This window comes from Amborella trichopoda, chromosome 12 (assembly GCF_054954075.1).
Source record: "Amborella trichopoda isolate Santa Cruz 75 chromosome 12, AtrichopodaSantaCruz75HAP2 v2.0, whole genome shotgun sequence".
Lineage (NCBI taxonomy): Eukaryota > Viridiplantae > Streptophyta > Magnoliopsida > Amborellales > Amborellaceae > Amborella > Amborella trichopoda.
In genome coordinates, this window is record NC_142347.1 from 317,134 (window position 1) to 582,458 (window position 265,325).

At 36.4% G+C, this 265,325-nt stretch overlaps 10 protein-coding genes, 1 long non-coding RNA gene and 1 other non-coding gene across 30 annotated transcripts; 5 read left to right on the plus strand and 7 right to left on the minus strand.

The window, feature by feature from the left end:
- Positions 1-4,588: 4,588 nt before the first annotated feature.
- Positions 4,589-5,476, minus strand: LOC148779345 (uncharacterized). Its single transcript, XR_016046508.1, has 2 exons — positions 5,390-5,476; positions 4,589-4,986 (listed from the first exon to the last, which is right to left on the minus strand). It is a non-coding gene; the product is annotated as an uncharacterized LOC148779345 (long non-coding RNA).
- Positions 5,477-7,115: 1,639 nt separating this feature from the next.
- On the minus strand, positions 7,116-26,883 carry LOC18427432 (citrate synthase, mitochondrial). 4 transcript variants are annotated; one of them, XM_011622551.3, is made up of 20 exons: positions 26,714-26,883; positions 23,916-23,981; positions 23,139-23,201; positions 22,752-22,793; positions 21,771-21,836; positions 21,308-21,373; positions 20,781-20,894; positions 15,837-15,900; positions 15,029-15,111; positions 13,253-13,302; positions 13,096-13,173; positions 11,254-11,382; positions 11,014-11,056; positions 10,638-10,724; positions 9,224-9,325; positions 8,851-8,958; positions 8,696-8,746; positions 8,365-8,438; positions 7,643-7,694; positions 7,116-7,540 (listed from the first exon to the last, which is right to left on the minus strand). In XM_011622551.3, the coding sequence occupies exons 2-20, from the start codon at positions 23,964-23,966 to the stop codon at positions 7,445-7,447; spliced, it is 1,419 nt and encodes a 472-aa protein (XP_011620853.1). In that variant the 5' UTR covers positions 23,967-23,981; positions 26,714-26,883; the 3' UTR covers positions 7,116-7,444. The 4 variants fall into 4 exon arrangements, with proteins under 4 accessions (XP_011620853.1, XP_088710684.1, XP_088710683.1 ...); XM_088854558.1 differs by having other exon boundaries at positions 15,022-15,111; XM_088854557.1 differs by having other exon boundaries at positions 23,916-24,093.
- Positions 26,884-40,934: 14,051 nt separating this feature from the next.
- On the minus strand, positions 40,935-41,710 carry LOC18427434 (uncharacterized). Its single transcript, XR_016046509.1, has 2 exons — positions 41,656-41,710; positions 40,935-41,549 (listed from the first exon to the last, which is right to left on the minus strand). It is a non-coding gene; the product is annotated as an uncharacterized LOC18427434 (transcript).
- Positions 41,711-50,478: 8,768 nt separating this feature from the next.
- APO4 (APO RNA-binding protein (DUF794)) lies at positions 50,479-64,521 on the plus strand. Of its 2 annotated transcripts, XM_088854560.1 has the most exons (4): positions 50,479-50,889; positions 51,653-51,796; positions 59,560-59,818; positions 63,601-64,521. In XM_088854560.1, exons 3-4 carry the CDS (start codon positions 59,565-59,567, stop codon positions 64,466-64,468), a joined length of 1,122 nt encoding a protein of 373 aa, XP_088710686.1. In that variant the 5' UTR covers positions 50,479-50,889; positions 51,653-51,796; positions 59,560-59,564; the 3' UTR covers positions 64,469-64,521. The 2 variants fall into 2 exon arrangements, with proteins under 2 accessions (XP_088710686.1, XP_006836549.1); XM_006836486.4 differs by lacking the exon at positions 51,653-51,796.
- A 4,853-nt stretch (positions 64,522-69,374) lies between these two features.
- LOC18427437 (Calcium-dependent lipid-binding (CaLB domain) family protein) lies at positions 69,375-71,654 on the plus strand. The gene is made up of 7 exons (XM_006836487.4): positions 69,375-69,559; positions 69,732-69,836; positions 69,973-70,099; positions 70,168-70,239; positions 70,362-70,407; positions 70,744-71,107; positions 71,223-71,654. Exons 1-7 carry the CDS (start codon positions 69,514-69,516, stop codon positions 71,240-71,242), a joined length of 780 nt encoding a protein of 259 aa, XP_006836550.1. The 5' UTR covers positions 69,375-69,513; the 3' UTR covers positions 71,243-71,654.
- Positions 71,655-71,777: 123 nt separating this feature from the next.
- On the minus strand, positions 71,778-110,131 carry LOC18427438 (small RNA degrading nuclease 1). 4 transcript variants are annotated; one of them, XM_088854561.1, is made up of 14 exons: positions 109,880-110,128; positions 108,989-109,251; positions 104,961-105,062; positions 101,412-101,594; positions 99,642-99,731; positions 92,862-92,930; positions 87,592-87,732; positions 87,221-87,337; positions 87,064-87,133; positions 86,796-86,896; positions 74,189-74,323; positions 73,840-73,950; positions 73,640-73,741; positions 71,778-72,330 (listed from the first exon to the last, which is right to left on the minus strand). In XM_088854561.1, exons 3-14 carry the CDS (start codon positions 104,994-104,996, stop codon positions 72,040-72,042), a joined length of 1,446 nt encoding a protein of 481 aa, XP_088710687.1. In that variant the 5' UTR covers positions 104,997-105,062; positions 108,989-109,251; positions 109,880-110,128; the 3' UTR covers positions 71,778-72,039. The 4 variants fall into 4 exon arrangements, with proteins under 4 accessions (XP_088710687.1, XP_088710688.1, XP_011620856.1 ...); XM_088854562.1 differs by lacking the exon at positions 109,880-110,128 and adding an exon at positions 109,586-109,832; XM_011622554.3 differs by lacking the exon at positions 104,961-105,062 and having other exon boundaries at positions 109,880-110,131.
- A 2,759-nt stretch (positions 110,132-112,890) lies between these two features.
- ATMIN7 (HOPM interactor 7) lies at positions 112,891-150,661 on the minus strand. 5 transcript variants are annotated; one of them, XM_020663126.2, is made up of 34 exons: positions 150,471-150,661; positions 149,518-149,642; positions 145,832-145,907; positions 143,681-143,948; positions 136,465-136,586; positions 136,318-136,376; positions 131,653-131,710; positions 131,481-131,565; positions 131,112-131,357; positions 130,897-130,955; positions 130,706-130,775; positions 130,547-130,615; positions 130,339-130,461; positions 130,119-130,172; positions 129,920-130,008; positions 126,841-126,937; positions 126,627-126,725; positions 126,312-126,521; positions 126,000-126,110; positions 125,724-125,908; positions 124,922-125,548; positions 124,349-124,766; positions 123,823-124,062; positions 123,501-123,624; positions 123,196-123,344; positions 119,850-120,203; positions 119,375-119,541; positions 118,514-118,815; positions 118,215-118,393; positions 117,901-118,017; positions 116,001-116,137; positions 115,566-115,893; positions 114,270-114,365; positions 112,891-113,491 (listed from the first exon to the last, which is right to left on the minus strand). In XM_020663126.2, exons 2-34 carry the CDS (start codon positions 149,624-149,626, stop codon positions 113,429-113,431), a joined length of 5,490 nt encoding a protein of 1,829 aa, XP_020518785.1. In that variant the 5' UTR covers positions 149,627-149,642; positions 150,471-150,661; the 3' UTR covers positions 112,891-113,428. The 5 variants fall into 5 exon arrangements, with proteins under 5 accessions (XP_020518785.1, XP_020518784.1, XP_020518782.1 ...); XM_020663125.2 differs by having other exon boundaries at positions 149,518-149,675; positions 150,471-150,642; XM_020663123.2 differs by having other exon boundaries at positions 150,341-150,642.
- Positions 150,662-155,681: 5,020 nt separating this feature from the next.
- Positions 155,682-158,098, plus strand: LOC18427440 (Transmembrane proteins 14C). Its single transcript, XM_006836490.4, has 3 exons — positions 155,682-155,964; positions 157,361-157,495; positions 157,606-158,098. The coding sequence occupies exons 1-3, from the start codon at positions 155,916-155,918 to the stop codon at positions 157,743-157,745; spliced, it is 324 nt and encodes a 107-aa protein (XP_006836553.2). The 5' UTR covers positions 155,682-155,915; the 3' UTR covers positions 157,746-158,098.
- A 9,518-nt stretch (positions 158,099-167,616) lies between these two features.
- Positions 167,617-174,023, minus strand: LOC18427441 (protein TIFY 10B). Of its 2 annotated transcripts, XM_006836491.4 has the most exons (5): positions 173,743-174,023; positions 172,027-172,117; positions 171,681-171,858; positions 170,776-170,833; positions 167,617-168,017 (listed from the first exon to the last, which is right to left on the minus strand). In XM_006836491.4, exons 1-5 carry the CDS (start codon positions 173,937-173,939, stop codon positions 167,816-167,818), a joined length of 726 nt encoding a protein of 241 aa, XP_006836554.1. In that variant the 5' UTR covers positions 173,940-174,023; the 3' UTR covers positions 167,617-167,815. The 2 variants fall into 2 exon arrangements, with proteins under 2 accessions (XP_006836554.1, XP_088710691.1); XM_088854565.1 differs by lacking the exons at positions 171,681-171,858; positions 172,027-172,117.
- A 23,716-nt stretch (positions 174,024-197,739) lies between these two features.
- On the plus strand, positions 197,740-215,081 carry LOC18427442 (uncharacterized). Of its 4 annotated transcripts, none has more exons than XM_088854570.1 (7): positions 197,740-197,951; positions 198,265-198,323; positions 204,237-204,296; positions 211,701-211,770; positions 213,236-213,319; positions 213,468-213,494; positions 214,690-215,081. In XM_088854570.1, exons 1-6 carry the CDS (start codon positions 197,763-197,765, stop codon positions 213,480-213,482), a joined length of 477 nt encoding a protein of 158 aa, XP_088710696.1. In that variant the 5' UTR covers positions 197,740-197,762; the 3' UTR covers positions 213,483-213,494; positions 214,690-215,081. The 4 variants fall into 4 exon arrangements, with proteins under 4 accessions (XP_088710696.1, XP_088710698.1, XP_088710694.1 ...); XM_088854572.1 differs by having other exon boundaries at positions 214,699-215,081; XM_088854568.1 differs by having other exon boundaries at positions 213,236-213,305.
- Positions 215,082-216,756: 1,675 nt separating this feature from the next.
- On the plus strand, positions 216,757-239,273 carry LOC18427443 (Ankyrin repeat family protein). 4 transcript variants are annotated; one of them, XM_020663144.2, is made up of 10 exons: positions 216,757-217,116; positions 220,405-220,461; positions 220,655-220,722; positions 224,036-224,240; positions 224,323-224,456; positions 225,410-225,485; positions 225,592-225,651; positions 238,544-238,594; positions 238,671-238,749; positions 238,961-239,273. In XM_020663144.2, the coding sequence occupies exons 1-10, from the start codon at positions 217,039-217,041 to the stop codon at positions 239,038-239,040; spliced, it is 888 nt and encodes a 295-aa protein (XP_020518803.1). In that variant the 5' UTR covers positions 216,757-217,038; the 3' UTR covers positions 239,041-239,273. The 4 variants fall into 4 exon arrangements, with proteins under 4 accessions (XP_020518803.1, XP_006836556.1, XP_088710692.1 ...); XM_006836493.4 differs by having other exon boundaries at positions 224,335-224,456; XM_088854566.1 differs by lacking the exons at positions 220,405-220,461; positions 220,655-220,722.
- A 10,981-nt stretch (positions 239,274-250,254) lies between these two features.
- Positions 250,255-259,350, minus strand: LOC18427445 (uncharacterized; the record flags this gene model as incomplete). Its single annotated transcript, XM_006836495.2, has 3 exons — positions 250,255-250,906; positions 259,071-259,095; positions 259,220-259,350. Coding segments are annotated over 3 exons (570 nt in total), but the record flags the coding sequence as incomplete, so codon positions are not given.
- Between the last annotated feature and the right edge of the window lie 5,975 nt (positions 259,351-265,325).

Here is a 265,325-nt window from a genome sequence, read left to right on the forward strand (position 1 = left end):
TGTTTGCAATGTAGAGCGGTGGTGCTTGATTGGTAGCAGTGCTGGGTTCCAAATGAATATCACCATGTAACATTTCTTGGTTTGATCACCATATCCTAAGTTGGAACTCCAAGGGTCTTGAGAGTCTTGAGAGTGAAGCCAACATTATTGCAACCAGTTTGGCATCTTGATGAAAATATGGTCTTTTGAGGACATTGTTTGCAATGTAGAGCGGTGGTGCTTGATTGGTAGCAGTGCTGGGTTCCAAATGAATATCACCATGTAACATTTCTTGGTTTGATCACCATATCCTAAGTATGTAAAGCTGTTCTTCTTGACCCCATGGTTTCCACTTAGAATTCCAGGGTTACTCACATTGTGGGTGACGAAAATTGAAATGATACCTTAATCAGTTTTAGCACCTTTTATTAGCATTCTTCAATTGCAAGTATTGTGATTTTGTTTGTGTAAATGTTCAAAAAAAACAAAACAAAAAAAAAGGGTTTGTGATTTTGCATATTGTAAGTGGTTTTGAAATAAATAAGGCGGCATTTACAAAAGGTTGATCTTAGTATAAACTTTGATGGGAATTCATCATTTTTTGGACTCGTAGACTTGATACAGTAAAATGCATGCGTGATGGAAAATATACGAAAGGCCATACTATACATATATTCATATTAATGAACCAGTCCTCAAATAAAAGCTCCCGACTTATGGTATATCTTTCGTGCTGAATGATTGTGTGCAAGTGGAGAGTGATTAGAAGTAATCTGATTATAAAGCTTCTGATGGCTTTATTTATTGAATGCTAAATAAAATCAATCGGGATAGGACTTTTGAGTTAATGATAGGACAGAAAACCAATAAGAAGATTGACAAGATAGAAAGCTCCTACGAGTTTAGAATTGCTTTATAACAGTGGAAAGAACTCCAAAGCTGATTTAATTCAGACTCGAGGTGTCCTCCATTCTTTTGACGATGTTGAAGTGACAATCAGAAGCTCTGTTTGAAACCATGTTGGATATCCTCCATTTCTTAAATTTAAAGGTGCAGTCTTTCTGCTCAGTCTTTCTGCTCACCTACGTATCTGATTCCTCTGTTTATTGTTGATCTATTCATTAATTAGGAACACCCAGCAGCGTTTGTTTCCCTCTGATCATTGAGTTATTATATTCCCATGGAGAGGAGGGATGCTAATGCTTAATTCAACTTGTTTGCTTCTGCAACTGCAGAGTCTCCGCAGCCAAGGGTTTGAAATAAAATTTTCTTTTAGGACATTAAATTCCGTTCTTTCTTTATGAAGTGATCATGCTCTCAAGTCACAGAAAGTCCTTCATTTATGAAAGGGTCTTGTACATCTGCAAGTAGTTTCAAGAGTACAACTTTTCCACTGACTACTAATAAGTGTCATTCCCAATGACTACTAGTAAGTATCTAAAGCTCCAGCATAACAGAAGCATAATCTCTAAGCCTCCATTAACCAAAAGAGAAGGGAGGCTTAGGGATAAGGGTCCTTTGCAAACACAACGCTGCTTTGCTAGGGAAATGGTGGTGGCGTTTAGCCTAATGCCCTTTGGGCACATGTATTAAAGCACAAATACGAAATCCCCTTAGAAACCTGGCTTTCAAGAAGAGCCTAAGGCCATAACGTGTCAAAAGCCTGGAAGTCCCTCTCTACAGTGCTGGCCACAGTCAAAAGACACATAAGGTTTCATCTGAGAGAAGGCTCGAGAATAAAATTTTGGCAAGACTTATGGTGTGAACCTTCCCCTCTGCATGAAGTCTTCCCAACCCTCTTTTCCCTTTCCCGAGATCAAGATTCCTCCATTGCCCAGGAATTAAGCCTCTTAGGAGGCCGTAAAGTTTGGAATCCTTCTTTTCAAAGGAACCTAACTGAAGAAGAAACTGCTGATTTCCAGCGGCTATTGAACACCTTACACTCCCTCTTTTTGTTTCCCATGGTAGAGATGAAATTGTCTGGACCTAAACCCCCTCGGGCAAGTTCTCGGTGGCTTCCCTCTATAAAAGTCTTACTTCCCTACCCACCACCCATGATCCCTTCTCTAGAGTTTGGTCCACTATTGCTCCACCAAAAGTGCAGACCTTCGACTAGCTGGCCTTTTCACAAAAGGTCCTCACAATCGATCACCTACAAAGAAGAGGGGTCCCCATCCCTAATAGGTGCGCCCTATGTGAATGTGAGGAGGAAACAAACCTCCACTTGTTCTTTCTATGTGACTTCTCTTTTGACCTATGGGGCAGGGTATTACAACTATTTGGCATAGAATGGGTTAACCCCCCCCCCCCTTCGGTAAAAGCCCTCCTAACCTATAACCTTGAATCAAGTTGGCCTAAGGCAGGAAGAATCTTGTCGAAGGCGACTTTAGCTGCTACCATATGGATAGTGTGGCTAGAAAGAAACTCAAGAATCTTCTGAGGCTCTAAGCTTCAAACTCCGGCACTTTTGCACAAGGTGGGCCTCCAACCATAAGTTCTTTGCCAGAATTCCAGGAACTTTCTTCCTCTCACAATGGGGAAACATCCTTCATCATCAACCACCGGGGGTAAGAAGGCCAAGCAACTAGTTACCACCAACCACAAGGCAGCATCAAATTAAATTTCGACAGATGCTCCTTGGAGAACCCTGGTCCAACAGGGTCAAGAGGAGTCTTTCGAGACTTTGAAGGCAGTATACTCCTCACCATCTCTGAAGACCTTGGCCTCAAGGACTCTCACCATGCGGAAGCCTTAGCCCTCCTCCTAGCTTTGAAAAAGTTCAACCCTTTCTAGGGCACAAGACTGATAGTGGAAGGTGACTCGAAAAATGTCATCTCTTGGGCTAGTAGAACGAGTGATCCACCATGGCATTTGACCCCAGTTTTTTACGAGCTTTACCAAATTTGCAGGGCTATGGACGTCTCATGGAAGCATACTTGGCGGACGTCCAACGATATTGCAGATGGACTGGCGAAGGAGGGCACTAGAAGTCGGGATCAAGCTGCTCATACAGGGTCCACTTTCTTTTTTGCACTGGACCAGTGGACCTCAACCTAAATTTTTTGGGTCTTTTCTTTTCTTTATTTTCGCACTATACATCTCAAGGCGGATGGGCATTTTTATAAGCCCTTTCCTTGCCACTTTCTTGTAAAATTTTGTAAGGGGGTAATCTTATAACCCAAATTTTTGCACAGGGTCTACTGACCTATTTTTAGCGAGAGTCCCGCCTAGAGGGCACTCTTGGATGAACACATTACTATACTCTTTCTCTCTACAGCAATACAATTGTTAACAATTGTCTAAAAAAAACAGAAGCATAATCTTTTAAGAAAGTGAGATGTGTCATTTTCTGAGTGCACCGAGGGGCTCAACGGTGATCATTCAGAGGGAAAATATATATTCTCCAGTTCATTCATCATAACATGACCTTTACACATTATAACATTTTTGTTCCTCTGACAGTCAATAGAAGTTTACAATCAGCTTCCATAATCACATGGCAAAAGAAATCATTTATCAACCAAGTGCCACAGGAACAGGAAATAAACACACCAAGCACTATTATAGACTTTTCTTCTTCTAACGGGCTACTCTTCAAGCTCTTCCCTTAGGATTAGCTAAATCCACATAATCTGCCTCTTGTAATACCAATTTCACACTTTAAACCAGAGTTGTTGGAAATCAAAGGGAATATACTTATGGTTGTCATGGGGCTCAAAAAAGATAGAAAATATACACTTTTGGCAGAATATATCATCTAGTATGACATGAGAATTACTGTGTGCTTGACTCACATGACGATAGACTTGACTATAATTCTTCCAGAGGTCATGGATTCCAACCGTAGTTTACTAGTTTTATATTAATCAAGGTCTTTTTATCAAGGGTGTGGTTTGCATAAGGTTGCAACTTTCAACGAACAAAGTAAGGAGTACCTCCAAAATCATGTCTTGAGATGCAATTTTGGTGTCAAAAATTCTTAAGATGGTGTAAGAATCTATTTTCATCTTTAATTATAAGATCTTAAACTTTAAAAATAGCTCAAATTAAGCAGATCTATAACACATGAAAATCTTGAAAATAGATGGTCCAGATAATGTGATGCAATATGTATTATTCTTAGGATTTGAAATCTTTTTCTTTCTCCATATATATACATCTCGAGATGATTAATTAAATGTTTTTTTAATATCAAAACAACATTTTCTCGAAGGACTTTAGAAGTGCACCTTAATTCTACATTTTAAGGTGGGAACCTTATATAAGCTTTTTCCTTCTATCAAAGCAGTAATTTAGACAAGTTAGAAAAAGAGTCAAAAAAATTTTATATAATTCAGTATAAAATTACCAGGAGCAACAGACGATATTGCAAAAGAATAAGCACATACCTGCTGCTCATCTATAAGTCCCTTTAACTGAGCATGAAGATCATGCACAAGATGAAAAAGAAATAACATGGAAAATCTGCATTGATTTTATATGTTTGAACAATATTTCCCATTTCTTTTTCTTCTTTTTTGGTGTAAACCTAATTGTATTCAAGCTATTTTTGGCACAAAGATTACAGGATACCATAACCCCAATCTCAAAAGAGGGTTTCAACAGTAAAGAACACCAAAACAACCTTTCCTCCATGGTAAAGGGGAATGTTATTTCATCAACACATAAAAGTAGTTTGTTTTGAAACAGATAAAAATTGATAATTCACACCCAAAGAACCCTCAAATATGTCCTATAAAATAACTAAATCATACAAGATCAGAAGCATTTTGCATCTGAAGCCAACAAACAGAACCATTAAGATTAGATTGCTGCATCTGAAATGAAGAACACCTTTAAATGATGCAGATGATGTAAATAGAAGAGAAGAGTTCATGCTTTTATGTTGAAAAATGACTGATTATTTTCAGATTTATATAATGGGGACAAATGCATGTTCCAATTTACTGAAAACTGCAGTCCTCATATCCACCTCTAGTGCCCACTTTCCAAGGCGGAATTTCCTTCCTGTTACAATTTCAGATGAAAATTAAATAAATATAATTATATACTTTCACAATTAATCATGGAAATTGACACCTTAGGACAAGCCAAGCCTTCTAAAAAGTGACTTTTTGGTTTGTATAATATTAGCCACTGTAAGGTAGTTTAGTTGAAGGAGTCGAACTTGGGACGTAGTATTGCAATAGTCAACACCTTAACCAGCAAAGGCCCAATAGAGCATAATTTGACACTTCAAGGTGAATGGATTATACAATTTCGGGACATAGATATAAAAGAAATCTTTCGGATAAAATTAAGACCAAAGAAAGAAAGAGTCCATTTGGATCCAGTTGGTGGATAAGAGTACTTCAAGCATAATATACTGAAGCAAATTTTACTTACAATACGAGAACGAAGCTTTAAAAGCAATACGAGAACGAAGCTTTAAAAGCACAGAGGCACCTCTGAAGAAAGCCATCAAAACATAATACTATTTAGAAACAACTAACCTCAATCACCAAAGGATACATATCAGTCTATACTCCTTCATGGCTCAAATGACATAAACATCGAGGCTATATGTGTGCTTATCATAAGAGAATAAAATAAATGAGAAAATCACGCTATGAGAAAAATGAAACTTCATTTCTAATTGCTCACCACAAGCCTGTTACCCTACAAAATCCACTTCAGATTTCCAAGAAGCTACGACAAAACAATAGTATGGCAAATAGGAAATAACATGCCACAAGCATGAAATTCTAGTATTTATCAAACTAGGACTTAGTCTATACATTACAACTAACAAGATTCCCAAAAACAAGAGAGAGAACCCCCTGTCAAGTTCGCATACCAAACAGTCGCACTAGAAATCCCTCCCCCCCACCAAAAAAAAATAGAAAAGACAAAGAAAGCAACTCGTGATTCAAGCCACTATATCTTCCTATTCTCTACCATGTAAATATGTTTATGTAGTATTATTGTGAAGACCCCATACTGGAGCAAAAAGCAAGACAACATAGCTTCTTCACTACAGAGCTAACTAAATATGCCAAAGTATTGTGATTCAAAACATCAGAAACAACATGTGAACTAAGATGGCTTTGAATCACAAGATGCCTCGCAACTGAGTAAACATCAGCTGTAGCTGATAAATAAATCCACAGATACATCCTAAATCCACCATAAAGAAGTAAAAGAAAATCAAGTTCGCAAGAAAATAGTAACTCAAAGGATGTCGCATAACATATTGGCACCACCAAAGTATACGTGACAAGCCATAATTGATCCTTAGATTGAATGTGTCTAACATTGTACAGACACAAATCACACAAAAGATAAAACAAAATTCTCATTCATAGTTCAAGCAGCGATACCAACAAAAAATGCATTCAACATATGAAATTCTTGGGCTACATACAGGCTCAAACATTTACAAAGTTTGAAGCCATAGCATCCGGGATCTGGGCTGAAGACTAAGACCCACCCAGATTGCCAAACTGAATGTGAAAAAGTTTGTATAATTTACAAAAAAGATGAATACAAGAAAGATAATATTTCACTGTATCATAGGGGCATTCTTAGGCCAATGCCATTTTAATAACCAGTAGATCAATCAAATGGAAAACAACTTCTATAATACTAATTCTACCTTAAAAATCATAAACATTTCATTAAAATTACTTTTAGAGTATCAAAACAGGAGAAACAAATCCAAATTTTCCAAATGCTGAATATCATAAAGTACTTGTATAAAGAACAACTCATTAATGACAAATATGAAAAAGAAGAACAAAGAAAAAAACTAATAAAAAACCCAGATATACTTAATTTTCGCATATAATAACAAAGACATGGTGACTTTTGGTCTTACTGAGGGTATGACTCTTAAAAGAGAAGAACGGAGGAACGGGATTCATATAGCCGCCCCAAATCATTAGGATAAGGCTTGGATGATAATGATGATGATGAATTAACAAACAGCCAAACCCCACATGATAAATCTACTTAGAGAACCAAAAATTTTCCATTTTCATTCTATCCATGCCATAGAGAGAGAGTTAATAAAGGGAAATTTGATATAAAGTTTACCTCGAGAGAGAAAAAGCATGACAGAGAGAAAATGAGCAAGAGAGGAAAGACCAACACAGAAATATTAGAAGACCTAATGGCTCCAACTTATAAATCATAATTCAACAAATGGAGATGAAGAGATTTCACAAATATCCAAAATAACTAAGAGTAAAATGAACTTCAGTGTGTCTATGAGAGAGAGAAAGTAAATCTAGCTTTCTCTGAGTTTAATACAGAAACACAAACTTCAAAATTACAATCATAAAGACAAAAAATCAAGTGCACATTTCTGCAATACACTACTTAAAGGAACCTCTTTATTTCTTCTCTTCAATTACTGAGGGGGGGGGGGGGGGGGGAATGGCTCCAACGCATCGTACTATCATTAGATTGTAACAACCACAAAACCTTAGGATGCTGCTTTCTTGCAGAAATTCTCGAGCCACTCCATTGTCACACTTTTTGGCCTCTCAAGAGGAAATCCAAGAGCCCGATCCCATATCAACTGCATCCACAATCAAGGATTAGAACGAAGGTCATATACTTACAAATTCAATTGTATAATACTTGTGAAATGAAAATTGGAAGGAGGGAGGGTAGTGAAAACCTGTGAACAGATTCCCATGCTTCTTGAGACTCCAAAAAGAACAGTGTAATACCTGGCATGACAGTTATTTCATAATGTTTCATCAATCTATCACACTAAGCAGTGTTACCACGACACTCCACCCAAGGCCCGGTGTCACATTTCAACACCAGATACAATGGGATTAGAATATATAAAATATATCGAAAAGGTTCAAGCTTCAGGCCTTGAAATTGGGCGGTATTAAACAAGAATGTCAGTCTACTGCTCCACACGCAGCTCAAACGTATTAAAGATTGGAAAGGATTTATGTATTCATTCAAAATTTGAACTTGCATACAAAATAGTAGTTGTACAGACATCAGTTACGGTACCTGCCTTTCTAAGAGACGTACAAGACACTTACCTGCCTTTCTAAGAGACGTACAAGACACTTTCATACGTGCACATACGTGTTACGCACTAGCATTCGTGTCAAATCCATGTAATAGTGGTTCTAGCCAGCTCTCTCTCTCTCTCTCTCTCTGTGACATACACACTGGACAAAGCAAAACCGTAGTTTGATCTTGTAAATGATTGTGTCCTTGCAAAAACATGATACAGTTTTAGCTTATAAAAATGGTATAGATGAAAAGGACAATTTTGTCTATCTGGAATTGCAGAACAATCCATCTTACACTTCATGATACAAGTGATACCAAGTTAAAGAATTTCTGGTTTTGGGAGGGGCAGTCTAGATTTACCTGGCTTCAGTCAGTCCAAAATGGTTAAGCAGTACTCCACTGTGAGCATCAACATTGGGCCATGGGTTCTTGACCTGCAAAAGCATAGTGAATTGTTCATCTTGTCCTTCAGTCACTAATTCGGTCACCAATTCAAAGACGTGAAAACCAAATCTAGCTATATAAGAATTGTGTGTTAATTTGTGAAAGTGAAAATAGCACGTCTCCCTCCCTCACTCCCTCTCTCACAATTGTTCTTTTTCAATGATTAATTTTTGCTTTTAGATTACCTTTACCTTGGAATAAAAGAAAATAACATTTGTGTCTTCTTTACTCATGATATTTCTCTTACCTTCCCCAGCTCAGTGAGTATAGGAGGAACAACTTCATAAAGCTTCGAAACCTAGAATAGAAAATAACAAAACGGATTAATTTCAGATCATTCTAAGAGCTCTCCAAAAGAAAATCAATCCCTATAACAAATGGTTGCAGGTCTGAGAAATGAACCAGCTGGAAAAGGGGATCATCAGGCAAATGCTTCAAAGCAAACTCCCTTTGACATGTGTATCTTGGATCTGTCTTCCGAAGAACTCCATGCCCAAAACCAGGAACAACCTGCAAAGGAAAACATAAGTCTCAGAGCTAAAAGAAATCAAGAACTCGATTTAAATAAACCCACACAATGGACTACAACAAACCATAGTCTACCATGATGGGATCATCACTGTCTAATGAAACAAATAATCGCCCATCATTTCATTGGAAAGTGATGAACCCAATGGACTATGGTTTTCCATAGTCCACCAGAAAGTAAAATACTGCAATCTCTATCAGGTTAATTGAAAACAACAGGTATAATAGCCACGTAGTGGGAACCCACCTTGCCACTGTTCAATGTTGTCCACACATAGTCTTTTAACTGTTCCTTTGTTATGTTTTCCCCACACTGCTCCACCACTGACTTGATCCACAGCAAAACTTCCTGTTGACAAGAAAAGTGGATAAAAAAGAATTACAAAACCCACCATTATCAGAAAAAGATACAAACATTTAGCATCAAAAGACAAATTGAGCTTCAAATATATTAGAGCTATGTGAATGCGTATTTATTTCTAAAAGTAAAAAAAAAATTAGAGAAATTAAAAAACTTGAAAGCTTACAAGGTGATAATGTAAAGGTGTAATGGAAAAGAGATTTCTCCCAAACATATGCATAGACAAATTTATAATTTGGGGTAAGAACTTACAAAGATATAAGAACAAAATGAAATGCACTAACATTATGTATAGCATATCATACTGAATTGAATCCCAAAGAATTATATTGAGTGATAAGAATCCAAGTGTAGAAAAGAAATAGGAATAATCAATGCAATGCATGCATAAGAAAACATATAAAAACAAGACCATGGATGATTCCTCTATTTCCCATTCCAGCAACTATGCATTGAACTAATCCATAAGTTTCCACAACAAAATTCCTGTTTTTTCTTTAGTACCTGGAAAATGCCCTTTCAGATAACATTTAACCTTTCAATGAGCAATATTAACCAAAACATCAATGTGATAGAACCATCTCCCAATCCAATTACCAGATACGTGTGCATACTTTAATGCCACACAGACTGCATACAAACCCAAAATTCCATTGATAGCATCAAAAATTGAAGTTGATTACCACTTCTTTGAAGAAGTTAACGCAATGTCTCTTTACCATGTTTCTGTTCACAATCACACATGGCATATCTATTTAACCAAGGCTGACTCAACATGTAATTGATACTAAGCAAATTGAAAATGTGTATGCGAGCCACTACACCAGGTTAAAGGAATCCACTAATGGGTAATCTTGTCAAGTTGTCATGTGCATGCATTCATCTTTACATTCTATGCTGCACATATTTGACTCTTATTTATGGGGCTTTAGGTTCAGGGTTGTTGTAAAATTAGGCTTTGGGAGAATATGTTCTTGGAATGGAATGTACATGTCATGGTTCCACGACTTGGTTTGGTTGGCAGCTCTCGAAGCTAGAGTCCAACCCTTGCTTCAGGTGACTGAAAAACGAGATACATGTGCAATCACATGCTTTATACGATTTCATTTAGATTCCATCTTGCAATGGATAAAATAGAAAGGGATACTATCACAACAAGCTACTAGTGCATCTCTAACTATTCATTTCGCATGGAACTTTATTTTTATTGGTCATAGCAATAACTTCCATAACAAGTCTAAGAAACATTCCAGGTAAAACAAAATTGAACCAAAACTTCAGATTTTGAAGGCAATATTACCTGATTAGCCAAGCCATGAAGTGGCCCAGCTAAACCATTCAAAGCAGCAGCAAATGAAAGGTAAGGATCTGAAAGGGCACTACCCACCTACACAAACGATAAGAGTCACAAAAATTGCTAATGGGAGTGTAAACCTCTTCAACCTAAAGCAGGTAGTAGAGTAAATGACTGAAGCCAAACCAATGGAACCTAGAAACTAGCTTCACGCACACACAAGCACGTGAAAGCATGCACACGAGAGAGAGAGAGAAAGAGAGAGAGAGTCCCTCTTAGAATGTGTTGTCTGTAATCTACAAGAATCAGATGAGCGAAGCAGAACTGCATAAAAGAAGTAGAAATTAGAGAAAGAAACATTTAGATAATCAGGATTAATTACCAAATGAGCAGTGTGAGCACTGACATTTCCACCTTCATGGTCACTGCAAATTTAAACATAGGAACACTGTCAATCTTAAGTAACGGTTACAAGCACTATAATATAGCATTATTGCCTACTTATTATTATAATAAATATAATAAATACTCAGGAACAGATAAAATAATAAATAATGGATAAGAAAATATGCACCATATTACCATGAAATTTATCTCTAAATTTCTAGAAAAAGGCACCTACGTGTGGATGGTAACATATAATCGCATCAACTCATGCATTTTAGGACTATCAAACCCAAGCATGTGCGAAAAATTTGCTCCATAGTCCAGGCCATCATCTGCAGGAATGATTTCTCCATTCTTGTACATCCTTCAAATTTCAAAAGCAATAAAATTATTTCCAGTGAAAACATTGAGCATAACCGAAGCACTTTAAGATCAATAGATAAAAAGAAAGGAGGAGCATACAACTGACAGAACTAGCATGCTTTTGTAATTATTTTGTCAGGGTAAACAAGACTTCCAAGGAATGGGGAAAAGTACAAAGAAAGTTGTGCTGTTTTGCACAAAGGGAACTCGAAGAACCATAGCCAATACATGTAATAGCATGTGGTGAAAATATTGATAATCAAAGAAAGTAAAAAACGGCATGCATATGTGAAACATAAGCTGGTCCAGAAAAGAAATGCATTGGGAATATAATGGAAACATGATGACAACCAGAAGACTAAATAAGGGTGATAAAAATATCCTCAGGCCATAGAGAAGACCTCTCACTACAGCACTTAAAAGGCTTTGACCTTGTTTGTATGATCCTGTATTCCTATTAATGAAAATGATTATGGGCATTTCGAGGTCTTCTTCACATGGATGGGGAGATCCATTTTGTGATTTTACAAATAAGTGCAGAAATATATAGCCCTTATGAATAGATAAAGCAACCCAAGTAGGGAAGGAAATATTCATTAATAAGCAAGGGAGAAAACAAGGACGTAGAGAAATAAATGATCTGTTAAAAAGAAACTTAGATGACAAAATATCTCTTTTATTCCTAGTTACTCTTGGCTTTGCGTTCCCATTGTGTGCTTTGAGGGGCATTGCTATTTACAACCATTCTACACTCCGACTTAATCCTTCCATACTCCTCCAAACTCCTACCCAATCAAAGCCCAAGAGATAACCCATCATGTTAATACACCACCAATCTCATTTTCCCAAATCAAATCCCCAATGCCTTTGAAAATACGATAGCTTCTCTCTTCCTGAGCAAACCCAAAAAACAGTCAATAGACAGAATCTCCATAAAATAATGGCAGCTTTGTTGAAGAAAGGGACCAGATGACAATGAACAAATTACTCACTCAAAATGCTCTGGAATTGCTCATACACAAGCGAAAATGATTAAAAGAGAAATCGCTCGTACCCAAGCAAAAATGATTAAAAGAGACTCAAAAACCATTCAGAAATTGCATGTGGACTGGAAAGTCTATACTGAAAGCAATCGCAGATGGCAATTAGTCAAAACAGCCAACCATGCCAACCCAACACCAATAATGGTAAAACCTTTAAAATTATATTCGACCCATAATATCCATAATACGAATTTGAAAAGAAGTTAATTTAACATAGCTACAAGTTCAATACCCAGAACTCAAGAACCAATTGACCTCGTGGAATGAAACGATGGGCAACTTCTTAAGGCCATCTCCCATAAAACAGAGCAACTTTGTTTTCTCTAACTTATTTTTCATCTTTTCTATGCTTGTGGTGAAGTAAGTTGAGAATTTGAACCCAAACCCAATCAATAAGACAAGGTGCTTTCTGCCGCTAAACTTATACTTGATACCAAGAAAAAACTTCTTCAAATGAATCGCAAACAACCAATGATTAGATGGAGAATCACAACTTATCTAATTCATTCTCATATAGAGCCAACCAAGTCCTTAACATACAAATTTAATGCAAAATGTTAAGTAAAGCAACTGAAATAATTTATTCCTCAAAGTCCGTACAAAATGAAAACAACAGAATTAAGGATTTTGAAAGACGTATGCAATAAACCCCAAAAAGTTCAAAGTTTCACCTTCGATAAATGAAAGAGGCAACAACTGATACTTGTGCAATCAAATTTAGTGCATCCTCATATGTTGGCTCCCAAAACCTAAAATACAGTCAAATTATGACAAAGCACATTTGCCACAATAAACAAAACATAACAACAAAATCTCTTAAGAGCCTACCGAGATTTTGATATTCCTTTCTCATATGCCTTTTGAAATTCACTTTGCACCTGAGACGAAAAAACAAGAAAAACAGTGTGGGTGGCTGCTACAGATGGTTCCACATTAGGAAAATCTAAGATTTCCAAAATTTGATTCCATTCAGGGAAACAGAATGGAGGCACCATAATGCTTAGTTCATTATACGTAATTAAGGGTTGGGCAAATCACAATGAAACGCCAACCTTTAGTCAATCAACATTTACCATGATATAACATATTTAACCATCCATCAAGTATCTTATTGAGTACTTTGGACAGAACTAAGCAGTGTCAAAGTAAATAAAGCAGCGAGAGCAACCCAGGGATATTTCTTTCACAGAGAATTGAAGAGCCTTCATTTAGATTCACACTGAGAACCTAGAAAGGAAGTAGATAAATAAATAGAAACTGAAGAAGTAAAACAGATCAAACCCAATTCACCTCAGTAGTGGATGTCATCCATAATGACCACTTGAGTTGACCACTTATTAACACCAATGACGTTCAGTGGGCGAATCTACATGGCTAATTTTAGAAAGATAGTAATTAAGACAAACTCACTAGGACTGAAGGTGATTGCCCAATTTTCAACTTCAATCCATACTTAAAAAATAAAATTTTCTTCTTGTTCTCTATATAGTAATTAAGACAAATTCACTAGGAATGAAGACATTTGGCGGAAACGAGTTTGTGAATAGGAATAAAAAAATAGAAACATAGTAAATTTGAAAAATATTAAATTTATTTAATGATTAGATTATTAAACTTCAGAAAGAAAATATTTTCATAAAATTATGAAAATATTAAAATTTTAATATAAAGGTATTAAAAGCACACCATAAAAGGGTTCATTTACAAAGTCAGCATTGAGTTTCCTACAGTCGTTACTGACAGACAATGAGTAAAAGAAAGACACCCTTAGCCTGTATTGTTACATTTGACAGTGTCAAACAACTGTAGGAAACTCGATTGCTCACATAAAATACGTTCCCTGAAAATAACTATGTTGATATATAGTAAGTAACATAAAAGCGACATCACATGGACCTGGATACTTGAGCAAGTGCAACACGCGTACAGGGCATTTGATTCCCCAACCCATGAAGAATAAGATTTGGCGACACAGCTATCTTATAAAAACATAACAGAATCCAAACATTATTTGCCAATATTCTATTTCATGATGAGTAGCCAAAAAACTCAGTTATGTCATGACTGAATCAATACATCTTTTCAAAATTCATATGGATCTACCCAAATCAAAAAAGAAGATCGAAGTCTATATCAAGATGTAGTCAATGCTCGGGGAAAAAGAAGAAGCATGAAAAAGAATCTGTGTCAAATTGTTTGCTGATACATGTCTGACACAGGTGCAGCACCCAAACACAAGAATCCATGTAACATAGACACAAAGTGATGTGTGCCCAAAAGAAGGAAAACGGCCCATAGACACAAAGTGATGTGTGCCCAAAAGAAGGAAAATGGCCATTATTTGAATTTTTAATCCATTTTACCTCCATTGTAGAAGTCCACATGCTAGAACCCATGACTGACCATTAAAGTGAGTGCATATTCAAGTATTAATGCTCACATGCACAATTTCAAACTAGGAAAATCAATTTACAAGTTAGCTTTGCTAATAACCTGAAGTGCCATAACTCCAGTTGCAAACTGTGTCATCGGCATATATTCAAGCATTAATGTTCACATGAAAAATGTCAGATTCAAACTTTACAAGTTAGCTTTACCAATAACCTGAAGTGCCATTACTCCAGTTGCAAACTGAGTCATCGGATGTGCTGTTTCAGGAAGGGAGGTAATGGCTTTATAAACATGATCTGCACTCAAAAATGAAATGGTCAAAGAAAATACAATGCCTCGAGCTCATATGTAAAATAACTTCCTGCAACAGAATAACAAATCTACAAGTTTAAATTGTTGAAAAGAAATGATGAGTATAATACATTCAGAATTTGCTTAAGTGTGACCTGAACAACAAAAAGTAAGTCATACAAGTTTGAGAGACAATAACAAAATTTAATTATAAATCTAATGTGAACTCGAAGTAGCCCAAATATCATGCATTACATGTAATTTTTGTTGAACAGAAAGAGAGAAGAACATCTGTATCAAGTTATTGTAGAGAGGAGAAACATAGAATCAGAAGAAAAGAGGAGAGGAAAACAAAAAAAAACAGACCACACAACAGAAGGGAAAGAGGGGAGAATGGAGGTCATGGTTGGATCCATAATATACGTGGAGCTATGTTTCCCCCTTCTTTTTACAAAACAACAACTGCACGGCCAATTTACATGAGATAATGAGCATACATCAATGTGAAGAAGTTAAAAAAAGAAGATGAACTTCTTCTTTCCTATAGCATAAACTGGAGTACAAATGTCTGATAGAGAATGATATCCAAGACAACTAGTTGTAAAAACCAAAGAAACCCTAATGGTGGCCAAATAACATAAAGTGAAAAATGTTATATGATGATCTTGATCATGAAAAGAATAATAAAACTACATAACTCTAATTATAAAAAAAGAAATACAAACGGTACCTGGAATCTTGGCACGACTTCGCAAGTCTTTGGACAAAGCATCAACCTGCTCCTTACTTGGTACCTGCTATGTACAAGATAATCACTTAAGCATGCTGAAAGTTAAAGAACGATGCACATATCTCAGTTTGTAAGTTCAAGAAGTATGTACATGTCTCAGCAAATAAAGAAATTTGTCTCAAAAGAATTGAGCAAAATAAAGATGTTCACAAAACATTGCTTAAGTTTCAGCAGCAATGTTCGAAAATTCAGCCACCCAGCCACCTAGGCGGCTGGGCAACCAAAACGCCTAGGCAGCAACTAGGCGGGCCACCTAAGAATCTTGCATCTTGACGTTTCAGTTAAGGTGGGCACCTAGGGGCTGCCTCGATACAAGTTGCTGAGGGTGGAAAAATGCCCTCGGCCTGGGTCAAAAAAGTCATTACCCCCCCTAGAAAGGGGGGATGGGAAGGGCTTTTGGGAACATTCTAAACCCCAAAAACCAATACCGTAGTATTTAGAGAGAGAAAAACTCTCTAAAAACGTAGATTATGTGATTCATAGAAAGATCAATAAATTGCAGATTTTTTCAATTACTTTCGAAAACAAAGGCAATACTTCGCAGTAGTTTTCAGAGCTTCAAGTGGTCCAAATTGAAAACTTTTGGCGACCGAATAGGTGAGGTTTGGGCCGACAATTTTCATTTTGATAAGGTTAGAGCATTATCATATTTGAATAAGAGTTTTGAATTTTTTTAATTTTAATCTTTTGCTATTTTGTATTATGTTTTGAACCATTTGATATTTTCTTACTTTTGTTTTTTCCTTTTATGATATATTTACATGTTTATGGATGAAAAATTGAAATTTTTTGTGATTAATTGATTATTTCCCCGGTTTGGATGACAAAAATCGAGCCTATATCGAATTCTTTTTGTAAAGCTTAGTGCAATTAAAAAATTGAATAATGTGTGAAACAAAATTTTCTTTTTTTGTACAATGTGCGATGTTTTGATCTTTTATTAGTTTTGTTTTACTTTTTTAATATTTTTCATGTTTGTGGATGGAATATTTACCGATTGGACTTATATTTTACAAGTAGTCTTAAACTTCAAATGAAATTGATATTTTATTAATATTTGATATCCAAAACCAAATCTTACGAATATTAATTAATAGTTATTTTACATCCTAATTCTTATGTCATTTTTAGTATTTCATTTGATTTCTACATATTATGAAAGTTTAAAGTATCACAATATTTTGAAGTTTCATAAAAAAGTTTCATTTTTATGTGGTTTCATTTATTTTTTATGTCTGCATTTAAAACACTAATTTTTTTTCTTATGTTTTTATTAATACTTTATTCTTGTGCATTTTACAGGTTTGTTGATTAGATTATACACAATGATACTCTATCAATTACTGTCGCTGTGACAATGTCTTCTAGTCGATCAAGTAGGCAAGGTGATCCAAGTTGGAACTATGGATCTTATCCAAATCCCCTTGACAAGAATAGGATGGAGTGCAAGTTTTGTTAAAAAAAACATTTTATGTAGTTTTGTTAAAACAAATATAATGTCGGCATCAATAAATTAAATAAACATTTAGCAGGTATTAGAAGGGATGTGGCCCCATGCACTCCAATGCATGTTGAGGTCAGGAGAGAGATGATAGAGCACTTGAAGGAGTTGAAAAACAAGAAAGAGGAGGTGAGGAAAAGACTAGGAATTTGTAAGGAGTGTAGACATCTTTGGATTTCGGGGAGAGGAATAAGATGTTTATATTGAGGCTGAATCTTCTAGTAGGCCAAAAAGAAGAGGGCCAATGGATACTTTCTTCCCCAGCCCCGATCCTAAGATTCTACTGTGAGAAAGGCGTCACACAAGTTTAGAGACCCACTTTTAAAAAGAAGATAAAAGATAAGCAGGCCCAACATGTGGCCAGGTGGTTCTTTCAAGCAAGCATTTCTTTTAATGCCGCTAACTTGAGTAGCTTCCGGGCTATATTGGAAGCAGTGGGCCAATTTGGGCTAGGGTTGAAGGGCTCCAACTGCTTATGAGCTTAAGGTTCCATTGCTTAGGAAAGAAGTAGAGCTCACCAACAACCATTTGAGGACCCACAAGGACACGTGGGGTATATATGGTTGCACAGTCATGACTGATGATTGGAGGTACACGAGGAATAGATGCATTATGAACTTGATGTTAAATTGTTCCTAAGGGATAATGTTCTTGAGGTCTATTGATGTTTCAGACAAGCCCCATGATGAAGAATTCATTCTTAATTTGGTGGACCAGTGCATAGAGGAGATAGGGGAGGATAAAGTAGTTCAAGTAGTGACCGTTCTCAGCTAATATGGCAGCCACCAAGTTATTGATGGACAAGAGGCCGTGGATTTTCTAGTCCCTTGTGCAGCACACTGCGTAGAACTCGTGCTTGAGGCAATCAATAAGAAGAGGACATTCCTAATAACCATAAAAAAGGAGAATAAAGTTGCAGTGTATATATACAGTTACACTCAGGTAAGAACCTGATCTACACTATGTTTATGCTTATGTGTTACTTATATTGATTCTTTTGAATACATTTGAGTCATTGAGGGTTTTTCACTTAGGGAATTTTATGTTGGTCAGGTCTTAGCCATGATGAGGAAGTTCATTGGTAATAGAGACTTGGTGAGGCCTTGGGTGAATAGATTTGCCACCTCCTACTTGTTCTTGCAAACCTTAATGTGATTAGAAGGAAAAGTTGAGGTCCATATTTGTATCAAAGGATTGGACTAAGTCCAACTAGTCTAGAAAGTTGATGGAAAAGTTGTTTTGGATATTATCATGGACTCAAGATTAATAAAGTCCAGTATGCCTTGTATGTCTTTAGCCCATTAGCTATGAGGCACATTTATAAAGCTATGGAGGATGCAAAGGAAGAAATCAGTAGATTTTTTTGGGCATGATGAGAAAAAGTATGAGGTTTATTTGTAGATTATTGAAGATAAATGGAACTACCAGCTTGAGAGGCTCCCTACGCTTAGCAGGATACTACCTTAACCCTACTCACTTGTACACAGATCCTAAGCTACATAGCAAGCATGAATTCATGGATGCACTCAACCAATGCAATATAAAGCTCAACCATGATCCTGAAATGCAGGACACAATAATGATGGAGGTAGAGTTGTATAGGCTCGCTACTAAGACTCTTGGTAGGGAGCTGGTAATCAGGCAGAGGTCCAAGACCCCTCCTGGTGAGTTTACATTTTGATTTTATGATTTGAGTATTGAATTTCAATTACACATACCTAATTCACTAAGTTATTACATTTATGTTTGAGTATTGAATTTCAATTACACATACCTAATTTACGAAGTTATTACATTTATGCTTATGTTAAATAGGTTCATGGTGGATGGGCAAGTTTCTGAAGAACTAGTGTCAAAACATAATAGTTCTCCAGAAACTTGGCCGTGAAAATGCTAAATGTGAGCACAACTTCAGCACCTTTGAAATGGTAATATTATTTAATAGTTAATACTTAGTTAGTTAGTAATTACTTACATAGTAACGGTAGTTTGTTTCTTTACTTAGTATATTAACATATTAAACCGAGTGAGTTTTTTCTATTAGGTCCATATAAAGAAGAGTAACAGGCTAGAGCAAAAGCTACTAAACAACCTAGTTATCGTTCAATATAATCACAAGTTGCAAGAGCATCATCGACAGTTGAAGCACAATGAAAAGCAGGCAATTGAAGCTGCTGATATGGATGACAATGAAAAGGAGGCAATTGAAGCTGCTGATATGGATGACACATGCGTGTGGCTAATTGATGTCGAGGTTCACAAGGTATTCCCTAAAGAGGCCTTGACCTGGGACAAGGTTCGTGAGGCTGCTGGGACAGCAATGAGCCCTATGCAGACCACTCAGGCTCAATCTCAAAGCCAAAGGAAGGAGAAGGAGAAGCCCCATCAAGGGAAGGTAACGGAGAAGAAGTGGAAGAGGGTGATGCGATCGAGAGAGGAGGATGAAAGAGGAAGAAGTAAATTCAAAAGAGATGACACTGAGGGCGATGACTCTGATGATGATGATGGCATGGCATCATCATCATCAGATGCTGATTTAGATCCACTTAAAAACCCCGAGTGATGATGCCATAGAGTTGTCTGGTTGACATTTGAGTTTCTGGGTGGTGACAACTTTTTTTGTTTTGTTTTTTGTCTAGTTGACTTTTGATGCATGGCCGAGTAACCCTTTGTGACTTTATGTATTAATTCTAGGTTTGTACAATGACATTTGGGATTTCAAGCAATTTGATGTCTTACAATCTCTTTGTATCTGTAAATGTATTTTATATTATTTGTTTTCTCCTTATCAATAGGGGTTTGGGGCTCCAAACTTGCCCTAAAAACTCCCTAAGGCCTAAAACTCTGCTATAAGAAATCCATAATCCTTTTTGTTTAGGTGTTCTTTTTTTTTCTTTTTTCTTTTTTCTTTTTTTCTTTTTTGGAGGAGGGGGTGGGAGGGGGGTCCCTACCCATCCCTATTCCTACGTGCCAGCTTAGGCAGTCAGGTGCCCCAAAACACCTAGAACACCCGCCTACGCTTTATTGAACATTTGTTCAGCCCAAAATTTATGTGAAGGAAAGGAACACAAATACAAGCAGGATGAATCTTGAGAATATTTAGTGATATCATCACAGCCCTCTATCACTGAATCATTTGAACAATTTATCGATGTGTAATCAGGCCATGATAATATAATTCCAATTAACATATGCAGTCATTTACCAGGTAAATTTTGAGATTCAAGAAGCACAGAATCAGTACAAAACAAAACATACAAGAGCATAAGATAACTAACGTATGATGTCAAGAACAATAAAAACCTTCGTACCATTACTAGTAATAACTACAACAAAAACCTCTTTTCGGTGCAAAGAACAATAGTGTAAAAGCAAATAATTACCTTCCCAGTCAAAAGGAGCCATAGCAGGCCCTCAGGCAATGGCTCACCCCCGGGTGTTGCAGCAGGAAGCACCTTCTGACATTCCGGAATGGAGAGACCCCTAAAACGAATTCCCTAAGAATCTTCCAACAATAGTCAGTCAAGCACTCCTATGAAAAATATTAACTGATCAACAAGTGAAAAGGAAATTCCATAAGAACCTCTACCAACCATAAGTTCGTAGCTGCAAGAGGCTTCACAAAGATTTTGAATAGAGAAAGTATACTAGGGAAAACTGTAGTCCATCGAGGTCAATGCCATATGAAAAATCATAGTCCATTGATCCACCACCATCTGTTGAAATGATGGACTCATGCTCTTCTGGATCCCACTTTATCTCCATCGCCATCTCAAAATTTCATTGGATGGTGATGACCCCAATGGAGTATAATGTTTGATGGTCCATTTGATTATTGTCAACTGCTTCATATGGATATCAACATCGATCGATAAATTTAAGTAAAGATCAGTGTCTTAGATTGATATACCTCATCTGGATCAAGCAACGATGTTTCCCATAGCAATCCTGTCATTCCTCTCATTCCACCAATCACCTATACAATAAAGAAGATGCACCATGATCACTCACTAGCTTTAAGGGTGCCTACAGTTTTATCTAAGGAAAAAGAGGAGGGGAAGGTTGGGGAAGGATATCAGACGAATGCCTAGAACACCTGCATAAATAGCAGCAGTGCTCTAGAACTTTGAAAGTTCCTAGACCAGTTTTTTAAAACGAGAATTTTACCCCTGATCATGTATTTACCAGGCACATGAGGGATTTTGCTATAGATTCACAGGGGTAAAATAATCATTTAAAGAAACTGACTGATCCTTCCACTATAACAAAAGTCCAAGTTTCTGGAGAACTAGTGCATATTATGCAGGTTTTCCATCACTGTTTTGCTAATATCCCTTTCATCTCAACACATAAGAGTATGGACTGCCTCTTACCATGTCCACTGTGATGTTCCCAAGATGAACCTTCCCATGCACTGATTTCAGTTTCTTTAGGCGCTCCTGAGTCCACAAGAGGAACTCTTTGAGACCACAAAAATAAGAGGATAATTGAATGTAAAATTTACTATAAGCCATGCACACAAAAAAAAAAAAGAGAGGATAATTGAGTGTAGAGAAATACTACAAGCTGTACCAAAAAAAACAAAAGTGATCATACTCTTCAGCACAAAGATAGAGCAGTCACAGAAAGTCCTTCATTTATGCAGGGTTTTGTACATCTCAAGTTGTTTCAAGAGTACAACTTTTCCATTGATTTCTAATAAGTGAAAGGAAGCATAATCTCTTAAGCAAATGAGGAAATGTGTCATTTTATGAGTGCAAGGAGGGGCTCTGCTGTGATCATTCAGAGGGAAAAAATATATTCTACAGTTCAATCATAAGAACATGACCTTTACACATTATAACACTTTGGTTCCTTTGACCATCAATAGAAGTTCACTATGAGCTTCCAAAATCACCTGGCGAAAATAAATCATTTATCAACCAAGTACCATGGGAACAAGAAATAGACACACTATCCACCAATTTTCTTTTTCTAACACGCTAATCTTGAAGTTCTTCCCTTAGGATTAGCTAAATCCACATAAACTGCCTCTTGTAATATGTATTCACATTTTACACCAGAGTTCTTTCAAAACAAAGGAAATATACCTATGGCTGTCATAAGCTCAAAAAATATAGCAAATATACAATTTTGGTAAAATATACCATCTAGTATGACTTGAGAATTTCTGAGTGCTTGACTCACATGACGGTAGACTTAACTATATCCATCCTTAGTTTACTACTTTTACATTAATCAAGGTCTTTTATCAAAGCAGTAATTTAGACAAGTTAAAAAAAAGCAACAATTTTTATATAATTCAGTACAAAATTAGCAGCAACAGACAATTTTGCAAAAGAATAAGCACATACCTGCTGCTCAGGGATAAGTTCCTTTAACTGCAGATGAAGATCCTGCACAAGATGAAAAAAATAACATGGAAAATCTGTATTGATTTTATATGTTTGGAAAAATTAATGAAAGCACAAACATAAAACGGGTTCCTATTACATTTTTCTTTTATTTATTTTTTTAAATCTAATTGCATTCACTATTTTTGGCACATTGATAAGAGGTGTACCATAACCCAAATCTCAAAAGAGGATTCAGTATAGAACACCAAAACAACCTTGCCACTATAGTGAAAGGTAATGTTATTTCACCAACACATAAAAGTAGTTAGTTTCGAAACAGATAAAAAAACAAAATTCACATGAAAAGAACCCTAAAATCTGTCGGATAAAATAACTAAAACATACAACGTCAGAAGCACTTTGCATCTGAAGCCACCGAACAGAACCATTAAGACTAGATTGCTGCACCTGAAATGAAGAAGACCACTTTTAAACGATGCAGATGAGAGAAGAGATCAGTTCGTTCTTTTATGTTGAAAAATGACATTATTTCACATTTCTATAATGGGGACAAATGTATATTCCGATAGAATGAAAACTGCAGTCCTCATATCCACCTTCAGTGCCCACTATCCAATGGTGAAGATTAGACGTAGTGGAGCACACAAAGACATTCGCCAAGGTACAGTCAATCACCAACTACAGAGCAGACAGTGTATGTTGATGGACTGCAGTTTTCATAACCCATTAGATCATGATATACACTCCCGTCCACAATTCTTTCCCACTACAATTAAGGATGAAAATTGAATAAACAAAAATATATATGTTTACTAAAATCATGGAAATTGGCTCCTTAGTACAAGCCAACCAGGCACTCTTAAAAGTGATATTTTGGTCTATACACATTGCAAAAAAAACATGACAGAATATAGCCACTGTAAGGTAGTTCAGCTGTAGGATTCGAACTTTGGACATGGTATTGCAATAGCCAACACCTTAACCAAAGCCCCAATATAGCAAAATTTGACATTTTAAGGTGATTAAACAATTTCAGGACATAGATATATGATGAATCTCTCAGATAAAATTAAGACCATAGAAAGAAAATAGTCTATTTGTATCCAGTTGGTGGATATGAATACTTTAAGCATACAACATACTAAAGCAAATTTTACTTACAATGCGAGAACGAAGCTTTGAAAGCGAAGAGACACCTCTGAAGAAAGCCATTAAAAGAAATATGTGCTGCCCCATGAAAACATAATATCATTAAGAAACAACTAACCTCAATCACCAAAGCATACATATCAGTATATACTCCTTCATGGCTCAAGTAATATAAACATCAAGGCTATATCTGTACTCATCAGAAGAGAAGAAAATAAAAGAGACAAATCACTTTATGAGAAAAATGAAACTTCATTTCTAATTGCTCACCTCAAGCATGTTAACCTACACAATCCACTTCAGATGTCCAAGTAGCTATGACAAAACAGTAGTATGACAAATAGGAATAACATGCCACAAACATGAAATTCTAGTTTTAATCAAACTAGGACTTACTCTATATGGTTTTTTTTTTTTTTGATAATTAACTTACTCTATATGTTACTACTAACAAGATTCCCACACACAAGAGAGAGAACCCCCCTGTCAAGTAGAGCATACCAAAGTGTCGCACCAGAAATTATTCCAAAAAAAAAAAAAGGACAAAAAGAAAGAAAGCAACTTGTGATTCAAGTCACTTATAAAGGGAACTAGACTGGTCCCTTAAAACCCGTCTGGATTGGGTGACTCCAATCCAAATCAGCATTTTTCTAAATCATGGTTTTGACACTGTTTGTAGATAAGCAAGGAACGGTGTCCAAAAAGCCCATTAGTTAGGCAAGTATGGGAAATGAAATTGTAGAAAGCAAATATCATAAATAAAAAACATGGAAATAACTTGGAAGGGAGATCATAGTAGCAAGTCTCTGTATGACAATAAATCTGCAGTCAACAAAATTGGTATTAAATCAGTTTTGGTAGAGAAAATATAGTAAGAAAATGATCTACAAATTATGAGTATCAAATAACCTTTGAGAAAAAAACATATGATTATTCGAAGACCCAAACATTTGTCTTAAAATCCATTTACCTTTGAAACAAAGAGGTCACAAATACACTTAGCCATCCGATTTCTTATTGGAGAGCTTGGGGTGTGTCACGAAGTTCAAGAAATTTCTCTTTGAAGTTTGAACCAAGTCAATGACACTCAAAACCACCCAATTTGTAATCCGATGGACAAGAGTGATTGTGATCTCCTTGTACCAGATTTAAATGGTCTCTTTCAATACCACCCCCCTCCCCCCACACACACACACACATACACACACGCACACACACAGATACAGTCACAAATACACAGCCCACTCGCATGTCACACACACACACACACATATATGTTTTTGGGTGAATTTGTATGAAGACACGCACACACACACGCACACACACACACACACACACACACACAAACAAGGTTTTCGGTGAATTCATATGAAGAATAATACTGAAAAAATAATTAATTACAAGTAAAATGGAGAATTTTATAATAATTGAAGTAGTTAAATTCTATATGTCTTTTAGACTTTGTAATTTTAAAAGAATAAAGCATTTTGTACAAATTAACATTGATTAATGCCAAAGTAGTACAGTATGAGTATGAAGCTCTATAGAAGGGCTTTGGAAGACCTAAGTAGGATCTTTTGATATCTCCTTTAATTGCAATTTAGGTTCATTTGGATCCCCGGAAAAAGATTGTTTGGAGAAATCTATTTCCTTTGAAACACATTTCCTGATAAAAGTATTTCCTAGAAAATAGATTTCCATTGTTTGGATAGCATATGGATGCAACCTCAAAGGTACATTTCTACTATTTGGATCATCTGGAAGAAACATCCTTCGCTCAAATTCCTATCATTAGTTTTACCTGCAATTATCCTCAAATTTATTTATTAGGGTAAATTTATCATACTTGATCATAACATTCTAATGTCTTCTTTTTTTTAACTTTTTCGTTAATTCTTTTTGGTTGTTTTTTTTATTGTAATGTGTTTTTTTTTTTGTTTTTGTTTTTTTTTTTTGTGCTTTTTCTTGGACAAATAGATTTTAATAGAGGAAAAAGTTTATATAAGGGTGAGGCCCTAGATAATCAAATTAAGGCGCACCTCAAAATTTTATTAGAAGAGGTTGTTTCGATGCTGAAAAACAGTCAATTCGATCATCTCAACCTCGAAATGTATGGACATGAAAAAATATAGATTTCAAGTCTTGGAAATAGTGCATCTTGTCATGTATTATCTAGACCGTCAATTTTCAAGTGCTCACGGATCGGCTTGATCTAGATGAAAACAATTTTTTAGGCCAGCACAAAAAAAATTGATACTTAGACAACATATTTCGGCACCATTTGAAGGTGCGCCTTACCTTGATTGGTTAGGGCCTCAGCCTTATACAAACAGCACCCATTAATGTATAGGCACGACATTATGTTACTCAAATAATTTTCCTTTCTCATGTCTCTTCTTTATACAAGATTGCAAAAATCTTGTACTTTACTGTAACATCTTACAAAATCATATAATAGTGTTGCTACCTTTCGATTTGTATTTTCTGTAACATCTTTGTCAGCTTAAATCACCTATCAAAAAAACAAAATGACATCTCTCTTTGGAAACCAGAAACATTTCCACAGATACAAGGCAAAAACCAGAACATCAATTCCTCAATCTATCAAAACCCAAGTCGCCTGAAAATTAGTGCATACAAGAATCACACGAAACGTACAAAAAAAAAAAAAACAAAAGGTGCTGCTTATCTATTCCATAAAAAAACAAAAAAAACAAAAAATAAAACATAAGTAACCAGAAAATCAGAAACAAATTAAGAGAAAATACAGCTGCTACTTTTCCGATTCCAGACAAAAAAAAAAATTTTACCTTGTTTATCTCTGAAACCCTATCTAGGGTGATGAAATGCAAAGATTGAAAACCCTAAAAAATTTGTAGAGAGCGAGAGAGAGAAATTTGGGGCCGTGGGGTTCGTAGAGACGTTGGTGGGCAAGGGAGAGAGAGTGGGAAGAGGGACTTGCTATGCTCGTGCGGAGCCCACGTGTTTGCTAGTAGGAATTTTAGTGATAATAGGAATTTTTTTGGAAGTGGAAGTGAAACATTCCACTCCTACTTCGACTTTCCATACTAGAATTTTTCACTTTTACGTTTGACTTTTCGTACTGGAATTTTTCAATATTGAATAGGGCCCATATTTGAAAGGTCGCCCTTCAATAAAATATTATTGGAGGGGGATCTTCCATGATGAAAGGGACACTCCCTTCCATTACAACATGGAAGGGCGTTCAATGACGCCCTTCCTTGAGGTCAAGGCGAGGATACATATTTCTTTATTGTTGGCTTGAAATTGAGTAAGTAATTTATGATAGAAATAGTTTTATACCTCAAAATTTACATCCAACTACAAAGAATGTATAATTTCCATAGAAAAACATTATTAGGATAAATTTTTCAAAGTATCCAAACCTCCCATATGAGGTCGATTCCATTTTTTTGGTGTTAGAGTCTAGATTACCTATCATAATAGATTTCTCAAACCTTGGAGTGTGAAATGAATTTCAAAAATTTTGGGGATAATCTTATACATTGTGTTTCTATTTAACGTGTACTATATGCATTCCTAAATGCAAGAAATGGCGTATTTGGTTGTAATATGTCTGTGTAATGGAAATATAGGTACCCAAACGGCCCCTTAGGGTAAACTACGTAGAACTCTGTAGTTCCCCACTAATACATTTTATTCAGATCGTAGACTTTGTTACTATTTTTTATGAGGAAATGTATTTAATGAAACCATTTATTTTTTATTCAATGAGGTCACAATCATCATTGATTGTTAGATTTGAAATCGGGCGGTTGAAGATGCATCATTGTTTAGATACAAAGTCCAAATCAAAAGTTATCGAATGCTGAGATACACTTTCATCTATTGAATTTCATATACAATGCCCATATTTGATTGTGACCTCCTTACACTGAAAATAAATGATCTCATAATATACAATACCTTTTAAAAAATAATAACAGGGTTTATGGCGTGTATAAAAAAATATTATGCAATCTATAAGGAGAAAATTCAAGGCAGGAGGATTTATGTAATATTCTCAAATTCTTACTTTAGGCCTACAAACTTCCTAAATGACTTAACAAATATCACATTTTAAAATATCAAACTAGGGTCAAGCCGATTGAACCCGTCACGCACCAGTTTTGAGTTTGAACCATCCAAGCTAACTCGACTCAACCAATTCAGCAAACTTGAAAAATAAAAAAAATATAATGTAAACAAAATGTATAAAGTTTAAAATGTTTAAATAAAGTTTAGAAATTGTAAATCATTCAACAAACAACAATAAAAAAATATTTTTAATCCAATTCTAAAGTCTACTTGCCAATTTTTAAAATACAAATACATACACAAGAAGAAGAAAAAAATATTAGTACTTTGAAATACCCATGCTTCCTCCAACTAAAAACTCTAACAAATCCCTCCCTATTTGACTAGCATGTTACATCAGTGGTCCCGGGGATACAAAGATCGGAAGAATCATTTGGAGAGCTTAGTTGGGTAGTATTATGTGGTACATCTGCAGGGAGAGGAATCCAAGGATTTTTGAAGATCCAAGGAACAGATCATCTTCAATTTTTTGGAATTGTATGTTTATTTAACCATAAACCAAACATGTGGCTAACTCAATCAAACTTAATTTTGATGGTAATTTATTAGGTAATCCTGAAAGACGAGGAATTAGTGGATTGTTTAGATATCATAGAGGTAATATTTTGCTTTATTTCTCGGGGGCCTTGGGGGAAAGTAACTGCAAATGTTGTGGGGCTAAATGCTTTATTACAAGGTATGTGATGCAGATACAAATATTGGGTTATTTGAAAAAGTTTATTTTATTTTTATAATATTTTTTGGGAGGTATGAGATTATTTTATTTATTCTTTTCTATCTTTTCTGTATCAAATGGTATAAGAGCCGATTGATCCCACCAGCAGATCAAAGCGACTGAATTATGGAGCATATGGGTCGATGAGATCAATTACTCCAGTGATTAGATGAAAATATAAGAGAATTACTTGCAAGTCTACAGATCAAATATGTGTGTGATTGGACCGCAAATTAACCCATGTCGCAGAGGGACCAAAATGGATTTTTTATGAACAAAATTCATAACTTCTTAACCACATATCAGATTTGAGTTATTCTTGAGCCATGGGAAAGCTCACGACCTCATCTACAATTGAAAATCCAATTTTGACCAATTTGATTAAGTTTTGAGGGGTCTAAAAAGCTTGGACTTTGAGGTATCGGTCTTCAGAGTTATAAATATCAGAATTAGATACAGGTTGGTTTCTTGTGTTTCTTAGGTTCAAGGATGTTGAGGATGATTAAAATGAGGTATAGGTAGGTCTAAAGTCCAGGTTTTATGTCCCAAGAAAGTGACTAGGTTAAGGTCCCTATAGTTTCAAGGGCTTTTGATTTCCTAGAATTCTCTCAAGTGGGAAAGGTGTGTCTACAGTTCAAATCATGCCAACCAAAGCCTCAGCCCATGTAAACAAGGCAAATATTGTATTTCTCTGACCTTCCAACTGCGCCAACCTATAGCCTCAACCCTAGGAACATCAGGGGTGGAAGGCGACTTGGCATTTACTTAGCTGGCAAACTTTGTTTATATGAAAGATGATACCAGGATGACAACATACCAATCAACCATGGAGCTCTCAACGATTGCCCCACGACTGGGCTAAGCTCTTCTCTAGGTCCCTAAGACCACTGGCATACCTGAACAACTGCTGTCAAACACCCAAGTGACTACTATGTTTCAAAAAGGCTTAGTTCAACTATGATTTTCACTGACTGAAACGCTTCAGATGTCTTCCTCTTTACCACTCATCTCATCCAAAGTGTACAACATGAGCAATTAATGGGAGCAATTGTAAACACGCCTTTCCCCACTCAGGGAAATCCAGGAAAACCAAAAACCCTGAAACATAGGGACCTTAACCTAGTCACTTTCGTGTGAACTAAATCCTAAACTTTAGACCCACCTCATCCTAGACATCTCCAAACCTAAGAAACATAGAAAACCAATCCTAATACAATTCTGACACCCATAACCCTAAAAACCGAAGCCCTAAAGTCAAAGCCTTTTAGACCCCTCAAAACTCAGTCAAATTGGTTCAAGTTAGATTTCAAGTTGCAGAGGAGGTCATAAGCTTTCCAACGCTATAGTAATTGCTCAAATCCGGTACACACATTAGAAGTTATGCTGCGGACAACTTTGTTTATAAAAATTCTATTTTGATCCCTCTGCGACATGGGTTAATTCACATTCCACTGCAAATAAGGTCAATTCACAAGCGAATTATGCCCACTCGCAAAGCTTGTTTTGCCTAGAATTTTCAGTATGCTTCCCTTCAAATTTTATCATGGTATATAATTTTGATGTAAGATGTTTTTAGGATTATCTCAAAATCTATTTTTATATCTAATTATAAAATTTTGAATTTTAAAAATGATTAAAATCAAGTAGATCTATAAACATATGAAAATCTTGAAAATGGACAGTGTAGATAATATGTTGTAAAATGCACTATTTTTAAGACTTAAAATCTTTTTATTTTTCATGGTCATACATCTCAATGTCGAGATGATCAATCAAAAGGTTTTTCAATATTAAAACTACCTTGTCGGATGGATTTGGATTTTTGAAGTGCATATGTAGTTTTATGTTATAAGGTTGCATCCTTATATAAACTTTGTCAATAACTTTATTATGCACATGAGGAACCTCATTGCACAGCCCCCAAAGCCGCCCAAAACATCCTAAAGATGTCCCAAAACGGTTGTCATTAGTGTGTACCTCCCCACGTTCTGCAAGTAACCTTTGGTCGCGGATGATCGAGGGGCTTAATTTCGACCTAGACCTAGCCCTGGACTTCCTAGGTTCCACTGCTACTACAACAAGCTCGGCCCACTCATCTCAGGCTCACATAAACCTTAAAAGCTCAAAAAACACTAAGCTAAGGACCACCCTAAGTATCTTAGTCCATCATGGTCCATATCGCCTCGAAGGCCCAATCTCGGACTCTGATCCATATTTGACAGTGAGTGTCTCTGACTCAGCTCTCCGACAGACAACAGGACGCTCCTTTACACCGGCGACTCTGATTCAAGCCGCCAACTCCGAGCGCTGGGCTTGTGGTCCTGACTTCTACGTAGGACCACGAACTTACTTCTTTAATTTATTTTTTCATTAATTTTCAATTTCATTTTGAGTGTGTTCCGTTTTAATCATTTTTTATATGCTTTTCATATTTTAGTAGATTTTTTTTTTTATCTTTTTAAATTTTTTCAACACTTTTTTAACCGTCTGGGGCTTGCCCTGTTAGAGTGGTTCGATCGGCCGATATATCGGTTGGGCTGGTTAAGCTGCTTCCAAGCCCATGTCCGGTTAACCGTTCCGGTTCGATTTTGCGAACACTGGGGGCAGGATAGGACCATGCAACCACGACCTGAGGGTAGGGTCGAGCCGGGCTTGGGACAAGGCATGCCTAGTTTGGCCCTCTCTTTCTTTTTTTTGTCTTTTTTCTTTTGTTTTTCTTTTTTTGATTTTATTTGGCCAGGCTCGGCCTTGATAGGGCTAGGCTTGGGTCTAGTCATTTTGGCCCAATCATTGTAGTGTCGGGCCTAGGTTGGACCTATGGGGACTAGGACCGGGCTAGGGTCACGACTGAGTTACTAGGATCCGGCTTCTTGCCAGGCTAAGTAATCTAGTCCAACTAGGGCCACTTCGAAAAATATATATAAAAAAAATTAAAATATATAAAAATGGAATCAATGTATAAAAACTATATAGATGTTGTTATATAATGAGTTGTGAAATTTTCTTGTCATATGCTATATTTTTATATTTTCCTCTGGATTTTCTAAAATATCTCCTCCACTAAACCAATTTTTTCTAAATCCACGTGCTATACATTTTTTTTTTTTGGGCGTCGCCTTTGATTTTGTTTCACTTTTACAATTTTTGTTGCATTTTTTTAATATCTTTTTAATTTTAAGACCTTTTGCCTTGTACACTACTGGGCCGAGCCCACTCCGGGCCAAATCCAAGGCCCGAGACGAGTTAAGAGACATTGAGTGGACACCTTGGAGTCACTCACCTCGTGCCAAGACATATATATATTCCACGGTCAAACATAGAAAAAGAAGTGGTGAAAATGAGTTGAGATGGGATATCATGTGTGTTTGAATATTGTTCATTGAAAGGTGGGTGTGGGATAAGTGTGAATATCCAATCCATTGTATAGAAAATGGGTACATGCTTTGCCATCATCACCTTAATAAACAAGTGATATTACTCCAATCCAAAGTGAAAGAAGATCAGATGGGGCCAGCAAAATCGGATCCCCTTTCTGAACTTTGGTAGTATCTCAAGGTGCATTCATCTATATAATTATAATGGTGGGAAAAAAGAATAATTACGAGGAATAGTCTCCGCTAAAGAGGATAAAATTATCCACAAACATATAATTTAGGAATAAGATTGTAAATTTTTAATACATGGAGATCACAAATACCCGAAGCCGTTAGATCTAAAATTGAATTATTGGTGTGCTGTGTCATTTCCTTATAGAAAGCTTCAAAAAAATTTCTTGTACTTCAGTACATGCCCTATCTGATTTCACATTTAAAAGCTAGGGGTATTTATGACCAGTGTTTGAATGATCGACTCGGGCTGAGCACTCAGCCCAAGTCCGAGTAATTGGGCCCGACTTGGGGCAAGCCAAAGAGTGTTAAAAAAAATACAAAAAATCTAAAAAAAGAAAAATATATGTAACAAGACACATCTAAGTGAGGTTTAAAAAATAGAGAAAAATAGATTTTGAAAAAAATCAATTTGTGACAGAGGTATCTTAGAAATAACTAAAAAAAATGAAAATATAAAAATAAGAATTCACAGCCAAAGCACTTTCCAATCATTGCCCAAATGATAGAGAACATAAAAAGTTACAAACAATTCTTTTGTGTTTTTTATAATTTTTTTGAATGTTTTTTAAGATCCTTGAGTTGAACATTCAACTAGAGGATACTCGGGCGAGTCCAAGCTAGCACGCGCGAGTAAATTAAACACATGTTATGATATTTTGTATATAAGGTAGATGATCTTATTCTATATTTTTATCTATAATTTATATATGTCTAGAGATCCATAGTCATCTAATCTTAATTAGATGACGAGGAGTAGCTAATATCCTAGCTCTAGTGGTTTATTGTGTTTCCATGAATAAAGATTGTAAATTTATTTCGAAGGACTAGCTTATCCTTAATTTCTCCAAAGTTGCAGGTTATGTTATTCCGAACCGAGTAACGATTTAAAAGCTTCCTCTGAAGGATTCATTCAAATTAAGATTTGATGGTAGCTCTTAAGGTAATCTAGCGAAGGGCTATCGGCGATCTTGTTATAGATTATAGGGGACTCTTATCGGCGTTTCTTTTTTAGGACCTGATGGTTGTCTGGTTAGGGCTCTTATACAGGGTTTACGGTTTATCTCTTCTTCCTTTTCAGATGTGAGGAGGATTATAGTTAAAAGGGACTCTACATACTCGATCTCAAAGGGGATACTAAACCAACCTCAATGGAAATTAATCCCCTTGATTATAGAAAAAATAATGATCCTATGAGACTTATAGAAATTAAAGATCTTCTTGAAATTTTCAATGCTTCTTTAAGTCGTCGTTTTAGGGAAGCTAATATAGAAACCAATATTTTTAAACAAAAGTGGTGCTAGAGCATCAGCATGAGAGTTCTTGTGCTGACATATGAAAAAATGACCTGTCTTCCCTTAAGATGAAACCATATCTCAGCCATGCCTTTGTTCCACATCCACGGTGTGGATGGTGGATCTTTCCACCACTTAAATCATTTGTCATTGTATGATTGAAGACTATTTATCTTTCATCTAAAGATTTCCCAATTTGTCATAAGATTCATATTTGAGGTCGGAGGATTAAATGGGGCTCATAAGGTTTGAAGAAAATAATTCAGTTAATAGCACACCTTTAACTATTAGATTTCATATCTAACAGCTCAGGATGATTATAACTTTCTTTCACCAAAAAGGATTTTATTTTATGTTCTCCAAATTTTATCAGCGATGATCGCATCAAACAACTAGAGAATTTCACATTTAGTTAATAATGAATTCATGTATGTTGTAAAGAGGAGAGAGAAAGAGACACTCCCATCTTCCCGAAGAAGAGACTTAGGGGCGGTAAATAGGTTGCGACGACCCATGGACTTGTTCGACTCGACTTGGGTCTGGGTTTGAACCAAGACGATCCAACGAAGAGGGCCTAGGTCCACCTGGCCTTGACCCAATTTGGTTGCGTCTTGGTCACGTCTTGGACCCTATTAGGTATGCTGAGGGTCGAGGTCAACCTAACCGAAATACATATTAGTTATAAATATTTGATTTTTTTTATATCTTTTAATTCTAGAAAATTATCAAAATACATTTAAGATATCAATTATTTTAATATTTAACTATATCTGTTGATTTAATTTCAAAATGCCCATCAAAATACATATGATTTTGACTCAAAATAATAGCAAATGGTAAAATGTGAAAATAGTTGAAAAGTGCGATATATTTTCATAAATTTCCATTTATTTCTGAACCCGACTTGACCCAATATGTGGGATCTATGTCTAACTTAGACCTAGTAGTTAGGGTATGGGCGAGCCCATTTACAGCCCTTCAGAGATAGATGATGACAAAAGCGTAGAATACTATTGAAAGTAAACAATGACTACAATAGCTCCTCGTTTCCACATCCCACCCTCTATTCCCACTATTAATATATCAAGAAAAAGAAATAGAAGGTCCCCCATTTCCCAAGGACATCACCCCTGGTCTGCAATTTTTTTTTTTGTCATTCTCTTCACTCTCAAAGACATGAAAAATACATGTTTGTCATTCTTTCACTCACACAATGAGCATGTTCCCTCAGGAGCATAGTTTACTTAAACTCCCTCAGTCAGGAGACCTACTTGGGGGTTTTTTCAATCTAAAATTTTAAAAACCACTTGAGAATTACTAGATGATTATTCTCAAAACAATTTGAAATTTGAGGTTTTTAATACTTGGATCTTATTATCTAAAAATTGGATGATCTCTTTTCAATCCAGATATATTATTTTTTTCATAGGCATAGAAGATACAATTAGGAGATTTATTATTGAAGCTAATCTACAGATTGAGCTACATCCTTAAATTTGAGAGTCCTACAATTACTTCTAGATAGAGTTTTATCTGAAGGAGTAAATGAACATTCTACTCCCACAAGAGTAGAACATTTTGGTAGAAAGAAGGGAGGCATCTCATCCGGCATTGAGACAAAATGGACGGGGCCTTCTCCTTTGTTTGTCGTTACTCGCGAGGAGACCATCCTCGTGCGATCATACTAGCTCCATGTTCTATTGCTTTATATTTGACTTTTGCTACTCTTGTCGAAGTAGGGGTGATAATGGATTCGAACCCTACCTTGGACCCCAGGGTAGATTTGATCTGGATCTCGGTATAGATTTAAAAATTGGATCTAGCGGGTCATATCCGGGTCTATATCTCGGACTCAAATACTATTTGGGTCCAGGTCTGGTAATATTTTTCGGGGCCCTAATAATGAAATATATTTAGATATAGTTAAATACATAGATATTTTAAATTTTGGGTTCGGGTCGGGGTCCTATATCATTTTTTTGGGTCTAGCCTGATCTGACTCGTCGCCACCCCTATTCAGAAAATGCCCATTATATTTCAAGTGTGAGACCTTCTCCAAAGACGATGCCATTAAAATTTTCTTTGATTCAAGGTTTCATGGGGTGAAATAATAATAATAATAATAATAATAAATATTATTATCATCATCATCAAAGTCTACATTGCTCTAATGTTAATTTTAATGTTAAAATAAACAATAAGGAAATGTTATGGAATTAATATTTTTGCCGTAAAAATTACATCTCATGACAAAGTTTGGAGGTGCCCCTTATTTTGAGTCCTTAAAGTTGCAATCCTATGCAAACCATACCGTTTTTTTTTTAAAAAAAAGAGATCTCCCCATTTGTAAATCACAATTTTTAGATATGTTTTTTCTATACTTTTTAAAGCTTATGTGGACTTCTAAGTTTACTTTTGTTTTTGTTGTACTCTTACTACCTTTATTTTATTCGTTGCATTCATTTTTTCTAAGGTTATTTTTTTTGGCATGTACAAGACTTGGGACATGCCTGAGTGACTTGACTTGGCCAAGGCCCGAGTACCTTGGAGTTTTCAAATACAGTTTTAAAGTCAAGCAAGTGACTTCTCGATGATAAAATTAAGAATGCCACATGAGAGAGCATTTTAAGTGGAAATATTTGTTGCATGCCAAGGACATGGACCTGAAAAAATAATATGAGTGCCGATTTTAGACTCAAACCCAGAGGAGTAAACCCAATCCGAGTCTAGGTATGGGTCCAAAAAATGAACCCATCAGGTCAGATCGGGGTCCATTGTCACCCCTTGCATACCCCATCTTCATGTAAAGGAAAGAGGTATACCACTTCCCCGACCTTAAACCAAGGCAGCCTATGAATTCCTTTACATTTAATGGGGGAAGGCAAAAAAGGGGGGATCTTTGAAAAAGGAAAAAGATGAGAGAGAGAGAAAATGGGGATCCCATTGGCGTTTGTTTTGATGGTAGGTAGAATTTGATGCATGAAATATAAATGGGTAGGAGAGGAGGAGAGAGAAACTGTGAAAGTGAAAAAAGGGGGAAGAGGCCCAGAGAGGAAAGGAAAGGGAGGCATGGTCTCTGTTGCCCACTACAAAACTATTCTCTCTTTCTCTCTCTAAATTCTAACCCACAGAAAACGACATACTGCCTTCTTTCTCTCTCTAACTCTCCATTCCTATACAAGAAGACAAAGGGAAAGGAAAAATAAGAAAAGCGTGGGGTACAAGTTCTGCTCCTTCAAGCCGGTATCAATCGCTATCTGTTACTCTAATCTCAGACGCAAAGTATTCACAATACATGGACGATCTTTGGTGGGGCACCTAGTATAGTATCAGATCCATGTTGATTCTCCCTCATTCTTTCTCTCTCTAAAAAAATCCACCAAGAGAAAAATTACATCTTCCCTCGCAACTCTCTCATTTATTTCATCTTGTTGCTTTTATTTGATGGAAATTTTGTTGAAGGGAAAGGTTTCTATACTTTCATACAAGATATTTGACCGAAATTTTGTTGAAGGGAAAGGTTTCTATACTTTCATACAAGATATATGCCTCCCCCGTCCAGCCGTCCAATACTTTCAAAGAAGATATATGCTTCCCCATCTAGCTGTCCAATATTTAGATCAATTGAGCGGTTGATTGTTTGATCTAGATGTGACATCTTAGAATATTTTATTTTAATTTTTTTATGCAAATTATGTGAATATAAAATTCGATATGTGTCATTATTTCAATAGAGCACACTTAAAAATAATATTAAAAATAATTTTTTAAATAAAATATAATGATCAAAATACCTCTTGAAACTTTTAAAGGTGTTTGGGTTATTTTATTTTATTGAGATTATTATTTTTTTATATATATTTTTTCACAAGTGTGACTTTAGGAGAAAAGTGGACGTCCAAAATTTGGTGTAAAAAATAGTTTGTAGAAAAAATTAAAAATAAAATATGGTAGAAATGTAAGTAATATTGCGATCAAAGTCATCTCAACCATCCATTCAGAATGGACAATTGGATACGAGAAGCACAAAGTTTTATGCAGTAAGAGAAGCATATAAAGCTTTCTTTTGTAGAAACCACAACCTCTCCAATGGTAGATAGTAATTGCTGGGTTTATGTTGTCGATAATTCAGTGAAGAAAACACTCCCCTACATTCTTTTGGGATTGTATATAACGAGACTATTTACTTTTGATTCAAAAAGTCACCGTTACTTACAATCATCCGATATGAAATCTGATAACTTAGATGCATCATAAACTTTGAAAAATTTTTGTTTAAAGTTTGAGTTTGAACATTAGATAAATGTTACCATCCAATTTCACATATAACAGTAAATACGAGTTATGCCTACTTTATATTATAGATAAAATGTCTCATAGTATATTTTTCCATTTTTTTTTTAATATTTTAAAAATTATTTTATTTATTTTTAAATATTAATAAACTAGTGTGAATGAAAACCACGACATACTAAACTAGCGTATTGGGGTACAAAAAATAGAAACAATGTAGTGGCTAAAATGGAGAGTATGGAAATAAAAACCAGAAAGTGATGATGATGAGGGTGTGGGTCTACCACGACGACCCCACAGCCCCAATCCCGGTAATCGCTCAACTCAACTAATCGTACTACAATTCTCTCTCTCTAAATGACTTTTTTCTGTCTCTTGAAGCAACCGCTTTATTCTTCTCGCGGATAAAGAATTTAAGTAAAGACGAGAGAGAGAGAGAGATGGGCGTGGTAAAATACTAATGTCCCATGCTGTGTTAAAAAGGAAGGAAATGGCGGGGGGGGGGGGGTAACTTCGTTTTTTACTGGAAATGGGGGGTAACTTCGTTTTTTACTATGATACGGACGCTGTGGTCACAAAAAGCTGGTGGGCTTGCAGCGGCCCAAAAGTCAGTCCAACATTATTAGCTTTGGTGGGGGCGATATACCCCATTTTCTCTCTCTAAAGTCTGAATTCGAACAAATTCCCTCTCTCTCTCTCTCTCTACACTAGAGCGAGAAAATCGATGTCCACTACTAGGTGTAGCAGTAGTAGCAGTAGCAGTGGTCAGTGGAAGTTGTTTGTTTCTTCGTCTCTCAAATTCTCTACATATTAACCACGGTTCCCTTTTTCTCTCTACCATTCGTTGCTCTTTCTCTCTCTCTCTCTCTAAGATATTTTTACTCTGTCTCAGTGTTCCTTATTCAACAACCAAACGGGAACACTGCACCGTGCAGAAAGGGGAAGGCGCAGGCAGAAGGTTGGAGTCATGACACATCACGTACTGTCCAAAACGGAGACATTCCACCTTCTCGACCTGCCAAATGTTAGTCTAGAGAGAGAAAGAGAGAATAATATGAAATGGGTGAAAGAGAGAGACAATTTGGCGTCACTGATCATTTAGAGAGGAAAAGAGAGAGGACAGCAAAATCCTGCGGTGCTGATAGATTTATCGTACTGTCCTGCAGATTCAGGGCAATGTAAAAAGACTCAAAAGGATAGAGAGAGAGAGAGTACGATAGTAGTAGGAGGAGCAGAGTACAAGGCCAATTCCTATCCTCCACTGCACAACTCACCATCCCAACAGTCAAACCTAATATGGACAAGCCTACTTCCCCATTGTTTTTAGAGAGAGAAACTGATTTGGCCGCTCATTGTTCAGAGAGGATATTGATTTAAGGCGCAGCAAACTTCCTCGATCACGGTAACAGAATTTACGTGGCTCGACAAAATAAAAAAAAAAACTTGGCCCTAGAGAGAGAGTGTTGATCGATAACAAGAGAGAGAAAGAGAGCTGCAGACTGACGCAACTGCATGAGAGGAAAGATGATAATTAAGAGAAGAAAGATGATAATGAAGAGTGAGAGGCGTATAAGTAATCCTACACCACACACAGACGTATGAGCAAGTGTGAGATGCAGTAGACACCACATGTGAGATGTGAGGAAGAGTGAGATTCAGGAGTAGACGCCACACACAGAGACATGTGAGGAAGAGTGATACGTAAACGCATGTGAGAGATCTAACGAAGAAGAGAGACAAATAGAGAGATTGGAGGAGGAGAAATAAGAGATACTACACGAGAGAAATGAGTAAAACTATTTAACTCTCTCTCTCTAAAAAGATTGGAGGAGGAGAAATAAGAGATACTACACGAGAGAAATGAGTAAAACTATTTAACTCTCTCTCTCTCTCTCTAAAACTAATGAACGAATGGAAGACAAAGAGACGTATGTCTGTGTGCATGAGATAAGCAGGAAACAAACACGAGGGGGATTTAGTTAGGAGAGGGAAAGAGATGGAGAAAAACTCAGAGAAGAGGACACTGCATGATATAACAATACAGAGGATCATGTAACAGCAGAGGATGACATGGGGTGTTTGTGAAAGAAAAACGAAAAAAAAAAAAAGAGAGGGACAACTATCTAAGAAGCTAATAGAGAGAGAGAAAGAGAACGTGTTTACGCTTGCGTGGTGGTGGACGCCCTATCCCAAAAATATATCACGAGTACGTTGTGGTAACGGATCCATCCAGAGAGAGAGAGAGAGAGAGAGAGAGATGAGATAAGCATGAAAATTGAATTGAAAAATGGTTACTCATGAAATTCCTTCTCAACTCTTATACCCTCTGCTTATTATGAAATAATGAAGCCAATACCCCCTCTTTCTCTCTCTTAAAACCAATATCTTAATTCTCTCAAAAAAAAAAAAGCCGAAAAGGATTGAAGAGAGAGAAGATGGATGCATGAACGGGGTGAGTTCTAGACCATCATTATTCTCTCTCTAGCTTTTATCTTAAGTGAAAGGGACAAACTAAGTGCGTTCTGCTTTATTTAACAAATTTCTTCTCTTTACCACCTCTTAAAAACAAGTTATGAGAGAGAAAATCAGAGAACAAAAATAAAGGAAAGAAACGCTCTTTGCGTTTCGTCTTCTTCTCCTCTAAAAAGAGATATTGCAAACAGGTTTCTCTCTCTCTTTACAAAGGCACTCCCTATCTTTTTCTTAAAAAAAAAAAAAAAAGAAAATTAAGGTCGAGAAAAGTAGGAACCATGAAATGAAATGAAAAGTTTTGAGTTTCATATTGAATGAACAGAAGAGGGCACCAATAAACAATAGCACGGGGGGCCTAGAACTTCGATTTTGCTAAAATATGCATCATCTCTCTCTCGAGATTGCTGAAATATTTCATCTCTCTCTCTCTTGAAAAGCAGGAAGCTTGTCGATACCATTTCTTTCTCTCTCTAGAAAATCAAAAGACTGATCCACGGATCGATGTAGAGATTAAGAGGACGAAGATGCAGTGTTTTCCGAGATCCAAAAGAAAACGTTGCTCGTTTGTTTGATGGGGAAATTACATGGAACCTACACCGGATTTACATACAAGGAGAAAGGGCAAAAGAAAGCAAATGCCCAAATCTTAAAAACAACAGACAAAAAGAGAAATTCCATTTACAAGACTGTGATTGATCGCATGAGCGAATAATCCTAGCAGAGAACATCGGCGAGGAGCTTGTATCTTCGGCCTATGACTTTCGATGAGGACGAGGAGTTGCAGTTCAGCTGCTTTCTCCACCGCTGCTGCTGCTTTCTCAGATGCCCGGTGGCGGAGGATGGGGAAAAGCCCCTCGAGGAAGAAGGGCCCCTCAACGAAGCCGACGATCTCTGCTGATCCACTCCTTTACTGCCGCCGCGAGGCGTCCGCGGCTTCTCCTCTCCCCCTTTCGCTGCTGCCACTCCTTGTCGCTGCTGTTGAGAAGGCAAGGACTGAGCAATCTCAATAAGGAACTCAAACACTTTTGGGTTGTTGCCGATGTTAGTCTTGTGAATCGTTTTGTGCTGCTGTTTCTCTTCTTCGTGGATGCACCACTCGCACCGCCACGTCTCCGGTTGTATATTGGGGTACAGCCGGCTGCAATACCTGCAACACACACAACATCCCTCTTTGATCCACTTTCTCTCTCTACATACAAACCAATTTTAAGCAAATTTTTCTCTGTACAGTGAGAAACAAGAGAGAGAAATACGTGTGTTGGAAGCGGAAACCGCATTTCCGGCATGGAAGAAGTTCTTTCGAGAAGCCAATGTCACCGCAAAGACTGCACTCTTTCTCTCTCATCTTCTCTTCTCTTTCTCTCTCTCTCTCTCTCTCTAAACTCTCCTCCATGGGAGTAGTCATTGCAGGTTCTGTAGCTAATGGTTACAACTTACTGCTTTTATACCGCCTCAAATAAACCAGCGGTTTTGGGAGGGGATTGTTTTCCCCTCTTTTCTTCCTTCTTTAATGGGATTTTTTTTTATTATTAAAGGCCCAAGGGGTATGGGGAACACGACACGGTTGTGACACGTGGAGTGAGGATACTGAGCGTGTGGGTGGGCCATGTGGCGACGTGGCAGTCTTGTAACGGTCGACCGTGGCGTCCTTTTCGGGTGACGGGGGATGCTTCTTCCCCTATTCAATTACAAAATATCACGAGAAGAGAGAGACCGCAAAGTTTTCGTTTATTTATCTTTTTCTCCTCACCCAAATTTCGAAATTTTTTTATAAGGTTTCAATTACAAGTAAGGTGCACCTAAAAACCCCACTACACTACACATGGGTTTTTTAGGCTCGAAAACCTTCAAGTCAATCATCTCCACCTCAATTACTTATTGACATGGAAAAAAAAAGAATTTTTAATGCTAAAAATAGTTAATCTTCTAATACATTATTTATACTGTTTATTTTCAAGATTTTTTAACGTTTATAGATTTGCTTGATTGTCACTACTTCAAAAATTTTAAATTTCATAATTGGAAGCAACAACAGATTTTTTATATCACCGCGAAGCTTTGCAACATCCAAACTGCATTTTTTACATAGTTTTGACGTGCACCTTATTTCAATAATATAAGGTTGACATCTAATCTCACTTTTTTTAAATTTTATTGTTTATTAATAAAAAAATTATTGTCGAAATGCATCAGTTCAAGGGGAAAAAATTATTATGGGGTAAAAAAAAAAAAAGGGGGGGGGGGGGGGGGGGGGGGGGGTGGGGAAATGAAATCGTTGATATAAATCTCTATGATTAAAGAATTGAAATATTAGAGCTGTAAAAGTATTCGCATCTTGTAAGATGTTTTCTACGCCATCTATTGTCAAATATTCATAGCTCATCAGATCTAGTTTCAAATTTCATCAAAGGAATAACTAGACTTATATTGCATCATATGGATCGTGAAGTCTGCTCATATATTTTTTGGTAGGATTTTGCGGTGCATCCTTGGGCATATATTTTCTGGTAGGATTTTGAGGTGCATCTTTTTATTTTTATCGTATGGCTTCATACTATCCATATAGAATTATGAATTATATAGAATTATTTATTAGACACATATTTGGTAAGTCAGCCAACTCACCAAATCAGGTATGTCTATTCGTCCATCACACATCCATGCTAGAGATGGACGTCAAAAAAAAAAAAGAGGCATTTTTACTATGGGTGCGGTAATGTAGTTTCAATACTGAAAATCGTGGTGATAGCCTTAAAATATATTTTTTATTTATGTTTATAAAGTTTAAAGCTTAAAAAACAATGTAGATCGATAGATCTATGCAAACTTGAAAATCTTGAAAATGGACGGTCTAAAAATAAGTCACAAAATGCACTATTTTTAAAACTTAAAATCCATTTATTTCTCATGTCTATACCTCTTGATGTCGAGATGATCAATTTGAAGATATTTGAGCAACAAAACGACGTCTTTTAGTGAAATTTTTGATATAGACTCAAATTTGATTGTTAAGAGCCTCGGCTCTGTATAAACTTTTCCATTTTACTATATACATAATAACCACGATAGCTTAGATTAACAAATATCAAACTTTTAGATCTAAAACCCATATTTAAGATGGATTTTTAAGAGGGCTCACACATCTACAAGTGAATCGGCTGCTCACCAAAGAATTTTCCTTATTTATCTTTGTGAGAAAGTTTGAGAATGTGTGGCTTAGTTTTGGTGTGGAGAGGAGGGGAGGGGAGGGGAGGGGAGGGGAGGGAAGCGGAGGGGTCTTGGGAAATAACGATGAATGGGTGGGACCCACGCCACGCCACGCCACGCCGCTCAGGTCGGGACGTAACGGTCAATCGCAGGAAGCGTATAATATAACGAGTGGGGAAAGCGTACGAAGTACGGGGGGAAAAGAGGGAGGAGCGGAAAAAAATGGGAAAGCGCATAGCCGCATATGAGGTCAAGAGAGCAATGTTCGCATGATCGAACCGAAACGGTTAACGGGTTTTTGAAGTTGGGAGTGGTTTGAACTTGAATCAGACTAATCGCGACGATTAACAGTTTTAATCGGTCAAATAATTTTTTATTTTTAAAAAAACAAAAATATTTAAAAAAATTTAAGAAATTTGAAAAAAATAGAAAAATTTAGATTAAATGTATACTATTATATTACATATATTTATCTTATAAAAAAATTTGAAATAATTTTTTATATAAATTAAGATATGCCGCCAAAACTAAAGATCTGATAAGATATACTGCCAAAACTGAAACCTCTATAAAAATAGGCTTTAAACACAATCAAAGTTGAACAACTAAATACATCTATTTTTCATAACATTGCTGCATACGTAAATATATAAAATCTGAAGGCTTTATGACACAATTGCATAATGAAGTATAGCCAATAGGTAGTCCGATACTTAAAGAATTCTTGGAATACCGAGTGTTTTTTGAATCAAGATGACTCCACAAAATCAAATCATTCATAAAAAATGTCTCCCAAAAATTTAAAGAATATTTGGAATACAAAATTTTTTTTATTGCATATATATATATATATATATTCTCATATTCATCACAAAAAACATATTTTTATAAATATATATTATATAACATTAAAAAAAATCCTCACATAAAAATATCAATTTTATTTTTCATTCAATGAACCCTAAAATCCCCAAAATCGACCTCCAAATTTTTGTTTTTGTTCTAACATTCGTTCATTTGTTTTATGCAATCAATAATCTCACATAAATATTGTTTATATATATTCTCATATTCATCACAAAAATATATTTTTATAAATATATATATTATATAACATTAAAAACAATCCTTACAAAAAAATTTTCAATTTTATTTTTCATTCAATAAACCCTAAAATCCCCAAAATTGCCCTCCAAATTTTTGTTTTTGTTCTAAAATTCGTTCATTTATTTTATGCAATCAATAATCTCACACAAATATTTTGTATATATATTCTCATATCATCACAAAAAACATATTTTTATAAATATATATATATTATATAACATTAAAAACAAAAAACCCTGAATTCCTAAAATCGAGCTCCAAAACTAAATTCCGAAAATCGAGCTCCAAATTTTATTTTTGTTGTTAAAAAATATTTCTTTTATTTATTGCAATAAATAATACTAGTCAAATATTGTTTGAAAAATCCTAAAAAAGCTGCAAAATTAAAAAAAAAAAAAAATTTGGGTTCACGCTTACCTTGTCGACTTCAATATCAAAATCGAGCCCCAAATCTCTCCATTTCAATGAAATTAGGAGTCTTGAAGTATATGTATCTCTGTGATCATTAAAATCCCCAACTTTTTATCGAAAAAAACTGAAAAACCAGGCCAAAATCAAAAGAATGGTGGATTTTTCATAAAAAACTAAAGAACACCAAATAACGTACAAAAAATTGCCAAAATCGATCTAATCTTGGAGTTTTTGATTCAATATTGATAGATTTATAGAAGATTTAAAGGTATAGTACAATTATTGAGCCAAAAAAAACAAAAAAACGACAAAAAAAAGCATAAAAAAGCTGTAAAAAAATGGCGGATGACGGGTTCTTTTCAAATAACGGGCAATATTACAAATAACGATCGTTATTTGTTGTGTGCTGTTATTTCGTTATATCGCCTGATATAACATCAGACCAGATTGATTTTCACATAACTGGTCGGTTTTGTCAAAATTTCGCCTGTTCAAGGCCAAACCGGCCGGTTTTTTAGCCGATTTTTTTCAGGACGCTGTGTTTTTTTTACTAATACACTAAAACCGGACCTAACCAGAATCGCCATCCCACAGGTAGCGAGCTAATAAGCCAGTTCCGGTTCCGACCGACTGGTTTTTCGGACACTGGTTGAGAGAGAGAGAGGGGGCGGAACATTAAGAGGCAAAAGCCTAAGGACGAGAGAGAGAGGGGGAGGTATGGAAATAAACATTTAAAAAATACAATGACCCGATCCGATTTAGAAATCAATCACTCTATCTCGATTTTATGTATATATAAAAAAATGATCGAGTCAATAAAGAAATAAGTGGTTGTACACTGTAAAATGACATTTCTTTATAACAAAAAAAAGACGATTTACATAGCCAATTCATCAATGTGGACCCATTTTTTTACTAGTTTATTATTTTTTCACGTGTTTTTTTTGTCAGTTTACTATTTTTTTCCACATTATAAAACAACAATCTAGAATGTCGATTCACCAATTCAAAGTAGTTTTTGGTTATTTTTTTTAAATTACAGAGATAAACTAAAGAGATGAAAGAGGGAACTGAACTGCTGATTCACCAATTGGCACCAATTTTTTAGGTGCCCGTTCTTGGTCACCAATCATTTTTTAAATCACTGGATAAACTAAAGGCAGGAGAGAGAAAGAGTAATGAGAGGAAAAGAAAGATGGAGAGAGAGAGAGAGAGGGGCAAAGAGGAAAGCTCGTGAGGAAGGGCAAATGAAATGAGCTCTCTCCCTCTCTCTCTCTACTATTACCACACGTGGATGGGCCACGTCACGCAACGCTGACCTGCCGTTGCCCGTGATACACGAGAATTGTGTTAGAGAACAGCGTGTAAATATGATACCGCGGGATCATGCATCACTTATCCGGGCTGACGACGTATTGGGGACGCATGTTTTTTAACTTAATAGCCACGTATAGGTATTTTTTTCTTTTTCTTTTTTTAATTTTGAATTAGTTAAGGGTGCATGGAGCCTAGCCTACAAACAATCAAATTAGAGCCTACCTTCAAATAGTATAGAGAAATGTGGTTTTAATATTAAAAATCTTTGTGATACTATTAAAATATAATTTTATATTTATTTATAAATTTAAAAGCTTAAAAAATAATATAAATCGACAAATTTATGAAAACTTGAAAATCTTGATAATTGATATGTTACAAAATACACTATTTCCAAAACTTGAAATTTTTTTTCATATCCACGCATCTTGATGTCGAGATGATCGATTTGAAGATATTTGAGCATCAAAACAACATCTTCTAGTGAAATTTTTGATGTAGGCTCAAATTTGATTGTTTAGAGCCTCGGCTCTATTTAAACTTTTCCCATTAGTTAATGGACACGGTTAGCATGTCTGCTAAGTCCGTACATGTACAAATGCGGGCCTCTTAATAAATTTATTTTTGAGATATCTCTAACATGAAGATCATGAATATAAATAAATTTTAAAAATTATAGATAATAATCTTATTAAGAAAACATTTGGACGGTTAGTTTCGAATACTGTCCTCCTCGAGGGTTCAAAGTCCATACTATTTAAAATTTTGGAATCCAACTACATCGGCCCACTGTTGTACTTATATCGACCGGTTGATTCTCAAGATAATAAAAGAAGAAGAAGTAAAATATCAAAATTATAAAATACAAATTAAATTAAATAGGAATCACATGATGCGTTTAAAGTTTAAACGCTATCCATAGCATGCTATTGCCCAAATGTTTGGATGATACTTGTGGAAATTTTAGAGTTTGTTGTGGATTTTTCTGTATGAAAAAAGGTTGTATAGGGTGCCAACTTTACTATAGAAGTAAAAGGCACCTCAAAAAAATTAATGCCCCAAAAATTAAACATTTCAACTTTGAGATATATGTGTATGGAAAAAAAAGAAAGTCAAGTCTTAAAAATAATGCATATTGTAATGTATTATCTAACATTACAGTTTAGATAGTACAGTTTACTGATGCATTTAACGAGTTCATATTCTATGCACATTATCAGCTAGAATGATCAGATTGCTATTTTCTGATGCAAATGGCTCATAACTGAGATTTACAATGGCATCACATTGGTTAATACCCATTAAGATCTTTTTTTTTTTTTTTTTTTGTTTAAAAGAATAATTTCTTGAAACAAATAAAGTATCTAGATCTGTTTGACTGCAAATATATTCAACAAAGATGATTCCACATTTTTTTGTAGTGACATATCAAGTCAAGTTGCTCAACCACTCGAACATATACAGCCTTTAAACCTTAATCTTAGTTCCATAATCAAACCCCCATTTCCATATATATGTATACATGGTTTTTCTAGAATTTGGTGATTTTAGAATACTCAACTCCAAATGAACATTTTCAACCATTGAAGGAAAGATGTGTATACTCCCTCAGCTAATAAATACATTATCAAAACTCACCTTTCTTATTTGTGAAAGAATAATATCCCTCTGACACAGAAATTAACCATTTAAAAAAAAAAAAAAAATTTCATTTGAGGCAACACTCTCATACGTGCAGAGCATGTGCCCTACGCTACAACGTGCCGATCATGTGCCCTTCGTTAGAACTGAAAAAATATGAAATAAAACTCAAAACCTAGGTCATCACAAAATGCAAAAAGCTCAAATCATGCTAAAAAAATCCCCAAATCTAGATTTCTCATCTCAAATTAAAACCCGAACCCAAGTATCTCTTTCTACTCATGATTCACCCTTCATTCAAATTCTCTCTCTCTCTCTCTCTATCTCCTTCTAATGACCATTCAACCCCAAGACCTATTGTCAAGAGCGCAGAAAACGTTCAGGTTAGGGGTGGCGACTCGCCCAAATCATATTTTTTTGGCGATTCATTTGACATCAGGTGTCAGACACTCTACCCTGTTGGAGCATTGCGTGTGGAACGGCGTTTGACCATAGTTGGCAAATCGGGGGACCTCCTATAAATCGGCTCACTATAAAATCTGAAATAAATCGTTTTTATTTTAAAAAATCTAGATGAAAAAATTGGGTAAAAAATATGGATAGGCGAGAATACTTCGTATAAAGATATTTCCAATGGAAAAAGCTTATATCAGGAAGCTACTTCATAATATAGAACTACGGATGCATGTTGAAAAACCCTTTGGTTGATCATCTCGACATCGAGATTTATATGCTCCAATTTGTGTCGATCTCTAGGATGAGATTTGCTCAAATCATAGTAAAAACTGATCACTTTTGAAAAGGTAGAGAGATTGGGGTTGCTTGAATTATGGGCTTAAAAAAATCCTAGATCTATACAAATCCGATTTTTTTTCGAGTCCACTAGCAGTGCCAGCTCCAAATTCATAAATGATTCTAAATTTAATTAAATATAGTGATGAATTAATTTCCAGAAAAAATAAAAAATTCAGAGAATTAAACAATGAAAAACAAACTAAATTAAGCAAATAAATATATACTAAGGACTCGAAAGCCAAAGTTTCGGGCTTGGATTGGACCGCTCTTCTAATATACGCCACCATATTGTTTTCTATGGGTTTAGGGATCTCCTAAGGTTGAATATGAATTCTAGGATTTTATATTATTTTGTATAAAGATTAGATCTCTTAATGTTGAATATGAATTCTGGGATTTTATGTGATTTTTGGAGAATTTTCAGGACTTTTGGGTTAGGGAGAATGGGTATTTATAAGATTTAGTGGGTGATTTTTTTTTTTTTAAGGATTTTTTCGAATTTGTTTTGATTTATTTTGAATTTTTAGTCTTATCTAATTTAAAAAAACTTGTTTATTGTGTCATCAGGTGCGTTGACTACGTCATCAGCCCGCATCTGGGCCTGTCGGGCCGAGTTACACAGTAAATTGTCATTTGTTATATATTTTTATCCCTAAATCTAATTCAGACGATTATTGGACCGTTGGAAATATCTCGGGCTCTATTTCAATTTGGGATGGATTTGAGTAGTTTTGGAGCAATTAAATTGGGTCTAGGTTGTTTATGGTCTACTTGGGTTTGTGAAGTCATTTAAGACTAGAATTGAAGTTTTTAAGAGTTTCCTCAACCAAAATGTTAAGAGGATTATGGCTATGAAAAATAAAAAGATTTTAAATCTTGGAAATAATGCATTTTACAACATAATATCTACACGGTCTATTTTCAAAATTTTAACCAATTTTGAAATTTAAAATTTTATAATTAGATATAAAAATAGATTTTGAGATAACCTAAAAACATTTTACATCAAAATTATATATCTTGATAAAATTTGAAGGTGCACCTACCTCTACCCCTATGGATGCAACCATATGCAAACTGCACCCATCTTTGATATATCGGATTAGGTTAAAAAAATTGGAGTAAAAAAAGTAGATAAATTTATAATACTAGAAAATTTGAAATTTTAAAAAATAAAAATTATGTCAAAGCTATCAATAGCTAATTCATCTATAATTTTTTTATTAAATTAATATAATTAAATCAATTAATTTAAATGTCTCGTGACTTTCATTCAATCATCTAATATTAAATACATAATTAACTAGTATATATCCAAAAAAATTTACATACAAATCTACCTATTAAAATATTAAAAAACATTATACTTATTTATTATATATCAAAAACAAGTATATTATATAAATTTATTCATTAAATACTTTAAAATGATAAATATATTGTATAAATTTATTCATTAAATACCTCAATATCGTGTGGGTACAAAAAAAATAATAATAATAAAAAAAAAAAAATACATGATTTTTGTTTTCCCATCACGATGATTTAAATATGGTATCCTGATTGGTTAAAGTTTTATAAATTTCTTTAATCGAAAAGAAGCTCGCAGAAATTGGGGTTTCAAATCTCTGTGTTTACGGTTTAGAGAGAGAAGGAAGAAGGAAGAGAAAAACATAGGGCTGGGCTCATAGCCATTAGGGTTTATAGAGAGAGAAGAAGGAAGAAAGAAGAGGGCATTGGCTTCACAAACCGTAATGGAAGAGGCCCTAATTGATTTTTAGAGAGAGAAAAGGAAGATAGGATGCTGATTTGGGATAGTTTGAAGAGAGTATTTCTTTCTGATTTGGGATGTTGTTTGAGAGAAGCACTAACTATACTGATTTGTGAAGAGGCCCTAATTTTTAGAGAGAGAAAATGAAGAGGGTTTTTCATTTTCTTGGGGAAACAGCAAGCAGAGCTGAAGGATTAAGTTTGGGGAACTAATCCTATATGTACAATTGCTTGCTCCTGTGAGTTTACAGTATACACTATATTGATTACTTGGTCCTGTAGTCACACTCTCTGCTTCTCATTCATCAGTAAAAGACTATGTTTTGAGCTCTAATTTGTGCCATAAGCAGTATTTTCATAAAAACAATTATCACAAATAATCACAGAAATCTGCATGTATATGATTTTTTTTACGCAATGATTTACTTAGACAAAATGATTTTCTATAAACAGTATTTCATTTACACAATGATTTTCCAAAATAACAACTGAAATCTGCATATATTCGTTTAAGTTTTTTAAAAAATGGGAAAACAAAATTCATACCTTCAATCTGCAACTGAGGTTTTGAAGAACACAGTGGGGATAAAAGTTTCTATTTTAGGTTTTTTTTTTTGAAACAATATTTTTTTTCAAAAGCAAAGTAGCAATGGCTCCAATGCACAAAACAGGAGAAAAAAAAATCTTTCAAAAGAAACAAAAATTATAGGTGAAAAAAGATACGCTTTTTTGGCCTGATTTTAATCGTATTATGAAAAAAGCGCGTTTTAAACGTTTTTATAAAAACTATGTGATTTTTTTCCGACCTTTTCAAAACGTCGTCGTTTAGTTTCCATAAAAAACACGGAATTTTTGAAAAAATCGCCCGTTAAAAGGCGATTTGCTAACTATGACACGAGACTCAGGGCTAAAAACAAAACAGAAAATGAGTCTAGATTTTCTACTGTGATATGAGTATGAATCAATAGGGTTTTTTAATTTTTCATTTACCTTTTACTTCAGGGTTTCTCAACTGAACTTCCTTTGCACGCTTCTTCGGAGGCTGCAACGAAGGAAGAGAGGAGTTGTAGTTCTCAGTGACTTGGATTTTTTAATGCTCTTAATAGGGAAAGATCAGATATGTGTATTTGGCAGGAAAAAAAGAAGGTTTTGTATTTTCATTATTAATTTATTTAGTTTTTGCCTTTTCCAGCTATGGATTTATAATATACTCTTTTTTTTTTTAATATATATTTTTTTAAAATTTTGACTGGACTCATTTGATATTTGAAAACCACAAAATGCAATTCATCGTAGATTGTGATCATCTGTAGTGTTGGAATCTAATGTGTTTGCAATTATAAAAAAAAAGAAAAAAAGAGGTTGTTGGGTTTGCTGGTTGTTTGCTGGATGTGGAGGAGAATCTTGTTTGACATTTTGTATGCAAACATTTTTTTAATCTTCTTTGATAACTAGGATTATATTTGTAGTTTTGTTCATTATGGTTGTGTGCCTGTTTAATATCTCAGCATAATTTTTTTTTGGATGTTTCTATTGTGAGTTCTTTGTATTCAGTGAATTGATTTTACCATAATAGAAGTCATTTGCTGCATTAAAACAAAATGTAGGAACAAAGAATATGATAAAATTGAGCCCACATTCACTCCTTCTTTTACTTAAAATCTTTTTGGCCTTTGGTTGTTTTTAGTTGAAATGTACATTCTTTCCTTTTATTTGTTTCTATATCTCCTCTACAATGAGAACTAAGTGGACTTACAGTAAACCGGTGGATTTGAAGTATATTATTTTGGAATAGTCTTTAGGTTTAATGATAAGTGTTCCACTGTACACAATTATTCACCACCATTATAGAAGCAACTTAGAGTTATTGATTCAATACTATTATTCAGAAAAAACCATCCAAATTGGATTGGATGTGTAAAGGTTACCTTCCAATACCCATCTCTTCTATGTCCAGTAATTCCATGCCGTCTTTATCAATTAAAAGGTGCACTGCTAACTTTGAGTCTAAGACTACCTTTTGGCTACTTGAAATTGTTTGACAATCGCAGTCTATGATATTGAAATTTTAACATCTCTTATGGTGGCTGATTGTTATGTATGCGTCAAAGATCACATTTTATTTGTTTCAAAATTTGGTTTTTAACAACTTCTATCTTTTGGGATAATTACTTGGCTTATAGGGTGGTTATAGTGTGGCCTTCATTCTTAATAGATATAAAAAAGTACCCATGAACCTTAATATTTCACAACACAGTGTCTATGGATGGTAAAATGGTAGTAGGACCACCTATTGTCAAATGTTTTCCTCTTATTGTTCCCTCTCATATTGTATGATCCAACCTAATCATGAAATGGCCATATTGGTTTATGTCTAAATTTTATGTAAATGTTTTCTGTTCACAATTGGAGCAGTCCATGATATGAAAGCTATGAGAAGTAACTTATTGTATATGATGGAAAGCATCAATTTTGATTTTTGGGGATTATTAGAAAGTTGAAACTAATCCTACAGATAAAATTCACATTAAGTGAATCTATATATATATATATATATATATATATATATATAGGAAGATACTACAAAACGCCTATAGGAGAAAATGAACAGTGATTTCGCCTACCCTCATCACCATCCAAATTTTATCGCACGGTCACAGTTGTCCGGTAGTGTTTCAATTTTCATTTTTTTTTCTATAAATCGGAATGATATGAAATTTGGAGTGTCAATTCATCAAAAATAGGCGAATCTAATAAAAATATAAAAAAATAATTTGTAAAATATAAATTGACCAAAATACCCCCAAAAATTTATGGGAAGTATTTTGGTTAATTTATATTTTGCGAATTATTTTTTCCATATTTTTATTAGGTGCATCTCACTAAGATATACACATGCTCCAAATTCTAGATCATTTCGATATGTAGAAAAAAAATGAAAATTGAAACACTACCGAACAACCGTGACCATACGATGAACTTTGGATGGTGATGAGCATAGGCGAAATCACTGTTTATTTTTGCCTATAGGCATTGGGAAGATTTTTCCATATATATATATATATATATATATATATATATATATATATGGGTTATTCTAGAATGCACCACACTAATGGTGATTTTAGAATACTCTACTCCCAAACTTTGGACAGTAGATTGCCCTTTTATTTATCAAAATTACTTTAATCTCTTCTTTTTTATCAAATTAAGAAAGGGCGACAGAGTAATTAGGAGTCCCTCTAAATTTTTGAAACATTTGACTTTATTGGTAATTATCTTTCTATTTTTTTCTCTCCACCAAACCCGTTTTCATCTCCCGCCTCTTCTCCTCAACACCCGTTCTCCATGCCCCCATTCAACTCCATCCATTCTCATCCCCATTCCCCCACCTTCCTCTTACTAATATTCTATGCTGTTTTTGCAGCAGAGAAAACAACAACAAAATTCTGTATTTTGATTAAATTTTACATGAAGATATCAAGCTTAAGGTGTTCTTGTTCATAATTCATTGGTTGATGTTCTTAAGATCTATTTGATCACTTCAAAGGAGTTTTAGTTGTTTTTAGAATGACCAAATTCAATCACACATGCTGCTGATTTTTCAGCAACATCACCAAGTCCTTTTTGTGATTTGATCATTATTTACTTGAAATTCATCATGCTTATGCTGTAACATGTTGATTAAACAATTGAATAATGTTATTGGATCATATTGAACCATTTTGGAAAGATTTGTAGCTCACTTTTTGTGATTAAAAAAAAGTCATTATGCTGCTGATTTTGCATCAGTGTTAATCTCTCTCTCTCTCTGCTCTGCTCCCAAGTTACCTATTCTTTCCCTGCTCGCTCTCTCTGCCCCCAAGTAGAACAAACAAGCCCACTCAGAGCTTATAGAGTGAATTTCAAGCCCTTGGTGTAGTTGTTGAACAAACACAAGCCAGCCTTCTATAATGAACTTGAACTGAAAGCGGCTGCTCATGGCTCGCACCGTACTTATGTACTCCACTCGTTGGGTCTAGTTGTGTTTATGAACCAAGGATGTAGTTGTTGAACCCCCTCTTAGTTCCAAGAAAGCGGCCGTTCACTTCAGGAATAGGGGTTGTTGATGTATTTTGAGTTTTGTTTGGCCAAGCCAAGTCATGTCAAAGCCCTCGTTGTTGAAGCGAAGAAAACTACACCAAGCAACGGAAGAGCACGCTACCGCATACATTTTCTTGCTGGGCGCGCTAGCTGCGAAGAAAACTACAGTGCGCGCTAGCTGCGAAGAAAACTACAGTGCGCTAGCGCGCACGTAGGCTTTTGAGCCAAAGACAAGCAAGAAAACGGATGCGCGGCGCTAACGTGCCCTTGCTTCTTGCGAGAAAACGGATGCGCTAGCGGCGCTAACGCGCCCTTTCTTCTTGCTTTCGAGCTGTAGTTTGTTAGGCACTAGCGTACTCCAGCAAGAAAACAGATGCGCTAACGTGCCCCCTTGCTTCTTGCTTCTTGCTTCTTGCTTCTTGCTTCTTGCTTTCGAGTTGTAGTTTGCTGGCTTTGACAAGACTTGCCTTGCCCCCCTAGCTTTTGCTTCGCAACAGCAAATAGCCCAGCCATTAGACCTTGCTTGCATCGAGATTATGTTGGTGTTCAGTGCACCCAATGCATTGGATGGATGCCCGGGCTTTGAGAAGGAAGGACGCTTGAAGAGGCGAAAGGCCATGGGGAGATATCGTCTGTGATCCATGGATCTCCGATCGGGAAACCTTATCCAAGCTCCGTGGTTAGTCTGCGCTCTTTGGACTTTGAAAACTTAGCGAATTGAAACATCTGAGTAGCTAAAGGAAGGGAAATCAACCGAGACCCCCTTACTAGTGGCGAGCGAGAGCGGATTGGGGCTTTGAAGAAAAAGAAACACGAAGCTTACCACGAAGCTTCGCTCTAGCAAAGCAAAGCAATTCAATCTTCTGTCATTCGCGAAGCGGAACGGAGCAAAGGTGCGAAGCCGCTTAGCCTCGTTCCTCTTGCTTCGCTCATGGCACGCTCAGTGCTTATGCACTTCGCTTCCTTTCCTATTAGGCTCGTTTCGTAGAATTGCACTTGTTTAAACGTAACTCGTTCTCGATCAGCCTAACAAACTAGTTTTCATAGGCTCCTATTAAGCTCGTGTAACTCGTTCTCGTTGGTTTCATTCGATTTGTTGTGGATTGGATGATGGAAAAACCGTTGGTTCGGGAATTGTGAAAAGGTAGGAAGATCTGGCCAAAGAATGTGATAGCCCTGTAGATTCATTCCCATGGTTCTATCCTTCCCAGTAAAACGCGACGTGTTCAAATTTTGATCGCTTTTACGCGAGAAAGGGGGACCACCCTCTAAGCCTAAGTCTTCCTCAATGACCGATAGCGTACAAGTACTGTGAGGGAAAGGTGAAAAGAACCCTATTTAGGGAGTGCAATAGAGAACCTGAGATCCGATGCGAACAATCAGTCGAAGGAGCAGAGCTTAGAGCCAAACGACGAGCGCACTCACTCTAACGGCGTACCTTTCGCATGATGGGTCAGCGAGGAAATGGGAACATCGGCTTAAGCCATTAGGTGTAGGCGCTTTCCAAAGGTTGAATCTTCCAATTGTTCCTATTTGACCCGAAACCGATCGATCTAGCCATGAGCAGGTTGAAGAGAGCTCTAATAGGCCTTGGAGGACCGAACCCACGTATGTGGCAAAATATGGGGATGACTTGTGGGTAGGGGGGAAAGGCCAACCAAGATCGGATATAGCTGGTTTTCCGCAAAATCTATTTCAGTAGAGCGTATGATGTTGATGGCCCGAGGTAGAGCACTCAATGGGCTAGAGTGGCCCCCAAAAAGCTTGACCAACCCCAGGGAAACTCCGAAGACAGGCCTAGATCGCTTGTATAGACAGACACTTTGGGTGTTAAGATCCAAAGTCGAGAGGGAAACAGCCCAGATCGTACGCTAAGGTCCCTAAGCAATCTCTTAGTGGAAAAGGAAATGATCGAGCGATGACAATCAGGAGGTGGGTTGGGAAGCAGTCATCCTTTGAAGAAAGCGTAATAGCTCACTGATCTAGCTCCATGGCACCGAAAATGTATCAAGGCTCAAGTGATTCACCGAAGCAACGAGACCTTGAAAGCATTTTCAAGTGTCAGTAGTGGGACGTTCTGTCAATCGGGGAAGGTTTTTGGTTACAACACCTGGAGATATCAGAAGTGAGAATGCTGACTTGAGTAACAAGAATTCCTGTGAAAGACACGATCGCCTTCCAGTTCAAGGCTTTATGCGTTCAGTCAATCTACGCAGAGTGAATCGGTCCCTAAGGAAGCCCCAAAAGGGCTGCCGTCCGATGGGTACACGAGAGTGACGAAGTTGCTTTGAACCTGTTATCTCTTTCTCTCTCGCTTTCTCTTGCCTCTAACGTTGATGTTGAAACCAACCCCTTGCTGATTACTCTCTCCAGCTATCAAACCAACCAGTAGTGTCCTGTAGTCACCAACTACAGCCAAAGGAAACCAGCTGCAATCGAATCTATCACCATAAGATCAATTCTCTGTTGTTTTTGCAGCAGAGAAAACAACTGCAAAATTCTATATTTTGATTGCATGAAGCGAGAGAGAAGGTGGGTCACAAATCTTGGTTGATGTTAGCACAAAGAGAAGGTGAGGCATGATCTTGGTTGAGAGAGAATGAGACTCCACGCTGATCCAAATTTGTTTAGAGAGAGAGAGTAGGGCATGATCTTGGTTTTGAAATTTAAATTTGGTTTTGAATTTTGAATGTGGGCTTGACTTGTATTTCAAATTTGGCATTTTGATTTTGAAATTTGAGCATCATTTATAATTACTACTAATGCCCTCCAAAAATTTGATTCGAATAAGGAAACTAGTGTAATTTTAAACAATATAGGGGTAACATATTGTCAAGAATGTTGAAGTAGGGTATTCTAAAATCACCATTAGTATGGTGAATTCTAGAAAAACCCTATATATATAGGAAAAAGTTGATATAAGGATGCTACCTTATAATGTAGAACTACGGATGCCCTTCAAAAATCCATCGAAAAAGGTAGTTTTAATGTTGAAAAACCCTTTGATTGATCATCTCGACTTCGAGATGTATGACTATGAAAAATAAAAAGGTTTTTAAGTCTCATAAAGTGTGCATTTTACAATATATTATCTACACCATTCATTGTCAAGATTTTCATGTGTTTATAGATCTACTTGATTTTAACCATTTTTGAAATTTAAAATTTTATAATTAGATATAGAAATAGATTTTGAGATAATCCTAATAACATTTTACATCAAAATTATATACCATGATAAAATTTGAAGGGCACCATACGTCTACCACACCTACGGAGGCGTCCGTATACTAACTGCACCCATATATATATGTATATATATATATATATATATATATATATATATATATATATATATATATAGAAATGCTAGCGTAGACCAGAGGGCTTATAGCTACATATGAGCCCAACGGTTCAGATTCAATCTTGGTTAATTTGATAGACACGACTTCATTTGGTATTTTAATTTTAAATTTTTTTCTACAAATCCATAACATGTGAAATTTTAGGCATCTATTTTTCTCATCAATGCACATCTAATAAAAATATTAAAAAAATAATTCGTAAGATATAAATCGACCAAAATGCCCCTCAAAAGTTTTGAGGGTATTTTGGTCAATTTATTTCTCACGAAATATTTTTTTGATATTTTTATTGGATTATCCTATTTTTAAAGAACACACGCCCAAAATTTCAAGTGATTTAAATTTATAGAAAAAAAATTAAAATTAAAATACGAACTGCAATCGTGATGATTGGATCGGCCCAGATTCAACGTTGGGCTCATATGTAGCTGTAGGCCCACTGGCTTACGCTATTATTTCCCATATATATATATGTGTATATGTGTGTGTGTCTATATATATATATATATATATATATATATATATATATATATAGATGGAAGTTAAATGGGAATATCTTGCTTGAACAACATGTTCAAAGCACGTGTAGCCCACTAGTATATTAATTTTTATGTTAATAACAAGTCTTGTGTTTTGTATATTATGATACATTTGTGCTACTATGATATTGTAGCATAAAAACAACGTGCTACATGTAACCAATCGATAAACTGGTTATGGACTTGAATGGGGGAACACTTTATCTCAACCGTCCATTGTTGGAAAGTAACAGTTTAGATGACCTGTTTTCTATTATTTAAAATATATCAGGGCATTCCTTGCTGTAATTTCTTTATATAACATAGGCGCATGGATACTTTTGTAGCATTCAGATATGTCTTGTCCTGCATTTCATTCTTTTTGGTTCCATTTTGGATATGCTGAGTACATATTGACTCAAGTAGACGTGTTCTGTCCTTGTAAAATAGGGTTTTTCTATCGATTATCGCAACTTCATAGTCATCATGCACATATTTTGAACTTGCATTGTTGTATATCTCATGTGGTATTTGTCAAACATTCAATACTTTGATCATTGAACAGCATTTATTTTGTTAAATTCTTTCTGTGAAATTTAAAAAATGTAAGGTAACTTCTAGTCTATGATCTCTTGGTTGATAAAATTTGTATTTACTTCAATATTACTGTCGTACCATGGGGCAATACTACCGCCATGGCCCCAGGCCATTCTCAAGTGCTTCTTCATACATCTCTGTAAACTAGTGCACATCTCATATTTATCAAAAAAAAGAAAAGAGGAAAATGCAAAAATTTTGTACTCGATTATTTCTTATGGAAGGAATCCCAATTAACACAGTGTAAAAAAAAAGAAAAGAGGAAAATGCAAAAATTTTGTACTCGATTATTTCTTATGGAAGGAATCCCAATTAACACAGTGTATTTGTTTCATTAACTACGCAGTTGTCATGGCCTGGAAGCAGAGAGTTCAAGTCCATGTCTCAGGAAAACTTTACAACTGCCTCATTCCTTCCAGATGTTATAAGTCAAAAGCTGAGTGGCAAAAGCTTCGACCTATGATCCTTGAAAGACTAAGAAGTAGGGCCAAGGATTATCCTGTGAGAAACATGGTCCCTGTTGCTAATGATGTCCTTAAGGCTAGAGGGGAAGTTGTTGATGGTGTTTCTACCCTTATAAAGTTTATTCCAGTAAAGGCATGCAAGTAAGTCCATCTGTTTTTTAAGATTTTATTCCCATCATTTGTTATAACTTTTTCATTCTATTATATATGTAAAAGTGGGCATGCTTTCGATTCACATAGTATTACTCTATTGAATGTTTTCAATTTTTAACAAACGGCAAACAATGATCAAATAAAATGAAAAAGAAAAAGAAAAAGAAAATTCAAGCTTGCAAGTAATTTGGTGAAACCTACTTGGTGCCTTCCAGGACCAACCATCCCACATGCCATCAACCAGTCCACCTGGCATGGACCTTAATGGGGAGTGGTTGATTTAGACCATATTGTAATAGTCCATCTTACTGTCAGAGAATCTACTATACCTGTGGTTGAGCGCATATATACATTCCAATGTGTTTGTGCACACATCTTGATAGCATACTTTTGTGTTTGTTTATGGCCTGTCTCAAAGACACAAGACGTGTGTAGTTTGTGTTTAACAAGGTCGATGTCTGACAGCTGTTTTCTTTTTTCACACTCTGACAGGAAAGAGAGGCTGTCTTTCTGTGGGTTGGTAGTAACGGAATGGTTTCATTATCCAAAATGAAGAACATTTCCCACCAAAAGATCAAAATGTTTCCAACTTTTAGACTTCCATATAATGCTAACGTGTCACCATGTGTACATATTGGCAATTGTGTATTCATATATATAATTAGTATATTTCATTCAAATTGTTTCAAAATGAATGAAAATTAAATATGTATCTCGAACTACTAGACATGCATATGCAAAATTACTGACATATGTGCGGGCATATGCTCTGGAAATTGGTGAAGTGTGTCTTGTATTCTAGACACTCATAATGATGGCCAAGATGCAGCCCTGGCCTGCTTGACACAAAACAAGGAGAAAAAGAAAAAAAGGCACAGTGGCCTTTCCGAGAAGTGTTAACTAGCTTTTCTCAAGTGTTGACAGCATTTTTGAGTTTGGTGTGTGGGTGTGTGTGAGGAGGGGTGTGTGTGTGTGTGTGTGAGAGAGAGAGAGAGAGAGAGAGAGAGATTATTCTCTTTCTTGTACACATTTTAAAAGATGATGGGTCACAACCCCATAGCCATTTGTGAGAAATGTTGGACCGGCCATTCCCTAGATTAAATGTGGCTTTGGGAGTACGGACGTTAAATTTCTCTCTGTGTTATGTTTTATCTTTCCATCAATACAATGTTAACATTATAAAACATAAATAAAAATCTCTGTGATTAATTCTGAATATTTAATCCTTTGAAATTTTTTCAGAACATGGACTTGAATAATTCTTCCTTTCTTTTTTATTAATATGCAAATGTTGTTTCCTCTTTTATGATGGATATGCATTTATTCTTTCTTTCCTTGAAAAATATAAAGAATGGCGGTGGTTTAACCTATTGACCGAGTCCAATTGGCTTAGTATCATGCTTACCCAACATGGGCCACGATCCCGATGCAAGACCATAGAATCATGTTGTTGGAGCAGGATTGCCGCCCATGTAAGGAGAGAGCGGTAACAAATCAATATGTTCATATCTATTTGGGTCTTACTTTAATTTGGTCAAGAAAAAGAAATAGTTTGATTCTGTCTGCTTTGGGAAAGTCTTAGTTCAGTTTGAGGCATGCTTTACTTTGCCAAGGAAAGATAAATGCTTCCCTAAAGAAACAATTAGAATACCTGACTGTTTGGCCCTTTTACCACTGAAATCATCAAGCTCATTGTTAACTATTCTTTCTTGGAGATAAAGGAAGATATTGAACCGATTGACCCGCATGACATGAAGTTTGAACTAACTATGGTGATGAAGCTTTTGATGCTTTTTGGGTAAGTTTGAAGTCTATGGTACCTGAGTTGCTGTAACTGAATATATTGAGAAACTTACTCTGCAGCAAAACATGAGACAATGGCTGGTTCGAATGCAATCCAAACCAAAACGTTCATGAAATTTATAGCCTCTCTTGCCTCTCTCAACTTGCTTCCATCATGTGAGATGCCTAATATAGCGAATGTTATGAATATATATGTAGGGCAAGACGGATGGTTTTGAGAATGGGCTAGGGACTTGGTGGTGGTACCATTGAACCTTATGATAAAGTCTCTTGACTCTATTCTCACTATAGGGTAGGGGCTCAAATCCCCACTGACTTATCTTTACTTACCCAAAAAAGGATAGATGATTTCCACATGAGGGTTTTGAGTGTTTGATTATGGAACTAAGATTAAGGTTAAAGGATGTATATGTTTTGAGTGGTTAGGGCCCTAGGTTTATTAGCTTTATAAGCTAGGCATGAGAAGGTTTAGAGTGTTGTGATAGGTCTTACATGTGTCGGCATTTGATGGACTGTTGCACATGTGCCCTATTAGGGTTAGGTAGCATGGGAATGATTGATGAGGTGTCATAGACGGTTGTGGAAGGTTGGGGTTGATGAGAGGGTGTGGCTAGTCTCGGATGGATAGAAGGATATAGAAGACTGTGTGGGGTAGAGGCATGGAAGATGCTTGGTTGTTGAGGTGTGGAAAGGAGAGAGTGAGGACTGGATAGAGAGAATTGGCAGCGCAAGAGGGCTTGAGGAATCAAGACCTCAATGATGGAATCAACACCACCAAAGGCTTGAAGAAGAAACTTTCCAATTAATAGCTCATAGAATGCTGTTGAATATTGGGTCCTGACATGGATATAGAGTGTTCAGACCTAACGTTTTTGAAACCGGTGTGCCAAGGATTATGGCTTTTGGAATTGGAGCACACTTGAGGAATCAATACTTCAGTGATGGAATCAACACCACCAAAATCTTGAAGAACCAACTTTTACGCAATAACCAATATATTGCTCTTGGATGTAGACTCTAAAATGTATTTATACTAGTTCTAAACTATATCTATGGCATAATCGACCACAGTTAGCGCACAGTTTGGGAATGCACTTATATTTGATGGCCCGTGTGAAACATTTGCTATCTCCTAGTTGACCACTACCTCTTTAGGGAGCTCTCGTTGGAGTTCAATTTCACACATACTCGAGCATGTTTCAACTGTCTGTGCTCATTCGTTTTAGATATCCGTGGTGGCAGGTCATCCCACTGTTGCTGCAATTCGACCTAGTGATGAAATTGACCAACAATTATGGGTGGTTCTTGTACACGAATCCATCCTGGCATGGTGCTAAGGACTGCTATTTCTAGTAATTTCCCACCATTCCCTCTCTAAATGTATGTCCCAGACACTTAAGAACTAGGGTCTGTCCTCGAGGACTTCATTTAAATCTTCCCCATGTTCAAACAGAAATAGGATGTGGTTCTTGCCTATTCCTGTGATACCTAATCTCCCTTTTGAGCAACAAATTGATCTAATTCTTTTGAGTGGCATAGCTCCTCTCCATTGAGGAGCTATGCGACTCAGAGGAAATGCAGAAATATCAGTTGTACATTCCTGTGGAGAATACATAAATTATTAACTAGATTCAACTTTTCTACTCTTTCATGTAAGATAGTGCTGTGTCCCGGATATATATCATTTTTTTCCCATTTTAAATCATCTTGATACTCTTTGTTTCCAAGCAGTTCAAAATACTTGTGCGCATCTGTTTTCTCTACTAGAATCTATTCATGGATTATTCTTCCCATTCCTTTGGGCTACGTTTTGTGAATTTTGTGATTAGAAAGCACATGTGCTTGTTGCTTTCTATTTTGTTTGTAAAACTCCACATTTTTATATCATACTGTTCTTTACAAATGGTTTAGAAATAATACTCATATCAGCTTGAGACAGTGACCTAGCAGCATGAAATCATGTGCAGGTTCTGTTCAGAGGTATACGTCGGTGAAGAGGGCCATCAAATCCGCACCTGTTGTGGCTATAGGCGTGGGGCCAAAAAACAATTGCACCGTTGGATCAATGGTGGTTTTGAACATATTCTTGTTCCTGTTGATGCTTACCATCTCCGAACCATGTTCCAGGATGTCATAAAACATGATGAGAGATTCGATTATGAACGTATACCCGCCGTTCTTGAGCTATGCGATCAGGCTGGAGCTAGTATTTCCAGCGCCCATGATAATCATAGTATGAGTTCAAATGGATTGAACCATTCCCATAGTCATAGTCATAGTGGGGATGGGCTAAGCTTGATTATCGAGCAATGCAATCAAACCGTAGCTGATATTTCCAAGACCCTTCATAATTTTAGTTCAAAGGAATCAAGCCATGATCTTCATCATTCAAATGGGTCAAGCTCTGTCAAGAGCTTTGGAGACTTAGTGGGTTTGCCTGAGGAGCTACAATCTATTGCACAGAGGACTTTGGATGCATGGGAGAGGATGAGATTAGGTATTAAGAAGTTGATGTTGGTGTATCCTGTCAAGGTTTGCAAGTATTGTGGTGAGGTTCATGTCGGTCCATCAGGGCACAAGGTGAGACTGTGTGGTTTGTTCAGGCATGAGCCGTGGAGGGGCGGTCATTTTTGGAAGAAGGCGGATTTGGATGACCTGGTGCCACCTCAGGTGGTGTGGCATAGGCGTCCTCAGGACCCTTGCGTACTCTTGGACAATGGGAGGAGCTTTTATGGGCATGCCCCAGCAGTGGTCGAGCTGTGTGCTCAGGGAGGAGCCACTGTTCCCACCAAGTATTTTTGTATGATGAAAAATAATGGTTTGGTACCAAGGTGATTATCTGTAATCTCTCTTTCGTTATTGTTCTAATCCATGCTCTTATCTGTTAATGTTGCCTATTTATGAGTTCCGTGATTCTCTGAAAGGGAGTGTCATAAGCTGAAAGAACCTTTGATTTCAAAGGTACTTTGGCCATTTTTGTTGTTGAGCTCTTTTTGTATTTTTCCATATTGTTCTCTTTTAATAAATTCATGTTGTATGTACCTATGGAAGATAGAAAAGTCCCAGATAGAGAGAATGCATTCCTTGTCATCTGTAAGAGAGTAGCTGTCAATGCATTGACTCATATTTGGGTGGGCTAACTCTTAATACTTTTTAAACCTCAACTCTTATACTTTTTAAAGCATATCACCAACTTGAAAACTATTTTGGTGTTTTTGACCCCAAAAAGTAAACAAGTAGATTTTTTATTTATTTATTAAAATACCCTTTTTCTAAAGGGTGCGGTTTGTATAGAGCTAAGGCTCTAAACAATTAAAGTAAAGTGCACCTTCAAATAGTATCGAGAAATATGGTTTCAATATTGGACATCTTTGTGATAACCTTAAAATATATTTTCATCTTTAGTTATAAAATTTAAAGCTTTAAAAATAGTGTAGATCGAGTGGATATATGAAAACTTGAAAATCTTGAAAATTGATGATCCAAAAATGCATTACAAGATGTACTATTTTCAAAACTTGAAATTTATTTATTTTCTCATGTCCATGCATTTTGATGTTGAGATGATCAATTTGAAGATATTCGGGCATCAAAACTACTTATTTTAGGGAAATTTTTGAGGTGGGCTAATTTGATTGTTTAGAGCTTCGGTTTTAAATAAATTTTTTCCTTTTTTAAATGCATTTTCTTCCTTTTTTTTTTTTCTTTTTTGGTCGCTTTTGAAGTTAGTTAAGCACATGGCTTTTTTTCATTAAAGTCGGTTTGACATAATGTGTTGGACTATCTTACATTTACTAAAGTTGGTTGTCTCAAACCAATTTGTCCCTATTATGTTGGAAGGGTTTTAATAAGGACCTAGAACTGGTGTGGCACAATTTGTATCAGACCGGATCCAATACAGGCAAAAAAAACAAATAGAACCGAGTGTTTGTATAGGGTCTTTTTTGGAAAACAAAAAAGTACTTTTTTTACTTTGGGGTTTAAGAAAAAAAAGAGTTAAAAGTGTTAAGCTGGCAAATGTGATTTAAAAAGTATCGGAAGGGTTTTATAATTTTCGTTATATATGAACCCACATCGTATCGTTTCATCCTCATCTATCAGCATCATTGACCGCCCGCCGCCTCTATTGTTTAAACAATGGATTGCAGAGTTTGAACACGGGTAGCATGCGGCCAGCCCGCATATTTTAGAAATGCGGGCTTGGCAATAAATATGTTTTTTAAATATAATTTGATCTTAATTTTTAGAGTATATATAATCTTTAACATGGAGATCATGAATATGAATTTCTGTTTTTTTGAAAACTAAAAATAATAATTATGTTAAAAAAACATTAGGATTGTTGGCTACAATTATTTTTAGATGGACCACCTATTTTACATCTATCTTTAAGATAGATGCTTTACAGGACCGCATATGTAAAAATATGGTGCATATGTAAAAGTACGGTGCAGCCGGTGTGAAACAATTTTCCTCAGTTAATAGCTAATGATAAAAACAAAGCCAATCCAATAATGAGGGGCAGTATTTAACAGTTCATCACTAAAGAAGCAAAGTTGGCAAATCCAATGTGGGAAAACTCGAGCGAGCCAATTCAGATTCGTCCAAGTATCTCGGACTCGTCACCCTGATGAATCTGAGTATCTCGAGTTGGTTTCTCTTACTCATAATTTTAAAAAAATTCAAAAAAATAATAAAAATCTAAAAAAAAAAAGAAATTTATTTGTAATATGTTTTAATGTTTTCTATCATTTTGGCAAATATTGAGAATGTTTTCTTCATAAATACTCGCTTACTTTTTTTTTAGGGATTATTTCTAAAATACTGCCATGTCATTGATTGATTTTTTAAAATTCATTTTTCTACTATTTTTTTAACGTCATTTAGATGTGTTTTGCTTAATTTTATTTTAAACATAATTTCCAATTTTTTGGACTTTTTTGTATTTTTTTTTTTAAATTTTTTTAGCACTTTTTGACTTGGCTGGGCTCGGCCCAAAAATCGAATTACTCTGCTCGGCCAGGGACCGAGTCTTATGACCCACTGGTGTTTTCAAAGACTGACCAAATCTATGGAGAAAGAGAGATGATGAATACGGTACATGACCAACATAACATGCCATCGTTGGAAGGTAGACCATTAGAACTCCGTGTAGCACGAGTCTTGTGACCCACTGGTGCTTTCAAAGACCTGACCAAATCTATGGAGAAAGAGAGATGAATAAGGTACATGACCAACATAACATGCCATCGTTGAAACGTGGACCATGAGAACTCTGTGTAGCAGTTTGGAAGTAAGACCAAAATACGATGGATAAAATGCTTTGTTCAGATCTTTCTACGAGGCATGCTTACAGATGCGTGAGAGAGAACGAACCGTATGGAAATAGAGAAATGAGCCGGTTCGGAACTTCAAATTCTGAGCTGATTTATCTATTAAAAGTCATTCTAGATCTTAGGGCCTTGAAACGACGGTTTATGTAAGGCATCCACCCACCTTAAACAATAAAGTAAGGTGTACTTTCAAACCTTAGTTTTAGCTCTCATAATGGCTTGAAAGAACTCATAAGAGTTTTCTGTCGGGATATATTAATGGAGGGTGGGATGTTGTGTTGAAGAATCCACCACCCTAACCATTGATACCGCAAACCCATTCCCCTCGGTGGGTCAAGAGTTTCGCAATGAGAAAAACTCGTTTCATTTGACATCAACCCATTCCTAATTTTTTGAACTTGTTTACCGCTGTAACCGCAAAATCATGAATAAGGAACTATTCTAGCTACCTGCTGAATTTATTATAGAAATTTCTGGGATCAATGATTGGACATGCAAAATAGAAATATTTTTCTTCACTAAAGGAATACATGACTTGATAAATTTATGTATCGATGATGATATGTAATGCCTTGGGCCTCTATTTCAAATGTATATCCGATTTATGTGCAGTTGGGTTATGAAAATCGCAACTCGATGTATTGTATATGCCAATTGTCATTATTATATGTTTTTAATTTGACTTATTAATAAAGGTATTTACTTTTATTTTATTTTAGGAAGATGTATATATTGAATTGGACTTCAAACTGTTGCTTTCGTAAGGGTTTTATGAATAGCCACATGTAAGTCACTTCCTCGCCTTGAGATCCGGTTTTAGTTGAACCGAACGCGTCCCTACCTAATTAATTATTGAGCAATGATTCCATGCAACGTAATATGATGTAATAATTTTAAAAAATCGTCTTATGGTCATTTGTTTGTTTCAATTTTTTTTTTTTAAATATATATATATATATATATATATATATATATATTCTAATGAACAATTACAAAAAAGAAAAATTTGAAAACACAACTTAGAAAGTATTTTTTTAGCCCAATTAACATAGGCCGTTCATTTTGGTGAGATACTTAAATCTAAGCCTTAAAAGGATTTTTTTATTTCTAATTTTTTTGGATGGCTTTATTATCATTAGATGAACAATGTTAAAAAAGAAAAAAATAATTTTGAGTTCATAAAGGCTAAGATATTGAAGTTCACAAAATGAATGGTTTAGATTCGTTTTTGGAGGGGACTCATTTTTTACCATATCTAGGATTCAAATTGAATTTTTTTTTTTAGGGATTGATTATTGAGATGAAGAGAGTATGTGTGCAAAAATTAGGGTCATACAAATACCACAAACATGATTTTCTAAAAGTGTCGTTGTATTATACTATGATATAACCGTTGCATTAGATCATTGTTATTATTTGAAACCCATATGTCCAACCAAATTAGAATAGATATATCCAACCAAATTAGTAATCTTAGGGGATGTGTGTATGTACATACTAATATTGATAATTGATTGTTTCAGTAAAAATATATTGATAACAAATTAGATGTGATTTCAAACAAATTAAATTATATGTTGTTTGGTAGTGTTCAATCATCAAGTATGAAATAAACTTATAAGCAGTTTTATTTTCAGGAAATTTATAGATAAATCATGCTTTATTTTTAATATTTGAAAATAATAATTATATATTTTCATATTTTACAATCAGATTTCCTCTAGCGAGAATATAAAGTGTAATTTGATTTTATCTCTTTTTCTTGTACATCAGATTACGATCAAATTTGTTATGTCTATGTTTCTCACTATAATATACATATAAAAATATTTAAAAGTTACCAAATTAGTCAGTCATAAATAGTATAGAGGTAGTTTGGTAATTTTATTTATTTTAAATTATTTTTTGGTATTTTTAATGTGCATGATGATAAGGAGTTTGAAGTTTGAACATATAAATTTTGAGCTTAAAATGAAATATAGAGCAAAAAAGATGAAATTAAAAATGCTTTATATTCTCAACAAATGAGATATGATTGTCAAATATTTTTAAATATAAAAAATAGAATGAAATTTTGTATATAAACGAGTGTTGGAAACCACAACTCGGGCCGAGTAGTTGGCTCCTGCTCGATCCAGTTGGAAACCTAACTCGAGAGAATTCGGGGAACTTGCCAGGTAAGAGACTCGACCGACTAGAAAGTAGTCGACCGCTTTAAGAAATTGCCGAGAGAGCGCGAGTAAGTGGACCGAGTATAAAGTGGACCGAGTAGCAACTACTATACTCGGTCCACTTACTCGTCTCAAATCCATCTTCCGCTCCAAGAACGAGTTGGCCCACCTGCGTTTCCTCTCTCTCTCTGTCTCTCTCTCTCTGTAAGATAAGTATGCGGTGTTGTTGACTTTCCTGGTTGTTGTGAAAAGGGGCAACAATCTCAATCCGAAAAGCGCGTAGACATTTGAAAATCAAACCCTATAAATCCATCCAAAGTCCCCTTTGAAGTACATAAAATCAAACCCTTTCCCTTTCCCTTTCCCTTTCCCTTTCATGTCGATTCCAACTGGAATCCAAGGCCATCTCCTGGAGGTTACAGGTTCTATTCTATTCTAACAAATCTCCCGCTCTCTCTCTCTCTCTCTCTCTTTTGATTTCTGTAATTTCTTTTCCATCATCTTCGTTCTTAATTATTCTTCCGTTTTGTTTCTCTATACACGAACCTAGGGTTTTGCAGTTTGATTGTTACTTACCAATCTAGGGTTTTGCAGTCGTGGGTTGTGCGAAATTGAAAGACACAGAGTGGATCTCCAGGCAAGATCCTTACGTCTGCCTTGAGTACGCCAACACCAAATTTCGTACCAAAACCTGCACAGGTGACTAATATCATTCACTCATTCCTAACAGTTGCCTCTTTCTCTCTCTCTTATTCTTTTTCTGAATGTGATATTACTTCTCTCACTGAGAACATACATCGAGCGCCTTTTCCTTTAACCACCAATCAATGCGCAGATGGAGGCAAAAACCCCACGTTCCAGGAGAAATTCGTCTTCTCTCTGATCGAAGGGCTTCGAGAGATCAACATCACCGTCTGGAACAGCAATACCCTCACCTTTGACGATTTTATTGGCTCCGGAAGGTTAATACAATTTTCTCTCTCTCTCAACACCACCTTATTCTCTACTGATTTTTGTTTCTTTGTTTTAGGGTCCAGATTCAAAAGGTCCTAACACAGGGCTTCGATGATAATCCATGGACACTGCAGAGTAAGAGCGGAAAGTAAGGATACATCTCATTTTCCCCCATTTTATTCTTTCATTTCGTTTCTCTCCAAACACACAAATAGTGATCGTTTTTTTGTTCTTATAAGCTGAACTCCTTGCTGCTCTATATCTTTACAGGTATGCAGGCGAGGTAAAACTCGTTCTTCATTATCCAAAGGCCAACGTAAGTCCCTACTCTTCTTCTTATCCATGCCTCAATCAATCAATCATCAAAATGAATCACTCAAAATCAATGCACGGAAGCCTGAATTTTTTGTGTGAATTGATATATCCACTGTACCCGGACTTGGCCGATTCCACTCTATTAGTACCTGGAAACATGAATTTTTGGTGTGAATCAGGACTTGGCCAAGTGCACTCGGCTTTGCCCTAGGGGCTAGGTGCCCAACTCACCAGGTCTAAATAACTTCTAAAAAAATGCTAATTATGCAAAAAAATAGAAAACATTATTAGACAATGGTATGGAGCGATCTCCTGAACACAGGATTTATATATGCAGAAATCAGGTCATGGTTTGGCTCCATCAGCCCCAATGTACCCATCTCATGGAGCTCAACCACCGTATGTGAGCACCTATCCGCACCCGTATCCCACTCCTTCAACATATCCACCGGTATCCACATCCCCTAGTGGCTATGCCCCACCTCTGACTAGTGCTTCTGCTTATCCCCCACAGTATCCACCTGCTGCTGCTTATCCCCCACAATATCCACCTGCACCCGCTGCTGCTGCTTATCCCCCACAATATCCACCTGCACCTGGTGCTGCTGCTGCTGCTTATCCATATCCTGCCTCACCATACCCACAATCAACATATCCTCCTCCACCTTATCCTCCTCCTCATGGTGGTGCCTTTTATCCAGGTAAGTCCATGCATGGTTGCTTCATTTTGTGCTTTGCCCCTAACCCTTAAACTTTCTTTTTTTTTCCTATTTTTCTTTTTTTTGAGAAAGACCCTTAACCCTTTGCCTTTCTTAGGCACATATCCACCATACTGAAACCATAATGTGATGGAACCCTAAAGTGATGACGCTGTAAACACATTGTTTTGCGTGGGAGGGGATTAAGTGGAGATGCTGTTGTAGCAGTTGATTTGCAGTGAATAGCAGCTTTTGGCAGCAACTAGTCATTTGAGGGGAGTCATCGGCAGCAACAAGTCATTTGAGACCCCCTCTCAGCTTTTGAATGCCAACATATACCATTGAGCTTTTGCATGCCAACATTACTTTTCTAGTTGTCTGGAGAATTGTTTTTTTCATCATTTCTCTGAACTTTGTTATTTGTGCTTTTTCAAGTTGTTCAGTCAACAATCGGTTTGAGTTTCAACTTCTCTGTCGGGAAATAATTGTTGGAAAATGTGGAATTTCAACAATATGATTGTGGAATGCCTTTTTTTTGCCCTTTGATAAATGGTGATCTCCACGTAAGAAAGCTTGAATTTGCAGTGATATTAAAATGCTACTATCCTACAATGAAACTTGAACACGAGAACCAACAAATGGGCATTGAATTCCATCAAATGTAAACTCAAAATTTCACAATTTGGAGTTTTTCCATTGTGATAAAATCTATTTCAACATAAACTTGTCCATAAACCAAACTGAGAAAATGAGACAATGACTTTAAATATAAAGTAGAATGGCAAGTCCAACGGCATTGGATATAGACATTTGACATCATTGGGGTGGTCCAGATTAAAAGTTCAATCTATAAGCCATTTAAGCCATGACTTCTGGCTCTTGAATGGAGCCTCCATAAATAAACTCAGAATTGAAGCCCCAAGTTCATTTCAGTTTCAAAGGCCATGTTTCCTTGTTAGCGAAGACAAAATCTTTTGTAAACTCTTGATCTCCTGGTCCTTTTCTTGCAGCTTGTGTTGCAGTTGTTCAATCTCCTTTATGTGCTCACACACATTGGACTTGTCTGCTTTTTGCCTCTTGCATTCCCCTTTCATTTCAACTTGGGCCAACCTCTTTTTTAGGATAATAGGAAACTCCTTGGATGTCATTTTACGAACAAAGAAACTCACATTTTGGCCACCTTTCAGCTCAACTGAAACCAGTTTCTGGGGTCGCCCTCCAGAGTCCTGCAACGGAGATAAAAAGCGTTCAATGGCATAACTCAAAATTTCACAATTCACATAATGCAGTTTAAAATAAATCTGACATGGGTAATTTATTGCTCTTCACCTGACAAATAATCACTTAATGCTTGCCTTTTTCTTATTTTTTAGAAGTGATACGCTGCTATACTAATTGATATAAACATCAGTGTTCCAAAAACCAGACAGCAGCACCTAACCCCCAAAGACAACATATCGTTCGTAAGAGAGAGAGAGAGAGAGAGAGAGAGAGAGAGATAGATGGGGAAGGCAGACATGCCCCCAAAGACAACATATCGTTCGTGAGAGAGATGGGGCAATATAATCTTTACAAGTGTGTGTGTAACCGAGAGATAAACCTCCAAGAGGCGGGGGAGAAAAAGAGACACCCTCCAAATGCTTCATGACATTTTTAGGCTTAAATTATATTTACTTTTATCACATTTAGGGGTTAGGATTTGAAAATATGGCACCTCAAAGATATTCCCCCCAAATGTCCAATGAAATATCTTAGCATCTCTCTCTTTTTTTTTTATACACACACAATAACAAGGTAAAAAACAGCAACAAAAATGACAACACCAATGACGTCATGAAGAAGAGACACAAACGGGCCAAACCTTAGGCTACGCATGTGCCTTGGGCTTCTGTGCGCATCAAGGCACTGCCTAGGCATGGAGCCGTGCCCCCTTCAATACAATCTCCATTTCTTAGTCAATAAGAGACATTGGAGATGAACCGTACCTCCATATAAGTCTTGCTAGTGTGCACACAAGAGTTAAAGAGTTCATATCCTTCCTGTTAAACAGGGTGGAGATTGCATGTAGTATAATAGACATTCATATTCCATTTTTCCTTTTTCTGTTTTTTTTCTACTTTTAGGGATTGATCGGTAAGAATGTCGTTGGATCACATCAATGAAAGTACCTTTAGGAATGAAATTCCTTAAAGAATAAAAAGATGAAACAATATTACTAATAAATCAACAACTCCACAGCCCCCTCCTCCCCCACACTCGGTGCCAAAAACACAAATCCCCAAAATGCAAAAACCAAAAAAAATCGCCCTCGCTACAATTAAAACATGAAATTGTTGAAGTCAGGCCAACACAAAATAGAACTGCAATATTTAGACCTCATCATTGCCCATTCACAAGAAAGCAGAATTTCTACCAACATTAAGTGGTTTGTTAGGTTTCCCGGTATTAATTCAAGGTTTATCACTTCCACAATAAAACTGTTGTTAGCATTATAGAGTACACTAATTAATAGACTAGAAAACTAAAAGCTCGTACCTCTCCCAGCTCACCATCTAACATATCAAATGCTTTGCTCGCCCAAGTAGGATCCTTGAAAATAGCAAATGCAGACTGATTTGATTTGCTTGTTTTGAAGGGCTGCATGAGGAACTTTTTAGCATGGCGACAAAAAAGCCATCTTTATGTCTAACATTTAATAACACAATTGATTGCATATGAACACAAATGGTACGAACCTGAAGTTCAACGGTATCCATGTCTGGAAATATTTTAAGCAATTCCTTGAGGGAGACGGTTGCAGGCAACTTGTGAATAAGAAGCTTAGTCAAATCACTTTCAGGGGTATCCTACATTAAGCAAAGACTGATATGAGCTACGAAGATGTGCATCTGATGACACTCAATGGGCTTCAGACAGTGTCTCAGAGATTTGGTACAAAATGCACGACACTAATAACCGCCAATTACCAAGGTTTGAATCCTAGATAAAATAACAGAAACACAAACATATTACTTCCAACGGCTTCAGTAGGTTAATGCTTCAACTTAGAATTGCAAAATCAAAATCATTTTACTTCCGACTGACATCTTTGAGCGGCACTGCAATGGGTTCATCAAATCCGTGCTCTAACTTCGCAAGAACCAGCTTCATCGTTGCTCGTGCATCATCCATGCAAACATGTGGAGCACCTTCCTTTCGAAGTTCAAAACCTAAGACCAACTTGACCATTTGTAACAAAAAACATGTTAAGATTATACAAAATAGCAAATAGCACTGAGGAGTGTGGTATCAACAAAGCAGTAAGGTTTGTACAAGGTTCTCTTTAATAAACAGATAAAAAGGAAATGCTTGAAAAATCACGACAAGTATTACATAGTAATCAGACATGCCAATCCAGTCCACAGACAAAAGATACATCCAACTATGACATTTGTATTGATTTATTATCAGCCTTCTGTGATGCAAATCACAAACTGGTCTATTCCCCATGACTAGGTAAGATATTTTCTAATAACGACATCTGGACGCATAAATATAACATTTTCAACGAACAACAAACATCATCACTGTCTGAACATAATATCATAAATGGCACTAAAGCCAAGATTGGGGTAAATTTTTTAGCCATGTGCTTAATTTGGATTTGGGTTTAACACCTGGTACATGTTGACCTGTGGGCAGCAGAATAATAGACGATCCCATTTTGGTGAATCAGAAATATTTCCTTTTACATAAATTAATATTTATAAAGGCACAGATATGTATATATGCATGTATGTACATATACAGAATCTATGCTACCTTCTAATTGTCTTAAAATGTGCATTTGCCAGTCACACAAGACATCAGGGCCCTCAATTCCATTAAAAAAAAAATCTAATATGCAATTATCAATATCCACTTGGTATCCCTTATCGATATCCATCCATGTAAGTGAACCCCAAAAGCAAGGAATTCACTATAAACCCCATCCAAGTTTATTCAAACTCCACTCTACACCTCAACCTAATATTAGAAAATGATTTCAGGCTCAGACTCCAGTGAGTAGCTCAGACTTGGGAGCCTGCCAGGTGCTAGATGGGGCTGCGCTGGGAGGACCCAAGGCACTAAAATAACTGCTTAAAGAGATCCGATGGTTCTATGTTAGACTCGCCTGAGATGCCGAGTCTACTCTAAGCCCACGTGAATGTCCGGCAAATATTAATTATTTATGTACGATAAAGGGTATTTTCATCAAAAAAATGTTCTTTTTTTACTCTTTGGGGGGGTATTTGTTAGGAAAATATATTTTAGGGTAAAAAGTAGGAAGAAAAGTTTGGTTGAGGGTAAGTTGCATAGGAAGTCTATTCTTGTTTTGTAATTTTCCCTTTCTTTTTTATATGCGTTGCATTTAGCAAAGCCAATCCCCCATCCAAATGAGATCCATCTGTTTGCAAATAACAATTTTTTGACAGACAAAAAAAAAGCAAGCATTTTTGTTTTTGGCATCGCGATGCTTCCAGTTTATTTTTAATTTTTTAATGTGTGCTTCAAGTTTACTTTTTTTATATGCATTTGCATGTCTGTCGCATTTAAGGATGTCAACCCCCACCCAAAGGCAATTTGCTTGTTTACAAATAACTATTTTTCCAAAGAAACATAGAAATAATGTACTTATATTTTAGAATTGTTTAGTGTGAGCTGAATTCCCTCAGTAGTTTGGGCTACTCCTTGTGTAGGTAGTGGCTAGTTGCTTAGTTGACACTTGCTACATGCCAGAGTTTTCAAGTAAGTCCAAGGGGAATGAGGATTCTGATCGGGAGTATGGGGAGAGGGTTTTTGCCACGAGGTAGGATATTGTAAGATGCATCTTTTGTGAGAAGGAGGTGAGTGTGGAAGCAGCCTGAAACACCACTTAGTCAAGGTAAGAAGCGATGTTGAGCCCTGTGACAAGGTCCCTATGAACATAAAGGAACAAGTGCCAGCATAAGCCATAACAACAAAGGAGGCTGGTAAAAGGGAGATGATTGAGAGGACTGGAAGGGAATACGTACGCCCACTTGAGGGGGGGAAGATGATAATGAGTTTGAGACCCACCCTGAGTATGCACGGACGACAAGTTTAAAAGATATGCACCACCAGCACAGTGGCATGGGAATGTTTGAAGGCAGGGGTCATCATGAGCTAGCATTAGTTATGTTGTTGATTACATGGGGTTTGCGCATCATGATGGTTTTGGTCTTTGTGGATGATGCAGAGGGGTGCGGGCCAAAGAGCACAAGCTAATCAACTTAGTGCACTCAACCCACCCAACACACCCAGCCTAAAACCAGAGTCAGACTAGAAGTCCATAAAGTTCAGTTTTACTAACATATGAGGAGTGCATGAAGGTTGTTGCATAGATCTTTGATGCGACCATTCCTTTCAACACAGTGAATAATAAGTATTGCGAGCCCGTGATATCTACTATAGATAATTCCTTTCAATGCAGTGAATAATCAGTATTGTGAGCCCATGATATCCACTATAGCTAATGCAAGGCTTGGAATCAAGCTCCCACCAGAATCTGCCTGGATGATGAAGTGACTGAGGTAGATATTTTCGTGAAAGCGTACAAGACTGTGGTAACAATAATATCATATGATTAATTTCTTGGTATAATGTTCATGAAGGTCTAGGTGGGTACTAAAGATAAGGTCAACAATGGTATGGCCCTAAATAGAGCAGCATGACATACTAGGATTCGTATAGCCGACCCCAATTAGTTGGAAAAAAGCTCTGATGATGATGAATGGTATGTTCTTTTTCAAGCAATAGGAGTAAAGATGTTGGGAGCGGAAGAGGGAGCCGGAGCACGGGATCGGCACTTGGCTAGAGCACCCTACCCTTGGAGCGATCTCGTATATATAAACTACATGTATATGGGAGCGCAAGCGGAGCGTCCCATATATATATATATATATATATATATATATATATATGGAAAAGTCTTCCCAACGCCTATAGGCAAAAATGAACAGTGATTTCGCCTACCATCATAACCGTCCAAAGTTCATCGCACGGTCACGATTGTCCGGTAGTGTTTCATTTTTTTTTTTACAAATCGGAATGATCTGAAATTTGGAACATGTGTACATCTTAGAGAGGCGCACCTAATAAAAATATAAAAAAAATAATTCGTGAATTTTTTTTTACCAAAAATACCACCAAAACATTTTGGGGGTATTTTGGTCAATTTTTTTCATGTAAAATATTTTTTGATATTTTTTTATAGATTTGACTATTTTTGATGAACACACGCTCCAAATTTCAAGTCGTTCCGATTTGTAGAAAAAAATGAAAAATGAAACACTACTGGACAATCGTGGCCGTGCGATGAACTTTGGATGGCGATGAGGGTAGGCGAAATCATTGTTCATTTTCACCCATAGGCATTTTGTAGTATCTTCCTATATATATATATATATATATATATATATATATATATATATATATATATATATATATATATTACTTTGAATGTTTAGGTTCTCAACCTTTTACAATTTCGACTATCAAGTCGAATAATAGCTATCTGGTGCAGCCTGGAGAAATCGAGTCGGCTATTTTAGCTTTTTTTCAGGCCTTTTACGCTGCTCCGTGGGGTCCTAGACCTATAATGACTGACCTTGGACTTCCATACCTTGTTGGAAGAACAGGCTCTATGGCTAGAGCCTTAGATGACCTGGCCAAAGATAAAGCTCCTGATCTAGATGGGTTTCCCATTGCCCCCTTCAAAATCTTTGGGGAAACCTTTCGTCCAGATTTCATGAGTTTCTTTATGGAATTTTTCCACTGAGGAATACTCCATAAGCCATTAACGCCACTTTTATTGCTTTGGTCCCCAAGGTAGAAGGGGCAGAGGAACTAAAGGACTTTCGCCCTATCAGTTTGCTCAACTCCTATAAAATCCTGGCTAAGGTGTTGGCCTCAAGATTACAACAGGTCCTTCCCTTTATTATCTCGCCTTCACAGTCGACCTTCATTAAAGATAGGCAAATCTTGGGCGGTGCTCTAGTTGCCCACGAGTGCATCCACTCAAGGCATTTGGCAAAAGAGCCTGGCCTTATCTTTAAGATCGAATGGGAGAAAGCGTACGACCACGTTGATTGGTCCATTATGGATGAGACAATGGCAAGAATTGGATTCCGTGATCGTTGGAGAAATTGGATGAGAGGTTGTTATTCGCATCCGCATTTCTCGATACTCATCAACGGAACCCCAAAAGGATTCTTCCCTTCCTCGAGGGGATTACGCTAAGGGGATCCTCTCTCCCCTTTCCTTTTCGCAATCTCAGTAGAAGCCTTTAGTCGTTCCTTGTCCCGTGTGTACCTGACAAGTCTCCTCATAGGTTTTAAAACTTCTCACCGTGGGCTTATAGTGTCGCACCTGCAATATGCAGACGACACTTTGGTATTCCTTGATGCATCTCCTCAAGAAGTTGATAACTTGAGGTTCTATCTGAAATGTTTCCAAGTGGCCATAGGCTTCAAGGTCAATCTGGAAAAATAAAAAATGATGGGAGTAGCTGTCGCTAATGCCCAAATCAGAGAGCTTATTCCAAATTGGGATCGCAAAGTCGAGGACCTCCCCACAACCTATCTGGGTCTACCTCTGGGCTGGGAATACCAAAAAAGAGACATTGGTCTCACGTGATTGACAAGGTTGATAGGCGTTTGGCTGGCTGGAAGGGGAGAAACCTTTCTCAAGCGGGTAGAATCACTCTAATCAAAGCAACCTTGGGCAATGCCCCAATGTACCACATGTCTCTTTTCAAAGTGCCAACTTCAAGGGCAAATCGGCTTGACCAACTTATGAGGAAGTTTCTCTGGCTAGGACAGGCAGAGAAAACAAAATATCATTTAATTCTTGGGGATAAGGTCTACTTACCCAAACATCAGGGGGCGTTGTGGATCATGCTCCTAAGAAAACACAACTTGGCCTTTTTAAGGAAATGGTGGTGGTGCCTGGCCACTCAGACGGATTCTCCATGGGCTCAAGTACTACGAAGTAAATACAAGATTCCTGAACACACTTGGGTGCCAAAGATGAGATTTTGGAGCAATGCTTCAAAAGCATGGAAGTCGTTCACCTCCTCCCTCGCATTGTTCAAAAAATTCATCAAGCTTCATCCAAGAGAAGGAACAAGAGTGTGTTTCTGGTCAGATCTCTAGCTTGGACATGCGCCATGAAGGGACCTCTTTCCATCCCATTACGCCATCGCGGCAAACAGAGATTCTATAATAGAGGAGGAAATGGTGTCGAAGGGAGGTCGAGGAGTGTGGAGCCCCTCATTCAGAAGAAACTTTTCTGAGGAGGAAACAAACAACTCTCTCTCCCTGTCGGCAACCTTGCACCTTTCTTTCATCCCTACTCTAGGGAGGGATCAGCTAGTATGGTCTCTTGCCTCTACAAGGGCCTTCTCAGTGGCCTCCTCATACAAGAAACTCATCCAAACTCCCACTTTCCCCCCTAAACCCTCCTTCGGTTCTTTCTAAGGTTTGGCATACTATAGCACCCCCTAAGGTGCAGACCTTCAACTGGATAGCAGGTTCTCATAAGGCACTTATTGTTGATCACCTCCAAAAGAAAGGGATTCCCATCCTCAACAGATGCATCATGCGTTTGTGTGAGAAGGAATCCAATCCCCACCTATTCATCCATTGTAATCTTGCCCACGACCTCTGGAGTCTATTGCTACATCTGTTTGGTGTCCACTGGGTAACACCAACGACGGTCTTCCGATTATGCATTCCAATGGACAAAGGCTGGAAGAACCCTATGGTAGGCTACAGTGGCAGCAATCATTTAGGTGATCTGGACAGAAAGAAATGCTAGAATGTTCCAAGGATAGGTCAGCCAAGTCCCAACACTCTTTCATAAGGTTACATCCTTAGTAACCTTCAGAGCGGCTTCTAACCAACACCTCTTCAAGGGTATTTCTGCAAATTCCTTCCTAGGTCAATGGGAAAATATTCTATTCCACCGACCATGGAAGGTGAAAAGATCAAGCATCTGGAAGCCGCCTCCTGACGGAGCCATTAAACTTAACTTCGATGGGTGCTCTTTGGGGAACCCCGACCACACAGGAGCTGGTGGTGTGTTTAGAGAACACCAACACAATATCTTTTTCACCTACTCTGAATATCTTGGCATTCAAGATTCCCAGTATGCCGAATCAATGGCCCTTTTCAGGGGCCTAAAAGGTTTCGATCAATCTTGGGGGCAAAACCTAATAGTGGAGGGTAATGCGCTTAACATCATAACATGGGCAACTGGGAGATCGACACCTCCATGGTATCTTGCCTCGATTTTGATGAGATTGCATATACCTTGAGGGCATCAAACGAGCTCGCCAACTTCCTGGCGAAGGACGGGGCTGGGCCCATGACGAAGATCAAACTCGGTCCATCTCCTTTTTTGCTCTCGACCGCAGAGGTTACACTTAAAAGAACATCAAACTGTATATGGGCAACCATATAAGCCCATTTTTTGTAAACTCATTGTAAACCCATTGTAAGGGGGCAACCTTATAAGCCCATTTTTTGTACAGGGTTGACCTATTTTTTACCGAGAGTCCCGTCTAGAGGGTACTCTCGGATTAACCCAAAACTGTACTCTATCTCTTCATAGCAATACCAAAGTTAACGTTTATAAAAAAAACCTTATAAAAACCACACCCTTTAAAAATAAAAGTATGAACACAAGATTGATATAAGTGATGCATGAAGTCTAAAGAGCACATTTTCTATTACCAATAAATTAAATAGTGATTTGTGTTTCAATATATACTATATTAAAAATTTAACAATTAAAAAAAATAAAGAAATAGATTCAAGATAGATTTGAAGAGAGATGCATTAATTGCTAGAAATGATACAAAATAGATTTTTTAAGATTTGAAAGATATAAAGCTAAGTAAAAAATTTAATAAAATATTTTGTACTATCATCCAAAATTTTGTCATGAATTTTTTTTTTTCGAAGTGTATTTTAACATGAAAATTAATAGAACAAAAAAATTAAATGAAAAATACGATTACTTTCAAAACACATTTGAATAATATAAAAAAATGTCAATTGTAGAAAATATAAATAGATAGATAAGACATTTTATTTTAAAAAAGTATTTCTACGAAATCTTAATAATTAAAAATTCAAGAAATAGATTTAAGAAAGCTTTGAAATGAGATGCATTAAATGTTTGAAATGATATTAAATTAATTTTTACGAGATGAAAGACATAAATGTAATTATGAAATCCATAAAAACTTTTGAGCTACAAACAAAAATTTAATCATGAAAATTATGAGAATAAATAAATAAATGAAAAATGCCATTACTTTCAAACACTTCCAAATAATATAAAATAAAAGAAATCGTCAATTGTGTAGAAACTATAAAAAGATATATAAGACATCTTGTTTAAAAAACGTTAATGTATGAATCTTCATAATTAAAAAGCCACATATTTAATATTCTTTATATTAAGGTACACTGATTTAGTGGAATTAAATTAATGTTGATACTATTACTATAAGATTTCTCATGGACTAAGCTTACATATTTGAAATGAGTTCATGGACTGTATACTTGTAAGCATACAATTAGTATTTTATATAATAAAGTACAGTGATAAAGTTGATTTAAATTAATGATAAAGTTGATTTAAATTAATGTTGATAGTCAGATAGTATTACTAGAAGATTTCTCATGGATCATGGGCAATGCTACATAACTGAAATGAGTACATGGACTATAAACTCATCAACATAAATATTACGAAAAGAATTCTCATGGACTATGAACTTATTACTATAAGTGGTAACAAGCACATGCATGCAAGCCCTTAAAATTGACCGGTCATATTTGGAACGCGACGCATTTTTTGAGGTGTCGTGATCCCCCATAGATAGGGATCAAGATCCTTTGAAATCAAGGATCGAGATTCTTTTAGATTAAGAACCGAAATCCCAATAGGTAGGTATCAAGATATCCTTATGGGAGGAAGCGAGTACCGCTCAGGCTCCGGTTCCGGATTGCAATATCGAGTTTCCAAGAGGGGAATGCCACCCCTTGACCAAGATCACCGCAACTATGAACAAGAGGATGTAGTGAAGGAAGTTGGTAAGGAATACATCACCCAGGTCATGACTTACAATGGGCCAAGAACTATGTGAATGCTGGAAGGAGGTTAACGAAGCGAAAGCATTTGATTTGGAATCCATGTGGAGCCCACTGCAGGGACCTCATTCTTGAAGATTTTCAGCAACTAAAGCAGGTTGAGGACAATGTGAGAAGAGAAAGACCATAACAAGGTTCACATACAACCCTTCATGGGTCTTCAACACTAGGAGGTGCTACACAACCAGGAGGGAGCCGACTAGGGAAGCCATCACAAGATTCACTAGCACATTCTTGTCAACACAATTGATATTGCGTATTGCTGGGCCTAGAAAAATGGTTTCCTTAGGTCAATGCCTCTATCTGAAGCACTCCGGCAAGAAGAGAAGTTGAAGGGGTAATTAATAGCCAGAGGTCTTGGGATAGATATAAGCAGATAGTGGATGTCTTTTAGCCATGATTAAGTCAGATAAGAAGCCACTATAGGGCTCTGGTATGAAACAATTGCTTGTGTAAAGTAGGCCATTGAGGTGAGCTGAAATTTCGTTACAAAATCTGAGGAACAAATAAGGAAAAAGCTTATATAAGGGTGATGCCCTAACAATCAAATTAAGGCACACCTCAAAAATTTTACTAGAAGAGGTTGTTTTGATGCACAAATATCCTCAAATCGATCACCTCAATCTCAAGATATATGGACATGAGAAAACATGGATTTCAAGTCTTGAAAATATTGCATCTTGTAATATATTTTTTGGACCGTGAATTTTCAAGTGTTCATGGATCTGCTCAATCTACACTAATTTTGAAGCTTTAAATTTTATAATTAGGAATAAAAATTAATTAGATATAAAAATAAATTTTGTGAACAACATCTTTCGACACTACTTGAAGGTGCATCTTACTTTGATTGTTTAGGGCCTCAGCCTTATACAAACCACACCCAATAATTAATGAGGAATGGGATGAATATGTTGCACTTCAAGATCCACGCAGCAGTGCAACTCAGTATTGAAAAACTCCCAAGTTCAACTTGGACCAGGCATGCTGCCGAGTTAGGGAGGCTCCCATCAAGTACTTGCCCAAGTTACTATAGGAACTCAAGTAAGTATTGGACAATTCAGATGAATTCTGTGGAGATCCACCAAAACTCGCCAAGACCATAATTTTTTATTATCCATAGGGCGGGAAAAGGAGAAGAAGAGGGGGGAGTGAGATCTGATCCCGACTTTCTTCCTCATATTTGACCTTAGATTTCTCAGAAACTTCAACCCTAGTGTATGAATTTTTTCATCCACAATAAATTTCAAACATCAGATTCAGGAAAAACAAAGAAAAAATAAAAAATAAAAATTTTTGAGTAGCTAGATTCTTTTTCAACCTAGGTTTTTGCTTGAAGTTGCTTGCTTGTGATATTTTCACAACCTAAGCTCAATCCACCCTGAAAATTCTTTTCTAAACAGGTTTTTTTGCCATCTACTAATTCAAGGGTTAGATTCCATAAAAGACACTCAAAATCTCATATTTGCAAGATTGTGAGTATTGAAATAAGGCTTGGCCAAAAATTTCAAGAGCTTGGATCAATTAGATCAGAGCACAAATCCCAATCCCACTTTATATACAAGTTTTCTTAATTTTCATTTGTTTCCTTTTTTTTGGATTCTTTTAGTTCTTTTTGGGGGATTAAGCGATTGCACATGGGAATCGCTGAGTCAACTAGGTCCAAGCAGATGCCAAGTCCTCGTTTTAGAATTTAACAATTACAGCCTTTGGGGTTATGGATTCAGGATGGATAGACTTGGTTTATAGTTTGATAAGAGTTCATATATTAATCATCGGTTCATGTATTAAACGTTTTTGTTATTTAGGTTTCTTCATCAATGCAACATGCTTCAATACTCTAGGAACATATCACCCAAAGATCATGGATGGGGTCAAATATTATATAGAGTTCTAAGCGAGATGGAGTCATGCTTGATGCTTGGAAGGAGGAAAGAAAGATTTAACAAACTTTCCCTACTTAGCATTATGATATATGTAAGCAACATTCACAAACCACTAAAACTTGTTCCTTTCTAAGCTCTCTGAGAATGGATGTGCAAGGGGAATTTTCAATAAACATGGCTAGAAGATCTTGCTCTCAGTTGATGCCTCAACATAACGTCCCGCCTTCCACTCCTACCATTAACATATCAACATCATCATTAGAGCCTCATCTCAACTTTTGGGGTTGGTTACACGAATCCTATTTCGCCATTCTACTCTATCAAGGGCCATACCCTCAATACGACTATAAGTCCCCATATCTTTTCTCACTCCTTCCATTTATGCCCTTTTGGGCTTTCCACTTGTCGTTTGAAGCCTTCCACTTGAACCAAATCGCACCTCCTAACTGGTGTTATATTGGGTCTACACTGAATATGGCCTGCCCAACCTAAGTCTATTTTCCCTCATTTTATTGCTCATTGAAGCCACACTTAAGTTCTCCCGAATGTATATATTTTGAGTTCTATCCTTTCATGTCTTGCCACCAATCTATCTCAGCATCCTCATCTCAGCTACACTCATCCTATAGGTGTATTGTTCCTTGACCACCCAAGATTCCATCCCATAAAGCAAAGCTAGTCTCACAACTATCCTATAGAACTTTCTTTTCAATTTCATTAGTATGCAACAATCACGTAATACTCCAAATGCACATCTCCACTTTGCCCACTCAACTCTAATTCTATATGCATCATCATCTTCAATCTCTCTATTTTCTTGGATTGTTGACCCAAGTTATTGAAAATACTCTCTTTTTGGTATTTCTTGGCCATCAATCTTAACTACTTCGTCATTTCTACTCTTATTATTACTAAAGTTGTATTCCATAAATTCTATCTTAGTCTGGCTCATTTTGAAACCTTTAGACTCCAGATCATCCTTCTTATGTTCTAACTTTGCGTTGATGCCGCTTCTAGTCTCATGGATCAAAACTATTTCATCCGCGAACAACATATGCCACAATACCTCATCTTATAGGAGTCTAGTTAACTCGTCCATACCTAAAACAAAGAAATATGGGCTCAACGCTGACCTTTGATGTAGGCCTATTATCACTGAAAACTCCTCTCCACTAGTTGTTCATACACTAGTTAGCGCTCCCTCATACATATCTCTATGTCAGTATAGCATATGAAGACTCCTTTCTTTTCCAAAACCCATCAAATTAAATCTCTAAGTACCCTATTGTAAGCTTCCCCTAAATCAATAAAGACCATGTGGAGATCTTTTCCCTTCTCCATGAACTTCTCAATCAATTGCTTAAGTAGGAAAACGACCTTAATTGTTGACCTCCCTGATATAAAACCGAATTGATTTTCCGATTCACTTATTTGATGCCTTAGTCGTTGCTCAATCACTCTTTCCACAGCTTCATAGTGTGGCTCATAAGTTTGATCCCTCAATAATTTGCACAATTCTATGTCTACTTTGTTCTTGTAAATAGCTATCACAACATTTTTGAACCATTCGTCTAGCATTTTTTTAATTCCCAACACCTTTTTGAACAACTTAGTCAGCCAGCATATGCCAATCTCCCCCATGCACTTCCAAAACTCTTTCCGGATACCATCTGGTCCTAAAGCCTTTCCTATCTTTTTCCTCCTCAAAGCTTCTTTCGTTTCAGATATCTTAACATTGTGCATGTATCTTTGACTTCTGCCTTCATTTATTCCAAAGGCTTCTAGAGAGACCTATATCATTAAACATATTAAAAAAAAAAAAAAAAAGCACTCTCCTTACCTGAAAAGAATTGCAATCAAGGAACTCGATGAAATATTACTCAACCATGAGAGCATCATTCTTGAACTACTACGGAGATATTCAGGAAGAGTGTGATCCTTGCCACTATTCATAGCAGCAGTAGAAGTTTGGGGGGCCATTTAGAGAAAGACTTTTGGTGTTTTGTGTTTGTTTGTGAGTTGACTCCAATAGGCAATTTTATGTCGTACATATTTCTTTTCCTCATGAATACATTGCACTTTTTGCATTGACTTGTTAGTCGTGACTTGTGAACAGAGAGCTATTTGTTGGAACTTGGAAGTAGTTTGAATATTTGAAGTTTAAAAGATATCTATAATTTGGCTTGCTCCAAGGAATGTGAGTATACTAGTATTTACATCTGTATACCAAATTTGCACTACAATGGTATAAATACTTGCAACGATTTAATTGGACCATTAGAACATATGCCAAATAGTAAGCAAGGCAATAAAATGTTTATTACATCATTATCTATAAGTTTTTTCTTTCTTCTTAAACATACTTTTTTTATCAACTTTTTCTATTTTCCTTAATTTTTGCATTTTCCTTTTTTTGGACTTTTCCCCTACACAGTTCCGGATTTTAAAAGACTCTTTGAACCCCAACCCCGACCCACATTAAAAAGGACACCCTCCCTCCCTCTATTCATATTGGACATACATACTTATAAATGCATGAAAATACACAACAAGCACAGATATGCTCAACAGCAAGTGCATCCTTATCCATATTGTAAAACATACCTTACATAGGTCATACAAGCTGGCAGAATAGTGGCGGGGTCTATCAAGAAAACTAAATATAAATGATGTATCAATCACCCTCCTATGATCGATTTTCAGAGCTGCACAGAGAAAGGAAAATGCAAACAATTGCATGTAAACTTAATTGATAAAAAGCTGAAGCACCTAGATATCTATCCCAAAATCACAGTAGCCATGATTTGGATAATTGAGTCCAAAAGAACTTAAGGATTTCATTTAGTCACAAACAAGGATACAGCATGCATACCTTGTAAATCATTATGTAAGCTGTGGCCAACTAAAATCATTCCCGGTTTCAGTAGCTTTTTGAGCAATATCTGCAGAGGTCACAATGTCAACTAAAAGCAAGAACTTAAAAGATTAGCAAAACAGAAAATATGTTAGCATAACAAAACTTGTGTTACCTGTATATCTGATAAACAACAAGATACATCTTTCAAGTCTTCTTCTGTTATTCCAGTAATATCTGTCCGATAGTCACTAACAACCTTCATGGGATTTACAAGCTTGTCAAGCTTGACCTAAGTCAAACAACAACAAAAAAAATATCTCCAGAAAATTAATCAAAAAACAAACACCACCTTCATAAGGAACAGTATGCCGACTAGTTTCAGAAGCGTGTAGGAATTGTTCTTTCTTAGATAAGAATATTTGAGAGTGTCAGCGCAAATAACGTAAAGAGCCCTTAAAAATTCTTTTCAAAGGTTATGCACAACATGGCAAATGGTAGAAGAGCTTTGTCAGTCAAACAGCAGATTTAACATTGCAACCTTACCTCCATATTCTGATCCACAACACATACTTTCACCACTTCCTCAGTACCATCTTGGCAAAGCACCATCTCACAATCAACAGCAACCATCGCATTTGATTTCAAAACCTTGGAAATTTTACCAACCCTAGTAATCACCCAGTCCTGCCATTTTGTTCCAATGAGTTCTCGAAAACAAAATCAAAACCCAATCTGCAAAGATATAATGCTAAAGTTAACCATGCAAGTAGAATTACATCACCCCAAAGCACCCACTCCTGGGAAGAATGGTCCTGCAACACTATGTTTTTTCAAGCACAGAACACCCTAAAGTTATCACATTTTTGGTCCCCAGTGTGCATCAGAAATAAAACAACCAACAACATGTAAAACATGCCTCAAAGTTGTCACTATACCTGTTGGCATTACGTCTTTGTTGACGAATGATTCACAGCGACTCACATCCACAGAAAGACATGTTATGCAAAAGACCTATTAGAGTTTTCATTCTATTCTTCAGTTAATGTTTGTAATAAATTGCTCATCTGGCAGGCATTTTGGCCTGAAGAATGCTATGTAATTGTATAGAAGTTTTTGAAACGTCACAAACACTTGCAAATCAAAGATGTTGGGGTGCCAAATGGACAGGCTAGGGTTGGCCTAAGCCTAGCCCAACAAACTAGGGGCTTGACTTGAACACGACGAGCTGAAAGAGGCTAGACCGGGCCTCGCTCATTGCCATGAGTAGAGCCCGGGCCGATCTTCATTATTAGATCAAACTGGGCCAGGCCTAGGCTAAATCGCAGGCTTGGATACTTTTTATACTCCACACCACCATAAAAACTTCCTTTCGGTAGTTTAGTGCAGCGTTAGCATTGTTGATACCTTAACCAATCAAGGCTCAAGCCTGAATCCTGGATCACCTGAATCTATTGAGTTTTCTAGAGAGATCACTGGTACTTCCACCTCTCATTGTCTAAATGGTGATTTTACTCCTCTTTGGGATCCATCTGGGCTAAGTGGTGGATGGCTTCTAGAAGGTACGTTTACGTTTCAGCAGTTTTCAAGATAGCAATCTTGAGAACGGTCGTCGTTGGGAATTTGTCGTACAATAGATTTATTACATTTGTTATAGTTTTTCATCATCATCCTCATCATCATCATCGCTAGATCCTTTTCCAACTAATTCGGGTTGGCTAAATGAATCCTGTTCCGCTCCAGATGCATGAGAAGTTTTGACAAAGATTTACATTGGCTGCCTACCTAACACAACCTACCTCCTCTATTTAGGCTTGAGACGGGGTACGGGAAAGTTTTTAACAAATTGTCTTTTATGCGTGGCTTAGTCATTTTTAATAAGTTGTCTTTTATGCGTAGCTTAGTCATTAAGTAAGGATACATGTGTAATCATCACCAAAAACAATAGCTACCCTTTTTTCTTGAAGAAAGGGTGACAATAACAGTATTATATAAAATCATCATCATAATAGCTTTTTCCCAATTAATTGGGTCGGCTAGAGGAATCTTGGTTCGCCATTCTACTCTATTAAAGGCCATACCTTCAACGAGGCCATAAGTCCCCATATCTTTTAAAACTACTTCCAGCCACATTCTTTTGGGCCTGCCCCTTGCCCTTTTCAATCCTTTCACTTGAACTAACTCGCACCTCCTAACAGATTGGTCAATGCCACACATGGCCAGCCCACCTAGGTCTACTTTCTCTCATCTTATTGTCTATTGGTGCCACACGTAAATTCTCCCGGATGGATTCATTACGAATTCTATCCCTTCTTGTCTTGCCAATCATCCATGTCAACATCCTCATCCCTTATTATATGAAATATGCTTTACAAAAACCCACAAGATATGGGTGCAGGCAGCCCACATGGCAAGCGCTCAAATTTGTACAAACAAAATTATAATACACCATCAATCTCAGAATTAGAGAGACAGAAATGGTGGTTTGGGAATAGAGAGAGAGAGAGAGTATGGAATTCAAGTGGAGACTGATGAGAAGTCAGGTAGCATAGAGCGAGTGTGGGGAAAGAAAGAAAGAGGAGCGGGGGAGGAAGAGAGAGGAGGATTGAGAGAGGAAAGAGCGAGAGAGAGAAGTGGGTGGAGGAAGAGAGAGGTAATAAGACTGGTTGCTTTTGTCATCTTCAAAATAACATAGACAATAGTTTCACTAAATGACAAGGGTATTGGTCTTGACAAAGTTCCCAGGCACTTACTTTTTACCAAATAATGACCTTTTAGGATAATACACCCATCACAATTCATTTCAATCTCAACTTTTATATTTTGAGGTGTTGGTAACTATATATATATATATATATATATATATATATATATATATATATATATATATATATATATATATAAATGAGAGAGAGAGAGAAGTGGGTGGAGGAAGAGAGTGGTAATAAGACTGGTTGCTTTTGTCATCTTCAAAATAACATAGACAATAGTTTCACTAAATGACAAGGGTATTTGTCTTGACAAAGTTCCCAGGCACTTACGTTTTACCAAATAATGACCTTTTAGGATAATACACCCATCACAATTCATTTCAATCTCAACTTTTATATTTTGAGGTGTTGGTAACTATATATATATATATATATATATATATATATATATATATATATATATATATATATATATATATATATATATAAATGCGTGTGTGCGAGACCCGCTTCTTCAAAAACTTATGTTAGGGCATTTATATGATGCCAAATTTTGCACACTCTTCATCCCAATGCACAATCTCAAACGGTAAAAATGAGCCCTGCTCCCACCATGAATTCAGACCATCTATTCATTCAACATTTCGATATAGGACTTCGATATTCCAAAATGATTTTTGCTTTTCTAAAATTAGTCATCTAACGATGATAAGGCTATATCCAATATCTGGGGCCAAGAAAATCCCCCCAAAGCCCAAATTTAATCTCATCAAGATAAAAAGAGTATGTTTAAAATTTTGGGTAACATAGTACCCCTGTTTGTGGGGCTGCGCCACCTCTCTAGATTTCGGATTGTTGCTACCGGACTCCCCCATCGTGCTCTTGCGTTTGTCTAATTCTCATCCTAGATCTGGCCCTTACTACTGCCATATTTCCATATATGAATTGACCTCGGTTTGTTGTTTCTCCACCACCAAGGCACGGTAATAGAAAAATTTCAGAAGGTGTGGAAGATTCAACACATCCTGCAGAAACTGCTTATATATATTGCGCTCCGATCATCGTCCTTAGAATGCTCATTACACGAAACCAATTGATAAAACTCTTCCGAATGGTTATCCACTGAAGATTATTCAAACGCTGATATAGAGTTTGCAAGTAATTGAAGTGCAGAAAAGCCTCTCTCATCCTACGCTTCACCTTTAACCAATCTATGATTTTGGGCTGCCCTCTTCATTTATGCATCACCTTCAAATGTTCCCATAAGGCCAAAGCACTTCCCCTAAGCTTTATGGTGACTAAAGGTACTTTCTTTTCCTTAGGAACCTCTTTAAACTCCAATATATGCTCCATTATATTCAGCTCATCAATTCATAAAACTCCAGGATCTCAACGCTGAGATCGTTTTCCCACCTCCTACCATCCAAGTTCGCATGATCAGCTTACCTCGCTCCTTGGAGCTTGATCATGAAAGGGATTTGGATTGTTCATCTGCCCTGATCTTATTTGCTTGAGACGAGGCTTCCATCTGTGCCAAACATAGAGCTAGGGTTTTGACCAATCTCCTTAGATCTGCAAACTCTTTTCGTGAACTAGCATCAAAGGCTTCTATGGCTGCCGGTTTTCCTCCTCTTCCTCTACGTGGAGTCATGGTTGTTGGTCTAGGGCACAAAAATTGACTACACAACACCATCTACAATATCATCCGTCCATTGCTTAAGTATCGTTCATATAAATCATTAGGCTCTAATATCAACCTGGCGCAGACCTAGTAGCTTGGAGCTAGGGTTTGGCAAAAAAGAAAGGGAAGATCCGAAATTAGAGAAAGATACAAAACCTAGGGATAAAAGGAGCACTAGCTGCCCTAGGGTTTTGAATAAAGTCCATAATAAGATGCTTCATTATGCTTGAGTACATCTCTGATCTAAGAAAACCCTAGACAAGACTTAAACATGCCATTCATCTAAGCGTGCGGTATGTATAGAGCTGAAGCTTTCAACAATCAAAGTAAAGCGCATCTTTAAATAGTGTCGAGAAATGTGGTTTCAATACTGGAAATCTTTGTGAAAGCCTTAAAATATATTTTCATCTCTAATAATAAAATTTCAAGCTTAAAAAATAGTGTATATTGAGCAGATCTATGAAAACTTGAAACTCTTGAAAATTGACGATCCAAAAATGCATTATTTCCAAAACTTGAAATCCATTTTTTCTCATGTTCATGAATTGTGATGTCGAGATGATCATTTGAGGATGTTTGGGAATCAAAACAACCTCTTTTAGTGAAATTTTTGAGGTGCGCACTAATTTGATCGTTTAGAGCCTCGCACTTGTATAAACTTTTGCCTTCATCTAATCTAATCATGGCTATTCATTATAAATGACTTTAAGTGAATAGAAAGACATAAAAGACTCTAGAAATTATTACCTATACCCTTAAGTGAAATAAATCACTCATGAAATAAATAAAATGCGTAAAGGATAGATTAAATCACTATTTTTCCCTCCTAAAGCTCCTCTTGTAATTTTTTAGCTTGTCTCTCTTGTCTACAGCTCGAAAGTAGTATTATGGGCTGCATCAGGAAGCATCGCTGATAGAAGTCAAAACATGTTTCCAGTATATTTGGGATGGCCAGAACTGTTGATACGAATGACATATACCAAACCAAGTTTCTGGGTAGCTTTACTGTAACAAAAAGCCAAAATATTATATTGTAGACATGAATCCTTCAAATATATTGTAAGAAAATGGCAAGACTAAGTAGGCCACACATTAGAGTAGTACTATATACTTTTTTTTTTGAGAAAAAGTTAACATTGTATTGCTGTAAGGAGAGAGAGTACAAAGAGGAGGGGGGGAGTAGTACTATATACTATTCTTTGAACAGAAAACACAATCTAATCTAATGATTCACCTAGCACCAACAATGTACAAATGTTGCTAACTGATGCATTATGTATCCATCAAAAATTTCAAACACAAACAACCATAAGACAATTCCAATGAAATGACAAAGGGATTAAAAGTATAGGATTAGAGGTAAATCATAAAGTACAAACTTCTAATCCAAACTAAGCATTCAGGTACAAGACAAGTCATCACACCTCATTATAGGATGGGAAGGAATAACGCTTCAGGTATTCGGGATGTTCCATTGTTAGACGAACTAACTTCTGTTCTGCCAAACACAGAGATTAATCAAGCTCACAAAATAAAAACATGTATTGTGGTGAAAAGGAAAAAAATAGATAATAAGTGAAGAACCCAAGGATTCCAACGACCATATCTCAATATAAGACTCAATGTATGTCAGCCAAGACAATGAATACGAGGTATAACAGTTTCCTTCACATAAAACCGTGAATGTAAGAAACACCAAAATAAAAACCTATTTGATAAAAATTAAAAGATAAGAAATTTTATCATCTACAATGCTAACATTAAATTAGAACGACATACTTCTTTGTGAAAGATAAGCCAGTTCAGCAAAAAGATTGGACCTATAGTATCCAGCCTGTGAAAACTAATATCTTCAAGAATAACTAAAGGATTTTGATGCTCAACTTCTCTACCGAATTTGACCTACAACAAAACTGTTCCCATTATTTACAACCCAAAACATTTACCTTGTGATGCATTTTGTCAGTCTCATGAAGCCTATCCAAGGATTGGGGGACTCTTCCATAACAACAATAATAGAATGCATTCCCAAGAAAACACGGAAAATGTTTCCCAAAAGAATTAGAATGTCTTTCCTGCTCTCAAACGGCAGAGCTGGGGACTAAGAAACTAGTTACCTCCAATATTTTGGGAATAACTCCTTGACATCCGCCCTGATCTTCATCAAGAATAGGAGCATCCACAATATCCTACAAGATTTCAAACCATAGCAAAAGAAGGAGGGAACCGCATACTTAATTTAAAGTGAGTAAACAAAACTCCATACTCGATCCCATTGATACATATAGAATTCTGTGGAAAGCTGTATTCGATGGAAGTCATATGTACGGCTTGGCAGGAGATCTTTCATATCTTTCGAGATCCACCCTACAATATTGGGTCAAAAAGCCAAAACAAGTGATTTGTTTTAAGCCCCTATAAAACTGATTCTTGAACCTTTTTCATGCTCATGTCACATCTAGGTACTGCAAAAGAAAAAACTTCCCCCATGATAGGATCTTCTTCTTGATCCTGTTAATGGATTGGATCACCATTAAAGATAAGGTCACCCACTTCTTTTTCAACACCTAAATCGTCATCCAGGTTCTTATCAAAGACTGGCAGTAAGTTCCAATCCACAACGTGCTGATCATGAGAACAAAGTTTCTCCATGCTTGACCTTGGATAGACTTCCATAACACCCCAGGATCTCAACCTTGAGACGTTTTCCCCCTCTTGCTATCCCCATCTGTACAATCAACTAACTCTCTCCTTGGAGCTTGATCATGGAAGGGACCTATGGATTCCTCATTTGCCTCGATCTCATCTTCTTAAGGCTTCCATCTGTTCTAAACACCGAGCTAGGGTTTCAACCGATCTCCTTAGATCTGCAATCTCTTCTCACAAACTAGTATCAAAGGATTCTACGGCTGCCTTTTTCCTGCTTTTCCCGTACCTGGAGGCATGGTTATTGATCTAGGGCACAAAAATTGACAATACAAATACCTTTTGTACAATGCTCCAGTACTGTCCAAGTAAATCATCAAGCTTTGATACCAACCTAGTACAAACCTAGTAGCTTGGAGCTTGGTTCAAAAACTAGAGACAAAAGGAGCACTGACTGCTCTAGGGTTTTAAATGAAGTCCATAACAAGATGCTTCAATATGATTGAGTACAGCCCTTATATAAGAAAACCCTAAACAAGCCTTAATCTTAGCCATCCAACTAATCTAATCATGACGATTTATTATAACAGACTTTAAGTGAATAAAAAGATATAAAAGACTATAGAAATTACTACTTATGCCCCTAAGTAAATGAAATGACTCAAGAAATAAATAAAAAACATAAAAGGACATATTCAATGACAAATTTGCCCTTTTGTAGCTCCCCGCAGAGGCCAGGGTTGAAGGCCCAACCCCATATGATCTCCAGAAGCCATCCCTACAGAAGGAGGTAGAACTCAAGAAGAAATACCTCAAGACACATGGGGATGTGTGGGTGAAATATGATGTCTCCACAATGACAGATACATGGAGTGGTAAGAGTAGGAGTGATGGATTTGATAGAAAATTTCTCTAAGGATAGTGTCTTTTAGGTCTGTTGATGAATCTAATGATATTCTTAATGCATGGTTCTTTTTTTTTTTCAATCGTAAAGGGTATTATGGAGGTTGGAGAGAAGCATGTCAGGCATACAATAAACCATGTTGCAGCCCATCCGTCAGCTGCTAATTTGTTGTTTCAAAAAGCTGCATCCAAATTTTTGGACACCATGCACAACATGTTTAAAATAAGCAGCAAAATGCCAATGTAAAGGGGGCACATGATAAGGCTAAGGTCATGATAGTGTTTTACATTTACCCCTTTACCTTAGCATGTTGTGCAAGTTCATTGAGAAGAGGGACACAATGCGACATGTCTTTCCTAATTTTATGGAGCATAATGGAAAAGAGAAACCAACTCCAATCTATAATCACTTCATATTTTTGGTCTAGATCCTAGTGGTTCATGCAAGCTAAAGAGAGCATGTGATATCATGTTTTGCCTAGGCCTTATTACGATGGATAGTGTACTCACTTAAGGTATTTCGACCCTTGGCCTAAGTTTTACATTTAGTTGATAGTGAGAAGAAGCCCACTATGGGCTTTGATGGGCTTTGCATATAATTGCATCGGATGGGCCAAGAGAGAGAACTAAAGCATTGGCAATGATCAGAACATGTATGGCCAAATATGGGAGCATGTAGATAAATAGTGAGAGGACCAATTTCATCAACCATTGCATGCGATTGGGTACTACTTGAACCAAAAGTGATTTTATGTAGACATGGATATTGAGAGACAGGATGCAATATGGTTGTCTTTCATAAGTGTCTTAAGAGGCTCATTTGCAATAGGCATATTTGGGGTAAGATATCTACTGAAGAGCTGATTTTATATAAATGCACACTAAAATCATTTGGCAAGGAAATGGTGGTGATACAAAGTACCAAATTCAATCTGGATATCTATCTAAATTCAATCTAGATATCTATCTAATTTGAATAATTTCTTCAAGTTTCATCTAGCACAGTTTCATATGATGTTGTTGACGTTTGTGATTGTATTTGTATACTCAATATTTATTAGTTACAGCTTGAACATATACGTAACTGAACTTTGGAATTACCATTTTAAAATACAATTTAGGAGTTATCTTATTTTAAACTAATTTAATTATAAGTTATCATTCCAAAATTTAAAGATTGTTGCATCACAATTGCAAGCAAATGGTGGAACTAAGATGGGCTCAGTGCTTCAAACGTAGGTATTGTATGGCTGATGAAGCTAACCTACATTTTGATTGATTTTGAGTGGAGTTGCTACTCTTTGGAGAGCACAGTACAATGAAAGTTGTAAGTTGTGCTCGAGGGGGAGTTATTGTCTATCATTGGACTCTATGGTAGAATTCTAAATGGCTAGTTGCCAGGTTTTCACGATTGAGACACACTAAAGAAACTCACCTACACTCCTCAAAACTCTAATAACTTATTCCTTTTTACTCTGAAAACCATAGTGATCAGGATTTGGCTGCTGGCTCATAACAAGTAAAAAGCTCCCTATGGTAGGCATAAGAAGGATCAAGATTCCAAATTTTAAGAATCACGGAGAAGTGAGATCCCCTTCCTCGGAGCCTTAGAGCATTCAACCCATCCCTCCCTCCCTCAAAACCTTCGTTTCTCTTTAAAACCTTCATCCCTCCTCCGTCACTCCCTCTCTCCCTCCCTCCCTCTCGTAGGGCTCGCTAATCTTATAAGGAACCTGGTTTTGTCAAATGGGTTTCTTTTTATATCAATTTGATGTTCCATGGATGTATGCTTGGTCCCTTCCTTTCTTCATATATGTCTCAAACCTTCTCTTTTTATGTGGCTATTGGTCCATATCTCTTGATCTTGTTTTTATATTTATGTGGTTTAGAAATGCATGTGTGTGTCAGTATATGCACACACACTCACGTACTAGTGCAGGAACTGCCTTAAAACGCTTTTGACCCTCAACCAAACAATTTATTTGGTAAAGGTATTGCAAACTCACAAAGGAGCACTAGTTACGACAGAAGGAAATCTGGATATTGAAAACAATGGAGACAGCCACATTAGCATGTGGAATATAAATAACAGGACAATGGCTCCAAAAAACATGAAAGCAACTGCTATAACGGGCATTAAAATGTCAAAAGGGTGATCAAGGATAAAATTATTCTTATTTTCAATTTTTTTAATTTCAAATGATATATATAATAATTTTAATTTTAGGATTTACTTTCAGGATTTTTTAGCTTTTTTAGAATTTTAAGGTTTTAGCTCCTAAAACCCACAATTTTCTCTCTTTAGTATTAAAAAAATGACCCAAAAATACCCTCAAGGAGCTGCAGTTCCGCCCCTGGGTGGGGCGTAGGCCCTGAGAAGCCGCCAAGGCGAGTTCAGGCAGGCGCCCAGGGAAATCCGCCTAGGCGGCCGCCCAAGCGCTGGGCGGTCCGCTTTTTGAAACAATGTTACTGAATTTGGTCAAGAGTTTTTTTATTTCAGCCCACGATTTACAAAAAACAGCCTAGATCATGGTGATTTTAGAAAGGTTTTGTTGATTCTCTACCTAGGATTAGTGATTTCGGTAAACCCATGGGAACCAGGGCTCTCATAGATCTAACCCCTGATCCTAGAAAGGAGGTAATTGAAGACCATAAAAGGCAAGTTCAACAGCTTATGCAACACCTAACGAACATCACACGTGGACAAGATGGGGATCTTTCTGCCCAAGAAGATGTCGAATTTAATCCCTTTTGCAGTCGTGCTCCATACGAAGAGTTGAGAGGAAAGTTATAGAAGACCTAGCTGTTGGGGACATCACTCTAAGATTTTCGATTTGAATAAGGACATTCTTAATTTTGACGCAGGTTTTATCCAAAATCAATGGGTTGTGGATTGGGATTCGCCACAAATCTTTATACCTATGCTCATATGAACAACAAGATCTTTTATGAGATCCGATCAATGATAAGAATTAAGATGAATACATTTCTGAAGAGGGTCTTACTCGTGACGAATATGGAGAGAAGGCAGTAGGGAGACTGATCAAAATCATGGCCTATGAAGATTTCAAGGATATCAAAGAGGTGGAGCATTCAAGAGATTGAGGGCATTGGAATTAGACTCCCGCAGGTGAAGCGTGATCGACTCATAAACCGCAAATTGTGGCTCTAGATTCAGAGAATAACGAAATTGATGTTGAAAAAGCCTCTAAATACTAGAAAATTTAGTTTGAAGTTTCCTATATAATTTTCAATGTGAGCTCAGGGATAGATGAATTTAATTAGTTTGTATCAATTCCTTACTATGCATACCAAGATTTGAGGATCTCTTCTTACCATGAATAATATTTGAGCCAACCAAGAAGAAGAAGGTGGAAAAATATTTTTTTAAAGTTGGATTCATCTTAGCCTACTTCCAAAGTCAATTTTTTATTTTGAGATTTTTTTAGGGTTTTCAAGCTTTTTCAGTATTCTAGGATGTTTTTTATATTTTTAGGATTTTCAAGAGTTGTTTAAGGACTTAAGTGTTTACGGAATATTTTGTTTTAGGTAAAATAATCACTACAAATTTTATGTTTAAGTTGGTAGTAATCAGTCAATTTTGTTTTTGGCCAAGGCTATTTTGGACATTGTATCAAAAATAAAATATAATATAAATAGAGGTGAATGGGGCCTTCATGGTTCACGTGGTTTATTTTTTAAAAGAGAGAAAGGTCGACCCTTTTGAAGCCCTAGGTAAGGTTTGAGGAAGAAATCATAGGTTTCTTCCAACGGTTCCTTGTGTTTGGCCTGAAATATTGCTGATTTTCTGTTCTCTAACAATCTTCCCTCATTAAAGGGCCATTGCCCATCACATGATGTGATCATAAAGGACAGACGATCTAAAATACCCACAATGAATAATGGGAAGTTTATCAAAAATATGCCTAAAGTATCAACTTCTTTTTTTTGATAAGGTTATTTTTTGATAGATATTAAAGTATCAACTATTTAACATCTCATTACCAAATTACCCCAAAACAACTGTTATAACTCATGGTTAATGTACTTTGATTGGCATTTTAAATTATACCAAAAGAAATGGGTAAAATATTAATAATTCATCTCTTGGGTTCCTTTTGATAAATTCCCCATGAAAAAATAAAGATGTATAAAAAATCAGTCATTACATAATGGCGAGATCTCTGCACTAAAACTGATATATTAAAAAATACAAAAAGGATGATGGTTTATATCTGTAATGAAGCCATCATGTTTGTTATTAAATAGAAACCCATTATATTCATTCTAAGAAAGAACATTATATCTGTTCTAAAGGTATTTCTTTGGAATTTATTGACTGGTAAGTAATACACCATTATACATGTTTCTTTATTGTTATAAACCATTATATCTATTATAACGTCAATGTACCCATTATTTTTAATATAACATCATATGCATTAGCGGAGATGGCTCATGCCCACTATGGTCCATTATAATGGATCTTTGAGAATTGAGAGAAACTTACTCCTAACAAAATTAGTAAGATGATTAAAAAAATAAGTAAACGAACAATAATTAAACCCCCTACTGAGGAATACACCGAATAAGGTTTAACCATGCAATAAAAATTTTGAATTTCCCAACCCTAAAGAAACACGATCCACTCTTACCTGTTCAGGGGATTCCGGGTGCTGAGAGTTCTTCATAAGAAATTCCATGGACTTATAATTCTCATGAAGTTTCACTAAATTAGTAATAAGCTGCAGAAAAAACAGATGACAAACTCTCAGCATCAAGATCAAACATCAAATATCGCAAACACAAAACATGAAACCAAGATGCTGAAAATGGAGAAGATACTCTTAGAATTATGAAATCAAACATCACACACCAAAGTGTAAAAAGAATGCATTAAAAAAATTAAGAGAGTCTCTCGTATGACCACTCAAAAATTTTCTTGTCATTCATAAGGAATAATGGCAGATAGAGAGCAGCAAATGCGGAGGCAAAGAACCAGCATCCTTCAAGTTGAAGGAGTGTGATACACCACTTTCAAACATTTGGCTCAAGTAAATTTTCCAACAAATCCATTTAATGAAAAGATCCCACCTCATTAGCTTAGTGCTACAAATGATGGCCCAAGTCATTAGCTTTAGGGCCATTAATGCAAAGGCTTCCCACCTTCTGGGCTTACAGATTTTATCCCAAGCAATTAAGTCGATTTTAATATTGGAGATATCCCCAGACCAAAGGAAATTTCTCATTAACCTTTCGAGAGAGTTGATGATGCTGGCAGGTATCTTGAAGAGCGACATGGCAGATATTGGACAAGGTCACTTTGATACGAGTTCTCCTCCCTCCAAGAGAGAGGTACCTGCCATTCCAAGAGGCTAACACCTCTACTGGAATTTTCGATGACGGGATCCATTAACGACAGAAATTCCATAGTGAGAGAGTCCCATAGAAAATTAAAACTGTAGGTACATTAAAAGAAAGAGACCTGATATTTATATTTAAACCACCATATCTTTGATGTAGTCAAACAAAACTTGAGATCTGTCCCAGATCTCAAAATGGCGTAGAATAACACATGCTCGAACGCACCACTATAGTACAGTGTGTTACTGATTATAGTCATCTTTACAATGTAACATTTGTTCAAAGAAGAGCATGCCTCGCCAAAGCTGTAGCTCAGTTTTAACGGTCCCGTTACCATCCCTCGCAAGAGGTCCATGCCTTGCCTAAAGTGGCTGTCCCCTGTAGAAGACCACCTTTTATTTCCCTCACAACACAGCTCCTGGTTCTTGTCAGTGTTCTCTTCATCACCCCTTTCTTCTCCTATCTCAACTTCTCTCTCTATTTTGTACTCTGAGTGCCCATTTTGTGGGTTGCCTGTACTTTGTTAAACTGTAAAGTATTTTTACTCTTTATAAAGCCAACCCATTCTCAAAAAAAAAAGTAACATTTGTCCAATCATTTATCAATAATTAAATATAATAACATATCTAACAATTACAGATCACAATCGCATGTTAAATGGGATCCAGATCCCATGCTAATGAGATCGACAGCCATATAATCAAGAGTAAGTGCCCATCGAGGGTAAGTTCCAGTGCCCATCAAGGATAAGCTCCAGGAACACGGAACTGTGTTCCCAAAGCGGGATGGGTTATGCTCTACACCCCTACCTATGATATTTATGATTCCTCCAAATATGCAAAGAACTGTTTGCCTTAATTTCACCCACATATGCCATCGTCAACATAAGTAGAATGCTTTGGAACTCAAGCATCTTTCCAAGCATGAATCTATAATTTAAAGATTGATTCCCTCGTTAAAAACATTTTTGAAGAAGACTGCTGAATGAAAAGGTAATAAAATGCTGCAAAAGAATATATTGCTGAAGCAAAACAAACATACACTAAACTATTGTTGCATACCTTCACATCTTCCTCCCCAGTAATTGTCTTTACAAAAGCAGCCAAGATGTCGATTGACCTTCTAGAAGGATCACTTAGGCTAGATCCGAACTTCTTGTCATGAGATTGCAGAAAATCTTTCCATTCTCCTTCAATACCCTTAATTTTACGTGTTTGTGCCAACTTCACAATCTTCACAAGCACCTAAACACACCAAAAAATTACTAGTGGAAGATAGTAACATCAAAAACTATTGAGATAAAGCCAAAGACATTCATTTATGTTTTCTCATAACCTTAAGTGAACACAGATAATTGAAGAAGATAAAATATGTCAAACATCAGATGAATTCAGTTTGCACCTTTCTGCTTTTAATTTTTATACTAATAATTTACTTCTTATAGTGGGTTGTTCAGATTGTCTGCAAGAGGAAGTGGAAACCTAGATCCCTCTCTGACAAACAGAATGTATCACCCCTAGACCAAACAGATTTTGTAAGTATCCTTCTTCTTCTTTTTAACATGGGAATGGGTAAGAATACAAGTCTAGACATCATTTTGTCCCACCCACCACCCTGACTACCTCTACCTAGAGCCCGTTCTAAATCACTTTCTGAGTATCATACATTTATTACTTTTCATATAGTGAGTTTTACCAAAAAGTAATAATAATAATAATGAAGTGAGAGATTATCTAGTATTTAGCATATATTACGGAAGAAGTGTTATTAAATACTCATAAAGGAGTCTAATATTTTTTGTCCACATTTCAATTTGCATGCATATAACTTTTGAGTTTGATCATGTATGACACCAATCCCAAAAACTCTTTCCCAAGAGAGAAACATATCAGTTATCTGCATGCCATTGAGGGAAACATGAGCATGGTCAAATAGCTCACAAGGGCAAGGCTTATTAGGGGTGACCATGCACAGAAATACTTTCATCAGCAAGATGATCAAAGGATCCTCAGTCGTCATCATTACTTCCCTAGCATGCCACAAATGACAAGAACATATGTAAAAAGGGATCAAGGATGAAAAGTTCAGCTGCCCGGTCTAGGAGACGGCTTGGCCGACAATCCTCTTAGGCAAGGGGTTCTAGGCATGCATGCCTAAGGTGACCGCCTAGGCGCCCGAGGTGCCAGCAAGGCGCCCATTAGGGAGGGCACCTAGGCGGAGCCTCGACAACTATGGGCAGAGGAGGTTTCTAAAGATAAAAACAAAGATTTTGAGGTTTATCAAGAGATCAAAAAAAAATTTCACCCTTTTTTATTTCTTGCAAAATCGAAAGATATTCTTCCCGATTCTTTTTGGAGCTTGGAGTGGTCATAAGACTTTTGGCAACCAAAGGTCGCCAATATGGGATGGATATCGGTTCCATTTTGAGAAGATTGGTGTATTACAATATTTTTTAAATGAGGGTTTTGTATTTTTTGTGTAAAATGTATTATGATTTGTTATCCAGTAAACTAGTTTTGTTAGTTTATGCCCTTTGAGTGGTGAACTGTAACTCTTTTTTGTCAATTGTTTGTTTTGAAATGTAATGGATATCAGAAGTTTTGCGATAAGTGCAATGGAAAATTAACATTTGCTAGTTAGGACTAGTAATCTTCATTCTTTTAATGTTACTTTTAGTTATTCAATTCATAGTTCAAAGACATGTATGTTTAAGTTCGATATGCTACACGAATCCTGGTCCACCATTTTGCACTATCAAGGGTCATACCATCAATGAGGCCATAAGTCCCCATATCATTTCTCACTACTTCCAACCATGTCCTTTTGGGTATACCCCTTGCTCTTTTTGAGCCTTCCACTTAAACCAACTCGCAACTCCCAAAAGGTGTTGCACTGGGTCTGCTTTGCACATAGCTAGCCCACCTAAGTCTAGTTTCTCTCAACTTATTGCTTATTGGAGTAACACCTAAGTTCTCCTTAATGTATCTATTTGGAATTCTCTCCTTTCCTTGTTTTGCTACTCATCCACATCAACATCCTCATCTCTGGTACACGGGTCCTATGGGTTTGTTGTTTCTTGACCGCCTAATATTTCGCCCTATAAAGCAAAGCTGGTCTCATAAAACTCTGCCACATCTCCACTGTGTCCACCCAGCTCTAGTTCTATTTCTTCCTCAATCTCTCCATTTTTCTGGATTATTGATCCAAGATATTGAAAGTTTTTGGAATCTCTTGGCTGTCAATCTTAATTACTTCCTCATCTCTACTCCTATCATTACTAAACACATTTCATATATTTTGCCTTAGTCCGGCTAATTTTAAAGCCTGTAGATTCAAAAGCATCCCTCCAAAGTTCTAATTTTATGTTGGCGCCGTATCGGATGTCATCGATTCAAACTATATCATCCACGAACAATATGCACCATAGTACCTCATCTTGTAGGTGCCTAGTTAAGTCATCCACAACTAAGACATAGAGGTATGGGCTCAATGCAGACCCCTGATGTAGATTTATTGTCTTAGAAAACTCACTCCTCTCTCCACTAGTAGCTCATACACTAGTTAGCTCCCTCATACATATCTCTCACCAAGTCATTATAGTGTTTGAAGACTCCTTTTTTTTCAACATCCACCAAATCAAATCTCTAGGTACTTTATCATAAGCTTTCTCTATATCAATCTATTCCCTTCACCCTAAACTTCTTAATCAATTGCCTCGAAAATAGCCTCAATTGTTGACCTCCATGGCATAAATCCGAATTGGTTTTCCGATACACTAATTTCATGTCTGAATCATTAAAGAATCACTCTCTCCCATAGCTTCATAGTATCGCTTATAAGTTTAATCCCTCGATAGTTCGCACAATTCTGTGTCCCTTTTGTTCTTGTAAATATGTACCACAATACTTTTCCTCTATATAGCTAGTATTTTCTTTGTTCTCAAGACCTTGTTGATATGTAGTTCTATAAAATAAAATTATACACAAAAAACTATAAAAGCATGTTTACTAAACAAAAAAAAACTTTACATTCTGTACATAAAAACAGGGGGGGTCCAGTAGTTCACAAGGGCCAGAAGCCCCCCCATTATGCAGGCAGCCCACATACTTGGGAACCTGCCTAGGCGGCCGCCTCTACCTTGTTAACATTGTGAGGGATTAAGCGCGGAGAGGACAAATTAATATCACTGTAACAGTTTATGTCATTAGGTCAAATGCAAATGAAAAGTGAAAAAAAATTCATATATGGTACAAAGAGGAATATTTGTCGACAGGACAAGTGAACCTAATCAAGGATTGAAGAATAGGTGAAAATGACGTGCTTGTTGAAAAATGGTGTCTGCTTTGTATAAAATCCATACCAGTTCATGTTGCCAATATTTGCAAAAACAGAGTGGTCAAAGATGAGTAGATAAGACAAATAAAGGTACACTAATGTGGTCTTTGAGTGACGTCGTTATCTTTTCCAAAGTGGCTAAGGAACCTGCACCTATGAGAGAGGAAACGATGAGCATTCTTTTGAGTGTGCTTGAAAAGATTCGGAATTTCAGATAATACATAGCATGGAAGCAAGTGCAGCGTTCTTAAGGGAGGAAGCAACTGTTCTCTTACATCCGAGCAGGCGAAAGAATTGTAAACTTTCACCATGTTCGCCAAACGTGCAGAGACATCCACTCAAAAACCAATTAGTTGGGGAAAGAAGGTTACATCAAGCTGCATACACAACCAAACAGATGGAAAAGCAACAGAAAATCAAATGTAGAGTGGGAGATAATGTGAACCAATAGAAATGTGCTAACAACTAGGGTGGGGACACGTCAGCAATCGCTCTCTATTCATGTAAATGTTTTTCAGCAATTCTATAGCTCAGCATCATCACTAACTGTGCTGCAGAATTGTTCAGAGCTATTGACTTTGTTGTTGCATCCTTTTGTTTTCTACAATATTGCTGATGCGATATTGTTCCATCCTTCACCAGAGCATTTCATGCTTAAAATCATGATGGAAAGCCTGATGAGAGATTTAGCTACAAATTTCAGTTCTTATAAGGAATTTAATCAACTTAGTATTCATGAGTCAATTTTACTTTATTTTGGGTCCTTATTTCTACGAAGGGTCTTTAGTGGTCATGTTACCTTCCTGCAATTGGAGACCTTACCTTCCTAGTTGTCTAGGTTCCTTTTAGATTATAGGCAAAGCTATGAAGGACAAAAGGTGCGATTAGGGTCTAGAGTCAAATAATTACATTTAAAGGCCTATGGCCATATAGGCCATATTGATACATAGAAGTGGTAAATTTTTCTTTTGCAAGCTTTTGGCAGTGTTGATTCCCTCATTGGGCTGTTTATTCCTCAACCTCTCTTATGGTGCCTATTCTACAAGAAAACCTAATATTCGCATGGTGCCCAACTCCATACAGATTTTCAGTCCTCTCGCTTGTTCTTTGCAATGTGCTAATTCTGCACCAGTCTTAAGTCCTCCTTTATCACTTTCCTCTACTCACATCATAATTTTTCGCTCTCTACACACACCCAACGCTTCAAACCTGATACCAGCCACACCACCTCTCATATGATAAACCCTACTTCTCCAAGAACCCTACACCAACTCTAATACCTTAAACCTAATCTTACATCCCAAACCCAAACCTTGGATTTCACCAACTAGAATAAACCCTACTTCTCCAAGAACCCTAAACCAACTCTAAATACCTTAAACCTAATCTTACATCCCAAACCCAAACCTTGGATTTCACCAACCACAGGTGCCACACTAGATCCTACATCAGTCATTCAAATCTGGGACATGTAGTTCACATGGTCAACACTATAACTGACTGCCCGCATGATAAAGTTCATCATAAATGCGTTTGGATGAACTTTACCAGCAAGCGACCCAGGTTTACAAAATTTACATGGATAAATACATGAAGTTTCCCATGTCTTCATGCTATAATACCCCTTACATGACAAGCTGGTTCTAATTCCCATAATAAACATTTTTTTTCTTTGGAAATCTACACCAAATCTTGAAACAGTCATGAGATTTTCTGTTTCATTGTTCAGATCAGCAAGTTGACTTGTTTATGGCCATGCTCCAGTTGGCCAATATACACTTGCATGTCCTCACATACATTTCCGTTCAGGATATACTTCACTTTTCTAAGGATGTTTTCGTCATGTGTACTATTTTTACATTACAAACTCATCCAAATCAATAAAAGACATGCTTTTCAAGTTACACTTCAACATAAAAATATCCTTATAAGATCTATCATCTCGAATGTCCTACATTCGTACTAGTTACATTTTCTCAGCTTTTGCAATTTAAAATTTTTTGGATCCTCAAAATTTTAGCCCTTGTTTGGTGCTAAGGAAATCTTATATGCAATAAAATGCAGATGATCATCTGTTGGATTTTCACAAAGTGCATTTAAATCTTTTTGTGGTTTGGAGTACTTCAGCTTCCATTTCCCCCAAATCCTTGTCTCCTGCTCAACTCCATGGTCAACTGATACAATAACCCTAAGTTCTCACCCCCCAACAAAAATGACTTCTCTGTCCTCCTGTACAATGCAATCCTCCATTAAAATCCTTCGCCAAAAAACCAAATCCCATGGTATTTCCATCCTCTTTGAAAACAAGAACCTATCCATTGATTAAGAACACATTTTGAATCAGTTATATGAATCCAATGGATCAGAGCTCACTAGTATAACCATGACGTGTCTTAGATGTAGAAGAATAGGCCCTTTTGCAATTGATTCAACAAACTCATGATCAATGGAGCAGTATTCTCTATTGTGGGTCGTTCTCCAAACCGCTACAAAACAATTGGGGGCTTGAGCCTGCCAATTTCTTGGCTAAGAGCCTGAGTTCTTATAGCCAGGGTGAGCCTGCATTCTTAGAGCCAGGGTTTCAAATATTAGCCATGGCATTGTAGAGAGAGCAAGGGCATGGGATAGATATTGCAATAAGGAAAAAGACGAAAATCCATCCATGTAAGTTGAAACCTTATATTTTGATGGTGTATTTGTTATTTAAGTACTGTGTTCTAAGTTCTAAGTTCTAACAAACTTGACTTCTAAATATATCCCGAGATATAAACTCAAATTCTTTTAATGTATTGTAGCTTCATGGTGGGAAATCATGGACAAAGCGCAATCATTTGCAAAAGAGGGCTCAACAGATTCTGAACTTTTAAATGTATTGTAGCTTCACTTAAAGAGGATCTTTCCTGAAAATCTTGAAAGACTTGCACTATTCCAAATCTCTACTTCCTAAATCCATGAAATCCGCTCATATAATCTTATCCACACAGAAACTCAATCCTATCTTAAAAATAGAATTTGCGAAAGTTACTGCCCTTGTCTACATCATTAAATAAAAATCCCTTTCCAATCCCATGCTATAATACCTCAAAGTTAACCACACTAACAAATAAAAAGTACAACCATGTCCCAAAAAATGAAATTAGAACAATAAAATAAAATGTTGATTCAACCTTCTACATACTTCCATTAAAAAGGCAGCATAGAGTACCTTATAGCAACAAACTCTCTCTACAAAACAAATACTTGTCGCACGCTATTGCTCCAATGCAAGCTCTGCCTTCTCAGACATGGTGGACTCCAAAGCACCTCATCTATTGGAATCAACCACAGGTCCGTTTTTGTGGCCTTTTGATCACAGGTTTTGGAAATGGTAAGAGTGGAAGTGGATGTTTGCAATTGTAGGGATTGAAACTATGGTCGAGATAGCCTTGTGTTTAGAGGGGGTAAACCTTTCATGCCTTGATTGCAAAGTTGGTCGGCTATTCAAAGACTTTTAGAGAGAGAGAGAGAGAGAGAGAGAAAGATGTTAATGGTTATCTACATCAAGGTTCACTAATTGTGTTGGATGGATCGGTGAATCAAGTGGTTTGCAAATGGAAAAAAAAAAGGAGTATTCACTTATGTCTATCAAGAAAAAAAAAACAAGGTCCCAACTCCCAATCCTAATCCAAGTTTCAGAAATAAAAAAATAAAAATACCATTATTACAATAGGTCAATGACCACAAGCGCAACGTCTAATAAACTTTGCAAATTATAACCGGTATCACACACAACTGCCAAGGAGCATAGTAAGAAACCAACTAACGGACATACAGTCTGTCTTGTCTCTTCCATCCCGCCACTCAAAGAGCTTGAGAAACATATGCTCCACCAACTCACATCACAAGAGATCCTCATCATAAAAGGTAAAAGGAAATCATGTATCACTAGCTCAGCTGCAGCATAGTAGCTACCACTAATTCAGCATGGTAGCAAAATCCACAACTGTAAAAAAAAATTACAGCACTGCTAGAACATACAAAAAACTTCAAACATTTAATCATCGACAGCTTCAACTGATCCGATTTTCTGATACTGCTCTTCTGGTTCTCCACATAAATAAACGTTTCGTGATCCTTGTGTCTCTATTAGTTTTCATAGACAATTTATACAATACAATATCTCTAAAACATGGATTTCATATAGAGATTGTGAGAGTGTGACAGTGAATAGGACATCATGAAACCTACTCCTTAGGAGGGAAATTTTACCAAAACAAGAAGGAAAAAAAATAGAGATATTGGCCATTGGAGAGAAGGAGTGTACCTCCTTATCGCATGTGGCCGTGATATCTTCTGCCATGACCCCTGCTCTTAGTTGGAAGCTATCTGACCATAAAGAGAGAGGAACTCCTCCTACTTCTTATACCAAACCAATATTATTGACGTGGGAGTTGAAGAGAGGATAAACCCCCTTCTATAATCATCTGAGACTGATAAATCCCCTTCTTCCTTTTATGATCTATTTGGAATCAAAACCCACTCTTTCTGGTCGCTCACCAAAACAATATTTTATTGTTCTCTTTTTCCCTGTAAATTTGTCGGAAAACTTAGAAAATGAAAGCTAACGTATGCGTCATATTAGGAAAATTAAAGTTTAGAAGAAAATAGAGGTAATTTGCATCAACGAATTCGTCCTTGTAATAAATTTTCAAGAAATTTAGACCACTGCTTCAAAAATAATAGATAAATGTAAATGTCCAATGGTTTCCCTCTAAATTTGCAGAAAAATTAAGAAAATAAAATCCCCAGCCCATATGTTACTGAACCTTATTCGAATATATTCTATGAAGAAAACCAATAATGAAAACAATCTACCTCAGAAAATACCACACAAAGTTACCAAAAAAAAAAAACGCTATACCTAGAGATACTCAGATTAGGTTTTAATCATAGCTGCCCATAATTATGAAGCCAAATGGTATTTTATGCCAAAAAATCTCATTGGAGAAAACTGTGGAAATTTTCACTGATTGGAAGTATGGCCGACTCCAAAAAAAAACACATAGCTCTTTCCACTCTCAATTGCAGTTTCAAAACCGTGCTGATTATTGATTGAAAAGCTCAAACTTCGCAGCACGGTGAAGTGGAAATTGCAATGACAAAAATACAGACGGAGAAAGAAGTGTGTATTAGGGTTTTAGGGAGGAGGGCGTACCGGCGCTGGGATCTGCAGATCCAGAGATAAGACGTCTTCTCGATCTTTAACGGCGATAAAGCAGACTCCGAGGAGCGCTTCAGCTCAGCATACCAAATGGATGATGGGAATCATTTGTTGGATCATCGCCGTCAATTGTAAAGATGGAAGTTGATAAAAGAGTACGTGGGTGCCACTCGAAAATTTTAATACGACCTGAAAATTTACTTCACAACTAATTATGAAGTTTAAAACTAAAAAACTAGTGCAATTTTGAGAATGGACAATCTAAATACGTTTATATAAGGTTGCAATTTTAAAATATAGAACTATAGATGCACCTAAAAAATCAATCGGAAAAATATTTTTTTAATATTGAAAAACCTTCTAATTGATCCTCTTGACGACTAGATATATGAATATAAAAAATAATAAAACTTTAGTCCCATAAATAATGGATCTTGCAACACATTAACTAGACCGTTCATTTTCAAGATTTTCATATGTTTATAGATCTTTTCGATTTTAATCATCTTTGGAGTTTAAATTTTTATATTTAGATATAAAAATTGATTTTGATATAATCTTAAAAAAAATTTACACCAAACTTACATATCATAATAAAATTTGGACGTACGCCTTAATTGGATTGTTAAAGGTTGCAACTTTATAGAAACCATACCCTTACAAGATATACTATTTTGAGACTTTAATGTCTGTTGTTTTTTTAAATCTCTGTGTATCTCAATGACGATATGATCAATTAGAGGTTTTTCAGTATTTTAATAATTTTGTTCGATGGATTTTTGAAGCATGCAATTTTTTCCATAATATAAGGTTCCAGTCTTATATAAATTTTTTCCTTTAAAGAATATCCTCAATTTTTTTTATTTTGTTATAGATATTACCTATTTTTTAGCTTTTTTATTTTTCCAAAATACTCATAAGATCGGTACTTCGAGTTTAGTATATGGAGTATCGAATATTTTATTGGCTTTTGATTTCCTTAAGGCTCAGTTTGCTTATCTTTCACATTTATTGAACATAGATCATCACATAACTCCCTAAGGGATCACTTGGTATGCATGAATTACTAACTTGTTTATAGAAGTCCCTTGTAAAATATTTACATATGCAAACAATTTACATAAATATATTACTCTAACATACTTTTTCCTAAGCAAAAGTCAAAACAAAGAGAGATAACTTATAATTTTGAGATAGTTTCTCTCTACAGATTTTTAAAAGAAACCATTTAACTTTGATACAATAAGACCATTTGGGATTCTATGCAAATGATATCAAAGGTAATCACAATTACTTACAACCATCTACTGTGAAATTTGATAGCTTAGATGTGTCATAAAGTTCGAGAATTTTTTTTTTAAGTTTGAACTTGGTAAATGGAATTATTGTACCCACCCAATTTCACATCTAATGGTCAAGATCAATGTGACCACCTTGTACCAAAAGTAAATAATCTCATTCTATACTTTCCCATTTTTAAATATTTTATCATTTTATAAATAAAATTTAATATACTCTCTTTATAAATTTTGAGACATTTTCTCGCTCTAAAACATAATTTTTAAGATAGTTTCTCTCTGAATTTTTTGAAGTAGTTTATCTCTAAGATTTGATATAATTTTCCTCTTTGAAATTTAAATATAATTTTCCTCTTTGAAATTTAGAACTCAAAATCTTTTATTTTTTCATACGCATACATCTCGATGTCGAGATAATCAATTATAAGTTTTTTAACAATAAAACAAAGTTTGTCAAAGGTGGGAAAAATTTATATCGAGCCTAGGTTTTAAATAATCAAATTAGAGCCCTACCTCAAAACTTTCACTAGAAGAGGTTGTTTTGATGCCCAAATATCATCAAATTAATCATCTCGGCACCAAGATGTATGGACATGAGAAAAAAATGAGTTTCAAGTTTTAGAAATAGTACATTTTGTAATGTATTTTTAGAACCGTTAAGATTTTCACGTTTTCATAGATCTGCTCAATCTACACTATTTTTTACGATTTAAATTTTATAAATAAAGACGAGACTATAATTTAAGGCTATCACAAAATATTCCAATATTGAAATTACATTTCTCAACACCATTTAAAGGTGGGCTCTAATTTGATTGTTTAGAGCTTCGTCTGTATACGAACTGCACCCTTTTAAGGTTGCAACCTTATATAAACTTTTGTCATATAAGTTGTTAATGGGGTTCTGTAGTATATCCTCCTTTTATGTTATGCGTTGAGGTTCGAAATTCCTAACCGAAACCGACTAGTGTGTAGTGCACTATGTCTCTCTCTATTTGCACATCTTACAATAATAGTTTTAATAAAATGATATTTTACACATTTAGTACTATTTCTACCCATGATCATATATCTTTTGATAGGTATACTGAAATTGACTCAATTATTTGAGTAAAATGTTGAATAGTTCATATTTCGTGCATATTTGAATAACTATTCCTATGCGCATTCTATATGTTTGATGCTTAGTGTGTGCCACATGGTGATATCTCGAGTTACTTTATCATTGTTTTTGTGTTTAGATGGATGACAAGTGTCGTTCTCATCAAGTCCCACATTTACATGAAGAAAAAGTAGAGATGTGGTTCTCTCTAGCACCAGCAAATGTTTGTACTTGAATGGGACTACTCGCTCTCTCTCTCTCTCTCTCTCTCTCTCTCTCTTGAATGTGAACAAGTTTTTCATTGAGAATGTAGAATTACAATAAATAATCCGAGAAGTTTTTGATTCATAATGTTCCGGTTTTTTTAAAATAATCTTGTAAAACATGGTTAACCATCAGTGCATGGTGACCAAACCAGAAGTTGGCCATCGTTGGAAGCTTATCTCACTTCACATGATGAACAACACATTGCCGTTTATACACAAAATATAACCACACCAAGCAGGCAGTGGGGCGGGGGGGGGCGAGAGAAGTTTTAGGTGAGATACGCATTGAAGTTTGAAACAAGGACAATCATGCCACTAATCAAACTTGAACAGCACACATTTAAGGGGAAATCAGCCACTTCTTCTCTTCTTTATAAAAGCCTCAAATTGAAAATGAAAAGTTTGTATAGGAAATGTCCTATCCATCCATTCCCCTCGGCATTTCTATTTCAATGAGCAATCAATGAGCACAAAGCTTGAATGTCTCCTAACACCAATCCGAAATGATACAAGCAACCAACTTTCTCACCCCTCTCAAGCTCAAGCAATCCTCTCTATACTTTGGCCAAACAATATCAATTTTGGACCCCAATATGTGCCAGTCAAAAACTTCTTGAAAAATGCACTTCGAAGCTTCCCCTTTGGGGTTAGTTCTTTCTATGGAAGTTTGGGCTTCTTTTTCAATGTATAAATCTCTCTATTAACGAAGCAAGAAATATTCTGCAGCAAGAAAGCACGAGGATGAAAAAGGAATTGATCCAAAGGTGTGCATCTATCTCCAATGAAATCGATAGCCCAAGAAGCCTCATCAATCAGAATGCCAATGCCAATAAGCCTTTCGCTAACAAAGGGTGATTTTGGAAGATGGGATCAGAGATTAAGGTAAAAGGGAAGTCAGCTGTGTGTTGAAGAGATCAGCCAAGGCTCCACGAATATCCATCTGAAAGAGAAGGTTCAAGTTAATGAAGGCATTGATGGTAAATGAATGATAGACTAGCAGAGTGAAAAATCCATATCAAATAACTGTTGGACAAAAAGAGACAAACCTAAAATAGAAGAATTGAATGCGTAAACAAATCTGAATATATAAAGCAATGGAAGTCTGTTAAAGATAACACTTTCAATCAATTATCACCAATAGCCATCCGGGGGAGAAAAAAAAAAGGCACATTGGAGGCAACCACTAATGTTCAAAACCACAAGGGCATCTGAGAAAAAAAAGCAGCAACATGAACACTCCCACAAAAAATATCTTTTAAGTACTATCCATAAAAGTGTATGATCTCACAGAACAAAAACTCATACATCAGTAGTCTATGATACACCATAGGGCACGGGCACATCCACCTCCATTCCTGATGATGGATGGTGGAGTATAACCTCACCCTCGTAAATGCCCATCATCCAAAACTATCATAAATCTCCACCATCCATCAACCAGGAGCAGTGGGGAATGCCCCAATGGTCTACCATGTGCCAACATACCATACTGGTGCATCATACCATACTGGTGCATAATATATTTCCTTGATATACTTCAAGGAATGATATAGGAATGGGCCAAGTGTCTCGAGGAAATTTTTTTGAGGGAAGTTAACTAACAAGTATCTCAAGGAAATTTAACCTCTCACTAGCAAACAGCAGTGAATTGATGTTTCATATTGCAGGAGGAATTTAAAGAAGGGGGCACCAACATAGCTCTGGCAGAGAGTATTCACCTGATCACAGCAAACTAGTTTAGTGATCAATGGATAGAACTCTTCAAGATGCTTTCTGAATATCCGATTGTTCATGAGGGACATCCCTTTCAGCACCTGCAGAGAACATACAAATATCCATGGCTTTCATGATACTAAATACAAAGCTGCATGCCCATCATAAAAGGTAAAAGGCTAATGTAGATGATATGGATGACAGCGCCAAACAATACACAGAAAAAAGAAAAGTCAATTGCTTGGTGCACCTGTAAATTAGATTCAAATAGCCACCATGCTGATAATCATATGCATGCTTTGACAAAAAACTAATACATTTGAAAATTTTCCTTTAAAAAGCATAAAGAGATATGCTCCACAAGAGAGAAAGGAAAAATACTGTCAAAGCGAAATAACACCAACTCTGCAAATAGGTTGAAGGGAACAATTAAGTAGTTAAGAATGAAACGAAAAGTCAGACAACCTAATAAATTCCCAAAGAGGTAGCATGTTTGGTTAAGTGGCAGAGTACGTTACCAAGTGGCATTCTATCATGTAACAAACCAAGCATATTGATGCAATCTCCAAACCAAGCATATTGATGCAATCTCATTTAGAAGCCACATATCAGACAATGATATCTACTGCCGATGAAATCCATATGTTCAGTTCCTTCTTCATCATTTCAAATTTCCTCTTTTGAGGCCTATTATCCCATATGATGACAATATGAGTGTCATATAATTGGATGTTTTCCCTGCGTTCTTCGATGTTCGCTTTACAAGTTTCTTCTTGGGAAAAGTACAGCTTGTCCAATGTCCATCAGGTTTTTCAAATGTTATATGGCAGATAATTTTACAACTACCATTTTCAATGGCTTAAGATTGGAAGTTCATGAGTATTACATTCCCAACTTGAGGATAATTCAGTCAGTTGTCATTTCATTATTGTGCTATTAAATTCTTCGATAATTATGCTTAATTTCAATATTATTTTGCTGATGGGATAGCAATATCTGTATTTACTATGGGGGCATTACATCTTCATCCAGTTATTGGAACTTCCGATATTAATATTCCCATACGCAGTGATCTAAAATTTCACTACAAGCTGCTCTAGATGCCATTGGCAGATAATAGACATCTATAAGAAATGAATTACCAAAACTATCACCGCAAACAGGCTGCCATCAACATAAGAGCATTCCAAAAGACATAACCAAGCAAAATCCTAAAGTGAACTACATCGTACGATGGACTATGGAATGGGAAATAAACTGTTACAAAAAGATACTGTGGGGGTCAAAATAGAAGTTCGTACCTTAACAATGACAGGTGATCGCAACTCAAGGACTCGATGAATGTCCACATTAGCAGCATCCCCCGTGCTAGGTTGGAGGTCAGATGCTTCCTTTAATATCTGACCACAAAAGGATACCAACTTTCCTTCTGCAAGGTCATTAAGTTGTTCTGCTTCAGCAGCTTCGGTATCACATGGATCATGTTTTGGGGCCGAATCATCTACAGAGGAACGCATATTTCCAACTGAATTTTCACTATCAGAAATGAAGTTCATTGTAGTTTTGTGTAAGATATCCAAATAAATTCCTGTGCCTGTCACTTCCTGGCGAAGAAGATTCAAAGGTGGCCTGTGAAATAAGGAAGTATAAGTCAAGAACAGCACACACACATCATCATCGTCAGAGCCTTTTCCCAAGTAGGATAAAACAGCACACAACGTAACAATGTTACTTGCCTTTCAGAAGGCATCTGATGCATCCGTATTCTGAGATTGGAATAAGAATTATATGAGGCGGAGAAGTCCAAAACAGACAGTAATATATCCATTATAGCGATCTTCTGTGGGGACTTCAGCCTACTCCAATACTTCCTCTGCAGTTTTCAGATATAATAAGCTTCCCGTTGGAATAAATAAATAAATAAGAAGAGGAAATCTTGAAGGCATAATCATTAACAGCTATAAAAGTTTGTAACAAAAAAGTATAGTAACAGTAAAAAGTTTTCATCATGGTCCTTGCCTTTAATCAAGAAAGAATGTGAAGTTCATTAATTTATCCACTATTAATATGAAAAAAAACACTAAATTTCAGCCTGACGCTCTAATTGAGTTGCATTTGTGACTTAGAGCAGGCTAAGGATAAATCCATAAGAGTAATGATTCTGGATATGGAGCATCATTTAGATGCTGGAAAAGAGAGATGTAGGTACAATAACAGAGACCACTATTCTTGCGGAGAAAGTTGAGATATGACGTACATTTAAGTAGACATGGCCTGTTTGGATAAACAAACCATACAGTTGATAATAGATATAAATAAAGAAAAACTACTAAAGGATGATCTCAGTCATTATGGATAAAGTACAAGCCATCTTATTCTTTTTAAAATGGTGCAAAAGCTATCATACATACCCGAGTAAAGGGATATAATCAAAGTTTTTTCTAGTTTATATGAGATGGTGGTGGACGTAGTACTTGATAGATAGGACAAAACCAATACTCCACTCTGCTGCATGGGGCAGTCTCAATCCCCAATATGCAATGTTTGATGCCAATCCATGCATCTATGGTTCTATATTTTTAGCCAGTTACTTTTTTTTTGGGAAAGGAAATTAGTGAATTTTGTTGGGTCTTGTTGTCTCTTAAAAAGTTATATATGTATGACTGTCAGTAACTCAGTATGATTGATACTTTTGGCTTTATCTATTATATGGTTGCATAGAAACATATTCTTGAGCTGAACCTTTAGTTCTAATTACCAGTATCTTGTTATACTTCGAGATGTTATCCTTTTGTGAGTAAGCAGCTCAACCAATGCTTCTCAGTATCTTTATGTTATCTAATATGGTTAGTCAGTGATAAAAAACGTCGAATCTGGGAGGGAATCAATCACAAGTCCTTGTTCAATATGGGAGAGTCTTAAGTAAGACTGGGAAAGCTTTCACAAAAACAATTTAAAAAAATATAAAAAAGGGGAGACAGGCGGTTCCACAATTTCTTGGCCCAGGCCAATTCCTGAGTCAGCCCTATGATTTTTAATGATTATTATTTAATAATTACAGTACTTGTAGTAGTGAGAATTATCACAATTATTATTATTTAATTATTGCTACAGTAGTTGTAGTAGTAAGAATTATCACAATTATCATTATTATCATCATCATTGTCATTGCTGTTGCTGCAATTATAATAACAGGTGATATGGTCTCACTGTGTCAAGAATGAGCATTCATTCGGGGTCCTGTGATGCCAAGTAGTGGACATTGTCAAGTCCAAAAGAATTGTTATCTCTAATTCATTCACAAAGGAATGCAATGAGAAAATGAACTGAATCATCCATTTTCATCTTTTGATGCACAGATTACAATCCCAATCATCCATTGAAGAAAAACCTTATGCTCTGAATAGTAGCAACCAGGAATTTTTTATAATTGTGTACATAATTCCCTGGCCACCAACAGAACTTATCCACTTCAAAAGCTTTCATAGGCAAACTGAACAGGATAAGATATTATACAACTTCCATCGCGTTAATGCTAGAACCATGGTTGCATTGCAAGTGCACAATCTAAAAGTATATGGGAGACAGCTTTAAGACAAATTACCAGAACGCCAAATTAGAGAAGAAAAAAGTTACCTGAATACTGTCAATAGCTCCCAGCAATAACAGCTGTGTAATGCATTTTCCTCTAACAGCTTGAAGCAATGGATTCTCTTCACTATCCTTGTCATCAGTTTCCATAGGTTCAGGAATCTAAATTAAGAGAGACAACGTCAGTGCAGATATGTAAAGATGACAACGAAGAGCAATTAAACATACTCTTCCCATATTGAAGATTGGTTTATTGCCTACAAGACAATCAATATTTTCTGAAGATAAAATCCAGAAACTCTATTCCGCGACAGCAATGTGAAGTTGCTACAAAAATGGTAGTCTTCCTATCATGATACCTTGGTTGGAGACGAAGGAACCAGAACATCTCCAGGACGACCTTTGGACTTAAAAGTGAGATTCTTTAGCAAGAGAGTGTCTATCATGTTACCCATAATCCTTTGACCTAGGGTTTGGCTCCGTTGGAGGTTTCCAGCTTGAGATAATTTTCCTGCCCTTCCTGATGGTGAAGGGAGACCTACACAAGAAGCGAAAATAATTGAACAAATATTTTCATCTAATACAGTTTGCGGTTGCATGTGAGCAAGTAAAACATAAACAATGACCGTCATGTTATAATGAGAAGTAGTTTACGCACCTTCGGAATCCTCAATGCTTTGTTTGAAATTTGATCCTTGATTATCATATTGCAAGGTATGAGAACCATTATGCTGTCCAAAACCATTGTTACTACTACCTCGTGATGATGTGTCCATGTCATTCTCATTCTCACCACTGCCAAATGGGCGAACTTCAATTTTGCCATAGTTTCCATGCTTCAGGGAAGGGCTTTCATCACTATTGAGAGTTGGCAATCTCGTTACTGTTGCATGGCTTCTTGTGCTATCAAAACCCACTGAATTGAGAAGCTCAAGAGGCTGTGTGGTGTATGCCGCATCACTGACAACCATCACGCAATGAAAGCAGACCAAATGGTTTTTTTCAAGTTCAGGACACAAATTTACCAACCACAAAAAAGGAAGGTACAATTAGTATAAGAAAACTCAGGCCAATCAATTCGGACTCAGCAAATTCCAGAAAATCCCCCAACTCAGGGCATATATAATATATTTATAATTAATCATAAATAGTTTATAATTGATACAATTTTGACTAAATCAACTACAATTATGATTAATTTTGTTTTTTATGTTTTTATGACTTTTAATATTCTATCTTTTCTTATTTTTCTACAAATCTTCAACCAGTTTTTCATCTTTTCTATTTTTTGAAAATGTTTTTTATATTTTTTATCATTTTCTTTTTCCCCCCAGACTTTTACCCTTTTTTTAAATCTTTTTGGCTCCTATGGAAGCTCAATGGAAACTCATACGAGGTGACTTGGACACAGCCGAGTCACTGAGAATGCCAAGGGCCTGAGTTGAATGTCCAAGCCATGGTTCCTTCCATTGGCTACAATACTAGTTTATCCTGATACACAGGGATTATTATGGATTACCGTATGCTTGATAACAGAGTATCCCAGTCGCTATCCGTGAATTGGTGGCCCCCAACTTCTATCAGATGTACCAGAGCACCCAGCGAGATTGAAACCACAGACTGTTCTGTCTTCTTCGAACAATCTAACAATAGCCCTAGTAATGAAGGCAACAAGAAAGAGACCTCCTGCATCCAAAATGACATCCAAGATTTAAAAGATAGATACATTCCCACACAAAAAGAAAAATGAGAGGAATCCAGCTTCATTCCTTCCGAAAACATAGGTGGAAATATTAAAACCCCTATTGGACAGATTCCACCCATGTACTAGACTGCGTATAGCATAGACACCATACAAACAAATCTCCTTAAATGATCCAGCTTCACACACAACAGTAGTTTAAGATAATTGAACCAAAGACTTCATCAAGTGCAGAGCTAATACAAATGTATGATTGGTTCAAAGCAGGAAATTAATTAATGAGAAATGCTACCTTGTAGAAACTGTTGAAAAGGTTGCAGAGGAGTTGTAGAGAATGAATGCTAGTTTCAGGGAGCCACTCATCACCAGCAGAAAAACCATCTCTTCCAACATGCCTGACATGATCAAAGATGGGAAAGAGAACACGGTGGAAGATGTTCGCCCAGAAGGCAGAGGAGAATTTGTGGCCTCTCTCATTCAGCAAATCAAACAGAACCTCAAGTGCACAGTTTCTGACCTCCACTCTAGGATCAGATGTTAGATCAGACAGGCCCGCCAACATTGGAAACCAATAATGCTCCGTTACATCAAAATTAGGATCCCCACCCACATCAACCGGTTTAAGAGCACCACCTGGGATCAGACCCTGCAACAAACATATCCATATTTAATCAATCATCACCAAGTTACTAAAGAAGGCTACAGTAATTAAAGATCTGTTGAAATCTTGCTTATATCACAATGTATTCAGAAATGAGAAACACAAGCAAAGTACCATATAAACCATGGTGTTGTTAGTACATATACAACATAATGTTTCAAATTTACTGTCTTCCATAAAGTAAATTGGCCGCTCCTATTTCATGCTAAAGCTGAAATGATATGCTCTCAAACAGTGATGCACCAATGCTTGGAAACAGATGCCTTGTCCTTTTTTCCACATACAATACTTCTTAAAAATATGTAAAATACCAAAAATTGGTGCCATGGATGGTTACCCTGCATGACAGCTCTTGCGTAATTCAAAAGCCATGTATTCATACTGAGTCATCAGCAAACAATGGCTCTTACTGCATGAGTATATGAGATTGTTATGATGGTAGGAGATGCCAATACAGTCATTCATTATTAATGATAAGAATAAAAAACCAGTGATGACCAGGGACTTGTTAGCTCTGAATTGTGGGCAGTGCATGTACTAATAATGTCCCACCAACTTTTGTTAAAATCCCATGGAACAAAGAACATGTTTAGTGACTCATTGTCATACAATCTAGCCTACCTGTGAGTTTTAGACAACAGGAAATAGCAAATTGAAGTCGTATCAAATAGTTTTCAACATTTATATTTAAATTTTCATCACTTCTTTGACTTAACTTCTCATGCATCACAGGACACCACCTGTGGGCCACCCTTTTTTCTGGATTTATCCCATTATGTAGGATTATACACAAAGGATCCTTTTTTTTTGGGTAATTTCGTGGGGAAGACAGGCCCCTACCCTTTTTTTCAAGTAGATTAGGAGTTAGCTTTTTGAAGGTGTTAGTGAGGTGGTGTTAGTGGTGGGAATGGACACCACAATGTGGTGACTAGTGTGTGGGGGTGCTACCACCACGACCCCAGCCCCTTTCACACACAGGATCCTTTTATTGCAATCCCTTCAGCCCTATGTCCCCTATTCCCCTATTCCTAGGAGGTGTTCCTTCATTAGCAGGTGTTTTTCAGAACACTCCATCGATTTTGGTGTGGGCAGCAGATGGACACATAGTTCTTGGTCTAGATAGGACTCGAGCATTGCTTCTGTCCATTATTGCCTTAAAATAATAACGTTATTAATGACTGCATGAAACAAAGAAATAACCCCTCAAGTTCCAGATGAGCATTTTTCAACCAAAAAATAAAAAGAGGATTTTGAGTTCCTAAATACCATTCCCATTCTTATGAACCCCAGAACACTCTCACCAGCACCCTACCACAGCCTCCAACTTAACTTCCTGCAACATAGCCACCTCACACCTATGCTTTTAGACTAGTGTTTTCACATTCCTCTTTTTCTCCAGGTTGTCATTACCCCGAATGTTCCACAATAATATCGTCGTGTGAAACATCGTTCTTCGGGGTTCCTCTCCATTCAACTCTCTCCCTTCCAATCACTCGTTTCCCTCTATGGATCTATCACAATTGATATTAGAGAAGATTTTTTACCTGACATTTACCCTTCCCTTTTCCACTTTCCTCTATAGTGTTATACAACTGTATTACTCTCAGCAAATCACCTTCACAGGAGAGATCCATGAGCGAAGGAAGTTCTCGTTCACATGGTTTCTCCTCCTAATACCCAATGTTCTGACAAATCAGAGGATGATGATGACGACTCACTCGAGTTTTCTACATACTGGCCACACCATTCACCAACTGAATTACCATTAGGTACCTCCGCCCAAGGATTAGAATGCAACAGTTTAACCCCAGCCGCATTATCCTCTCCCTCACTGCACCCTTAGATTGTATTCATACTTGACCCCAAAGACTCAGTAAGCCTCATTGATAGGGCATCGTGAACAGCATGGCACCCTTTGTAGACCCTTACAAAAGTTCCCAGAACACATCATTCATGCCCCATCCGTTTTTGTATTCATACTTGACTCCAAAGACTCAGTAAGCCTCATTGATAGGGCATCGTGAACAGCATGGCACCCTTTGTAGACCCTTACAAAAGTTCCCAGAACACATCATTCATGCCCCATCCGTTTTTGTATTCATACTTGACTCCAAAGACTCAGTAAGCCTCATTGATAGGGCATCGTGAACAGCATGGCACCCTTTGTAGACCCTTACAAAAGTTCCCAGAACACATCATTCATGCCCCATCCGTTTATTGTGGGTGTTTTTCTCAACAAAGTATCTCCCTTGCTCTTCATAAGTTTCATCCTTGGCTCTATCACTAGACGGTCTTCCAACATCATTGGAAACTGCCCCATCATTATCCACAACTTCCTCCGAGTCCCTCACACATTGTACTTTTATTTCAATTCACCATGACCTCTACGCAAACCCATCATCATCCCTAATGATCTCGAAGTCCCTCCCAACAATAACTCCAGTTCTAGATACACAGTAAGGCTCATCACAAGGCATATTGTCCACAATACCCTTACCCTTTTCAAAGAAATATAGAAAATCTATATTTCTTGACAGACATAGAAAACAATATTAGAAGACTTGTATAAATTGGTCCCCTACCATATCTATACCAAATATTTTCCACAAATGAAAAAGTACCCCCATAACAGCCATAGATAGAAACTTCATAAAGATAATTCCAGTTCTCATTCCCATCATTTATTAGTCCATTGGGACATTCCGAAAAAGATAATTTAGATTGGACCATCTTCTTAATCCAAGGACCATCTTCTTAGTCCATTGTGGATGTCACAAGACAAGTATGTGATAAATGCCTAGATTTCATAAGCATCCACATGATGATCACTAAACACCAGCAAAATTACCAAAAAAAAGGAAGAAATGCATGAGAATACAGGGAAGGAAAAACAATGGTAACAATTCCAATCTTACAACTTAAAAATATCATGTAGAAAAACAAAACAAGATTTAGCAAAAAGCTTCAGCAAACAGACCTCCGCAAGACGGTCTTCACATATACGAAGAAGAGCAATAGCCTTCAAACTGATCCTTGGGGAACTTTTATTATTAGCAAACCCAATAAGACAATTAACACAGTCCATAAAGCAATCCCCAACCACCTGATCAAAGTGTTCCAGGATAACTGCAATGCATTCACGTTTAGAGTGAGGGAGCGATAAAGTAATAATACAAGAAGAAGATTCCAGAATGGAGTACTTTGAGAAGTTTTATCATACCACGGCCTGTAGATACTCATAGTCATTGACCAAAGTAAGGATAAAATATTCATGTGGCATACCTTGCTCCACATTTTCGAAAGCACTTTCAACAATAGGCTCTATTTCATCATCAGCAGCTGCAGTAAAAATCATAAACACACTTCGCCAGCCAGACTTTATGCTTCCAACCTTAGATTTTATCATCTGGATGGAAACAAGCAGAAACAGATTTACAAATACTCACAGCAATTACTGAAACATGAACAACATCAGTACATCACCATAAATTCCTTTTCATTAGTGATAGCGGATCACCACAATTTGATAATAAATTTGTTGATATAAGAAATTCAATTGAATATGCCTAACTAGCAATAAAGAAAGAGTTCAAAATATACATACTTGGACAATGCAGTCAACAATTAGACTGCGTATAGATTCACTACGGCTATTACGCATGAGAACAACAAAAGGCTTCAAGATGTCATTCTGAAAAGTGAAGTTGGTTAGCTCTGCGCGCTCCAGGTACTTCATACCAAGCTGCCTAAGTGAATCAATAGCATACATCGCGATTTTCTCATCATGGTGGCTTCCAGCAGTAATAAATTGGACAGACAGAACAGACCATATTCGCGCCCATACCTGATTTAGATGCAACATACAAACTTTCCATGATCAAATAAAAGTAATGAAAAATTACTTAAGTCGCCAAGTGCCTCAGTTTGAGATTTGAAAAATGGAAGAAGAGAGAGTTGATCCATGACAACAACACATGGCTTTAAGATCTCATTCTAAAAGAGAACCCAACATTCATGAACAACATAAATATGCATGCATTCATGCATACATTATGTTTGTATGCATGCATGAATACTTTGTGTGTGTGCATCAAGCAAGAAAAATGAAAAATCTAAGGTTGAGTATATACCATCCGTATCCGAGCCATATTATAGTAACTGATTTCAACAAGTTTTTGCAAGCTGAAAACTCGAGCAGGTGTTTGCTTAAGTTCTTCTGCAGATACGCCACATAGGGCTGTAAAAAACTCCACAACTGAATCACTCGGCAACTTCACACTGTTTAGAAATACTTGTTCAGATGGTTTCCCTGCCAACTCTCTAAGAGACAGAAGAACAGAATCTCTTGAGATTTGATTTGAGCCCTGCATTACTGTTGCAGCAATAGATGGGGTTGAAGTGATATATTCCAGCCTTGAAACACATTCCAAAACCGCATTCCATGTGTCCTGTAACGATTCTGTTTCCACATCACACAAAAGGAGCAGAGTCCTCAAAGCCTCTACGTTTTTACTTCGCATATCTTTTGGAGCATGCAAAAAGGTAAATCTGCCAGTACCAATTTGTGGCACACTAGTTATGTCACAGTGTAAATCCAAGACTGATGAAAATGATAAGTTAACAAATGTACCCCAAAACAGGTAGAAACGTGTAATATAAATGACAACTCGAAGTTCAAATGAGCACTAGGAGAACAAACTCACCTCACTAGTGAAGTCAAAAAAGCATAACGCATGGTATCCATTCCAAGAACACGTGCAAGATGTATTCCTGATCTAAATCCCTCCATACAAAGAAGAACTCTTGGTTTATTATCACTATCTTCCATGGTGACAGAAAATGCAGCCAGCAATGGCCATCCCACAGCTTCAAGCATGGGCCTTACAAGTTCAATCTGGTGAGCAGTGTAAAAGACACCTCTTTTACCCCCTTGCTTTTTGAAGAATTCCTGAGTGTGTTTAACAATATTATCACTTTCTTTTTTAGAATCATTAGTCGCTTTCCTTCTAGGAAGAGCCAGATTCAGAATACTGACAAGACGGCCTCTCTCCTCTGATTCGGGCCTAGCTCTGCTGTTTCTGCTTCCACCAATGTCATCATCCTTCATTTTTATTTCCTCCTTGACTATAGAATCATATATCTCCTCTAGCAGCTCCTTTGGAGCACATTCATCTGCATCAGCTACAGTGTTCATGCGTATGAAATCTGATTTAGACATTTTAGGCCACACCATTGGATTGTGCGCATCAGTATTCAACATTATTACAGCATATGCAAGAATATATGCCGTATCTGCATTCTTGAAAAGTCCTGGGTTATCAGCACAGTAACTGCAAATTTTTCACGACAAAAACATTTCATGTAATGAATATGTGACCTATTCTTGAATTAAATAAGAGTGCATAACATAAACAAACTATTGGGTATCAGTTATAATGGTGCTGTGGACTATCAGGTATTAAGCATGCAACGAATACTCCAGATTGTAATCAAGATTGTGCATACCGCTCAGCAAACTTTTCCATGATACGGTCAATCTTCTGTGCTTCCCCGGGAAGTCGAAAGCCTCTAAGGAACTCACGTACTGCGGCATCAAACTTCAGTCCAGAAAATTTCATTGAATCGACATACGCGTGCATGACAGCTAGGGGAAATTCCTCATGTTGACCCAAATAATCACCAATCATTCCCTACAAAAATATAAAAAGTTATGCCTGTTATAGTATCTGGTTCAATGTAATGAAAAAACTGAAGCAATGATAAAAGAAAACAATTCAGCACCTTATCCAAACCAGGAGTATTCCTAAGAAATTGGGCAACAGAAGCAGGGCTGTTCTGAACCAAATTATTTGAAACTAGGTATTCTATGCCCTTCGCAGGTCTCCTGTTGAACTGTATAGGAAAGGAGAAAGAAGATTTAGTCCATAGGATTCCTTCTGATTAAAGAACACTGTAGTGTCAAGAATGCATGCATGGGCATGCGCATGTACACCCACACACACATGCACTTTGAATGCTGAGAAGAGAAACAAAAACAAATAAATAAATAAATCAAGTCAATCTAAAAACCCAATGAATAGGCTTCATGAATACCTCTGAGATAGCAGCTTCCATAGTTGACTTGTGGGCCTTAGCCTTTTCAAAATGACTGGTAACATCATCCCTGCTTTTCATCTCATCTATTTTAGTATCATTTCGTAAGAAAACCTCATCATCTGCGTACGGCAAGCTGCTTGAATGTTCAGTAGATTCTCGACACAACCTCTCCCATTCAACAAGTGATTTTAATACATTTACAAGGCACTGTTGGGACAAATTTTGAATTGCATAAGACATGCATATAAACAATGCCAGAACATCTTCTATGAGGAATCCATTTCTCTGTCAATAACAGCTTGTGGAAGTCACCTGTAATGACGAAGCCTTTGTAGATGTGGTCTGAGATGAAGCAGCGGTGTTTGGATCTGCATGCAAAGTCCCTTGGGCTATCTTTGACAGAGCATTTACCTTCAGCCAGAAACAAAGATAAACAGATGTAACATGTTCATATTAGTGGTTCATCAAAATAAATGAAGCAATCCACCAGATGAATTGCCTCTATGACAAAATGATTATTATTTACCATGCGTTCAAACAGATTAGCTGCCTCCAAATCACAATCATAGTTCACAAATATATCAGCAAGCATCTGAGGATCCTTGCATACCTTCTCCAGCATCCTGCAAGTCATGTTAATTCGTAATACAGAAGGCCAGAAACATTCTACCCCCTGAGACGAGATCACCAGAGAAATGCAAGCATGCCAAGATACATCAAGGTAATGAATAATTAAAAAATCAATTAAGTAAAATATACAAAGGGGTAACATCACATTTGAAAGATACAATAAAAACAAGCATCAGCAAGAACGAGATAACAAAGCACTGGTAAGTTACAGAGTCAACATTATTGTGAAAGTTCATATGGACTAAGCGCTAGTAATATGGGAGTGTCAAAAGCATAAATCTTGCTTCAGGAAATTGCCATGATGTGGAAAAATAACTTTAATATTATGTCAGAGGAGTTCTTGTTAAGAGTGCATAAATACAAGGATTATGACTAGAAGGTAATCAAGGATTTTGTTCTGGATTTACAACTCTCACAGTATACCACAACCCACCAAGTTGATTTAAATTAGAACAGCTTATAACTAACTTTTTGTATGACATATGGGCCGGTAAAACTCATCAGGTTTAAACCATTAACAAGGATCTCAACTTGGTTTATGAGCTCAAAATCAACAAGCACAAGCTTCAATTGGCAACTCTTCTCAGTAATGGATGACCATAACAGGACACAAGTTTATGAACAACTATGCCAAGTTGAATTGCCAAAGACAGTTTAAGGCAGTGTTTGAAATATCGCCGATCCGATCCGTAATCGGGCGATCCGGATCGGGTATCGGTGATACCACTTTGGATCAAGATCCGGAGATCCGGGCGGTTCCATTGTTTTTTTAAAAAAAATTTAATGAAAAATTTCATGTTCACCAGGCTTTTTTGGCACGTCCACCTAACTTTTTCCTTACAAACTACATGGTACAGTAAAACCTGGCCTCTTTTTTCATGTCCACCGTGTCTTTTACACAAATGGCCTTGCCCCTATAGTTTTGTACCACGCGCATGACGACTCAAACATATGCCTTGTGCCATGTCTTTTATACGGTGAAGTGCTCCCTCATCTTTTCGATGTGGGGCAAATGTTTTTTGTACCATGGCATGATGACTCGAGCAAACACCTTGTGCCCTATCTTTTACACAGTGAAGTGCTCCCTCATCTTTTCGATGTGGGGCATATATTTTTTGTCTATTGTATTAACATCCATTGTTAAAATTAAATTAAGCTTTTTGCTATAAAAAATAACCCTTTTATTAGATATTAGGCATTAGGTTATTGGTTAAATAGAGATCAAAAAGAAAAAAACAGTACTAACTTTTAGGATATGAGAACAACAAAAAATGATATTAAGACTAGTTTATTGACCATTAAAAATTACTAGTTTATGGGACATTTTAAGATAAAAAATAACACTTGCCCAAACCACTTTAAAATCTATTTTAAAGTTGCTTTGTCAATTATCCCACATTACAAGTATGATAGTTATATATTTTCTAATTTTATTATAATATAATTACAAATTTACGTTTCTAAATTCTATACTTTTGTAGATTTATTTATTTGTAAGGGTCACACATCTGTTTATTATTAATAAATATACATGGATAACCAAATCTTGTATTTTATTTGTTTATTTATTTACATTATAAATTATATAATGTATTATTTTTATTATAGCTGTAAATAATTTTTAAAAAAATTAGATGATATTATAAGAAAAATTTTAAATTTATTCATACAGGGAAAGAACATCTCAATATTCGCATATTGATGAAAAAATAAAAGTTCTTAATGTAGTGCCCCAATTTCTTATTGGATTCCCAAAAAACAACCTTTATAATGATTTTTAATACTTTTTTTGGACTTTTTTAAGGCCAAATCTGACCGATTCCCGATCTGAAACGCCGATTCACCGATCCGGATAGGTTTTTAGGGTGCCCAATTCAGGGCACCGATCCATTTTTTAAACCACTGGTTTAAGGTGGGGAGTATTGATTGCATGTATTTGTAAAACTCTATATCAGGGGTATAACCTCCAGTCCTAACAGTTTTTAATTAATTATACATATGTAGTTGTGTATTTTATTCATAGTAACCTCCAGTCCTAAAAGTTTTTAATTAAGTATACACATGTAGTTGTGTATTTTATTCATAGTTCGAAGGGCAAGATAAGTGATATTCCCCTAGATATATTTGTATAGGATGTTAGGAACTAAGCCTCCATTAGTCCACTGAATGATTATCGTACACAGGCCATTACAAATTTTGACACCCCTAATTTAGACGCCTACAGTTTATCTCTGCCATTTGGAGCAGTTTATATCAATGTTCCTTCCAAAATCATGAATGCAAATATTCACACAGATCACCACAGAAAATATCCAATCACTTTACATGAGCAGAATAGCAGATAAAAGGTGACCTCTCAATGAAAGAGCTTTAAACAGTGAGAGAAGCGTTCAAAAGGACAAATGAAGTGAATGGCAACATTGTGGAACCATTGTGACACTGGTAAATAATCACAAACGACTGAGCAGCAACTCTGCTTGTCACTCCACTTTCCACCTTCCAATTCTTTATAACAGTATATATTTAAGCTCACATGGATAAATTTCAATAAAGGTTGGTATTGCGCCCACATGTTGTGGATGCTTAAAAGGTGCACAAGCACCTTTAAATGGTTCAGATTGAACCAGCCCCATGAAAGGGCTGAAAATAAATTTTGTTTTTAATTTATATTGTTTAAATTATATTAATTATGAAATTTGGGATTTAGGTTCATTACTATAAGTAGAATTAAATTAAAATTATAAAAAAAATATGTTGAATAAAAAATATTGATCAAAATAAATTCAAAGGTATCTTAGTTATTTTATTTAAAATATTTTAAATCATTTTTATTGAAATCTCAACCAAGAAAGGTGCTTGTGCATCGTTCCATCCATCCACATCATGTGGACGGGATACTTTTCCTCACCAAATGAGGAAAAACATGAAGGGAACAGAAGTGCGTAAAAATTATGATCAGTCAGAAAATACTTTACCTGAGAACACTAGTCCTTTGGTGAAGAGGACTATCAGAGCTATCAAGGGACCGTAAGATTATCAAGGGAAAGAACACTCCAATTTCCCCCTGCCAATGGATTTTTAAGAATTAATGGACACAAAAAACTGTACAAAAAGATAAAATTAAAAAATTCCTTTGCAGCAGATTCGAGATTGACACACGTCATGCCAAATTACCTTTAGACTCTCCCTGAATCGCAGTAAAAGCACAGTGAAGATTCCAGTTGCATACTGTTAAAAGGACAAAACATAGATAAACACTCATAGGGAATGAAGCCTTCAATAAGACCCACAAAATTAAGTTCATTTTTCATGTTACTTTCTAAGCTGCATAGAGATTCAGACTCAAATGAGACATATAATTAGGAAATTTAAGCGAACAGAAAATGGAGCTAACCTGAAATACTGCAGGGGATGAGGAAACTGATGCACGGAGCAAAGCATAAGAAAGATATGCCTTGACAGAATCTATGAAATGGAAGTTCTTCGTAAAAGATTGGCTCACTCCTTCCAATAAGCCCTGCAAGTTAATAAAAGTCATACAGTACAGTCTCCTTCATACATTCTCAATAACCAAAGTATAACACGAAGCAAATGAGAAGAACCTGGAGAAGTTCAAGAGACAAAAGCCGTGTCTTCATAGCAATTTCATCATTCTCTTCCTTCATACCCATCTGCAGATATTACGTATTCCTAGAATTATTTAAAAACATGATCAAGCATGTATCTTCGATAGAAACAAGGGAGACCTAAAGAAATCACACCTTGCAAAGAGTACGAAAAAGCAATAAAGCATCGCGTTGCCCTATACTCATGCTTTCAAGATCAATTCCCCTAAAAGAATAGAAGGCAATAAGATTCATTGAAACTAAAAAGAATACTAGTATGCAAACAGAAAAAATCTCATAACAATGACCAAGAACACAAAGCATTCAATGGTAGAACCTTGTTATACCTTGATATCTTTTTTCCGTCCTCAAGATGAACTGCCTTGTCAAGAACAGCCTCTAGACCCTGGCCGACAGATATAATATTCAGTTATACCTAGCTTAATGACTGGAATTGCATAACAGAGAAGATAAAATAATTTTTGATATACTTATGAACTGAATCTCTTGACATTGACAAACAAAGTTTAATACTACAAGTATGAAAGCAGAATTAGGGAACCTTGATATCAGTACCACCAGCAAGCTGCTGGAGTTCTTCGACAGATAGAAGAGAAGTATCTTTTGATTGGCCCATGGAAAGAGCATCACCCAAAGTACTATTATTTGCATCTTGGTCTTCCATGGAAATTTCTTTTCCTGTGTTTAGGCTGTTATCTGAGGTTTCATTTGGATGCTCAGCACCATCAGATGCAGAAAGAGCAGCTAGGATTCTTTTCTCCGTACTCTGAGAAACAACACTCTGATTCTGGACCAGAAGCATATATACTTTTTTTCGGTTAGCTGTTGGGTTCCAACTTTAAAACACATCCCTGCATATCAAAATGGTAGAGAATGCTAGACAGAATGTTCGAGATATGCGATCATATACCTGATCAGATTCCATTCTTCTAAAAATGATGCTGATCATCTGGGTCAACATTGCCTTTGATGTTGCTTGATTTATAGGGCTCTTGCTACAAAATAAAAGATTTACCTTCTTCACATTTGATCAATGTGTGCATGAACCTAACTTTTATTGCATAAAATAAACCATCCAATACCTGTTAAGAGCTATATTATAACATACTCTGATCACACCCAACAGGCATTCCCCATGAACTGCAAGCAAAGAAAGAGATATATAAGTAGCTCATATGTACCACAGACTATAGAGTTTGTTGCCATATTGCACCTCAACAATAAGCATAACAACACTTAGTTCTAAATTTGCTATGATATATTGCCCACCATCACCAGTAACCATATCATGCATTGAATTGATACACATACAACCAAAAGCATCACTATAAAAAGTAATTGCATTATATATGACATCAGAGTGAGTTTGAATCATGTATACTTAAAGTCAAAAGATATTCTCCTCCCGACGAAGTAGAATGCGCATTTATTTCCTCCGGTAAAACCTCACCTAGAATTAACCCAAATTTTTGGAATCTTCAACCCAAAGATTGATCTCAAGAAAAAGAAGAATTTCCAACTGTACCCTCTATGCACTTGAAAAAACTAATGTCTCGAGATTGAATAGAGTAGGGCTGAGAATTTACCCGATCCGAATCCGAAACCAGGAATTCGGATCCTCTTCGGATCTGGGTATGGATTCGGACCCAAATTTTAGATCCAAATAAAAATCCGGATCGGATGCAAGTGCAGGTGGATCCAATCCGGATCCGACCCAGTTTTTAAAAATAATATAATTTATATTATATATACATATATAAGTTATAATTTATATAATCAAATATAATATAATATATAACACTTTTAAATTTTAGAAGATTTATGCCCCACCATATATTAATTGAAGATGAACGGGGGGATCTCCTCTCTCTCTAAACAAAATACACACTTAGCTACTTAGGGTTTCTACCAGCCCATTCTCTGTTGCCGCTCCATCGCCATGAATACCCTCTTCCTTGTATAACTCCATTCCATTTCAGGAATAAGAAAAAAAACAAGTCTCTCCAAAATGATTTGTACACATATGGCCATGAAAGATAGCATGAGATAGTGCCCCATGAATAACCCCTTACTTGCACAACACTCATCTCCAGCACAGTGAAAGAACAGAAAGTGACACATGGTAGGGTGAAGCAAATGCCTCTGGTTTTTTGACATGAAAGAAGAGCACAAAGGACTTGCCGCAATAATGGAGTTGTTGAGGGGATTTCGTAGAGTTCTCAAGCCAAATTAACCGGTTTTTTGCCTTAGGATTCTAGGGTTTCTGTGCTTCATGGTGCATGTTTCTTTGGACTTCTTTATCTTGATATCAGTGTCTTTAATGGGGGTTTCTTGTTGGGAAGGCAGCAAAGGTATCTGAGATACAATGCTCAAAAATATTTGCCTAAGAAAGAGAGGATTGATTTCATGGAGGTGGAGAAGAGTGGGTGCAGTGTTTCAAAAGCGCTAAGCGGCCGCCCAGTGCCTAGGCACGCGCCCAAAACCTGGGCGGCCCAGTTGAAAAAAAAAAATTGATGACTGATAATGATTAATCCATAGGAATTTTAATAATCCATAAGACCATAATCCATAAGCAATTTGATAATCCATAAGACCATAATCCCAATTAAAAAAAAAAAGATTAGAAATCCAAAAGAGAATTTTGATAATCCATAAGAGCATAATCTATATTTTCATACAATGCTAAAACAGTAAAACTATACAAGCATACACTGATAATCTGATACATTGTTGACTGTACGTACAAAAGTTAGATAGTAGAACTAGAAACTAGAAAGTAGAAACTAAAAATAAGAAAAAGAAAATATATAGAAATTCAAAAAATATACATTTTAGGACACAAATAGTTTTTTTTTTAAGAAGGTTAACATTGTATTACTGCGTATGAAGTGTTCAAGAGAGAGAGGGCGAAATTCACCCCCAAGGGGATGGACTGGAATGTATCATGTACAAAAAGGGCTTATAAGACCGCCTAACGTAAAAATTACATGAAGCTTTCAAAAAATCCAAAAAATGAGGGGGCTATGGAAAGCATGTGAGTGGCTATGGAGGCGAGCTGAACCGAAGGTCTAGGACACAATAGTTAACACTCAACACAACAGTCAACATTCAACACCAAGAGTCTTTAGTCGTCATCATCATCATCGTCATCAGAAAGAATAGGGTAAGCTTCGTCATATGCACCAGATTCGAGACCATCATCATCAGAGTCGTCTCCCTCTTCAATATAACGCTCGTCCTCCTCTGTTTCTTCTGAATCTGCCTCTTCCCCCTCTTCTTCTTCTGCCTCCCTCTTACTAGTATGTGCAGATGAGGTCCTAGGAGTTTTGGCTGCTCTACCCTTTTCTATCTTTCTGTGCTTCTCTTAACTCAAATATTGTATAATTTCTTCCCTGGTAGCCTCAAGAACATTTTTACATGGGGCAACATCTCCTTTAATACCAGTAAGGCATTTTTTAAACCGATAAATGCCCCCATTAGTATCATTTCCATAATAATTATATTTAATACAATTTTTATCATTTAGATTTGGGTTATAACCATACTTCCAACCCGGATCACCACTTCTAGAAGAACCTGGAGAAGATATTTCTATAGAACATGGCTCATTTTCTTCATTTTCTGATTCTTTTAAATTCAAAAGTTGACTAATCTCATCCCGAATAGCTTCAGCAACCTTTTTACAAGAAACAACATTCCCTTTAATACCAACAAGTTGTTTCTTGAATCGATTAACACCCCATTGGTATCTTTTTCACAAAAATTACACCTTATACAACTTTTATCGTTTGGTTTTGGGTTATAACCATACTTCCAACCCGGATCACTTCTTCTAAAAGCAGCAGAAATAGATCTACTCAAATGACAAGGACTTTGTTCCTGTTTTTGTTTTACAGAATTCATATATTGCTTAATCTCCTCTCGGATAGTTTCAGGAACATTTTTACAAAAGGCAACATCCTCCTTAAAACCGACAAGATGTTTCTTAAACCAGTTTATGCCCCCATTTGTATCTTTTTCACAAAAATTGCATCCAATGCAATTTTTGTCATTTGGATTCGAGTTATATCTATATTTTCAACCTGGATCTCCACTTCGACTAGATCCTGAAGAAGACATTTCAAAATAAAACAAGCAATCTAAAAAATAAAGTTTTGCACTTACTTTGATTGCTCGAACTCCAAACTCCCACATCTGAGATGTTTTATGGTGCTAAAACAATCAAAACACCCTCTAATAGGATTATAAAACTCCAAAAATAAATCAAATCTACCTGGGTGATGTTTGGATCTGTTTTTCATAACTTTGAGAAACACTTTGATCCAATGAAAGTCACAAAATATAGTTTTCTTGAGGTTTCTTTCTCTCTAAAATGGGTTCTTGTGGGTTTAGGTTACGTACTAAGCGGCCGCCCAGGGACTGCTGCCCAATTTGGCCGCCCAGGCCTGGGGACCGCTTAAACGCTGGCGATCCACTTTTTTTAACAATGAGTGGGTGTGATTTGTATGATGGGTCTTGCGTTTGGGATGAGTCTTTACCTCTGTATCAGTCGAGGGTTGCCCTTTCATCGATGATGGGTTTCGCTACTCTAAGAATGGGAGGCCCGATAACCTCTATACCAAGTGGAGATGGCAACCCCATGCCTATAACATACCCATGTCTCTCTCTCTCTCTCTCTCTCTCTCTCTCACCCATTGCTCAATTCTCTCTCTCCTCACACCCCACATTCATCTCTTTCCCTCTCTACCAACTGACCGACTTCTCTCTCTCCTCCCTCTCTCTCTCTTTCCACACCCACTCATTTTTGCCTGACATGGGAGCAAGTATGTGTTTTTTTTTTTTTTTTCAGATTTCTGTTGGTGGATGAGAAAAAAATGTATTCAAACAATTCAATAACATCTCTCTTTTTTTCCCATTTTTTTGTTTCTATCAGCACAATTAGGTGCCTTTCATATTCATGAAAATTTACTTTTGGGATTCATGTGTATTGTTCTTTGCAATGGCAATAAAATTTCTGTTTCTAAATTCGGGCATTTTCGTAAGCCTTTTCTTGTTATTGAACAATTATTTTCATAATTATCACTAATAAGTGCTGATATATATAATTCATTAGGGCGTGTGGAAATTACAAACTTCAATTCAAAGGGAAGTAAATCCGGATCCAGATTCAGATCTTATATAAAATTTCGGATTTGGATCCGGATCCGATGTATACTATTCGGATCCAGATCCAGATCTAGGTGGATCCGAACCAGATCAGGAAAATTCTCACCCCTAGAATAGAGACCATCCAATTTTTAGATGGAGAGATATAAGTGTTAAAAAACTTAAATTTTATTTCTTATTTATTTTTATTTTTTACTGAAAATAAGCATCTAGTAATTCTTAAGTGGTTCCCAAAATTTCGGATCGAAAAGATCCAAGTATGTCTTCTGACCAAAGGATTAGAAATACGTGCCCATACTTAAATGCAACTCCATATTGATAAAAAAGAAAGCCTACAACAACATCGAGACAAAAGCAAAATCCATAAAAAGATCTTGCTGACTTTTAAAAAGGCAATTTACTGATAGCTTTCCTCTTGTAAGACCCTTGAGGTGAGAAAAACATAGAGGTCAGGCGTACGGGAACAGTGAGACTTGATCATGGACATACAATAGGATTCAATGAGCTGCCTTCATGGGCAATACAAGACAAAGAAACCAGGGGCATATAGAAGACAAAAATGTTGATTGTTGACTGCATACCTCTAAATTTTGTTGATGCAACAGCAGTTAGAAGAACCTTTAACACTTGCAAAACAGTACTGCAGTTCCCAACACATTTCACAAAAATTAGAAAAATTGATGACCTGGACGCGTAGAACATGGAATAAACAAGGATGAAATTCATACCTATCAGAAGAAGAATTGTCAATGCAACCACACACTGTGTTGAGGATATCAGTAAATAGTGGAGAACTTTTACCCCCCTCTAAACCAGGATCACCTTCCAAATGATCATAAGCAATGAGTTTCTGCAGTGAAATACATCAAAATACATTTAGCCACAATTAGAGCCAAAAAGTGTTGCTGAAATGTTCATAAACATAATTGCATAAAATATGTGTCACTGACATGTTCATAGAAAACTACTCCTTTACTACAGAATCAAGTAGATTGAGCTGCAAAAAAGGCAGTGAAACATCTACCAGCGTTATTATCTAACCAAGAACCACATTTGGAAACAAAATACCACAGTGGATAATGGGGGGAAAGGGAGGACTCAGTTACCAATTCTACCCATCGAGGTGTCCCCATATCTTTAATATGTTTTTCCTCCTATCTGTCTACACATCTATTAACCACACATTTTGTCTAGTGTTAATCAGTTTACCCATTAGATGGTTGGTTTATCTAATTGTCTATACGTATATCTATCTATCAGTGCATGTTTGTTGTCAACTAGTTTGTGTATATCTATTTGTGTTTGTCTTGTTGACAATTAGGTGGGTGAGACGAGGGTTGAGTAACATCGTTGCGGAGGAATAAATAAAAATTGATGAAGGATGGGAGAATCTTCCTGTTTTCAATCACGCTACGGCGCTGTCTCAAGATAATATTTTGCCCCCTTACTGATGTATATTATTGTGCAAAATGGTGAACCTGGCAAATTAGTCCTCGGGATATATGAAAACAAACAATCTTTTTAATGCAATTTAAAAGAGAGAAAGAGAGCACAAATTTTAGAAAGAGAAATCAGTAACAAAATTTAGAGAGAGAAGCTATGAGAGAGAAAACGGGTCAGAAGAATGTGTTTTAAAATGGTAAAAACAGACCCTATTTCTAGAGTATAAGGTATCGTTTCAAGTGAACAGTAATGACTATTCATTATGCAAAGTGACTGTTAGGAACCCAACAGTCACGGTCATAAACTGCTAAAACCGCCGCTCCAACAGTCAAAAATTGCCACAACTGCAGCGCCTAATCCAACACCTAGGAATATACCTGTTGCGCGCATGCACGCCGTCTGATATGCTGGTAAATGAGTCCATACCGCATCTCATAAAAAGAGAGCGAGTCGCGAGCCCAACCTGCACCCTTGCACAAGCTAAGGACGCCTTTGCGCCGATGCCAGCATGCAAAGCGCAAAGTTTGCCCCAAGTGCCCTTGTGTCCATGAATACGTTGCATGCTTCACGTGCTCTGTACATGCATCCATACACTCTCTTTTGTTCCACGAACATAAGGCTGGAGAGTGTTTCTATATAAATGCGACTCATTCTTAACTCTATTCTTCAATGTAGAATTAAAAAACCACGACTTTCTCTCTCTTTATTAAAAACTTCAAAAATTGTTATTTAAAAGTATATTATTTTGAAATACTAACTAGTACTTTTAAAACCAAAAATATTAACATTTCCTCCACTATTTTAAAATAATATGAAAAATGTAGGCAACCATGTATTATTTGCATACCATGAAGGTATATCCGATTTGAAGTTTGAACCTTCACTTAAAATATGCACTACAAATTCCATAAAGTTTCATAGTAGTGTATAACTTTGAACCACATTCCTTCCAACAGACCAGTAATTCAACCCACAAATAATATGTATCTCTGGTGTCTTTTAGCAAGTAGCACGTTTTGGGCCTTGTGCTTATATCCTGATTTCATAAATACTCTAGGGACGAGTCCCATCTCATAGGAAGCGGCCTCACTTCCATACTTATAGAGGTGTTTCATCAAGAGTGTCCATGTAAAAACATTTCGACGTATAAACAGTCATAGACATCAATAAGAACCTAACTCAGCCTAAAATATAGTCTTGAATTGTTGAAAATTGGGTGGGTGAAACACAGGCAAAGTAATATTGTCGTGGATGAATAAATAAAAACTTATGAAAGATGGACGGACCTTCCGTTTCAGTCACCCTAAGGTGTTATCCCAAGACTATCATGGCTCTCCTTACTGACGTATATCAAAGGGTTCAAAAAGGTGAACAGGGAAAACTAGTCCTCGGGACATCTGAAAACAAAAGATCTCTAATAATCTCGCCATTTTAATGCACTGAAATGACAAACCTTCAAAGTCCTAGAGTTGCCTCAATGTAGAGAGAAAGAGAGCACGAATTTTATAGATAGAAAATCAATACAAAAATTTAGAGAGAGAAAGTATGAGTGCGAAAATGGATAAGAAAATTGTGTGGTAAAAAAGTAAAAACAGACCCTTATTTATAGACTGAAGATGGCTTATCAAGTGAACAGTAGTGACCATTCACAATGCAATGTGAATGGTAGGAACCCAACAGTCACCATCCAATGGTTACAAACTGTTACGTTGCTCCAACAGTCACAAAACCAACACAAACTGCGTGCCTAATCCAACAGCTAGGAGTATAGTTGTTGCGCATATGCATGCCTTCCGACATATGGGTCAACGAGTCTATTTTGTGTCTCATAAAAAGAAAGCAAGCCATGAGTGCAACCCATACCTGTGCATAGGCTAAAGAAGCCCCTGCGCATATGCAAGCGCACAAATTGTGCCTCAAGCGCCCTAGTACCCACGTGTGTGCACGTGCAAGTGCACATCACACGCTTCATGTGCTCGGCACATGCACCCACACTCTCTTCTTTGTTCATGAACATAAGGCTAGAGACTGTTTCCATATAGATGTCTTAACCCTATTCTTCAAGGAGTATACACAAACCTTTGGTATTGACTATTCTGAGACATTTGCACCAGTAGCCAAGCTTAATTTGGTCTGAGTGCTTATATATGTAACAACAAATAAACGATGGAACTTGATGTTAAGAACGCCTTCCTTCATGGTGATCTACAAGAAGAGGTGTATATGGAACAACCACCAGGGTTTGGAACAACCACCAGGGTTTGTTGCTCAGGGGGAGTCAGACAAAGTATGTAAGTTGAGGAAAGCAAGTTATGGACCGAAGCAGTCCCCACGTGCATGATTTGAGAAGTTTAGCGAAATTGTCATGACATATGGATTTTGAAGGAGCCATGTGGATCATTCCATATTTATTTAGAAACAATCTACTGGAATTATTATCTTGGTGGTTTATGTTGATGATATCATTATCACAGGGAGTAATCAAGAAGGAACTAATAAATTGAAGAGTTATCTGCAACGGTATGTTCAGACAAAGGATTTGGGACAGCTAAGTAATTTCTTGGAATTGAGGTAGCCAGGTCCCAATATGGTATAAGTTTTATCTCAAAGGAAACATGTAATAGATTTGTTGACAGAAACAGGGATATTGGGTGCTAAGACAGTTGATACACCTATAAATTCAAGTATTAAACTGTCAAAGGATCATGGTGATTTATTAAAAGACCCTGGTATACCGATGGCTTGTAAGAAAACTTATCTACCTAACAATAACTCGGTCAAACATAGCCTCTATTGTGAGTGTAGTAAGTCAGTTTATGCATTTCCCCAGAACACCACATTGGGAAGCAGTAAGAAGGATTTTGAGATATTTGAAGGGGGCTCCAGGTCGAGGACTCATCTACAAGAAGAACGGCGATTTTGGAATTGATAGCTATTCTGATGCTGATTGGGCAGAATCTCAATCAGATAGAAAATCCACTATAGGCTATTGTACCTTTGTTGGATGAAATTTGGTGACCTACAAAAGCAAGAAACAAAATGTGGTAGCAAGGTTTAGTGTAGAGGCTAAGTATAGCGCAATGGCTCACGCTGCATGTGAGCTAATGTGGTTGAAAACCTTGATGAAGGAAATGGGATTCTTGATTATTGAGCCAATGAAGACGTTCTGTGACAATCAGGCTAGCAGACACATATTGCTAGCAACCCAGTTTTTCATAAGAGAACAAAACATATCAAGGTTGATTTCCATTTTATTCAGGAAAAAGTGACAAGCAAGCAGATAACAACTCCATATGTGAAGTCGATTGATCAATTGGCTGATATATTTACCAAGTCTCTTGATCGTAACCAGACTCGGCAGATTTGTTCCAAGTTGGGCATGGGTGATATCTATGCTCCTGCTTGAGGGGAAGTGCTAAAGATTAAATCATTACATGGTTATGAGTGTTGAATGTAGTATGGGGTATCTTTGTCTTTTTTATAAACTTTAGGACATTAGGTGTTACTAAAGTACTTAAAGGGCATTTATATAATGTTATCATCCAGTTATTAGAAATAATGTTTAAGAGGAACATGTGGGATAGGCAATTAGTCTATGTACCTCTCTCTCTCTCTTCTCCTTCATCTTTTCTCCCCTGTATTTTTTTTCCTCTACTTTTCCCTTTCTCTCTAGTTTTTACTGTTCATGCCACTGTCTACAGCAGTGTTCACAGTACTTTTCACAATGATTAACAAGAGAAACCATAACAGATAAGTTAGGCAAGCATGTAAGCCAACAACGAAGGGATCATATCCTCTGCAAGTAATACCATGGGGATAAACTCATAAGAGGATACCACGAGAGTGAAATCCGTGTCCACATCCTATCGAACAAGGGTATCGGCCTCTTTGCAGGCTTCTTGGGAAACAAGGTACAAAGACCACCCCCCAAATCTAACAAATGATAGCCATAATATATGTTAATCTACAAGGGGAATCCAGTTATCTTTTAGGTGCCTCAGATAGCACTGATTGAGCCTCCATATGCAATCAAGGAGCATGAGAAAAAGCAAAAGTAAACCTTAATCCCCATCTCCGGGGCCATCGCCTCAGCCTTATTTAAGTCGCATGTACCCACCTGGACCCATGTGCCCTTGAGAACTTCTGCTAAAATTGAACTCTAGGATTCTGTTTGGAAGTTGGGCCCAGTAGCATCCTTTTGTCTAGTTCTCAATGAGTAACTCCAAGTGACTAATTTCCAACCCAACCAAGTTCTTTAGGATTATGTTGCACAAAATCATTGAACTCTCTGTACTTTCTCGTAGGTATTCTCGGTCCTTTCCTCCCTCTTTCTGCTGTATACTTTCATTTTTATAGTAATACAAGGTTAACATTATTAATAAAAAAAAAACTCTCTACTTTCTCAAGCTCCAATAGTTTATGTAAAGAACATTAAAGATCCCATTGTTTCTCTTTTTCCAAATACTTCAGGAAAAAAAAAATAGAACACAATTTCCAAAGATATTCTTCCCCTCCTCGACAACAATGCATTAAAAAGACATGACAAGGACATGGTACCTTTACTTTCTTTCTGAGAATTTGAGAAATATGGCACCCATTGACTCTGCCATTACTGAAGACACGTCAAATAGATTCCAGTAGTACTTCCAATCCCTACTTCCAAGTAGGGCTGCCAATGGACAGGGCGGGCCCTAGGCTTCCGGGCTGGGCCAGCTAATGGGCTGCGGGAGCCATTTTGGGTATAGAGTATAATTGGACAAGCCCAGCCGGGCTGAAATAAAGACCGAAATCTGGTCACCTAGCTGGGCTGCTCTGATAAGCATGTCTCATAATCTCTCTCTTGGATACACATTAACTGAATATTCTCTCTCTCTCTCTCTCCCTCTCACACACACAATGACACACAGAAGTTGGTTGGATGTGTTCTCTCTCTGCATCTACAACAGATTAGTACAAACTAAATAATCTTTCTCTATTCAATGGAGTTGTTTGCATGATCACTCTGTTGCTCATGCACATAATCTCTCTCTCTCTCTCTCTCTCTCTCTCTCTCTCTCCCTCCCTAGTAGGCGCATGTCCTCTCTCTCACTCCCCCAAGTAGGTGCATGTCCTTTCGGTTTTTGTTTCTTCACTGATAAAATATCACTAAAACTCAGGGAAAAGCCAAATATAACCTCTCTCTCTCCCTCGCTCTCTCTCTAACACACAATTTTTATAGTTGCATGTTATTCTGTTTTTGTTTCTTCAATGGTAAAACATCTCTTGAACTCAAGGAAACCACCCATAAACTCTCTCTCTTTCTCTCATTCTAGATTTCTCTCTAACTTACATAAAAGATCTCTCTCTAACTTGCATAAAGAATCTCTCTCTCTCTTTAGAAGCCACCCATAACATGTCTCTGACTTGCATAAACTCTCTCTTTCTCTCTCGCTCTAAAATGTATAAAAATTCTCTCTAAAAACAGAGGTCTCTCTACAAACCTCTCTCTCTATCTAAAAGTGTGCACAATATCTCTGAGAAATTTTACAAGTTCTTGGACCCTAACCACAAACCAAGATGCCTAACCTCTTCTTTTGTGTGGTCTCCTATATAAGTTCATATGTACCTTGGAGCATCATGTTGATGTGTTTCAATGCGAAATAAGTTTCCAAATAATTAGCAATGGAAGGTAACTAGAATACCAAATAATTAGCTTCTTTTTTTTTTTGTTTTGGCTTACAAGAAAAGTTTGGAGAGATTCAAAAAAAAAAAAGTTAAAAAGTCTAAATTGAGCCGAGCGGGCCGGGCCCAATAAGCCTAGTGGGCTGGGCCGAGCTTCTGAGTATAATTCTGGGCCCTAACGGGTCACACAGGGCTTTTGAGCTTTTAACGGATGGGCCTTATCGGGCATAGTTCCGGGCCGTGCCTCACCAGGCTGTGCAGAATCCGGTCCGGGCTTTCCCGGGCTCCGGGCAGGGCCCGGCCCATTGGCAGCCGTACTTCCAAGGAAGCTCATTTTTATTTATCTATATAGCGATCTACCTATCCCTATCTCTGTCCATCTCTCTGTCTAAATATCTGTCTATTAGCTCATCTCAGTTCATGTAAGTATGTATGTGTACGTGCATCCACACACGGAGGCACGTGCACATGCACACCCTTACCCCCATGTAATGCTCCAAGCTACTACTTCCAATCCCAAACCAACTCCTTGATTCCTATTTCAAATATTACGATCAAAACATAACTAGCTAAACCTTCAACATTATTTGTCCAAGAATTTTCCAAAGTCCATCGTGCGCATCGAGTTGTTAATGGCAGTCATTTCACATACTGACATACACGCAAGTCAAATAGAATGAAAGTATATTACTTTGAAAAAGAACATATAAAATCAATGCGACACAGTAAAATGCAACTTGGATTTATAAAAGGAATACAAATGATGTGTTTTACACAAACAGCAAAAAAATCAACAAGGAGCAAAAAGAACAACAAGAGTTAGAAGACAAGATCACATACATGAAGGCAATCCAATGCAAGCTCCACGAGCTTTACATTCTTTGTCTCAAATGCCAGTCGGAGTGGTTGTAGGACAAGCTCCGATTCAGCACCTTCTAAGGTATGACCAGCACTTGCTATCGTCATGGTAACAACTTCACCAGTCCTTGAGCTACAACTTGATTCATCAACCGCCTCTATCATAGCTACCACAGGTTGGGAGCCATCTGAATTGATACCATCTTTTGTGACTTCAGCCTCATCGATGTTGCTTGCTTTTGAGGGTATACTAAACAAATCCAAAGTGAAGAAATCATCAACCATTTGGAAACCACAAGCATATTAGTAAACTGAGGCACACATAAAAAGCATCATATCTGGAGATATCATGCTTATGCCATAAAGCTCCAAACAAATCAAATTCAAAATTGGTCACATTAGTAACAAAGCGAAGTCAATGTTCACTAATTACTAATATGAATTTTTTTAAGGAAATAAAAAATCTAGTGTCCATATATCAAGAGGAAAAAAAAAAGTCATCTAATTAGCGTGTCCCATTGAGCAATGATTTTTCTCTTTGTTTTTTTGAGAATAATGATTTTTCTCATTGTTGAGTAATACAACAGGCATGAGAAAGAAAATGTGTGTGTTGGTTTAATCCAAGGTTTTAAAAATCGTTGATCCAGACCGGAATCACCCGATCCGGATCAGAAATCATTGGAGCCGATTCAGTTCTCCATATATCGGGAACCAGCTGGTTCCCCCCAAACCACAATTCTATAACAAAACCGGCCGGTTCTATCAAAAAACCGGCAAATCAAGCTGGTTGAACTGTAACCCCCCATTTTTTAGTTATTTATGATTTTTTTTAACTTAAAGAGGGGGGACATGTGGGCCACCCTCCTTCGCACTAGGCAGGCAGTAGCCCCTTCACATGCCTCATCGCGTCCCCATCTTTTACAGCAATGCAAACCTCCACTTGATGTTGAAATTTTGAATGTGGGACAAAAGATTAATATTCTAGTTACAAGGGTATATAAATAAATGTCTTCGCTTGTTTTTTTGGCCTAAGATGCAAAGTTGCAAACCAAAATAAATGGCCAGGAAATTGCATCTTGTAAATGGCCTTTGCATCTTATAAAAAAAGCATCTTATGCGCTTTTTCTTTAAAAAAAGCAAAAAACTAATTGTAGGCATTAGATAATTATGAAAGTTAAAAAGAAATAGCATTTACACACTTCAAGCCAAAAAATTATGACATAATGACCCAATATAGTTCCATTTTTATAGCAACCCATCAACATATTGCATTTCCATTCAAACGAATTTGGTTCAGCTTTAATCTTTATTCTGATATCATATATTCTATCAAGAATCATAATATTTGAACAATAGCTCGCCACTGATCAAATTTCTCTCAATTTTTTAAATAAATAAAATAATTTAAAATAAATTAAACAGATTTCGCTCAAAATCAAGGGGAAAAAGAGAACCTTAGAAAGGCTAGATTTTTTGCCACCCCAATATAAGCAAAGTGTTTCATTATACCTCAAAAGGCTAAAATAAAGAACAACAAAATGAATTGATAATCAGGACAACAAGTACATGTGATTGTGTTGAGAAACAAGCCATCATGATTAGCACAGGAAATAAGCACTGAAACATCACCCCACCAACCTAGTCCCAATCCCCAAGATAAGTTAACCATGATGACATGAAGCTGCCTATGAATATTGTGTTCTCAACCAACAACAAAAAGGTCAAAGTATCACAGTGCCACATTATCAACACTCTATCACTGCCTGGAGAATGCTGATTCATTATTTGTGATTTCCTTTCCCTTTATTACTATATATCAAAAGAAATAGTTTTAGATAAGATACCAACTTATAACCACAGTTATAAGAATAAATTAAAGAAATACAAGGAAGGAATAATAACTAGCAAACCATATAACAAAGTGAAATAGCACCATAATTCTACAAAAAGTAACTCTAAATCCAGTCAAATGATACAAATGTCAAGGGACATTCTCAGAGGTTCAAATTTGAAACTTCTTCAACAATATAATTTGGACATTGGAAAAAACATAACAAAGAAATGCCAGGACATAGCTTTTCAAAATAAGAATACTCAAGTAAACTTAAAAGAGATAATATGATTAGTACAGACTTGTCATTCCCAGCCAAGATTGTAGTGTGGTTTTTTTCAGTTGAGAAGGACTGGCGATTGATTTCCTTTGTAGTGTCTGCAGGCAACAAAGACAAATGCACAAGAAAATCAACACATAACCAAACAAAATAAAGCAGAACGTGCTCAAAATGGAACTCATACACAACCTCATGAAACCCTATCAAGCAAATCACATAGCAATGTGTCAGAAATTACAGAAGATAAAAATGACAAAGAATCCTGATTCAACATAGAGTTGATAGTCCACATGACTGCTGCAGTTAAATAAATACAAAGGAATTCTCTTTTTGTAGAAACCTTACTGTAAATTAATATCCAGCAAGAAAACCACAGAGACTTTACTGAATCAATCATAGTCGTGTTTTGTATCCCTAGATTCCATTGGTCCTAGTTATCAAGAAAGAGACCTAGTTTACTAGTCAATCTAGAAAATATTCCAGTCAATTGAGATGAATTCAATACCTTTTTATAAGCAATGCACTGCCACACTCTTTACACCAAAGTTTCACTGCCGCCAGTACATCATGTACCGTTATAAAAAAAATAAAAAAAAGGGGGTAAGTCAGTGGGGATTTGGGCCACTAACCATTTTTCATTAATAAGTAAGAATGGTACAAAAGGATAAAGAGTTTATGGTACAATACTTTCATGAGAAGTCCTGGCCATATCATAAGAAATTAGAAGAGAAATAAAATCAGGTGGCCAGGCACGCCAAGCCGTGGCGTCATAGAGACTTGTAGCACTCTTGGCCAAGTGATCGACCACCGAGTTGGCCTCTCGGTAGACATGCTTAATACTCCAGGGGCGGCCATCCAGGTGGTAAAGGCAGTTTGGGAATGCGCTAGAATCTACGAATCACTCTCAATGAGCAGTGGAAAGCAATGCAGCTCAATAGCTAGCTAAATGCCCCTTTCAAGGGCTGAAAATTCAACAACAATATTGGATGTGTGCCCTAGAGGAACAGCAACAGCGGCACAAAACCCTCCCATATCGTTTCTGGTAATTCCTCCACAACCAGCTACTCCAAGGTTGCCAAGGGACGAGCCATCAATGTTTAGTTTATAGAGACCTGCTGGGAGTGGAGACCATGAGACCAAGATCAAAGTTTTAGTATGAATTGGGTGCCATTGGATTTTTAGGTTCTGAACTATAGGCTTCTCTAACAGATGGAAAGTCCATCCTTTCAACTTTGCTAAGCCTGCAACAATAGAACTGATCTGGTGCAGCAATTGTTCTCTTTTGGGCCTCTTACCTTCAAAGATACACAAATTCCTCTCAGTTCAGAGGAGCCAGATGGTTGTGGAGAACAGAGAGATTCAAACATTACGTAATCTTGTTGACCTAAACCTGAATTTGACCCAGCTCTCAAACATTAAAGGTATTGATGGGCCTATAGGGAAACTTTTGCCACATCGCCATATAATAGACCGCCGGAGAACTTGCGAGAAAGTACATAACAAAATAATATGGTTAACAGAATACGGTGTGCTAGATGGATCCCTTTGGACTGTAGTAGTTCAGATGTAGGGAGGCAGAGATGAAGGGCAATCCAAGTGAACCATTTGGCTCGAGAATAAGAATAAGAAGCCCATAAATTTTTTAATATCTCTCCAATGGGGGCATGTCCCTAATATAGTTCCAAGCGCTCTTAATAGAAAAAGATGTCATGAACCGTTATAGTGACTGACAGGTATATCATCGGGAAATTTGGAACTGGTGCCCATCTATCAGGCCAAGCATAGCACAAAGTTAAGTAGGAATTAGCTTATGTGATTCATAATGACTTTAGTACACATAAAAGCACTTCTTACATGGTACTCATTTTATTCTTATATTAAATCGTTCATTATCTACATGTTAGGGTTATGCAGTATCTGAGGTAATAGAAAGCATTCTTGTGCAAGTCTTTCTAATCTTTGAGCAGACATCGCATGTTCACAATAACTTTAGCAAAATGCCTGAAAAGTGCAGTTGCAACAAGGTATAAACAGTTGCAGGATCTTGGAAGTAGAGAAGGGAAGAGTGGTAGAAATGGTGTGACAAGATCAAGTGGAGGTAGCAAATGGAGGGAAGGAAGCAGCTGGCATAGTTACCAGGGATGATGAAGAAGATGAGGCACAAAAGATCTGACTTCCTGAGCATAGGTTATTAATCACAAGGACTGAATTTGTTTTGGGGGAAAAACGGGAAACTGAGTTTCTCCAGGGTAGCAAGGCTGGTGTTCAGTGTGCCCAGCAATCTAGAGGAGAGTTTGGCAAGAGATACAAGACGGGAAGCTCAATGTGAGCAAGACCAATCCCCAGAGATTACAAACTGTTTCAGGTTCAACAGGGGAATGGGAAAATGCGTGTTAAGGTCCCCATAGCTACTGCGAATTGAATGGTGGGGAACCTGGAGAACAAGCTTTAACTAGAGACCAGAAACTTCCTGAAAGTCCCAATTTGGGTTGAGATAGTGCCTCTGGAAACAAGAAAGCTTTGTACAATTTATCGAATAAATTGTGCAGAAATCTCAAAGGTGGCCAGGCTCCATACACGTTGGATGTTGAGGTGATCAGGAAGGGGCATCATGTGTTTCTACTTTCTAGTTTATTAAGTGACCAAGAAGGTTGGGGGATGGCTTCAAGCCTCAGAATTTGTTACAGAGCCTACAAGGATGGAGTACATTCAAATGTATTCGATGGAGATAACATTAGATGCCCCCTTTAGGAAAGATCTCAAAGATGGTAATTAGTGGGGTTGATGACCCATGAGCTGGCTGTGTTATGTATATTCAGATGGAATAGCAAAGACGAATAGATCAACTTGGCTATGTGAAGCCTTGAGAATAGCAGCAGTCAATGAAGGAGAAGATTTCCCAAAGGACAACAATGAAAAAAAAAAAACTGAGATCTCATCCTTCCTCTATTTTTGTCCTCAGTTTATACTTGCTTGTGATGGTACAACCTCTCAGTGTGTTTGTTTACGACCTTTCTTTATTTATATCCCTATTATATTAAGCATTTCCCTAAATACAAGGGAATGAAAATTTCTCAACCACTGAATGTCTATGTTAACTCAAACTCTATACTTTGTGTCTGTGTTGCATATAAAGGTCAAAGTAATCCCCTGGTCCTATGTCATGTGAAGAGGGACCTTCTAATGTCCTAATCTGCAACCGAACCAAGATAAACCTTGCTTCTAATGATACACACATAGGTGTTGGTCGATAACTAAGGTTCAGGAGGCAGAAGATATCAAGGATATTGAGCTTAGTGTTCTCGTGGGAAGCTTGTCGATCTCGCCTCAAAGATATGGAGAAGTAAGAACTTCACATCCACGCATCAATCACTCCTAACGTTACCGCATAAACCAGAATGACTAAAAGGTCTGATTTTTCAGGTGAGTGATAAATTCTGTCTTCAAAACTATTTTCATTATTTTTTTCTCATACTTGCTTATTTCCTTGGCTAAATGTATTTGCTTCTCATTTATCTATCTAAATCATATCTCCCAATGAACACTACAATGAGATGTGAAACAAGTGCAGTGCCAGTTAAATATTTAATAAAATGTAATTCACCAATTCGAGTGTAAAAGAATGGCACTTGGATGAGAATGGTATAAACCAACAATTAGTGATAAATAAATACATGAAATATATGAATTACACGGATGTATCCTTGCCTATATATGTCTGAAGAGCCTTCTGAAGCCCTCCATACTTCTTTCCCGAGCACTCCTTTAGCATCCATTCGAAAGACCGTGTAACAAACCCGCCAGCAGCTCCAGCCATGGCTTATCAAAAACCTCTGCAGACAATGGCACTAACTTTGCTCAGCTCACTGCCATTAAAACAATAAATATATATAATGATAGCTTAACAATTAATAAAAAATAATTAGAAAAAAAAAGAATTATTGATAAACAGCTAATGCAATGCAAAGTGCAACTGGAAATGATAAACAGCAAAACCATCGATCTCAATGATAAGTAAACGCAATAGAATTGGCACTATATATGCCCAAAAATTTACCCCATTTCTGAATTCTAAAAAAAGAAAGTGTCAGAATCATTGACGGGAGAATAGGTTTGAAGATGATGACTGCCGTGATCCAAAAAATTGAAAAATAAAGATTTTTTTTTTTTAAGTGAAACCATTTGAAAACAGTACACAAATCGTGTTTTCAATTATTGCGAGATCAGTTAGAATTGGCAAAACAAAAATAACGATAAAACTACCATCGAATTAGGGTACTACTGGGTTAAATCTGGAGCAATTTAGTGAGTTTTCCATTACAATTATTTTGATTTACAAAAAAAAAAAAAAAAAGAGAGCGGAGAAAATGTGGAAGGTTATTGGAATTTGCAGAAAGAGAGATCAGGAAGATAGCAATGAAGTCAATAAGAGAGAGAGAGAGAGAGAGAGAGAGAGAGAGAGAGGATCTTATGGATTAGATAGATCAAAATAGAAACCATAGTATAAGCTTTCTGAGTCGAACAGGCGCACCTTAATAAATAACCAGAGAAAATGAAAGAAGTAAACCAATCGTTGAAAGATAGAAAATCGAAATTCCCAAGAAAATCAAGGAGCTAGTGATGAAGTCAATAGGTCACAGTAAGAAGTAATGGATATCTACCCGCAAGGCTCCAGTTGATGAGAGAGAGAGGAACAAGTGACAGAAGAGAGAGAAGAAGAAGGGACAGAAGAGAGAGAAAATGAAAGAGTGACAGAAGAGATGTGCAGCGAGATCTGGAAGGAAAGCCACCTCCCCAAAATGAAGCGAGCGTTCTTTCGCTTTGAGAACGTATACTATGCTCCGGTGGGAGCAAACTGTATATCTACTCCCTCGGTCTATAAAAAGAAATTCCAATTTACATTCTCTGTGGGTTTCCTTGTTGCGGTTGAATGGAAATCGAAGGGTACTTTTTAGGAGGCTATCAAAATTTAAAAATTAAAAAAAATATTTTAAAATTAGACTTAAGGAAGTAAGTTTACAATACACTCCTACATGAGTATTGTTTTAAAATCCAGTAGGTGGATTGTTCACCCCACATATATCACTAAATCGGGGATCCAGATCGGTAAAAATCAATGACCTAAAATATATTAAAAAGTAAATATAATAAAATAAAAAATAAAGTATGGATTTATAGGGTCGAGATTTAAAAGGAGCTGAAAACATATTAAATAAGATTAAAAAATAAAAATAAATATAAAATTTGGGGCAAATGGAGCGAGGTCTAATGAAGAATCCGATTGGGACCCATACCATCCCAGAAGCAGCTTGGCCCAAACCCAAATCAAACCCGTCACATTTTAAAACACCATGCAGAGCATAGTTAGAATTTGCTTAAAACACGATGATTTAATAAAAAAATATCCATTTTTTAGAATGTATTAAGAACTTCGACTTTTGCAAAAGATATTCAAAAAATTGGATTGTTTTAATATAACCCATGTTAAACTGTATTTTGTCTTTTCTCAAAATAAACCATTTTAAAAACTTCCCCCCCCATAGCTTTATTAAAAATTAACATTCACTTCATTGATTTTATATATTTGGAATCAAGTTTAGAGATAAGAATTGAAAGTGCTATTAAAGTAAGAATCTTGATGTTACGAAAAAATCCATCAAATAAAATTTCACCAACAAATTCTCTTAAGAATTATATATAAAAAAAAACACAATGAATGCATTCCTAGAAAAAAATAATCTCTCAAAAACACCTGTATATCTCAAAGTAATAGGCAAAGTTACATAAAGATTTCATTGTACCCTCCCAGCTAATCCATCATATGATTTGTGTATCCACAGCAAAGCAAGCATTGCGATTGTATTTAATGAAAATTTGAACAAATATTTGTCAATATGGTAAGGACATAAATTTCTAGTTCAATAAATTGAAGGTATCCATTTATAATAACTGCAACTCATACTATTATCTCATGCCATTTTTGCATATTTGATTTTTTTCACCCTATTTTTTGATAAAAATCTAAAATATCCATGATTCGTTAACTTAATTTTTTTTGCTATTCGTATATTTTATCATGCTTTTTTGTTTCCGACTTTTTAGAATAAAACTTATGTATTAACGATATTTTGATTGGCCGATATATTGTGTCTCCCTAACTTGCTAACAACATGTGGGAGCATAGTATACACACTCGATATTCCGCTTTTTATAAATATCGTGAGCAACTTTATTTCTCATTGCCCCTACACTCTTACCATACTCAAATATAAAAATGTAATCTATCTTACCATCATAGATATAATTACTGAGGTAAATGTATGGTTAATAAACACTTGATATGCAACCGATTCAGTATTTACGTCATCATTATCATCATCCTCATATCCTTTTGTTCAAATATTTGGGGTCGGCTACACAAATCATAAATCACTATCTTGTTTTATAAATAGTCATACTCTCAGTAAAGACACAAGTCCCCAAATATTTTCTTACTACTTCCAACCATAACCATTTGGGTTTACCTATTGCCTTTTTTTAGCCTGTCACTTGAACTACCTCGCAACTCCTAATAGTTGTGGTCTTGAGTTTGTGCTGCACATGGCCAGTTCATCTAAATCTACTTTTTATCATCTTATCGTCTATTGGTGCCACACCTAAGTTATTTCGAATGTATTCATTTCAAAATTTTTCCCTTCTTATCAGGTTCTCAATATTTATGAACTTTTTGTAAAGTATTAAAAATCATAATAAAATGGTTGTATTCTTTTAGGAACTTAAAAACTATAATATAAAGGAATTTTAGCAAATATTTGAATTTTTTCAACATATCAGCTCAAACTAGCTGGTTTGTCGATCCAAATCGCCATCAATTTCAGATATGGGGAAGCCAGTTCGCCCAACCAATCCATATTTCCAAATACAAGGTCGATAGTATAGGACATTAAGATAGTTGATATTTTAAACATAATTTACGTGGATATTCCCCCAAATGTTTGTTCTTTTCCAAAATTTTCATGTGAATTTTAGTTTATTTCATTCATACTTGATATTTCAATCTTTATTCTTAAAATGCCACTACTCTAAAGTCAGAAAGTTACAAGTTTAATTTGAGACAACTTCAAGTTGATGTCTCAGACAATTTGAGAGGTTTCTCCTTATAGGTCTACAGTTGATAACTTTAGAACACTCGAGGTTGTTGAAAATCTCAAACACAACTTCAGACCTTAAGAATCCCAAACAGAGCCAATTTGGGGAAAAGTAAAAAATAAAATAAATAAGTATGAACATAAACAATAATTTTTTACAGTGATTTTTTAAATAAGTAAGTTGGAACATACTAGTGTAAATTTTTCCATTTTAAGTATATCGTAAAATATTTTGTACAACTAATGAGTAAACAATAGGTAAGGGCTCGTGGTTAGACGCATATTTATCATGTTTGGAAACAACAATATATCAATAAACCAAATTACCAGTAATAAATCGATTTAAAAAAAAATTGGAGGAAAAATTTGGGGCAAAAGTATGGTCCCCAAAAATTACCTTGGTTAAGTAAGCTTGAATACTTCGGAATTGGCTGAATTTTTTTTTTTTTTTTAAATAATAATAAAAAAATAAAAAATCGGATATGCAAAAATATGGCATGTGATGGACTTATGATTTGCAATTATTGTAAAAATACATTGTAGCTATTGAACATTACTTATAGGGTGTGGTTTCTATAAGGTAGCAACCTTAAACAATCCAATTAAAGCGCACCATAAAAATTTATCATATCACGTAAATTTGGTGCAAAAAATTATTAGGATTATCTGAAAATCTATTTTTCATATCTAATTATAAAATTTTAAATTTTAAAAATGGTTAAAATCAAGTAGATCCATAAACATATGAAAATATTGAAAATAGACGGCCTAGATAATGTATTGCAAGATGCATTGTTTATGGGACTCAAATTTTTTTTTTTTTTCATATTCATATATCTCGATAACGAGATGATCAATTAGAGAATTTTTCAACATTAAAACAACCTTTTCCGATGGATTTTTGATGTGCACCTTTAATTCTACATTTTAAGTCCTTAGATAATTTTTTTCCTTAATTGTACGTCCACTTAGCATTTTTTTAAAAAAAACTGTTTTGATACACCAACAACGCTGCCTTCCCCGTCATGACACAAAACATAGAACGATTTTATTGGGAGCGTACCAGGGAACAATCAACACAACAATTACCATAACAATCAAATCGGAGCCTACCACAAAAATTTCATTAGAGGTTGTTTTGATGTTCAAATATCCTCAAATTGATCATCTCGACATCAAGATCTATTGACATGAGAAAAAACTGGATTTCAATTTTTGAAAATAATGTATTTTGTAACACATTTTTGGCCTGTCAATTTTCAAGATTTTCAAGTTTGGGTGCGGTTTCTATTAGGTTGCAACCTTAAATAATCTAATTAAGGCGCACCTCCAAATTTTATTGTAACATGTAATTTTGGTATAAAAAATTCTTAGGATTATGTCAAAATCTATTTTCATATCTAATTATAAAAATTTAAACTTAAAAAATGGTCAAAATCAAGTAGATATATGAGCATCTTGAAAATGGACGGTCTAGATAATTTGTTGCAAGATACAATATCTTTGGGATTCAAAATCTTTGTTTTTTTGCATATTCATAAATCTCGATGTTAAGATGATCAATTAGAGGGTTTTCCAACATTAAAACAACATTCTCCAATGGATTTTTTAGGTGCATCTGTAATTCTACATTTTAAGGTTGCAATCTTATATAAACTTTTTCCTTCAAGTTTTCATAGATATGTCAATCTACACTATTTTTGAAGCTTTAAACTTTATAAATAAAAATGAAATTATATTTTAAGGCTATCACAAAGATTTTTCAGTATTGAAACTATATTTCTCGATACTATTTGAAGGTAGGCCCTAGTTTGATTGGTTAGAGCCTAGGCTCTATACAAATCGCACGCAAAGAAAAAATACCATTGGTACAAAATTACAATTAAGAAAACCATAAGAGCCCTTAAATGTAAAATAGTGGTCGTATTGAAAATATGTGTATGCAAATCCATATCCAAATATTCAAACGGCACCCCTATTCATCTCTTTCTCTTTACAATGGTGCTCTCGGGTTAAAGAAAAAGAAGATTTCTCATTGAGTTATTTTTCTTCTAACTCTACCTATTATTTTGAGATATACAATTCTTATAGGGATACATTAGCATTGTCTTTTTTTTATATAATTTTTCAAAGGACTATATTAGTTAGATTTTTTTATTATTTCAAGAAATTTAAGCAATTTTAATGTGCATATCTCAAAAACAATTATTTTAGAGATATCAAACGAAGAAGACAAGTAAAGTTATATCAAAAAGATTTTTTAGAAAAGTTTTATGAGAAAGAAAAAATACATTTTTATATCAGTTTTATAAACCGTTCTAATTTTTGAAAAATCTTTTGAAAAACTCAAATAACAAAAAAAGACCGAGTTTTGTAAAATTCGTTTTTTAGCGAGAGACTCGCTAACCGTGGTGACGCGGCGCCACAACGCGGGGGCTCTATTGCCTTTGCCACGAGCAGGGGAGCCATTTTTCAAACACTTGCACTCAGTAGGTAAAAATCATTTATTGAAGTCCATTTATATGCCCTTTAAAAAACCCTAGAAACTTAAAATTTGTTCATGTTGTGGTTATGGCCCTGTGTGCCATTTCCCAGTCTTATCTGATCATCCATCCCCCTGCTACAAGCCCTAATAGTAGCAGCAGTACTAGGGTGCGATCCCTCTGCATCAAAGTCAATCCATTGTTCTTGTCTCATAATTTGAAGGGGAATAGGAGAGTTATTAGGGCTTCAGCAGTTGCAGACTCAGAGGCGACAGTTCCATTAATCATCAAATCTTCTTCTGAATCTGAGCCGCTCTTGAATCCTTTGAAGGAGGAGAAGATTGAGTTTGATCTGGGAGGAGGAGGAGGGAGCAAAGGGTTTGGTGGAGGGGGAAGAGGCGGCGGAGGAGGAGGAGATAATAACGGTGGAGGAGAGGAGGGGGAGCACGAAGGCGAGGATTCATCGAAAAAGAAAATGTCGATGTCTCAGAAACTGACCTTTGGTTATGCTGCTCTTGTTGGGTGTAAGCACTCTTCTATTGCTACCTTTTCCACTTGCACGTCAAGGAATTTGCTGGAATCTGTTATGGTTTATTGAATATTTTTGTGTCGTCTTGAAGTTGCTTTTGTTGTGATGTTGGTTACTATTTAATGTATAGCATTCATGGTTGTATTATACGAGATCTATTTGGTCTCATTATGATGCTGTCTTGGTGAATTTCTATGTGCTGCTATTAATTAGGCTTTCATATGATCTGATTGTTTATTTATGATGCTGGTTTTTATAGTGGGATGGGGACACAGCTTTATCTTTCTTTTGAAGTTTTCGATTGTGATCATCTTTGAGCGGGAATCTGGTTTTGGTCGCACAAAATTCAGTGTTACAACAACAAAGAGTGTTCTTTGAGCTATAGGTCCACTCTAATGGCTAAACCGCATGGCTTTCTTTATGATGAAAGGGTTTACAGCAGCTCATTCTCTGGCGCTTGAAATTTTCAACTTGTTATGTGTAAGATGATACGCAATTTGCAAATGCAAGTTTCACGCACTTGACTGACAAAAATGATAGAGAGCCTCATAACGTCCTATGTGACCGGACATTGTATCTTTAAACTTGGTGGAGAGGGATGAGACGGGATAGTGACTAGGGATTGGACGTAATGATTTTATGTTTCTGTTTTTTTTTTTCCTCTCCTTTTCTTTATATGTTCAAGGACTTTGGTAATTTGATAGATATCATAAGCTGTTGAGGTATTTTTGGTAAATCTCAAGGATGCATAGTTATTAGTCGTTTTAACACCACCTGATTGATCGTAAAAATCATTGGAAGTGCCTTTTCTAAATATGAGGTTTCTTATATGCTGAATTTACTATGAGCCCAAGTTTTTTGTGTTGCTATAAGTAGATAATTCTACTTTGTAACTGATTTTTCAACTTTACTTTGTATGGCTGAAATGATAAACATATAACTGCAATCCTTATGCTTTGTACATTTGGGGCTTAGTGTGGCTAGTGAAATGGCCTGATTCTTCCATTTGTGCTGTTTTCAAAGATGTATGCTTGTGAAGATGACATGCTCAAGTGTTTGTTTCCTCATCAACGATAGCTTCTATGGTGACTATCAAGAGAAGAATAACCTTAAAAAAAAAAAGAAAAAAAGAAAGAAGAAGAAGTCATTGTATACTGAAGATGACCCACCCAAGTGTTTGTTTCCTCATCAATCATAGCTTCTATGGTGACTACCAAGAGAAGACTAATCAACCAAAGAAAAAGAGTCATTGTTTACTTGCTATATGATGCAGCTTTTAAAATTAAACTCTAACGTGACAATCATCATCATCATCATTATAGCCTTTTCCCAATTGAACTTTAATGCAACAATCTAGAATCTAAATACTGTGTTGGTTGTTCTACTGGCAGTGGGTGGAGTCATGGGCTATCTAAAAAGTGGCAGCCAAAAGTCGCTTGCAGCTGGGGGTTTATCTGCGTTGTTGCTTTATTATGTGCATACTCAGCTTCCAGTAAGGCCAGTCCTTGCATCAACATTGGGTCTAGGTGAGAAAGATGCTGCTTTCACTGTTTGTTGTATAATCTAAATACAATCTCATTTGTTCAAGTTTCTCTCTCTATGTGACACAAAGGCGCTAATATAATCAGTTCTTCAGGTATATCCGCAGCACTTTTGGCTGTCATGGGGTCACGCTTCAAGAATTCAGGGAAAATATTTCCAGCAGGTGTCGTTTCTCTTGTCTCATTGATAATGACTGGTGGCTATCTCCATGGAATCTTTCGAAGTTCGCACTGATGTTATTTAGCTTTGCCAAAAAGGATGTGGTCGAGGGTCAAGGAACACTCATCTCTCTCTCTCTCTCTCTCTCTCTCTCTCCCTCTCTCTCTTAATCTTGCCTTTTTTGTGCTCTGCCAATATACACCTGGGACATTTTCTGGAATTTGAAGCTGATGTACTGGATTGTATGCGCTGATAGTGAGTTTCTTACTTTAATAATGGTACTAAGGTAGCAAGCTACACTAGTTCATTAGTTTGTACTTTGTATTGTGGCAGTTTTGTTGATCTGTAAATTACTCTAATAGTTTTTTGTTTTGTTTGGTGTTCTGAATGGTTTCCTACTAAAATAAATGATTGTTGTCATGGAGCTACAGAATGCTTACCATATATATTTCTAGGTAATTAGATCTATACACTGGTGTGGATGCATTAATATATCCATGAGTTGCTTTCTGATTCATTTGTTAGCCGTTTAGATTGAAAGAATATGTGGCGATCAAATGAAGACAAAAGAATGAATGGATAAACTTTCTACATTTCCTTGTGGGATCTGCTTGATGACTGTGCAGGATGCTTGATCATGTTCTTGATGGTCCAGGTCTTCTGTTTTTAGCTTCAGTTGGCCCAAGTGTTCTTGTTCAATAAGCACTGTTATGTGTTAGCTCGATGATTGATCAAAGATCAGTTCAGTATATCCTTGAGTTGCTTTCTGATTCATTTGTTAGCCGTTTAGATTGAAAGAATATGTGGTGATCAAATGAAGACAAAAGAATGAATGGATAAACTTTCTACATTTCCTTGTGGGATCTGCTTGATGACTGTGCAGAATGCTTGATCATGTTCTTGATGGTCCAGGTCTTCTGTTTTTAGCTTCAATTGGCCCAAGTGTTCTTGTCCAATAAGCACTGTTATGTGTTAGCTCGATGATTGATCAAGGATCAGTTCAGTATATCCTTGTGGGATCTGCTTGATGACTGTGCAGGATGCTTGATCTTGTTCTTGATGGTCCAGGTCTTCTGTTTCTAGCTTCAGTTGGCCCAAGTGTCCTTGTCCAATCAGCACGGTTATATGTTAGCTTGATGATTGATCAAAGATCAGTTCAGTTTTAGTCCTTGGCAAATCGAGATAGGGAGAATAAGCTTCTTTGTGATTCTTAAATCAACTTGTGTATCAATATTTATGCCTTCTATTGCAGCCATACACTTCTGTGTGATTCTTAAATGAACTTGTTTATGGTTAGTTTTGTTTCGTTTGCCCTTAAAAAGGCAGCTACCCAGAAGCCACAAGTATTATTAAGGGTAGTGGGGGAGTTTCAACCTCCATGTGGTGGACCAGCCCCTAAACTACACCGAGATATAAAGGTTGGAAAAGCAACTGGTTCTTATAATGCACATCTTCATCAGTTGCATCCAGTTGTTTCAAAATCCATCCTCCCATGTTTACTATATCGGAAGTCCCAATCGACAGGGTAATATGCTTTTTGCATGTTATAAACATCTCTACTGATGACTCCCTCTCATCTCTAAAATTGATGCATTTATGAGAAGACAGGCACTATCCATGAACTCCTTTCCCCAAAGGCACATTGGCACAAAGAAATAGCCATCCCAGTATCTCCTCATTTCACGAGGTTAAATACCTTGTCAACAATCATATCCCAAGTACTAGTAGGTTCCAAGTTCATCACCTCCCCTTTCGTTGGAATAATGAGCAATAAAACATGGACCCTTATTAGTTTCTTGATTCCCTCCTTCCTCGGCAACAAGATTCCCACATTAAATCCTTACTCATGACTTCCTTATAATCTTGATGACAGAAGGAATGTTATTGGGACTAGAAGCTTACTAATGACTCCAAGTACTTCCTCCTCGAAGCTGAGCTCCAGCTGAAACACCAAATTTTGATGAAGAACATCCATCCCCATGCAATCAAACCTGCTTTGCCTATGTCGACTACCAATCCAAGGAAATGAAGAACGCCCCCTTCAATAGAAGAGAGCTCTTCGAAGAGCCCCATGTGGAATTAACAGTTTTTCTTTTTCACATGCCTTCATATTGTTCAACCCTGGACTTGGCTTTTCACATAATCATTATTGTTTAGTCCTCTAAGAACTCTCTTAGCTTTGCCTGCCTATTTATCTTCATTTGACGAGGCTTCACGCTCTTCCTTAATCTATGATTCAACAATGTCATGGAGAATCTTGAATCTTCGAATATTCTCTGTTAGGTATTCCCAACTGATCTTTTTAGGAGTCAAAAGTTTCCTGAAAACCTCAAGCTAACTCAACCCTGGACTATCAATGAGTTCATGGATTCTTAACCAAGTCACTTGAGGCGTGAATTCTCTAGAAATGTGTTTTCAAATCTGAACAGGACCAGCATTGGCTCCAAGTACGGAAGAATGGTCAGAGAACGACAGGAGGGTTTTCCAGATGACTTCCGAACCTGGTCTATCAGTTGGGTGCAACTGATAACTTCCCAGTTTTGTCATGTAAGAGCTCTATGTTGGTAGTAGCTTGAAAGCCTAAGCAATTGATCGAGTTCGTAACATGCAGTACTGGTAGATCATCAAAGGAAATTCCTTCAATTTATGTCAAGAAATGTACCCTGGCCATCCCTTCTAGTACCTGTCTGTCAACTTTCTTTTCAAGAAGAAATAATGATGCTTTGTTCATTTTGTATAACTTCTGATATGATTTAAGTTTTTTTTATGTTTACTTCAAAAGTTTGCTCATTTTCTCAGAATATGAAGGACATCTGAAAAATATTATGATTTCTTAATGCAAGACTATATCTCATGTCATATCAACTTCTTTTTTTTTTACAATGTTATGAATTTTTATTGCTTAAAAACAGATTACATAAGGAAAAGTTTATATAGAGCTGAGGCTCTAAACAATCAAATTAAAGCGTACCTCAAAAATTTCACCGAAAGAGGTTGTTTTGATACTCAAATATCCTCAAATTGATCATCTCGACGTCAAGATGTATAGACATGAGAAAAAAATGGATTTCAAGTTTTGAAAATAGTGTATTTTTTAACGCATTTTAGGACCGTTAATTTTCGAAATTTTCAAGTTTTCATAGTTCTCTCAATCTACACTATTTTTGAAGCTTTAAATTTTATAAATAAATATATTTTAAGGCTAGATTTCCAGTATTGAAATAACATTTCTCGATTCTATTTGAAGGTAGGCTCTAATTTGATTGTTTAGAGCTTAGGCCCTATACAAACCTCACCCCATTACATAAAGCTCAACCAGTACATAAAGCTCAACCAATAATGTGATTATTTACAACTGTTTCAGGCAAAGAAACCCACCTAATCGTCCGCAATTTCATTCGCTTTCCAGTACACATGATTAATTGAGATCAAAACATGGTGGCATAAATCGACAATCTCAACCCATACAGAGTAAAATTTCCAAGGAGGCTTTTTCACAATCACCTTCCACCAGACATGCAACCCCTTCAAAATTTTCCTTGATACTTCTCAATCCTTGTAATATACTTCGGAATTCTGCTTCATTTGAACTTGCAGTCTCACGAGGCCCTGCATAAGAAAGAAGAGCCCCTCCGCTCGCATCTCTTAGAACCCTTCCAAAACCTGCCAGCCCTGAATTTCCAAAAGAACTACGATTGAAGTTATGCTTCAAACAACCCTCTTTTGGGGGGCACCATCTACCTTTTGGTCTCAGCTTCTATGATTTATTTAAAATCATATTTTTTAGATTCATCTAAATGTCAACCTTTGAAATACCCCTTCTTTCTTTTGAGACAGAGAACCCAACTCTACACTCTGAATAGAATAGCCTCTTTTATATTTTATACACTTCGGTTTTTCTCTTCAAAAGTTTTATTGTTTTTTTTCTTCCAAGCTTCCCACAAAATAGCTTCTCAAAAAATAACGCCCATAAAATACGACCGTATTTAGGTAAACTTAGAACATCCACTTGGAGCAATAAATCCCCATATCTCCTAAGCAAAAGCATATGAATTCCCAGCTTATCAAAAGCCCATTCCCAAGTGAAAGAGCAATCTCACAATTCTCCTCATCTTCCTTACAAAGAATATATAAATTCACCATTGTAAGTTTCTTTTTTTTTTCTTTTTTTTTGGCAAATTGTAGTTTTTCCCTAGAAGAAGCACCCATAAGAAGGCTTGAACGTTAGGGGGACGGGAATTTTCCACACTCCAATTATAAACCTTGAAACCTTCTTTGTGCTTGTCACTAAACAACAACCTTGTTGGCGGAAAAAATTCCATCGTTATCAATCTCCCAAATCACCTTATCTTCTAACTCTCTCGCAATGTATACATTGCTAAGTTCGTGTGATAAGGCCGCAAATTCTTCCTCCATTCTAACCGTGACCCTTCCATACAAGAAAGGCAAAAGCCAAACTTGAATATCATTTGTTAAGGAGTAACAATATACGATCTTGGCTGATTGATCCAGTGCACACTTGCAAAAAAGATAGCTTTTCTTTGGGTAAGTTAGTGGGGGAGAATGTCCCTACCCGTTTTTTATCAACAATGAAAAAAAACTATAGCTCATAAGTTTACAACCTTATAGTGCAGTTGTACCACATCATGAAGTAACACAATAGGGAGAAAATCCAGCGGTCTAGATCGCCAAACAGTCGCATCTGAGAAAGCTGTGGCTTTCTTGATAAGAATATCGACCACCATATTGGCCTCGCGATAAATATGGGCTATGGTCTAAGTACGACCTAAAACTCATAAAGACAGTTAACAACAACAATATTGAGCTCTCATGGAGTTTTGCATCGATCACGGATTACATTAACTAATAATGACGAATCACCCTCAATCTGTAGGGAAATACAATTTAACTGAATGACCAGGTCTATTCCTGCTTGTAAGGCATAAAACTCTACATTGTTATTTGATGCTATATTCCCAAAGGATTGTCAAAAGCTGCAATGAAGGAGCCAACATAACTTCTGATAATACTTCCACCACCTGCAAACTCAAGATTTTGAAATGAAGCCCCATCATCAACATTCAATTTGAAATGATTTGAATGACGAAAAGACCATGTAACTGGTATGGGGTTTTTTATTTTTTGGTGGTTGTCAACAATTTATCTCTTTGATAAGCGAAAGGACCAGGCTTTAGCATCCGCCATCTCTCTTATATGAGAGATAATTCTCCTAAGCAAGTGTTCCCTTTTAGATGCCTTCTCCTAGAAAACTTGATGATTCTATTCTTCCAATAACATCCAAATTGTGGTGAAGAATAAGGACAATCAAACATTCAGTAGACTTTATGAATTGAATTTGAAGGCAATCCAGGTCCTAAGCAAAAAAGTTAGTTGCAAAGTACTATTTCCTAGCCATTTATTGTGCCAAAAAGAGATGTTATTTTCACTGCCCAACACCCATTTTACATTCCGAGATACTACCTCCCTAACTTGCATGATCCCCTTCCAAAAATCAGAAGCCAAATACATCCTTATTGAAAAACACATAATGGATTCCCTTGACACCCCATACTTTTCTTGCACCACTAAATTTCAGATTTGATCTTCACAATGCTAAATTCTCCACCATCATTTTGCTAATAAAGCTTGATTGACCAACTTGAGTTTCCTAATTCCTAAACCTCCCTCCACTCTTCTATTCATATTTCCCCATAAAAAATTCCTCATTAACTTCTCAATTTCTTTATACATCGATGCACAATTCCTCATTAACTTCTTCATTTCTTCTTACATCGATGCAGGCATCATTAACAAAAACATCAAATAAATTGGAAGATTAGATAGGCAAGACCTTACCAAAGTGATACGCCCACCCAACAACAATATTTTGTTCTTTCAAAGATCAAGTTTCAAACAAATCCTCTTGAGGACAGAATCCGAAACTGCTATGGATAGTCTGCGATCTGAGACGGGCATTCTGTACGTTATAAGGAAAGTATCAATTTTACATCCAACCTCTCTTGCCAAAATTTCAACAAGTTAATTATAAGAATGGTGCAAGGGATCTATGCAAAAGCAGCTCTCAATTACAATAGTTATTTATGTTTCATTTCTATATTTCATAATGAGAATGATCCTATAGGACCCTTCCCCACCTATGTGTGTAGGTCCACAAAGGATTACTCTTAAATTTGGTACCGATCTATAGAATGGTCAAGTCCCACACCCATGTGATAATTTAGTCTTTTTATTTATTTATAAATTATTATTTTTATATTTTTTAGAGATGCATTATGATGAGAAAAATGGAACTCTATAGAGGAAGAAAAGGATAAAGTTGAGGGAAAAGTATACTGAAACTATTGGGAAAGGTTTCTATACTTCTTCCATTGCATAGAAGATATATGCTTTCCCCCATCCAGCCGTCCAATTTAAGATCAAGTGAGCCATTGGCTGTTTGATTAGAGTATTTTATTTTTATTTATTTATTTATCTAGAAAATATATGAATATGAAATTTGGTACGTGCCATCATCTAAATGAGGCGCATCTAAAAAAATATTAAAAATAATTTTTTGATAAAATATAATGATCAAAATACCCCTTGAAACTTTTAGAAATATTTTGGTTATTTTATTTTATTGAGAATACTTTTATAATATTTTTTACGAGTGCGAATTTAAGAGACGAGTGGACGCCCCAAATTTTGTGTCAAAATGGTTTGTAAAAACATTTTAAAAATAAAATACTATAGAGACGTGACATTGTGATTGAGGCTATCTCATCCATTCATTCAGAATGGATTGTTGGATAGGGGAAGCATATAAGTTATATGCAAGAGGGGATGCATAGAAACCTTGTACAAAACTATTTACCTTTGATACAAAGTAGTCAAAATTAATCTTCACCAGTGGATGTGAAATTTGTTGGAAATGTGGCTTATTAGGCCATTTTTATCCCGAAAATTCATATTTTCAATAATGGTACAAAAGCCATATTGAAGTATATGTGAAATCCCATGTAGTTAACATGAGGCAATGCTATATACATTGATCCATTTTTTAGCATTAATAGGATGTATCACTGGCGGGAAAAACCCAGTATTACTGGAGGGAAATCCCAATGGTGTTTTTGTATTCTTTGTAAATTGTGGGAATGCTTAGATGACATCCTATTATATGAGTCATTAGTGGACTAATGACATGTTTAACTCATTACATAGGATTAACAGTTTGGTGACACCTTGTTAATCCTAATTAGCTGCACTTAAGGGAATTAAGACAAGAGTTACACTTGGATCTTAACTCCTATAGACCATGAATGTGAGAGCTATTAAATAAAGATGTTCTTTATAAAAGGTGGTTAACCCCTCTAGAAAAGATAGAGAATGATAGAAAAGAGGTGAATGAGATTCACTAAAGATGGCTCTCAAGGTTGTTTGTCACCGGATCGCTTGGTCTATAGGATTTAGTATGGAACCTTAAGTCACTCGTATGATTTAATGACAGATCCGAGTAAGTAGTTTATCGATTTCAAATTTATTTATTTGTTATTATTTTTATTGGGACTAACAAAATTGGATGGCTGCATTTATTCCATTGACCAAGCTCAGACTTCAAAAGATATTTCTTGAACTTTGTGATACACCTAAGCGATCATATTTTACATCGGACACAAGTACTTGTGGCCTTCTTGTATGAAAGGTAAATGACCTCGTTGTATACAATCCCAAAATTGAAATATTAAATGTGATCTTAAAAAATGGGAAAAAATTTACAGAGAGTCAAGGCTCTAAAATTAGAGCTCACCTCAAAATTTCACTAGAAGAGGTTGTTTTGAAGCGCAACTATCCTCAAATTGATAATCCCAACATCAAGATGCATGAATATGAGAAAAAAAAAGAAAAAGACTCCAAGTTTTGGAAATAGTGCATCTTGTAATGTATTTTTGACCGTCAATTTTCAAGTTTTTATAGATCTACTCGATCTACACTATTTTTTGTGCTTTAAATTTTATAAATAAAGATGAAATATATTTTAAGGCTATAATAAATATTTCCAATATTGAAACCACATTTCTCGACACTATTTGAAGGTACGCTTTACTTTGATCGTTTAGACCCTCGGCTCTATACAAACCGCACACTAAAAAATGACATGTTAAAAAAAAGCAATTGTAATCTTAAAAAAGGTACAACATAAATAAAGGAGAATAAAATATTGGGTTACGAAAATTTCCTTGTTGAACATCATATTTTAAACCTTCACCTATGGCGGCCTTAGTTTTAAAACATGTATATTTTAAAACAATATTTTTCCTCACTACACAATAAAACAGAAGATTAAGAAGCCATTATCGCACCTGTTCAAATGCACAAAAACAATTAGACACAAGAAAACAGAATATTCAAATACTATCCCAATTGTTCAAATGTACAAAAACGATTAGAGATCTACAAAGCACCACAGTGCAGTCCGGGCCACGAATTGTGGCCCTAGCTGGGCTAGGGCAAGTGGAGGCCCGATTCTCCTTTTTTGCCCGGGCCTGTAGGACAAGGCCCTGTATGGGCCACCCCTTATAGGGACAAGGGGTGGGCCGGGCTGGGCCAGGGCTAGGGCTCGCTTGGCCTAAGCCTGGACCGTTGCGACCCTGGGCACCACAATTGCCATTTGATGGAAAAAACAAGAGGGTGCTACAAATATATTGTATTTTAAAGGAAAGATTCAAATCCTACATATAAAGAAACAATTATTATTATTAATAACAATCACAATAGTTCATTTTCGAACTTCCTGGCTCAAAAATTGTGATCCAATTGTGGTTAGAGACTGCCCTAATCGCGCTGTTCACCACAATGGTTCCAATTGGGGTCAAAATAACCGCTATCAAATAGAAAAGTGCTACAGTAATTGAAGACGGTTTCGAAAAACGCATCTTCCAAAAATCAAACATGTATTTAGTGTTTGCTTTATTAGCAAAACCCGATTGCACACGCGTGTACGAGTAAGGTTAGCAGGTCATTTCAAGAAATTACCCACAAAACCAATGCGGTTATTGCATCCTAATTCTAAGAGGGTGATCATCCGAGATAAGCCTAGTTTGTTTGGTTACTTGTTCTAACCTCGTCTTTTATTTGGCAAAAGTAGGAGGCCCATCCCTTTTTAAATTTTTCGATGGGCCTCTTGTTTTGGGACCTTTTGTTAGTGACCTCCAAAATAAATTAAACTATGAGCTCACAATATCAAAATCGCCTATGATTTGCATTGTGTATAGCACTATTTTTAACAACTTTAATAAGTGAATTATTAAAAGACTTTTATATCTAAGGGATTCCAAGTGAAGTTTCTAAGCAGTTTCCATGATTGATAAAAAAAAAAAGTCCCAATCATTCTCACTCATAAAATGTCAAATTAGATGGCTCGAAATGAGCCACAAAATCCGATAAATTTTTTTTTTTTGGAACTTTGTGTCTATTCAATGACTCACAACCATCCATTTTGAATTTTAAAGGACAATGGGTCGGGCTAAGCCTGGTCTAAGCCTAAGTCCAACGAGTCATAGCTCTAACTCGGGCTTGGCATGTTCTAAAGGAACAGCTCGAGGCCTCCACTTTTTATTTTGGCTAACCATGCCAGAAAAAACTTGCAAGACCTGGACCAGGCTCGGGCAGACCATGACCGTGCCGGTGCTAGAGTGGGCTTAGTCAAACTAGGCTAGGCCGCTTGGCCAATTGCCAGCCTTAGGTGTGGCACCTGGTTTTGCATGATGGATGTAATCAAAGGGTTAAAGTTAGAACCTCAGACTTTGTCCCTCATGCAAACATCTTGAATGACTCAAAAACCACAGACAAGAAAAATAAATCTGAAACGAGAGAAAATGGCCAGATGAGATAAACCAAAAGCATCATAATCATAGACAAAGCTTAACTATCATTAAGCCCAAGTCCAAAAATAAACACACATGTATATATACCAAAGTTAGGTCCTGAGTGTATATGGTAAATGGTATAGTAGAGTGAACATGGGCCTCCATCACTAATAGGAAGTTCCACGAGATAAAAAGCCAGAATAACAACACAGCAAGTCATGAAAGCTAATAAAGGAAGGAGTGCTTTATATTAGTGGGAAGATGGGTCATTATATATCATCAGGCAAAGTTGGTGGGGGGGATTGGAGATGGAGAGGTATGTTGAGCCTCATAGGAACAGCCCACATGGGGGGATAAAGGGTGAGTATTGCTCATCTTCTCCTTTTCATTGTCCATTACCTCCATTGCCTCCTCTGCCTGTGAACCAGCACTCCCGGCTTTCGACGCCGAAGGCGAAGGGTACGGACTCCTACTAGTCAACCTGCAAAACCAATACATCAACCATTTGTTTGCCTGCTACATGTGGTTTCAAAATCACAATTTGCCGTTCACTGAAAATACACGGCTTTTGTGGTCAGGATAAACATGCACTTTTCGTTCTCATCCCATTCAAATTCACATGGGGATGACCTTTCATAGGTGTGTGCATACATAAAAAGGAAAAATAAAGGCAAATGGATCATCTCCCACAGCTGCCCCAAACCATGGTTGAACCTAACGGCAAGAGTCTTCCTGAATTGATCAAGAAAAAAAGGGAAAAGTAGGAAAATGCCAGTGTGGTTTTTTTTATCTTTTTTTGGTGACAAACTTCAATAATTGAACCACAGCCTCCCAAGAGAAACCAAACCCTGCCACTAGACCTAAGGCCAAGGAATTCTAAGTGGCATAAGAGGCTAAACGGTTTGAGTTGGATTGTCCCCAAGTTTAGAGGTTGGAGCTCCCTAATTATAGTTATCAAGATTGAACAGGACTGCTCGGTTGGACCACTAAGTACTAACTTAGATGGTCCGGACCAAAGCAAAAACTAAGTTTAGTTGAAAAATAGTAAAAAAGCCAGTTTTAATCGATCGATAAATATAATCTAGTATTTTTTCAAATATTATTTAGGCTTTTAAACTATTAATTCCATTTTTTCTTTATTTTTTTTGAAAATTTAGTTCAACAAGTTTAACTGACAGTCGCATTGATTTTCACTAAACTAGGCCGCTCACCGATTCAGATCCAATCTAATTGATAACACTAAATAAGTTCTAACTATTGAGGTGGGCCTTGGGTTCATTAAAAATTAACCTGTACCCTTTAGGACAGACTGATGCACATCACACACAACCTACATATGGAAAAAGTTTAGCATGCGCCATACTGATGGACCTAGATCTTACTGTGATCCTCAGTTGTCAGATTGGATCGCCTTAGAATTGTCAACCATCCGATTAACGAGTGAAATGCATGGTGGACTTCCCCTCAAATTCATGGAAAAAAAAAACTAGGGTTTTTAAAGGGGTGAAGAGATTAACCAGGATAGTCACGGGGTTCACAACTTTTGTTAGAAAAAGCAGTTTGGTTGGAAAAATTGAAGAGTTACCCTCAATTTGTCGTCAGCAATGATGCAATATGGCCAACATTTATTAATCATAAAATGACATAAATAAATAACAAGAACGGGTGAGGGTGAATTTTTTTATTTTATTTATATACACGTGAAGAAGGCAGGCCAAAACTGATTTGAGGTTAGGTCAAGGGTTTAGTCCTCCAAGTGTAAAGCAAGGGAAAACTCACATGGTCCATGTCCCATTTTGGGGCCTCTTCTTTGACCAATTATCATTTTTTTTTTCAACTATTTGAAGTCGGTAGTCTTGAGACAGTCCATAAGAAAATAATTTGCGATAGAACAAGCAAATTTTTTTTTTTTTTGTATCTTAGGCAGCTAGATCAAGCCTTTAAGAACTCGAAATCAATTTCATTTTAGATGATTTCTTTCGCGACAAAACAAATCCACAAAATGTGCAGTCCACAAACTTTTTTTTTATTAAAATGTGTTTCTTAGGTTTCCCTATAATTTTTCCTCTACAAGAACTCGAAATCAATTTCATTTTAGATGATTTCTTTCGCGACAAAACAAATCCACAAAATGTGCAGTCCACAAACTTTTTTTTTATTAAAATGTGTTTCTTAGGTTTCCCTATAATTTTTCCTCTACAACATCCAAAAGAAATGTATTTGCCAAATTTGGGGCCAAATCAACCACAAGCACCTCAAAATGGAAAGGATAGTACAAGGGAATGTATTTGCCAAATTTGGGGCTAAACCAACCACATGAACCTCAAAATGGAATGGATCAGTGAAGAGGTCCCGCCCTAGGGCCCAAGCCCGGACCTTTTAGACTCCTCCCATGTTTTTCCTTTTCTTTTGAAAAAATATCTACATACACCCTAGTTTGGTAATACCATTTAAACCTAGGGTTTTAAAAATCTACAATCTAAATAGAAGGAAAGAAATATTATTTGGAATCCTGTGCATGTGCTGTCGGAAAGTTTTTGAGAAATAGTACAACAAAATAAGGTGCACGGAGATATTTGCCCTTTTCCTTTTTTTCTATCCGAGTCGACTCCTCTTTTTGGCCAAAATAGGGTGTACGGTGATATTTTTTCTTTTCTTTTTTTCTATCCGAGCCGGGTCCTCAAAAATAGGGTGTACGGAGATATTTTCTCTTTTCTTTTTTTCTATCCGAGCCGGGTCCTCTTTTTGGCCCGAGGGCCTATATGGCCACTATGAGGACCTAAAAAGGAAAAGTAGGGTCCAAATTATCGGTCACGTGTTGCCAAAAGGTCCACATAGCGAAAGAAAACCGCCCCCTTTTCCATCATCTATCTACCCTTTCACGAAATTGGCTAAATTTCGCCAAATGTTTGAATGCATTCAAGACACCAACGAAAAAAAGAAAGAACGTAAAAGTGGGCCTTTCATTTAATTTAATTTAATTTAATTTCTCTGATGGCTTCAAAAAAGCACAGCCACAGTATCCATTGACCACACTCTCTGCAAAGAGTCCATGGATAATTGTGCGAATAAAAATATTAACCAATTTTTGAAGAGAAAAGCTTCAGATTTACTCTTAATTAAGTTAAAAGACAGTGATTAAGCTGATCATCAACTAAGAGAAAATGAAAAAAACGGAAGATTGCTTTGAGAGAGAGAGAGAGAAAGATAATGTAAACTCTAGGAGGAAGTCAGTGTACCTGTCCCTTCGTTTCTCAAAGAAACGCTGGAGTGAGTGCTTTCTTGCAATGGGGAGTTCTGCAAAAGAAATGCCAACTTAAACTCAATGAACAAACACACCAACCATTTCTAACTCTCAAAATATTCATGATGATCATTCACACTCTCAAAATATTCATGATAATCATTCACCAGAGAAACCAATCCAAACATAAACAGGGGAGAATCAAGAGAAAACCACCACCTTCTTTTATTATCAAAGGAGCCATATTCATATAAGATCAACCACACCAAACCAATTCAACATGAGAATTCCAAACCAATTCAGCATGAGAATCTAATAACAAAAGCACTACAATCACCGGAAATTTTTAAAAGAAAAAGCATGTCAAGATAAGAGATAAAAATGAGAGGGACTTGCAGTGACAGAGAGAAAAGCCTTGCAGGAAAGCCCATTATGAACATAATCACATTGTATAATGCAATGTTTCAAACCTAATGATCTGGATGGGGAATCGTTGATATGGACTGGGAATTGGCCAAGACCGAATCGGTTCCGGGAGCTATTAGTACCAGCATGGTCACCTCTCTAGAACCCCCATTTTCTTAAATTTTCTTTAAGCTTTTCTAATGTTTTCTTATGCCCTCTCTAAATCCCCTCCATAAACCCCTAATTTATTTTATTTTTTTAATATTTTTCTCAATCACCGATTTGGACCGACCAAACCTATTTGGATCAATAATCGGGCATCGATTTGTGGGTTGGACGATCCAACCGGCTGATTTGGGTTTTGAAACATAGATATAACATAAGGAGTAGCTCCTTAACTCCTATAAATCTTTATTAGAAATTAATACAAACAGGTAGATTTCGCCCACAACCCTCACTATGCAGTGGAAAAAAGATAAGGGTTCTATAATGTACCAGATTGAAGCTTGGCTGGAACAATTTGAGGTTGAGGAGCTGCAGAGGTGGTGCTATGAAACGAAGGGGTCCTTGTGAGAGCAGGTGGTGATGAGGAAGACACATTTGCAGACTTGAGCATGCTCGGAGTCTTGGCACTTGCAGCACCAGCAGCAGCAAAAAGCATTATAGCTTGTGCCTGCCATGGTAATAGTTTGGGTCTCATATAAGAATGAGATTTTTATTCTTTATTTTTTAAATACTCCCTTTTAGGAGCCAAGAATGGTTTTTCCTTTGAGTTTTAAGCAAGGAAGACATTGTATGGTTCATTTTTCATTTTGTTGAAATTGTGGAAGTGAAAACTGACCTTCTCAGGTGGAATATCATCGAAAACATTCACAGATCCATTGTAGAAAATGGTGAGCTGCGCAGGAGGCTTGGCATTCATGGTTGTGGACCTCACAACAAGAAATATAGATTAATTAGCAAGAAATAGTCTTATCTACTTTTGATTTGTTTGGCACAAAAAGAAGAAAAAGATGAGAAGATCCCCCGAAAACGTAACCAACAACAAAAAAAAATAAAAAAGAAAAGAGAAGATACAGGGCACTCGCAAATAGAGCACTCTCTGAACCAAAGACACATCTTATCTCAGAGAGGGCATTCTCTTTTAAGTGATTTTTAAAGGAATTCCCGGAGGTCACCCGCCCCTCCCAGTACTACTCTTGCTTAAGCAAAATTACTCTTGCTCAATAAGGCTTGAGTTCCGAGTACTTCGGAGGTCTGATTAGGAGGTTAACCCTCCCTAATATTAATCTTGACTACGAGTTCTGATGGGTTCCCGTGCATACTGCATTTTATAATCACGATTTTCCAAAAATACAAAATTCAAGGAAGTAAGCCCTAAACCGAGTGGTCCTGATGAAAATCAGTGGAATAATGCAGTACTGACCTTCAGAATCCTTCCAAAAAGGACAAAGAAAAAAACCAAATGCATTATTGACTTTCAGAATCCTTCAAAAAATGACAAAGAAAAAACCATTTGTTTCAACAAAATCATAGTTTGTTGTATATTCTACAAAATAATGGCGGGTAATAAGAAACTGCGAACTTCTTGTATATTATGCAAAACAATAGCCGGTTGTAAGAACATGCTAAATAGAAACTTACAGTGTGGGGATCTTCAAAAACCCAAATGAACACAAGGTAAAACCATGTTCACAGAAAAATATAATGAAAAAGTACAACTAGTGATTGTGGAATTGAACCTAACGTTACGCAGAAGAAAATATTTGTAGAAATATAGCTGTTTACGTGAAAATGCCAAGAAATGAAAAAAAATATAGAGGGACACTTAAGAAACCCACATTGACACCAGAAATGAGAAAAAGGGAGAGTGGAGAACCTTCAAAACCCAAATTGGCACCATAATAAAGCCATTTTTACAGATTAACATTGGATTGGTCAATTGAAGAAGAATTCGAGAAATGAAAACATGATCACACAGTGGGGAAGGGCCTTCAAAACCTAAATTGACAGAAAAGAAGGAACCAACTTTACCCGATAACAAAAGAAAAAGAAAGGTGGGGTGGGGGTGTGTGTGTGAGAGAGAGAGACAGAGATACATGGTGGGGGTCTTCAAAATCTAAATTAGCACATAAGAGAGACAGAGATACATGGTGGGGGTCTTCAAAATCTAAATTAGCACATAAGAGAGACAGAGAGAGATATACATGGTGGAGGGTCTTCAAAATCTAAATTAGCACATAAGAAAACCAAATCTACAGAAGAATAGGGGGTCTTCAAAAACCGAATTGGTCTCGCCAAAAACAAAGCCAAATTCAAGAAAAAAAAATTCTAATGATCCATGGAAATGAAAATTGAGCAAGGGAAAGTCATGGGAAAGTGGTATTCTATTTCTGGCTCGTAAAGTCAGGGTTTCTCGCTCTATACCCAGAATCCCATGGCTTCTCTCTCGACCCATCTCCCCAAAAATTGAGAACTACACCAAAGGTTAGAGAGAGAAATAGAATTGAAGGGGCAAAAGAGCGCGAAAAAAAATAGAACAAGGGGCGGCGGGTACCTGGTGCCCTGAGCGTCGCCATCTTGGCTTTGCTTCAAGAAGAGGGCAAGTCGAGCGAGCGCCTCCCTTATCTCCTTCTCTCTGTCGCCAGAATCAGACCGTTTTCCGGCGCCGGCATTACAGATTCCGGCCGCCTCTTCATTCTCTTCCTGCTTCTCCGCTCCCCCCAACAAATCCATTGCCACGCTTCTCGACATTCTCTCTCTCTCTCTCTCTCTCTCCTCTTTCTCTCTCTTCAACCGCTCTTTCTCTCTCTTACTACGGCTACCCGCGATACCTCCTCTTTGGAGAAGGAAAATGGTCTCCTTATTATAACTGCACGCGCTCTCTCTCTCTCTCTCTCTCTCTCTCTCTCTCTAGGTCTTTAACATAGGCCATAAGAGTTTATACCCCCGCGGGTGTATACTGTTTATTTACTCGCATAGGAGAAAACCATCTTGCACACAACTTTATAACCGAAAATTCTAGGGATGTGAAGAATAGTATACATGTTGGAAAATGATTTGTTAGGGCTGCAGTCCTATCAAAATAAATAAAACCATACCTCACAATTCATCAAAAAATATAGCAATTCAAATGTTAGAAAACCTTTAAATTTATCGTCTCAGCTTTAACATTATGGTCTTGAAAAAAAAAATTAGGATTTCAAATTTTACAACCGCAACAAATCATCTAGACAAGCCTAAAAATTAGTGTTAACAAATCGGCAAGATATATGTATCATTTTTTGAGTTTTGCCCCAACCCCATTTTTCAATAGATTCGGGAATTACATTTTGAAAATGTTAATCGAGAGAGGAATAGATATAGGGATGATTTCATAATGAAGATTTAAGCAGGTGAGGCTTTATTTTTTCTTCTTAGAGCATACGCCCGCCCTAATGGATATATTGAGAAGTGGCCATGTTTTTTACGTGGGGAATTAAGGAGCACGAAAACATGGGTGACGATGGTGGTCTCCACCACATTATTAATTCATTTTGGTGGTCTCCACCAAAAGCGGACCACTTGAATTTACGCACGTGCTCTTTGGTAGACCCGCTTCTATTAGTTTTTTTTTTTTTTTGGCTTTTCCCCTATTTGAGGTACCGTTAACATAGAGGGATAATAATTTTTACAAAAATAAATGAGAAGAAATAGGGAGTGTCGTATGACGCAAAGAAAGTGTGAAGTGAAGGGAGTATTATTGGAATTGTGTACGCAATAGGACCACTTATCTTTTTTCTCTTTTTTGGGCAATTTAATGGGCTACCCGGTTTTAATCCACCCAACCCGGCCCTTTTTCTAATAGGACCCACTTACCGTATTTATTAAACGGACCTGGTATCTTTGCGGCCAAGCCTGCGTATATAGAAATACGGGCCTCTTGACAAATCTATTCTTGAGATGGATTTTAAGACTTAATTTTTAAGGACACGTAATCTCTAACATAGAGATCATGAATATAAATAAATAAGTAATTTTTTAAATATTACAAATAATAATTCTTGTAACAAAATATTTGAACTGTTGGTTTCTATTGTTTTTAGATGAAACACCTACTTGAATCCATGTTTAAATTGGATTCTTTTAAACTTTCTGGACCGCATATGTAGAAATGCGGTCTGGCATGCATGAAACAAATTTTCTTATTAAAAAATCACAAATACCTCTCGCCATCGGCTTTTAAACTCAAAAGCTTGAGTTGTGTCCTAAAGTTTTTTGAATTTTGAGCCTAGTAAATGATATGCTCACAATCTTTCGATTTAAAATGTGATGGACAAGAGTGATTGTGACTTCTTTGTATCAAAAGTAAGTGATCTCTTTGTATAAGTTTTCTTATTAAAAAGTCAAAAGAAATAAGAAAAATTTCTCCATACCTCTCGTTTTTTGTACTTACTTCTCAGGAGACCCAAGGTTTCAAAATATTTATAGCTGCATAAAGTCAAATCTCATGCCGCCCGAAATATTTTGAAACCTTGGTCTCCTGAATAATAGTTTAAAGAGAGAGAAAAATGAGAGTGATTTTATGAATTCAAAGGGAAAATAAGAATAATAAAAAATAAATAATTACACCACCATATAGATAAAACAATACTTGTTAAAAATAAAACTTTGGACCAATTTTGGCTTAGATTTGGATTGAATTACAACCAGGAGGAGTGATTCAGTTTTTATGTTCATGTGGGGAAGAAACTACTTTAGGAGCATTAGCCAATTAAGGCTATGAGGAATGACATAAAATGAGCTCGATGCATCTGGACCGTCCATTCTCGTGGGTGGTGGTCCAATAAAACAAGGCATCAGAGAAGTCCATATTTAAGCAAAGGGTGGAATGACAGATGAGAAATGACCAAGGAGCTAGGCCCACAGGGAGGGATTTTCATAGGAGGAATGTTTGTTCAGTTGAATTGGACTGTCAACCACCCTGCAGCTGGACAATGATTTTCAACAGTGATGCAAATGACTTCTTGTAATCTCATGAATAAAAGTTTATGAATGTTTGTCAAAAAAAAAAAAAAATTGATTTTGAACAGTGATTAAAAATACAGACTATGTGCAGAGGGCCCTATGTTTGAGTCATTCCAAAATCAGGTAAGTCGGATATCAGACTCCCTCTACTTTGAGGAAAAATAAACACAAAAATCCTAAGCCTAGGAAACTTGCCAATTTTTTTGGGCTTTTCTCCTTCCGAATGTCTTCTACAACTTAATGATAGTGGTAAAGATATGATTCAAAGTTCTACTGGGAAATACAAGTCTGGTGCGGGAAGCCCTTGTAATGAATTGCAAAGTTATTTTAACTCTTGATTATGAAATTTGAGCCTCGAAAAATAATAATTTAGAATTGATAAGTGGTCTTACAAAATATTTTAATTGTATGCTTTAAACCAATTTATTTCTCGATTGTCGAAGTCAAAATGATTCATTTTTTTAATTACAACTTCCTAAAACTACATGTGCAAACCCCCAAATAAAATACATTATATCTTTAGGTGCCAAATTCAAAGGTGGAAATTTAGTTCTAGAAACAAACTCTCAAAATTTTGAGTTGCACTAGGGAGGCTCAAACTTTAGTAAGGTTATTTATTTCTTTACTTCTTTAGGGGGCAATATAAAACTATTTCGAACTTCATATTGTACTCAAGTGACTAAATAGATAGTAGGCTTATGTGAGAGGTATTTCTTGGGAAAATATCTCTGTACCATTTTTTTTTGGTACCTATTTCTAAAAATATCTTTACTTAAAAATCTCTTTGTTTTTTTGTATAAATCAACGATAAAAGTGGAAAAGAAAATGCCCATCTCTCATTAATTATCTATTATATTTTATCGATACCTAAATTTTTGGAAATAAAACTGTTGTGGTGAAAAAATAGGCATGATAAATAAAAAGAAAACTAATAGAAAATTTTAAAACTGTATTTTCGTGATATCCTATAAATATTATGAAATACAAAATGGCAATTTAGGATTATTTACAAAGAGACGATTAACCTTTTGTACAAAGAGGTCACAACAATTCGCATTCATTACATATCAAATTGGATGGCTAGAGGTGAGTCACGGATTTGAATTTATTTTTTTTTTGAAACTTTATGTCTAATCAATAACACTCTTACAACCACCCATTTTGAAATCTAAGAGACAAAAATAATTATAACCCCCTTATACAAAAAGTAAAGAATAAATATACTCGTACCCCCTATTTTTGATTTTCATATCTCAATAAAGTCAAATATTCAAAATAGATCCTCTAACTCCCTGAGTAACTTTACCCACTTTTAACTATTTTTTTAACCCTAACAAATATAAAAAAGACATGCTCATTCTAAACCCTTCATCTCTTTACGTGATATATTCTCTCTCTAATATTCACCCTCTTTGTCTCTCTAATGGAGAGTGAGTGAGAGACATGGGGCGAGAGAGAGTGGGAAAATATATAAAGAGAGATTTAAGGGAAAATCACGTGAAGAGAGAGAAAGAATGGTGTTTAAAAAGGACATATCTTTCTTATATTGTTTGAGGCAAAAAAATAAGTTCAAAAGGCATAAAGTTAGCTTGGAGGATTAAAAAATATAAAACTTAGAATTTTTGTGACCCTATGTTTTAAAAACCTTGGCCTATTGAGATAAAAAACCTAAAAATGGAGGCCAAGGAGATATTTTTCAAAAAGTAAATGATCTATTTCTATAATAGTATTTAGCATATCCAGAAAAATAAATAAATACAACTAAAGGCAAGGTAGAACATTCAACAGCTATAAAAGTAATGGAAAATGAATGAAATTTTTTAAAAATAAAATCATTCAACTAAATAACTTCTACGATAATAGCTAGGGTGCGTTTGATAACTAAAAGTCAGGGAGCCGGGGGTTCCAGCACCCCAGGTTAATGAGAGATGCTACAGTGTTTATGAAAACATCATTAAAATTGGGACCTTAAGGTGGGAGATGCCATAACCATCCATCTCATCTCATCTCATCTCATCAATCAAAATGGCGAAGATCGTGAAAGGCACATGCCATTAGCTACTTTAAAATAAAACCTCCGCGACCCACAGTTACCATTTTGACTTCATAAATTTCGCGAAAATCTCACCATCCATGAGATATTTATCTCATTGGCCGGTTGACATTAAATAATAATAATAATAATAATAATAATAATAATAATAATAATAATAATCATCATCAGTGGTCATATTCTTATATGGTACATGCATCGCTTTGGGTAGATGGGAAATAATTGAACACGTTTGCCACGAGTTGTCAGCACAGCGATGCAAGAGTGTAGAGGAAAAAGTATTCATTTTGGACTCCATCTTCATCTTCATCCACAAGATTATGCACCACAAAAACACTGCAAAACCATGAAATGCTCGGCGAATCATTTCATGTAAAAGCATAAAAAAAGAGATCTCAAGTATGAAAAATGCTTTACATCAATTGATTTGGACCGTTTGTTTTAATGGATTCTAGATCGATCAGATTTAGCTTGTTAAGAACTTCAAATCCTCTGTTTTTTTTTTTTGGTGGTGATTTTAGCTTGTTAAGAACTTCAAATCCTCTTTTTTTTTTTTTTTGGTGGTGATTTGCAGATGTTATGAAGTGTTTCAGGGTTCTTAATTCATTAAATAATTGGAGCTTGAGGTTCTCCTGAAGAGGTCGTTAAAGCGCATAATCACCATGGCAAAGAAATGGCTCCTTGGTTAATTACGAAAAGCTGTATTTGTCTTTGGGAGAAAATTGAGTTGGTAGCATTTGCGGGACTATTGCATGTAAATGGAGAGGACTAGAGGGCCAGGTCGCTTGACCCTCGAAGCACTATGACTTGGACCACAATATGTGGTATTCGGGCTGAGGTAGGGCCAGCTCATGCTTTGTGTCCCCCTTTTTTTTTTTTTTCTTCTTTTTTTTTTTTTTTTTTTTTTTTTTTTTTTACACTTTTGAACCTCTATTTATTATTATTATTATTATTATTTTTAAACTTTTGAACCTTTAGGCTGGGCCCCACCCAACTCGCTACCAATAGGGCAGAGCCAACCAGTTGAGAACCCTTTGGCCTCTAGGTTGGGCACGGGCACGGGCCATGGCTGTCGAGCCCTGGTATAGTCGGTTGTAACTAAGGTTGGCAATGGACTGGCCTAGCCTTGGCCCTAACATGACCCTTGTCCCCATGGGGATGGCCCAAGCCTGGCCCTGTTAGGCCATTGTCATGCCGGCCTAAAAACAAATGAAGAAAAATCAAAGAAACCACAAGATAAAAAAGAGAGCTGGGTTGGGCCGGGCTGACACTAGCCCTATGAGGGCTACAGTTTGTGGCCTAGGCCCTAGTTTTTTAGGGCTGGACCTTGCCTCCCAGCTCATTGACTGCCCTAGTTGCTTGGGTTAAAACAAATGAGCGCATATATTGTGCTGCTGTGGGAGCATATACTGCACATCTACTCCTTCCATCAAAACACCTAGCTAGGTCAATATTTTTAGTCTAAAATTTTGGGAACCCTATAAAAATTATTAGATAATTATTTTTAAATTTTTTTTTTTTTTAATTTTGAATTTTGTGATACTTAGATCTAGCCCTTCAAAAACTTGATAATCTCTATTCAATCTCGAGTCATTAGGCGTTTCTATTACGTATATAGTTTATTTCAAAAAATTGTTTTGCTGAATCTATTATATGGGTTGTAAAATTACATCGTCAGAATTTGTGATTTAAAAAGCATCCGAAGCATGTATTTAACTTGAGTGAGTAAATAGATAGATAGTATACTCCCAAGGGAATAAAAAATCTTTTAAAGTAACAAATAGAACCATATGAGCAGTGGCATACCAGGGGTGGTGGATGAAAAGATGATGTTATTCCTAACATTTCATGCATCTAAACCATGCCTTGCTTAGGAATCTTCTACCATTCAAGCAAGTCCTCAATGATTTCCGCATCCAAAGATGATGCTACTCTTAAAGGGATTGTCTACAATGAGACCGGTCACAATTATTCTCATTTATTAGATGTCAAATTGAATGGCTTGAGGTGAATCACAAAATCCAATATTTATGTTGTTTTGGAATTTTATGTCTATTCAATGACACTCTTACAACTATCCATTTTGAAATTTAAGGTACAAGAATGATTGTGATATCAATGTACAAAAATAAATGGTATATTTATAGAAAATCCCATTCTTAAATGTACATGCGTATGTGACTATTAGTAAGCTTCTACATTTAAGGTGATTCCCCTTTGGTCTCTATGCCCTGCCAAGGAACTATCATTTGATGCCTTTGGTCTAATATAAGCAACTGTATCATTTGTCACTAACCAAAACTCCTTTTAATTATTCTTGTTCCCCAACTAGTCTTTTCAAAAGTCAAATATTTGTGGAGTAGGGACTACAATGGGCTGGGTGACCTGGCCTAGCCTAACCCAGCCCTAAAATAATTTGGGCCTGAGCCATAAAATGTGGTTTGAGGATCATACCAATTATGGGCAACCTAGGCCGGGATTGACCTAAGGCCACCACAGGCCTAGCGACATTTTTTTTCCTTTATCATTTCCATTTTCTTTATGGGTCTATTAGGCGCGGTCCAACCTAGACATGGGTACAAGCAAGCTTGGGCCAGGGCCTCTTCAGCCTCAGATGGTTGCGCTCTCTCAAGTATACAAGAATCGGGGCTGAGTTAGGGCTAGGGTTAGCCCGCCTCAAGCCCAACCTATTGCCACCCATATGTGCACGTTAGGGTAGCAACGGGCCGGGCAAAAAACTAATGAGAAAATTAAAAGGAAAAACAAGAAAGCAAAAATAGGACCAGACCGACATTAGCCCCAACGTGGCATTTGGGCCACAGTTTGTGGCTCGAGTCCTACTTTTTCAAGGCGAGACCGACTGGCCTATTGCCAGCCCTATGTCTACGTTCTTTATAGTACTAAGATAGGGTGATGTTTTTTTTTTAATATATATATTATCAATCATATATATCATGTTTATTTATTTATCTTATCTATCTCAAAAGAGAATTGGTTTGATGTGGGGCATATTACTAAAATAAAATGAAGGTTCCTCTTTCTTATAAAGTTCCAAAATACCACGTAAATCGCCACAATCAAGTTCACAAAAATGAAAAAATGGCGAAAAGCTCATATCCCTACGCTCCCTTGATAATATCCTAGTTTAGGAGTATTTTATTTGGTCGATGTGACTTCCTCAACTTAATTAACAACGAAATCACATGCTGTCCTACAATGGAATAAGCGATTCCCTCAAGTGGATCGAAATGAACCCCATCTTGTTTAAAACAAAATTGAAAATTTATTTATTTTATTGAGAAGAGAGGTTAAGGCGGGGCCCACCATCCCTTGTCTTGATCAAGCTTCTTGTGCTTTGTACTCATCTTTTTTTAATTGGAGAGGGTGGTTTAAAAATGCCTTATCAAATATACTATTTCTAAAACTTGAAATCCATTTTTTTCTGATGTCCATACATCTTAATGTCGAGATGATCAATTTGAGTATATTTGGGCATCAAAACAACCTCTTATAGTGTAATTTTTTAGGTAGGCTCAAATTTGATTGTTTAGAGCCTCGGTTCTATATAAACTTTTCCCAAAGAAAAATGTTTTAAGATTGAATGGAGAGCGTCTAATTATCGCACAGCCCGATCTAAGTCTTTAAAGTAGTGTTTTAGAAACCTGATAGGGCAATCGATTTGGTCATTCACTTAGTGGATGATCCGGATCGGTTATTTTGATCTATATTTGCCAAGTCTCAATGACAAAGAAACAACAATAACAATACCAATAACAATGCAAATGATAATGTGTATTTTCAATACACATCTTTATTGCGATTTTAGAAATTGACCATCGGACGAACCACATCTCGAGATGAAACCTCCCATCCACAAGTTAAACCGTTTCAACAAGTAACTTCCGTATTTTTCAAAAACGCCCCCTAATCTTTTTAGCGAAATCAAATTCGGTACTTCTCTCTTTCTTTTGTTTTGGGTAAGTCTCATGCTCTCTCTCCTGAAAAACTGCTGGGAAATTTACCCATCAATGCTGGGTCAATCTATAAGGCACCCAACTTGGCGTTTTCTTGCTTAAAAAGCTCCATAAAACTTTTGAGTTCAGAATTTTCAGAGCTTCCTTGGACTTAATACGCCTCTCCTACACCTTGTATACACAAAGTCGAGCTCTTCTTCCATAGCAAAGCAACAATTCTCCATTACAGACTTCTCAAGCTCGATTTGAAGCTCCCAAAACAGTACATAATGTCGGTTATTGGGGTCTCACTGTGTTGACTGCACATCACGGAGGATATAAACTCTCAAATTATTAGGAAACAGGAGATCTGGAGGCACGAGAGGAGCTCGTTTTTTTCGAAGGGTTAAACGTCCATGTCTAGATAAAATTCTAAAGTGCTGGCAAGTACACTGTCGAGATACAACCAGATCGGAATATATTTCTTGAGTCCCTAAGTAGTACACTCATGAGATCCAAACAAAACCAGAGTCGCAAAAACACTGATACGTCTTTCCAATTGGTATGGTAATACAAACGTCAATTGCAAATAAACATCTCTCTCACTACAAAAATCATCATCCAATCGTATAATTAAACATAGATTAGGATGGCAAACTTTTTTCTCACTACAAAATATATCATCCAATCCATATACGATAATAAAACATTTATTGGTAACATATTTTCTCTCATTAAAAATTAGTCTTCCCGTCAATAAAATACAAACATGGATTGGATATAGAACACAGAAAAAATTTGTATAAAAATTATATTAAGTTCAAAAACTTACTGCTGACAACAAAGCTACACATCAAAGAACGAGAAAACCATAAATTAAACAAAATCCATCATTCACTTCTTGATGCCACGAGATAGTCATCCAGTTCATCGAAAGAAAACCGCCCAGGCTTTTGTCAAATTAGTGAGAAAAAGAACCTATGAAACGAGAGAGAGAGAGCTCACTATGAGGCTTCCTGTAATTGACAGGATACTCTGGAGTAACCCCGTAAGGAAAACTCACTGTAGCCTGTTAATGTAACGCTCCTGTTACAGTGATACTTCCTGTTAACAGGAACCCCACTTTTTAAACTGAGCCCGTGAAGGGCCTTCAACGAGAGAGAGAGAGAGTATATTAAGAGAGAGAGACCTTTTAAAATTATAACACCTCATATGAAGGTGTCTGAAATGCATAAACGGACCACCTTCATGTAAAAATATAGCGTAGATCATAATGTCTACACTATAAAAATAGATTAACACCAAATTTTAAAAATAAAAGTTTCTTTTGAAACATTTTATTTTGCAAAAACCTAACCAATAATGGTCTGGTATAGAGGAAGTATTAGCATCGCTTGTGTACTCAGTTACAAGGCAGCCTAATGGCTGAACCAAGAGCTTGGCTTTGGTTATGGCTCTCAAAAGGTCTTCTTCATTGGTTTTGTCTGTGTCGATGCTTAAGACCACGTTTTTTCGGTGTACAAATTTGAATTGTGAAGCTTGGTTGTGGAAACCAGTCACCAGGAGGATGTCTCCAACACTGTTATCTGTGTAAGCCTGGTTAATGGAGGAAAGCAAAACCAGTAGTTAGAGAAGCTTTTCTCTTCTTTCTCCAAAAGTGGGTGTGTCTCATTTTTTGATGGATGGATTTGTGGAGATTTGAAAATTGATTTTATGGGTCAGATTCAGGTGGTCAAGAAATGAATGATTTAAGTCTCATTTTTAGTTTCTGGGTCAGATTCCGATGGTTCAAGGCCTACGGATTTTTGTGACTTGTGAGAATTGGGTTTTTGGGTCAGATTTCGGAGGGCAAGAACTGATAGATTCAGAAAAACTTGGGTTCTCATGCGTCAGATAGAGGGGAGTTTGTATTGTAATAATTTGTGGGGCTTGTAAGACTAAGAAGAATTGGAGGATTGGATAACAAGAATTAGTGTACCAGATCCTACCATAATGGTGATAATAAGCTTGCTTGTGTATGAAGAGCATTGAGATGAGTAACCTCCTCAAAAGACATCATGGGGAGAGAGAGAGAGAGAGAGAGAGAGAGAGAGAGAGAGAACTAGGGGTCAGATTCTGGAAAGTAACAAAAGAGAGTATGGAGACCCTCTTCATATAGAAGAATTGAGCTTAAAAGTCATGCATAGGGATTGATGTGTAGTTTTTTTTTTTTTTTATATAAAAACATGAGTTTATGGTTCAAAATCCAACAACCGACATCAACGTACTGGGTCTGGCCATGACTTCTTGATTATACCTCCCATGATTTAGAACTGCAAACTGATTCCCAAAGGGAGGTAAATGATTTGGCTTACTGTTCTTTGCCTTGAGAGAGAGGTTATAGGTATGGTGGGACGAGTGAAAGTGAGAGAGAAATGCAGGGAAGAGAGAGACTGTTATTCGCTTTAGGAGAGGTGATTCTAGAGAGAGAGAGAGAGAGAGAGAGAGAGAGAGAGCATGAGAGGCTTACTGTTATGCGCTTTGGGAGAGACGTTCATAGAGACAGAATGAGAGAGTTACCCTAAATCGAAAGCAAGAGTTAAAAGAAAGAGAGAAGTAGAGAAACTCATTTCGCTATACAGATTTAGGGGCATTTTTTAAAAATAAGTAGGTGACCTGTTGAAACGGTTTACCTTGGTGAGGGGAGGTTTTATATGCAGATGTGATTTTTATTTAACGGTCAAGATCTAAATTCACTATAATGCTGCGTATTGTAAATACATTATCATTCTCCTAATAATAATAATTAAAAATAGTAGGAAATGGCTGATGTTCAATAGATCCGGTCACCCACTGACTAATTTCAATCTGGATTGGCATTTTTGAAAGTAAACTCAAAATCTCTTTTTTTGCTTTTTTCTTTTTGTAAATTATGTTTATGAAATTGTTTCACCTGTGAGAATAAGTGTAAAGGGCACGCTTTCTATGTTTTTTCTATAGCATAGAAGTTCTATCCTCCCCCTATCAAACTGTACGTCCTTAATGAAGGGCTAAGAATGCTCCAATCACAATGTCACGTCTCTACACTATTTTATTTTTAATTTTTTTTTATAAACTATTTTGAAACCAAATTTTGGATGTATGTTCCTCTATTAAACTCGCACTAGTGAAATTTAAAAAAAAAAATATTTTTAACAAAATAAAATAACCAAAATACCCCTAAAAGATTCAAGGGGTATTTTGATCATTATATTTTATCGAAAAATTATTTTTTATAGGTGCACCTCAATGAGAGGATGGCACGTACCATACAATTTATATAAAAAAACTAAAAATAAAATACTTTGAGACGTCGGATCTAAGATCAAACGATAAGTGGCTCTCTTTATCAAAATCGAACAGCAAGATGGTAAAAGGAGGATAGAACTTCTATGCTGACGAAGAAGGATAGAAACCTTTCCCAAGTGCAAAATACTCCCTAAGATTAATAAAACTCTCATTCATGAAAGCAACAGATGTTTACCAACCACCACTATATGTCTTACCTGCCTCTCCCTTTACCCCACTCATTTACCAAACACCATTATATATCTTACCTGCCTCTCACACTCATACCTAAAATTTCAAAGGAGAAAACACAAGGCACATGCAAATTGGGGACAGTTTGTTGCCTCTCTTGCAAACCCTAGCATTTTGGGTGGTTTTTAAAGTCTTCCTTCATGGGATCTCAATCCCATGTAGCATTTTTTGGGGTGGTTACAAAAATCTTCATCTCAATCTCATGAAGTTGGTATGCTCCCAAGTGCTGCCTCAATCAATCTTGTCTGTTTTTCTTTTTGGTGTTTACTCAGTGAGCCTTTTGAAACCCTAGCATTCTCGGTTGGTGACCAAACCTAGGGTTACTAAGATTCTCAATCCCATCAGGTTGGTGATCTTCCACCTCAAGCAACAACTGTCCTTTGTTTTATTGATCACGAACCATCGCATCATTGTACAATAATTCTTACCACTACAAAAGTAGCTGGGCTTGTTTGGATGTTTTAGTTATGGGTGCAGTTAAAACACACCTTCAAATAGTATCAAGAAATGTGGTTTTAATATTGGAAATCTTTGTTATAGCTTTAAAATATATTTTCATATTTAATTATAATATTCAAAGTTTCATAAATAGTGTGGATCGAGCAGATCTATAAAACCTTGGAAATTGATGGTCCAAAAATGCATTACAATATGCATTATTTCCAAAACTTGAAATCCATTTTTTTCTCATGTCCATACATCTTGACGTGGAGATGATCAATTTGAAGATATTTGGGCATCAAAACAACCTCTTCTAATAAAATTTATTAAGGTGGGCTCTAATTTGATTGTTTAGAGCCTCGGCTCTATATAAACTTTTTCTTTTAGTTATCTATGATAGTTCACTCTTTAAATAAAATTAATCTTGACACATTGAGTTATATATTTATTTGTTGTGTCCCTCGCAAGATTATATGAGATAAATTTGTGGCCAATTCTACATATAAGACTATCTTTTTGAAAAGTAGTTTTATTTTATTCCAAGTAATTTGCTAAAATCACTTGTTTTGATTTTATGCAATGATTCCATAGTAATATTATGAAACGATATTCAACTAATATATTAGGGTCATTAGTTCGATCCCAATTTTTAACATATACTCTTTTCGTTTTAATGAACAATAAAAAAAATAAAAAATTTGAAAACACACCCTAGAAAGTATTTTTTAGACTAATTAACATATGCCGTCCATTTTGGTGAGACATTTAGATCTAGGCCTTAGAAGAATTTTCCCTATCTAGGATATTTTGATGGTTTTGTTATTATTAGATTAATAATGTTAAAAAGGAAAAAAATGATTTTAAGTTCGTAAAGGCCTAGATCTTGAAATTCACCTAATGGATGGTTTAGATTCATTGTTGGAGGGAGACTTATTTTGACCATATCTAGAGTGCTTTTTTTTTGGATTAATTATAGGGATGAAGAGGGGAAATGTAAAAATTTTAAGGTCATACAAATGCCATAACATAATACAAGTGTGGTTTTATTATATTACAATAGCACCGTGGTACGAAATCACTCCCCAATCAAATAATATTATACATAATATAAGCTATGGATGAAACAACTAATGTAATAATGTTATGATGAGTATGTTAATTTCTAGTTTGCTCCTGATAAAATTAGTTGTCATCCAAACATGTTATTAGTATCTCATTCTACTGTCTAGTAATCATGGAGGGCATTTCTCAGTTTAATTTTGGGAAAAAAAAGTTTTTTAGGTAATTGGGAAAAGAGTCCCCTCCTATAGTAAGACTTCCGTAGCAGGAATAAAAATCAAGACATCAAGTTGTGAGACCTCACCACCTAGCCTGAGCCAATTCCAGATTTTTAAAATCGAGAAAATTGACTCCCAAAAAATCCCTCAAGGAACAGTTATTACTGTAAGTAGCGGATCGCGACAAGAGGGATCTCCCATATCAAACAGCCCCCTAATGAATATAACGTTGGGAGAGAGAACAATGGTTTTTTTGTGTCAAATCACTTACCACTTTGGCCATTAGCTATTGAGTGAATCCCACTATGCGGTTAGTTCACAAGACCAGCATCCAAATTTCGTAGCTTCCAAAAGCCCTAATAATTTTAGTTCCCAAAGACATCCATCTTGTAGTGGCATGTACGCAAGCTCGTGGAATGCAAAGTTTTGACCTGAAGTATGACGTTGGGCCTTAAATTCTATCTTCCAAAGTATGACTTGGAGCCCAATAAAGACCTGCGGGGTAGACCTGATCCGGGTTTGGGAATGGGTCCAAAAATTGGACCTGGCAAGTCGACTCATATCCAAATTTTAGATAAAAACTATTCGAGTTTGGGTCTGGTCGGATCCGACCCGACTTGTTGCCAAGAGTGATTTGACAATAAATACGAATATGGCAATCAAAGAACGCCGATCATTCAAAGAAGGAAAAGTCTAACGTGCCCTCTTGAATGCAACTTTCTCCTTCCGAAAATCATCTTAGAGATGAATTTCGGATCTTAACCTCATCCGACAGAAATATAGATGTATTTTCCATTTAAATTGTGATTTTGCTGATTAAAAAGTAGTGTAGATCTGATAATCTATGAATAATTAAAATGAATGTTCCATAAACTTACCTCAAGATAGTACAATTTATTTTTAAGGTTCGTATCCTTTTTCTTTCTTTCTTTTTCCTGTTTTTTTTGGTTTTTTTTTAAATATTCTTGATTGGGGTGGTTGAAATATAGAATTGCCAGATTTTTTTTAAGGCCTTGTTTGGTAATTGAGGAAGTCGTTTTCCTAGAGATTCTATGAGTAATTAGAAATTAAGAATAAGGAAGAAGTAGAAAACCGTTGCTGGAATCTGATAACCCTTATTTGGTAACCTGTATGTGAAAACTAGAGAAAGCTCGGGCTATAGACTAGGCTAGATATTGAGACGGCAGAGATATCGTGAGGTTAGAGAATAAAAGGTGGATGAGGGTTTCCCCATGTTTTTGAGAAAACAACAGCGCACCCCTCGGGATGTGTTGCGGTTTTCCACATTTCCAAACAGGGGAAAGTATGGTGCCTGAGAAATCAGGATGTTTTCTCCTATTTTTTCAGTTACCAAACGAGGCATTAAGGGGACCTCATTTCAGTAGGTGCACGGGGTAGTGCACCAAAATTCCATCCGTCCAATAAATGATGATGATGATGATGAAAATAAGCGTGTAAATTATGCTCGTGAGTAATTTGCACACTTCATCCCTAATGCAAATGTATTGTTTATGAGGATGTTCTTAATTCATAGTCTTGGGATTCAACGTATTTTCAAGGTCTCAAATACGTAGATCTAACCGTTCAAAACATGGACGGTTTGTATTCAATCCTATAACATGATTTTCTTTATACACTTCTACGGCATGCATTCAATTTTAGTTCTTTTTAGGTTATCTAGGTTAAGTAGTTCCCAAAAGTGCTCCTAGGCAGTTGCTGGACGGAGCAAATGTACAATTTGCTCCAGTAGAACCATGTACACTTGTCCAAATAAACCTTGATTTTTGGACCATAAAAGCATGGGTGTCTAGTGTGGTCCTGTGAGACCACTATATACAAATGTACCCAATCCAAAAGGGCAAAGAGGGATTTTACTTTGGTAAAAGTTTATATAGAGTCGAGGCTTTAAACAATCAAATTTGAGCCTATCTCAAAAATTCCACTTAAAGAGGTTGTTTTGATGCTTAAATATCCTCAAATCGATCATCTCGACATCAAGATGCATGAGCAAGTGGAAAAAAATGGATTTCAAGTTTTGAAAATAATGTATTTTGTAATGCATTTTTTGACCGTCAATTTTCAAGATTTTCAAGTTTTCATAGATTTATCGATCTACACTATTTTTGAAGCGTTAAACTTTATAAATAAATATAAAAATATATTTTAAGGCTACAATAAATATTTCAGTATTGAAACTACATTTCTCGACGCTATTTGAAGGTAAGCTCTAATTTGATTGTTTAGAGCCTAAGCTCTATACAAAACTCACCCTTTTACTTTTTATCTTAGAAATTTTGAATAATCCTCAATTCACGTTATATATAAAAAAAAATAATACATATTGATCTCTCAAAGCAGACTTGGTTGCCCTCAACTGGACATACTAGAACCAAATTTGGTAGGGAGTTGATTAGAGACCTTTTTTTAGCTCCAAATCATTTTTCAAATGATTTTAGATAAAAATATAGATGATTTGTAAACCTTTAGTAAAAATATTTCTCCTATGTGCTCTGGGCAAGGAACATGTATTCATAGTGGTCTCCTGGACCACTGAATATCATGTTTAAAAGATTTGGTTGAATGGTAGGACTGAATGGTGGGTTTGAAGTCAGTCCCAAATACCTATGCTCCTGCTCTGACTACCATATTGGACCATCATACATGGCATAATTGTTTGAGGATATTTTTGCATCATCTTTATTCACCAACAACCCAATATAGCACTATACCAGTTCTGTGAGATATGGAGTATGAACTTGGAGCATAGCATGGCAACATGTTCCCAAAAACAGGTTTAAAACCTAGGGGCAGGTATTAGGGTGTCAATTTACCTGAAAAACCTTTATAAAAGGCAGCGTAGATGATGTTCCCCCATAAAGGTTGGCCCACCAATTGCGAAAGTGCACCGTAGTCCACTTTGACAGACAATCTGAAAGTTAGACCTGTGTGATCTTTTGTCTGAGAATACAATTTTTTTTTATTTTAATGATAATAATCACCCTTTTTATATTTTGGCAAAATGATCACTTACAGAAGGTCTTTTTTACAATAAATAAATATTTCAAAATAAAGCAGAACAACAATAAAAATAAAACTCAACCACTTGATGTCATTTTTACAACTTAACACTATGCTTAAATATATAAAATAAAAGAGCAAGAAAGTAAAAGAGAAAATGCTGGAGATTACCTCAACGGGGCTTATTATACCCCACACCGAGTCACCACATCCAATGGCACGGGATCAACAGTCTAGCTTCAATATCGAATTGGAAAAACTAATTTTGGCCAACCTAGGTAACCACTATTGAATCTCTACAAAACCCTAACTCCAAAATAATTAGGCTCAAACCCTAATTTTTCCAACCCTTAGATTATATTAGGTCATGAAAGAGAGGGAGAGTCTTTAGGGTTGGGGCGTGCCCCCTAGGGTTTTTAGGAGAGAGAGTTAGAGAGATAAAGTCAGAGAGGAGAGAGAACGGCATGACCCTTAGCGAGGAGAGAGATAGAGAGTTTATGGGAGAGAGAGAGGTATGTAGATTGGGGCAGAGCACCCATATTTATAGTGAAATTTAAGTTTAGGGTTTCTTTAGGGTTTCCCATAGTTTGTCTCTTTCTTGAGATTAAATATGGACCATTAAACAAGGTGACTTGTGGGGTGAGAGATCTGAGTCATTCATTCTATAAATGGGCCATCAACATTATGGAAGGTACATGAATTATTATCCCCTTTTTCTTAAACCATTTTCCCATCAATATATTTAAATAAGTTAAATCTATTAAAATATCATGCATTCTATACAATTGTATAATCCATCTCATATATTCTATAAGAATATATCAAATAATATCAAGTTAATATATACCTTCAATAATCAAGATAAGATATAGTTAATATTTCCTAATCAATATTGGACCATATGCTACAAGATATAGTTACCGTATTTAATTAACTTGAAAACAAAGCAACAAGAGAAGGTATCCAAGGATGAGGCGTGCCACCCATGTATGGCATGTGGGGCCCCACTTAATACCCACATGGTAGGCCCATGTGCACTATGGGCCCCCATGTATTTTTTATAAATATTTTAAAATCAAACAAAACGAATTTTAAAACATTATAACTTTGTAAATTAATAACTTCATTTTTATAAGTCAAAAAATAATAAATAAAATATCAAATGACTTATAAAAATTCCAATAATATATCTAAAATAATTTAATAATAAAATGAACACAATTAAATTAATACGATGGGAAGTGGATCCATATGGTTCAAGAATTCTATCAATGATTACGAGGTACTCCATCTTCAACTGTGGACTACATACCACACTTGCTTTATCAAACCAACCTAGTGTTTCCCATGACCCACAGTCCAAGCAGGGGTTCATTAGCAGGTTACCAAAGTTTGACCAATGAGCCAAGGGGTCGTAATCCCAATCTGTGGATTACAGGTCCTCCCCTAAAGACGAGTCAAGATCACCATGATCTGATGTGCTCATAGCTCTATGGCATATAGGGGTATCTCTCTCGCACATGGATATACTTCACCCAAAGGCGGATAACTGGCTTTTCCGAACGATCTATCGATATGCATGCCGTGTGATGGAACATTGATGAGGATTTGGCCCCCGTCTCTATAGGCCTACTATCACACACAAGGATCACACAGTCCTTCGGCTCACTCATCCATGCATAAGCTCTGACCTCATCAAGGGCTAATCTAAAACCCTTCTTGGTTTATTCTTTATGCCCAAGTACTTTGGATTTTCCAACCGACTAGCCTAGATCGTCAAGCACAGTCCGGTATCGGCTAACATCATTTGCTTAGTATGATCCTTGAGGGACCACATTCTCACTGAGTTTATGTTCCACTATAATAAATGTTTTTTATTATACACTCATAATAAACCCTTCTCGGTTTATTCTTTATGCCCATATACCTTAGGTTTTTCAATCGACTGGTCTAGATCGTCAAGCGCAGTCCAGTATCAGCAAACATCATTTGCTTAATATGATCCTCTAGGGACCACACTCTCACTGAGTTTATGTTCCACTATAATAAATATTTTTTATTATACACGCATAAGGCTTTTAAAGGCCACATAAACCCAACACCCAACACAACTAGCAACATATGTGCCGGAGTTGCCAAAAAAGTTAAAAAGTCTCAGGAAGGCCCCAAACAAGCACACATTGGAGTTAACATTAGCGGGTCCTCACATTTTTTTTTTTTTTTTGTTGGACCTCACTAATAAAGGCCATGAGCTTTGGGATTAGTTGCTAAACAATTCAAGATGGCCACAAATGGCCCCAAATTGAGCCAAACTCTCATCTAACATATCACCAAGATATCCCTTAAAAATCAGGTTCAAGTAAATTGATCATGATATTTGTTCTACAAAATATTAACTTGTAATTAAGGATAGGAATACATAACATTTAACTAAAATTAGTTTTTAAGGAGATAAATGTTAAGGTTCTTATTGAGAAAGTGGATGTCTAGGGAAACTTCATTGGTGTCTATCTGCTCATACTTCATTGGTGCTCTTTTTTTTTGGACCAATATTAATAAACGTTATTAATGAAAGTAGACTACATTAATGAAATAACATCTTCGAACACCAACAATGAAGAAAGGGCGACACCCCTTTTTGTCAGAATATCAGTTAAATCATTAGACTTCCTATACACATGATAAAAAGGAGACCCTTAAAGACTAGCCAAGTCTAAGACTTGAAGCCAAACCTATTTCAACGGCAAGAAACTCTTTGTTCCTTATTACACCATCTAATAATATTCAGGGAGTCACCTTCCACAATGCATAAGATTCTTATATTTCTTTTTGATATATATTATTTTATAAACTTAGGACTAAATATCTTAGATGTATTCATGTGTAAAAGAAAATTTCTCTCCTATTTTGATAATCATTAACTTAGTTCTTATTCCCCAATTTTTAGATATTTTGGCCTTTGGGAGAAAAGGACTTTATATGTTTTAACCATCTTGATGTTAGAATTACAATAATAGAAATGCCTCTTGCTAGTATGCTCTTACATGATAAAAATGTATGTTTGCTCTCTTAGGAAAAATCCTACTTACTAGTATTTTTAGGACCCCAAAGTTTGGAATGAAAATTGATGGAACAAGCACATGGATCACTTTGAAAAAAATCCCATTCTAAAATTAAATAGCGTTGGGATTGTATACAATGAGATCATTTATTTTTGGTGCATGGAGGTCACAATTACTTACAACTATCCGATGTGAAATCTAACAGCTTGGGTGTGTCACAAAGTTTGAGAAATTTTTTTTGAACTTTGAGTTTGCTCAATGGAATAAATGCAGCCACCAATTTACATCCAATGGTCAATTAATTATGACCACCTTGTACCAAAAGTAAATAGTCTCATTATATGCTTTCCTAATTTAGATACCCCATTTTGTAGACAAATAATTTTGATTTAGGTGCTTCAGAATTCAAAATCTATTAATTTATTTATTGTTTTGGAAAATATTCATGATTTTAAAATGGATCCAAAAATTCTAGATTGAAAAAATCATCCTAGATGGTTCTTATGCACGAAGAAGCAAGTATGCATTTGGCTAACTAGAAGTGGCAGCGGGTCGAGTTGGGTTTGGGTCTAGCGGGACCCAAAGTCATAGGACCCAGACCCAAAAATATAATGTGGGACCTAGAACTGGACTCGATCTGACCTGACCCAAAATTTTTAAAAAATATATATTTAACTATTTTTTTAAATTAGGACCCAAAAATATATGTGGGACCCAGATCCGGACCCCAATAGTATTTGGATCCAAGATTTGAACTTAGACTCGGCCCGCTAGGTCCAAATTTTAGACCCATACCTGGATCTGGGTCGGGTCTACTATTTGGGTCTCAGGTCAGGTCTAGGTTCATTGCCACCCCTTGGCTAACATCAAATATAACATTAGGAAAAGATATGCTGGTTTGAAAGACCATCATGACCGCATATTTCGCACTGGAATAAATAAATATTTGTAGCTTTAAATGCTTTTTTCAATCTTATTTACTCATCCATCAGATTGATTTATTTGTTCTATTAAAAATACTAAGAGACCAAAAAAATACTAAAAGTCAATTGCCCATCAAAGTTAGTTTTTGGACTCTCCGCTTCATTGCCAAGAAGATCTATCATATAGGGTTACAAGGGCTGAAAGCGGTTTCTATAAGGTTGTAGCCTTTAGTAATGTAGGGCCACATAAGAAAGGGGTTGGACTCGTGGTGGTAACACCCCCCACACCTTAGTCGCACATCTAGTGCCTATTTGTTTGGACAGTGTAGATTTTGCACATAGAAACTGGGGCTTACGATACCCTAGACTAGGTGGAGGTGGGGGAGGAGTTAAATTTGGGGGTCGCATATCACTCTAGAAAACTTGGGGAGAGTGAATGACCACTTTTTGGTGTGATTGACTTGATGAAAGTGTAAGCCCTAAATTTGATTTTAGGATCATGTTAAGGGATTGAGGACTCGGAAGCCAATCTTATAAGAATACCTATCTACTGGATTTATCCAAAAAAAAGTAAAAAATCTCAGGCGGTGAAGAGAAACTTACATGGGTTTTGATCATGGAAAAAGTTTATATAAGGATGCAACCTTATAATATAGATCTACGGATGCACCTCAAAAATCCATCAGAAAAGGTAGTTTTAATGTTCAAAAGCCCTTTGATTGTTCATCTCGACATTGAGATGTATAACCATGAAAAATAAAAAGATTTTAAGTCTCAGAAATAGTGCATTTTACAACATATTATCTACACAATCCATTTTCAAGATTTTCATATGTTTATAAATCTACTTGATTTTAAACATTTTTGAAATTTAAACTTATGTAATTAGATATAAAAATAGATTTTAAGATAATCGTATTCAACATTTTACATCAAAATTATATACCATGATAAAATTTGAAGGCGCACCTTACCTCTACAGCTACGGATGCATCCGCATGCCAACTACACCCTTTGAACATACATGAAGACATTACCTCAAAAAGTGCCCACAAATAATAAGAGAAAATGGGGCCAAAAATTAAAACACTTCATGCTACATCACTAAAACTAATACAGCTAGGGACCATTTACTAGATTGGAGATCATGATGACCTCTTTATTACATATGCCTTTGTGGGTGTGAAAAGCAATCACTTGGAGATTCATCGTTAGAATTAGATCAGTCTCAAACATCTAGCCTCCTAACAAATTGGTTAAAAAAAAAAGCTTAAAATACGCAAAGAGATCATTTATTTTTAGTATAAGAAAGTCATAATCACTTTCATCAAATGAGATAATAAGTTGTTTATGACTATACTGATTCTTCTGGTAGAAGTGAAGAAACAATTTATGTCAAGGTAAGTGTCTACTGCTGAATTAGTATTAGGCTCAAGAGAGAAATAAATCCTTATTTTTTGACAGAATTTTTGTATATCTTTTAAGGTTTCTAGAGGCCATGTTAGCCATTCATCTCTTTGAACTGTTCATATCATCTTCGTTTTTCTTATGAGGCATCTAGAAGATAATGTTTTGTGCTTGAGACTTTCTCAACTGAAAAATTATATTGGGAACTATGCATACATTCTATCAAACTTTTCTACTCCTCTTAGTGCAGAAAAAATTTCTTCCAGCGGGCCAATAGTTTAGCTCGTGCTTTTTGAATTGGCCAGTGTAAATACATAATTTATCTTCCTTGTTTTCCCTTTTTAGATAGTTTGTATTTCTGCTTTGAGATGTCTTCCCTCTTGAGCAACTTCGTCAATCCATCGAAGTGATTATTTTTTTTGGCTAGGTTTCGACTTTTTTTGGTTTTCTTATAAAGCTTAATGCAACATTTGATGAGGATATCAGTAATTTCTCTTAGGGTGCAGTTGGCATACAGATGCATTCGTAGGTGTAGAGGTAAGGTGCACCTTCAAATTGTATCATGGTATATAATTTTGATGTAAAATGTTCTTAGGATTATCTCAAAATATGTTTTTATATCTAATTATAAAATTTTAAATTCTAAAAAATGGTTATAATCAAGTAGATCTATAAACATATGAAAATCTTGAAAATAGATGGTGTAGATAATATGTTGTAACATACACTATTTTTGAGACTTAAAATCTTTTTATTTTTCATAGCTATATAATTCGATGTGGAGATGATCAATCAAAATGTTTTTCAACATTAAAACTACCTTTTCCGATGGATTTTTGAGAGGCATTCGTAGTCCTAAATTATAAGGTAGCATCCTTAAATAAACTTTTTCCTCCTTTCTCTTATGGGAAAGGTTTCTATGCTTCCCTAGAAATTCTATCCTCCTCCTACCATCCAACTGTCCAATTTTGATCAAGAGAGTCATTCACCGTTTGATTTTAGATCCGACGTCTCAAAGTATTTTATTTTTAATTTTTTTATACAAAAATCTATGAATATGAAATTTTGTATGTGCCATCTTCTCATTGAGGTGCACCTATAAAAAAAATTAAAAATTATTTTTGATAAAATATAATGACTAAAATACCCCTTAAAACTTTCAAAGGTATTTTGGTAATTTTATTTTATTGATACTATTTTTTTTATATTTTTCGCTAGTGTGAGTTTAATAGAGGAACTAATTTGGTGTCAAAATAGTTTATAGGAAAAAATTTAAAATAAAATAGTATAGAGATGTGATTGGGGCAATCTTAGCCCTCAATTCAGAATGGACGATTGGATAAGGGGGAGCATTCAATTCAGAATGGACGATTGGATAAGGGGGAGCATTAACCTTTCATACTGTAAGGGAAGGGAAGCATAGAAAGCTTAATTTTGAACTCGGATCTAAAGTCGTGCTCTTTATGGTATGATTTCATATATATTTTTCGAGGGTTCCTTTCCTCTGTACACATGACGGGAACAAGGAAACTAACATTATATCATCAATGGCAGTGACTTTGAGCTTGGAGGAGGAAACCTCCATCTCTCTCACCAGTGATTTGAGTTTGAAGGACCTCTCTCACATCAGCGTTTAGAGTTTGAAGAAGGTTCTCTAATTCTCTCATCACTGCTCTGAGTTTGAAGAAGGACCTCCCTCTCTTGTATGCATTGTAGTTGCAGAGGGAGAAGAAGAAGAGCGATGAGATAACAACAGTGGAGAGAAGGAAGAAGAAGAAGAGCGATGAGATAACAACAGGAGAGAGAGAGAGAGAGAGAGAGAGAGAGAGAGAGAGAGAGAGAGAGAGAGAGAGAGAGAGAGAGAGATTAGGAAGCAAAATGGATGTGACATTGGCCCTCTTGTTTGGGGCTGCCACTGGTTTCTTCGCTCTTGGCTATGTGCTTGGTGGCCGCCTCTGCTTTCTCAAAACCAAAAGCCAATCCTTCTCTCCTTCCAACAATCCCTCCCTCACTGCTAGTAATCTTCATATTGATAAGCGTGGAAATCTATCTGAAGACTTCAAAATGGTGACCTCTTTCTCTCTCTCTCTCTCTCTCTCTCTCTCTCTCTCTTACTTTTGTCATTATCATTATTGTTGATCTTGTTACTCTCTGTCTCTCTCGTACCTTTTCCTTTGGCTTATTTTTCTCTGGCTCCACTATCAGTCCAGCCAGGGATCTCATCCATTCCTAATGAAATCTATTTCCTTTATAGTTGGGGTTTCATGAGTGTTCTGCATTTTATATCCATAATGGTCTCCCTTTGTTTTTGAATTCGGGCAATATCTTCTATTCTCTGACTTTCATGGCCACTCAGTGAGGTATATGTTCTACTGGATAGGTGCTGGTTGTTAGGAATGACCTGAAGATGGGCAAAGGCAAGATTGCTGCTCAATGCAGGTATGTTTTGCATACACTACTTTTTTTTTTTTTTGTTTGAATTTTGGTTTCTCTTGCCTTCTCTGGGAGTTGTTCTTGGTGCCATTTTGTCATCCAACCATGTTGTCCAATCTGTAGTTTTGCTATAGTTATATCGATGCTTATTGTCTGTCGCTTGCAATCTTATGTTCATGAACTTCTTGCTCTGTAAGTGTGGTTCAATGACTAAGCATGTTAATTTAATCTGTTTGGGTGTACTTTGTGACGTTAAAATGCAAACTCAATTTAAAAGGCCAATGAAATTTGGACAGAATTATCTTATAGGAACGATTACCCGAAACTCAACGTTGCCTTATATAATCCTAGATTGCGGCATGATGCATGAGAGAAAACCTCGAGGGCATTCAAATGAAATTCACGGTAATTGGATGATTAGAAGAGCGAATACCATTTTGAGTGCCGGCTGACCCATAGAGAAAATTGGCTATCAATACCTATCTATGGATAAAGCATGATTCAATGGTTATATAAATGAAATTGGGGTTCAAATGACTCATTTAGTGCATAGGTATCTATTGTGCCAAGCTTGCTTAAAATCATTTGCAGCCGAGGTTTCCCCACAGCCTTGGTAAGAATATCTCCTTACTAATCTTCTGTTTTAACATATCGAAGACAAATGTCCTTTGTAGCAACCATTTTTCGAATGAAATGATGATCCACTTCTATATGCTTCGTTTTGTCATGCTGGACTGGATTATGAGCTATACTAATATCTGCCTTGTTGTCACAGTACAAGGACATTGACCTTTTTAGGGGAAAAGCAGGTTGTCGTAATTTTTAGCTAGAGTAATTCACATGCACCATGAGTCACATATCTATACTTAGCTTTTGTAACTTGATCTTGCCACTACTGAATGCTTTTTACTCCTTCAAGTCACAAGGTTCCCTCCGATAAAAATACAATATCCTGATCTCGACCTTTGAAACCAGCCCAGTTTGCATATGTATAGCCTTCAACTCATAAATGCCCATGATTAGCAAATAACTGTCCTCTTCCTAGTGATGATTTTAGATACCTGAATACTCTGATAGCAACCTCAAGGTGGATAGTTCATGGGCAATACATAAACCGGCCACAATCACAACATATGCAATGTCTGGGCGTGTTAGTAGTTGATCCACTAATATTTGAAACATACCCACATCCTTGAGAGCTTCTCCCCTTTGGTCATCAAGCTTGTGATTTTGTTCTGTAGGTCTATCAGCTGACTTAAGTAGATCAATGTATTGCATTTGAGAGATGAAAATTCATCTTTTTGACCTGGCCACTTCTGTTCTAAGAAAGAACTTCAGTGGGCCTAGATCTTTGATTTCAAATTCTCTCGCCAGTATACAATTAAGATTTTGGTGCTGGGCTTGGTATGTTTGATAAATAAGGTATGGTCAACATGACTTCAGGCATATCTGATTCTTTGGACAACCCCATTGAACTTCACAAACCAAGCCCGAGGAGATTGCTTTAGTTCATAGGTGGCCTTTCTCAGTCTACAAACTTGCCCTTTACATCCAAGTGCACGAAACCCAGGTGGGGGTACCGTCTATACTTCTTCTTGTAACTCCCCATGAAGGAATGCATTCTTAACATCCAACTGATGTAGGAGTCACTCTAAGTTAGCTGCCAAAGACAAAAGTACTCGAATGGAATTCATTTTAGCTACAGGAGCAAATGTTTCCTGGTAGTCTATTCTATAAGTCTGAGTATACCCCTTGGTAACTAGGCTTGCCTTGTGTCTTTGAATAGTACATCAGCCTTGTGCTTCACAATTTAAGCCCATTTCCAGCCAACCAACTTCTTCCCTTTGGGAGGCTTTACCAGCTCCCAAGTGCCATTCTTAAGCAACGCCTTTGTCTCCTCACACATAGCTGCCTTCCACTTAGGATGGGCTAAAACTTTTGTAACACAGGAAGGGATAGAAATAGAAGACAAAGGACACAAAAACATGATAGGAAGGAGAACATAAGAAACAAAATTGCTAATCGAGTGAGTAGTACAACTAAATTCACCTTTTGGTACAACAATGGGCTGATCCAATTGTTCACACTAAAAACTGATAAAAGTGGAATTAAGATTACTTGGTTTAGAGGTATGAGACAAGCTCTGAGGCATTGTCAGCTTTGGTAGTCTTCACTTCTTTTTGTTTCCGTTGGGTATAGACTTTTAATTCATTTTTTTCGACTCTAACATCATGAGGCTGCCCTCCACTGTCCTTTTGTGCTCTTGAGTTAGAAAAAATAGGAACAATAAGGGAACATAGAAGTCATATGATCTGAAGCGACAGAATCAATGATCCAAGACTATCCAGATGGATAAAGGGAGACATGGTTAGTAGAAGCATCAATAATTGAGTGGGCAAATGATGAAGTCGAGGTAGTTGGTGGGCCATCTAATAGTGCAAACAACCGACGAAGGCTCTCAATTTCCTCCTTAGGGATTGGGATCATTTCCCTTTGGACAGAAGGCCAGGATGTAGCTGCATTGGGTTGTACTTGACCTACCTCAATAGTTTGTGAACCACCAGGATGAAGCATTATGTGCATTGAATTGCTCAAGACAATTGAATTTTGTAGGTTGACCAACTAGATCCTAGCAATTCTGTTTGACATGACCAATCCTACCACAATGATTGTATAGCTTACTTTTATCTCCTTGATTGGGACTCCCTTAAACAAATTTTCGTGTTCCACTCCCTTTATTGTTCTTAGGAGGCAATGAGGCAAAGACCAGAGTAGAACAATCCATTGGTTGTGTAGGCAACATGACACTCTTTCTACTTTCTTCACTTTTGATAAAGGAGTATACTTGATTGCGATATGGAAGAGTATCCCGACTAAGAATTTGACCCTAGTTAAATCAAACTTGGGGTTCAATCCAGTCCAGCCAAAAACTCAAAAGATACGATTTTGTTCAATTATCCCCACTTGCTGACAGGCTTGTTTAAACATTTGATAATGATCTAATTCCTCCCATAGCCTGCGAAGTAAAGAAAAATATGTTGCTAGAGACCGCTCCCCCTTTCGAAGATGAGATATCTTCTATCTCAGTTGTATACCTGGGACATTATTCCCAGATTCTTTTGCAGTCTGAAGAAGCAGGAAACCCCTACTAATTGAAGGTTGCATTGAGTGCAATAACCAAGACACTACAGTCAAGTTAAAATACACATCATTCTGGTTGAAGTCTCCTGCTCTGATACCAAGTTAAAATACCACAAACTAGTATGTTGGACTTTAAAGAAGTGCAAGGAAGATCAAGGTCTTGGAAGAGAAAGAAGTAGATGAGAGAGAGTGAGAGAGAGTCATGTGATGAAGAAAATAGATAATAGAAACACTGTCCTCCTGGACACCCATACCCTACTCAAAATATTTATTTTAATAATAAAGCATGAAGTACAAAAATACCCCTTAAGAAAAGGAAATGACAATATGTCCTCAAGGACTTAAACACAAGAAGAAATAGGTAAATACTTGATTATCCACAACAGTGTGTTGTATGAATATGGAAATATTGTGAAGCTCTCGTAACAATTGAAAGTGCAAGAAAGTTGCATGTGGTGACTGTTTTCTTACCTTCCTAGAAGCAATGCTAAAGTCCCTCTATATCACAATCTATTTCAGTGATTAAGAGCATAAATATTTCTTGGGATCTTGTTAGTTCCTTAACTAAAACCTTTTTGATTTACCTCCGTGTATTATTTGGAAAACACTTCCAAAGTAAACAATATTGTCATAGCTAATTCTTTATTGGAGTTTTACAACAACATCAATCCAATTGTAGCATTCTACACAAATATGAACCCATGTATTGGTATTGCATAATAATGGATCAGTACAAAACACGTGGCAAAGGTTCACATAGTTATGGAGGTTACTTCGATTGTTAAGGAGTCCCGCCCAGTCTAGGTTTACATATAAATTATTGTATTCTTATCAATTGTTTTTATATTTACCGCCTGCCCCATCAGAAGGAAGATATTACTGCATGAATCTCTTGACAGCTTCTGAAGCACCTTGGCGGGGTGGCTTTCTCATGGTCTTGGTTTTGCCTCGCATGTTTAATACATCGATTATAGGGTCCTCAGATGTGCACCTAAGGAGGCAATCACTTTTCTTAATCCAGTTTTTTAATTGTCTACCAGTGTTCAAGAAGGTGGATTCAGCCTGCATATAAAAGGGTGTTTTTAGGCCCTTGAAGATGATACAAGGGGGTTTTGCTGGGTTACGAAACTCCCTTGATTGAGTGTATAAAACATTTATTTTTATTTAAAAGCATTGTTTCACAATTTTGTTAATTATTTTTTTGTGCAGTTCAAACTTAGGCATACATGACTTTGAAACTTGAATTGAATGACTTACACCTAATAAAGTAGAACAAAAGCCTAATATGCTCGAGTTTATTGATATCCTTTTAGGATTGAGTTACTGAATCTTAATAAAATGTCAAAAAACTAAAAAAAGAAAATCCACAATTCAATAATGGAGGACAATCCAAAGCCAAAAATGGAAAAAAAGCAGAAGCATACAATGATAATCAAATTGAAAAAAAGCAAATAAAAATCCAATAATCATAAATATCATCCAACCCTAAACCAAAAAATGAAATACACTAACGTCTCAAAATCCAATTGAACTTGGCTTGAACCTATGACCTTTGGTTGCTGAAAGACCTCTTTTGCAACTAAATCAAGTATCAAAAAGTTTTGGATTGAATACTTTTTGATTTCTTTTGAAATCGTTGCAAGTTCAGAATTTTTTTGAATCTTCAAAAGAATATCAAAATTTTGGTTAAAGATAGATTTTCAAGGAGAAAATGATCACAAAAGGGTTTTGGAGGGCTAAAATGACCGGTGAAACCCTTGTCCCCCCTTTTGGGGAGGAAATTGTCAATTTTTTCCCATGGTTATCAAGTGTATGATCGGGTTGCTTAGGCAGTCCTAGGGTGCCTGGGTGGGTTCCCTTGTACATTTCCGAATGGGGCCCTGCCTTGGCCCGGTTCGGTTCAGATTGCCCCTTGGGCCGCCTAGGCAGCTTCAAATCGCTCCTTGGACCGCCTAGGCAGATGAATTTTCGTTCTACAAAACTCTGCATATATTCTAATGATAGGCATGTGACTGTGTCTGGCCGGATTCTCCTTTTTACGGCCTACAAGTAGGGAATCCATTCTTGAGCATGACAGCAGCCAAATTCTCATGAGTGTTTACAAAGGTGTCATTTTCCCATTCTTCTAGTTTCCCCAACGTACCCACCCAGAAGATTGTCGACTAGAGAACTTCAAAGCTGCCATGTTTCCATTCTGCTAGTTTTCCCAACTTACCCTCCTAGAAGATTATCGACTAGAGAACTCTCACAGGTTTACAAATTGATAATTTATGTAAAATGTGTTGACGGGACGTGCTATATTTTTTTTGGTTTTCTATACCTGTCATATTCCATTTTTTCCAGCAGTTCTTTCTTAGTTTGTCATAATTTTGATGAAATTCTATTATATGCCAGTTTAAGACGTTTACAACTTGAAATAGGAAAGGCTTTTATCTTTCTTGATGGTTGATTTCAATTTTTTAATTATCTACCATTTTTATTTGCTTTCAATGTGTTGATGGAATAACTGTATTTTGTTTATTACTATTATGTATTATTTCTTTTTTTTTTTCGAAACTTATTACGTATTATTTCTTACTATTTACAATTGCCTCAAAGTGTGGTTTCAATCATCTAAAGAGCATTCCTGCAATGAGACCAATTTCTTTACTTGTTGTATACTTGTAATAAATATATCCGGTGTTAATATTTGTATATCTAATCCCTTTATCTTTTTTGAGTTATAGAGATACCTCATGCTATTTGTTTATTTATACTCTTTTCTTTTGTTTTTGACAGTCATGCAACTTTAGGGCTTTACAAAAAGGTTGTCTCCAGGGCACCAAAAGCATTGGAGAGGTACCTCAAATGCTGCCATACTTTAAATTATTTCCCTTGAATTCTTTGTATTGTAAATCATGCTGAAATATTGAGCCTATACCTATTTGTCTTAGTTTTGGACGACTTAACTAGGCACCTACAAGATGAGACCCGAAATGACGTCAACACAAAGTTAAATCTTTGGAGGGATGCTCTAGAATCTAAAGGTTTTAAAATTAGCCGGACTAAGATAAAGTATTTGGAATGCAAATTTAGTAATAATAAGAGTAGAGACAAGGAAGTAGTTAAGATTGACGATCAAGAAATACCATAAAGAGCACACTTTCGATATCGTGGGTTGATAATACAGGAAAATGAAGAAATTGAGGAAGATGTCGCACATAAATTAGAGCTGGGTGGGTGAAGGGGAGATATGCAACTAGAGTTGTTTGTGATCGCCACATACCAATGAAGCTGAAGGGCAAGTTCTATAGGACACCTGTGAGACAAGTTTTACTTTATGGTGCGGAATGTTGGGCGGTCAAGAAACAACATACCCATAGAATGAGTGTATAGCTGAGATCAGGATGTTGAGATGGATGAGCGGAAAGATAAGAAATGATACAATTCGAAATGAATACACTCGGGAGAATTGAGGGGTGTGATGCAAAAGAAAAATATTTAAAAAAAGATTTAGTATTATCATTTTTTATTTTTCTTAGGGATATGAAGAGATAAGTTAGGAGGGCCTAAGTTTGGTGCGTGATTTGTTTGGGAAGGTTTATCTTTTTAGTTTAGGGAATAACATATAAATAAGGTAAAGATCTTTTGGTTTAGTAAATGATTAGTGGTAGTTATCTTTTACTCTTAGAAAGGCCAATGTGGAAGTTAGAAAGAGAGAAAATAGGGATGGTATGTGAGAGAGAAAAGGTTAAAGAGAAAATAGGGAAGAGAGATAGAATAGGGGAATGTATGTAGAAGAGAGAGAATTATCTTTGGATGGTGTGTGAATAAGATTCCTATTAGGAATAGGTTTTTAGAGGCGGGCGTCCTTATCTTGGAAAGAGAAGATAGGGGTATAGGGAGTATGTGACTTTGAGAGGAGAAATAGAGTTTAGTTTTAGGTTATTTTTTTTTTTATTTGTTTGTTTATTTTTTTTTTAAAGTCTATTTAAAGGGAAGAAGTCCCTATTGTAAAGAATAGCGACTAAAAATTGAGTAAATTGATCTTGAGAAAAGATTGTTTTTGGGGTGGATTCTCATGCAGACCTTGAGAGAGGGTATATTCTCTCGACCTTTTCTTTTTTATTTTATTGTTCCAGTTTTATTTTCTCCCTGCATCAGTTGGTATCAGACCAAGTAAGATCTAGAGATTCAACGGTTACGATGTCGTTGAAACCTGCTCTTACATTCGAGGATATATTGCGACAACTCATGGATTATATGGGTCAGCAAATTCAGGAGAGCTTGAATATTATGTTGGAGGGTATCCGATGAGAAATAAGTAAAACCATTCAGGGGATGCAACGGTTGGATCTAAGGTTGCAACGATTGGAGGACACCATTCATCAAGAAGAGGGCGCTTGCAACCTCAACTTGGCGCCAAATCTCACCGTAGAGACAAATCAAGCTTCTCGACCAACCCGGGCTGCTGATCCAGAACGTTAAGAAGAAATATGCAGACAAGATCCGCATCCTATAGAGCAACCACGAGATTTCGGTAGAATGTCGTGGTACGCTCCACATTGAAGCTTTTATTGATTGGTTAAGTGCAGATGGGAATTATTTTGAATGGAGTGGATTGCCAGAGGAACGTAAGGTTAAACTTGTTGCTACTATGCTCTGCGGGTCTATTGCAGCCTGGTGGGAGCAAGTTCAACAATCCCGACTTCGTAGTGCAAAGGAAAAATTATTGACTAGCAAAAGATGAAAAAGAAATTGAAAGAAAATTTTCTCTCTATTGATCATGAGCAAATTTCTTTCAAGCACTTCAAAATCTTCGAGAGAATGAGAAAAAAGTGGAAGATTATACTGGGGGGTTTTATCGATTAGTTGCTTGAAACAACTTCCAAAAGACAGAAGGACAAAAGGTTGCTCGATATGTAAATGACCTTCAACCAACCATTAGGGATGAAGTTTTTCTACATCGGCCATGGATTTTAAGTGAAGCTTTTCAAGTTGCTTTACGAGTAGAAACTAAACATCCAGGGAGCAGTGATAAGTGATTTTACACCTAGAAGGAGGTTTCGTGCCAACCAAAATTTAATGAAGAGAAAAGGGGCACTACAAAATTCACGTGTTATTGATGTAACAAGCTAGGGCACCGTGCATATGAATTCCCAAAAATGACGTTGGAGGTACACTTGGCTAAGGAAGCGGATAAAGTTCTAGAAGAAAATCAAGTTCAAGAGATAGTCCTGTATGGTGATGAAGGGGATCCACTTTGAGTCAAGCTCGAGGTCGAGCTTCTTCCAACCCGGGGAGAATGATGTAGAAGAAAATTCAAAAAAAGATTTCGTATTATTATTTTTTATTTTTCTTAGGGATAGGAAGTGATAAGTTAGGAGGGTCTAAGTTTGGTGCGTGATTTGTTTGGGAAGGTTTATCGTTTTAGTTTAGGGAATAACATGTAGATGAGGGAAAGATATATTGGTTTAGGAAATAATAAGTGGTAGTTATCTTTTACTCTTAGAAAGGCTAATGTGGAAGTTAGAAAGAGAGAAAATAGGGATGGTATGTGTAAGAGAGAAAAGGTGAGAGAGAAAATATGGGAAAGTATGTAGAAGAGAGAGATTTATCTTTCGATGGTGCTTGAATAAAATTCTTATTAGGAATAGGTTTTTAGAGGGGGGTTGTCCTTATCCTGAAAAGAGAAGATAGGGGTAGAGGGAGTATGTGACGTTGACATGAGAAATAGAGTTTTGTTTTAAGTTTATTTTTTCCCCCCTAAAGTCTATTTAAAGGGAAGAAGTCCCTGTTGTAAAGAACAAAGAATGAAAGTTGAATAAATTGATCTTGAGAAAAGATTATTTTTGGGGTGAACTCCCTTGTAGACCTTGAGAGAGGGTATCTTCTCTCAACCTTTAAAAGTTTATATGAGGTTGCAACCTTATATGTAACTATGGATGCACCTCAAAAATCCATCGGAAAATGTAGTTTTAATGTTGAAAACCCTTTGATTGATCATCTCGACATCGAGATGTATGAGCATGAACAATAAAACGATTTTAAGTCTCAGAGATAGTTCATTTTACAACACATTATCTACACCGTCCATTTTCAAGATTTTCATATGTTTATAGATTTACTTGATTTTAACCATTTTTGAAATTTAAAATTTTATAATTAGATATAAAAATAGATTTTGAGATAATCCTAAGAACATTTTACATCAAAATTATATACCATGATAAAATTTGAAGGTGCACCTTACCTCTACAGCTACAGATGCATTCGTATGCTAACTGCACTCTTCTGTTTTTATTTTTATTGTTCCAGTTTTATTTTCTCCTTGCATTAGTGTGGCACCAATAGGTGATACGATGATTGGATGAGGGAAAGTAGACTTAGGTGGGCTGGACATGTGTGGCACAGACCCAGTATAGCACCTATTAGGAGATGCGAGTTCGTTCAAGTGGAAGGTTTAAAAAGAGCAAAGGGTAGGCCCAAAAAGACATGGTTAGAAGTAATGAGAAAAAATATGAAGACTTATGGCCTCACTGAGGGTATGATCCTCAATAGAGCAGAATGGCGGACCCGGATTCGTGTAGCCGACCCCAATTAGTTGAGAAAAGGTTTTGATGATGATGATACAATCATTTTGAAAGTTCAAATGGCTTATGCTTATAATGCAGCCACATTGTAATTCATGTTTGAAAAGAGTGCCTCTTTTCTTTTCTTTTTGGATTCTTAATGTTAATGTTGGTGCTTGTCCTATAGAAGAAAAGCCTTTAGGGGGTGCTTGTCCTATAGAAGAAAAGCCTTTAGGGATCCCAAAACTGAAGTCTGGCTAATAAAATTTATCTAGAATTCTTTGAGTTTTCAATTTACTATTATTAGAAATTCAAGGAAATTAATTCGATCTGCTATTTATATTATGGAAATAAAAACGGGTCTTTGTCAATCTTGTTATGTTGCTATATGATGCATGAAGGAAATATGGGAAATTAAGTCCACCCTTTTTCCGAAACTTAAATAAGTAAAAGTATCAATATTGGAGAAAGAACATCAACCCCAGAGAAGAAAAACTTTCTTCCTTAATAAAATAAAATTTATTCCAATAACATATATCTCCCAAAATGTGACATCCATCATTTTATAAGCCTATGAAACCCTAAATTAACTTGAAACACAAGTAGACAATTAAGACTCTAAAATACCCCTAAACAATACAAAAATTTCAAAAATACACTGGTAAATAGTAACACGTGAACAGTACCATGAATAGTACTTGTGAATAGAAAATAAAAAAATATAAGAAAATTCTTGAAATCCCAAAAATAACTTAAAATCCTAAAAATAAAATAAAAATATATCCTTTAAAAATGAATAGAAATTAAAAATAAGTATAATTTTTCCCTCCATCATTCTCCCCTAGTTGGAGAAAACGCGTTCTCGAGTTTTGAAGTGTGCTCATATTGTGGAAATGCGGTCCAGCCCTCGTGAAACAATTTTCCTATGTATATTGAGGATTCGATACAAATTTATCAAATTTGGTTATTCTTGAGCTCCCATTGATCGTGTAGGAACCTTCAAACTCAATTTTCTATACTTTAGAGGTTTTCTCGACATCAATTTTATTACTCTTTGAAACCAGGGCCACAATTTGCAGATTTTGAGTCTGCCATGCTTCCACTACACTACTCTGATTCCAATGCCCTAAATCTCCTAAATGTTCTACTTCTTTGATATCCTTAAGATCTTCAACTTTTTCTTCATTAAAGATCGGTTCGCCCACGAAATCTTGATCATTATCATAGATTGGATCTCTTACACGATCTTGTTTATCATCTAAGTATGTATCGAAAATTGATGGAAAATCCCTATCTACAACCTGCGGATTTTCGATACAACCTACGCCAAAATCACAACCTTGTTCTCCTTCAAATCATATAGATCAACTAAATCCCATGATCTACTCTTCCGAACATGAAGGTCCCAACACTGAGTGCGTGTATAGAACAGGTGGTTGAAGGCAACTTCATCATTCCACTCCAACTCTGAGTCGGACTTTGATTCGCGCCATTCTCCATAAAAGATCTTCACGATTTGGATCTATCAGTGTGGATTCCTTTTCGTTTAGGACACGTTGTTGCTGGCCTCGCTTGCGCAACAATAGCTCTGTAACCATCTCCGTCAAGTTGTTAATTTCCTTGTGTAGTTGGATCAGATCGGCATCCTTACGGCTAAGACCTCCACGAGAAGCCATCACAATCTCTAGCCGTCTTTGAACCATGCTTTGATACCACTTGATGTAGGAAGGAAGGTGGGAAATTAAATCTACCATTTTCCTTCACCTTAAACAAGTAAAATCAACAATATTGGAGAAAGAACATGGCTGTAAATCACGTCAAGAGAAGAAAAACTTTTTTTTTTCATAAAATAAAATTTATTCCGATAACATAGATCTCCCAAAATGTGACATCCAACCTTTTATAAGCCTATGAAACCCTAAATTAACAAACCCAAGTAAACAATTAAGACTCTAAAATATCCCTAAACAATACTAAAATTCCAAAAATACCCTGTAAATAATAACATGTGAACAACAACGGTGAATAGTGCCATGAATACTACTCTTGAATAGTAAATAAAGAAAAATATAAGAAGCCCTAAAATCCCAAAAAAAATTTAAAATCCTAAAAATAAAATCAAAATATACATCTTTTAAAATTGAGTTGAAATTAAAAATAAGTATAATTTTGTCCTCCATCACTGTGTTAGTTCATTATTCGATCTCCTAAAAACATATTCGTAGATGGCTTCTTGTAATGTCGAAATGAGAAAGTTTTGATATTAGGATTGACATTATTGAATCCTATATAGTATAAAAGTTCTTCCATATGTGCTTTATTTCTAGGGTCATAGTTTAGGGATACATGAGTCCAAAAACTTATAAGGGCTAAATATTTTTCTTTTTCCAATTAATTGTATTTGCTTTTGATTTTGTAAGCAAAGAGATCTATAGATCTATAGATTTATAACATGCACATACACATTTAGGCATATGATAGGGTTTGTGTTGTCCCTCAAAGAGCACCAGTCTGGTGGGCAAAGCGATGATGGCTGATTTTTTAGTCTGGACGGGTTCAGATGCTGAGATGCTTTTAAAATCTCTAAGAGCTGGGAATGTCGGTGGCTCAGAATTCTCGGGATTGTTCCGTTGGAGGGAGGAAGAAAGGAGAGCGCATGTTTGTTTGTTTTTTATTTGTGTGTGTGTGTGTGTGTGTTTGGGGGGGGGGGGGGGTTATTGCGGTTTATTTCAAAGGTTGTGCACCTGGCGAAATGAATTGGGATTGTTCCCTCTCTATTATAGTAATATGTTTACAGATGAAGACAACAAAGAGATGAAAGACAAACAAAAGCTGAATCAAATATAGTTAGAGATGGGCTCTGGTGAAGGCTGCTGATGTAGAGAGCCTTGAGAATAGTGTACTCAGATGAAAATGTATCACTTAGTAAGGAGCAGAACTCACAATGGGATTTGGGATGCCAGGATTAGCGATGGAGACCTGGGTCTGTGTTTTCTAGGGCATTTGTCAATGTTTGTGTTGGGCTTTGTACCTTTGGTATGAGTTTTATTTTTATTCATGGGACTATTTAGGCTTGAAACAAAAAAGAAATTTCCAATGCAAAACACAAAAATAAAGCTTAAATTGGATTAAAAAAAAAGAAAAAGAAATTGCCCAATGAAGTGCTGAGCTTCCAGCGGAACATTAGTATTAACATGTAGTCTCAATGCTTTTGTGGCCGCTTCATTTTGTGTCAGTTTCTGTTTTGAATTCCATAAAAAGTGGTGTTGTATTTAGGTTTAATTAAAACAGGTATTTTCTAATTTTTTCACACACAAAACAGCAGCATTTCTTGGATTTGTGCACACCTATGAGGGCATAAAAAGTGGTTCCGAAAGAAGCCACCAACACATACGTTTCATCCAAAAAGCCACCTAAAATGCATGTGATTCGCATTTTGGTGCAGCATCCAGACATGCCCTTAAACTTGCAGTATCTTTCCTTTTGTTATCACAATACAATTTTGATGAATCATTGTTCACTGAGTAGTTCATTCTTTTGTTTAAGGTGTTTCTCTGTTCGTTTTATCATGTATCAAACCATATATTTTTGCTCTCTATATAATGTTTCCTGAAATATTCTGTTCTATGTCTCAGAAATTCTATGCTAAACTTTTGTGCAACCCTATTTTTGATGCTGTTGTTCATTTCAGGTGGGAAATGAATGGTCAAGTTAAAGTGGTATTGAAGATTGAAAGTGAAGAGGAGTTGCTGGTTCTTCAGGTATCAGCGACCCGGAGATATTGCTTGTTGACAAAAAAAAAAAAACAGGAAAAATATTTCTTCGTAAATGTTGTTTTAGAAATTTTGACCTAACATCAACAGATGATTGGGCTTTCTGTTGATGAAAGAAAAATGATACGAATTGCCTTGAGTGTCTTATGCTAAGCTTAAATGGATGATATTGTGTCACCGAAAGTGTTTGAATATATGTTATGGAGGCATCTCAGCTAGTTACAGCATTGTATTTTTCAAAAATAAATTAGTCACATTCCTTCAACATATGGACATGTATCTTTTTTTGGGTAAATTACGGAAATGTATACAATAGGACTATTTGTTTTTGACACAAGGAGGTCACAATCATTATTGATTGTTAGATGTGAAATGGGTGGTTGGCAATGTGTCTTTGACTGGGCACAAAGTCTAAAAAATTTCTCTAATGTTGTGACACACTTCAATCTGTTGGACTTTACACCTAGTGGCTAAAAGTGATTGTGACCTCTTTATACCAATAACCAAAAGTGGATGGTCTTGTAGTATACAATGCCTTAAGATATACTAAATAGCAGTTCTGGTCGTGTATTGAATGCTTACAGTTGGTGTGCACTTTATTGACCTTAAGCATTAGAGTTAGATAATTTCCTACACGCAAAAAAATTGGATGCTGATAGCTCAATAGACACTTCACAAAAGGGCTATATTGTGTTATTCTTGGTGATTGTAGTAACTATTAGCCTTGGGATTTGTTCCTCTCTGGATACAATTTATATTTACTTTGTAAAGGTTGTGTACATGATAGTGTCTCTTAGCTGTTATAGTTTCATCCACCAAACCTTGGGGATTCTAATTTAATGAGTTCTGTGTTTGATAGTATTTATCTACTTTCGTGACAATATGTTTTCTAATGAGATGGTGCATGGACACAATGGGTTCCACTTCTCCACAAAATTTCCTCTTTTAGGGGTTTGTTCTACATCTTGCTCAAAACCCTAGGTGATCTAGGGTTTCACGTGGATTCATAGGTTCATGTATTTGATTTACATATCTGAGAGTTTCTCATTGGGATTTGAGTATATGATAGCCAGATCCAAGTGTCTCTTGATTCCCAAAAACTGATCTCTGTATTGAAGTCAAGATATGATAGCTTCAATTTTTCCAAGCTACAAATTTGAATGTCTAAATTCAAGGGTTTTATTTCAAAAAATTCACGTCTAACTGCTACTATAGGAGTTTCTCATGCAGCGAGTTGCTTGGCTTGCGTTGCTCTGATATGCATCTCATATTCGCTTCCCTTGATTAATTTTCTTAGTTGATTTTTTCTAATTCTATATAGTAAATAGGAGTCACCTTGTTGAAGCATTTGATTCTTCATCTTTTTATATATTCCCCAAACTACCACACAGTTTGGAGGAGTCAATGTAGTTCTATTTCTTGTCATCTAATTAATGGGGCTTTCTTGTTATAGGCGAAAGCAAAATCCCTGAAGCTGCCAACGCACATTACGATTGATGCAGGGAGAACTCAAATTGCACCAAGTATGTTGCATAAAGTCAGTGTATATATGGTATTTGTAAATCTATTGCATGAGATATTGCTGCTTTCTGAATGCTTTTGTTGTTCCTTTCACTTGCTTATACTTCAGTTTAAAAAAGTAGGTTTATTTAACCTCCTTTCATTTTTTTTATTTTTTCCTGCAGATTCGAGGACTGTGATGGCTATTCTTGGTAAGATTGGTTTTCCCGCTTAGTTCTCTCTGTAGTAGGCTTTGTAGCTTGTTTATTAGAACCAATTCAAGATATTATTGTAAAAGACAGGCTTTCAAGCTTTCTTTTTTTCTTCGAGTAAAACTGACAGTCATGGTTTAAAGATTCTAGTTTCTTTTTGTCAAGTGTTTTGTGAGCGTTGCCTTCATACTTTTTACCTTTTTAATGATGCGAGTTAAAGTGGATGATTATCAGACCTCATTATTTCACTCCGTAGCTCTGAGGCATTCCTTATTTAAAAGATTCTTCCCCCTTTGAGACAATACCTGTGTGAACATGTGTATGAGAGAGAGAGAGAGAGAGAAAGAGAGGTCTTTTTGTGGCGAGGATCAATATGTGTTCTGCCGTGCGGATACATAATATTCTAGTGGTGCTATTGGGCATTCATAGGATTCATTATATTGTTCCGTGTTCTGCTCCTCCACCTGAATCAATGAATGTATCTATGAATAAATAGGGTTATTAATCTTCTGTGATGGTACAATAAATCCTTTATGATATTGATTTGTATCCGATTGGAAATCCCTAACCGGCATCCAAGAAATGTCAGGTTTGGATCAGTTTTTAGTGAGAGAAACAATCCAAGGTAAGTGTATCATGTTCATGGGGAGAAATTGGAACTTGGGGAGGCATTTATATCATTATACGTAGTTATGAACACAAGTATGCTATTTATCGTTGTACAACAATAGACGCTCTCCCACCTTTCTAGAGGTTGGAGCTGTAAATTTTGTTTGTTCAATTTGTGAAACTCACAAGAACTTCACTGCATGGAGAGAGAACCAAACTTTGTTCCTATACTCTAGCTAAAACAAACGGGATTGTATACAATGAGACCATTTACCTTTAGTATAGGGGTCACAATTACTTATAACCATCTAATTGTGAAATATAATAGTTTGGGCTGTCACAGTTTTTGATGTAAAATCTCTTGCTGAGAATCTGTGTCTTTATTGAAGACATGGGACAGAACCGAAAAGCACATTCTTTTTAATTGACTGAGTTTGTGAAACATGTTATCATCCTTCTTCTGAATAGCAAAGTCTTGAAGAGATAACTTGCACGAACTTTGTTATTTCTTCTCCTGATAAATAACTCAAGGCAGTTTTTTAATTTTTGGTGAAATTCCAGATTGACTCGACTTGAACTTGTGCAGGACCCGCAGATGCGGTCGATGATGTAACTGGAGGATTGAAGCTTCTCTAATGATCCACTCACAACATTTCATTCGGTAATGTAAGCAATATCCCTCACCGGCATCCAAGAAATGTTGGTTATGGATCAGTTTTTAGTAAGACAAACACTCTTAAGGTAAGTGCATCATGTTCATGGGGAGAAATTGGAACTTGGGGAGGCATTTATATCATTATACGTAGTTGTGAACACAGATATGCTATTTATCATTGTACAACAATAGACTACACTCCCTCTCCCACCTCTCTAGAAGTTGGAGCTGTAAATTTTGTTTGTTCAAATTGTGATACTCACAGCAACTTCACTGCGTGGAAGGAGAACCAAACGTTGTTCCTGTGCTCTAACTAAAACAAACGGGTTGTATACAATGAGGTCATTTACCTTGAGTATAGGGGATCAGAATTACTTAGAACCATCTAATGTGAAATATGATAGTTTGGGTGTGTCGTAAAGTTCGAAAAAATTTCTTTTGAACTTTGAGCTTGGTCAATGAAATAAATGCAGCCATCCAATTTTATATTCAATGGTCAGGATTAATTGTAACCACTTTGTAACAAAGGTAAGTGGTCTCATTATATAGTTTCTCAATGATGCTGCTGTTGTTGATGATGAACTAAAACAAAAAAAAGAGACAAAAAGGGGAAAGTTTGAACAATTCTTCTAGCTAAAACAAAAAAAAAGAAAAAGGAAAAAAAAAGAAAAAAGAAAAGAAAGTTTGAGAAGTAGGTACGCAATGTATTTGAACCTTTACGTGTGAGCTCCTATCCAACACTGTTTTAAAAATTTGTGACTGAGGCACGGACTCGCTTGAGTTACTCGGATTTCGTTAGGGTCTGGATATGGATGACTAACCCTAAACAATAAAAAAGGGCGCCCCTTCATATTCTACTGGAAGATGTAGTTGTGATCAAATGGATCTATAAAATCTTGACAGTTTTAAAATAATATATTACAAGTTATGTTATTTTTAAAACTTTAAATCTCTCTCTCTCTCTCGTCCTTTTCATATCTATATATCTAGAGGTTAGGATGATCAATTAATATTTTTTTCAAAGTTAGAACAATTATTTCTAGTGGATTTTTTAGTTTCACCTTGCTTTGACTAAGGACCATACCTTATATAATTTTAAGGATCAGGCCTTATATAATTTTTCTCCTTATTATCTATAAAATTATCAATTTTTATTCTCCTGGCTTAAAAAGTATCAGCTAGACAGAACTTTTTGGTGGGGGTAGAAGAGAAAAAAGTATTATTTATATGCCAAAAGATATTCCACTCATTCGGTAGTAGAATGTGCATTTATCCCTTTGGGTAAAACCTCTAACCTCTCCTAGAATTAATTTTAGGACCTCAGATTTTAGGGATATAACCTCTCAACCCATAAATTAGTCTCAATAAAAAACAAAATTTAAGTATACCTACACTTGAAAAAATAATGTCTCGAGATTAAATAAAACTATCCAAATTTGTGATGGTGAAATCTAGATGGTGGAAAGCTCAAATTTCAATTTCTTTTTAGAATAATTGTCTAGCAATTCTTTAGTGGTTCCCAAAATTTCATAACAAAAAGATCTCCTGGGTTGGGTCTTTTGATCAAGGGAGTAGAGAAAAATCTCTCTGAGTTAGATTTTTTGTTCGAGGGAGTAGAAGTATAGCTATATTTTGGAGAAAATATAGTGTTTGGGACCGATGGCCTCCCTGAGGGTATGACCTTTAATCGAGCAGAATAGCGGATTAGGATTCGTGTAGTTTATTTCTATTATTTGAAAAAAAGCAATCTCAATTAATCGAGAAAAGGCTTTGACGATGAAAATTCGATCGTAGTTGAGAAAAAGCTTTAACTAATAATGAGAAAACATAGTGTTCAGGCCCTATTTATTTAGTCTTTTTGGCTTGTAGCAGAGTATTTGCGCCAAATTTGGAACCATTTAAGTGCCCAAAGGCCTAATTTTAGTGCCCAAAGGCGTCCAAATGAGAGAGGGCGGCGGACACTACAGCGATCTACCCTACATGATGCCATGGCCAGCTTCGCGGGATGGTGCGTGTATGTTATGATTCTGATTTAGCGGTTGATGATATGCTCCTGCGGGAGCATACAATCTTTAGATATTAAACCTTTCGCTTCTAATCGTAAAAGTGCTTCCCCGCGACTTTTGACGCGATGTAAATCCTTCGGTGTTTTTCTCTCTCTAAAGTGATCGCTTTCTCGTCATTTCGGAGGCCTCTCTCTCTCTAACGCCATCTCTCTCTCTCTCTAAATCTCAACAATCCTTGTTTGGTCTATTGAGGAATTCATTGTTCTGAAACGACATGGAGGAGCCTCCTCCCTTCCAGGAAGCCTCACGCTGTGACGTCTGCAAATGCAGCTTCAATACTTTCAGGCGCAGAGTACTTCACTTTCCATTCCTTCCTCTTCTCTTCTTCTTTTGATTCATTATCATCATCGGTGAATGTTTTTTTTGTTTCTGTTTTTTGTTTTTTGTTTTTTTTTGTGGCTTCATTAGCATAATGTCTATCGATGAAATTCATGCCAAGAAATGACAAAAATAAGCAATCAATTAGTTTTATTTATTTATTTATTTATTTTATTTATTGATGTTAAGTTTTTCTTGCAATCTGACACATGAATAATAATATAACCATACTAGGAGTAGGAGAAATTAATTGATCTGGTGTAGTATAATAAACGCAGCCACTGGAATATATCATGCTTTCTATTCTGCAAAGAGAAAAGAGAGCTGGAGATTCTTCGGATTCAATTGCTTTTGCTGCTTTATTTAATTTCAATCACCTTCCTACTTAGAACTTAGGATGGTTGAATCAGTGAGGTCCTTCCTTTAACTTTACCATCAAGATGAATGTTTTCATGATTTTGGTGGCATATATCCTAAAACAAAAAACGACGTGGCTCTCACTTGAATGACGCTCTTTCCTTTTGTTTTCTATTAGGAAAAAGGCTAGATTTTGTATTATTATGTTATACAAGTGTTTCTTTCCATCCAAACGACCCAAACTGTAGCAGCCATAGCTGCAAGGCACAAGAATAGGCTTGCAGTTGGCAATGAGGGGATTATGAAAGCCTGAAAGAGTTGACAGATGCACACTTTGACATCACTAAGATGCATTGGAATATTTAAAGGAGGCGTGGCCTTATTTTACTGGCCTTAGTGCAGTGGAGGAATAGTGCTCATTGCTTTCTTCAGCTAACTTGCAGATGGCACATTTATTGGGATGGCGATCCCTTTGTTTTGGATTTGTTTCATGGTTAGGATGTTTTACAGATGACTAGCCACAAGAAATCTTGAATTTTGGGTGGGATGGGTTTCAGCTAGGCTCTATTTGCCATAGTGGGAAGAGGGGATAGCTGTTGTTGCAAGGCATGATAGAAGGAGGCAACAGTGGACTTGCCTGAAGAGGAAGGTGCCCATATGATCTTCTCTGGTCTGTCCCTTAGTAGAAAGTTTGTTTATAGGAGAGTTGATATGCCTCGAGCACCGGTTTTTAATAGTTGTGTAGAGCTCTTCTAAAGTTTGGACTCCATACCTATGAGTTCCCAAGAGTTTTAAAAGTGAGTGCTACTGTGATATTCTGGTAGGTAGCGATGAGGAAGAGGGCTGGGAAACGATCTTGGAAAGTGGCTCTACCAAACCATAAAGACCCAAACTTTAACTCGGTCACCACTTTTTCCCTGAAGCGAACGTTGCCACAAAATTTGCTAAAACTAGCAATAGTAGACCATAGCCTGGAGGATCCTGAATTTGTTATTGCCCTAGGGAACCAGCTCAAAGCCTTGGTATGATATTTGTGAGAGACCACATTTTGTCATGATACTTTCTTGGCTTGCAAAATGCCACCACCATTTTCGAGGGTGGTGAATTAGAGACATTTGATAAATCGGTAATTAGAGAGGGTGGCTTCGATGAGCGTCATGCCCTTCTAAGGTAAGAAATATACCTTTCCAAGCTCCTTGTTTGAATCTTTCTACTATGGCAACTCGTATCTATTTTTGACGTTTTCCAATGCAAAGTGGCAAACTGAGGTATTTGGTTGCAAGATACTTGACACCTCAACCCAGATGTTTTCAAGAATCTGAATTGTTTGGTTGTTAGTGGCAATTCCCGTGATTTTTGACTTGACCATGTTAATCTTGAGGCCTGTCACTGTTTCATAGCATCTTAAGAAGACCACTGAGGCAGCATCTTAAGAAGACCACTGAGGTAGGACTTGTTGTTAGGTCGCATCTCAAAAGATGAGGGTCTCACTAGTGCTTAGAAGGTGGGGTACCATAGTACCCTGGTTTCTCCACCATAATCACAATTAAGAATGGGGAGAATGGGGAAGAGACACCTGTCATTGCTCTAGATAAGGATAGAAAAAAATGTGTGGAGATACAACCAGTCGTCTATAACCTACATTATTCTCCAAAACTCATTTTCCCCAAGATTTCATCTAGCAGGCCGCATTCGATATGGTCATAGGCTTGCTGTCAATCAAGCTAAAGGACCACATCCCTGTTGCGTTGTTTGTAAGATGTCTAGAATGGATACAATCATGAGTGACATAAATCCCATCCAATTTTTGCGTATCATTAACAAAGGTCCCTTGAGAAAGGGGAGATGAACCATTGCAAGACCTTGTGAGGCAGGAAACAAGAACCTGTGGTAGTAACTTATAGGAGCTATTGAGTAAACCGATGGGGGTGGAGCATAGGTGGTTAGGGGGGCGGATGGCTCAACATAACGTCCCACCCTCCATTCTCACCATCAACAATTCAAAAAAAAAAAAAAAAACAAAACTTATAGGGGCTTGGAATCTTTGAGGTCTTCGGCTCCTTCGATTTTGGGTAGAAGGGCCACGAATGTGGCATTCATGGCTTGGTGGATTCTACCTTTGTGATGGAGAATGCATTAAGGAAGCCAAGTGTGTGGGGCTCGAAGTATCCCAAAAATGTTTGAATGGAGCTGCTAGGTAATCATAAGGACCAAGAGCCTTATCTTGCCCATGGCCCTTGATTTCTTTGTTAGAAGGGAGGGTATGGAAGGTTAGGTCTGCCATTCTCTGTTTGAAGCCTCTTTGTGGCTTTGATAATTGCTTTTTTGGTCACAGGGGGGCGGTCATAAAGCTGATTTCCTTCGCCTACAATTGGCAATTTTTTCCTCCAATGCTGCATAATGACAGATTACTCTGATTTCACCAACCCATGGAAAGAGGCTTGTAGCATTGACTCAAACCGGGAGAGTACTTGAGTTTAGGGCTCCATATTCTCCGCATGAATTTGCACTATGATGAGGAATGAATCACTGGCTCATTTGTTTCATATAAACAAATGTATGAGTATCCAAACTGTCAACTAGCAGGTGATTTTTTGTGAAAAGTGGTACTCTTAAGAGGGTTGAGAAAATAGATGGAATGGCAGTTGTTTTTGTCCAAATAGTTATATTTAAAAAGAAAAATAAAAGCAATCGTTTAAACCATGGAATCAACTTTGTAGAAGGATGTTGCTAATTGTTGGATGGATAATATGGATGCTTCATTTTATATTATGCACTTTTTGTTTTATAATTTATCGTAAATGAAAAACAACGTGCTAGTGTAAACATTACCACTCTTGGTTGAGAATTAGGCTTATAGATTCCAGATCTGTTGCTGATTTGAGCTGTATGTGCTATGATGCAGCACCATTGCCGCTGCTGCGGTAGGACATTATGCAATGAGCATTCATCAAATCAAATGGTTAGTCTTCAAATTCTTTCCTTTTTTTCTCTTGGTTGTTAACCTTCTATAGTTTATTTAAATATTGTTTTGATAAGCTTTAAATGTTTAAGTTTTAATTTTTCTTCTCCTACTACACCTCCTATTACTTTAAGCGTATTCACTTATGGGTGTTTCAATACTAAGTGATAGTTAAATGGGGAAATTGGCACAGGCCTTGCCACAATTTGGCATAAACTCCAATGTCAGAGTCTGCTCCAACTGCTTCAATGGGGCTTCACGGTAAACCTCATACAAGTGCTATTGAATATAAAGCATGACTTTCTCATGTTGAATTTGTAGGAGTCTTTTCTTTCCTGTGAATATTTGATCAAATAAGGCTTTGAATAAGTTTAACAACTCCTTTCTTGTTTCCAATTCGCTGTTTATTTTTCATTTTTTATGGACATTTTTAATTTCTTTGGATTTTTATATTGTATGATGAGTTTCCTGAAATGTTTTCTTTGCTTCATATATTATATATTATCTTTAGCTCTTTTTTCATATTCATATCACGAAGAATTATTTCTTGTTTCATGCAGTGACTTTTGATAATTTACTATCATCATCATTATTACAGCCTCTTCCCAACTATTTGGGATCAGCTACACGAATCCTAGTTCTCCATTCTGCTCTATCAAGGGCCATATCTTCAATGAGGCAATAAGTCCCCATCCATGTCCTTCTGGGCCTATTCTTTATCCTTTTTGAGCCTTCCACTTGAACCAACTCGCAGGTCTTAACAGATGCTGTACTGGGTCTGTCCTGCACATGGTCAGGCCACCTAAGTCTACTTTCTCTCTTCTTATCAACTATTGGAGCCACAGCTAAGTTCTTCCAAAATATTCATTTTGAATTCTTAGATCACCATATGTAATTCTTTCTAATAATTAAACATCTTGAGCAAGACCTAGTTCTAGTTTCATTCATGAAGGCGTTCGAGAAACCATGAAGAAGATTACTATATTATCATATTCCCTGTGGTATTTATCTTTTATTGGATTCTTTGGGGGATTTAGGGAAGGAAGCTTCCTTTGGAGTTACTGTCTTTTTCTTTTGCTGACTAGCCTATGAGGTATTCAGGATAAAGTACAACAGTTGACAATCTTCAACGATGGGGTTTTAATATGCTTGTCATGCATGTTCTATGTATGAGATGGAAGAAATGGGATATTATGGCGACTCAATTTGCTTGGAAAAAATATGGCATCTTTATGTTGGTTTTCCTCTAATTTTATGGTGCATGCTGGGATTTCATGGGCAGATGGGGAGTGTAGTTTTTAGGCTACATATGATCACTGACAGTCATGTATAGATTATGATAAGAAAGCAATTGGTTGATTTTCAAAGTTGATGAAGTTGTTATTGCTTTAGGTTTTCCTGAAATGGAGGGTTTAAAGGCTTCTGAATAGACAACTCATGGTTGATTGTGATGTGCATGTATTTTTGCAATGCTTGACCTTGCATGGATTGGTCCTCTGCAACTCAATGCATGTTGATTCGTGGCTTTGATTGGAGCTCCAACACAAATCTAGTGGTGATGCGTTTAAGTGGAGGTTATTTGTAATGATTAGGATGAGAGTGTTATATGCTTTGTAAGACCTCTTGGTGATCCGGAGTTCTAGACTTATACAGGAATCAATCAGCCCATTCCTAACTTTAACTTTTTGATTATTTTCTAGAGATTAAGGGTCGAAGCCTTTCTTGTCAGGATCAGGGTTGTCAGATGCCTTGTTATTGGATGGATTTAAAGTTTAAAACACATTGGTCTTTGGTGGGGGGTGTTATTTCTGAGAGTTATTAAAACTATGATTGGGTTCTTGTATTTGTTTGCAGTGATTGACATTATTCTTGAGGCTGAGGCAGATAGTTTAGATAAGTCATGAAGGAATGTAGCAAATATGCTAAAATCATGAGAGAGAAATTGCTATTCAGTGAATAGGAATGCACAGAGATCACATCTGTATGCGACAAAAGAACCATATTCTCTCTTATTTTTTGTTTGTTATGAACTTTTTTGAGAAAAAAAATGTTGTTTATTTTGAATCAAATTTCTGACAGATGAAAAAAATACATATCAAATATTTCTTTTCATGTGGTCGCTATTTTTCTTTTGGCAGGTAATCATAAGCACTTCACTTGATGTAAAGGAGCCTATTTTGTTCATATGCATAGCAGCATATCTTTTATTTGAATTTGGGATGTTGAAAAACACGAATCAAATGCATCCCGGGAAACTGCTTAGTGACTGGAATGATCAGCTTTCATCTAGACCTCTCTTGTGAATGATTCTCTTGTGAGTGATTCAACAGTTTCATTGGCCTTCCTGATGATATGGTCGAAGGGTACAACTACAACCACTAAGTTGCTACTCCTGAAAACGTGTCACATATATGCAATCCGGAGCCTTGCATCATACCCAGCTAATCTTGTTTTGTACAATGGGGAAAATTCTGAGCAAATAATGGTCCATGCTAAATTTAAAAGGGTGATTATGAGCTTTTGTAAATTGATGGTTGGAGAAGCAAAGTGAAACCAGGTTCCTTTTAGATACATGTCCAACAACTGGGGATCAACTAATAGAGAATTTGGACAAGCCTGAACATATTTAAACCATGATGTACTTGAGCACATGCCCTGTAAACATGAGTAATATGAGCAAAGTGATAACCAGAAAACTAGCAACATACCTAGATGATATTTAGATGTATCATGTGAGAACAAAAGAATGTGTCTCAATCTACAGGAGACAAGCATAGAGGAGGAGGCTGTGCTCACATTCTTCCTGGTTCTCTCTGCCCTAGTTAACATTTCATGTTATCTCCATCATGAGATAATCTTGAATGGTAATAAGCATGTATAAAGACTGTGCCTGAGCCTGCAATAGGTAATACAAAGCACTAATGAATGTGTGAACTAAACTTGCAGAAACACAAAGATGTATTGACCTAATAACCTCCAAACGAAGACAACTAGGAGATGGCAGTTTTCTATTTTTATTTTCCTCAAGAAATTGCTGTAATAATTTAAAATAATAAAAGATCTTATACTGGAAACATGATTATATATTGTACTTTCAATGGCTGAGAATTATATATTATACTTTCAATGGCTGAGATGTATTTCTTATTTAGATGGAAAAAGACAATTTTACCTTTTTAGTGGGTTATTCATGGTTGCAAGTTACAATTTGCTCCTAGGAAAGGTGTTGAATCAGTTAATTTAGTGTCGGATTCTGAATTACTTTCCAGAAAAACACGATAATGGATGTCCTAAAGCAAATGTTTTTTTTTTGCCCTGTTCTTTTGATCGATTTCCTGAAGTAAATGTAGTGCAACCCAATTTTGGAGTGATGGTGGAAGATCGACTAACAGAAATTTAGTTTAATCTGTTGTATTCTTTATATTGTTTGCCTCAATCTTTTACCCATAATTTTAGCATGATCCTATGTATCACTATGAGTCTAACTCTCTAGAGTTAGAAATGCTACTACAGCTATTCATCTTCTAACTGACAAATCCCATGCTGTCTTTCTTTTGTAATTTCGTGGTTCTAGGTCGGATATCAATGAATCACAAACTACTTCAGAAGGGATGGATGCCACAACAAATATGGTTTCAAGGTTACATATCAGTGAAGAAGCCATTGACGTACAAGCCGAACCAGCTAAAGAGCGCTCTCAAGTAGATCTTCCAGAGTGCAAGTGTGGAATGCCCTTATGTATATGTGTAACTCCTGCCTCAGATCCTACCCCTTCACAGGTACTTCATTTTTTTATGAGGTATTTCTATGACGATATATTATTTTTGGCATTAGAAGTGAGGAAAAATGCGTGACAAACAGGATGTGATGCAGGTCCACACCACAGTAACACCAAGAGTTCACCCAACAACAAAACCAAAGAAAGCTATCAACATACAAGCAACAGCAGACTCAACTGTGAAGAACATGAATACTGCTGTGAACAACAAACCGAGGTTTGATGTCCGACTTATCTAATAGTTGTAAGGGTCATTCTTGTAGAGGCAAGAGCAATTCATTTGGAGTGATGTTTTAAAACCTGGATCGATGGGGTGAACTGGCCATCCTGGATATTGGGCCAAATCAGCAATCCGATTGATTCCCCCCATGAGAATCAGTCAATAAAAAATAAAAAATTTGAAAAAAATAAAAATAAAATAATGAACAATGAAATCTATAGGAACATGGAAATCTTGCCGGTCCAGATCGCCTGATTCCCTGACAGAACGGGCTGGTTCCATGGGAACCGGATTGATTCCCAGTTTTGTCCAGGAATTGAGTTGGTAGCCACCAGTTCCTAATATGGATCAGGCGATTCCATTTGGATCACCGATTTTTAAAACCTTAAATTGGAATTTTAATTGTTTTGTTTTGCAAAGAAATCTGGAGTTTCTCGCTATGATATATCAAAAACCTATAGTCCACCTCTTAAGTCTAGTTCTTTTTCTGAAAAGTGGGTTTGCTTGCTTGAATCATTGTTATCAAAACCAAACCAGACAAGCCGGTCCAACCAATTGCACCACAAACTGGTGCCTTGGCCTGTATGTTTAAAGCGACAATCGGGATTGGTTGAAAACTTGATAAAACCTTGTTTGACTGGTTTTGGTCAGTTAGAATGACCGGTTCTAACTTGTTAGACCAGCAAAAGAAGATTGGGCAGCTATTTTTATAGTATATTTCATATTTTTAAATTGCTTTTTTCCTATTTTTGCTTTAGATTTTTAAGTTGTGGTCCAACTTGTGTCACTGGCAGTTAAGTTGGTTTGAATAGACTAGGCCCTTGATTGCTTTGGTGCCCAGTCTGGCAAAAAACATTGGCTTGTATTGAATTTGTAGATTTGGATTTTTAAGTCCTTGCTTTAGGTAAATTTGCTGGTTTGCCAAATTTTACTGTATGTAATTTTTGCAGTATGTTTTTCTCTCTTGGGCAAGCAATTGATGGAGACTTCGATAAACATTGTGCGCAATATGACTGTAATGGGGAGGTAAATCCTCTAGCCTTTTACGATTTAGGAGCAACATGCAGGGCCATTTCATTTCAATGGAAGAATTTGAAACATCATCTCCTCTTTGTTCCTTGCGTGTTTTCAGGGGTTAAGGGAAGCGATTAAGAATAATGATGCCCAAGTGGTAAAAAAACTTCTCAGTGAGGTAAGATCGCATAGCCAGAGCCTCCTAAGTGAGAAATAAGTTGAAAAATCCAATTACCTGGAAAGCATTTAATAAGAATTGATGTTCATGGGTTACTATTTTTAAAGTCAATATGTGCTTGATGTAATGGTTCCCAGGTACTGCATGGATTTAAATACACTTGTGCTTGGTTTAGGGGGAGTGGATGGATTTCAATATACTTGTGCTTGGTTTAAGTTAAAACTGTTGTATTTTGCTTTGTTAAATACTATTTGTTTTTTCAAAATAATATCTCCTATATAACATACTGTTTTGGAAAGTGTAATTCTATGAAAAGTGCGTTCTGTCTTATTTGTGGAGAGAAGTAGTGGGTCATTTATCCTTCATTGGAGAATGGGATGAGGGAAGCCTTCCTTAAAAATGAGTTTGTCCTCATCACGTGTGCTCTAAGAACCAAAGGGAGAGGGCCTCTGTAGAGCAATAGTAGCATGTGAATGGGCACACATACACGCATGTGCAAGGGCACAAAGGCTTTTGATGATACACTTTGCACTTTGCACTTTGCACACGCGCATAGGCACATGAGACACCCTTAGCTTGTGCACATGTGCAGGTCGGGTTCATGGCTTGGTTTCGTTTTAATATAATGGGCAAAGCCACTGGTAAATCATAGGGGAATTCCGGTAACCTGCTTTGGTGAGAGATGGGCCCCATTGATGTTGACACACATGGTTGAGATTTCTTTGGTGACAGTTTCTTTCTCGAAACCTGAAGAGACACCGCGTGACATTCGCCTATTTTGTTGCATGTCATTTGCAATAGATATGCCATTCTGATGGTTGAGATTTCGAGAGACGCAATTCCTAACCTAATGCACTTGAACAGTCACGCAGAGTAGGTCAAAAGGCACTTTTTCTCTCGATGAATAGGGACTTGTTTCCTGTAGTTTGTGCATGTAGAAATTTCCTTACTTAACGAAGTGTTTTGTGAGAATTCTCTCTATAGAAAGATGCGACACTGATGCTCTAAATCTCACAATACTTGTGCATTTGTATGGACAAGATAGTTTTCATAATCTTTTGCTCCCATGTATCTTGAAAACAACTTTGCATGGCGAAACTTAGATGCATGCTGATTTGTCTTACTAAGAGACAAATATTTTCTTGAAGGAACGATCATTCGCACCTAGGGTCAAAGACTAAAACTTTCTTTTGTTTCGTTCGTCACTTATTTTTGCACCGCTTCATCCCTATTTCCAGCAAAAACAATGACCTAGTGATCCACAAATACACACTTTAGTTAGTGTGCTTTGTGGGCAGTTCGGACAATGTGTGACTCATGTAATATATTATATAGTACTGCCCACTGTTCACGTCAAAAGTGTGCACATTAACCAGAATTATGAAATTCAAAATAGATACAAGTGTGAAGCATCTAAATCACGCCCATGAAGGAGCTTTATATTTGTGGGGAATAGGAATTCCAGGGCACCCATAGATGCCCCATTTATTTACATTCAGTATTTTTTATAGACCGCAATGCCATTGATCTGCGATTACAAAGATTACAAAGAAAAAGTTATATAGAGTATTCAACACAGATGACATATATGAGTCCCTTTTTACCTGCATGTTGCTGGCATGTCTTTGCTTTATCCTTGCAGTCTAGGGTTCCTCCGTAGAGTCACTTCTCTCTCTCGAAGAGTTTGGTGCTCGGTTCTGTGTTGTTTTTTTTTTCTTTGAAACTGTGTTCGGCTGTGTCTTGTTTGCTGTTTGTTTTTCTCATAGTTCTCTCTGTTTTTAGACTGTTCTCTAACTGTCTCAGTAGTCTTGACTTCTTTTTTTTTAAACTTCTTTTGTTTTATTTTATTGAAAAAAACCCTCTCTTTTATTTTGAACTCCCACAAAGGGTGTGGAGAGAGAAGATCGATTTAGTTAAGTAATGGGTAGTGCGATATGTCACAATACCCAAAAGCTTATCAAGTATGAAACACCTGTCATTCAGGTGCTAGATATATTGTGGAACTTTGAATGTTACCCAATATCGGCAGCAAATGGCTGGATAGGACAAATATGCCCCCGCCTCATTGTGACTGAGGTTTAGGAGTTTTAGGCTTCAGTGGCCCATGTTTGTCGGTCTTTCTGCTTTAGTTTGTAGAGATATTCGTACTATATTACTGCATATCATGTTTTGGCATGATTTTATGGACACATTTGGGCATTTCAACAAGAAATCATGCCCAAATTTGACATCCATGTGGCCTGCAAGTTCTTTGACCATGACTTCCAATATTTGAACCTAGAAACCATGGATACAAGGCCAGCAATAATGGAATCAAGGCCCCGTAATCTGCAGTACTTTACACCAATCAAACACAGATTTAGATCATTTAAGCTAAAAAATTGAGAAGTTTGAGAGGCTCCAGATGCCCTACCATTTTGACTGCGGTTTGGAAGTTTATCCTGGGTGTCAGTTTGCATACCTACCCAAAATGCCTAGAATTCAACTCAAAGCGTTTGAGACTGAGTCTTTTGCTCCGCAAACAGCAGGTCTTGGTGAAATTTGAATTTTCACAGCGATTAATGATTTGGGGTGTCTGATTGATCTGAGACTCGATCTTAATGGCATAGTTTCTTCACCATTGTCTTCCCTTAGTTATTTTAACCAATGTCTTGCTGATTCTAGGGTTTTATACTCTGAAATCAGTCTAATAGGGCCAAAATTGAAAATCGAAAGTGGTGTGGGTTATAGGCCATTATTAGACCGTGGCTAGGGGCTTGGTCCCCTTATGTTTTAAGCTGTGGTTATCCCAAATTGGGGATTTTGTCCCTTTAACCTTTTCTTTAGACCTTGTTGGTCAAATAGGGTTGAATTCACAGGGTTTTGCAATGTTCTGAATGGCTCAAGATCCCTTTCGATTCTTGACGTGGTTTGGGCGGTATGGCCTCTGGTCGGACCTCGGTTAGCCATATGTGAATTCTTTCTGGGATTCTGATAGTTTTGGGTGATCCATATAACACCCAAACAGCTACCGCCGTTACTATTGCATGCCTCCATAGCTGCTACCTGAACCTCTATCACCATCGCCATCACCATCACCATCACCATGGTTACCAGGATTGGTATCGAATCAAATCCGGGATCTAGATCAGGACCACAGGATTGTGACAAGCAGAAAGCTCCCTATGGTAGTGATCACGGACCATTTACCCTGAAATCTAGAGATCGCGATCCCAATAGTGGGGGAGCTCGATCGAAACTTCATCGGGTTCGAATGACAAATTATTCAGGACTGAGCTCCATATAATTAAAAATGGAGGCCCCAGAGAGCACTTGACTAGCATTGTTGTATAATATATACTTCTATAATATACCACACCGTTATACAATATTATACATACTACTATAATATACCATATTATTATACAATACTCTACTGCTATACTATTCTACGATACTATGCTATGTACTATGTTCTACTATACTATATGCTGCTGTATTTAACTCTTCTATGTATGACTATATAATATATACCATTTTATACTATGGTATATATTACCATAGTAAACCACACGGCTAGATTATACATCTATACTGTACTGCTAAAAGTGGTAGGTGGATCCCAGTAACTATGGTTGATGGCATGGTTGTTGTGGTGATTGTGGTGGAGGTGGTCTCTCTCTCTCCCCCTTCTCGCATATGGGCACACATATCTCCACTGGTCATTTAAATCAATCTAGACAGAGTGGAGGCTCACCAGTTTTTGGTGGTTCCTTAGGACCATAAAAAACTTGCCTATGAGTTGATTTGTGAGGCTAAAAATATACAGTTGTTTTGATTAAGTTACCATCGCTTTCCATATGAAATGCTTTGGTGTAGCACTTCTTTAGGAATATAATTATTCACCTGTGGCAGATTATCTGTATGTGTGTTGTTGAACATTTTCAAGGGTTTATTGAACCATAGATGTATAGCTATTTTGGTAACATTTTTTATTTTTTCGATCCTATCTCCCCTGGAAATAGAAAAAGAAATGGAAGAAAATGCAAAATGAAAAAAGGATGCTTCTAAATTTCACCAGTCAAAAAAAAAAAAAAACTTTCACCCATCATACCCGTGCAGTAACATCACAATAATCCTTATTTCTCTTGAAATTGTGAGAATCTGCGAGCCAGACCCACCATTCTCTAAATGAATGAGAATGAAGATGCAGCAAGTTTATCAATGTTGTCAGGACTGGAAAGAGTAATGAGCGTTGTTAAATTTGGTGCGAGTGGTTGGCAACAAAATGAAACAGAAATGTAGGAAAATAGCAGTATTCAGTCTCCATGATTCATCAAAAAAAAAAAGAAGGGCAGAAAAACGGATTTCAGTCTTTACGGATTCAACCCTTTTAGGTAGTTTAGGTTTTTTCCCAATCTGTCTAATCTTCCTTTTGCCCTGGGGATTTTGGTATGCTTGTCTCTATGTTTTGGTTTTTCACTTTTATGTAATATACCAGTAGTTGCTCATCAGTGAACACTAAGTTTCACTTGCGTGTTATGTTACTGTGATGGACTTCAATAAAATTTTATTGATGCATTTGGATGTGCATAATCAAATGTCACTGCAGACTTTAGGTAACTCAGTGAGTTAACTTTTGTCTGAAGACCCTGTAGGGATTGTCTGTGTCTGAAATTTAAGCTTGAAATTGTGTCATGTGTCACATGGTTCCATGAATTATATTTGCTAGGCCCCCAGATCTCTATAAAGAGCACCATTCAGAACCATATAGAGTCCATACAAAGCATGTTGCATTCTTGTACTGAGTATAATAACTTTCACGTATTCATTTTCTTCTCCCTCCAAGAATATGACCAATGTAATAGTTGTTTGTAGAGGTGGATGCTGGCTGGGCTGAGGTTGACCTAGGCCCAGGCTGTTATCCAAGGGCCCTGACCTGGGCCCGGAACAATCTAGCCTAGGCGCAGTCTGGTAGGAAAATCTGAAGGTCCAAACCTGCCTGGGGACTGATCCTTTTGTAGTATAGCTACATTGTGTTGGGGTGATGTTTAGATCCCAACCATGGGATTGAGACAAAGTTTAGTGGATTAATCTTCTTTTGATAGTTCAGTTTTACCCTTTTTATCTTTCCTCATTTACAAGATTTCTATTTTTCTGCTATTTTCTAAAGTACCCCGACCTTTTTGGACCGTACGAAAGTGTCCTTCCCTAACTCTTAACCCAAAATCGAACTTTCCAACTTTCCTCCCAAAACCAGGTTTTCCTTGGCTTTAGTGACCATGGCTGATTCATGAAGCTGAACGCAGATTATGGTTCTTCTAAGAGAGAGAAAAGAGAGAGAGAAATAAGCAGAAAATAATTCATGTCAAAAACTCCACTGTTTCTCTGCTCCCCTTCTTTTTTGCAACCTTTGTTGATATTGGAGGTCCCTTCAGCTTTTACTCCAACAACTCCAATTTTTATCTTTCCCCTTTCCTCCATCATCCTCAATACCTCTCCTCAGTTTGCTGTCGCGGGAAACTCGCTGGTAAAAGCCGGATGCCAGCCTCTTTGTCAGTAAAAGGAGGATTTGTCTGGTTCACCTTTATTCCTTCTTTGGTTAACTTTGGGGTCCGGTAGCTTAGGGTTAGAAATGAGGGAGTATATGTGTAGAGCTCAGCAGGGTTTGGTGTCGTCCAAGCCTCATTTCTCCGGGTTTAAGCAAGGGCATGCTATACCAGTTTTCATGGCCATGCTAGGTAGTGGAAGGATGGTTCTCTGCGATCCTCAAATCAGTAACAATGATTCTTCCTCTTTTAGTTCAAGCAATAGCTGTCGCCCAAGCGCTCTGTAGTTGTAAGTGAATAATGCAAGGTTGCTTTGTGAGCCATGGGGGTTTTTATGTGATGGTTTGAGAACTAGGGTTTCATTGGAGGAGGGAAAGAGATGGACTATAAAGAAACAAAAAAGAGAACAAACTTCAGTCCTTGAAATGCCCTCCTATAATTTCCTCTATGAATGCACCTGAAAATCCAGAAAGTTGGTGCTCCAAAAACAATAACATGAATGAGTTTTTGCTTGTTTCTCTCTTTGAAGAACCATAATACTCGTTCAATATCACGAATCAGCCATGACCATTGAAGCCTACGAAAACCTGGTTTTGGGTTAAAAGAGGGAAAGTTCGATCATACAGTACAAAAAGGTTAGGGGTACTTGAAAATTCTAGAAAATAAAAGTCCAGTAAATGGGGAAAGATAGAAGGGTAAAATCGAAATATCAAAAGATTAATCCACTAAAATTTATGTCAATCCAACGATTGGGATCTAAAATCACTCCAACGTATTGTCTCTATAATATGTAGGATAAGTCCCCTATTTGATATTTTGAAAGAGGTCAGTTGTCTTTTGCAAATCAATTCCAAGGTTTGGTGGTTAGTTTGGCCAAAACTTATTTGGCACCGCTTGAGTTTGAATCTGAAAGTTAAAAAACCATTTTGCTTTTCTAAAAAGCTAGTAACAATGTGTTACTGCCACCACCGACATGGTGGTTTACGAACTTCATCGATTCTTCCACCCAATAACATAAAAAAATAGCTATGGTTTTAATTCTGCCACCCATCCCTACATGGGTGGCTTATTAGTTTCTGTCCACCACTATTCTTCCACCCACAGCATGTATGTACAATTAAAAACTGCGTTATTAATTTCCATGAACCATGTAACTTTTGATTCTTCCATTCATGAGATGGGTGGATTATTAAAAACTGGAATATCTAAAGTATCTCGGATAATAATTATATATGACTGATGGGCCAAGAAGTACCAAAAAGAGATTATTTTCGATGTCTTGGGTGTATAATCTATTAGAATGGGGAGATTGTCGCGCATAGAATTAGATTGGGTGGACGAATTGGTAACGTGCTTCTGGAGTCTTATACATATGTTGGGTGGTCAAGAAACAACATATCCATTGAATTAGTGTAGTTGAGATGAGGATATTGAGATGGATGAGTGGCAAGACAAGAAAGGATATAATTCAAAATGAATACATCTATGGGTACTTAGGGGTAGGTCCAGTAGGTGATAAGATGATGTGTGGCGTTAATCTAGAACAACACTGGTTAGGAGGGGTGATTTAGTTCAAGTAGAAAGCTCTAAAAGGGCAAGGGAAAGGTCCCAAAGAATATGGATGGAAGTAGTGAGAAGAGGTATGGTGATTTATGGTCTTTTTGAGGGTATAACCCTTGATAGCGTGGAAATTGTAGAAAAAAATTCGTATAGACCTTTGTGCTCAGCCTTCACCTACCTCATCTTCCTTCTCTTGGTCACCGAACTCGCAATCATCTCCTTCAGTGGATTCAGACTATGTCAATGCGATTGACCGTGGACAAGGAGACTTCAAGGAGATCCTAAGGGTAATGGGTTTCCCACATCATGGTCCTAAAGCGCCTTTCCAACGTTTCTTCAAGGATGACGTTGAGAGTAGGCTCAAGGTAAGGGTTAAAGGCCATAGAGTGATCTTAAACCTATACTCCAACATCAATTACGACAAACAACCAGACTCGGTGCCAATTGCGGTGGTCCTCTCTCCACCCTCGGAACAAGAGTCCCTTCTTAGGAGGTCTCCTAGGCTTAACTCTTCGTCGTATCCCCACTGTTCCTCATGAAGCTGCTTTCATGGAATGTCTAGGGTTTAGGACAAGACCTCAAGTGCTCTGCAGCCTGGGATTTGTGCGCCAAACACAACCCATCCATCTTAGCCCTCACAAAAACTAAACAATCGACCCCCACCCTGCAACTCATTCACCAGGTATGGGGGCCCACGCGCCTGCCAGTGGGTTTCCATGGCTGCAGCCGGTGCCCCTGGAGGCATATGGGTCATTTCGCACCTAGCTGAATACGCCCTAATCTCTTCTCGCCTAGGGGATTTTTGGGTGACTGCGATCTTCACCCAGCAGTTTACGAGCCAAATACAGTGTCCCTTAGGCCTGCGTTTTGGGAAGAACTAGTTCTCGTTGCCAATCTTCCCCACCCGGCGTGGTGCCTTAGGGGAGACTTCAACATTACAAGGTGGTCCTTCAAGCCCAACATCAACTCCAATATCTCACAAGGAATGCTGGACTTATCAGACTTCATCTCTCATAATGAACTCCTGGACATTCCTCTACAGGGCAACCTCTTCACGTGGTCTGATCATTCTTCCCAACCCACCCTATCCAAACTCAATAGGTTCTTAACTTCTCTGCAATGGGATGATGCCTTCCTAGGAAACCATGCAATGGCTCTCCCGAAACCTACATCAGACCATTGCTCCATTCTACTCCAAACCCACTTGGCTCACAGGGGCCCCAAACCTTTCCGTTTTGAGCTTGTGTGGTTGGAAGAGTCTTCTCTGTCCTCCCTTATCCCTCAATGGTGGGACTCTTTCACAGCATTAGTCTCAGGTATGGCAGGGTTTATTCTCCAAAGGAAAATTCAACTTCTGAAAGTTACCCTAAAAAATTGGAGCAAAACAATTCCTGGGAACTTTAGTCTAACCAAAAGCTTTATTTTGTCGGCCATTCGAGCACTAGACCTCTCTGAAGAGTCCCTAACCCTCTCCAACGCTGAGTCCAACCTCAGGACCCAACTTAAACTTGACTACTTCTCTACCCTCAAAAAGGAAGAGATTTTCTGGTTTCAGCGTTTTAGGGTCAAATGGCTTCGCCATGGTGACCACAACACTGGTTACTTTCACATAATAGCTAATTGCCAGCATAGAGAGCACTCCATCTCGATGCGTACGGTGGAAAATATTGTTCTCGATCAACTTGCTGATATTGAAGAAGCTATTCTTTGATTCTATCGCTCCCTTTATTCAGCCCCTTCTGAACTGAGGCCCTAGGATGGGGGACCTCCAATTCCTCAGCTTACCTAATCACTGGTCCCAATGGTTGAAAAGTCCCTTTACGGAGCAGGAAATCTTGGATGTCATCACAGACCTGGGCAAAGACAAAGCCCCAGGCTCAGATGGATTCCCTATTACCCCTTTCAAGATTTTTTGGGATATTTTTAAGCCTGACTTCATCAATTTCTTCGACGAATTTTTCGATCGTGGTATCCTCCACAAAGCGATGAATGCCACTTCATCGCTCTGGTTCCCAAGGTTGAAGGGTTTGAGGAACTCAAGGATTTCAGACCAATCAGCTTGGTCAATTCAACATATAAAATTTTGTCGAAAGTGCTGGCACTAGGATTAAAGAGGTGCTACCTTGTGATCTCCTTGAATCAGAGTGCTTTCATTAAAGAAAGACAGATCCTTGACGGGGTCCTAGTGGCTCACGGATGCATCCACTTCAGACATCTTGTCAAAAAACCTGGACTCATCTTTAAGATCGACTGAGAAAAGGCCAATGACCACGTTGACTGGTCACTTTTGGATGAAACAATGGCAAGGATGGGATTTGAGATCCACTGGAGAAATTGGATGAGCGGCATTTACGCCCATCCCTTCTTCTCTGTGCTTATTTACGGCACACCAAGAGGATTCTTCCCTTCCTCAAGGGGTCTTAGGCAAGGGGACCCCCTGTCCCCTTTCCTGTTTACAATTTCGGCTGAGGTTTTCAGCTGTTCTTTCTCACGCATGTTCCAATCCCACCTTTCAGGCTTCAAGAGTAGTCTGAGTGTCCCTACGGTTACCCATCTATAGTACGCAGGTGATACGCTGGTGTTCATCGATGCATTACCACTCAAAATCGAGTACCTACACAGCTTTCTCAAATGTTTTGAATATGCCACTGGCTTCAAGGTCAACATGGGGAAGTCTACTATGATTGGGGTCGCTCTTTCCCACTCGGAGACCAGAGAGCTCATTCCCCTTTGGTCGTGCAAAGTTGAAGATCTACCAACTACCTACCTTGGGATGCCTTTGGGCATTGGTAAACCCAAAAAGAGACGGTGGTCTCATGTTATAGATAGGGTAGACCGATGTTTAGCTGGCTGGAAAGGCATATTCTTATCCTTTGTTTGCTAGGATTACACTGATGAAGGCTACTTTGTCAAATACTCCGGTCTACCTTATGTCCCTTTTCCATATGCCGCCGGCTGTAGCCAATCACCTGGAACAACCTATGAGAAATTTCTTTTGGTCAGGTGACTCAGATTCCACTAAGTTTCACCTCATTTCCTAGCAGAAAGTCTGCCAACCTAAACATTTGGGAGGACTAGGGATTAAGTCTTTGATGAAACAAAATACTGCTCTGCTCGGCAAATGGTGGTGGCGCCTAGCGAACCACAACAACCTATTCTAGTCTAATGCAGTACGTTCTAAATACCGTATCTTACATAATGCTTGGCTGCCGTAGGGCAGAAGACCGACCAAAACTTTTGGGCCATGGAAATCCTTTACTTCGGCTCTGACGGCTTTATAGCAAAACATTCAATTTCACCAGAGGGGTGGTCACAGAATTAGTTTTTGGTCTGACCTTTAGCTAGGTCACACCTTCTTGAGGGATAGGCTCCCCTTGTTATTCTCTCTGGCCTCCAATCCATCCTCTTCCATAGCTGAAGAGCTCCCAGATTTAGGGGGCCCAAGGGTTTGGAACTCTCGTTTCTAACAGTCCTTTTTGGATTCCGAATTCCTGGAATTCTCCTCACTGGCCTCCTTACTTCATTCCACCTTCGTGGCCCACTCTGGGGCCGATAGAATGATTTGGACTCCCTCACCCTCAGGAGTCTTCTCGGTTCTTCTTTTTACAAGAAATTGCTGATGCTACCCACTATCCATCCATCCCCAACTTCAGTCGTCTTCAAGGTATGGTCCTCCATTGCCCCACCGAAGGTGCATGCTTTTAACTGGATAGCGGGTTCTGAAAGAGCCCTCATGGTGGATCACCTACAACGGAAGGGTATCCCAATCCCCAACCTGTGTGTAATGTGCTGCTGTGAGGAAGAGACCAATCCCCACCTCTTCATTCACTGCAATCTTGCCCATTGCTTATGGAGTAAAATCCTCGGACTTTTCGGTCTGACCTGGGTAACTCCAGCCTCTATTTCAGGTCTTCTCCTCGCTGCAGACCCTCCTTGGCCCAAGGCAGGTAGACTCTTATAGAGGGCCTCCATAGCGGCAACTATATGGGTAATTTAGATTTAGAGAAACTCCGGGATATTTAGAGGTGCCAAAAATGAGGTCCCAGCCTTTTTCATAGAATCACATTCTTAGTGATCTTCTGGTTCTTAGTGATCTTCTGGGCAACAAACCTCAAAGCCTTCAAAGGATGAAATCTCTAGCATATGCACGGATATTCCCATCTTATGGATGCATACCTGGAAAGAATCAAACTCCCTTGCATACCACCTGGTTAGGGATGGAGCTCTCGCACAGACCGTGGATCATGGAGCATCAAGGACGGATCTTTAGAACACTGGGCCCACCCCTTTTTTGGCACCAAAGGACAGGTCCTCTGGTTTCTTTTTGTAAATGGTTCTTTAAGCCTTTTGGCCTTCTCTGTACACTGCTGTAATGGGCAACTGATATACGCCCAATTTTTTGTATAGGGTTACTTATTAGGGTAGCCTATTTTTGCTAGGCGACCCGGCTTGTGGGTCCCTTGGACCAACCTTTTTGTACTCCTTTCCTTTTCTTTTATACAAACATTAACATTATCAAAAAAAAAAAAAAAGAATTCACGTAGCTGACCCCAAATTTTTTTTTTATTTTTTTTTAGTGAAGTTAACGAATAGCTGACCCCAAATAGATTATTTTTTGTTTTTTTGTTTAGTGAAGTCAACGAATAATACATGTTGAAGGCTTGTCGGACCTGAAGCCTATCCCACTTATCTAGTGGGCCTTAACAACGGGCCCTTATCATAGGCCTTGTGAGGGGATCCAGACCCAGTCTGTTGCTGGTTGGGCCTACGATGCCTGTCTGGCTGGCTCAGCCCACTTTCAGCACAAGTTATCTGGATTTTTGCCTCACAATTGGTCGGTAATTGTTATTGCAACCTAAGGTTGTCTCTTGATGCCAACTTACCTTACAAAACAGAAGAGTCTAGTTATCATATATTATTATAAATCTGCTTTGATCCTTCAACGTATGTCATTTCAGTCATTTGGTTTTCATACTCCTTACCCCTGCATCTGAAATACTGGGATTTTATGCATTGATTTTCCTACATTTGAGAAATTTTCAGGCGTTGAATGTGACTAATCATGAGGAAAAGTATACAAGAAACTATTTACTTTTGGTACAAGGTCACACTCTTGTTCATCAAATTCCAAATTGGGTGGTTGTAATAGTGTTGTTCACTAGACTCAGAAGTCCAAAAAAATAAATAAATAAATAAATATCTTGTGACATCTTCAAAACCATCCAATTGGACATCTAATAGCTACGAGTAATTATGACCTTGTAATAAAGATAATGGTCTCATAGTATACAATCTGAATCATAATCATTGATTAGAATTCGAGATCTATTCGTTCTAACCTAGGATTAGCAGCTTAGTAATGCACACATCAAGATGTGTAACTTGGTACAAGGAGGTCACAATTACATCTTTGGACATGGATATGAAATCATGCAGATGGGGCCGAGGGTGTACCATTTGCAGGGCTTAAAGTTCAAAAGATAATTTTACATACTTTTTGGCACAGCTTAGGATGCTAGATTTCGTATCTGATGGCTAAGGGTGATTGTGACCTCATACCAATCATAAGTGGTTTTGTAATATACAATCTCTTTCTTATCATATAAATTGCAAGTGGTGTAATTTTGTTGTTTTTTTACTTTACTCAGGTAAATAAAACTCCTAGAATTCCTTTTACAGTTTTTTTACTTCTCAGAATGATCAGATTTATTTTTCTATTTCAATTTTTAGAATACTATTGAAGAGGAGTCTCCAAGGCTTATTCCTCAATCTTACTTTATGAATTCATTGCTTCTTATTTACAGGGTGTAGATCCAAACTATTGTGACAGGCAAGGAATGTCACTGCTACACCTGGTAAATTTCCTCATATCTTCTCTTGCCATGAAAAATTGACAGGGTGTTTTCATTGACGGCATTATGGTTGTTGCAGGCTGCCCTTTTCAATCACACTGAAATCACATTCATCCTCATGGACCATGGAGCAAGCACAGAGCGTAAGAATGCACAGGGTATGCTCCCTCTCTGTTATGTCCTGCACTTCTTCCTACTGAATATGATTTTAATGCTGCATAGAGGAGGCCAGGAAACGCATGCATTGTACACATGCACATACATTGATATTGCCTAAATTTGGCATTTCCTTGGAATATGGAGTGGTACTTGGGGGTTTTGCTACTAAATTCATTCAGTAGATTACAAAATTATGGGCTTCATTTTCAGGGGAAACACCAGTAGATTGTGCACCTACAATGTTGCAGTACAAGATGCGGAAGAAGTTGGAGGAAGGCTCATCGAAATAAATAAGTGTCCTAGCATCTGTATTCCAATGTCCTTGTTATGAGAGAGAGAGAGAGTGAGAGTGAGAGAGATGCTGATAATCATTTTACACAGGCTCTTTTGTATGGAATTTGAGTTTGTAGCATTGGAATTGCATTTATCATTTGGTTTGCTATTCCAGGAAGTTTAAGATTGGAATTTAAATACCAGTGTGAATATTATAGCACAAGCATATGATAATTTTCAATTGCAGAGATATTCACGACATGTAGAAAAATATTTGGCAATTTGGCTAACTCATGTAAGTGACCTGGTTTTCGGACGATGTAGGAGCCAAAATACATGGAAAAGTATGCAAAGCGGCCATTTACTTTAGTACGAGGAGGTCCCAAGTATTCTTGACCATCAAATTTTAAATCAAATAGTTATCAAATTTCAAATCCAATGGTTATAAATGTACTTGTGACTAAACTCAATGCTCAACAAAAAATTTCTTGAACACCAAGCCATCAAATTGGACATCTAATGGTTAGGATTAATTGTGATCTCTTTGCACTAAAGATAAATGGTCTCATAGTATACAATTCCAAAATACTACATCTTAAATCAATTGAAGCTTATTTTTGCTTTGGATCCATAAATTTGGAGCTCCAAAATGGCTGAGATTTTATCCTCTTTGAAGAATTAAAGTGAGTGTCCAAGTGAAAAGTACAAAAGTGATATGTTTATAGCAATGTATGTCAAATATTATACACTTTATTTTTATTTTTTTCCAAAATCTGGAATGCTATATATTAGCCACTGCGCCAATCAATATTAGCCTTTATATCTTATAATAGATTGGGATATTTGATTATATTTCCCAGCATTTATTGGTTCCTGATAACTGACTTTAAAATTGTTGAATTGGCTCAAAATCACTCGGCCGGGGATTGGGAGCCTGCAATTCTGGCTTGGGGAACCCAGGCAATTCCAGTTCAAGTAGTTTTTACTTCCAAAATAATGGATATAATAACCTGGCTTGGGGAATCCAGGCAATTCCAGTTCAAGTTCTTTTAACTTCCAAAATAATGGATATAATAACAACAATTTTAGAAAAGGGTTATACAACAATAAAAGTAAGGCACATTTCAGTATTGGAAATCTTTGTAATGATTTGCAAATTTATTTTCATCTCTAATTATAAAATTTAAAGCTTCAAAAATAATGTAGATCAAGTAGATCTATACACTTGAAAATCTTGAAAATTGATGTTTTAAAAAAAGCATCACGAAAATGCACTATTTTCATAACTTGAAATCTATTTATTGTCATGTCCATACATCTTGAGGTCGAGATGATCAATTTGAGGATTATTGGGCAACAAAACAACCTCTTCTAGTGAAATTTTGAGATGCATCTTAATTTGATTGTTCACGGCCTCACCCTTATATAAACACTCAATTTTTCTTTTTAGAAAACACTCGATTTTTCTATAAGTAATATACCTATGTAAAATAATTGTCTGATGTCATATTCCAGTTGGTCTTCCTTTTTTTTTTTTGTCAATTTATCTTGTCCATTTTTCAGTTTTCTACCCATTTTACCCGTTAGATGAGAGGGTTCGCATGCGCAGTGTCTTGATAATCCTTGATTGGTGTGATCCATTTGGTCAAAGCAACTATCATTTGGTTTAATTTGTCTTCCAAAATAATAAACCAGAGGTCCTTTGATGAGGAAAAGGGGGAATTTTTCTACTTTCCCTTTTATTAAAGGTTCGTTTCTGTGAAAATTAATTTAAAGAACATATTAAATACAATTCCTAATCTCTTGATAAAAATAATCATAAGATTCCTATCAAATTAATTGAAGAATCCTGGTAGGGATAGAAGTATATATATAAATATGAAAACCTCAAAGAACTTGCCTATTTTCTCAAACTCCTACTGGAAACGTTGTAAAAACCATAAATCTTCATTCCTCTCTCAAAAAACGTGAAAAATTATACATAAATTAAACAGCAACAACGAGGGGAAAATATGTGAATGTTTGTATATCTGTCAACTCCATCCTCTCCTTTTGTATCTTAACCCCATTCTCTCTTCCTTTCATTTCATGTGAACCTCTCTTCCATCTCTTACTCCCACCACTCTCTTATTATGCTTTAGTTAACTTGCACAAGGGCACGTTTGGTTGGTGCGTAAATATTACAAATGTAAACACTTTGCAAAACTTTGTTTTCCAAGCTTTCTTCTCGTAATGTTTGTTAACGCGTTTCAAAAACATTGCGTAATGAATTATGTTTGGTAACTTCTTTGCTATTTAAATATATTTTATAAATATATTAAATTTATATATATACAATATTTAAAAGGGTACGGTTTCTATAAGGTTGCAACCTTAAACGATCCAAGTAGGGCGCACCTTAAAATTTTATCATAACATGTCATTTTGTTGTAAAAAAATCTTAGCAATATCTTAAAATCTATTTTCATACCTTAGAAAATTTTAAATTCCAAAAATGGTTAAAATTAAGTAGATCTATAAATATATGAAAATCTTAAAAATAAACAGTCTAGATAATGTATTACAAGATGCACTATTTTCAAGACTCAAAAACTTTTCTTTTTCATATTCATACATCTCGATGTCGAGATGATCGATTAGAGGGTCTTTCAAACATTAAAACAACATTTTCGATAGATTTTTGAGGTGCATCTGTGATTCTACATTTAAGGTTGCAACCTTATATAAACTTTTCCCTAATTAAAATATTATAACTAAAAATATATAATATATTTATATAAATAATATTTTTATATTAAAGATAAAATATTATATAAATATCTATGACATAAATAAAATATATTGTATAATAAAATATATTATATTATATGGCATAAATATATATTTTATATTATGATATTATATAAATATAATATATACATAATATTATAAGTATATATTATAAATAATACATATATAAATATAATATATATATATATATATATATATATATATATATATATATATATATATATATATATATATATATATATATATATATATATATATACATAATGTAATATATAATATAACAAAATGTAATTTGCATTATATAATACAAATATAAATTAATGATATAAATATACCATATTTAATATAATAGTATGAGACCATTTATCTTTTATACAAAGAGGTCACAATTATTTTTAACCATTAAATGTGAAATACAATAAATGAAAGTGTGTCACAACATTTGAAAAATTTTGTTTTGGACTTTGTGTCCAAACAAAGATATATTCTCAACCACTAGATTTCAAATCTAACTGTCAATGATGATTGTGACTTCCTTATATAAAAAATAAATTGTCTCTTCGTGTGTATATATATATATATATATATATATATATATATATATATATATAATAGTATACTAGTTGATTAACATACGTAAACGTAACAATAGATACAAGAACGGTAAAAAACATTTCAAAGAACAAATAAATCAATAATACATTTTACTATAAAATGTAAGCATAAATAGACTAAAATAAAAATAAATAAAAAGTAAAGCAAATTAATAATTCAATTTTAATATACTAATCTATATGTGATAGGCAGAATTACTCTTAATTTCACACTTGTTATAGTTCACAAACTTTCCACACTGACATTCAAAAAATCCTTTTTTTTTTTTTTAGCTCCCTTTGTCTTGCCAAACTTTCAAATGCAATTTAGAGTGATCAATGAGATGAATGCTTGAGGCTATAATTCTCGAGTCCTCTGTCTTTGCAAAATGATCCTAACCAAATTTTATACTAAAGAAATTTTGTTTAAATACTTCAATATTTATTTTCAAAAGCTCTTATAAAAAGGAAGATGTTATTAAGATATCTAAGACTGATTCTAATGGGTAGAACATTTTCTATTTGAAACACACTTTGAAATTTGAAAATTTCGGAGAATAAATAAAGATGGTTTCCTTTGTGTTTAAAAGAGTCTAAAAAAAGATAAAGTTTGTTTCTTATTTTTAGTGGGAAGAATGTCATTGATATTTTGGGTAAATAAAATTTATACATTAAAAATTGGCATGCTAGTGTGAAATAATTATAATTTCCTAATAAAAATCATAATAATAATAATAAATACTTTAAAATCATGGAAATGCACAAATATTTTTTAATGAAATTAAATATTTTAATTATAAAGAGTATATTAACAATGATAGTTCTTAAAAATTATAAAGAAATACTGTTTGAAAATTAAATTATGCTTTTATTAAGTAAAAATTAGAATGAAAAGTTTTGTAGTAAATTTTTTAGAAATTAGTTTTACATAGTTATAAGGTATTAAAATAATACAAATTCAATATTATTTAGCAGTAAAAAATAAGGAATGAAAGATAGTTTCCTTTTACCTATTTTTGTAAAAAACAATGCATAACTTTTATGAACCATTTGCTAAAATATTTAGAAAAATAAATGAAACCAAAATGTCACTGACAAAAGTAAATCATTGGTAATAATATATAATAATAAAGTAAATTCTTATTTCATTAAAATTTAAAAAGTCAAGATTATATAGATAAAAATGCAAAAAATATCAAAACATTTAAATACATATATAAAGGAAATTTAATCTAGGGAAAATTACACATATATCTGTTATATTTTACGTTATTACGGATGTACCAAATGGTTTTCGTTATTATATGTCTATCTGTTTTTTATCTTTCGTAACTCAATTTTTTTAAAAAGATGACTTTACCCTTTTTCGGGTATTCAACATTTGAATTGAAGAGTTTTCGGATGTTCAACATCCGAAAATAGCCGAGAGTTTAACGTTCGGATGTCGAAAATAATTTCGGATGTTGGACATCAGAAAATAGCACATTTTCGGATGTTGAACATTCAAAAATGTGCATGCGAAAGAAACCTTGTGGAATTTTGCAGGCATTTTTTCAGATGTTGAACATCCAAGAATGTGCTATTTTCGGATGTTCAACATCCGAAAATAATTTCAGATGTTGAACATCTGAAAAACCCTTCAATTTGGATGTTGAACACCTGAAAAAGAGTAAAGTCATCTTTTTAAAAAAATTGCGTTATAAAAGGTAAATAACGGATAAACATGTAATAACATAAACTTTTTGGTACATCCGTAATAACGTAAAATATAACGGATATGTATGTAACTTTCTCTTTAATCTATTTAAACTTTCTAATAATGCCTCTTAAATATAGGAGAAAGCCAAAAATAAATAAAACGAAAAAGAAACAAGCTCATTTCCTTGAAAATGAAAATTTTGATGATTTTGAGGAAGAAGAAATAGTAAATTAGTCATGGACTAAACCGAAAAAGATCTAGATTATATAGTTTCGCCATGAATACAAATCCTAAATCCAATCTAGTGGCTTTCTAATGATGAAAACGTAAAAAAAATTAAATTAAATGAAATCCATATAATAATCACAATGATATATTGGAACAACGGATAACTTATTTAGACATTGGACTTATAAATTTCCATCCTGATTACTCAAAGATTTAAGTATCCAACTTACATCATCATCAATGTTTTTTTTCCAATTAATTGGGGTCGGCTGCATGAATCCTACCATTTTACTCTATTAAGGACCATATCCAACTTACATGATATATTGAAATATAAAAAAGAAGATAATAAAAACATGACAAAAACCTATAATATACACAAACACCGATAAAAAAACCATTGTCGAGAAATAAATGATAAATATATATTGAGAAATACAAAGTTGACGATGGAATTACAAATCAATTACTTCAGAAATTGAAAAATCTAATGTTAAGATGATATACAATTGGATTTATGTGGAAAATAAAAAAGCAAATGAAATATTTATAAATTAATATACCAAAGTGGCGAGAGAACACCTGCATAGGCAGAATGCATAACTAAGAATTAGGTCATAAATAGACATATAAAGTTAATAAAAACCTTTTAAAAATAATATTTATTAAATAATAAAAATAATTATAAAAATTATTGTTGAATAATAAAAATAAAGAGAGATAAAATATTAATCTCTCTCTCTCCTCCATTACTCCTTCACCCCCTACCTCTCTCTCTATTTGTACACCATCTTCCCTCTCTATAACTTATTCTTCATGTTTCCACTGTATTACTAGAATCTCAAACTTAATAAGGTTTAGAAAAAAAAAACTCATTAAAGAAAAAAAAAAATACCCACGTGAATTATAGGAAGTACGTTACTAAATTGTAGAGCAATTCAAAATTAAAAGTTTTAGCAAGAATTTCATTATATTTTCTCTCTCCATTTGGCTATTCTCTATCTGTACACGTGCGTATTCCTTTCTTTGATTTTTTTATTTTTTTTTTTTTATTTTTTGAAATTGTGGTTTAATATATCTTTATATCCTCTAAAATCTTTAATTCAATCTCTATCTATTCTCTAAAACCCTAATCCCACTTCTCGCACGCACCAAATGACTGTCTATTTTTTGTATCTTTTAGCTACGTTTCTTTAATGCTTCACACACCAAATGACTGTATATTTTTTATATCTTTTAGCTACGTTTCTTTAATGTTGAAAAGGGAATTGATCATCTCTCTATCCATAAAAAGTTTTCTTCTAAAAAATCTCAGACTCCTTAATCTTCTCTCTCTCGTATCTCTCATCCATGATTATATCTTTCCATCTCTCTCTCCAAAAGTGCTCTTCTAAAAATCTCCTACTCAATTTTCTTTTCATATATCCGTCTCACATCTCTCTTTTCATCTTTCTCCCATGGAAATTCGCTTCTTTTTTTTTAATTTTAAAAGTTTCTTTCTCTCTCCACTAAAAATGGGTCGTATGCACCTTTTCCTATCTCTCGTTAAAAAGGGATACATATCTCTCTCTTTCCCCTTAAAATGGAGAATATATTATACAATCTCTATAATATTAAGATTCTTTTTTATTTTTGTGACACATGTCCCCCTTTAATTCTAACTTAATAATGTAGTATAATATATTATACTATTGGAAATGGTTCCTCTTCTCTACTCCTCTGCTGCTACCACAGCAAAAGAAGAGGACACCAAATACTATGATTCCCCATCTTTGTGCATCACTAGCATGCGGTGCTTTCCAAAATTATCCCGACGCATGGTGGTTATTTCGAGCATGGCTGGAAGCATCGCATTAGGATTGCCGGTGGCAAGGATCGTTGCCATTGTGATGGCGATCGGGACAGGCAGCTGGATGCTGCTGATGGGAGCTTGCGGGGAGCATTCCGACGGCGAGAGATGAAGAGGATGCTTATTGCGGGGCTCTCTTGCATCCACCTCGAGGCGAGTTACACGGGCGAGTCCGAGTAACTCTTCCGAGTCCAACTCAATTTTTTTTTAAAAAAATGAATACATTCTTGCAGGGGCTACACTGATATATTTGGAACATTTTTTGGTACTCCCATCGCATAAAACATATGCATTAGGACTAACCATGGAACCATTCAAGTATATATAGCTGAAATTTGACAAATTAAACTTTACAAATATGTTGTACAATCTACTCATCATGATATTTGATGTATTAATATAAATAAACTTTACAAATATGCTGTACAGCCTACTCACCAAAACTCGACGTGGGCGATAAGTCCAAGTGGTCTCGGCCTAATCTCAAAACATTGGATTAGTGTTCTTTCATTTCATCTCTAGCCTGAGCTAATTTTTAAGGGAAAATATCTCTGCATCGCCTATTTTTAAGTTTCATATCTTTAGAGACTCAAGGTTTCAAAATATAACTTGAAGCATAAGGTTCTTAGTTTTTTATATCTTCTAACCTCCTGCACTACTTTTACCCATTTTAATTTTTTTTTAACCCAAACAAATGGTAGAAAAACAACTCTTTTTAACCCATCCGTTGACATGTCAATTCCCCCAAACCCCATTTCTCTCTTCGCATTACCCCACTCTCGCTCTCCCCACCTTTCCCCGAGCCCCTCTTTCTCCATGTTTCCAACCTCTCTCTCTCCCTGTGTTCACCAGGGCAACAGGTGACTGCTCTCTTTGTTGAAGGTTGCCAGGGCAACAGGTGACTGCTCCCTTTGTCGAAGGTTGTCAATGGCTCTTCATAGAAAAGAAACTGTGATATAAATAAAAAAATGACATATTTTCCCACTAATAGCATGAGAAATTCCCAAACCGGAGCCAAAAATGCATCCCCAGTATATATAACTGAAATTTGACACTTGAGAGAAGGTTTCTTCACGCACTTTTCTCTTGACATAGCTAATGTGCTCTCTCTCTCTCTCTCAGCAATATCAATTGAGCTTTATCGGCCTTGCGTAGAGATTGGTGAAAAGGTAGACATAGATAGAGAGAGTTTAGTCCATGGAAATCAGAGTAAAAGGGGTAGAGAGATGGGGAAATACATGAATTTAGAGATGGACATGATTTTTATGCGGGCTTCACAATAAATATATTTTGATCCTAATTTTTAGAGAATATATAATCTTTAACATGCTAAAAATCAATATAGCATATGTGTATGTGTGTGCGTGTACCCAAAGGCTGATGCAATAATATACACCCAATGGCCTATATTCAATCTGGGCTGATGGGATGGCCATGGTTGTGTTTTATCTTTGAATTTTAGTTTTTTTATACAATCAAGATTACTTGAAATTTTGAGTGTCTACTTTTGAAAAATAGAGGCATGTAATACAAATCTTTATAAATTATTATTTTTATAATTTTATTAGGTGCACCATAATGAGAAGAATTTACCTTTTAAATTTTAAGTGATTTAAATTTGTATAAAAGATATTAAAATTCAAATATAAATACAATCATGATTGTATGTGTGTGTGTGTGTGTGACTATAACAACATAGCTACGCATCAACAATAGCTAGTTTAGGGCCCCCTTTATTATTCTTTTATATAGTTTCCCATTATCCATTGGGATGGTACACTATGAGACCATTTATTTTGGTACAAAGAAGTTACAATCATTTTTAGTCATTGATATGTGAATTCCAATAGATGAAAGTGTGTTACAACATTCAAGAAAGTTTATTTTGGGTTTTGTACTCAAACAATGACATATCATCAAGTATCTGATTTCAAGTCTAACAGTCAATAATGATTGTGATCTCCTTATGTTAAAAGTAAATGATCTTATAGTACAGAATTCTACACGTTCATCACATCCTCTTACCCTCTTTGTAGAGATTAGGAAAGATATTGTAGGTCCACAATAATAAGGTAAAAGTGAATTTCCAAAATATCTGCTATACTATCTATATACTCACTCAGGCCAAACTAATGATAGTAGCATTTTTCATATCCCAAATTTTGGTAATGTAATTTTTAGAATTAGAACCACATAGAAACAAAAAAAATATAAAAAAAAATCTCATTCTTTACCTATAGAAAACATGTCACACACCAAGTTTGAATAGGAATCATCCAATATTTGGAAGAAAACATCTAGATGTTCAAAATGTTAAAATCCAGATATTTTTTTTGATAATAATCATCTATAGATGCCTAAATAGATTTTAAAACTCTGACTCAAAAGAATCATCCGAAATGGTTATGTTGCCCGAGAAAGTTGTTGTATAGTGTGCTCCCGCAGGAGCAATCTCCATGCTCCATTTCCAAAAAGAATTTCAACACTGTGATCAAATTAAATTTAGGAAAACATTTCTCTCATGGTGTGGCCGATGCATCGTACATGTGGAGCCCACACTCTGTGGCCCCAGCCCTACATTCTCTTGGTACCCCGCTTTTCTCACTCAATTTCCCATCCTCACAATAATCTCCTTCCAATTTTAGCATCTTTCTCTCTCTAAGAAAGAACTTCTCTCTCTCTCATAGAAAAAAAAATGCCTGACATAAAAGTTTGGCACCCTGCCACTTGACCGCCTAGCACCCAGGTCTAAAATTTGGACCCGTATCAGGATCTATCGGATCTTGGGTTTGGCTGGATCCATTGTCACCTTATGATTATGAGCTTATTATTATTATTATTATTATTATTATTATTATTATTATTATTATTATTATTATTATTATTATTATTATTATTATTATTATTATTATTATTATTATTATTATTTTTATTATTATTATTATTATTATTATCGTTGTTTTTTACCATCATGTATCTTAAGACTATGAGTTTTCTTTTTACTAATAATATAGTAAATGTTATCAATATTGTGACAATACAAACACTTAATGTGTGCCTAAAGACACATGATTGCCATCATGTACCCTATAACTAAAAGTATGGGTGGGGTCCGGCTGGACCCATACCCAGACCGGAGATTGGGTTTACTTGTCGGATCCCAAATATACTTCTCGAGTCCTAAGGTTAGTCGGGTCGATTGCCACCCCTAATGGAGTCAGATCCCTGAACTTTTTTGGCACCCTGCCACCTGACCACCTAGCCTTGAAACCTTTCCCAGTTGTGAGTAGTTAACATTCACGTTGCTGCATCTCATAGTCAATTCCCATCACTGGACCATAAAGAAAGAAAATATGACACAAAATTAACACTCACCTTCTCATGCATAGGGGAGAGAGAGATTTAGAACTCCATTGGCCTAGTGTAAATCATGTGCCTCTTCTCATATGAGGCGACCATGTGGCTCAAATGAATATAAATGACATACAGTTAAGAAATTAGGCAAAGGACCCTAAGGTTCCAGCTTTCCCACCCAAAAAATGAAAAAGAACCAATAATGGGTTGGTAAGTATAGTTAGCCCTTTTGAAATGATCATTTAAACTGCTCAAATTTCTCCAAAAGGGCCATATTAGATATTCCTTTTCTTTTAATTAGAATTAAATCCAATTTAAGCTAAATAAATTGTGGGATTGTTTTTCTGGTCAAATAAATTTATCGGAAAGTATAATAAGATATGTATTTTTTAAAAAAAAAAAAAAAAGATCCCAATCACCCTTAATCATCACGCTAATAATCATGAGATGAAAAATTAAGAGGCCAAAGGTATTCGGAAAATCGCAATCACTTTTGACCATTAGGTACTGAATTAGTTGGCTGCGTCGGACCACTTATTGCTCTTGTAGCTCAAATTTTGTTTTGTCGAACCATAGGTCGAGATAGAATCTAATGCAATTGTGACCTTGTACTAAAAGTAAATGATCTTGCAATATAGATTCCCCACATTTACTAGGTTTTCTTACCATTACAAAAGAAAATGTGTCCCTTGTAGAAAGGGAGGGTGGAATTTCAATGTGTTGGTAAACAAATTGGAGAAATCTTTTTTATTATCGTTCAGTATTGTTACCAAAGAGCAGCAGAAAGGAATGCACAAGGCTAATGTCAATGTCAAAAAATATAGGGTACCAGAAATTGTCACAAGTCCAATAATGGATAAAAAGAAGAGAGAGAGAGGGAGTGGGGAAGAAAGTATTAGTAGTGATCCCAAAAGCTCGTAACAATTCTTCCATTTCCATGCCATGGAGAAAGGGGATCATTGGTTTTTAAGAAGCCAAAGGATGTGCTCAAAGACAGCAACCTCACATGGCAACTTGATACCTCCATTGTTGGTGAAGCCAAACTCTTCCTCTGCCTTCTGTAAGAGTGCCATGAACACCGAATGGTTGAGATACGAGACAGGGATTACGTATCTCCGGAGCTCTTGTCCAACATAGACAGCTATGAATCCTTTGTGGACATCGGTAGGGAATTCTTTGGCATCGTCGGAGCCAACTTGGAAGTCCGAAACAGCATCCGGCAAGACCATCCCCGACTCCCAATTGATTCTCTCCCTGGGTGATCTGGGGGACTTCAAATTCCATCTCTTCAAGGCCCCTACTAGTTTAGCCCTCTGCAACGGCATGATCCGAAAGAAAAAGAAAAAGAAAGAGAGATAGAAGGAGATTAACTAGTGCAGCAAGTAGAGAGATGAGGAGGTGTTGCAGAAGGAAGGGGGAAGAGAGAGTTTGAAATGAAGTGGGACAAGAGGATGAGGTGGTTTAAATAGGAGAGAGGTTAACCATTGGAGAGGAGAGGAGAGGAGAGGAGAATGATTTACTACTAGAAAAAGTAAAAGTGCGAGAAGCGTTTTGTGACATGTCTGTGGCTTTGGGAAGGATACCTCATTTTGCATGTCCCTTGTCTGTCCCCCTCCTTTTATTTTCCACTTTTTGGCATATTCATAAACATGGGGGAGAGAGAGAGAGAGAATACAACCACCAATCATTTTGCTTCAACGACGACTCCTCTCATTGCTTTCACACACCATTTCTCCTTCCTCATTTTACGCCTTTTTCGCTCTAACTTGCATTCCTTCTTCAAAATCGATAGGATGAGGATCTTCTTTTTGTTGGGGTCACCAATTAAATGTCCTTACGAAAGTAATCTAAAACCATGCCCACAATTATCTAATACATCCAGTCGGAGCCTAATCCAAATCCATATGGACTGTGTGGCATTGTGAAGCTGTCACCAATTAAATGTCCTTACGAAAGTAATCTAAAACCATGCCCACAATTATCTAATACGTCCAGTGGGAGCCTAATCCAAATCCATATGGACTGTGTGGCACTGTGAAGCTTGATTTACCTGAGTTTTGACTTGCTATGCCCTCCAAAGGTGATGTTTAGAAATCCGTAGCCCTAGGCATTTGTGCACAACTGATAAGGGTTTCAATGTGGGGTCGCTTTTTATGAAGTCAAAATTGTGCTTGGGGTGGTTGACCAAGAGAATGGGTGTAACCTATGTGTCTGGTGGTTGGCCAGAGAAGATAAGGGCTAAATCATCATCATTATTATTACACGACATGTACACTAGATAGCAGTCCAGGAAGCAGCTCTCTAAGTGAGGGTATGTCTCATTAACATGTGCTGAAGAGATGCCTCCTTTGGACTGTGTCAGAAGGAGGTATTGGGCTGGAATGAGGCCTGGAGTTGTCCTCAAGGCGAAGGACCCATGAGGTATTGTGCTGGAATGGGGACTGGAGTTATCCTCAAGGCGGAACCTGTAATATATGAGCTAGGATCGTGCCTCCTTCATTTCATAATTTAACGCTGTAGGTCTTGGGAAATGTTGATCAGTTTGAGAAGTTGACAACGAGATACAGTTTTTAGAAGGGATAGAGTCCTCCATATATTTGTGATACTCCTAAATCTTTGGGTCTAATTCTTATCAAATCTTCTTAAATATGTTTATTAATATTTTAGACAATTAAAATACTTTTTTAGATCTTTCTATATATTTTATTATAGTGAAAATGGATTTAAATAAGAAAAAAATTAATTTTATGAATTCATTCAATTCAGAGAGAAAAAAATATTTATTGCTTTTTTAAGATTATTTTTATTTATCTAAACTTCTTTTTGGGGTGTGAGGGCACTTTAGAACTTTGGGCCCACCACATTTAAGCCCATTAGGTGGGGGCATGGAGCCCACACATATCTCACTATGTGTGGTACGCCCCACGTTTTCCATTCTTTCTTTTTAGTGTGTGGCTTGCGATGGAAGCCACCTACTTGTTTTATAAATAAAAAGAAAGCTTCATGAAATAAGGTTGATTGATTTAAAATATGGTGTAGAGATCGATTAAAATTAGATTTGTAAATACATAGTATTGTCTCTATATAAATATTGATGGCAATAGAGTTATTGAAATTGATGGATAATGGTTTTAGCTCATTCCTTTAATCATGATGGCTGATCTAAAGAATGAAATGCTAAAATCTCTTCACCTCACATGTCTCCAAGATCTATGGCTAAATTTAAGTCTCATAATGATGGTAAATTCATAGACCCCAAAACCCTAGCATCATGTCTATAAATATTATTTATGAGGGTGTATTATTTATACTTATAGAATTGGATTCGCCTCTCTCTCCCATTGGCAGGTATGCCCCTGCAATCTCTTTTATTTCTCTCTTCTAGTTAGGGATTTGAGTTGCTTTGAGCCTAAAGTAAATCTTAAGGGGCACGCCCAAGCCACTAGAGGGTGACATGCCCTAGACTAGATGGTATTTGTGTTATTGTCTTGTGTTATGAGAATGTGTCCATCCCATGTCTTGTTCTCAAGAGGCTTTGTCTAGATTTTTCGAATTATGAAATCGGATTAGGACCAAGATCCCGCGTACCATTGTGGCGAATATCCCGTGTAGTGTGTTCGAAATCCTTGGGGATAACCTGAGACAAGGTATTTGGTAATTCTAATGGCTTCATGTTTCTTGATTCTTCATTCATTGTATTTTTATTTAATTGTAAAGAATTGCAAAAGTATGTAATAGAATATCCTAGATTGTATTAAGATATATTTTATAAATAAAATTGTAACTTAGGACATCTGTAAGTGTTCTAGTTGTACAAATAAAAGAAAGAAGTAAAAATGTTAACTATATATACGTGGCTAGATCACATTGTCCTACTTTCATATTATTATAATACAAGAAAACCTTTGAATAAGCATTTAATGGGGTGGTCAAGGTTAAATTGTTACATAAAAAACTGTCACCCTATTCCCAGACATTTGGCAGCACCTCCCTTATCTATGATTCGTGTCAGAAGAAAAATATCGAAATACTCCTAATACCAGTCAAATTCTCGTAAAAAATAGATAATGTTTCATATGTTATATCTGACAATAGAAACGCTCTTAATATCAGTTAAATTCCCGTAGAAATTAAAACAGGTTTCAAATGATAAACAAAGTGACAAATGATGTCAGGGATCTAGTACCATTCCAAGATGCAATAGGATGGTGTGAACACACCTCCTGGTTACAGCTGAATCAAAATCGTTTCCTGTGTCTCGAGTTGCACACTCAAATACTCGTTAAAATTATAACATAAATTCGGTGATATATTCTTAACTATCAACCAAAACCTTGCAACTGTCAACTGCAACAAGCTATATCATAAAACCAAGGTTTTAATGAGGCCAAAGAACCTCTGCACATTCACATAGACTCACTGCATCACAATAGAAGAGCCTCAATCGTTGGAGCAGTAGGATTCAGTGGGCAAAACGAATGTCATCACAACATGACATTCAACATAAAGGCTTGGCATCATGGTAGGCATACAAACATCAAATGAACTTGGAGAGATATAAAGGTCTGGTTCTACTATTCGATTGAGATTTGAGAAGAACTTATAAAGAAGAAAAATGCTTTGATAGGGCTACAGCCTTATAAAAAATAAGTAAACCCTCACTTAAAAACTCATTGGAATTTGTAGTTTTGACGTAGAAACCGATCAGATCAATCGGCCTTGACCATTATGGTTATAAAAAAAATTAAGATTTTAAGCTCTGAAAATTGTTTATCTTATAACCATTATCTAGACCGTTCCTTTCGCTTTAAAAAAATAAACGTTCACGCATATGCAATAACTGTACTATTTTTGTAGTTTCAAATTCCATTGCAATGTTGAAAATTGATTTTAGAACCTGCTCTTCCAATGAGGATACAAGATGAGGCTTTGCTTTATTTTTGTAAAGCCTACGTCTTATAACAATTGGGCCGTGTCGATGATCCTCCACATCATCACATGAGAGATACATACATGAGAAATGGACACATCACAAGCGGCAAATGTGTCCAAGAGGCTTACTCATGTAAGTAAGGGTCACCCAAAGCATGAAAACGGTGAGAGGAAAGAAAGACGTCCAACCGACTTAAAAGATGAAGGATTACTGCGTGGTCCCTAAGTACCACCTAGAATGCTATGGTCCTTTAAAAGTATTGTTTTGAAACAACAAATAATTAAAAAAAAAAAAAACACTAATAGGCAACAAGGTCAGGTCGGGTCCAGTCGACCCCAAGATCCGACAGTACCCCACACGACTAGGTTTTACTTGGACCCGGACCCAGACCCAGACTCAAGTGGGTTGGGTTGGGTTGGGTCCAAGTCCATAAATAAAAAATAAAATATAACCCGACCAGAACCGATAGGGTCCCAGCCCGACCAAGACCTGGACCTGACTCACCGCGTCCAAAACTCGACCCAACTCCAAAACACGGTTTGGGTCAACCCGACCTCATTACCAACCCTAGTATTTATTTTCTTTGTTAGACAATGGGTACATATTTCTAGGATTAGCAACAAGCCAAACCTGACCCTAGTCCCCATAGTGCCAACCCAAGCCCGGCCAACCCTGACCAGAGCAAAGAGGCCTTGGCCCTATTAGGGCCCAGGCAAATAAAATCAACAAATAAAAAAATTTAAAAACAATGAGGGAATACACTGGGCAGTGGTCGCCCCCGCCCCTGGGCTACATTTTTGTGGCCCGGGCCCTAATTTTTTATAGCTAGGCTTGAGACTGGTTAGCACTCTACCCAACCCATAGCCACCCCTACGTATTTCATGGGCTTAAAGGAAGTTTCTCATTTAGAATCGTTCACAATAATAATCAAACACGTAAGGATATTTCCTTGTTGAGGCAGCACAATCACCCTCTCCTTCAATCTAAACTGAATACGTAGACAAGTTACAAGACCTCCTTCTTAGAGCTGAGAATGGGTCGGATCGGGTCTGGATCCATCGGGATCTGGATTTGGATCAAAAAATATATATGAGATTTAGATCCAGATTCAGACCTGATCAAATCTAAAAAATTATTTTTATATTTAAATCTATAAAATAGTATAACAAAAAAATATTACATAACATATATGTATAATAAAATAATATATAATATTTTAATAACTGGATCGGATCTGGATTGGATCCAGTTGTATCCAGATCAGATATGAATTACTAATCATATCCAAAATTTGGATCCGGATCCAAATTTTGGCCCGAATTTGGATAGGATAAAAAATTCAGGTTTCATATCCAAACTGAGTACATTCTTAACCATACTTTCTCTCTCTCTCTCTTAGAAAAATTGGCAACAATTTTAGTAGCATACACTGTTGAACTTTCTTTACTTGGTGAGACAGTTGGATATGTAATCAGCTAGCAAAGAGCATCTAGGCTTATTAATAAAATTCGTCAAAAAAAATAAAAGCGTCTTGGTTTATCTTATTATTCATTATGGCAAATATCTTAATCATAAAGCACTTCTCAAATTAAAAAGCAAAGAAAATATCCTTGCCAAAAAAGAAAAGGTGAAGAAAAATATCATGGTTGGAGAGCAAAAAGTGTTTGATTTTTTGGGTGCTTATTCCAAATTGCTTTCTTATTTTAGGATCCATCATATTGTACTAAGTTGCACCAGCCTTTTTTAAGCCTGCCCTGAAAACCAGAAAAAGTGAAAGAAAAAAGAGAAGACACGAGAGCAAATATTGAGATGCTTTTGAGGACAATTGCTCGATGAATAGAAAATAAAGCAAGGCCACAATGGAATGTCGATATAAGGGTGTGGTTTGTATGAGTCTGAGGCCCTAAACAATCAAAGTAAGGTGCACCTTCAAATAGTGTGGAGATATGTTACTTTAGTATTAGATATCCTTATGATAGCCTGAAAATTCCATTTTATCTCTAACTATAAAATTTAAAGATCGTAAAATAGTGTAGATCGAATAGATCTTTGAAAACTTGAAAATCTTGAAAATTAACGGTCAAGATAATGCCTTACAAGATGCACTATTTCCAAGAATTGGAATCTATTTTCTCTCATGTTCACACATCTTGAGGTCGAAACAATTTTCATGGGCGATGAGACCCAAAACAATGTCAACACAGAGTTAGAACTTTGGATAGCTGATCCAGAATATAAAGATTTCAAAATTAATCGGACTAAGACAGAGTATATGGAATGCAAGTCTAGTAAAAACATGAGTAGAGGTAATAGCGTAGTTAAGATTAACGGTCAAGAAATACAAAAAAAAATGCATTATCGATATCTAGGGTCAATAATTTAAAAAAATAAAAAAATTGAGGAAGATATCACACATGGCATTAAAACTGAGTAGGCGATGTGGAGATGCGCAACCAGAGTTTATGTGATTGTAAGACAAGCTTTGCTTTATAAATTGGAATGTTGGGCGGTCAATAAACAACATATCAATAGAATGGGGCACTTAAGAGAGAGAGAGGGCTTTAACAGACAACTATCTATAAGTGATTAGGACTTGTACCTAACAATCTATGGGAGAACTCCCCATCCTAGAGTTCTTTATCCTTTGAAGCCATGCAAATGGTATTGTCTTCCAAGTGACCAACTGGACTTCCAAAAACAGGACTAAATACAAAGGATCATCACATAAAACACACCTTCTATTGTGCCTTTGCTAAGCATTACAAATCTCTTCTATCTCCTAACCTAGACTCTTTGGAGGATGTGGATTTGAGGAATTAGAGAGTGAGGTGTATACTAGGATCATGCTATCTTCTTGGATTGATTCTCTTGTCCCTCACAATGATTTAAAAAGTCCAAACAAAAAGTAAAGTATCCATGTGCCATAGGACCACGGTTATATGACATGAAAACTGATTAACTCCATCCATTGAGAAATCAAAGGTTTGGGGTGCTTTCCTTGAACACTCATGAGAAAGGAATAGTATGAGGGGGGGCCAATTGGTGATGCACCGTGAGATTCCCCCCTATGAATGTAAGAGAAACTCACATTACTCAGTACGGTCTTCTATGTACTTGAATTTCCCATGAAGAAAAAGATCATTCAGTGTCATGATTCTTTCTTGGAAGACTCACTTGATTGTTTGAGCATGGCAAATCTACTCTCTCTCACTTGATTGTTTGAGAATGGCAAAATCTTCTCTCTCTCACACAGTGAAATAGTAATAGCCGGCATGTGCAGTGCATGTAATCTAAAATATTCTCAACAAAATAAAATAATCAAAATACTTTTGAAAGTTTCAAGAGATATTTTGATTATTATATTTTATTGAAAAAAAAATTTAATATTTTTTATAGGTGTGTCACAATGAGAAGATGACACGTGCCAATTTTCATATTCATACAATTTGTATAAAAAATTAAAAATAAAATAGCGTCGGATCTAAGATAAAATGGTATGGCCCACTTGACCAAAATTGGATGGCTGGATAGTAGGTGAAATATAGATCTTCTATACCGTAGGGGAAGTATAGAAACTTTTCCCCACATATATAACTCCACCTAGTAGTATAGTACAACTCCCTCACTCACTCTCTCTAACAACCACCGGTATTACGGTTTTCCCTCACTTTCTTTTTATATGAAAAGGACCTATGCAACCCTTTATGATAGGCCAGGTTGCCTATCCATATTTTGTTCCTCATTCTTTTTTTTAGATCTGGCCTATATGACATGACTGATTGATAGAAATACTTCAAAACTCCATCTTTGTTTCATATATCACACTAGATATATAACATATTTGTGAAATACGATTCACTTTCAAGATGCCTTGATGGTGAAATGGTAGACATGCAAGACTCAAAATCTCGTGCTAAAGAGTGTGGAGGTTCGAGTCCTCTTCAAGACGTTGAAAATATTCATTGAATGAGCAATTCAATAACATAAACAGATCTCGGATCTAATCGATATTGGCAAGTTTCATACGAAGTATTTTGGCGATCCCCACGATCCGAATCCGATTAGTTGGAATTGGAACGGATCACGAAATCTTGGCGATCTTCTCTATCTAATCAACTGAAGAGTCCTTTTCGTAATGGCATGTCCTGTACGCACCCCGAGTATATGATTCAACAAGAATTGATACTATAGAAACTTCTTGTAAAATGCCCCACCGTAACCCACCAGCAAATAGAATACACTTAGTTATTGTGCATATATTTACCTGCCTGCCTAAGTTCTTACCGTACGTAAATGCAAAATATTGGCACAAAAAGGAAAGGTACATTGTAGATGTATGGGAATGCCTCAACCACAAAATGTTGATCCAACTAGCCCAAGATATCTTGACAAGGATCTTGGACCTCTCCTATGGGCCCAACCAATCTCTCTTTTTAGTATTTTTTTATTTAAAAAATACGTGTGTAATTGGAAAGATGTGTGGTTTTTCACTCCCAAATCAAAAAAGGGAGTGTGGATTGAGTGGTATTTAAGTGCGGACATTTTCATGCCTTACACCCAAGGGCTGAAGTCATGGTGGTAATATCCTCACACATAATTACCATATCGTGGTATCCATTCCTACCGCTAACACCCTCAATTAACACCTTCAAAATGTAACTCCTTAATCTATTTAAAAAACAAAAGGGTATGGGCTTATCTTCCCCATTGAATTACCCAAAAAAAATTATCATCCTTACAATCTTAGTACAAAGGTGAAAGTGATGGTGTATGTGCAAAGCGTGTGTGTGTGGGACGTGTTACAGCGGTCGTTGAAGAGAAGGAAGCTTGTAATAGCCACCGTCGAGATGAAACAGAATCATGTAACAACAGCCCTTGAGATTAAGTGCACATGTAAGACATCCAACAGTTACTCCAATGGCCACTAGCCGTTGGTACATGTAACCACTCATACAGTTTACGGACAGACTCTTGGAGCTCTATAAAGGGGGACCTTTTTCCCATACAATCCATAAATTTTCAACGAACATAACAAAGTACGCATCGATAACATAACAAAGTACTCATCCCTCTCTGTACTTACTTTTCTCTCTTTAAACTACAAGAGGCTCTTGTGTTTACAGTGGACTTCTAATTCCGGTGCATAGAACTTTAAAGCATTAAAATTATTTTTTATATCTTAAGGACAAATTGACGTTCTTATGCACACCTATTACAATATCAAAAGAGGGCAAATCTCTTCTTGAGAAAGTACTCCATGGGATGAGTGCTCCGATATGCTCAATTGCTATCGCATTTGATTTCTTGCAAGGAATTTGAACCGCCCTAGGGGACTGACATCTCTCTCTCACTTTGTCTACCTCACTCTGTTAGACAAAGTATGTTGAGATCTCTCTCTCACTTTGTCTACCTCACTCTATTAGACAAAGTATGTTGAGAGTCTCACTCTAATGCCATTCGAACTACCCAAAAAGAAAAAGAAAAAAAAAATACTAAGAATATGAATATAGAGCCTTTAAGATTTATTCTCTTTCACACACACAACACACATACAAAATAAAATATTTCCCTCTCTCTCTCTATATATCTTTCTCGCACTCTAGAGAGAGGCGGCAAACTTGGATGGCCTCATTGACAAGGATACTGAGGAGACAAAAAGTGGGTGCATCGTGGCGCATGAAGCGTCGAACCCGGTGTGCCACAAGAAGCAAAATTTTAGAGAGAGAGAGAGCATAATTCTAGAGAGAGAGGGAGGAGAGAGAGCATAATTCTAGAGAGAGAGAGGGAGGAGAGATAGAGGAACATAATTTTAGAGAGAGAAAGGAACATAATGGTTGTTTTATTGGGCCGGCTAAATCGGCGCTGACCCATTTTGCTGGTCCGGAAACCAGGGCACAGGCCTGCTTCTGAAATTGGAAAGCCATGACCACACTCACCATACCCACCCCTAATAAAAATGCAGCAGACCATTGAAAATGACGCATCAACCGATATGCCTTCTCTTCAGTCGACGGGCCTAGCGTAGGGCGGGCGCACTGAGTGGGCCTTGTAAACCGTCTAAGGGCCGGGTTGAGTAACCGGTAAACTAACCGGCTCACCTGGCCCAACCGGACAAGTCGTGGCCAGTCCAAAAACAGTTTCAAAAATACAAAAGAAATTTAATTAATTATGAAAAGTATGTTTAAAGCTTGGTTAAATAGAACATATCTGAATCAAGTGTTGAAAAGTAATAAAAAAATGAATTTTAAAAAATTGATTTGTGTTGAGAAGTATTTTGAAATTTTTCAAAAAAAAATGGGAAAAATATAAAAATAAGTATTTATGTTGCCAAAATGATAAAAATATTTAAAAACATATTCTAAAAAAATCCCTTATTTTTTGAGATTTTAATTTTTGATTTTTTAAAAAATACCCGACCAATTTACCAAAACCGGATCGGCCAATGCGCAGTTCCGAGTTGAACCAGCCGAGTTTGCAAACATTGGTCTTGAGTCGGCGTGCGGAGGGCGAAGTCTTTTTACAACAAATTTTCCATGCAAATTCTTTCTTTTTTTTATTCTTTTCTTTTTTTTCTCTCTTTAACTTTAGTCATGGATCTACATGCGCAAAATATGGGGGTCCACCGCAATCTTTCTCAAAAAGATAAGTTCTATAAGGCCTAGGCTTTATGAAAACAAAATAAAGCCTCACCTCAAATCTTCATCAAGAAAGCACTTTCGGCATAAAAAATATGGGGGTCCACCGCAATCTTTCTCAAAAAGATAAGTTCTATAAGGCCTAGGCTTTATGAAAACAAAATAAAGCCGCACCTCAAATCTTCATCAACAAAGCACTTTCGGCATAAAAAATATTTATTATAGTTCTAAAATTTATTTCCAACACCAAAAATAAAATTTGAAACTCAAAAAATATTATAGGTATTGGGGATCTGTGAACACTTATCTTTAGAGCAAAATAGATGGTTTATAAATGATTTGTCACAATATACACTATTTTTAGAATTGAAAAACGTAATTTTTTTTGCATAACCATAATGTTCAAGCTGAGATGATCGATTTAAAAGTTGTTCTAACACTTAGAATTATAATTTTTGATGTCCTATAAGGAGAGGCTTTACTTATTAGCCCCTATCAAACCATTTTCCGTCTCAAAACTAACCTTTTTTAACCATCAGATTTCAAGCGAAGCCTGGTTTTGGGTTGGATTTCAGGGCATCTTGACGCTCGTAGGCCCAGATATTGTAAGGCCGAGCGTAGGTTAGTGTTCAAAAAACTCATAGGAGCAAACTCAGACTCGCTTGAGTTATTTGAATTTTTTGCTTGGTAAGTTTGAGTATCTTTAAGCGGGGTGGTCCGATACAGGGATATTAAAACAAAATTCAAAAAATCTAAAAAATAAAAATTCCTTTGAAATACGTTATTTTATGTTTTCTATCATTTTGACAAAAATTGAAAAATATTTTAGCTATGAATACTTATTTTTATATTTTCCCTTCGTTTTGAATTATTTTCAAAATGCCCCTGTCATATATTAATTTTTTTAAAAAAAATCTAGTTTTTCATTATGGGAGCAGTTGGCATACGGATGCATCCGTAGCTGTAGAGGTAAGGTGTACCATCAATTTTTATCATGATATATAATTTTGATGTAAAATGTTCTTAGGATTATCTCAAAATCTGTTTTTATATCTAATTATAAAATTTTAAATTTCAAAAATGGTTAAAATCAAGTAGATCTATAAACATATGAAAATCTTGAAAATAGACGGTGTAGATAATATGTTGTAAAATGCAATATTTCTGATACTTCAAGTCTTTTCATTTTTCATGTTCATACATCTCGATGTTGAGATGATCGATCAAAAATGGTTCTACATTATTAGGTTGCATCCTGATATAAACTTTTTTTTACTTTTTTAACCCCATTTAGACATATTTTATTTAAGGGTGTAGTTTGTAAAGAACCAAGGCTCTAAACAATCAAATTTGAACCTACCTCAAAAATTTCAATTGAAGAGGTTGCTTTGATGCCCAAAGATCCTCAAATTGATCATCTCAACATCAAGATGCATATAAATGAGAAAAATATAGATTTCAAGTTTTCGAAATAGTGTATTTTGTAACGCATTTTTGGACCATCAATTTTCAAGATTTTCAAGTTTTCATAGATCTATCAATCTACACTAATTTTGAAACTTTAAACTTTATAAATAAAGATGAAAATATATTTTAAGCCTATCACAAAGATTTCCAAATTTGAAACTACATTTCTTGACATTATTTGAGGGTAGGCTCTAATTTAATTGTTTAGAGCCTAGGCTCTATACAAACCGCACCCTTGTTTGAATACAGTTAACTTTTTGAATATTTTCATCTTGGTATGCTATTTTGATGAGAATCATCCCCATGAAATCAGCATACTCCCAATATTATTTTAGTTCTTCATATTTAAAACCTTCTAAAATTAGAGTGGCAATGGACCGACTAGGCCCGAGGTCCGGAAATGGGTCCAAATTTTGGACCCAAATACCATTCGGGTTCGGATCCGACTGATACGTAACTTGTACCTATAGTCATAGGGTATATGATGACAATTATGTGTTTTTAGGAACGTGCTAGGTATTTATATTGTCACAATATTTGCAGTATTTACAAAATTATTGGCAAAAATAAATAAAAATCATAGTCATAGGGTATATGATGGTGAAAAAAAAAGCAAGAAAAAAAAACAAAACAAAAAAAAGAAGCTCATAGTCATAGAGTTGCAATGGATCTGACCAGACCCAAGACCCACGGGGTCATAGTCATAGAGTTGCAATGGGCGTTCCATCTAAAAACAGTTGAAACTAAAGGTTCAAATGTTTTTTTTTAGAAAACTATTATTTTTAATTTTAAAGATTTATTTATTTTTTTATATTCATGATCTCCAATTTTAGAGATCATATGTCCTTAAAAATTAAAAATCCATCTAAAAAATAGATAGAATTTTAAGGTAGAACTCATTTCTACATGGACTCATAGAAACCGTATCCATCAATAGGAAGGCCATGTAGCCAAGATCAAAGGAAAATAAATGAAATGAATAGCTTAATAGCAAATTCATTTCCAATGAATACTTGCACCCAAATAAATAAATAAATAAATATATAAATTCTAAACTTTCACCAAGGGACTAAATTTGATCGAAAACTGAGGAAAAATTTTGAGTTCCATGTACACATCCCTTTTGGAGCTGGATCCATACTCTATCCCTCTCCCTAGTGAAAATCGGTCGTTTTACTTATGAGTTTTTCTTATGCTTTATTTTTAAATGGTGGTATTTACTTCTACCCATGGTTTTATCTCTTTGTTTTGTAAACTACTATGTGGTATTTTGAGCTATTTTTTGTTTTCTTTTGGTTATAAATATATACTCCCTTTCATTAAATAAAGTTATTTGTTGTGTGCAAAAATTGGATAATCATGACCAGTAGAGTCATAGCACTCTAATATTTTTTTAGTGAACTCGTCTAATTCTATTCCTGAATGAAATTCAGGATATTAAAACTCTATTTTACTGTGAACGTAATACCAGTTAGAGATACTATTAAGTATTGTTGATTGTTCTAGTAGCTGATTTAATTGAAAAGATCAGTAAGTCACAACCCTTAAAATGATATCTCAAGCAACTGTTAACGGTTGAGTACGATACTCACCTCCTTTCATCTATCTTCCTGTCAAATTTCTTTCTTTTCTTTTTGTCAAAGTTTTGCCAGAATTCGGTGGAAAGCATTAAATTCCTTATTGAAAGCAAGAAGAGTATAAATTCCAAATCTTGGCCAAGGGAGCTGGAACCAATCTCTTCTCTCTCACACACACACGTGAAGAACGATCGTTTTACATAGATGGGTTGATAATAACTTTGATGGGCCCGAACACAAAGGAAAGAGGAGACAGAGGAGGAATATCTCAACCAATCCATGACACTTTTGATTGCTCTTAAACATTCCTTACGACATCAAATTGTGACATTGTGTTCAAGAAAAAATAGTTTTCTGGTTCTGGCCACCAAATTGATGGGAGGGATATAGACCAATTAAATATGGTTTGACTATACCTGATTTTTAAATAATTAATAATCATAATAATAATGATGATAATAATAATAATAATAATAATAATAATAATAATAATAATAATAATAACAGTTTAAAAATATATAAGAAAATTATTTTGTTTAGTCAATCGCACCATTTGAAATCAACCATCTACACTAATCTTTACTGGGTTTTTACCAAACATCTACACTAATCTTTACTGCTTTTTACCAAACTGTATTTTCTTTAGACTGAATGTGCCAAGACGATCAACAGTTCGACTGGTGAATTTTATTGCATATCTCCTACATGTGATTTTGTTCATCTACTTGTGGAAATTAATTGGTTAGCCCACGCTTCTTTATACAGTCACACCTCAACTCTAGTAGGAAAATGCAATTCCAGCTCCGGAAAAACAAACTTGCGAGTCAATTATTTGCATCTCGAGAATCATGGATCTGAGGAGAGAGAGAGAGAGAGAGAGAGAGAGAGAGAGAAAGAAACACTAGCACTAACAAATGTCCATCTTGGAAACATTTTTCCTAGACCAACCATTCAAGTCTTCATAAATCCGTCAGATCCCCATAATTTTTCGAGCTTCAAATTCTATATTCAGTTGCAAAAATTGATTTGCAAGCCATCACAAAGTTTTCTAGTGCCGGATTGGAATTTTTAATCAGGGTTTTGAGATTGAGCCTAGCCAAATTTGTAAATCCGCAGCCTTACTAAAACCTCACCCTCCGGGACTTCATGGGGAGTGCCACTCCACTGAGACAAAGTG

Bases quoted from the DNA above. Each gene is read 5' to 3' on its own strand.
- LOC18427438 (XM_011622554.3), bottom strand. From the start codon at position 109,024: ATGGCAGAAGATATCACGGCCACATGCGATAAGGAG. The intron at 87,733-92,861 runs GTGTGATGACTT...ACAAAATGGCAG, and splicing joins CCTTCCCATCCTATAATGAG to GACTGGGTGATTACTAGGGT. The intron at 87,134-87,220 runs GTAACACAAGTT...TGACCTCTGCAG, and splicing joins GTTGTTTATCAGATATACAG to ATATTGCTCAAAAAGCTACT.
- LOC18427437 (XM_006836487.4), top strand. From the start codon at position 69,514: ATGTCGATTCCAACTGGAATCCAAGGCCATCTCCTGGAGGTTACAG. The intron at 70,100-70,167 runs GTTAATACAATT...TCTTTGTTTTAG, and splicing joins GATTTTATTGGCTCCGGAAG to GGTCCAGATTCAAAAGGTCC. The intron at 70,408-70,743 runs GTAAGTCCCTAC...TTATATATGCAG, and splicing joins TTCATTATCCAAAGGCCAAC to AAATCAGGTCATGGTTTGGC.
- LOC18427441 (XM_006836491.4), bottom strand. From the start codon at position 173,939: ATGTCGAGAAGCGTGGCAATGGATTTGTTGGGGGGAGCGGAGAAGCAG. The intron at 171,859-172,026 runs GTCAGTTTTCAC...TTACCATGGCAG, and splicing joins ATGATATTCCACCTGAGAAG to GCACAAGCTATAATGCTTTT. The intron at 168,018-170,775 runs GTACACTGACTT...TTGGTTTTGCAG, and splicing joins TTTGAGAAACGAAGGGACAG to GTTGACTAGTAGGAGTCCGT.
- LOC18427443 (XM_020663144.2), top strand. From the start codon at position 217,039: ATGGAGGAGCCTCCTCCCTTCCAGGAAGCCTCACGCTGTGACGTCTGC. The intron at 217,117-220,404 runs GTACTTCACTTT...GCTATGATGCAG, and splicing joins TCAATACTTTCAGGCGCAGA to CACCATTGCCGCTGCTGCGG. The intron at 224,241-224,322 runs GTACTTCATTTT...CGTGACAAACAG, and splicing joins CAGATCCTACCCCTTCACAG to GATGTGATGCAGGTCCACAC.
- LOC18427442 (XM_088854568.1), top strand. From the start codon at position 197,763: ATGGATGTGACATTGGCCCTCTTGTTTGGGGCTGCCACTGGTTTCTTC. The intron at 197,952-198,264 runs GTGACCTCTTTC...TCTACTGGATAG, and splicing joins TATCTGAAGACTTCAAAATG to GTGCTGGTTGTTAGGAATGA. The intron at 211,771-213,235 runs GTATCAGCGACC...TTCTTGTTATAG, and splicing joins AGGAGTTGCTGGTTCTTCAG to GCGAAAGCAAAATCCCTGAA.
- ATMIN7 (XM_020663126.2), bottom strand. From the start codon at position 149,626: ATGGCTGGAGCTGCTGGCGGGTTTGTTACACGGTCTTTCGAATGGATG. The intron at 145,908-149,517 runs GCAAGGATACAT...TGTTGCCTGCAG, and splicing joins GGCTCTTCAGACATATATAG to ACACTACAAAGGAAATCAAT. The intron at 130,616-130,705 runs GTGTGATTTCTT...TAATATCTGCAG, and splicing joins TTTTTCGTACTCTTTGCAAG to ATGGGTATGAAGGAAGAGAA.
- LOC18427432 (XM_088854557.1), bottom strand. From the start codon at position 23,990: ATGGGGCAGCACATATTTCTTTTAATGGCTTTCTTCAGAGGTGTCTCT. The intron at 13,174-13,252 runs GTAGGCTCTTAA...ACTGTATTTTAG, and splicing joins AAAGGAATATCAAAATCTCG to GTTTTGGGAGCCAACATATG. The intron at 8,747-8,850 runs GTTCATTTCTCA...TTTCTATTCTAG, and splicing joins ATGATCCCCTTTTCCAGCTG to GTTTCGAAGCTTTATGAAGT.
- LOC18427440 (XM_006836490.4), top strand. From the start codon at position 155,916: ATGTCGATGTCTCAGAAACTGACCTTTGGTTATGCTGCTCTTGTTGGG. The intron at 155,965-157,360 runs GTAAGCACTCTT...TTCTACTGGCAG, and splicing joins TTATGCTGCTCTTGTTGGGT to TGGGTGGAGTCATGGGCTAT. The intron at 157,496-157,605 runs GTGAGAAAGATG...TCAGTTCTTCAG, and splicing joins TGCATCAACATTGGGTCTAG to GTATATCCGCAGCACTTTTG.
- APO4 (XM_088854560.1), top strand. From the start codon at position 59,565: ATGGCCTGGAAGCAGAGAGTTCAAGTCCATGTCTCAGGAAAACTTTAC. The intron at 59,819-63,600 runs GTAAGTCCATCT...AATCATGTGCAG, and splicing joins ATTCCAGTAAAGGCATGCAA to GTTCTGTTCAGAGGTATACG.